The following is a 240,829-nucleotide window of genomic DNA, read 5'->3' as shown; positions in this document are numbered from 1 at the left end:
AACTAACACACATAAAATTCTGGAGTGGATTTCAATTCTGATTTTTAATTTGGGGGGCAGAGTTTAAATGTTGGTTAGAATGTTTGTTTTTCATGTTTGTTAGAATTTGGATTTCTAGGCTCATTTGATTGAGAGGGTTATTCTTTTCAGTTTAGCACATCTCTCTCTGTCCAAGCTTTCCCTCTCCCTGTCTATGGGTTTTCCAGTTGCATTGTCCAAAAATCAGGGCTATTGGTGATGTTTTAGGGTTCTTGTTATGCAGTGATTTGAGGATATCACCATTCTAGTCACCAACAGTGGGAAGTCAACAGCTCTGTCTTCTGCTTTTTCATTTATTAAGCTGAAATCCAATAGAAATGATATTTTGAATATTTTTCAGGGAGGGCAGACCTCGTATCTTGCCTAGAGAATCCCATGGACAGAGGAGCCTTGCAGGTATAGCCTATACAGTTCATAGGGTTGCAAAGAGTGGGACATGACTGACATGACTTAGCATGCACAGACCGTCCTCAAGCAGTGAGTTTGTCCTGTCCATCCCTTTGTCTCATGAGGAACACTTTGAGTTCCTCTTACACGTAGATCGTGCCTCACTGCCTGCTTCTGGATCTGTAGCCCAACAGGCGCCTGTCTAGCTACACTGCTATGTTTCAGATACTCGGATCTGCTGAGATGTTTCTCTTGTTTTTGAGGTCCTATTTTTTTCCCTTTATGTTTTTAAATGTTACTGATTGCTGTGTGTAGTAGAGAGGTGTCCAAGCATGAACTTACTGCCTACTTTTAACCCCAGAATTGGAATTATTTTATTACTTATGACTCAATCTATTCAGCTTTGTAGCTACAGTTAGTCAATAAAGTATTAATATTAACCTACCTTAACACTAGGGTCAAATAAAAATCACATAAAACTCATTGAAATGCCAAGTTTCGACACTTTCTCTAAAAGAAAAATTTGTGCACCTTTGCAGGTAAGTTTAATCTAGTGCTCTCAGTGCTAGGCATGGGGTAAAAGTGGTCAATCTTTTTTTTAAGTGGGGAAAAACAGATACTTTTAAAGGAATACTTTTAAAGGAAAAGAAATCAAGATATAACACACATAAAAATTAAAGATGGACGTGGACTTGCCCTTGTAAAGTTCTGTAGTAAGGGAGACAAGAATTGTTTATGCACATCATTTAGCAAGGAATCATACCACTGAGAAGCACTAGGAAATTTAATAACTATGGAAACGTCATAGAGAAATAGTTCCCCAGAAATAAGCATGTAATAGGAAATCTTGATCCTTTAAATTCTTACCTCACTTCATCAGCATCATACATCAACACATCTATCTAAATCAAAATATTAACTTGGTTTCTATATGCTATCACAAGTGAAAAAAAACCTGTTTACCCTGGAATTGTATTTGTTTATTTTGCCACAAAGCATGCGAGACCTTAGTTCCCCAGCCAGCAACTGAACCCACACCCCCTGAAGTGGAAGTGGAGTGTTAACCACTAGACTGCCAGGGAAGTCCCCAAATTGTAATTGATCATGACTTATCAGAACTTTATCAAGTTCTGCACATTTATTACTAGGAATTAATTATTTCAATTGTAGAATTTTTTTTTCAATTGTAGAATTTTTAAAGGCACAGTCTGGGCCTCAGAGATGTAGATCTGTACAGATACGCAAGGAAACCTTTTCTAATGCTTTAAAATTACTAACTAGGGCATGTCCCTGGAGATTCAGCTATCATCCAAACAAAGAGGAAATGTTCAATTTCAGTGTTTATACTTGAGCTCCTTTTTTGCTGAATCCAAAAAAAGATTGCCATTTGTTTTTACACTTTTTTTTTCAAAATCCTTTTCTGTCTGGGACAGGGTCAAGTGACTAAACAGTTAAAAATAGTATTTTATTACCTTCTATCTAGTCAGGGTTTCACAGGCTTCCTGACTTGGAGCAAGCTCATATAGCAGGCTTCATAGAAGGGGACATTGCAGGGGACACACTTGGCTGCTTCACCTTCTGCAGCCTCAGAAGTGATCTGACCATGGCATCCTCTCAAGAGCTGACAAGGATTCAGTTCACTCATTTACTCATTCACTTAGTAATTACTGCACACCAGGGCTGCATTAAAACTTTTGTGGGCTGTAGGTACTTTGCTTTTGTGGGCTCCTTCCTCTATAAAAGCACACTTAAAATTATACTTCATGACTGTGTCAGTATGATAATGACTACCATCCAGGCTGGATTCATCATTATATATAAATTATCGCTGCGTTTTCCTTCTCATTTAAAACAAATTCAAACTAAACGAACTTATTTAGAAAACAAACAAACAAACTTATGGTTACCAAAGAGGAAAAGGCAGGGGAAAGGTAAATTGGAAGTAATGGAGTTAATAGATGCATACTTTCATATATAAAGTTGATAAACAGCCAAGATTTACTGTATAGCACAGGGAACTGTTTGGTATCTTATAACAAACTATAATGGAAAAGAAGAATTTTAAAAAGAATATAGGGAAGTATACATGTATATGTGTGTACATACCAAATAAGCCTAAGTAGTTTTATATCTTTATTTAAATCATTGAAAATGTCAAGTTTTGACACTTCCTCTAAAAGAAAAATTTGTGCAACTATTCAGGTAAACTTAATCTAGTGCTCTCAATGCTAGGCATGGGATAGAGTGGTCAAAATTTTTTTAAATGGCAGAAAAATTAAAGATTTTTAAAGGAAAAGAAAGCAAAAAATAACATACACAAAAATTTAAAAAATGGAGATGGACTTGCCCTTGTAAAGCTCTGATACTGGGGGAAGTTTTTCTTGAGATGTGCCAGAGCCCTTTTGCCTTGCCCTGCTCAATTGCTTCAGTTGTGTCTGACTCTTTGTGACCCCAGGGACTGTACCCTGCCAAGCTCCTCTGTCCATAAAAATTTTCCAGGCAACGGGAGAGGGTTGCCATTTCCTACTCCTGAGGATCTTCCCCACCCAGGGAGCAAACCTGCTTGTCTCCTGTATTGGAATGCAGATTCTTTACCACCGCACCACCTGGGAAGCCCATCATATATACATACATATGGTGGCTCAGATGGTAAAGAATCCGCCCGCAATGCGGGAGACCCAGGTTCAATCCCTGGGTAGGGAGGATCCCCTGAAGAAGGACATGGTACCTACTCTAGCATTCTTGCCTGGAGAATAGCATGGACAGAGATGCCTGGCAGGCTACACAGTCCATGGGCTTGCAGAGTTGGAAAGGACTGAAGGACTAACACTTTCACATGTATATACCAATCACTTCGCTGTACACTGGAAACTAACACAATCCTATAAATCAACTTTGCTTTAATAAAAAATTGAAATTAAAATATCTTCTTGGGCCCCTATTGTATGCTGTCAACATGGCCTAATGGATAAGGCACCCCTGTTGAGGGCCCACACTGTTCTAACAACTGCCGCCCTAGACAAGAACACAGTGATTGTCTTCATGGAGTTTATGTTTTACGAAGTGGGAAGCAGATAATAAAAGTACATTCAGCTTGAGAGTCAGTAATAACTGTTAAGGACAAAGGGCAGATAAGGAGAACAAAGACTGTTGAGTCGAGGCGACAACATAGAGTGAACAGGGAAGGCTTCACTGGGAAGGTCTTCATCAAACAGGCATGCATTTGGTAGAAGCACTGCTGAAGATGAGGAATCAGCATCAAGAACAAATCCCAGCCGCAACACTCCATAAAGCGTCGCTCTCGAAGTTACGTATTCCCGACGCCTCTAAGCGAGCCCGAAGAAGGTCACTGGAAACCAGTGCCTGACAGTGCAGGCTCCATTTTGCTTCCTGGCATCAGGTAGGAGGAGTCTATTCCTCGCTCACACGTTTCCAGTGGGTCAGACTGGATGCCGGGTTACTTCACCTCCGAGTGAACGGCAACGCGGCCGGGTGGCGGGGGAGGAGCATTGAGGACCAGCCAAGGTGGGAGGAATTAGAGCGGCCAAGGCTGCCCTCACTCAAGATGGCGGCTCAAGGCTCGCGCTTGGTCCCGACAGGCGGCGCGCGTGTTTACGCTACATATGCGGCCCTGCGCTCTGGGGGGCGGGTCCACAGAGGTAGGGGCACGCGCGGCCTGCGGCCCAGTCTGAAGTCTTGGGCGCCCCGGTTGCCGCTCACGTCATCGTCACCACTCCTCGACAGTGGAGGGGAAGATGGAGCCGGTCACCGTCGCTACCGACCCCGGGGACCGGCCGGGGGCCCCGGCTGGCTTAGGCCTGTCGGCTTCCCAGCGTCGGGCGGAGCTGCGGCGGAGAAAGCTGCTCATGAACTCGGAACAGCGCATCAACCGAATCATGGGCTTTCACAGGCCCGGGAGCGGCGCGGGTGAGAGCCTTCGTTCCCCATAGTCTCCTGCCCATCCCTTTTGAGTCTTGGGGATCATTCTCCCTTTCCCTCCTCCACCCCTTGACTTTTCTGACCAAGCCCTGCTGTCTGACCTCTCCTCGGGCCCGCCCCTTTGATGAGTTCCCAGGTTCTCACTTCACCGCAGGACGTTTCTCGTCTCTCTCCTCAGTTTTCCGCCGCAAACGGCAATGCTCTCGATCCTGAGACCCACTGCCGTGGTACCCTCTGCTCACTAACCCTGAGGCGGCCCCAACCCCCCCCTCGTCACCCCCTCGCCTCTCTTGTAGGGCGCACATTTTATTCCCAGACTGCTCTACCCACGGTGCCCGTCAGGAAGATTGCCTGCCTTTCTTTCCCTTGTAAATGCTTTCCCTTCTAGTGCCTTCCCTAGCGTCTGCCTTCTTTTTGCTCTGTCGGCCCCTATGAGCTTGTCTTTACTGAGCAGCCCCTGTAGTTCGTCCGAAGTGAATCACGGACCCATATCCTGGTGTCTGTGTGCGGTGCCCTCAGCACTGTCATCTGCAGGTGAAAAAAAAATTGAAGCGACCATTCTTTAGAGACCCATCTGAGGCCTTATCTCGTAATGTGCAGAGATTGATATGAATGATGTCAGAAACTGCCTTCAACACTGAAAGGAATTCCTCATTTCTCCCCCAATGACATGTACGATGGGTTTCTTAAAAAATTTTATTTTCCTGTGAGTATTTACTGTACTCTTAAATTTCCATTTAGTGTTGCCTCTAATATTTGGCCTTAAGTCACTGGCTGCAAGTTCCTTAGATTCTTGTGACTTTTGGTCTGTGGGGCTTTAGATATATAACTCTGAATTTTTAGACAGCTCACAGATTTGCCACTGAAAACTGCTAAGAGAGCTAAGAGCCATATTTCAAATTCTAGAACAATTGTTAGGAGACACATTTTCTCCTTTAATGGTTAATAGCAGAATATTCTTTCCTAAAGCATTTTCTTTGTTCTTTTGCTGTGAGATTTTTATTTTATCTGTCATTAAATGTTCCCCCGCCCTCTGTTTTGTTTTAAACCAGAACAGCATCCTAAAACTGCTGAAGTACCTTCTAATGTCTCCTAGATTACAGTAGAAGGGTTACGCAAACCGGTAGCAGTAGGATATGCCACACCCTATGCTGATCGGATTCTGGATTCAGAAATGTAATATTAAAAATAGTGGTTTTAGAAAATCTCCGTTCCTAACTCTTTCCCAACTTGTCTATTAGCTTTATCTTCTGTCCCCAAAGTTTGGGTTATATCCTCTGAAAGAATACTTTTTTTGACATTTTGTGTGTGTAGAGGAAGGAATTTGTTTCTTTATGAAGGATCAGTATTAACTCAGAGGCTGCCAAATTTTAGCTCTAGTGGCATATTTTTAAACATTAATAAGAAAGATGTTGGCCAGTATGTAATACTTAAGGCTTCTAAATTTCTTTTCTCAGAAGAAGAAAGTCAAACAAAATCAAAACAGCAGGACAGTGATAAACTGAACTCCCTCACCATTCCTTCGGTTTCAAAGCGAGTAGTGCTGGGTGATTCAGTCAGTGCAGGAACGACTGACCAGAGTGGAATGGCCGAGGTAAAGGGGACTCAGCTGGGAGACCCACTGGACTCTTTCATTAAACCTTCTGAGTGCAGTAATGATATAAGCCTTGAGCTCCGGCAGCGGAACAGAGGGGACCTGACAACCGACTCTGTCCAGAGGGGTTCTCGCCACAGCCTGGAACAGTACCTCTCCAGATTTGAAGAAGCAATGAAGCTAAGGAAACAGCTGATTAGTGAAAAGCCCAGTCAAGAAGATGGAAATACAACAGAGGAATTTGACTCTTTTCGAATATTTAGATTGGTGGGCTGTGCTCTTCTTGCCTTTGGAGTGAGAGTCTTTGTTTGCAAATATTTGGTAAGAAACAGTGGAAAATGAAAATTGGTTATAGTAATGAGTGCTTTTAATCTATAAGATTCATTTCTAATATTAATGTAATATTTGTGGTCCATGTTACTGTTTGGAGATGTGTTATAAACTGCTGTTTGCCCTAGGTACAGAATGAAGTGTTTCAGTTAAATACAGAGCCTGATAACAATGCCAAAATCTTTTTTTTTTTTTTTTGCCAAAATCTTTTTATATGCTAAGTACCACTCTAAGTGCTTTACATATATTAATTCGTTTAACCTCATCCTTATGAGCCAGGTATCATTTGAATCTGTTTTGTAGATGAGGGAATGAAGACGCAGGTGAAATCATTTGTACAGGGTCACATTACTAAGTGACAACTGGGATTAAACCCAGGCAGTTTCATTCCAAAACCAAAGGGTAAATTACCTACATATCCTATATATTAATTACCACTTTTCAGATAACTTGAAATACTAAAATGCAGTTTTGGTTCTGAACGTGATGTACTTTTTTTAGAGTTCAGAGGCATTCAGCATTTTATAATGTTGTACTGTTACCATAATAGCAGTCCATCACGTACCCTTACATGCCAGTGGCTGTTCAGAGAAAGGTAGCATGTGTTTTACTGTTTTACAGTATGTGAAGAAAAGAAAAGCGCAACTCGTAGTTCAGCGTCTTGCTCTTTGAGGTGTTTCCATTCAGTAGACATTTTAAGAATACCTACCAAGTATCAGGCACATAAGTAAATTTTCAGATAATTAAGATTAATGTTATTAAGCAAAAAAGCTTTTAAAAGTCTCTCTTTATGCCAGGTTTTTCTTAAAGAGAATTCTGTTGAGCAGATTTTATTTTTTTCTGATGATAAATTGTCGTTGTAGCTTTCAGTATTTAGTGAGATGTATAGCTGCTTTTTTTCCCTTTTATCTAAAGGCCTCTGCACTTCCATGTTTTTAAAATTATGTCCTATTTTTGTGCCTCATTTTGTTTGAAGTTTTTTGGGTTTCTGGGCTTTTTTCTTGCTGTCGGATTTTCAGCTGTTAATCACTGCTCTTACTATTCTTCCATTTAGTAATGCTTGCTCCTTTACTCCCTTCATGATATTTTATTTTAGAAATAAATGTAACTGAAGTATTATTTAGATATTTTCTGTTTTATTGTGTGAGAAGCGAGATAACCAAGCTATTTTATCTATAATAAAAACACCTCATTATGTGAGGGCCAGAGATGAGTTCATTTCTTGCCCGAAAGTGTGACTGAGGTATGTATGGCATCTGTTTTGAGTACTAAGCCTTTTTGATGTACTTTCAAATTGTCAGTTAATTACCTCTAGATGAGAGGAATGTTTCTGCATGATGTATTATACATCAGTGGCCACCTAACACTTTAAATTACTTAAAAGGTCAATTTTTGAGAGAGAAGACATTTTGGGGAATATCAAAAGAGTATCCTCCCTCATAAAATATGACTTTAGAAACATGCTTTATGTTAAGGAAAGCAAATCTCTGTATTAGTCACCCTTTTGCAGAAACAGGACTGCTTTCAGCCACTAAAATTAAATTTTTATTATGGTTTTTTCTCTCGGAATTTTATCACTGCTGTTAGTCTGATGTATTGCAATTTGAATGGTTGTGTTGGCAGTGTGTAATGATATATCTTCTGTCTCCACAGTCCATATTCGCTCCCTTTCTTACGTTACAACTCGCATACATGGGACTGTACAAATATTTTCCCAAGGTAAATTCATTTTTTTCTCTAAATTGGGTGATATAGACGGACTGGGGGAAAAGCCTCATTACAGAGTTTGAGTAGTACTTGTCTAAGAAAGTGTTTAACTTAATTACTTAGTAAATTTAGTAATACATTTTGTTTCCAATAGCGAAAGTTAATTTAAAAATGGCTTCAGTTATCTTTAGTTAGTGTGTCTTTACTGAGCACTTAATAACAGTGCACTTTATCTTTAATGCCAAGGGTCTGATAACTTGCAAAAAACACTTGGCCATACTTAGAGAGCGGAATTATGAGGAGTGTCAGTGTTGACCTGGTCTACTTGACTATAGTTATACTATGGGACTTGGCTTGCCAGTATAGAAGATAAGCTTATTTGAGTAATTGTGTTTTGTGTGAGATTTTTGCTAAAAAATGGCTATTTGACTGTTTGCTTAGTCATTTGCAATGCACTGATGGACCTCATGTGTGTGTTTAATAGATCTGAAACATATTTTTGAGGGGTCATATAGTCACATACTCAAAGTAAGAGTAAAGAAGGATAAGTAATTTCATTTTTTAATTGAAATGTTTTTATGATATAAATATATATATTTATTGATCCTCTCCAAGAATGTAATTTTAATTAAAACATTTATTTAAATGTTTGCCCTTGAAACATTGATTTTAGTTTTCCAGTAGCACAAGTTTGGAAGCAACCTAAATGTCTACTAATAAGTGACTAGTTTAAAAAAATTATGGTGTATCCATTCAGCATGATAAAGGTCTCCATGTGCTGATAATGGTAGCTTGTCAAGAAATACTAAGATAAAAATACAGACTAGCGTCTATAATATACTCCTTTTTTTTGTAAAAAGGAGGAAAATTACATGTATTTGATTTTGCTTGTATATGTGTAAAAAAACTCTGGAAGAATATTACATGAAATTATTAACAGTGGTTATTTATGGTAGAGTATGTATCGGTTACTAGGTAAATGGGCGAGTGAAAAGGAAAATTACTGTACAATTTTCTTTTTACAAAACATTTTACTGTAACAGGTTTCAACAGAAAAATCGAAAGAATTATGCCGTTAACACCCGTTTAGTTACCACCTAGATTCTGTAATGAAAATTTCATTATATTTATCATATATTTACTCAGTTTTCTATACATCTTCAATGCATCACTTTTTTAAAATGCATCTTTCTTTTTTTGGTGCATTATAAAGTATGTTGTACATGAAGACATCAGCATATTTTTCCGCTACACATTTCAGCTTACATATCAACGAAAATTCAGTGTTTCTTTATGGTTCTTTTTCTTTATTTTGAGGTAAAATTTTCATACATTGAAATGCTTAAGTCTTTATTACACCTTTAATGAGTTTTGACAACCTGTGAAACCCAAATCCTTTTCAAGGTTTAGAACATTACTGTCAGGAAGTTCCACCATGCTCTTTTCCAGGCAGTCCCAACCACTGCACCATGAATGTCTGATTTTCTTTTTCCTACCATAGATTAATTTTAGCTGTTTTAGCACTTAATATAAATGGGATTGTTCCAGTACATACTTCTTCATGTAAGGCTTCTTTCATTCTACATTGTATTTTTGAGATTCATCCATATTGTTGAGTACATCAGTAGAATCATTGTCTTTTTTTTTCCTGAGCAATATTCCATTGACTGAATATATCCACTTATTTATATAATTTTCCATTGATGGGCATGACTAAAGCCACTAAGAACTTTCCTGAATGAGTTTTTTGTGGACATAAGTTTTGATTTCCAGTTGAAAACTACAGCTTTTTATATTAAAAATTTTTTTGAACCGTGTGACTGGATTTGGTGATACCAAATCATTAAATTAAATGAAAATTCAGCCTTGAATCTCTTAAGGAATGAGACTAGAAAATTATACTAGGAAATAAATGTTTAATGAATAAATGTTTGTATCTTACTGCATGGGGCTTTCCTGATGACTCAAGTGGTAAAGAATCTGCCTGCAATGCAGGAGACACAGGAGATGCAGGTTCAATCCCTGGTTTGGAAAGATCCCTGGAGAAGGAAATGGCAGCCCACTCCAGTATTCTTGCCTGGAAAGTCCCATAGACAGAGGACCCTGATGGGCTATAGTCCATAGGGTCACAGAGTTAGATATAACTAAGCTTGTGCACACGCACACACACACATCCTATTACATATGAAATCAAACATGAATTCTTTGCATGGCAGTTAGGGTTGACTCTACAGAATGTTCCTTTGATTCTGTTACAAATTATTGACTGTCCTCCAGAACATCTATCACTTTTCTGACTTTTGTTGTTATGAGACTTAACCTTACAATAGGATTTATCCACTCACTTCTGCTCATCTAAATCTTGCTCATTCTCAAATGCCTGTTTGTTTGTTTGTTTGTTTTTGTCTTCTTTAATTTGAAGGCCTGCTTTTTAATTCTACTTCCTCCTGAAATCCTTCTCTATGCTTTATTTGAACATAAAATACTGGATTAATTTCTGTCTCCTTTGAGCCACTATAGCACACATTATCCATGTCATTCATTTAGCAAATATTTATGTCCTGTCTGGGAATGCTTTCCTGTTTTTGTCTTAAACTTTTATATGTATCTTAAATGATTATTTATATCCTAACCGCCAAGATAGGACTTATTTTTTTAAACTTTTGATAGCAAGAATAGTGTCTTTTCCTTACTGCCGAGCAGTTTGTTCCTTTACATATTATATGCTCAGTAAATGTTTGTTAATATATTGTTGATGTCTTAAAACTTCATTAACAGTTTTGAAATCAATTAGGCAAAAATAACAGCACTGATGTTTTTTATAGAGCTTAAATAGTCTTCTGAAAGCTGTAATGTTTATTTAAGTCTTTCTCTATGCAGAGTGAAAAGAAGATAAAGACAACAGTACTAACAGCTGCACTTCTATTATCTGGAATTCCTGCTGAAGTGATAAATCGATCAATGGATACTTACAGCAAAATGGGCGAAGTTTTCACAGATCTCTGTGTCTACTTTTTTACTTTTATCTTTTGTCATGAACTACTTGATTATTGGGGCTCTGAGGTACCATGACGCCTGCAGAACTCAGGAAAAAAGCTTATAAAAAATAATTTCTATATTGCAGTGTCTTATTTAAAGGAAGAATATTGGTTTACACCTTCATGTGATTCTTTTACTTTTTCAGTTTGTGAAACCACTTGATTAGGAATGGAATGACTGGTTACCTGACTAGAAAGGATTGAGTTTGTATTAATACTGATGCGATGATTAGAATGCCAGTGTCAGTAATTGATTTTTCTTGTTTGATTAGAATTCCTAGTCTACACTTTTTCCTAACCTCTCGGATTTGTGATTTATCTTTTGGGAGCTGAGCTTGTGCTTAAGAGGGCAGATGAATGTGGTCTCAGCCGGTCCCAAGAACTGCATCTTGTATTTGTATTGTTCTGTCCTAAGAAATGGAGCCATCTTAAAAATAAAATGGAAGAACTCAAATTGTCTGTTAAATTTGCACATTTTAACTTATAAGGGCTGCATAAGGTAACCACGTTGAGTCAGTATTTTCATTTTTATTCCAGCACAAATATTTAATGGAGGTAATGATTAAGATTCATACATGTGAAATTAATAGGTATTTGTGAAATCTTTCTGAAAATTTTTATTAGCAAAGTTAAAAATTGGAAATTTTTACTTTTGAGTTTTTGATTTTCAGAAGTATTTTTTTTTAACCAGTAGAATAGAATGATTAGATATAAAAATGGGCTTTGAAAAATTGACTGAGGAATGCAACCCAATAGGAATACCTCCTTTTTTAACTAACTTAACACTGTCATATTTGGAAGGTTTGTCTTAAGAGTATAAAGCATAAGTGTAATGTCATTTGGTATTACATTTCCCTAGTTTTTTGTATGGTCTGTTTGATTATTTCTTTGATATTAAAAACACACATGCCTTTTTTTTTTTATTAATTACAAGGTCTTTTTATTTTGAACCACAATAATGGATAATAAGTATAGCACTGTAAGTCTATTCCTCTGACTCAGAGTAAGATTATAAGCACACATTTTCCCCTAAGTCCATAGAAATCTAATATCTAGAGGATTAGATAGCATTCTTGAATTTGTCACTCTCTCCCCAGTCCCTGGGAAGACATTTGGGGTTTTTGATTACATGTTTTATTTCTTCCATTTTGTCACTTTACATTTGCACAGGTTTTGTCTTTGTAGATCATTATCAAATATATTTCAAAGAGAAGACATGAGTTTGCTTAAGTGTATTGAATTGTATCAAATGGAAGTTTATTAGTGTTTGGGATAAGTAAGAAGAATCTTTTTACTTAGAAATTTCAGGGATCTGAAATGTTTATGAGTTAAAACTATATTGACAAGAATGGTTGTTGAGAGGTGACGACTTTGACCAGTAGCTTTTTAGTCTTAGTTGTATAAATGGACATGTGGACACAAAGTTGGTACTAAAAACGAGAGTTATGAGATTCAGGTCTAGGGTAATTAGAATCAAAATCTGCTTCGGAAGCCAGGTCAGTTTGTTAAATAAGTGATGTATTGGAGACATAGTGGACTATAATTACTTCTTTCACCTCTGCTAATAGTTAAAGGTAACTTCTTCAAGGACACAGAAATTCTGTAAACTTGCCGTGCATATGCTGTGGCATAAAAAGTCAGTTAGAATTGTCATGTGAATGTAATCTCTTAAAAGGGAGTTAGAAATGAAGTATCTGCGAAAGGGCTCTAGCCTGGGTATCAGATACCTGAGTTCTGGTTCCAGTTTAGATTCCAAAAGATCAGTGGTCTGGGATTGAATTTGTTTCCCACAACTCAGTGGCCTCACTTAAGAAATTTGAGAAAGTGACTTGAAAAATCTGTTCCAGCTTTATCACTAAGTCCTTCATGGTGTCATCCAGTTGCCTGGCTTCAGATACCAGGTACAGAAGGACCTTGAATTAGGGTGGTTTGACTTAGAATTTTTTGACTCTATCATGATGTGAAAGTGACACATTTGTTAGAAACCGTACTTCAAATTTTGCTTGATCTTTTCCTAGGCTAGCCATCTGCAGTATACTGCTCTCTGGTGATGCTGGGCAGTGGCAGAGAGCTGCAGCTCCCAGTCTGCCACTCCATGATGATCCACTTAAAAGTTTTATTCACATAAGCCATTCTGCTTTTAACTTGCAGTGCAGTGCAGTTCAGTGCAGTCGCTCAGTCATGTCTGACTCTTTGCAACCCCATGGACTGCAGCACGCCAGGCTTCCCTGTACATCACCAAGTTCCAGAGCTTGCTCAACTCGTTCATTTGAGTTGGTGATGCCATCCAACCATCTCATCCTCTGTCATCCCCTTCTCCTCCCACCTTCAATCTGTCCCAGCATCAGGGTCTTTTCAAATGAGTCAGTTCTTCACATCAGGTGGCCAGAATATTGGAACATCAGCTTCAGCATCAGTCTTCAATGAGTGTTCAGGACCAATTTCCTTTAGGATTGACTGGTTTGATCTCCTTGCAGTCCAAGGGACTCTCAAGAGTCTTCTCCAACACCACAGTTCAAAAGCATCAATTCTTCAGCACTCAGCTTTTTTTATGGTCCAACTCTCACATCCATACATGACCACTGGAAAAACCATAACTTTGACTAGATGGACTTTTGTTGGCAAAGTAATGTCTCTGCTTTTTAATATGCTGTCTAGGTTGGTCATAGCTTTCTTCCAAGGAGCAAGCATCTTAATTTCATGGCTGCAGTCACCATCTGCAGTGATTTTGGAGCCCAAGAAAATAAAGTCTGACACTGTTTCCATTGTTTCCCCATCTACTTGCCATGAAGTGATGGGACCGGATGCTATTATCTTATAGTTTTTTGAATGTTGAGTTTTAAGCCAACTTTATCACTTTCCTTTTTCATCAAGAGGCTCTTCAGTTCCTCTTCGCTTTTTGCCTTAAGGGTGGTGTCATCTGCATGTCTGAGGTTATTGATATTTTTTGTGGCAGTTTTGATTCCAGCTTGTGCTTCATCCAGCCCGGTACTTTGCATGATATACTTTGCATATAGGTTAAATGAACAGGGTGAGATTCGATTAAAGACTTACTGAGCATGGCCCTGCCCATCAGAACAAGACCCAATTTTCAAAAAAAAAAAAAGACCCAATTTTCCCCACAGTCAGTCTCTCCCATCAGGAAGCTTCCATAAGCCACTTATCCTTATTCATCAGAGGGCAGACAGAATGAAAACCACTATCACAGAAAACTAACCAAATTGATCACATGGACCACAGTCTTATCTAACTCAATGAATTAACCATGAGCCATGCTGTGTAGGGCCACCCAAGATGGACATGTCATGGTGGGTTCTGACAAAATGTCGTCCTCTGAAGAAAGGAATGGCAACCCCTTCAATATTCTTGCCTTGACACCCCCATGAACAGTATGAAAAGGCAAAAAGATAGCACACTGAAAGATGAATTCCCCAGGTCGGTAGGTGCCCAATATGCTACAGGAGAGGAGTGGAGAAATGACTCCAGAAAGAATGAACAGACAGAACCAAACAAAGAGAAAACAGCGCCCAGTTGTGGATGTGACTGGTGATGGAAGTGAAGTCTGATGCTGTAAAAAACAATATTGCATAGGAACCTGGAATGTTAGTTCCATGAATCAAGGTAAATTGGAAGTGGTCCAACAGGAGATGGCAAGAGTGAACATTGACATTTTAGGAATCAATGAACTAAAATGGACTGGAATGCAAATTTAATTCAGATGACCATTATATCTACTAATGTGAGCAAGAATCCCTTAGAATAAGTGGAGTAGCCCTCCTAGTCAACAAGAGTCTGAAATGCAGTACTTGGGTGCAATCTCAAAAATGACAATGATCTCTTTATTTTCAAGGCAAATCATTCAATGTCACAGGTAATCCTAGTCTATGCCCCAACCTCTAATGCCAAAGAAGCTGAAGTTGAACGGTTCTATGATGACCTACAATACCTTCTAGAACTTTCAGTACAGTACTCAATAAACTACATGATAGTCAACACTTTATTATAAAATAGGGTTTGTGTTAGATGATTTTGCCCAACTGTAGGCTAATGTGTCAGTTCTGAGCACGTTTAAGGTTGGCTAGTGAAAAAGTTGGCTTAAAGCTTAACATTCAGAAAACTAAGATCACGGCATCTGGTCCCATCACCTCGAGGGAAATAGATGGGGAGACAGTGGAAACAGTGTCAGACTTTATTTTGGGGGGCTCCAAAATCACTGCAGATGGTGACTGCAGCCATGAAATTAAAAGACACTTACTCCTTGGAAGGAAAGTTATGACCAACCTAGAGAGCATATTAAAAAGCAGAGACATTACTTTGCCAACAAAGGTCTGTCTGGTCAAGGCTATGGTTTTTCCAGTGGTCATGTATGGATGTGAGAGTTGGACTGCGAAGAAAGCTGAGCGCCAAAAAATTGATGCTTTTGAACTGTGGTGTTGGAGAAGACTCTTGAGTCCCTTGGACTGCAAGGAGATCCAACCAGTCCATCCTAAAGGAGATCAGTCCTGGGTGTTCATTGGAAGGACTGATGCTGAAGCTGAAACTCCAGTACTTTGGCCAGCTCATGTGAAGAGCTGACTCATTGGAAAAGACCCTGATGCTGGGAGGGATTGGCAGCAGGAGGAGAAGGGGACGACAGAGGAGGAGATGGCTGGATGGCATCACCAACTCGATGGCCATGAGTTTGAGTAAACTCCTGGAGTTGGTGATGGACAGGGAGGCCTGGCGTGCTGTGATTCATGGGGTTGCAAAGAGTCGGACACGACTGAGCAACTGAACTGAATCTGAACTGAGGTAGGCTAAGATGATGGGTAGGTTAGGTATATTAAATGTATTTAACACTTACAGTATTTTAAACTTAACTATGGGTTTATCCGGAGAAGGCAATGGCACCCCACTCCAGTACTCTTGCCTGGAAAATCCCATGGATGGAGGAGCCTGGTAGGCTGCAGTCCATGGGGTCGCTAAGAGTTGGATATGACTCAGCGACTTCACTTTCACTTTTCACTTTCATGCACTGGAGAAGGAAATGGCAACCCACTCCAGTGTTCTTGCCTGGAGAATCCCAGGGACGGGGGAGACTGGTGGGCTGCTGTCTTTGGGGTCGCACAGAGTTGGACACGACTGAAGCGACTGAGCAGCAGCAGCAGCAGCATGGATTTATCAGGAAGCAACCCTACCCTCAGTCAAGGAAGATCTGTATTATACGTTCTATAAAGTATGATCCCTATCTCTCCAATCTCATTCTCCTTTGAACTCCAAAGTCACACATTCGCTTTCAGCCATTATCATCTGGATACCTGGTAGGCAGAAACACTGATTTTTCTCTCCTTTTCCCACCAAATCTGCTGTGTCCAAGCCTTTTTCATCTCCACAAATCCACCACAATCCACAGTAGCTCTGTTCAAAACCTAGGAGTCATCTTTATTCCTCCCCTTACCAGTGCATTTCACATCCTTTTTATCAATTCATGTTTGGAAAGCTGCCTGGGGAATACATCCAGAATCTGACCATTTTTCACTGTTCCACAGTTTACATCTTTACATCTTCTTATTTCTTTTAGACTTAAACCTACACTCCTTAACCTTCAGCCCAAATATGAACAATTTACAGTGGCTCTGATACCAGACTCCGTGATGTCCATTCTGTCACATACTGGCTCAGGCTCTCCTTACCCTTGGTGTGGGCTGAGCTGCTGCCACAAGTGGTCAGCAAATCACAGATGAAGGGCAGAAGCCTGTCTTGGGGTCTTAACTTCTTGATTTCATTTTCTAAAAATTCAAATTTATTGAGGTAAGATTTCCATACAGCAAAACACACCAATTCAAAGCATATAGTTCAGGGAAGTTCTTGGCCGTCCAGTGGTTAGAACTTTGTGCTTCCACTGCAGGGGATTCAGATTGATCCCTGGATGGGAACTAAGATGTCCCCTCGGCTGTGGCATGGCCAAAAAAAAGCATAAAGTGTACAGTTCAATGAATTTTGACATGCATCCATGCAATGATTGCCACAGTGAAGATATGGAACTTTTCTATCATGTGTAAGAACATAAAATAGTTCAGAGACATGTAAATGAGAGCCTGTCCCCAACTCTTTTATTGATTTCTGCTAAAACAACTCAACATTTCAGTGTGTGTCCCAATAGGTGAGTCATTCTCCACTTTGACTGGATTGTACTTCAGAAGTATCTGAGAAGCTTGAAAATTCCCAGTGCATAGGAGGGACTCCAGACCAATTAAATCAGAATATCAGAATGGAACACAAGCATCCATATGTACATATTTAAGCTCCCAAGTGCAGACAACGTTAAGAACCATGATAATCTTTGTTTTTTTGTGGCTTCTTGTGGCATGTGGGACCTTAGTTCCCTGACCAGGGATCCCAACCTGGACCTCTGAATTGGAAGCACTGGAATGCTGCCAAGAGAGCCATTATAATCTTGTGTACCGATATTTAGCTCATCCTCCTCTTCACGGAGTTAACTCCTTCTCAGTCTTCAAATCTTACTTCAAAGGTCACTTCCTCAGGGAACTCTTTTTCTGAATCCTGCTCCTATGGTAGAATCTCTTTCCTGTTGTAAAACTTCTGCAAGTGTTTGTATTAATGTCTATGTATGCCACTGGGCTTCCCTGGTGGCCCAGACAGTAAAGAATCTGCCTGCAATGCAGGAGACCCGGGTTCCATCCCTGGAATGGGAAGATCCCCAGGAGAAGGAAATGGCAACCCACTCTAGTATTCTTGCCTGAGAAATCCTACAGACAGAGGAGCCCGGCGGGCTACAGTCCCTTGGGTGGCAAAGAGTTAGACACGACTGAACAACTTTCACTTCACTTCATGTCTGCCACTACATTGAAAGCTCATTGGAATCTAGAACATGCCTGACACGTAACAATATGTATAAATGAATATATAAATGAATGAGAGTGAATTGAAATGTTTGTAGCATCACTTAGCTCAGGTTAAAGCAGATGTCAGTATACTTCCTGGGACAGCTCGGGGATCGTTATGGCGCTTCAGTGCTAGTGAGAAAGACCCTCCCAAGTTCTGCAAGGTTGAGGCATTGCCCACTACCGCACCAGACCGGCGGGCTCCCGTGACTATGCAAGGAAAACTCAGCGGAGGCAATTTTCGCGTAGCCGGTGCTTTGCGGCCTCCAGCCTATAGGGGGCGGTGTGGAGTGACAACCACTTCCGGCCCGCTTTTTCCTTCCTGCCTCTGGCGCCAGCACGTCTTGATTTCGTTGGCCGCGTTCGGATGGCAGCTGCCGCTGTGGCTGCGGCCGCCTCTTAGTGGTGCCCCTTTCCCGGCGTGCCGAGGGCGGTGCGGCCTCCTAATCTGTCCGGTTCTCCTGCGCGTGGTTCCGAAGGGCGCCGGTTTCCCACAGCAGGCGGTATGGGCAGGGAGTCACGGTAAGGCGGGGTGCCGACCGCCGAGCGGTACAGGCGGGAGGCGAGGTGGCCTCGGGGCCCGGCCTGGCTAGCACTACCCCACGTGTGGCCGGCGCTGCCCGCGGCTGCTGGAGGGGCTGGGGGACCTCTGCTGAGGGGAGTGGCTGCACTTGGGTCCGCGGTAGGCACAGGGTTCCCCTGCTCTGCCGTCGGCCGGTTCGAGCCCCTGGAGCGGGAATACCTTTCCAGGACTTCTAAGATATCCCGCCATTTCCGCGGAGCTTACCCGGATCTCCTCATTCAATGGCGATCCCAAGTGAATTTCTCACCACTTCGCGTTTGGACCGTATCTTTGATTCCTGTCGCTTCTTTAGCTCTTTGTGAGCGCGGGATATTTTCTTAAGTTAATTGAAAGGAGCGTGTGGTCATACATTTCTACAACACCCATAACTTTGTACATGACTAGGCTTTTATTGGGCTACAATAAATGCTTGTGACATAAACATTTACTCTGTAAATAGATCTCAGATTTTTTTGTTATGTGTTTTTTGTCCTTTTAAAACTGAGACTTGGGAGCTCTTATTAGAACTCTTTTCAAAAACAGTTTATATTGTTCCCTGGTTTGGGATCTTGAGATTTTTATCTTAATGTACACATTTGGTTAATATTTAGCGGTTCCTGAAAGATAATTTATATGTGGGATGTAAATAATAAGTAAGGTAGTAGTAGTTTACTGAGGTATAATTAACTTTCAGGGAAATGGGCAACGCTTAAGGGTAGAGCTTAATGAAATTTAACAAATCTATAAAGTGTTTGTTCGTTTACCTGGAAAAAGAGTTTCCATAACTACGGAAAGTTTATTTAAAAGTCTTTGAAATCTCCGTGAAAGCATTGGTATTTGTCTGGTCACCCAGGTGGGAAACCTGGAAGTGGTATCTATTTGACTCATCCTTCTCTCAGTGTTTACATCCAGTTAGATTCTGCACTCTGTTGCCATTCTTGCTCCCCCTGACTTAATTCAGGCCTTAATCATATATTGTTCAGACTGCTACATCTCCATCATCTTCCTCTGATCTTGCTCTCCTAACTGATTCCACACTGCAGCCAGAATGATACTTCTGAAATAAACATAAAGTTATGTATTTCCATGCTCTCATGTCCACTGGTTCTTACTGCTTTCAAAATGAGTCCTTTAGGGCCCTTCCCAAGAAGGTCCCTTCCATCCCTTAGGCCTCTCCCCCTCTGCTCTGCCTTCGATAACTTGTGCAAGAGATTTGCTGTTGTACTTGACATTTAATTAATTGTTAAAATACCCAATACCCAGCTTTTGATACTTGTCAACAGCTCTACACCTGATGTTCTGATCCAGGCCACCACTGTCTCTGACTTGCTTGCTATTTACCTGTTTTCCCTGCTTCTGCCCTCACCTTTCTTAGGTTTGTTTTCTCCTCAGCAGCCAGAGTAATGCTTTAAAAATAGTCATGCTTGGGGCTTCCCTGATGGTCCAGTGGTTAAGAATCTGCCTTGCAATGCAGGAGTTACAGGTTCGATCCCTGATCCAGGATGATCCCACATGCGTGAAGCAGCTAAACCTGTGAGCCGCAACTACTGAGCCCAAGTGCCTAGATCCCATGCTCCACAACAAGAGAAGCCACTGCAATGAGTAGCCTGCTCAAAGCAACAAAGGGTAGCCCTCACTGCAATGAAGAGTAGCCTCTGGTGCAACTAGAGAAAGCCTGGGCACAGCAATGAAGACTCAGTACAGCCAAAAATAAATAAATAAACTTAAAAAAAAAATAAATAAAAATAGTAACGCTTAAAGTCTTGCAGTAGCCTTCTCAAAGAAAAAAAAAAAGACTGTCCTGATAACTGCCTATAAAACTCTCCATATTTGGCTACCATGCTACTCTCAGCTGTTTTTCTCCATAGCTCCAAATGACATTGTATTGACTTATTCATTTTTTTTTTAACTTGTCTTCTCTTACTTTACCAGAGCACAAAGCTGCTTGAGCCTCCAAAGCAGGAACTTGGTCTCTCTTGCTTACTGTTCTTGCTTCTCTAACAGTTTTTCCTCTCTACATGTGCTGTAGCGGAAGGGTTCACTCTTCCCCTCTAATTTTAAAGAAGTTGATCTGTAAAAAGTCCTTTCAGTGTTTATCTGCTGAGACTTTAAGGAAAACAGTAAAATAAATAAGATGTAATAGAGGCTAAGTGTGCTTGCTAAGCTTAATCTTTAACTTAATATTCTAGCCACTATCGGAAGCGATCAGCATCACGGGGACGCTCTGGAAGTCGATCTAGAAGTCGTTCACCCTCAGACAAAAGAAGTAAACGTGGAGATGACAGACGGTCTAGAAGCAGGGATAGAGATAGGAGGAGAGAGAGGTCTCGTAGCAGGGATAAAAGAAGATCTCGGTCCAGAGACAGGAAGCGTCTGAGGTAAGACACTAATCTCCAAAGAACTCTTGATAAATTGGGCCTTCTCAGCTAAATTATGCTTCTTTAAAAGTTTTGGTGGTCCCTTTAATTGGTGGTAGAATTTGGTGGTCTGTTTGCTGGCTGTCTGTTTTAATCCCAGCTGATTTGATTAGGTACATAAGTGGTTTGCCTAGAACAAAATCTTTCTAACGTTGTTTTTTTTCCCCCTTTCTACTGTCAAGCAGTTTTTTTTTTTTTCTTTTTTTGGTCAAACAGTATTTTAAGTTTGTAAACGTTAGGTGGTATTTCTTGTAATCCAAAGAGAACTTAAAAAAAATTTTTTTTTTATTAGAGAAAAACTGCTTTACAATGTTCTGTTGGTTTCTGTTGTGCAACACCACAAAGAACTCTTAAAGCCCCCAGGAGAGGTTTAAAAAAAAGAAGTAAAAGTTGAGGTAATATGTCATTGAGGGAGTTCTAATCTAATCCTGTCCCAAGAAAGCCGATCCACGTGTTCAGAGCCACCACTAGAGCTGACTGGAGAAGGGAGAACAGAACAGAGCCATGTCCACTTGTTTGAAATGAATTTAAATGATTTAATGATTTTAATGGTTTTGTTTTTATTATTATGATTTTAATTAAATCATTTTAAAATGATTTAATGATTTAATTTAAATTTAATTTAAATGATTTTAAAGAATTTTTTTAGATTTAACCAAAGAACATCCTAGTTTTTAAAAACTTATGCTTGATTAAATATTCCTTGGTACCACCCAAGCATCTGTAACTTGCCTGGTGGTGAAAAACAGTCTTTAAATAAAAATAATCTCACATGCCAAAAAAAGTTTTCTAATAAAGTTTCTCTTTAAAATAGGAAAGAAGACACGGTTATACAGGTGCTGTAAACTGATCTCAGAAAGAACTTTATCTTTTTGAGATATTGGTTCTTAGGAAAAATATTCACCCATAACAATGTGGATAGTATTAACTTACTCAGTTTTATATTATGTGGCCTCAGGAACAGTTTCATACAATACAGTCAAGTACTTAGTAGGTGTCATATAAGATTTGGTCTCTTAACTGTTTTTTTTTTTTTTTTTTGGTCTCTTTTTGATGTGAAAATAAAATTACAAGATTTTAGAGCAAGAAGGATTTTGAGATTATTTGGTGATGTCTCTGCATTATATAGATAAGGAAACAGACCCAGAGAGTTGATCTACCCTGTGTGTGTCACTAGTTAGTAGCAGCACCAGGATAGAAATTCTTATCCCCTAATTTTTGTATCTGTAATCTTTCCACAGCCCCATTCTGCCCATCCTTATACTGAGATTTCAGCTGTCTTTGAAATTGAGATTTTGTTCTATAGGTCAAAGATTTCGGACAGTTATTCCTACATATTTCCTCCGTTTTTCAACGAACATCATTTCGAAATTAGTATCCTCATTTTTCCCATTGACCACTTGTAAGAATTGGCTTTACTGTTAAACTGATTTGATAGTTAATTGAAATCTGTCTTTAACAATGGTAATAATTTAGAAGCTTCTTTCAACATGAGGCAGAAACCATGATTTGAAATAGAAGTTCTACTTGGTCATAGAATAAATGAAATGTGTCCCCCTTGCAGGCGTTCCAGAAGTAGAGAGAGAGATAGAAGTCGAGAACGAAGAAGATCTCGAAGTCGGGACAGGAGACGTTCAAGGAGTAGAAGCCGAGGCCGAAGATCCCGATCTTCCAGTCCTGGCAATAAAAGCAAGAAAGCTGAGAATAGGTAATGTTAACATTGGTTGTATCTATCATGCAGGTTGAGAACTAACTCTCTTCCCTACACTTAAAAAAAAAAAATCCTTGTAAATGCTGAATTTGGCTGCTACCATGAGCTGTTAGCTTAATTTTATTTCAATAAGTTATAAAGCTTGTAGTGCTTTTAGAAGATACCTAAATTCTGTTAGTTTTAACACTCATAATGCATTGTTCCTTCATTTGATACCTACTGTTAATGATCAGAAGTACATTTTATATACATCTTTGTGGGAACTATGTTTTTTTCTTTGAAGTTATTTTCTTAGTATTTCTACTGTTGATTGAAAAATAACATTTTTATGTTGCTGAGCTGCTGTTCATAATGGGTGAACTTTGCTTGTGTAAGTTAAATCTACATGTTTCCTTAAGATGTTAGTACTATTGAATTTTGAGATATTAGTTATATCTATTAGACATAATATGTTTATATTTCTCTTGTTAATGCTTTGTTCTTTGCCTATTACTGTTTCTAAAGTGGTGTACTGGCATATATGGCTTTGTTTATGTTTTCTTCATATTGGTTATGAAGATTTTTCCTCATTTATTTACTTTATAAATTTTACTTTTATCAGGTCCGTATTATAATGCCCATTGGGATAATTTTAACTTTAAAATATAAATTCAGAGAAATGAATGAAATATAAACATGCAGTTTATTAAATAAGTGTAAAGCAAGATTCATGTAACCACCACCGAAGTTAGGAAATAGAACATTGTCTGTATCCCACTGGAACCCCTGCATGTCCCTCTGCTAACCCAGCTTTCTACTTGCTAGATAAAATCACTGCTGAGTTTGGTGTTAGTAATGTCCTAATTGCTTCTTTATAAATGGAAAAAGAATGATTTAGGTTTATGTGTTTTTTAATTTTACGTGAATGAGCAATGTCTTCTTTTGTGTTTTTGCTAAACCTTGAGAGTTATCTCTGTTGCTCATAACATTAGTTTATTTTATTGCTGAACCACTGTCTTGTGGTATAAATATGTGTGCTCAGTCGTGTCTGACTCTTTGGGACCCCATGGATTGTAGCCTGCCAGGCTCCTCTATCCATGGAAGTTTCCAGGAAAGAATACTGAAACAGGTTGCTGTTTCCTCCTCCAGGGGATCTTCCTGAACTGGGATAGAAGCCTTGTCTCTTGGGTCTCCTGCACTGGCAGATGGATTCTTTCCCACTGAGCCGTCTTGGAAGCCCTGTGATATAAATTTACCACTGTATTTATCCATTCTGCTGAGATGGATGTTTGAGTTGTTTTAACTTTGAGGCTATTATGAATGTTTTTGTATATGTGTCCTAGTATACATGTGAATGGGCCCCCCGGTGGCTCAGACCGCACTTAATCCAGCTGCATTGCAGGAGACCCGAGTTCAAGAGTTGGACACCACTGAGCGACTAAGCATGTTAGCATCTACATGTGTATGAGTTCCCCTTGGGTGTATATCTAGGAGTGAAGTTACATGGTCATAGAGTAAACATAGCTTCACTTTAACTAAGTAATCCCAAATGCTTTCCAAGGAGTATATACTAATTACCCTTCCAGCAGTATAAGAGAATTGTGTCCCTTCATGCCCAGTATTCGGTATTGTCATTCCTTTAAATTTTTATTTGATAGACATGTAATAAAAATATCATTATGGTATTAATTTGCATTTCTTTGATTACTGGTGAAGTTGAACACCTTTCCATATGTTTTTTGGTCATTCAGACTTCTTCTAAAGTACATGTTTAAAAAAATATATGTTAAAAAAAATACATGTTTAAATCTTTTTCTCATTTTCCTATTGGTTTGTTTCTCTCATTAAAAATTAATATGTAGAAGTTTTTGTTTTTAAATATTCCAGATAATTGTATTTTGCTATATGAGTGGCAAATATTTTAGTGTGATTTGTTTTTTTACTCTGTAATGATACTTTTGAGGAACAAAGACTTAGAAGGAAGAAACAGTCATAAAATGAAGGCAGTTAATAAAAGGATGAGGAAAACCTGACAAGGGTAGTGTGAAAAAATAAAATTATAGGCTGTATTCAGTCTGAACATAAAAGATTAGCATGCTGCTTTTAACAGTATGTCAAAAAGATACGACAAATCATAAACTAGTTGGGTTTATACCAGGAATGGAAAGTTGATTTAACATTAGAAACTCTATCAGTGTGATCCAAGATTCAAGGAGAAAACTCATGGTTGCTTAAGTAGATTCAGGAAAAGCATCTTAGTAACTTCAACATATATTAATGTTTAAAAGTTCTTGGCAAACATGAATAGAAAAGTATTTAACAGATTGGTTATAAAATTAGGAAGCACTTTCAAAGAACAAGATACAAGGACTTTCGCTACCAGGTATCAAGGCTTGTCATAAAGTTGTAGAAATCAAGAGTGTGGCTTTATTGTAGGGGTAAACAAATAGATTACTGAAACCTTATAAAGAACCTAGAATCAAATCTACACATATAAGATCATTTAATAAATGACTATGGTGACATCATAAATAGTGGGGAAAAGTTTTTCCAATAAATGGTGTCAGGGACATTTGCTATCCTTTGATAAAATAGGACTGGCTACCTCTTTCTCTGTGCAAAGAGCATTTCCAAACAGATTAAAAACCAAATAAGATAGTTACTTAAAAGTTTATAGCTTTGCCATCTTATTTGGTTTTTAATCTGTTTGGAAATGCTCTTTGCGCAGAGAAGGAGGTAGCCAGTCCTATTTTTAGAAGTTGATGCTGGAGAGTATCTTCTTTGCCTCTGGGTGTCTTCATCAAAATTGGAAAAATTTCTGGGTGCCTTATTTTTTAAGATTTATTTATTTTTTATTTATGGCTATGCTGAGTCTTTGCTGCACGTGGGCTTTCTCTAATCGCAGTGAGCAGAGGCTACTGTTTGTTGTGGTGTGCGGGCTTCTCGCTGCAGTGGTTTCTCTTGTTGTGGAGCACGGGCTCTAGATGCTGTGGCTTTAGGAGTTACGGCTCACCGGTGTAGTTGTCCTGTGGCAAGTGGGATCTTCCCTAAACCCATGTCCTCTTCATTGGCAGATGGATTTTTTACCACTGAGCCACCAGGGAAGCCCTCTTAAAAACACTAATCATAAAGGAGGGGAAAGGTCAACTAATTTGATTATAGTACAGTTAAGGAATTTAACTCATTTTTAGATGCCATAAGTAAGGTCAAAATGCAAGCTTGTTGGGATTTGAAATGTTACATATATCAGTTGTCTTATACTGTTAAATGTTTTGGTATAGTTCTCCATTTGTTACATTTTTAATTTCTTATTTAGATTTTTATAATTATTTTTACATGCTGTGTCCAATTTACTTTTGGTCAGTTTTCAGATATGGAGTAATATTTGCAATTAGTGTTACGAGATTAATTCTTCATTGTATTTCCAAATTGCTTATTAACGGTATATAAAAATTCTCCTGAGCCTTGGAAGTTTATTTCTTACTTAAAAAGTAAAATACAAGTCTAAGTGTTTTAAAATGAGTGTTTCCAAAAACAGATAGATGATGTCCCCCCCTCTCTCTTTTTTTTGGCAGGTCTAGATCCAAAGAGAAAACAGATAGTGGGGAAAGTTCTAAAGAGAAGAAAAAAGACAAAGATGACAAAGAGGATGAAAAAGAAAAGGATGCTGGTGTATGTTTACTAACATAAAAAATAGTATAGTATTGAATTTGTTTCTGTAGTGACTGGTTTTTGGTTTTAATGCTGTATGTTTTATTTTTAAGTAAATGATAGCAAATTTGTAAAGTACTTATAAAATGATAGTTTTCCCCATGAGAACATTTTTCTGAAAGTTACGTATCTATACACATTATCTAATTTTATATATAAAAATGTGATCATTACCATATGCACTATTCTGTGCCTTGCTTTTTTGTTGCTTTTAAATTATGAATTACTTTATCAATATATAAGGTCTTAAGAATAATAAATCGCAGTATACAAAGATTCTAACTTAAGAGGTAGAATACCTTTCTTTTTCCTTTTGTTAAATGTTGAATGTCTTTATGTAGCTGTTTACATAGGTAGTGCTTGTTGTTTTTAATGCCTGCATAGTGTTTTGTTGAAGAAAAGGTAAATGGGTATTTAGGCCCTCTCTAGTTCACAGTTATAAACAATGGTAGGTTAATCCTAGTACACATGTGTTCTGTGAATATAGTATAGGGTAAATTAATACCAGTAAGATAAATTACTTTGTCAGTGTGTATACAGCTTTCCCTCAGTATTGGAGGGGGATTGGTTATAGGACCCCTTTGGATAGCAAAACCTTCTGATGTTCAAGTCCTTTATATAAAATGACTTAGTATAACCATAGGTATCCTCCCTGTATAGGTTGTCATCTCTAGATCACCTATGATACCCAATATGATGTAGATGCTGTGTGAATCGTTGTAAATACAATGTAAATCCTATGTGAGCAGTTGCCAGCCTAGGGCAAATTCAAGTTTTGATTTTTGGAACTTTCTGGAATTTTCTTTTCCCACATATTTTTGATCCAGTTTGTTGAATTTGGAGGATGAGGACTCAGATCCAGGGGGCTGGCTCTAAAGATTTAACATTTTGATTGATAGTATCAAATTGCCCTCCACAAATATTGTGAAAATTAAGATTTTAGACGTGAAAATGTCTGTTTCTTCACATTCTTGCCAACATGGGCATTTTGAAATTTCATTTTTGCAAATGTTACAGGAGGTAATTGATTTCTTGTTATTTTGAGTTACGTGTGTTTAAACATGAGTAAATATTTTTAAGTGCTATGAACATAATGTAAACCAATAATTAAGACATTTTTAAGTTTATTTACTATTTGCACTTTTCTTTGAATTGCCTATTCATATCTTTTGCCCATTTTATAGTATATTATAGCTTCACTTTCTTTTTTTTGAGGTCAAATTTTGTTTTTTAGTGGTTCTTTTTTAAGGGATCTGTTTGCTGAGCAGGTTATCTAAGAAATTAACACAAGAAGTCTGGAGGTCTGGTTTCTGCTTTAGTTTCTACTATGGAATGACTGTGACCTTGAGAAAAAAACATAAGCTTTCTGGGGCTCATCTTCAGAGAGTGTGGAATTATGAAGGATGTAAATTCAGGGACAAAGGTTTTGTTTGTTTAAGAAATAAACTTATTTTAAAAATATAAGTAAAACCATCTTATAAAATACTTGGAAAGTCAGAAATAATTCTCTGTAATTCTAGATACCTAAATGCCATCATCATTGCAGTTTAATAGTATTTTCTTTGATTGTTTTTTTACATGTGTGTTTCTATACCTATTTATATAATTGTAGCATATATAAAATTTTGATTTTTATGATGCTTAATCTTTAAGTCCTTGATTATGACTGTGAAAATGATTTGTCTTTCCTTTGAAGAGTATTGTTGATAATCATGAGGCAAGCTTTCCTAGGCTGTTTCTAGGAAACTTAGACCTAAAGGCTAAAAGATCAGAACTTCTTAATGATGTTGATAAATAACTTTCATTTATTCACTCGTTTGAAATAGAAAATTGTGATTAAAAAATCCTTCTCATGGAAGCAGCCTTGGAGAAGTTTAAAGGATTTATAGTTGAGAGTAATAATTAGGGAACTTTGCTTGCCAGTTCTTTTAGTTTCCACTTTGAGGGAGAAGTTGAATTCATGTGTGCATATTGGTAGTGACTAAAAGGAGAGTAAGTTATTGGGAAGATCCCCTGGAGAAGGAAATGGCAACCCCCTCCAGTACTCTTGCCTGGAAAATCCCGTGGACGGAGGGGCCTGGTAGGCTACAGCCCATGGGGTCGCAAAGAGTTGGACACGACTGAGCGACTTCACTTTTCTGCTTTATTAGTTGAAGATGCTTTTCATTGTGATTTCATTTTGTTAGTTTATTCCTTAATATATTTAAAAGATGTGTAATCTAAATCTGGTCAGAATTTAGGAGTTTTGTGTAGACACCTGTTTTTCCTTTTCTTTTTTGACACTTTGAAGAAGTTATTTGGAGTGTCAGTAGGAGTAAAACTGTTGATCCTTATTTTCTTCTCTTTATTTTTTATTTTCACCCCAAGAACTTTGACCAGAATAAGCTAGAAGAAGAAATGAGAAAGCGAAAAGAAAGAGTAGAAAAATGGCGAGAAGAGCAACGTAAAAAGGCCATGGAAAACATAGGGGAACTGAAAAAGGAAATCGAAGAGATGAAACAAGGGAAAAAATGGAGTTTAGAAGACGATGATGGTATATTCATTTGTTTGCTAATAGCCTAAATAACAATTCATGTAGAATATTCTAGGATTATTAAGTAATAGACCATTTTTTATTGTGAAAAAATACACATAATGTTTACTATTTTAACCATTTTTAAGTGTACAGTTCAGTGATATTAAGCAAATTCAGTGTTGTGCAGCCATCACCACTTTTCCAGAACTTTGTCATCATTCCAAACAAAACCCCTGCCTTATTCAACAGGAATTCTCTACCCTGCCTCCCCTTCCTCTTCATTTCTAATAACATCTAATCTACTTTCTGATTCTATGAATTTGCTTATTCTAAGTACCTTATATAAATGGAATCGTGTAATATTTGTCTTGTGACTAGGCTTATTTTATTTAGCAAAGTGTTTTCCAGGTTCATCCATGTTGTAGTCTGTATCATAATTTCCTTCCTTTTTAAGTCGGATAGTATTAAGTTTTATGTATATACCACATTTTGTTTACCTGTTCATCTGTTGTTGCATATATAAGTTGTTTCCATCTTTTGACTGTTGCAAATAATGCTTCTTTGAGTATTGGTGTGTGCATATCTGATTGAATCCCAACTTGCAGTTCTTTTGGGTTTATACCTAGAAGTGGAGTCACTAGATTTATTTTGAGGTTTTTCAATGCCCCTTTTCATATTTACTTTAAAATTTTAATTGTAGAGTAGCGTTCAGTAAGGATCACTGATTTTACTTTAGAGTGGAGAGTTGGATGCTTATGGGTGGTCAGTAAATAGCTCTTTAATTTTTTTACTTCAGATATTAGTAGTGAAGGTAAGTTAAAGGTATGTTTCCAAGTCCCTCTGATTTTTTCCCTAACTTAGAAGAGCAGCATTTCCCCTGCACATCTTGATTTTTTTTTTTTTTTAATTATGAAAGTATGATAGTACATTTACAGGAAACTTGGAAAATACAGAAAAAAGTTACATATATTTCCACTATTTTTACAATTATTTTTTAAGTAGATAAATTAAGGTATTTAGTTGGAGTTTCAGTATCAAACTCTCAAAAGTTAATGGAATGAATAGATAGAAAAGTAGAAGGATACAGTAGACCCCAAAAGCACTATGAACCAATTAAACATAATTAAGATTTACAGTTTTCACACCGAAGCAGGATACAAATTCTATTCAAGTTTCCATAGACTGTGAACCAAGAGACACTGGAACATATCCAGGGACATAAAGCAAGGTGCAGAAATTTCATGGTCAACATGTAGTGAAATCATACAGTCTGTTCTCTTATCATGGTGAAATTATGTTAGAAATCAATATCAAAAGATATTTGAAAATAACACATATTTCAAGTGCAGTGTGACATTTACCAAGAGAGAACTTTGACATAATCGTTGAAAGTCTCAATTAAAAAAAAAAGTCTCAATAAAGTTAAGAGACTGAAGAAACAGAGTGATTGCAATGAAGAAAGCAATTAAATGAGAAATTAGTATCAAAATGAGAAATTAATATCAAGGATACTTTAAAAACTCCATGTATTTGGATAGAAATTGTCCACTTTTAAATGATGGTTGTATCTAAGAAATCATAATAAGGAAAATTAGAAAATATTTGTAGCAGAATAAAAATGAAAAGAGAATTTATCAGAATTTGTTGAATGCAGCTGAAGCTGCTCAATACAACTAAATGCAACTTCACAACTGATTTTGATGTGTAAGATGTTAGTTAAGTGGAGTAATGAGATTTAATAGGAAAAGGGAATTTTGCTCCTTTTTTTGTGTGTGAAAATCCCTGTAAATTTTTCATTTTCTGTGAAAGTTCAGCAGAGTGTTTTGTTCTGAATGGATTAATGGATTATGTCTTTAAATGGTGATGATGTTGTTCAGTCACTAAGTTGTGTCTGACTCTGTGAGCCCATGGACTGCAGCCTACCAGGCTTCCCTGATGATAGTTATGTAAAAAACACGAGATTGTCTTTAGAATATGCTATTAATTTTTTCTTCCTCTGATTAAAGAAAAGTGATTGAAAGAAGAGAAATAAACACATCCTTTTAGCAAAGTTTTTAGTTTTGCTTCTATTAGTGTAGTTGTAAAATAATATCAGAGATCCATTTTTTAGACGTGTTAGTGTTTCTTCCTCTTTTCAGTTTAATGATTTATCATTTATTTCTTTTATTATTAGTATTATTCAAAACTAATATTTATTTGATTTAAAACCTTGCCAGTATGAGTATTTGAACTGTATTGTGCCTGGGTTAATTGATAAGGAGGGTATTTGGGTAGTTAAAAGAAAAGGCTTTAATAGTAGGGGTGTGGTCTGATTGTGAAATATTCCCTGTTGAAACGCATATTCAAAGTGTGTTCTGATATTTTAGATGATGAAGATGATCCTGCAGAGGCTGAAAAGGAAGGAAATGAAATGGAGGGTGAAGAGTTAGATCCATTAGATGCTTACATGGAAGAAGTGAAAGAGGAAGTAAAAAAGTTTAATATGAGAAGTGTGAAAGGTGGTGGGGGAAATGAAAAGGTATGGGATTCTTTTCCTATTTTATTTTTAAAGATTTATATTCTTAGTTGAATAACTTGAATTCATTCTTGCATTGACCTACTACTGACTTGCATGGCTTTATAAAGTTAATGATTTTGTTTCCTTCTGCATCTCAGAAGTGTCCGTACTTTTTCTAAAGAGCAGAGATACTAGCAAATTTTAACTGCAAATGTCCCTTTAGAAGTCATCATTACTATTATCATCTTTGTTTAGTGTTTTTGCTTACTTGTTACTTTCTCAGTAGGTCCTTTTCCAACACTCCCATCATTTATACTCCTGATCCTTTTTAGTGTAGGTTTTCTTTTTCTTAGTAGAATTTATTACCTTTTGACGAATTGTATAATTCAGTGTTGTGTGTGTTTGTTCCTTCTTTCTTTCCTTCTAAAATCTTCCCAAGAGCAGTGATCATACCTGTTTTGTTTATTGATTCATCTTAAGATCCTGGGATAGTATTTGGTTTGTGGAATGAGTGAAAAGTACTATTTACTAGTATTTTTTAAATATATTATGTAAAATTACATACTACATACCCAATCACGTATGTATTAATGTGTTAGGAAATATAATGCTATTGTATTACATTTTCAAATTTAAGTAAGTCGGTAAGGAGAAACTGGGCTACTGTTTGTTTTTGTATTGGTAGTCACTACAACTAAGTTAATTCAAATTATAAATTGTTACAGTTATCATTGTGTTTCATTTAGTTTATACTTTGTGTTTCAACTTTTGCAAAATATTTTACATTCTTTCTTAGAAGTCTGGTCCAACGGTCACAAAAGTTGTCACAGTTGTCACAACCAAAAAAGCAGTTGTAGATTCTGATAAGAAGAAAGGTGAGCTAATGGAGAATGACCAGGATGCCATGGAGGTAATTCTTCTTTAATTTTTTTACTTTGTTCATGATACCATAGAATGAAACAGCAGCCCACTCCAGTATTCTTGCCTGGAGACTTCCATGGACAAGGGAGCCTGGAAGGGTACGGTCCATGGGATCACAGAGTCAGACATGACTGAGCACACAGCACGTGATACCACCCTGTGAGTATTTATAAGGAAGTATTGATGGCGGTGTGCTTTTCAGTTACGCAGTTTACTCTTAGGAGAAATTCTTGCTTTTCTCAACAGTATTGTAGCCAGATATCCAAACTGGTAGAACATTTTAACCTCTTTGACCTCTTGTATACCAGCTTTTTTTTTAAATTGAAGGATAGATGATTTACAGTATAGTGTTAGCTTCAAGTGTACAGCAAAGTGATTCAGTTATACACACACATACATATTTTTAGATTCTTTTTCATTGTAAGTTGTTACAAGATATTGCATGTAATTCCCTTTGAAAGTGTGAAAAGTGAAAATATTAGTCATTCATGTCCAACTGTTTGCTATCCCGTGGACTGTAGCCCACCAGGCTTCTGTCCATGGATTTCTCCAGGCAAGAGTACTGGAGTGGATAGGGATTCACTTCTCCCACGGGATCTTTCTGACCCAGGGATTGAACCCAGGTCTCCAGCATTGTTCAGTAAATCCTTGTTGCTTATTTTATGTATAGTAGTTTGTGTCTATTAATCCCACATTCCTGATTTATCCTTCCCCCTTCCCACTCCCCTTTGGTAGCTGAAAGTTTGTTTTCTATGTCTGTGAGTCTGTTTCTGTTTTGAAAATAAATTCATTTATATTATTTTTTTTTATTCCACATTTAAGTGATATCATATAATATTTGTCTTTCTCTGACTTACTTCACATGTCATGATGTTCTCTAGGTTCATCTGTATTGCTGCACATGTGTAGGCCAAATTTTGATTCATCTTTGTCCCTCATCAGGACATCCCAGACATAGAATAGGAAGAGAAGAAATGAAGTGACAGAATGAAATTTTTTACTATTAACATTCATTGTAATGATTTATATAGAGAAAACTATGGCAGAACTTCATTAAAGCTGTGTTAGAGTTAGTTTTCTGTTTTAGCTTTATGCTGTTACTGTAGCTTTCTATAATGGCAAAGAAAAACTAAAAAAAAACTAGCTAAGTTGGAAAGTTCAGAAAATAAAGAGGAAGAGTGTTTTCTAGGAGTGGAACATTTTTAAGGTTAGGAATATTTCTTCCCATAGGAAGATAGTAATAGATTTAGCTCTTAATTTCTCTCTTTTTGTTATAGTATTCTTCAGAGGAGGAAGAAGTTGATCTTCAGACAGCTCTTACAGGTTACCAGACAAAGCAGAGAAAGCTTCTAGAACCAGTGGATCATGGAAAAATTGAATATGAACCATTCAGAAAAAACTTTTATGTTGAAGTTCCAGAATTGGCAAAAATGTCTCAAGAGGGTAAAATTTGTTTATTCATTTATCGGTTATTGTGGGGGCAGGGGGAAATACACTTCACCTTGCCTGGGAGGCATGTTGATAGGCCTGTGAGTTGACGGATGAGTAGGAGAAATGTGCCTGACTTACTTGAAGAAATGAGAGTGAACTAGAACATGAGAAGTCATTCTAGAGAGTGAGACTACATCCACAAAGATTAGGAATAGTTAGAAATTAGTGTGTTTGGGGAAACATTTAAAAAAATGAGCAAAAATTAGTTTGGCTTACGTAGTTGAGCTTTTTAAGGGTGAAAATACTCTTCATGTGAAGTTAGCAAGTAGAGTATTGTCATGTTTTTCTCTTATTTGAGAATTACAAACCAATATGAATCTGTGTGATATTGACAGAAAAAGCATGATATGGGCAACCCTTGCTTAAAGAACAAGTGGTTGTATTACTTGTGAATTACTGTTCTTTTATTGCTGTTAGAATTTAAGTCAAAATAAAAGCCAAGTTGTAGAAATCAGGGTGTTTCTTTTGTTCCTAGTTGGTTGCAGCAGTAGTCACTTTGTCTGTCAGAGCTGTTCAGTGCATTGTCATGGAGCTTTTATATGGAATTATCTTTGGGAACACTAAAAAAGAATTGATTCTTAATCTTATCATGCCTCATTGAAAAGTAGAGGGCACTAATAGAACAATATTTAAGAGTTTTTAATCTGGATTTTGTTTTGTAGAGGTGAATGTATTTCGGTTGGAAATGGAAGGCATTACTGTCAAAGGGAAAGGTTGCCCCAAACCAATTAAATCTTGGGTTCAGTGTGGAATTTCTATGAAGATCTTAAATTCTCTCAAAAAGTAAGTCTTCAGCAGTTGTCCACATTTTTCAAAATCTTGCTACTGAAAATAACCTGTTACACAAATAATTCCTTTGCTTATGTCTTTACTCTGATGGAAAATACTGATTTTTGTTAAACAGCTTTCTCGAGATATGATTTACATACTATAAAGTTTACCCTTTAGTTTATGATTTTCAGTATATTTATGAAGTTGTGTTGTTATTACCATAATCTAATTTTAGAACATTTTCATCACCCAAAAGAGGCCTGATATAGCTATTAGTATTCATTTTTCTCTCTTCTTCTCCACACAAGGCAGCCTCTTACCTACTTCTTTTTATAGATTTGTGTATTCTGGATATTTCATATAAGTTAGATCCTACTTATATATAGTGCTTTGTTATTGGCTTCTTCCAATTAGCATAGTATTTTCAAATATTTCCACACCATCCATGATGTAGAATGTCTGAGGACTTCATTCTTTTTATTCTCCAAATAAAAATTTCATTATGTGGATATACATTTTGGAAAACTTACAGTTTGAGAGTCCAAAGATCACCACAGTCCTTATTGTTGTCTTCCTATGGTTTGCTTTTTAAGGCATGGTTATGAAAAGCCCACGCCAATCCAAACCCAGGCGATTCCTGCGATAATGTCTGGACGAGATTTGATTGGTATTGCCAAGACAGGAAGTGGAAAGACCATTGCCTTTCTGTTGCCCATGTTTAGACACATCATGGATCAGAGGTCTTTAGAAGAAGGAGAGGGGCCAATAGGTACAGTTCCTTTCATTAAACTATTTTTTCATATAACAGCTTTGTCAGTTAATCAGAAAGACCTGATGCTTTGTGATAAGTATATCAATAAAGATGTCTTTATGTACAGTTCCTCTATAAATTTGGCACTTTGGGGCTGATTTCCCCTTACCAGCAGGTGGAGTGAGACTCTTCAGAGCTCTGGAGTGACGTCTCAGAAGTACAAAAACAGCCTCTCCTGGCACAGCTCAGTTTTTAAACTCTGACTCGGCAGGTAGAATCCTCGTGCATCTATCTGTTTATTTATGTTGAGGTTTGTTCTTAGCCCATATGAGTGGATCTATAAACTCAACATAGAAGATTGTAGGGAAGTGTATTTTTGTTTTTGTTTTGGCCTTAAAAGGCTATAGTGCCAGCATTTCATTCAGGATCAGGTCTTCAGATTCAGTTTTCTTGATTCATTTGGCAGAGATCTCTTCTCCAAATTTGAATAGGGTTTTGAAAAGTTCTTCAGCTCCTCTCTTGGCAACAGAGGGCACAGTATGTTTCTCCTCTGTCTGTGCCCCTCAGACCAAGGTTGTTTCTGGAAGCCACGGCATGGCTCTGCAGCACAGTGAGTCACTTGATTATCTTTGCTCTGTGATTTGCAGTTGAGACTGATTTGCATTCTTTTCAACCAAGTATTTTCCTGATGGTTGAGTAAGGCATTTAACTCTCATTTATCTTCTTATAGCATGTTCTTAAAATCTACTTAAAATTATCCTTCACCACAGTCTCTGCTATTATAAAACTTCTGAAATAGGATTTTCAGAGGTACATAAAACAAATTAAAAGAAAAATTAGATTAAGCTCTGAACTTGATTGCAGAGGTTACATTTAGCACTTCAAAGATTAGCTTCAAGAATTTTGGTGGTTAGGCTTTTGACATATTTATCTTTTCAGCTGTCATCATGACTCCAACTCGAGAACTGGCTTTACAAATTACTAAAGAATGTAAGAAGTTTTCGAAGACCTTGGGCCTTAGAGTGGTCTGTGTTTATGGAGGAACAGGAATCAGTGAGCAGGTAGGTATAAAAGGAACATTCAGTTTTTTTGGTTTTTTGGAATTGAATGATTTAATAATGTAAAAGTGATTCTTTGTTTTAGTGTTTTCTATGATGATTGCTTCTAAAATCTTAAAAAGTGTGATAATAAGAATGAATTATGTTAAAGTTATATTTTAGAATTTTTGAGTAATTTTCATATCTTAGCTTTACCATGCTTCTTCACCTTTCCCTGCTCAAGGAAGCAGATAGTTTTTTCATTTAACAGATGTTCAGAAAGGTTAAGTTGACTGAAGTCTTCAACTTAAAAAGACTTTGTCCTAGAACTGAGGTGTTATGATTCCTGGATCAGCATTTATTCTTTAATCTAAGTTACATCTTTAAAAGGTGGTGTTGAGTGCGATATACTAATATCAGAGTTTCATTTGCATTCCTAAATGATTTTAGTGAGAATTATTTAAACATGCCTTCATTCACTCTAATCTTTAACTTGGCATTTTTCTATGTGTCTTCTAAAGAATGATAGCCATCAGATATTTTGCTTTAACTAGAAGAAGGAAAAAAAGCTGGTTATATTAAGTTTTGGAAATGTTAAACTGCAAAATTAAATCTTTCCTGCAAGACTGCATAATTGTTAAAAGAGTGCATATTGTGATGCTGGCAAAAGGGATAAATGACATTTTCTGAGCATATTTAACCCGAAAACCCTTCTTAAGGACTTAATCTTCTTAGATTTTAGATACATTTTGGGAATATTTGCTTTTGTTATCCCAGTGCTATTTTTAAATGTTGCACTTAGTTTTCTGAGTTTATCTTTGTCATTTTTTTGGCCATAAACTATAGTTTGGCCATAAACTATAGTTAAGAAATACAGTTACTAAGTAAGCTGGTACATGCCTGCATATTTATATAGAAGTCAAAGTTTTATGGTATCTTACATAGTGTTTTCCATTTTACTTTGTTTCAAAAACAGTTTGTGACTTAAACTGATTTCGTAATTCATTAATGGAAACAACTCTGAATTTGAAAACCATTGACCTATTACATTTCTTTACTTCTTGCTCTCTCGTCTTCCTTTCTTGGTTTTGAGGAATCGTGTCAAATTAAAATTGGTAAAAATCTCTGATTTTCATTGATTTCAGAGTTATAGCACCATGTGGTCTTGTTGCTGCTACCTATTCCTTTAGTAGTTCTCCCACATTCCAAAGAATTAAGTAGGAGGCTTTGGTGTTTTCTAATCAGACCTGGCTATCTTATCTTATAGAGCTCTGCAAGGACCTAGAGCAGTATTTTCAAGTCTGTGAAGAGGTATTAGTGATAGAGTATAAAATTTCATCTTTTTTTATTAGATTGCTGAGCTGAAAAGAGGTGCTGAAATTATTGTTTGTACACCTGGTCGAATGATTGACATGTTAGCAGCTAATAGTGGTAAGTTGGGGATGGGTTTTTGTTTTTGTTTTTATTTATCTATTTATTTTTTGGTTCTCTTTTCTCCTTTTTGAATTATGTACATTTCTGTTAAATCAAAGCATATATAAGAAACCACCAAAGGGTTTCTTTCTACATTTCTTCTTAAAGCTGTAATATCTTAAAATTTGTATTGTAACAAGCTTATTGTTGCAAGAGTTCATAATAATATTTTTGCAGTGTACTTAAAAATTTTTTTTGATAACCATTCCATCTGATGTATTGTTTTTTTAAAGTGCTTAACATGAATTCTTAATCTGATTTTGGCCTACCTTTGCTTTTGAAAGGGTAGGGGACTATGTTTTTTTAATTGTACGATTTAGATTTTTTTCTCCTTAGGAGCTAGTATTTTCTTACAATACTAGATAAATTAAGATATTGCAGCTTCAAGGACATTTATCTTTTGTAAATACTGCATGTTTTTAGCTCAAATATTGTGCTTTGTTACATTATTCCCTATCAAAACTGTTACTAAACTGTTGACATTATTTAACTTCTGTGGAGAAAGGCCCTTCAAGATTTATAGAACTGGGCTTCCGAGACTTAAACCATCAAAGGTAGGTAATTTAATGCTGTTCCCAATCGTGCGAAACTAATTGGGGCTGCACATGTTAGTATGGAGTATTTAAATATTAGAAAGCATTTATTTTGGCACATTTCTGTTTTTTTGAAGAAAATGCTTTCAAAGGTTTCCATTGTATATTCAGTATATATATAATAGAGTATTTAAAACTTTGAGTAATGCATGTTTCTAATAGCATTTTGCTTGGATTTCTGTGTTCATTTAATTCTAATTCTACATAAAATTGGTAAAGTGATACTGATATTGACAAGTTACCGTGCTTGTACAGCATATGAAACGTTTTGGGCTGAATGCTGATAAAATAATTCCTTGTTTTTTCTCAATGCTGCATTGATTAAGTATCCTGAAATTCATCTTGATTAATTTTACCTTTTCCCTTTATCTGTCCTTTTGGTTTATATTTAATAACTATTTTATACATGTTTTTGCCAGGTGATTGAATCAACATTTGATAGAAATGCTTACGTTAATCCTTTATAAAGGGTTTCCTATGTATGTGTTCAGTTTTCTCTGGCTAAGAAGCCAGTTGCATTTATTTAAACCAGTGTGAGCACTTAGTGAAATTGAATTTGTATTTGTAAAGTATATCTTTGTAATATAATATATTTGATTTCTTAAATTTTTGTGTAATATGTTAATTACCTAATGGTATTGAATAGCTTCTTACTATGTTTTGACATGCTCATTAGAAGCTCCTAACTATTTGTAAGTAGGTTATGTACTACGTAAAGTATAGTAAAGAGAGATTTTCTGCGTCTGAAGTAGTTAGCACTGGAACTTGCTTTCCACACATACGCTGTAATCTCTAATATGTTTTTTCCTAGGTGATGCTGTCAGATAATGGCTGATGTGGCTCGATGCTCCATCTCAGTCTTAGTTTTATGATGTGTTTTGGAGAGGGCTGTTTTCTGAATTTTACAGGTTCTTCAGGCCCTATGATGGTATGCAAGAGACGAGTTTGACAAAATAAAGGGCCTCATATACCCATTGTCAGAAAGTATATACCATTAGATTAAGATACTGTAAATGAAAATTTCTTTTCACTGTTTAAAGATACTTAACTTACCCCTCTGGTTAAGTCAGGCATTTTAGTTCCCTTTACAGTTTTTTAAAGTTTTTGGTAGTCATAAAATGAATTGTGACTGATTTTTAGTTTTCTTTTTGTCTTTATTTTTTTTTCCTCATGTTAGGTCGGGTTACAAATCTTCGAAGAGTGACGTATGTTGTTTTAGATGAAGCAGACAGAATGTTTGACATGGGTTTTGAACCACAGGTATTCATTAAATTTCTTTGTGTTTCTATCTATAAAATAAACCTTGTAATTGCCATGAGCCTGAAATATTTGTATGATTTCTGAGATTCTCGCATTTCTTTTGTGTGGTAATACAGGGAATTGAGGATGTGGGGAATTGAAATAAATATTTATATTTTGGATTCTTCATTAAACTCTTCAGGATGTATTTCTGCAGTCTTTCCTAGGCATCATTGGTAAAATTAGTCATAATAGAAGGTTAAGCTTTCATATATTATGATTTTCACTGTACTTCCAAACACATGGCTTTAACTTATGCTTTTCACTACCTCATGATCTAGTTAGCACAGGTTGGTTATATCCTCCAAATGTAAAAACTAAGGCCCAAAGCATTTGTCTAGCTTAGATTTTATGTTCTTAATACATGCAGTTTCCTTAAATATAAAATTTCAGTGATGAAAACTTAAAACTCATTGTAAAAGGTGGTAGAATTTTTTAACAAGAAGAGCAGAATGAGCTGTCAGTGTGCTGTGGACAACAAAATAATTTTTTAAAAATATTTTTTAATTCTATTTTTGGCTTCTCTGGGTCTTCATTGCTGCATGTGGGCTTTCTCTAGATGGGGTGAGTGGAGGCAACTCTAGTTACAGTGTGCAGGCTTCTCTGATAGCTCAGTTGGTAAAGAATCCACCTGCAATGTGGGAGACCTGGGTTTGATCCCTGTGTTGGGAAGATACCCTGGAGAAGGGAAAGGCTACCCGCTCCAGTATTCTGGCCTAGAGAATTCATAGACTGTATTGGCCGTGGGGTTGCAAAGAGTCTGACACAACTGAGCGACTTTCACTTTCCCAGTACTTTAAAAATATGTCTACAAAGCTTGAAAAAATAAATTTGACAATGTAAGACATATCTGAAGAAAATTGTGAAATTTACTGGACAACATTAAAGATGGATTGACTGAAATTTATGTAAAGATCAAGTAGTAAAGAGTAATCCTCCTGAAAAAGATGAACAGGCTAGGGTGTAAGAGACGCCACTTCTTGAAAGTTTCGTTCCTTCCCATTTTAAGATTTAGTTTTCTTGAGTCTGCCAAGTCAGGTATCACTTAAACAAAATGCTGTTGCTGTCACGTCCTGTCTTCTTTCTTTTTCTTTAAAAAAAAAAAAAAATACTATTTATTGATTATTTGGCTGCACTGGGTCTCAGTTACAGCACATGGAATCTTTCAGTTGTGGCATGTGGGGTCTAGTTCCCTGACCAGGGTTCAAACCCAGGCTCTCAGCATTGGGAGCACAGAGTCTTAGCCACTGGACTATCAGGGAAGTCCCTGTCTTATTTTCTTTGTTGTTTTGAGCAATTTTTTAAAAATCTTGTTACATTTTACAGGGTTTTTCAAGTGAAGAAAAGTAAATGTCTGTGGGCAACCACAGTCTTTAACTGAAAATACTGGCATATGTTTTAAAGTCATAGTTTTGGCTGTTGAGTGGAGAATAGACTTCAGATTGGACAGGAGCAGAGGCAGGGAGACCTGTTAGGAGACAATTGAGATAATCCAAATGAGAGTTGAGAGATCATTTGGACCAAGAGCCCAGGATTTCCATATGCCATGGGTATAGCAGCCTCTTTCATAGATAATTACATCATCTTTGATTAGAATGAAAATGTGGTCCTGTGTATTCCTGGCAAGACCTTTACCCTCCCCAGTTTCCAACCATACACCACTGTCTGCCTTGAAACCATCATTAATAATTTTATTCATTCTGTGTTTCTTTTTTCTTGTTTAAGGCCATAAGAATCCTATAACTCCCCCTTTTCTCCAGGACTCTTAAACACTGACATAATTAATTGGTCCCCCTAACAATATTTGCACCTTCATTATTCTTTTTCTATCCCGTAGCTCTTATTACTATTTGTTACATAATATTTATCCACCCTCATTAGACTGTAAGCTCCATAAAGACAAGTTTTTGTCTATTTTTATTGCTTATTCCAAGCACTTAGAACAATGTCTGGCACATAATGGTTGCTCAGTAAAAATGGGTTGAGTAAAGAAAGGAAAACAGTAATAGCAGTGAGGAATACTTGAAGGAATACTTCAAACTAATGAAGGTCAAGACTACAGAATTTGTTGATGGATTGGGTATGAAATGAGCAAGAGAGAGAGTAGTTACAGATGGCTCCTAGATTTTGGGCATAAAGCTATGTGACTAGAGTTGCCATTTCTTCAGAAGGGGAGACTAAGAGGAGCAAATTTTAAGGTGATAACAATGGTAATATTCTAAGATAACAAGTTTAAAAGTCACCAAATAGATGTTCTCCAAAAGTTCCTTGTACTTGTTTTCACCATCCTGTGGTTTTTGGAGACTACTCTCACCATATTTATTTGTAATGTTTTCTCAGGTCATGCGCATTGTGGATAATGTTCGCCCTGACAGACAGACAGTTATGTTTTCAGCTACTTTCCCCAGAGCTATGGAAGCCTTGGCTCGGAGAATCCTGAGTAAACCCATTGAAGTGCAGGTTGGAGGCAGAAGTGTAGTTTGCTCGGATGTGGAGCAACAAGTGGTGGGTACAATCCTTAGGAAACCCCCAGTTCCCTATATGTTTAGGCAGTGTATCATCCTTTTGGGATCACTGTGATGTAGGCAGGTACTTTCTAAAATTAATATACATCAACTGTAGCCGTTAACATTTTACCAAATACATTTAAATTTTCTATTCCATGGAACTGTTTAAAGTTTTTTTTTCACCAGAAGTTGTGGACTGGTAGATAAAATGTCGCATACCTGTGTTATTTGGTTAATAGGATGTGAAGTTAAGAGTCAGAACAGATAATAATCTGTCCACACTTGTAAGCCTCTTAAGTCTTTGAAAGTTAATTTTTATTTTTTTGGTCTTAGTGATTTACCAATTAAAGTCAACATTTTCCTACTGTTTCCTAAAGATACAGCAGGATGTCATTTATTTTGAATATTTTTGTTCATGAAATGTATTTGGATTTTCAGTCTGTTAATGTTATACAATGTGTTGTTTTCAGATTGTGATTGAAGAAGAAAAGAAATTCTTGAAGCTACTTGAACTTCTCGGTCATTATCAAGAATCAGGATCTGTCATTATATTTGTGGATAAGCAGGAACATGCTGATGGTCTTCTGAAAGATTTAATGAGAGCTTCTTACCCTTGCATGTCTCTTCATGGAGGTAACATTTACTGAAATATCTGTAATGGACTTAGGTTGGCCAAGCACTGTACTGTGTATTTCCTTTGTCTCGAACTTAGCACTAATTTTTTTTTTCCTTTTTTTTTTTTTAACTTTTTATTTTGTATTGGAGTATAGCTGACTAACAAACAATGTTGTGATAGTTCATATGAACAGTGAAGGGAATCAGCTATGCATATACATGTATCTGTTCTCCCCCAAACTCCCCTTCCATCCAGGCTGCCACATAACACTGAGCAGAGTTCCATGTGCTATACAGTAAGTCCTTGGGGATAGTTAGGGAGTTTGGGATTGACATATACACAGGGCTGTATTTAAAGTGGATAACTGGCTAGCACTAAATTTTATGTCAATGTCAGTTTTCATTTATGACAGTTCTGTGCGGGTAAGCATTATTATTATTATTATTCCATCTCAGTGATAAAGAAAATAAGCCAACAACACATTGGTTTGACCAAATTCCATAACCAGTAATCAGCTAAGGAGAAACTGAACTTAAAAATTTTGATTCATGTTTCCATTGTACCATGCTACCTAGAGCCTTTTATGATTAACATTGGAGCTTTACTTAATTTCTGTGTAATATCGCCATTGTTATATATACGTGGGACTTAGAACACTAAACACATGGAACAGAGACAGTTGAGTTAAGCCCACTTACCAAGTGTTCTGGTAGTATGACTTTGTGACATACCATCCCCAAATTGAGTGGCAATGGTCATTTATTTTGCTTATGAATCTGCAGTTTGTGTAGGGCTTAGCACACATATCTAGTCTGTCTTCCATGCTCTGTCTCCTGGGATGGCTCAGTTGGGATTCCATTCCCAATTTGCCGTGTTTAGGCAGCTGACAAGTCGTACTGGCTTTTGACAAACAGCTCACTCCTATTGGCCAGGAGTCCTGACTTCCACTTGTGAACCTCTATGTGAGGCTGCTTGGCCAGATGGCAAGAATCAGAAGCTGCCAAGACAGTTAAGGAGGATACTGGGAAGTGGTAGAACTTTTATTTCCACCATGTTCTATAGGTGAAAATAGTCATTAGACTGGCCCACATTCAAGGAAATGGAGGCATAGACTCCATGTCTAATGGGAAAATGTCATTCAGTATGCAGAAGAGCATGTGGGGTAGGACTTGCTTACAGTCTCCCACACTATCACGTGGAATGCAGTTAAAAGGACTGATGATATGTATTTGGTTAACTTTTAATGTTTGAAAATGACTCATTTTGTTTTCCTTTTCTTTTTAATTGGTTAAATATACATTACATAAAATTTGCCATTTTAACCATTTTTCAAGTGTATAATTCATTGGCGTTAAGTAGATTTACAATGTGGTGAAACCATTTCCATTATCTATTTCCAGAAATTTTTCATCATTTCAAGCAGAAACACTGTATCTATTAAGCAATACTCAATTCCCCATGCTTCCCACCCTTCCAACTCCTAGTTACCTATATTCTACTTTTTACATTTATAGATTTGCCTATTCCGTGTACTTCACTGAAGTGATATTTATCTTTTTGTGCTTGGTGTATTTCACTTAGCATACTATGAGTCTTCAATATATACCCATGTTATAGCATAGATCAGAATTTTCTTTTTTAAGGGAAGATATGTAATACTAAATATTCCTATATATATATATATATATGATATTTGCTTAATTTATTCATCTATTGATGGACACTTAGGTTGTTTCTACCTTTGGCTTTGTGAATAATGCTACTTTGAACACTGATACACAAGTATCTGCTTGAATTCCTGTTTTCATTTATTTTGGGTATGTACCTGGGAGTGAAATGATGGGTCACATAAGTATATATTTAACTCTGTGAAGAGCCACCAAACTGTGTTTTATAGGAGCTGCACCATTTTGCATTCTCATTAACAGTACGTTAGGGACTCAGTTTATCCACTGACTAGCACTTGTTAGTTTCAGTTTTTTTGATAGTAGCTATCCTTGTAGATGTGAAGTGGTATGTCATTTGATTTGCATTCCCCTAATGACCAATGAGTTTAAGCATCTTTTTATGTGCTTCTTAGACATTTGTATATCTTTGGAGAAACGTCTGTTCAAGGCCTTTGCTTAATTTTCAATCAGCTTGTTTGGTTTTTTGTTGCCAAGTTGCAGGATTTCATTACATATTCTGGATAGCACTCCCTTGTCAGATATTTGCATGTCTTTTCTCCCATTTTGTTGTTGTCTCTTCACTCTCTAGATTGTGTTCTTTCATGCTTCAGTTTTGAACTGTATTGTATCAATTTTTTTCTTTGGTTTGTTGCCTGTTCTTTTGGTGTTATATCTAAGAAATCATTGCCAAATCCAAGGTTAGGAAAAATTTCCCCTTTGTTTTCCTCTAAGAGGTTTAAAGTTTTAGTTCTTAAGTTTTGGTCTTTGATTCCATTTGAGTTAATTTTTGTATATGGTGTAAGAAATGGGTTCATCTTCATTCTTTTGTATGTAGGTGTTTGGTTTCCCAGCACCATTTCTTTTTTATTTTTTTTTAATTTTTTAATTTTATTTTTTTTCCCAATTATTTTTATTAATTGGAGGCTAATTACTTTACAATATTGTAGTGGTTTTTGCTATACATTGACATGAATCAGCCATGGATTTACATGTGTTCCCCATCCTGAACCCCCTTCCATTCCCCTCCATTTTTATCACAAAAATTTTCAAACACCAAAAATCTGAGAAAACTGTATAGTGAGCACCCTGAAATAGCTAATACTAGATTCTACAATTAACATTTTGTTATATTTATTTATCACATCTTTAGCCATCTTTCCTTCTATCAACCCCTCAAATTTTCTTAGTTTTTTGATATTTTAGAGTAAGTTGTATATCAGCATATTTCACTTCAATATGCATGTGATTGACACTAGTTCAAAAGTTTTTTTAACGAAAAAAGTATTAAGTGAAATGTACAGATCCTAAGTGTACCATTTGATGAGTTTTGACAAATGCATGTAAGTTATGAAACCCAAACCTCTATTAAAATATAACCTCAGAAATTTTCCTCAGTCCCTGCCCTACTTTTTACATTTTTTCCCCCAACATCTATTAATTTTTCCTGTTTTAGAATTTCAAATAAATGGAGCCATACATTATGGACTGTTTTGTGTCAGGCATCTTTGACCTTCCATATGCATTTTTGAGATTCATCCATGTTGTTGGCTGTGTCAACTCTTCCATTGTATTGCTGAGTAATACTTTAATATATAAATATGTCATAGTTTTTTTTGTCATTTCTATTGGACACCCAGGCTATTTCTAGTTATTTAACCATCCGAAGGATGCACCATAATCAGGATACAGAACAGTTCCCTCACCCCCCAGAACTCTTTGTCATATCACTATACAGAGTAACTCTAAGATTATCTCTCCTCTTCTTGTACACAGTCTCTGAAAAACACTGATGTTCTCTTAGAATAGTGTTTGTAAATGCAATCATACAGTATGTAGCTTTTTGCAATTGGACTTTTTTTTTTTGCTTAGCATGATGGCTTTGAGATCATTCAAGTTGTTGCATTATTCATTTCTTTTTATTATCTAGTGTGTGGAGGTACCACTCTTTATGTATCTTTTCATCTGTTGAAGGGCATTTGGGTTATTTCCAGTTTTACATAATTATGAATAGTGCTGCTGTTAAATATGCAAGTATAGATTTTTACATTTCATTTTTCTGGGGTTGATAACCAGGAATGGCATTGCTGGGTCATGTGGTAAGTTGACTTGGGTATTATTCATACTCATTGGGGTTCACCAAGCTTCTAGAATCTGTAAATTTATGTCTTCCATCTAATTTGGGAAATTCTTGACTGTTATTTCTTGATTGTTTGATTATTTGATTTTTACTGCCCTATTTTCTCCTCTCTTTTTAGGACTCTAATAATGTGTATGTTCAGCTTTTAATACTGTCTCACATATCACTGATGCTCGTTATTGATGTTCAGTCTTTGTTTTTAAGTCTTTTTTCTCTCTAATTAAGATTAAATAATTTCTTTGACTTTGTCTTCAAGTTTACTGTATGTTTTTGGCCATCTCTTATCTGCTGTTAATAAGTCCATTCAGTGAATTTTTAAATTGAATTTTATATTTTTTTAGTTCTAGAATTTCCTTTTGGTTCTCCTTTATATATTGATTCTCAAATTATATTTCCTAGCCATTCATTATAAGCATGTAAAAATTTTTTTTTCCTAAATCACAATTATAATAGTTGCTTTAAAATCTGTGACTATTAATTATAATGTCTTGGTCATTTAAAGTCAGTTTCTATTGTCTTTTAATTTTGTTTTATATTTTTCTGTTTCTTTGTATGTCTAGTAATTTTGGTTTGCCTACTGGCCTTTGTGAATGATACCTTGTAGAGTCTAAATTCTCTTACGTTTTGCTTTAAAGTTTTTTATTTTTTTAAATAGGGCATTAACTTGGCTAGACCCATATTAAACTTTCTTGCAATGGGTGACCTCTGAAATCTCTGTTAGCCAGAGCTGGGCTGGTTGACATCTGCTTCATGTGTGTGTGGTTTAGGCGTCAGATAGGTGGGCAGTGTTTTTATGCACAGTTGGATGTGCCTACTCTGTTCTTCTTCCTGGGATTTATCCCCTCTTTTGTGGTCCTGAGTTTATCCTAACATCTTTCTTCTGTTTCTTCTTGTCAATAAGACCATGACTTCACTACCTGGGTTGCTCAGGGCATGCTCCCAAACAGAAAGTTTAAAATAAGTAAAATCCTATAAACTTAACCAATGCCATTGCATTCTTTCGGATGTCAACTCCCTTCCTGTTTCTGCTTGCTTTTAGTCACTCTCTAGTGCCTTCAGGTAGTTAGTTCTTTATATTTAGAACTCATAGTTGTTGTCCACAGGATGGTTAATCTAATAAGATTTCCCCCTATCTTGGTGGAAATGCGTATTTTTTATATAAGTAAGAAAACTTTTTGCCTATAATCCCCTTCCTGTACTTCTGTCTCTTCGGCCAGAATTGCTTCACTTGCTTATGCCTAATTCATTCATAGGCATGTGAAGAAGTGAAGTGAAGTGAAGTTGTTCAGTCGTGTCTGACTCTTTGTGACCCCATGGACTGTAGCCTACCAGGCTCCTCTGTCCATGGGATTTTCCAGGCAAGAATACTGGAGTGGGTTGCCATTTTCTTCTCCGGGAGATTTTCCTGGCCCAGGGATTGAAGCTGGGTCTCCTGCATTGTAGGCAGACGCTTTACCATCTGAGCCACCAGGGAAGTCATTCATGGGCATGGGAATGACAAATGGCTCTGAAAATATTGTCCTCACACCCCTGAGGTCCCTGAGATTTTCAGGGTCTTCATGAGGTCAGAAGTATTTCCATAATAGCCCACCAAGTTACTTGCCTTAAGAGTGCACAGCTACCTGAGCACAGGAAGTTTGAGAAGGGCTAGTTTACACTAAATAGTATTCAATTCCTGAGACTGAATTACGCTCATCTTTGGTTTGGTATTAGCCCAGTTGGTGAAGAATCCGCCTGCAATGCAGGAGACCCCCCGGTTCAATTCCTGGGTTGGGAAGATCCACTGGAGAAAGGATAGGCTACCCACTCCAGGATTCCTGGGCTTCCCTTGTGGCTCAGCTGGTAAAGAATCCGCCTGCAACGCAGGAGACCTGGGTTCAATCCCTGGGTTGGGAAGATCCCCTGGAGAAGGGAAAGGCTACCCACTCCAGTATTCTGGCCTGAAGAATTCCATGAATTGTATAGTCCATGGGGTCACAAAAAGTTGGACGACTGAGTGACTTTCACTTTCACTCTGGTTTGACATATGTGATTGTTTGTTGGGTGGATAACAAAATTGGTAATATGTTAAAAAGGAAGATGGTTAATGGTTGCTGCCAGTAACTACTAACTCTGTTGCACATAGGAGATATCTTAATCTAAAGGAAAAGTTTTGGTATTTTTAAATTATAAACTTAATGTATGTTGTTATTCATTCCATTAATTTTTCTTGTGAGGCTTTAGAGATAGTATTGAACTGCTAGTTTTTTTGACATAAGATCCAAATACTTTTTATCATTCAGTCTTTGAAGAGTACATTAAAAATTTTAGGTAATATAAATTAAATACTGATAAATACTTAGATGCTAAATGTTCGGTATATGTTAAATACAGGTTTTATACTAAATGTTCCAATATTTCTTGCTGCAAAAATGAATTTCAAGGTTTGAGAATTTATTGCATTCCCTTCTCTGATTACTAGAGATTCCCAGGTATCCCATCATAAAGTATATTTGTGGCCTGGACTTTTTATTATAGAACATTTTGATATTTTATGTTCTGCTTTGTAACTCATCCTGAGTCTCTTTGAGTTAACAAATTTTAAGAGTGTTCCAGTCGGGTCCTTTTTAAGCAGTGCACTGTAAACGTTAACGTGCGTATGTAATCACCTATCTGGTTAAGATGCAGAACCTGATTAAATAGTTTGCAGTAGAATCTGAGATTCTGCATTTCTGACAAGTTCTCATGTGATGCTGCTCCTTGTCTTTGAACAAAACTGTGAGTAGCAAGGCTCTAAATAATCTGTGGGAGAAGTCAAAAGATCTGAATCCTGTCATTATAGGCTGGATGTACCTGCCTTTTTTTTCCCCTTTGCCCTGATAACAGTTGTAGGTTAGGGATTCTGATTGGGCTTCTGCAGTTGTTAGCTTTATGTACAAGAAAGGAGAGGAAAGAAGGGCCACTGAACTTTCTTAGTCTTTTAAAAATTTTTGTTGAAATACAGTTGTCTTACAATGTTGTGTTTCAAGTGTACAGCAGAATGATTCAGTTCTATATTATACCTGTTCCTTTTTAGATGCTTTTCCATTATACGTTATTATGGGATATTGGGTATAGTTCCCTGTGCTGTACTGTAGATCCTTGTTGGTTATCTGTTTTACATATAGTAATGTGTATATTTTAATCCCAAACTATCCCTACTCCCCCAACTCTCTCAGCCCCCTGCGAATTTTTATTTTCTATATGGTGGTTGTTGACACATGGTCAGTATAAGTTGGATATGTTCTTTACCCTGTGTTTAGCTTCTTTCTCTGAATGTCAGAGAAAATGGAAAATCTAATTTGAATATGTGGTTTTATAACTCTTTAATTCATTTGCAGGCATTGATCAGTATGACAGAGATAGCATCATAAATGATTTTAAGAATGGGACCTGCAAACTTCTTGTGGCTACATCTGTTGCTGCCCGAGGCCTCGATGTGAAGCATCTGATTCTTGTTGTAAACTATAGCTGCCCCAACCATTATGAGGATTATGTGCACAGAGCAGGACGGACTGGAAGAGCAGGCAACAAAGTAAAGAGAATTGCTTTTAAAGTTGATTTCCATTATGTTAAAATATAAGTGTTTCTTTAGGACTTTAAAGTGTAGATAATAGGAGTTATGGGGAATCTTCAGAGTATGGGGATTAGTTGATGTCATTTATATATATAAACATGTCTTAAGTGCTGTTAAAATTGTCAGATACCTACCTGTTCTCTATAGGCAGAGAGTGTTAACCACTTGTGTCCCCAGAAAGGTATTTTTTTCCTACCTCAAAATTTCTGCATGTACATTATACGTATATAGTTCAAGAGCTTTCATTACTTTTTTAAGAATATGGGATCATAAAATATACTCAGCCCAGACCTATCACCCCTGTCCTTAGCCCCATACAAATGTATATTATTTGCTTTTTTGACACCTGTATTCTGTTGAGTATATAGTTTTAACTCATTGTTTTTGAAAGCAGCAGAATATTCCTTTGTTGGAAGCACTGATGGTCATATATTTGGTATGATAACCATGGACATTTCTACATATGAAAGCAATAATATTATTAATAGGTTATATTTATGGAGGATTTATTAAGTGCCCACCACTGTTTTAAGTGCTCTATGTATATCTTGTTTTTTTCTCACAAATTCCCTTTAAGGTCAATAATATTACTGCTTTAAACAGATGAAAGAAGTTGAGGCACACTGACATTAAGTTATTTGCCAGATTTACACAGCTCATAAGGAGTGATGGCATTCTTTTAAGCTGAGTTATTCTGGGATTTGGGAGATTTTTTTGTGTAGTTAAAATTGTAACCTTTGTGGGTCACACACAGTCTCCGTCACATCCTATGTGTATTTGTGTATACAACCCTCAAAAGTGTAATACCACTTTAGCTCATGGGCTGTATAAAAGTAGGCCAGGGGTCAAATCTGGTGACTAGGTGAAGTGAAGTGAAGTGAAAGTTGCTTGATCGTGTCTGACTCTTTGCAACCCCATGGACTATACAGTCCATGGAATTCTCCAGGCTGGAATACTGGAGTGGGTAGCCTTTCCCTTGGGGTTGATCCCTGGGTTGGGAAGATCTTCTGGAGAAGAGTAACTTTTAGGTACTCCTGAAATAAAATATTAAGGCTAGTTTTAAAATTTATAACAGTTCACTGGTAGGATAGAGCATTTAATGAAGATGGCAGTCTAATTGTAATTTGCTTTTCCTCTGCTTACAACTCCAGTCTTCTGTTACCTGAACCAAAAAGCTGCAGGGGACACATGAATCCTTAGGCATTAGAGAATTGCAGGGAAGTGATGTAGTTGACTTCATTTTTTATTTGAAAACATATCAGATATATGTGTGTATATTTTTATATCTTTTAACTGGTCTTTAAAGAATATGGGATGCTATATTCTAGGAAGTTAACAGGTTAGCTGGGGTAGAGGGGTACAGTAGTAGTAGTAGAAGAAAAGAATGCAAGCAGACAGGGAAAAATAAGATGTGTTAAAATTAATACTTACAATGCAGTTGTACATTTATGTAAAAATCATCAACTTATGTGATTTCTCTTTATGCATAAAGGAGTTAGAAATTTTCTAACTTATTTTTACAATAAATATTAAACTTAGATATTAAGGAATTTAGTAAGTCTCTATTGTGATCTTTAAAATTCTTTTTAGTGGAGTAGTGGAGTTGTCTTAAAGAGGGTATATTAGGTGACTCAGATTTCATCTTGTTTTCTGAGGAGGATTCATCTTGTTAGTGTTTAATAGTACCACTTTTTCATTGTTTACTAGGGCTACGCATACACTTTTATCACAGAAGATCAAGCCCGGTATGCTGGAGACATAATTAAAGCCCTTGAACTGTCAGGGACTGCAGTGCCACCTGATCTAGAGAAACTCTGGAGCGATTTCAAAGATCAACAGAAAGCTGTGAGTTGTTTTTTTTTTTTAATAACTTTTCTTATTTTTATACAATTCACTGTATTCTAAACCTTGAGCATTAATACCAGTAAATATTGATAGTATTATTTTCATTTATCTCTTTAGATAGAAAGGGAAAGGACTGAGAATAAAAATCCTCTCTTCAACTCAGTATTTTTGTAGTGTACATACAGAGCTCTTATTTTTTTCTCACATACTAAATAAAATGTTTTTGTTGCATTGTCATACCCCACCTTGAAAACTATTTAATTGCCATAAACTTCTGAACATTAAAGTTTTTTACTATGAATTTAACTTTCTTGTTTTTCCTTGAAAGGAAGGGAAAATAATTAAAAAGAGTAGTGGGTTCTCTGGTAAGGGATTCAAGTTCGATGAAACAGAACAAGCTTTGGCCAATGAGAGAAAGAAGTTACAAAAAGCTGCTCTTGGTCTGCAAGATTCAGATGATGAGGATGCTGCGGTTGATGTAAGTATTGTTGTCCTAAAGCCTTCTTACCAGTTGAAGCAGTTGTTCGTCTTGTACTGGAAGTCTTTCCCTAGGCTTGTTTAGGCAGCAAATTACTGGAAACTTTCTGGTGGGTGTGCTTCTCAGTTTTCTTGTGTGTGTGTACAAATGTATTCACATATGCCCGTAGTTTTGTATTTTCATAAAAATGAGGTCATACTGCTTTATAATTTTCTGTACAATAATAGTCCTATGTTAAAATCTTCCCTTTTAGGAAATCCACTCTCATGCTATTTTTTGGCTATGTTTCATTATATGGATGTTCTACAGTATGATCAATCAAATCCCTATTTTTGAATATTTGGAAACAAATACTTGGAATATATATTTGTTATTATTTGGAGTATACTTTACTTCATTGCACATCCTTGAACACTTAACCTTGCACATTCATCAGATTAAGTCTTGAGGAAGAGTGTGTAAGTGTATAAATAGAATTGCTCAGTCAAAGGGTATATCCAAATTTGGTCTTAAAACATTGTTAGATTGTTCTCCTGCAAGGTGAGTACCAGTTTGTACTCATACTAACGATGTATAAGGGTGTCTGGCTCCCTGTATCTTTAACATCATTGGTACTAATATTGTTTTAAATTCTTCACAATTTGATTATTATAGAACATCCTTATTAATAATTATTGTTGTTATTTAGTTGCTAAGTTGTGTCCTACTCTTTTTTGACCCCATGGACTATAGCACACCAGGCTCCTCTGTCCATGGGATTTCCCAGACAAGAATACGGAAGTGGGTTGCTGTTTCCTTCACCAGGGGATCTTCCCGTCCCAGGGTTTGATAGTGAACATTTATGGCATGGTGCTAAGTTCCACGTCCTGTGCCAAGTGCTTTACAGGGATTATTTCGTTGACTTCCTCACAATAGCCAGAGAAGTGAATACTCAAAGCATTCCCTTTTTATAATTGAGGAGACTGGGGCTTAGAAACAAATAATAACTTTTTCAGGTTTGCGTAACCTGCGTAAGCCCATTTTCTTAGCTTACAGCATTGTTTGTAACACAGTGAAAAGAGACCCTAAGGACTCAACAAGTTAAGGGCTTCTTGGAGTATGCTGTGGAGCCCTAATCCCGGAGCTTGGGCTTTAGATGTTTTCATTATAAAATACTTTTGGAAAATCTGCTGGTATATTCCAGTATTAATGGTATCCTATCAATGGGTATGAAAAGACATTAATAAAATTATTTTAATTCTGAAATCTTCCAACATATTTTATATTTGATCATAGAAATTTTTCTTTAAAATATACTGCATTAAACCTTGGCTCAGAGCACAACTTAAGAATTCAGGAATTTAGTCTTTCAGGAAATGACCACACTGGCTGTTAAACACAGGAACCAATGTCTCCTATTAATTCTAGGCCTTTTTTTACTAGTATACCATATTGGCTTAAAATTCAGTTAAGTCAATGTATTTAGGTATCTGTTATGGTATAATAGATCAGTCCAAAACTTAGGACTTTATTGTGGGACTTTTATTGTGGGTTATAATAAACATTTATTACCTACTATTCCTGAGGGTTAGGAAATCAGGAACAGTATAGCCAGGTAACTTACTTAAGGTCTTACTTAGGGTCTCATGAGGTTGCAGTCAAGCTGTTGTTCCAGGTTGCAGTTATCAGAAGGCTTCACTGATGCAGGCCCATCTTCTTCCAAGATGGCTCACTGATTTCACTGTTGGTGGGATGCCTCTGTTCTTTCCTCTGTATTTGTGTTCTTACAACATGGCAGCTGGCTCCCCAGATTGAGTGATCCAAGAGAGAGCAAAGAAGAAGCCTTAGTACCTTTTATGACTGATCTCTGAAGTTATATGCCGGCTTTTCCACTTTATTTTGTCTATTAGAAGCAAGTCACTAAGTCCAGCCTACATTTAATGAGAGGCTCCACCTCATGAAGGGAAGAGTATCGAAGAATTTCTGGCTTTGTTTTTAAAACCACTTCAATTTTTTTTGTTATTTAAACATTTTTTAAAAATCTCATAATAAAACGTTAATTTTTCCCCCTTTTGTTAAAATCTTATTATAATTTCATTAAAAAATTAGAGCAATAGTAAAATGCTTTGTGTTTAATTGCTCAGTCATGTCCCACCCTTTGAGACCCTGTGGACTGTAGCCTGCCAAGCTCCTCTGTCCATGGGGATTCTCCATCCAGGCAAGAATACTGGAGCAGGATGCCATGACCTCCTCCAGGGGATCGTCCCAACCCAGGGATTGAACCCAGGTCTCCCACATTGCAGGCAGATTCTTTACCATTTGAGCCACCAGGGAAGCCCAAATAATCTTCTACCTGAACAAGGATTTGAACCCTGGAACCTTGAACCCGTCAGGTTAAAAGTCTGATGCTCTACCAACTGAACTATCTGGGCTCTCAATAAATTAGAAGAAAATTAAAAATTAAGTAAAAAATACTAGAGCAATACTAAAATGAATAAAGTCAAAAGTAAAGTTATCCCTGTTACCTAACACTGTGTACATTCCCCATTCCTAATTTTATGCATTTGTTTTGGATTTTAATGTCGTGTATTCTGTTTAAAAAGAGTGTTACTAAATTAAAGGTTAGTTTAAAAGTAATTCATAGCTCAAACACCTTATTAGATAACAAATGCTTTAAAAAGAAGATAAGTTGTCTGTTTCCATTTCAGTAAAAGTTCTTTCTAAATTAACCAAGTTAATTTTAAACCCTGAAAAAGTTTTTCTTTGCATTTGGGATTTGAAATATTAGCCTAATTCCTGCATATGAAGGGATTTGCATTCTTTACATGGTAGTGTTAGTATTCATTTTGGGGCAAAAGAAATTTTTAAAAGGAAATGCTTATGAGATACAAGTGGCTAACCTGAGGATTACACAGTGGCAGTAGGACTCATGTGGCTCCTGGAGAGTGAGGATTGTCAGTATTGCTCTTGATTTCATGGGGAAGCCCACCTTCATGCCTTTCCTTCCTGGGTTCAAAGAAATAAAACAATAAAGGTTTTTCCCCCTGATTCTCTTACCCTTTTTTTTGGGTAAACCCAATTGCATTTTTGGAGTTGGAAAGAATTTTAGGAGGCCTGCCTTGAGAACGTGTTGTATCATTTCCCCTGGTAACCATTGGCTGTATTTTTAGTTGTCCACTGATCTTGAGTTATTGCCCTTCTTCCAGCCTCTTTGATTACAGTGTATATAATTTGGCCTCAAGGCCTGGGCCGCAGAGCAACTTGGCTGCGTCCAATTGGCTACTCTGTTTTGACAGCCCGTGTTCTTCGTTTACTGAACTGGGATGTATTTTCTGTAATACTCAGGAGTCTGCTGAAGTGGTTGTTGCAGCGCTGTATCTCTGTTTCTTTCTTTCCTTCCTCCCTCCCCTTGCCCCCTGTCCTCCCCTCACCTCTCCCTTTCTTCTTACCCCTCCCCTCCCTCTCACCCTCTCTAAATTGGTACTTTTAATTAGATTTTTACTAATGCTTTTTTTTCTTGTTTAGATTGATGAGCAAATTGAAAGCATGTTTAATTCAAAGAAGAGAGTGAAGGATATGGCAGCTCCTGGAACATCTAGTGTGCCTGCTCCCACTGCAGGGAATGCTGAGAAACTGGAAATTGCAAAGAGATTGGCTCTTAGAATCAATGCTCAGAAGAACTTGGGCATTGAGTCTCAGGTATTAAGTAATTCGTTCCGAGTCTTAGTACTTTTTGTAAGTTATTTGATTTAAATGCTTTTTAAATTGTATCAGCACAAGTGAACAAGAAGTTGTTTTAGATTTTGAGGTAATAAGCATTTAACATTTGAATACAGAATTCTTTAATTGTTGACCTTGGTTGATTTCTCTAGCGTGGTTAGCTGAGGTCTTAATGCCTATTCTGGAAGGCCTGTTAACCATAGATAATTTTACAGAATAGTATTCCAAGTGACCTTATCAAAATCCTAAGGAAAGAACTCTCTTTTTCTTTCTTTGTGTTTACTGATGGATTATTGAACAAACAAACAATACTGTGGAAGTACAGACACCCAATTATATAACTCAAACTAACATGAGTTTAGACAATGGAAAACTGTTAAATATTTTACTTGCCATCTTTCTCTTGGGAGTTTTTTGGTTAACTTAATGCTTTTTGTAGTTGATTTACAATGTTGTGTTAGTTTCTGTTGTACAACCAAGTGATTCAGTTACACACATATATATATGTATCTTTTCTCTTTTTTTTAAACTTTTTGTTTTCTATTGGGATATAGCCAGTTAACAAACAATGTTATGATAGTTTCAGGTGAACAACAAGGGGATTCAGCCATATATATACATGTATCCATTCTCCCCCAAACTTCCCTTCTCTCCAGGCTGCCACATTACATTGAGCTGAATTCCATGTGGTTTACAGTATGTCCTTGTTGGTTATCCATTTTAAATATAGCAGTGTGTACATGTCAATCCCAAACTCCCTAACTGTCCCCCGTCCCCTTACCCCCTGCAACTATAAGTTCATTCTCAGAAGTCTGTGAGTCTGTTTCTGTTGTATAAGTTCCTTCATTTGTATCTTTTCTTTTTAGATTCCACATTAAGGGATATAAATGGTATTTCTCCTCTGACTGACTTCACTCTAAACTAGACACTCTAGGTCCATCCATGTTGCTACAGATTGCATTGTTTCATTCTTTTTAATGGTTGAGTAATATTCCATTGTACATATATGTACCACATCTTTATCCATTCCTCTCTTGATGGACAGTTAGGTTGCTTCCATGTCTTGGCTATTGTAAAATGCACTGCAGTGAACATTAGGGTGCATGTATCTTTTCTGATCATGTTTTTCTCTGGAAATATGCCCAGGAGTGGAATTGCAGGGTTATGGTAGCTAGGTTTTTAGTTTTTTAAGGAATCTCCATACTGTTCTTCATAGTGGCTGCACCAGTTTACAATCGCACCATCAATGTAGGAGGGTTCCCTTCTCCCACATTTCGTTTAACTCTTTCCTGCATTTTGTTTAACTTAATTTTTAATCAGGGTTAAATTTTCATAGCATTCCCAAAGAACAGTTTGTTAATGTTGACAGTGTTTAAGATTTTGAGTGGTTGAGGACCTGCATGACCCTGTGTCCAGTAGTTGAATGCAGGTTCAGGTCTGCGGTGCCCAAGTGGAATGACCAAGCTAGAGGCCAGTGGACTGACCTGATGAGGCAGCCATAGTCAAGGGTCAGAGCCTTGGGTCTTTGAGTCTTTTTTAATCAGTGAGTTACTATGAAGTGTTTACTCAAGCCTGGGCCTCTTGTGAAAACAGGGATGCAGCCTTTCACCTAATATTCTCTTGTGTTATTGTCACTAGTAACTTTTGTGAAATCATATGGCTATAACTTTTCACTGTTTTTGGAAGAGCTTGAGGTGTGAGTCATGTATTACCCACAGAATTATCTCTGTATTAGATACATAGTAAAATTAATTTCAAATGTAAAAATATGTTGCATAAAGATATTTACAATAATTTATGGAATGTTGGGTTTGTCCATGAGGGGAAGAGGAGTTCAGTGGTAGTAGTGGGCAAACATACTGATTCAGAGGAAACCCATAGTAGCCACAAGGTATGTAAGTGATTTTAGAAATATTATACTGTATTTGATATCAAGAGTTACCTAATGTTCAGTAGAATTTTTTAATATAGACTTGGGTATTTAGTTTTCACATCAAGTAAGGCAGATATATTAAACTTTCTATTATAATTATATGCTGTTAAATTGCCCTTTGGGTCAGACTCTACATGCTTTTAGTTAGTGCTTTCCGGAGAAGAGTTTGTGGTGGGACCTTTGGTCTTGTCTCTGCCCTCATTTGAGATTTGACTGTAGGTCTTCTTTAACTGCAGGATGTGATGCAGCAGGCCACCAATGCCATTCTCAGAGGTGGCACCATCCTGGCTCCCACTGTATCTGCAAAAACCATTGCAGAGCAACTTGCTGAAAAGATAAATGCCAAGCTCAACTATGTGCCTTTGGAGAAACAAGAAGAGGAGAGACAGGATGGTGGACAGAATGAATCTTTTAAGAGATATGAGGAAGAATTAGAGATCAATGACTTCCCACAGGCAAGTAGCAGATTTAAACTTTTTTATTGAGTAGAAACCCTGTTTTTAGGAGTGAAAATACCTCATTTAAAACCTATGAAGGGTCTTTCCTGATGGTCCAGTGGTTAGGAATCTGCCTTCGAATGCAGGGGATGGGGGTTCGATCTATCCCTGGTCAGGGAACTAAGATTCCACATTCTCCGGGGCACCTAAGCCCTCAAGCTGCAGCTAAGACCTGACACAGCCAAGTAAATAGATAAATAAAAAGAAAAAGCCATGAACATTTTAATGGCTGCTTTACTTTTTATTTAGATGGGGAGACAACACTGGAAATTTCATTTTTATGATTACTTTCTAGGTACGTTAGAATCTAAATGAATTTATGATGAAGGTGTTGATTAGAATTTTAATATTGACAATGACATGATTTAGCTAACCTATTCTTTTAGGACCTCAGGGTTTTTTTTATCCTGTTGTAAAGAGATTTCTTCTCCCCCAACTCTTTTCATTCCTAGACTGCTAGATGGAAAGTTACCTCTAAGGAAGCTCTGCAGAGAATCAGTGAATATTCTGAAGCTGCAATTACAATCAGAGGAACGTACTTCCCACCTGGCAAAGAACCCAAGGAAGGAGAGCGGAAAATTTACTTGGCAATTGAAAGTATGTACTGTTGATTCGGTTTCCATCTTGAGTTTGATCAAAGTTGATAATAGATGTGATAGACCCAGAGAGACTATGAGATCAGTTCTAGAGAGGACTGAGAATGAGGAACATCTGTTTAAAAGTTTCACTGATCATTTGTGGTCTTTATTCAGAAGTTTAGTATATATAGAGGTGAGTAATCTTTGTTGGGGACTCTTTCATTTTTGACAATTTGGTCAAATTGAAAATGACTAAAAGAACACATGTATTTTGGGGACTAGTCCAGTAAGTCCTTATGCTTCCGGTAAGTAGAACATTCTGGCCAAAGTTAAGGTTAGAAAGTAAATCAACTATATTAATCCCCTTAATGCTTGTTTACCCAAGCAGATACTGCCTCTGATTTTATGCCTGTAAATTCATACATGCCATTTTTAGAAAAATAGGACAATTAATACCACAGCTCAAAGGCTGTAAGTAATGCGTTATCTAAGAGTGATCAGGTGTGCTTTTTAACCTTACCTCATACATTCATGAATGAATTCAAAAGACAGTTTCTATTTTGATTTTTTTTCCTAATGTATTATATATAACATAGTAGGACAACTTATCTCCTTTCTTTTATATTTAATTTTAACATCTTTATAATAGATTTTTAAGAATAGACCAGCCACAGCTCCATTTCATTTATTTCATGAACTAAATGTTTATTGAATACTGGTATTGGAGCTGTGAGGTAGTTTATTCCATGTGCCATGTAAATCTAGAGTCTGCATACCTCCTGCTTAGATGGCTACAGTGATGCTACCCCCATGCCCTGTACAATCTCAATCACCGGCCTAGACCACTGAATCATACACATCACTGCCAGTGAGGAAATGATCTTCCTCTCACTTCACTGCTCCATAGCTCTGGACTTGCTTTGTTTCTTGTCACAGTACTCATTGCATAGATGTTATAGTATGTTTATACTTGTTTCTCTCTGCCCTACTCAAGCTCTGTGAGTGCAATGACTTTATCATTTTCTGTATTCCCAGTGTTCTACACATGGTAGGCACTTGATAAATTTTCTGAAAATGCATCTGATTAAGCTCTAGAGCTACTTCTTTTCTGCACAGATAATATTATTTGACAGGCATATGCATATGATCTCTCTAAATCTGCACTGTCCAGTGAAAACTGCTGGCTCTGGAATACTCGAAGTATGGCCAAATGTGACCAAGAAATGTTAAATTTAGTTTTTATTAACTTACATCTAGAAAGGCACATGGCTGATAGCTAATGTATTGGCTAGCTCAGCTCTAAAGTTTTTGTTGAAAGATCAATGGAAGTATAAACTGAAAATATATTGTAATAAGTTAGTGTTTTCTTGTTATATTTTGACATTCCTTTGATTTTTGTGAAGACTTTATAACTTTTAGGTAAGTTTCTTACTGAAATAAACATAAGTTAAAACTGATTTAAATATATATGAGGACTGATTTTTAGGGTTTGATTCTTTTCCTAACCAAAACAAAGATAATTTTCATATGTGAAAGTAAATTAGTATTGTGCCTGTTTACTTTTTTTTTTTTTTTTGGTGATCTAAATTGTTTTTGTGTGACTTCTTAACATGAAGACTACAAGAAGAGAAATGCATGTGCAGTGTGCATCCCATCTACTCTAAGTAGAAGTTATTTCCTGGTCAAAAATGCTTGATAGGGTCAGAGTAAGTTATAAAACAGAAAAGTTTCGTTACCAGGATTGAGTTGGGATTTTGTTTTTTTCTCCTTTAATAAGGGTTTGCCCGGTCGATGTAAACTTTTGATTAGTTTCTGAGTTCTGATAAAGTTGATTTTATCACTTTGTGCAAATATATTCAGTGTTTTGTGGAGGTTAAGTTAAGCTTTTGAAGTTCCCTCCTAAGCCATTTTCACTGATACCACTCTCAATTTTGTATCTTTTAAAATTAATAATGATGAATTGCAGTAAAGGTATAAAACTCAGATACAGCCTTTATGTTTTCCATGCTATTGATACTCTACCATTACTGTGCAGGAAGATTCATACATATTTCAACTGATGTACAAAGTGGGTCCAGAACTAGACAAATTGCATTTTTTGGTTCGTGATTGTGACTTTGAGAAACTGGATCATCAGTTAAGTTCAGTTCAGTCGCTCAGTCGTGTCCAACTCTTTGCGATCCCGCAAACCGCAGCACACCAGGCCTCCCTGTCCATCACCAACTCCCGGAGTTCACCCAAATCCATGTCCATCAAGTCGATGGTGCCATTCAACCATCTCATCCTCTGTCGTCCCCTTCTCCTCCTGCCCTCAATCTTTTCCAGCATCAGGGTCTTTTCAAATGAGTCAGCTCTTTGCATCAGGTGGCCAAAGTATTGGAGTTTCAGCTTCAACATCAGTCCTTCCACTGAACACCCAGGACTGATCTCCTTTAGGATGGACTGGTTGGATCTCCTTGCAGTCCAAGGGACTCTCAAGAGTCTTCTTCAACACCACAGTTCAAAAGCATCCATTTTTCAGCACTCAGCTTTCTTCACAGTCCAACTCTCACATCCATACATGACCACTGGAAAAACCATAGCCTTGACCAGACGGACCTTTGTTGGCAAAGAAATGTCTCTGCTTTTTAATATGCTATCTAGGTTGGTCATAACTTTCCTTCCAAGGAGTAAGCGTCTTTTAATTCCATGGCTGCAGTCACCATCTGCAGTGATTTTGGAACCCAGAAAAATAAAGACAGCCACTGTTTCCACTGTCTCCCCATCTATTTCCCTTGAAGTGATGGGACCAGATGCCATGATCTTAGTTTTCTGAATGTTGAGCTTTAAGCCAACTTTTTCACTCTCCTCTTCCATGTTCATCAAGAGGCTCTTTAGTTCTTCTTCACTTTCTGCCATAAGGGTGGTGTCATCTGCATATCTGAGGTTATTGATATTTCTCCTGGCAGTCTTGATTCTAGCTTGTGCTTCTTCCAGCCCAGCGTTTCTCATGATGTACTCTGCATATAAGTAAAATAAGCAGGGTGACAATATACAGCCTTGACGTACTCCTTTTCCTATTTGGAACCAGTCTGTTGTTCCATGTCCAGTTCTAACTGTTGCTTCCTGACCTGTGTATTGATATTTCAGGTCAGGTTTTTAAATAGTACCCTTTTATATATCCTGAAAGACTTTTGCCCTGCCAGTGACTCAGTGTGTTTTTGAATCATGTGACACTGTTCCTTATTGCAAAGTTAAATGGGGATTGCTGGCATGTTGATGTTCAAGGAGAAGAAAATACATTGACATCTTTCTGTGCTTGGAAGTAGACAGCTCTCTCTTACTGTTGTATTAGGCCATACAAGATGTCGTTCAGTGGAATCTGATGATAAAACCTTGGTAAACATGGAGTCATCCTTGTTTATTCAGCTTGAATATGATAGGTGTCATTTAAGCAAAACCAGTATTTAGTTTTTTTGTAATAACATACAATATTTTAAGTATCTCTAAGATTTCAAAATCAGTATTTTAAGTGACATTGTTTTAAAGAGATAAATCAGATTTTTTTGCTTTGAAAAAGATTCCTCTGTAATTTATTAATTTAAAGGTAATTAGGCTTATTTAATGAAGTATAATTAATGTATGCCAGGTTTAATTTGTATTAACTTTATAAGAACACATCTACTGTACTACCAGATGAAGTGAAATGAGAAGCCACGGCTTCTGCCACCTTTCCTATCTACCTACAATGGTTCTGGGTGCTTTCCACTGTGAACTTGTACTTAGGAAGTAACATCTAATTTTTATAATCTGAACAGGTCTTTCCCTCCCAGTAACAAGATAACCTTGTTAAGAATGAATCTTGAAAATTCTAGAGACATAAAGATGCTAACTAAGGGCTGGAGATTGGTAATTAAAATGATCTAAAGCTTTGAGAATTTGCATAGATGATCAGATTTAAATGATCTTTTAGTTTTTGAAACTCCAGCCAAATCAACTGAACACTAATGGGACAAAAACAGGTGTTGTAAGGACCCTAGTATCATGTTTCTGGTTCTGTAATTGGAGGGGCCCCACTGCCTGGCTCCTTAGAGGCTCCGTGTGGCCCATCAGCTCCAGGCCTCCCACCAGGCAGTGGGAAGGAGAACAGGAAGGACGGACGTGCCTAGCCAGCCTGTATAATTTATAGCCTATTTTGTGACCCTCTCTTTTTACTGGTGGAGAATCCCTTAAAAGCAGCCAGAGTTGTTTTGGGACCAATGAAAGGAAATGCCTCTTTTTCATGACAGCTTATAAACATATGTAACCCATTACCTAAAGAAGCAATATAAGTCAAAAATTTAAACCGGTCCAAATGGTCAGGTTCTGACTAACGCAGGAAAATTGCTCTTCTGCTTTGAGCTGGGTGAGAGTATCATTTTCCTTACTTTTAAAACAGCACAGAGTGTCAGGCTGCACACCAGCTCATGCCAAGTAGCTTATTTTCCTTCTGAATTTTGGGTTTTTTAATACTTTTCATTCTGACTCAGCTCTTGATTCTACCCTTGGCTTCACATGCATCCACCTCTCTTCCCTTGCAGCACCCACAGCTTTAAAATGTTGTGGTCAATGGCTTGTGGAGGTGGGGGTCTTAGGTTAGATTAGATATGTTGCTGTGACTTCATAGCCATAAGCATGTCTCTTTTCTTCCTGTTGTTAAACTGTTTCTTCTCCCTCCTCCTCCTCTGTTTTCCTCCTCCTCTCCCCGCAGCTCCTCCCTTCCTCCTTCTCTGTCCTCTGTGGGTTTGAAAAAGTTATCATATCTAATAAGGGGGAGAATTTTCCCATTTCTTGTGAATCGTTTTCCATATTTGATTTTTCTTACAAAAATAATAAAAACATAGTTCTCTACATTACAACCCTGGTTCTTTTATTCTTTGACATTCTCTCACTCCTAGTACTTAACCTCTGGTCTCCTTTGGTCCAGCGCTTTTCCTTTTATAGGTGTGCACCGAGTTCCCTCTCTAGACTTGCCTGCCTCCTGGCATTGTCCCCTGACTTCAAATCCTTCCACGCCTGTCCCTGACGGAGCTCTAGTCTCCATTTCCTCTACTTCTCCTTGTTTCCATTGGTCTTACTGATGTTTCCAACTTGGTGTGTCCCATGAGAACCTCCGCTACAATGATGTCAATTAACCACCATCACTGTTAATAATAACACCTGCTCTTCCTCTTGGATTCAGTATCTGCTTTATTACATTTTAGTTTCTTTACTTGTGACTCAACTCTTAGCATCTTACTTTGTTCTTCACTGTTCACATCTAATCAGAAAAAACATTTTGTTCATTCTACCTCAAAAATGTGCTTTCAGGATGGCATGAACACAATCCTGTGAGAGCACTGAGGGAAGAAACACTTAACCCCACCTGGAGAAGTTAGGAAAGATTCTTGGAAGAAATGATATTTGAAAGTTCCTCTGATAAGACTACTTCCTGATGTACTCATCTTGCTGTAACATTGCTCCAAGTTTGTTTTTCTAGTAGCCTACAGGATCACACAGAGCATAGATGAGTACTTTGTATAATGAATCTCATACAGTATACCACACATGATGGGTGCTTCTTGAATTTATATACAAGTGTCTCCAGCCTCCCTTATCTGTTTGGCTGTTTTGCTGTGTTCTTTCACACACTTTTTTCTTTCCACCATACTTTAACTTCTCTTACTCTTTAAACATGCCTTTCTTAATCTGTAACACTGCACGCATGATTGATTCCCTTTGTAAAATGCTTTCCCTGTCATCTCTCCTCCTCCAACTTTAAGATTTTTGTTCAGATGGCACATTTCTGAAACATTTGCTGACTTTAAAGAACATAATGAACATCCAATAAGTATTTGTTAAATAACTGAACCTAGGAAGGTGTATTTTCCTTTTCCTTTTTCTTCTTCTATTTTGGACAAATTGCAAATCATTTTTTCTTTGCATACCAATATACCAAGAACTTGTAACACTAGTACCTCACTGACCTTAACCCTCTAAGCACTAAGCTCAGTGCTCACATTTGAAACTCTTAAAAGTAATCATAATAATAAGCAGCCATGATACAATGTAGATGATGTTCCACCAGGTATTGAAAGACTTTTCTTGGCAAGTAGTACAGTGTTCCTGAAAGTCACCTGCAGTGTTTCTGCTGGATCTCAATGACTCGGATAAACATCCAGTGTAATTCCAGTAATATGAATAATGTTCTCCACTCACTCACCAGGTGCCAATGAACTGGCTGTGCAGAAAGCGAAGGCAGAAATCACCAGGCTTATAAAAGAAGAACTGATCCGATTGGTGAGTGAAAACCTCAAGGACTTGTTTGTTCTAATAAATGTTTTATTTAGCCATTTAATAGAAATACAGCAAAGTAGACAGGTGATATAGTTTGATGAATTTTCACGAACTGAGCACACTGGTGTGATCACTGCCTCGATGAGGAAGTAGAGCACGTTACCAGGATCCCAAAAACCCTGCTTATGTTCCTCCTTGTTGCTGTTCATTGCCCCCAAATGTGACTTTCTGACTTCCAGCATCATAGATTAGTTTTGAGCTCCATATAAGTGGAATCAAATGCTGTGGACTCTTCTGTATATTAAGTTCTTTCTCTCAACATTACTTTGAGGATATCAATCCATGTTTTTACATATATCAGTTATTATTTTTGTGGCTATATAGTAGTTAACCCCGTGGATTTACCACAGTTAATTTATGTTTTAGATTTTGAGGTCATTTTAGTTTTGAGTTTTTATGAATAATGCTTCTCTGAACATTCTTCCATGTCTCTGTAGTACACTTCAGTATATTTTTCTTTTGAGTAAATGCCTTAAAGTAGAATTGCTAGTTACAGGGTATGTATAGTGTAGCTTTAAGTTGGTATTGCTAAGTAATTTTTCAGAGTAGTTATACCAGTTTACATTGCTTTTGGCAGTGTATGAAAATTCCAGTTTCTCTACATTTTTGCCACTGTTTTTAAACTTAGGTGTTTGTCAGTGTTTTAAACTTAGGTACAGACTTAATTTGATTTTGGATATAGACCTTTTATAGACCACCTTTCCAAAGGAGGCAGACACCTTCTTGTAAATTCTCGCTACAGTGTGTACCTTCGGATGAGGATCCTTTGAAAGGAAACTTTACAAAGAATGTGTCTTTTAGGGCTTTTCTAAATTTCCCTCACAGAACATTCTTTGGATGGATAAAAATAATTTAAAGAATGGAATGTAAACAAAGCAAGAGGAAAGAATAAAAACAAACTTTGAATCAAGTGACTTTTACCAAGGAGTGATAGAAAAGAGCGCGGCCACTGTTCAGTCGGTTCAGAACCGTTGTTAAGGAGTAGTTGAGGGAACACAGAAATGATTGTTAAATAGTTCGTTCTTTATCACTCAATAATATTTTTATTTTAAATATCTGATAGTTGTATAAGTTTGTAAAGGAAATTACTTAACATATTTTTTCCCTTTTATTTCCTTTTCCTTTTACTAATCATATGCCTTTTATTTTTTCTTGTAGCAAAATTCATACCAACCAACAAATAAAGGAAGATACAAAGTCTTATAAAACATCTGGGAAAAACTTTTACCTGTGCTGGTCTGTGATAAATGTGGCAGTTGTTGTCTTCAGTTTATAATGTATTCTAAATTAAGATTTTTAAAATTTTGTCTTGCTGATTTTTTTTCCTTAAGTATAAGAAACCAATATTTGTTAACAAATCTTCTTTCTGTAAGTACCCCCAGAATTATCAAACTCTATTTAAAGCAGGCCTGTTTTCATTAAAGTGTCCTTTAATGCAAAACTTAAATATCAATATATTAACTATCTGGGTAATATTCCAGAAGTTTAAGACAATTAAAATATTTGAACTTTCCATTGAAGATAATAAACTATAAAAGTTGCTAAGGGGTCGTTCACCTCATCTTCTTGCAATGAAACTATGATCATCTCCTCAGAAAAGGTAAAATTCTCTAATTTTATGTCTACCTTGAGTTTAAATCTTACTTGACTCAGAACAATATGAACTGGATATAAGAATGTTGCAATAGAATTTTTACAAAATGGGTTCAGAGTTTTTGTTTCAATTTTTATCATCTTATAAGGGTCATAGTAGGACTGCTTTTTGGTTTTGTAAAATTAAAGTTTTGTAGTATAAGAATTTTTTGCATTCCTTTACACTGCTAAGAATTTTAAGTATTGACTGCTTTTACGTTCCCTTCACAACCTCTGGCTCTGTGCCTATCTACTAGCTCTTTTCTAATCTTCCTGAAGTGAAAGTGATCTGTCACCTGTAAATATGAATGATTGTTTTTCCCCTTTAAAGTGTTCGTTTATACAGCTGTACATATAAACACCCTACCAATCGATTTTTCTTCAGGATTATTGAGTAGGTTGTGAATTTTCTTTTTTTTTTAAAAAAGCATGACACCCACATTTTAGACTTAGACTTTAAGCATTTCTCAGTGAAATTTAGTTTACAAAGAATCATAAATTATATTTTTAAACCTTGATATCTATTTCCTGAGTATCCTAATTTAAATTGTGATAATTGGATCACCTAATGTTCAGACTCCTGGTGTGTTAGAACTTCATGTGGTTGTCAGTCTTTAAAAAATAAAATTTTCAAGAATTAAATAGTTGTATTTCTTAAAAGATACAGAAGTTCCTTTGAGTATTCCTGACTTAGAGCTTTTAAAAGTGAAAAAACCCAAAGTGTATTATAGCTGTTAAATCATTTCAATAGTGTATTAGATGGTTAAAGTCACAGGAGGTATCAGTCATGATTTCCTCAATCTGAAGTTATCCTTACAGAAAATCTCAGGTATATTCTTGAATCTCTCACATATCCACTTTTTTACTTGAGGAAGAAAACAGATAAAACACATGTAACAATAGAATCAAATAAACCATTTTCTTTAAAATTTTAGGCATCTTGGGCTCTTCCACCCCCACCATTTTATTTATATCCTTATTTTTATTACTTAGTGATAGTTTGTTTCCTTTGATAGACTATGTCACAGTCCCACATTGATGGCAATTGGTGCTCCCTTCAGCCTGCTCCATCACTTTGAGATTCATAGTTTTACATCATTTTAGTATTATTACCTTTATGTTTGTACATCTAGTTGTCATAAGCCACTGATAGTATTTTGTTAAAATGAAGCACATTTCTTTGTTACTACATTTTTTAGTGTCACATTGACTCTTTGATTTTTAAAATTTGAATAATGTACAGATTAATTTGTTTTTTAAAAAAATGCAGTTATCAATATTTGCTCATGTTTTTAAAATTTCTTATAAAATAAAGTTAGCCTGCATTTTCCTAGAATTATCTTTGCTGAAATGTTTTCTGCTGCATATCTAGTTTTGTTTACATTGCTAGGCATGTGAGAGAAGTATTATACTCTATTAAATTCTCACAACCCAAAATACATAATTCTATCCAAAAATATCTTCCTAAAGAAGCCTTTTAATCTTTGATGGTGTTTATATTTGGCATAAGATAGACTATAGGTGAAGTAATGGGTTCATTTGCCAGTTGGTGTTTTATCACAGTAACGCTTATTCTTAAAAAATCGAAATATAGAATGAAATGATAATGGCTAGATTCTCTCCACCTCCTTTTAGACACTTTATTATCTGATATATTTTGTATCTTACCAGCCTTGTCCGTATGCTAAGGCTTTCAGCTGGTGGTCACTGTGCACCTGTGATCGCAGTTCTTCTTTTGAAGGAGGCGGATGCTGCATGCAAAGAAGTTTTTCTTTGAGCAGAACCAGCTCTTGAATGCCTGGGGTTTATAAATCCCATGAAGCCAGCTGTGGAGTCCACTTCTAAGTAATTCACCAGCACCTTAAAAATCACAGCCTAGAGAGCAGAGTCTCTAAAGTTATAACTTGGTTTTGTATGACCTCTTTTTCCTGTGATGCCTTGCTTTGCTTTATAAAACCACCAGCTAACGTCCTTTAGTGGCAGATAACTTACCTCTTGTTTGAGATAGAAGTTGAGGGGGAAAGTGGTAATTGAAATGAAGTTCAGGGTAAACAACTATGTTTTATTTACTTAGTCCCATTTTGGTCATTTATAAGATGACAGATGCTGAGTTCTTACAGCAGGCATAAATTCTGAGTGACTAGCCCAATGTGATCCATGAGAATACTTTTCCTCTTAGAATTGAGTCTGGAGCTTCCAGTTCTTCACATTTTGGTACATAGTTTTATATAAGAATCAGAATCTGTTGACATTTTTTTATGCTCTCTGCTCTGGCGTGAAAAACTGAAGTTAATCTTTTGAAAAGATATATATGTAAATATAAAGAGAAAGAGAACAAATGAATGTGTGTTGAGAGGTAGAGGGAATGTCTTAACGTTGTACTCAGTTTAGGTGTTGTAACTACCAGAAAACCTTAATAAAATCTCTCCGGAGTGAGGCGTTTGGCTTGGAATATAGCAGCATCTCACACATTACTTGTTGAAACATGTGCTGTACTCTTAGGCCAGCTCTGCATTTCTGTTACTGGGTAAAGATTCCCTGCTGTATCTGCAATATTACCAATTGCAGATATTTGAAAGTCCTTTTTTTTCTGTATCAACTTATAATTTTATTTGAGCAAGAGTCCAAGTAGAAATGTGGAAAGAAAAAAAAAAAAAAGAAATGTGGAAAGAAAAGTGTAAATAAACGATTTCTCTCAGTGTCCCCACTGCAGTATCAGTGGTCTCACTTTTCTGGTTCGTTATGGCCAAACTGGTATATAAGTGCATACTGTCAAGTCACATGATAGGTAAAACATTTAGTTATGATTATTTTTCTTGACCTTGTCCTCTTCCAGATATGCCATAAGCTTATAGAAGTTCATGATGTTGAAGCTCAAACCTTTAAAAAGAAATTCTAAATTTGCATTAACCTTGTTCTTCTGGAGGGAAAAAAATGTGAAATAAAAATGTTCTAACGCCTTTGGGAAACTAGAACTCAGAGTTACTCTCTCAGATATCACCAGGATTACTGTAAAACCTAGAGTTCCAGAATTTAAGAAAATCCTAACTGTCTTTAATATGTGGAAATGATGCATTTTGGATATTAGTCTGTTTTCACAATTTTGCTTATTTATGGAATAAAGAAAATGTGAGGATTCAGTATGAAAAATGTTCTTTGTCCACAGCAAAAACATGTCATTTGAACTTGGCATTTGGTAGTAGGTGGATTTTTTGCAACCTATCAACTCCTGGCAGTTCTAGCAGCCTTGAGTGTTAAAAGTGTCCTTGGCCTTTATTCCTGAATTTCTAGGAGGCTGTCAGGTGCCCATGTCCAGCCATATCAAGGTAATATCGAAGGTAATATTTTCTTTCCATGCCTTTGCCTGAGAGAGTCTTCTGGGAGCTGAGATTCCCAGAGTTGTACTGTAGACTTTTGGAAGAATCCTTGCCATCCCCCAGGCCAACCCTTGGCCTAAATCTCAGATTTGGAAAGCTCCATGGAAAAACGGGAGAGATGCCCTTAAAGAGAACACAAGTTCCTCTGTAACTGTAAGAAAGTCTAGGGTTGCTATTGTAAGTGTGTCTGGGATGGTAATGATTCTGTGATTTGATTTGAAAGCCACTGATAATCTTCACTTCGCTTTGTTCTTGGGTTTTGACTAGCTATTATCTAAAGCAGTGGTCTCCAAAGTGGGTAACAGTAAGCTATTGGAAAGCAGGGAGAATATACTGGAGCCTCTGTTTGTATTTCATTTTTAACATCTCATCCTTTGAATTTTTTGAGTAGATTTTATGTCATTACATGATATATCAGGTATAATATTACAGTTTAGTATAACAGTTCATATGCATAAGTAAATTCACATATGGGGGACACTTGGACAACCTTTGGCAAGTTGCTTAAATGCTTTAAAATGTCTTTTTTCACATAAAAGATTACAGTAATACCTATTTCAGGATTTTTGTGAGGATGAAATGAAATAATACATGTAAATCATTACAGCATATAAAAACAGTGCCTAAATAATTAGTACTCTTACTACAATCGGTGTGGGGGAGTGCATTTTCTTAAGTTTTCTTTCTGTATTGCTGTATCTTTCAGTGTTGCTATATGCTATATACTAGCAAGGACAGTCAGTGACTACTGATAAACCAAAATCTAGAAAATGAAATTCATTTCTCCTATAGGTATCTTTCAGTTCAAATGAATAGCATTTTAGAGCACTCATTGCTTTAATTGAAAGGTCTTTAAGCGGCAGCCAGTTCCCACTCTATTTGAATATTCCTTTTTTGGCCTTTTCGCATGTATACAGTCACCGTTTATCATGATGGTTTGCCTATATGATCTGGCCTATTCTGGGCCGGGTTGAGGCTGTTGGGGAAGGAATGCAAAATGTTGAATTGAGTCCAAATTCTGTTTCACAGGTGTACACTTTTGAAGAAGAAATGTTTGGATATAAGTCAAATAGTGTGACAATTATAAGTGTGCTCTTTCTACAAATGAAGTGAGGATAAATGCTCTTGAAAAAGCCTCTTTCAGCACTAGTTGTACATTCTGCCATGTTCTGTGTACTACAGTACCTCAGTAAGACCAACTTGAGATAATTATCTGAAAATACCAGATTATTGCTTTTAACACTGTATTTTGATTATTTGCATTTTTTTGTCTGCTGCACCAGAAGGTAAGCTTCTTGAGGTTAGGGACTATGTCTGTCCTGTATTCTTAGTACTTTGACTTTACCTTCATTTCACACATGTGGAAGCATTTGGAAAACGCAGTGATTTGTCCAAGCTGGCTTCCCAGGCAGCTCAATGGTAAAGAATCTTCACTGCCAGTGCAGGAGACACAATCTGTCTAGGTGGGAAAGATGAAGGACAAAATGGCATCCTGCTCCAGTATTCTTACCTGAAAAATCCCATGGACTGAGGAGCCTGGTGGGCTGTGACTGAGCGTGTGTATGCACGTGTGCATATACACACACAGGCATACACACGCATATACTGTCCAAGGTCCCAAACCTGGGAATGTCTGACTTCCTCAGTTCCTCTGCTTCTCCATTGGGCCTTCAAATCATTTGATCTTACTGGTATGAAAATTTCCTTTTGGCCATACCTCACGGCTTGTGGGGAGCTTAGTTCCCCTACCAGGGATTGAATCCAGGCCCTTGGCAATGCAAGAGCCCTTAGCACTGGACCACCGGGGCATTGACAAGTTTTCTTCTTGAGTGGTTTTATATATAAATGCCATTTTGGTTGAAAATTTAAAGTTACGAAGATTAAGGATCTGGAAAAGTCATGGTATGGCAGCACTACAGTACATGCTTATATTTCCCTTTCAAGAATACAAAAGAAATCTTGCTTAGAAAAAACTTGTTTTTAAAAAGTCTTTGGAAGGCTACTTCATGTGCCTTAAAATCTCTGTATATGTTTTAGTTTTCTGTGTTGGTATTTTTCTTTTATATGTGAACAATACTAGTATGATCAGTCCTGTTTTCTAGTATTTTATAGGATTATTTATAGATTGAGAGTTAGAATCTTGTTACAGAACCCTGCTTGCCAGAAAATGATTGAGCTTGCCTGTTCTGTGTACTCTATTTGGGTTGCCTCCTGGTTTGTGTTGTTGCTGCTGCTGTTTTGTTGAGTTGCTAAGTCATGTCTGGCTCTTGTGACTCAATGGACTGCCATGTTCCTCCTTGTGTGTTCACCCAGAAAAGTTGTTACTCTTCCTTTATTTCCTGCTGGCAGCAGCACTGGGCCAAATGCTGTACTCGTGGTACAAATCATTGCAAAGAATTATATCCTTAAAACAGTGTTCATCGCATGGGCAAAAGGGTCAAGTACCTGCCTCGGGCTTTTGCCACACTGCCAGAAAAATTGCCTTCCTGGGAATCCTTTGGTGGTCCAGTGATTAGGACTCCACGCTTTCACTGCTGGGTCTGGGTTCGATCCCTGGTCGGGGAATTAGGAACGTGGAAGCAGCCTGGTGTGGCTGGGAAAAATATTTTAAAACATAAAACAATCATGCTTTTAAAAATATCTATCTTCTGCTCAGCAGCCTTCCTAATTCTGAATCCTCCCCTTTCTGACATCTTTGAATTAACTGACGGAAGAACTGGGGAAACTAATACCGTTTGCAAAATTGGCTTGTATGAGGTGACCCATAAGTCAGAAATCTTGCAGTAGCTACATAAATGGAGATCTTGTAAGCAAACTACCTGTCCTATCCCTGTGATGGTGGAATAAAGAATATGGTAATTCAGAGGAGATCATGGATATAAAAACTTCATTATTAACCCTTAAAGTTAGCCTCACAAAATGAGACTTCATTATTACGTGATCCTAGGACTGAGGGCTCAAACACCTCATTATTTGAATATTCCCCATTTTATTAATATTTGCAGGTGGAGACCTCACCCCGCCCATCCATAAGTAACTAAAAGGCTGGTCCTTTCAATGGACTTTGGGCAGCGCCTAGAACAATAAGGCAATCTTTTTGCCAACAGCAATTAAAAACACAAGTTTCTAGAACAAGGATGCTGGGTGCAAATCCTAGCTCCATCATTTATTAGTCCTCTAATTTGAAAAATGGGGTCAGTAATAGATCCAGTATCACTTCAGTGCGATAAAAGTCAACTTCACGAAGTTATTAGCCTTTGGAGAGCGCGATCTGCATCAGAGCCTAAGTAGCTGTGGCCTAAGCCCCGCCTCCTGCCTTCTTCTTGCCGCGCAAGCGCAGTCAGGCTCCCTGGGCTACTCTTCCCCAGGCTTGCGTGCTGGTCCTCGGCGGGAGATTGGGTCTCGCGTCGTGCGTGTGCGTGCGTGGTACTCGCGAGCTCGCGCACGCCGCACCTCGCTCTACGGGGCTGTGGCGGCCTCTTCCTCCTGCGTCCGGGGCAGATCTGTGAGCGGTGGCTGCGGTGGGAGCTGGGAACCAGCGTCCGCTTCGCCGCCAACGCCCTCGCTGCTTTTCCCTCCGTCTCGGGTTCTCAGCGCAGTATAGAGGCGTCGGGCTGGGAAAGGAGCGGCGCCAGCGGGAGGTTTCCAGCCGATGGGCAGCCCCTGGGCCCGCTGAGGGGCCGGGCTAGTAGCGGCTGAGGTAAATAGACGCGCGGGGGTTTGTCAGAAGGGCCGGGGGCAGAGTCTGGGCGGCGGGTGCTCGTGGAGAAGGCAAGGAGAAGGCCAGAATGAGGGCCTAGCCAGCTGGTGAGAAGAGGTCTCCGGCCCGCGTCTGAGAAGGGGCTCTGGCCTAGCCTGGAGCGAGAGGAGGGGCCCCGGTTTGTAGCCTGCTCTTCGCTGGGCTTGAAGCCATTATTGGGGGGAAATTCCTCTTGCGGCGGGGGGAGGGGTCACCCTTTCTTTTCTTAGAGAGGTCAGAATCACTTCTCCCCCCGCCACTTTAAATTAATGCCTGCCGACTTCGAGATGGACATCTAGATGGAGTAGCCTGTGACTTGTGCAGCTTGCAGAACTCCCGGTGCACGACGGCGGGCTATCAATTTTGATTATCAGAGGCTACACAGCCCTTTCTCTAGTGTGGGCGGGTATCTCCTGCAAAGTTGTTATTGCTGATACACTAAGAAATCGCTTTCGGGCACAACAGGTAATATATTTCTACACGTCTCTTGTCAAATAAGGATTCCGGCACCGGGGAAGCTGCGCAGTGGGGCACAATTAAGGAGGAGAAAGAAGACAAAGAAGGCCGTTATTTATGTTCTGTTCTAGTATCAAAACTTTCCGTGGTGGGGCAGAGTGCATGGCTACTGGCATTTGTTTTAGCCTTTGCTTAATAGATTTTCTGAGTGAAGTCGATCACAAATGGACTTTTATTTAGAATTATAAAATCGCCTGTGATTCTATATGGCTGTTACAAGCCAAATGGCATGAAATAAACCTCTGAGAATTATGTGTTTGCTCTTTAGAAGAGAGCGGAACTTGGATTTCTTAAAAGGACAATTTTCTCCATGTTTATAAATGAATACGTTCTGAAGTTACTAAAAATAGTTGTAGTTCTTTATGTTGGCAGTAATGACTGCTACATTCAGGAGAAGGAAAATGAATTGTTTCATAAAGAACAGCTCACGAAAAGACTTCTGGGGTTAAATGCACAGTAAAACAACTTCAGGGATGGCAAGTTTTAGCATATGCTTTAAGAATTCAAATTTAGGTGGTCCCGTGGCTAAGACTCCATGCTTTCAACTCACCGAGTCCAGTTCGATCCCTGGGCAGGGAATTAGTTCCTGTATGCCACAACTGAGACCTGGAACAGCCCAACAAATATTTGAAAAAAGAGAATTCTAATTTAGTCATTGTTAAAATAATGTAGAAGCTCTTAGTTGATTCCCTTATATTCAGTGAACTATTTTAAAAGATTATTAACCTTTGCTAGTCTTCACAGTCTGGTTTTGTATTGTTGGATTTCATTCAGTTCAAACTTTCTAGAAATGTAGTAGTTATAGTAGTAGTTATTCTAACTCAATTAAGAAATGAGGCCTGCATTGCTTTCAGTGAACTCTTTACTATAGTATCCGACGAGTCAAGAAAGAACAGTTATCTGGTGAGCCCTGAGCTGGGACCAGGGAGGCATTATTAAGTGTACAATTAAAGCTTGAATGTGTACATACTATGTACAAACATATCAATTCAACATGCACCTACCACTGTGTATGTTTATGTGTATGACGATTGTGCACACAAGGATCTAATGATGCTGATTCCCATCTTAAAAAGTTGACTCCTGAAAGTAGAGAAGGATTGGTTTTAACTCTGTTTCTTTTTTTTAATTAACTATTTACATGGGTAACAGTCCTAGTAAATTTCTTTTCCAGCTTGTTAATTAGTTATTGAGTAAGGAGAGAATTGTACTGATTTTTTGGTGTTAGCAGGGAAGGAAAATATAGAGCCTTTCTAAACTAGCCTTTAGAAATCTTCTTTTAAGTAAGGATCTTGTTGTCTTAACTGGGATAAACAACTTTACTCCTGTCTGTTTTGTGTCCTGGTTCTTAGAATAGTGTTTTGCATGGAGTTGGCCCTCTACTAAAAATGAACCATATCAGAAGTAAATTAACGTGATACACACCGGGACTTCCCTGGTGGTCCAGTGGCTGGAACTCTGTGCTCCCAAAGCAGGGGGCCTAACTTCCATATCAGGTTGGGGAACTAGATCCCACATGCTGCAGCAACTAAGACTTCACATGCCACAACTAAGACCAGGAGCAGCCAGATAAATAAATGAAATATTAAAAAAGCATAATACAAACCAAATGCATACATTCCTGAGAAGATTAAAGGAGTTGAAGATGGGTGAATTTTTTTTTTTGTCCATCTACTGTTTAAATGTTGTGTTTTTCTTCAGTGTTGGTTGAACGGTGTTGGTGTCTGAGTAAAGAATATATGGCAGAATCTTGCTTCTGAAAACCTAAACATAATGTAAGCTGAGACTATATATCATGATAGTGATGATAGATGATGAATGTTCTGATATATTAAGAGAAAATGAAGCTAAGGGAAGTAGGTCCAGAGGGAAGGTTTTGGTTAGTGATAGGAACTTAAAAGGCATGAACTATAAAACATTGCAACAGATTGTAGGAAAAAAACCATTTTCTCTTTTACTGGCAGTACTCTCTGTGGAAGAGGACTGGTACCTTTCTGGCTGTTTATACTAGAGCTTTCCAGCAGGGTGATTTCTGAATAATAAAATTGAAAAAGAAGTCACTTTGGGAATTCCCTGGCGGTCCAGTGGTTAAGATTCTGTGCTTTCACTGTGTGGCCCAAGCCACAAGGCATGACCAGAAAAAAGAAAGAAAAAGGGATCACTTTTTCTCTTACAATCTGCTCAGAGGTTAGTGTGTTTCTCTTTGTATTTGCATGTGGTCTCTAGTCCAATTTTATTGGCAATAAAATAGTATTTTGATTCCTATCTAAGTCCTGTGTATATTTCTCAATTAGTTTATAACTTGTAGGGGAGAGGAATGTGGTTGGTCTCTTCACAAATTTCACTGATGTTTTCAATTTGGAAAACAAATCTATTTGATTTAGATGTTGTAGATGTTATCAATAGAAAGGTTTTGTGGATATTTGAAGAGGTAGTAGTTTCAAGTTAAGCAAAGTAGCTATCGCTCAGTTGTGTCCGACTCTGCGACCACGTGGACTGTAGCCTACCAAGCTCCTCCATCCATGGGATTCTCCAGGCAAGAATAGTGGAGTGGGTTGCCATTTCCTTCTCCAGGGGATCTTCCCGACCCAGGGATTGAACCCGGGTCTCCCGCATTGGAAGCAGAGGCTTTAACCTCTGAGCCACCAGGGAAGTAGTAGCTTAAGAGTTGAATAAAAATTTTGACAGGAGTATTTTATTATTTATTTATTTATTTATTTATTTTTGGCTGCGTTGGGTCTTTGTACTCCAAGGCCAAATTTGCACAAGCTGGAATCAAGATTGCTGGGAGAAATATCAATAACCTCAGATATGCAGATGACACCACCCTTATGGCAGAGAGTGAAGAGGAACTGAAAAGCCTCTTGATGAAAGTGAAAGAGGAGAGTGAAAAAGTTGGCTTAAAGCTTAACATTCAGAAAACTAAGATCATGGCATCTGGTCCCATCACCTTATGGGAAATAGATGGGGAGACAGCAGAAACAGTGTCAGACTTTATTTTTTTGGGCTCCAAAATCACTGTGGATGGTGACTGCAGCCATGAAATTAAAAGACGCTTACTCCTTGGAAGGAAAGTTATGACCAACCTAGAGAGCATATTAAAAAGCAGAGACATTACTTTGCCAACAAAGGTCCATCTGGTCAAGGCTATGGTTTTTCCAGTGGTCATGTATGGATGTGAGAGTTGGACTGTGAAGAAAGCTGAGTGCCGAAAAATGGATGCTTTTGAACTGTGGTGTTGGAGAAGACTGTTGAGAGTCCCTTGGACTGCAAGGAGATCCAACCAGTCCATTCTAAAGGAGATCAGTCCTGCGTGTTCATTGGAAGGACTGATGCTGAAGCTGAAACTCCAGTACTTTGGCCACCTCATGCGAAGAGCTGACTCATTGGAAAAGACCCTGATGCTGGGAGGGATTGGGGGCAGGAGGAGAAGGGGACGAGAGAGGAGGAGATGGCTGGATGGCATCACCAACTCCATGGCCATGAGTTTGAGTAAACTTCGGGAGTTGTTGATGGACAGGGAGGCCTGGTGTGCTGCAATTCATGGCGTCGCAAAGAGTCGGACACGACTGAGCGACTGAACTGAACTGGGTCTTTGTTGCTTTTTCTAGTTGTGGCAAGAGAGAGGGCTCCTCTCTAGTTGCAGTGCCCAGACTTCTCATTGTGAAAAAGACTTCTCTTGTTGCCGAGCACAGGCTCTAGGGTGCGGGCTCAGTAGCTGTGATGCCCATGGCATTGGAATCTTCCTGAACCAGTGATCAAACCCTTGTCCCCTGCATTGGCAGGCAGATTCTTTATCACTGGACCACTAGGAAAGTCCTCAGCAGAAGTATTTTGAATTGACTTTTGTGTTTTCATTTTAGTGTAGCTGAGTGATTCTCATGATGGGTGGTAGATTTTGTCCCCCGCCGCCCCCCCCCCCAAGAATATTTGGCAACGTCTGGAAAATATTTTGGTTGTCACAAATTGAAAGGGAAAAGAGGAGGGTACAGAAACTGACATCTAGGGAGTGCAGTGGGTAGAGGGCAGGGATGCTGCTAAGCATTTTAAAATGCACAGAACAGCCCCCCACCTTCACCCTAGCTAAAGAATTATCTGACTCAAATAATAATTGTGCCTATGAAGAAACCCTGTTGATTCGAAAGTCACATTATCTGAATTTGTATTTGGCTTTACTGTTTCCTAATGTGTGACCTGGCAAGTTGCTTGAAATTAAAATAGAGCTAATAGTATGTTTCTTATAAAGCTGAGTTGTAGTGATGATAGAGTTGAGATGTAGTGCCAAACTTATTACCTGGCACATAAAAAACTCAAAAACTGGTAACTTTCAGTTAATAGTATTACATTTGGAACATAGCTTGATGATCTCTTATTTCTCATCTGAAATTAGAATTTGAGCAAATGAAATGATAATTAATAACCTCCTTCTCATTATATGCTTGGGGAATGAGTTTGGAATTACTCCTTTTAATATTTGTGTTTAGCTCCGGTCTTGTTTAATGTTCTCAGATCCATAAGGCTTCTCCCATAAACAAGTAGCTTCTATTGTAAATGTTTTTCCTTCATAGTTAAGATTTTTAAGCTAGCTGGAAAATGGCTCTATATCTGTTGATTTTTAGCAAATATTTAGTAATGTAACTGAATTCAGTTCTTTGACTTGATTCCCATTTCCTTTTAGGTTTATGATTGAAATACATTTGCAGTGGTTTTGGCTCACATTAATTATATGTTCTTAACTTCTTGGAGTAACTGTTTTCATAACTGGGGTTTTGGTGCAGTTTTACATTTATGAAAGGTACAGTCAAATGTCTAACAACTTGTGGCTGAACCTTCATAGACTTTTGCGACTCTTTCTAAATATGAATTAGAACCAATGTCTTTTTTTTTTTAACCTCATTGAAATATTGTAGTCTGTATAGATTCCCTTTTTCTGTGTTTCTAGATGGTGTGGCTATTTAGAGCTGACTTGTCATTGTGGCGGTCATATTACAGCCTTTAAATAAGATACAATTCACAGGGTTGTTTCACAGACAAAATAGTCATTGGACTGTTAGTTACAGAGCTCTTATAAGGGGAAAAGGTTCATGTCATGTTTATCGCCAAGGGACAAAGCAGTGTTGCATATTCAGCATTTCGTCTTGATAACCACACTTTAAAAAGTATTGCATTATGATTGTTACACATATTTTTTAGTATAAGCCTCAGTTGTTTTATAAATGTTCACTTATTTTAGCTAATGGAAGCCTTTGTTTACCCTTTATGTTGGTGGTGCCTCCTGTTTGGATAGAGCAGTTTGAAAGGAGTCAGTACCTACGGCCAACAGATTGTGTTCTTTGCTTGGCACATTCTGTCCTTATACAATGTAACATACAGTCAGGATTTTGTATAAATAATAAATTATGATAATGCTGAGGAAGCATCCACCTTTGAAAACTGGCTGGATCAGAAGTATACATGGGGGAAATATAATGAAAGGCCAAAGGGAGACCTTCTAAGAATGTTAAGGAAACTAAAGAAAAAAAAAAGTATCATGTTAATAACAGTTCTTATCCTTATTATCTTTTTTCGGACTTTCTAGAAAAGAAAAACCTACAAAATATAACAGATTTTGCATACACACTTTTCTAATTCCTATGCAGAAAACATTATGACTACTAAATCAGTACTGGTGTTAGTTATCTTGCATGGCATTTATGCTTACCGGCGATTAAATTGAGAAGAAAGAAGTATCTTTGAATCTGCTGATGTGTGTTTGTTTATAAGTGGTCTGGAGTCCTGCCTGTCAGCTAATTTTAGAGAGTCTGCATAGTTGTTGGGAGACTGACTGGTTTCCCACTAAATGCTGTCATTCAGATATATATTTGTATATGTGTATTTATGCATATTTGTCCTTTATTTTTTGGTAGAAAATGATGCATCCTGTTGCCAGCAGTAATCCAGCTTTTTGTGGGCCTGGCAAACCTTCCTGCCTCAATGAAGATGCCATGAGAGCTGCTGATCAGTTTGACATATATTCCTCCCAGCAAAACAAATACAGCCACACAGTCAGCCACAAACCAATGGTTTGTCAGAGGCAAGACCCGTTAAATGAGACACACTTGCAGACTGCAGGTGGCAGAAGCATAGAGATAAAAGATGAACTAAAGAAAAAGAAAAATCTCAACCGATCTGGTAAGCGTGGCCGGCCTTCAGGAACCACCAAATCAGCAGGATACCGGACCAGCACGGGCAGACCCCTGGGAACCACCAAAGCGGCTGGATTTAAAACAAGTCCAGGCAGACCTTTGGGTACAACTAAAGCTGCAGGATACAAAGTCAGCCCAGGGAGACCTCCAGGTAGCATTAAAGCTCTATCCCGTCTTGCCGATCTTGGCTATGGCTGTGGGACTGCTGCTTTTCCTTACCCTATGATACACGGTAGAGCTGTTCATGGGGTGGAGGAAACCAGCAGCGAAATCAAGCCACCCAATGAGTGAATGAGCAGGAAAGGAGGGCCAGGTTTAGAAGGAAGATTGTGAATAATCCCAAAGCTTCTTGGTTTTATTTCGACATACATGATATGGCCTGGGCTTTCCAAAGTTGTTTTCCCATTTGATTTTTTTTATCTGCTTTTGCTCAGAAACTGTCATATGCTGACAGATGCACTCAAGGCATAAGCAGTGGCTTTGTATTTGTACATAGGTTCAAGTGTAACACCCATCTAAATCGTTTTTGCTTTTCCTTTAGAGTCATGGTTGTATCTCATTTCATTACTATTTTTTTGTCATTCTAAATGCTTTATGTGCTACACAGTTGAAACCATTATACCTATTAGTTTGTGAAGTTAGCTTACAATATAATAAAGATAATATCTAAGGTATTTTTAACTGATGGAACAAAGCAAAACTAATGATTCAGGATGACTTGAGGTCCTGGCTGGAGGGTTTTTTTGGTAACATTTATGTTCATGAAACAGGACACAGATATATGCTTTGGCATTTACATAGACTTCATATTTTAAAAATCTTATTTTTAATATTCTAGGTTTAAACAGTTTCTTATTTATTTATCTACATGGCATTAATTGATTTAACCATTATTCCTTTAAAAGTTCTTTAGCATTTGCCTTTCAGCCATGTTTAGGTTGTATATTTTTTAATTGCCTAAGAGCATGTATACCAAACACTACAAACAATTCATATTATCAAAAAACTTAAACTTTTTAATAAAAACTGCACATTACATTTTTGGTGAAATACAATGCATTCTGAGAATAGCATATTTAATATAATAGAAAAAGAAATATTCTTAAGGTCTGCATGTTGCTATAGTTAATACATTTTGCCTTTTATATACTTAGTTACAAAGCATTATGCTTAAAACACTGTTTAATAATCATTTATTAAAAAATATTTTTTAATTTTTTCTGATAAATTGTCCCATTGCATTAGCACTTACTGTGGTTTCAGGTCTATATCTACCAAAGGACAAAAATTGAATGGTAGACTGTAAAACTGGTACAAACAAGATGCAGTTTTCTGACTGTCGGAACCCAAATATTAAGAAATAGGAATCCATCTATGCATGAAACATGTAAGAAATATGTTGATTAGTTTAATTAAGAATCTCATCGTGGCTCTAGTGAGACCACTTCATCCAAAATAAATTTTTTTCCAACAGATTTTGCTTTAGAAGCAAGATAGATAGGAAAGAAAAAAAAACATTGGGAAGACATGTATAGAAGGGACAGAGGGATATCTCTTGTCCCTATTTTTGAAAGCAGTCTTCATTAATATACATTTTTATTCTGAGTTTGATCTAAATAGATTATTATTTGGATTTGGAATTGGAAAAAAAATTGGATTTTGGAAAAATCTAATTTGGATTTGGAAAAAAAAGTCCACTGAATTAAAGTTACTGTGTATGTATTTGTGAGCTTAAATGCCTTTGAAATTATAATGTAGGTTTGCAGGACCCCCAGATTTTTAAAATAATTAAAATTTCCAAAGGGCACATATTATGTTGTTTGGGTTTGCTCTCAGTTAATGCAAACTCTGGTTGCAAATGGATGTCATGTTTCATAACCTTTTTATCAGGAAAGAAGCAGCAAGCCTTCAGGTGTTCCAGTGATGCCTGACACAAAGAGCTGGACTTTATGCTGCTCTTTACAGTAAGAGGTGTTGCATTTTATGTGGGGACTGTGTGCGCACTGGCTTCTAAGACAGTGACCTCAACAATTTTAGCTTTGCACAAACCATAGAGAGCAATGTTGGATGACTACATAATTAGTTGCAACATTCTGGCAGCTAAATTGCTATAACAGTTTCTTCTTGCAGAAGCTTAAAATACAAACGTTTTAATATAAATCTACTTAGAACAGTATAACTTCTGACACACACAGATGCTTACATCTGTATTCATATGTTCATCCATCCACTTTTATTATGTATTGGTCATTCAGTTGTTTCTCAAGATGATGTTCAGCAGTTGGCTGCTTAGAAGTCCTTGTTTGAATTCCTGAAAGCAGTTGTTTAATTTACTGTTCTCCCATAGAATTACATATATCATAGTCAGGGGTTTGCCTGTGTATTGTGTTTTATGGTGTGCCCATTTGATGTTTCCCTTTCGGTTTTATTTTCTTTCCTGATTTTGTTACACATGCCCTTTCTCCTTGCGTTTTCCTACATTTGTTCCCCTCCCGTTTCTCCATCCTCCAGCACATCTTCTCAGTGGTGCTGTGCTGTGTGTCAGAAGATAAACAGGTGTATTATTGTATGATGAATCTTACATACAAGTTAATGAAATGGTGAGATCAACTAAAGGAAGTTATGTCCATAACAGTGTTTTATTAATAATCAGGAGCTAGTTCCAGGAAAAAAAAGTGATTGGATAACCCCATTTAGAAAGCTGAATTTTCTGTTTTATGAGAAGTTACCTGGAGTATTAGATCTGTATGCTGAGGAGCATCTCCTTATTCTACTTCCTTTTCTCCTTGTGAACAGTTTATTGGTGCCATGTTGAAGAGAAAGACATCTAAGTGATAACATGAATGAAGTCTTAACATAGAAAATATTTTTACTTCTCTACAAAGACTATGTTGTGCATCTTTTGTAACACTGTCTCTTGTCATGATAAACACTGAAATAGCATGTTAAATAATTCCTTATACTTTAATATAATCAGTTGGGGGAAACTGGCTTTCCCCCCCCTCCCCCACTGTATACTTGTTCCTTGAAAGGTAAATTGCTAATTTTATATTGTGTAATTCTGTTCTTCACAAAATAGGTTTCACTATTCTATATTTAAAATGTTGGTCAGAAAATGATCTGCTATTCGAGTAAGTTTGCTTTACTTTTTTCTTTAAAAAATATTTTAACATGCCTTATTTATTCTTATATCAACATATTAGGAGCTAATACAGATGAAATTTTCATTTTTTGACAGATATAACTTTGCATAACTAATCTTTAGTGTGGGATGATTTTGATACTATCTTTGGAGTTTTGCACTGGATATTAAAAAAAATTAGCACAGTGTCTTGAAAAAAAAAGTATCTGTTAATTTTAAATATTTGGAGATGTTTTAAAAATCAGTGTTTCAGTTTTACTAAAAACTTCTTTATATTTTTTATTTACTTTTTAAAAGAAACATCTGTTAAGGTAGTAAAGGTAATATTAATTCCAAACTGATGGTTGTGTGAATTTACATGTATTTTTTCATGAGATAAGTAACTTTTTTTTTAAATTAAGGAGCAAAAGAAATGATCTGGATCCCTTTATTAGGTTAAAGGTGACTCATACAATGTAGGAAAAGCCAGTGTATGAGCTAAATGAAAAAAAAAGCAACAGCGAACTTTTATATTCTAAGAAGCTTTAAAAGAACAATTCAGGGGATGTTGACAATAACTGCTACTCTGTCAGTCATTGTCTATATATGCAGTAAGATTTTATGATCCCTTTATAGTAAAACATAAGAATTCACAACAGTTGTTCTAAAACATTTTTTTCCCTTTGACATAAGATGTTTTGATGCTATTATGTTTTTCTCTTTATTATATCTTAACTATATGCTGTTAAACTCTAGGATGTATCTAAATCTTTCCTTTGCTTTCTCCCCTTACTCCCCCCAAGTAGATAAATCTGTTCTCTCACATATAATGTATTTAATTTTGGAAAATTTAATGCTACAGTAAATCAAGTATGTGATTTATAGTAATCAGACCACTTTAATTCTTTTAGTTTCACAGATTCATTTTTCCACAGATAATTATGGAGAAAACAGTTACCAGTTAACTGATATAAGCACGCTGTCCTCTGCTGTAAAAAGTCTGAATAGATACTGTATATGTTTTTATGTCCATGAACTTGAGCTACTCGTGTGCAATTATGTGTATGGGAATGGAGTAGTGCTCATGATTTGTATCTACATCATCATATGGATGTATATTTATTAATAAAGTCATTACTTTAAAACCAGCTGTGTTTACTACTCTATTTCTTAGCAGAGTATTTTCCAAGTAGGGTAATTATAAATGGTAAAACTGGGGACTTCCCAGGCAGTCCAGTGGTTAAGACTCTGTGCTTCCACTGTGTGCAGGCGTGGGTTAGTTCAGGTGGGTGTGGGTTCGATCCCTGGTTAGGGAACTAAGATCTCACATGCTGTGCAGCACAGCTGAAAAAGTAAAAAAAATAAGTAAATGCTAAAACCTCTTTTATGATTGGTAATTCTTTATTTTCGTTGGGTTGTGATTCCTAAAATCTGCCTTTCTGTATTTTTTGTTTTTTTCAAAATAGTAATTATTTATATATTTCTAATGTAAACGTCTAATCTATAAATGAATCTCCTTCTAATTATCAAGATACTTCAGACTAATGGTTCTCATAAAAGCTTAATTTTTTTCTGTTTTGTCTGCACCATATAGTGTGTAGGATCTTAGTTCCCCGACCAGGGATCAAACCTATGCCCCCCACTCTGGGAACTCAGAGTCTTAACCACTGGGCTGCCAGGAAGTCCCTAAAGGCTTAAATTTATATGTGATTGATCCTTTTAATTTAAAAAGTTTAGATATTAAACATGGCTCATTTTTTAGTGTTAACCTTAGGGATAGCAGCATGTGTGTCAAATATTGGAGATATAAAAAGAAAAATACTTTATCCTAATTATTGGAATACATAGTTACCTTTTCCACTTTCTCCTAATCTTGGAGATCATCTGGAACAGAGGTTGGTAGACTAAGATACACTGCCTGTTTTTGGACTCACCTTGCCCATTTGTTTACAAGTTGTCTCTGGCTGCTTTTGACTAGAATACCAGAGTTGAATTGTTGTGATGTAAGTCCTGCAAAGTCTAAATTATTTACTGATTATTTCCCTCTGTTACAGAAAAAGTTTGCTCACCCCCTTATCTAAGAAGGATAAATTGGAGTAGGAAACAACAGATACAATTTGAAACTGAATTTCAGAATCCAAGCAAGTGATGGCTTTTTGTTTTTTCTGGCCGCACTGAGTGGCCTGTGGAACTTAGCTAACCAGTCGAACCTGCACCCCCTGCCGTAAAAGCACAGAATCAACCCCTGGATCACCAGGGAAGTCCAGTGATGGCTTTTTAAAAAATTCTTCAGATTACATTTAGAAGTGATTTTATGTATACTTTTACTCAAGTCATTGAAGTCCTTTTACTTGTAATGTGTTGTTTATTAGGTATACTATTCCACATCTAGGAAAAGATTCCCACACCATCATAGTGTGGATCATTTACTGTGGCCCAAAGGATCACTTATTTACTGTTCACCAACAATTATAGTTTTACCACTTTTCGTATAGCTCTTTGTATAGTTTTATAATAAAAAATTCATTTGTCCATTGTGTTTGTATTCGCCAAAATTCTCATTCCCTGGCAGGTTGTCAGCAAATCAGTATCCTATTCAGTTGAAAAAGTCATCTAATTGAAAATTTGTAGGTTGAAGAGAAGACAGTCTGCATTCACTACCTAGACCTGGAGTTTATGCCATGAATATTAGTAATATACTTGTGGTTTTTATTCCAACAGTTGCCAGAGTGAGAATCATGAACAACCCTTGGAAAATATAAAGCAATTGACATTTGATGGTTTTATAGCAAAAGAATCTTAGATATTGGTACAAATATTTACAGTGTTGTTGCTAGGCATATGAGAATGAAAGTGGAGCCGTTGGCACCATACATTTTCCTTTTTTAAGCACCCAGATTTCAGTTTTCTGGGTTGATAAGCATTTCATCATCAGAATATCATTTGTGTTTTAAGATATGCATCACAGATACATTGTGAAATAAAAGGTACTTTTAATACCTGATTTCTCTAAGATTATCAGAGTGGCAGAGGTGAAGTGACTTAAGTTCTTTGGTAAGCTGTTAGCAAATGTAGGTACACTGTAGTGTGGCCTTTTTGATGATACCACGGGAAGAGGTTACACACTTAAAGGAAACTTGAAGCTGTTTCAAAGTCAGTGCCAAGTAAAAATCTTCACTAAAAAACAAAGTACAAAAGCCTACTGGAGTGAAAGTATAGTGGGTACAGTAATAATGGCTTCTTAGTACATCCTTTCCATAAAAAATACATGATTTATTTCATTAAACCATTTCAGTTCTACTGAAGATGCTAAATGAGTTAGAATATCCCTTTACTGGTAAGAAAACTTGAATCCCAGAGAGGTTAAGTAATTTACCCAGAGTCATGACACCCAGTAAGTGATGAGTCAGCATTTGAACCTGTCTAGAACTGGAGCTCTTAAAATTCTACTCACCACTGGATAAGTTTAAAGCTGGTGTTCTGGTTTTAGTAGTAGGTGTTTTTGTGCTGGCCCTGAAATAGATAAATGTGACTATGGAATTCTAATACATTTGTTTTATTGCGTTGCCAGCAGCTAAAATTCTTTTCTGAGAACCTAAGAGCTCTTAAAGCAGTTTATTTACCAGGAGAGTGACAGGGACTTTTTGTTGTTTTTTAAATTTTCTCTGTCATTTTCCTCACGATCCTTTAAAAATCTTTATAAAGTTTTTAAATCTTCAAAAATCTTTTTAAGATCTTCATTCTTTTAGGCAGTTTATTTTCATATGAGCGTGGTATGTTTTTATAAGAATCTGCCCATTTTTTCTTTGACCTGCCTGGTGTTGGTTTGTGACCTCTGAAGCTGGATTGTGGTCTGTTGTCTATCATTTGCCCCATTACCCTTGGCCTAACATTTTTTTTGGATAAGTTGCATGTAGAATGGCAGTCACCCTAGTTGCTACCCTAGCTGCACGTTACCTACGGGCACCACAGACAGAAGTTCCTTTTCCTTGTCTTTTTCATTTTGTTTTTACTTGTTGATTTTATTAATTTGTCTCAAATAAATGTGAGTTCTTTCTCATTAAGGAAGATATTTTTAACTAGTTTCAAAAATTTCTATTTTCTGTATTTATATGACCCTGGGTTCATCATAAATTTTTTATATTGGAATTTTTAATCTTTATTACGTCTATGTCATTTTTCTGAAAATCTGAAGTCTCCCATTTCATCTGCCTCTCTGTATGCTGTGTATTAGGCCTTATGGTTGTGAAAGTAGTAACAAAGAGACCCCAAAATGCGATGGCTCTGATAAAGCATATTTCTCACCACTTAAGTGTCCTGTGCTGTCCTCCATCCATTCTTTCAAAGACCTGGGTTCTCATTTTGCCATTTTCAAAACAAGTCTTCTGAGATAACTCAGTTGCTTTCATTTTAGCCCCTGAAGGAATGGCCTTTGGAAATCTAAGCTGTAAGTTGTATAACTTCTTACGTTCTTTTGACTGTAGGTTGATCACAGGAATACATACAGCCTTAAGAGGCATTGGGAAATGTAGTCTCTACTTGAGAAACCAGGTCTAGTTACGCAAGAAGAGAATGGATTTTAGTGCAACATCCCTATAGGTGAGTAAAGGGCTGAGGTTGGAGTAGAATTAAGAAGTAAAAATCCTACAGATTACAGGAAACCAAACTGAGAGTTTTGAAGCTAGTTTAAATCATTATTAGCTGTCATTTTAAAAAAAACTGTTAATTTACTGAAAATCAGCATGCCGTCATTGAGCCAAACACTCTTCTGAGTACACTAGACTACTGCTTTGTGTCTAATGAAAGATTTGGATAATTAGAAAGTTATAAAATATGATGAATAGTATTTCTGAGACAAATGAAGGGGGCTATGAGAATACTCAAAATGATGTTTTAAGTTGAGAACTGAAAGATGAGTACAGATTGGTGTGAGAGGAGGAGAGTATTAGACACAGGAAAAACAACATGTGCACACATACACATATATGTAAAGCCTGGAAAACAACTTATTGTGTATGGTAAGTGGGGAGTGGTGAACAAGGGCTGAGAGGAGATGAAATGGACCAGATCATAGAAGAGCCCAGACAATCAATTTTAAGAGTTTCTTTTTTTTTTTTAAGACAATGGTGAGCCATTAGAAAGTTTCAAATAAGGAAATGGCACTCCTAGTTTAGGTTGGCTTGGAGGAGGAGAAATCAGAGGCAAGCACAGTGGTAAAATCTCATCTGGGTGAGATACTCTGATTAAGATCGGGCAATGGGAAAGAGAAGTGGACAGGTTATGACCTAAAACAGGCGTAAAACTTGGTATCATTAATGAGGGAAAGAGAGGAGTGACATAGGATTAAGTAGGCTACGGAGCATGAGAGTTTGTGTGTGTGCACATGCACACATAGGAGACATGGTTAGGTAGAGTATTGTTGTATAGTCACTAAGTTGTATCCTAGTCTTTTGTGACCTCATGGACTATAGCCCGCCAGGCTTCTCTGTCCGTGGGATTTCCCAGGCAAGAATACTGGAGTGGGTTGCCATTTCCTTCTCTGGGAGATCTTCCTGACCCAGGGATCAAACCCACATCTCTTTCATTGGCAGGTAGATTCTTTACCACTGAGCATCCAAGCCAAGTACATATGACAAATTAAGATGGCCTCTGCCTATACCGAGCTGTTAATATAGCTCAAGATGTATCCCTCTGTAGATGATAGAAAATACTGTTTTTATTGTTGGTGGAAGGTGTGAGGCTAAAAGGAACTGCTCTTTTTTTTTTTTTTTTAATTAAAGGATAGTTGATATATTAGTTTCAGGTGTACAACATAATGATTTGATATTTGTATATATTGTGAAATGGTCATTATACCAAGTCTAGCTAACATCTATCACCATACGTAGCTGCAGAATTCTTTTTTTTTCTTGTGATGAGAACTTTTAAGATCTAGCAGCTTTCAAATACGCAATTGTTGTTTAGTCACTGTGTTTGTGTCCCACTCTGCCCACCTGGCTCCTCTGTGGGATTTTCCAGACAAGAACACTGGAGTGGGTTGCCATTTCCTTCTGCAGGGGATCTTCCTGACCCAGGGATTGAACCCATGTCTCCTGCGTTGGCAGGCAGATTCTTTACCACTGAGCCACCAGTACAGTAGTAATAGCTATAGTCACCATGTTACACATTGCATCTCCATGAATTACTTATTTTATAACCTAAAGTTTGTACCTTTTGACACCACTTACCCATTTAGCGGACACCCTACCCCCCACCAATCTGTTGCATACCAATCTGTTCTCTGTAAGCTTGGTTTTGGTTTTATAGATTCCATTTAAAGCTGAGATCGTACAGTATTTGTCTGTCTGACTTATTTCACTTAGCTTAACACCCCAGGGATCCATCCATGTTGTTGCAGATGGCAAGATACTCTTTTTTTATGATTGAATAATATTTCTGTATATAGATAAACATATAGGTACCTATTTCAATATATCATTTTTTCTTTATCTGTTCTGTTGATGAACTCTTAGGTTGTGTACATATCTTGGCCATTGTAAATAATGCTGCAAAGATCATGGGAGTGCTAGTGTTTTCATTTTCTTTGGATAAATACCCAACGTGGATTTGTGAGATCACATGGTAGTTTCTATTTTTAATTTTTTGAGGAACCTCTGCACTATTTTCCATAGTGGCTGCGCCAATTTACGTTCCCGCTGACAGTACCCAAGGGTTCCCTTTTCTCCACATCCTCTCCATTGCTTGTTATTTCTTGTCCTTATGATAATAGCCATTCTAACAGGTGTGAGGACCACTTTTGAACATAAAGAATTTATTATATTTTAGGTTAAAATAAGCCATTTTAATTAGCCCTTTCCCCAGCTTTGAACTGGCCTAATAAATTCAGCAACCTTAGTAACTTTTGAGCATCTCCTCTACATTGTATTAAGAGCAGCTCACATGCTGAGCAGGACACAAGTCCCTTTCCTCTAGGAACCCATATTAGAAAACAAATGCTTTAATATGTAGAACATAAACGATGTAATGCGGGGTTTTTTTGTTCTGAATTGATATTTTAACATGCTTTATCTCTCAAATTAGCTACTTAATTTTAGCACAGAGCCAGTGAAACTCCAACCCATCTGCTTAGTCCTAAGCTCTTTAGGCTTGTTTTGGAGGAATTTCGACAGAAAAACTGGTTATTGTGTTTATTCTCTATAAGCTCAGAAGTATCAGATAATCCTGAAATAAGCCATAGTGGAAAAAATTAAGAAAAAGTATGTATGTATAACTAAATCACTTTGTTGTGCACTAGCAATCAGCACAACATTGTAGATCAACTATACTTCAATAGAAAGTAAATTAATAAAAAGAAGTATCAGATGAGAGGTCATTCATAAGTTGTGACGACTCTGGCTTTTAAATCATGTTCAGGGCTACTTACATGGCTGTTGTGCTTCCTGTGTCACATAAAGAAACAAATAATAACTACAAAGTGTCATGCATCTTCAGTATGCCAGGTGCCGAATGGCTGATAACCGAAACTGATTTTTTTTTTTTTTTTTGGAGTAGCTGTGGACCTATAACAAAAACAGCACACACACAAGAAGAGTTTGTAAAAATTCTGTATATTTATTTATTTTTAAAATTTTGTTGGGACTTCCCTGGTGGTTCAGTGGTTAAGGATCTACCTTCCAATGAAGGGCGTGTGGGCTTGATTCTTGGTTGGCGAACTAAGATCCCATATGCCATAGGGCAGCTAAGTGCACCCGCCGCAACTGCTGAGCCCAAGAACCACCCTGGCAAGCCTGTGCACCACGGTTAGAGAGAAGCCTTCACTGCAGTGAAATATCCTGTGTGCCACAGCTAAAACCTGACGCAGCCATAAATACATAATTTTTAAAAATTTTTTGAAATTACAATCTTAGACAAAACTTAATAAAACTAAGAGTATAGTCACTGTCCATGTGGCTGTCAACAAGCTTTAGTAATTAAAAATTCAAGACCTATTTTTTAAAAAATCTGTATCCCTACCACTCTCTTTCCCCCTCAATATTGAAGCAAGTTCTCCAAATCATGTCTTCCTAAAAATATTTCAATACATATATCTAAAACTGATATAAAACACATACACATGATAGCATTATTACACCTTAATAATTCCAAGATATCACCAAATAGCCAACAGTGTTAAAATTGTACTAATTTGGGAATTTTCTGTTGGTTCAGTGGGTAGGACTCCGTGCTTCCACTGTCTAGGGCCCAGATTCAGTTCCTGGTTGGGGAACTAAAATCCTGCAAGCTGCATAGCACAGCCAAAAAAAAAATTTTTCTCCTAATTTTCCAATAATTATTTTAAAAATTATTTAATTGCTGTCTCTTTATTGAAGTATAATTTACATATCAAAACATTTCACTCATTTTAAGTATACAGTTCACCCATTTTAAGTACATTTACAGTGAAGTAAAGAATGATTTTGATGCTATCTTTGAAGTTGCACTGGATTTTTTTTTAAACTTTTTATCTTATATTGGAGTATAGCCAATTAACAATACTGTTATAGTTTCAGGTGGACAGCAAAGAGACTCAGCTATACATGTATCCAATCTCCCCCAAACTCCTCTCCCATCCAGGCTGCCACATGATATTGAGCAGAGTTCCCTGTGCTATACAGAAGACCTTGTTGGTTATCCATTTTAAATATAGCAGTGTGTACATGTTGATCCCAAACTCCCTAACTATCCCTTCCCCTGATCCTTCCCCCACTGGCAACCATAAGTTCATTATCTAAATCCATGAATCTGTTTCTATTCCGTAAAGAAATTAATTTGTACAATTTTTTTTAGATTCTGCATATAAGGAATGCCATATGATATTTTTCCTTCTCTCTCTGACTGACTTTACTCAGTATGAAACTCTCTACGTCCATCCATGTTGCTGCAAATGGCATTATTTCATTCTTTTTAATGGCTGAGTAATATTCCATTGTATATAAGTACCACATCCTCTTTATCCATTCCTCTGTCCTTGGACATTTAGGTTGCTTCCATGTCTTGGGTGTTGTAAACAGTGCTTCAATGTACATTGGGATGCATGTATCCTTTCAGACCATGTTTTTCTCTGGATATATGCCCAGGAGTGGGATTGCAGGGTTATATAGTAGCCCTATTTTTAGTTTTTAAAGGAACTTCCATACTCTTCCCCAGAGTGGCTATACCAATGTACATTCTCATCAGTAGTGTAGGAGGGTTCCCTTTTCTCCACACCTCTCCAGCATTTATTATTTGTAGATTTTTTTGATGAGGGCTAGTCTAACCTGTGTGATGCAGTACCTCATAGCTTTGATTTGCATTTCTCTAATATAATTAGTAATGTTGAGCATCTTGTCATGTGCTTCTTGGCTATCTGTCTTCTTTGGAGAAATGTCTCTTTAGATCTTCTGCCCAGTTTTTAATTGGGTTGTTTGTTTTTTGATATTGAACTGCCTGAGCTGTTTGTATATTTTGGAGATTAATCCCTTTTTGGTCACTTTGTTTGTAGATATTTTCTCCCATTCTGTGGGTTGTCTTTCTGTTTTGTTTATGATTTCCTTTGCTGTGCAAAACCTGTTCAGTTTAATTAGGTCTCATTTGTTTTTTTTTTTTTTTTTGGTTTTATTTTCATTACTCTAGGAGGTGGAGCAAGATATTGCTGTGGTTTATATCAGAGAGTGTTCTGCTTTTGTTTGTAATAACTTTGTTTTTAATTTAACTTAATGTAATTTAAATTTTTTGGCTGTGCCATGCAGCATGTGGGATCTTAGTTCCCTCTCCAGGAATGAAACATGTGCCCCCTGCAGTGGAAGCCCAGAGTCCTAACCACTGGATCTTCAGGCAAGTCCTGGAATAACTTTAAATGGAGTAAAATCTGTGAAATATTGAATCACTATGTTGTGCACCTGAAACTAAGATAATGTTGTAAATCAACTACATTTTAGTTAAAAACAAAAGCAGTCTATGGCCATACCACCCTGAACACACCTGATCTCATCTGATCTCGGAAGCTAAGTAGGGTTGGGCCTGGTTAGTACTTGGATGGGAGGCCGCATGGGAATACCAGATACTGTAGACTAATAATTTTTTAAAAAGCAAACAAAGAAATCATACTTATTTGGAGATAGTATTGAAGTGTGAACTCTTTAAAGGAGTCTATTAAAAGTTCCTTTATTCCATTTTAGCAACAGAGGGTGAGCATGAGCTCTTCGCTGGTCACTTGCTGAGGATACTGGAGACTTCTGAGCCCTGCATTCTCAGTATTGGTTGGCTGCTTTGACCTAAATGAGCCTCATTGTAGAGACAGCAGGACCTAACCTGGTTGATAGCATAGTAAGAACACTCAGTTCATGAAATGATAGGGAAGCTAGTCAGTCATGATTTCTCTACTTCCAAATAGAAACAGAATCATTGACATAATTTTGATCCGTTAAAAGTTTAAAAAGCTTTTTTTTTTTTTAATCAGTATGAAGGCATGGATTCTAATGTGTATCATGCATCTTCTTCTATTGAAATTACTCATTTTTATGCTCAAATTGTTCCATCTTTGACTGGTAGGAGCTAGTTTGACTCCTCGATCATTTTGGCATAACCCTAGTATCTTCATCTATTTTCTTGCATTTTGATGTGACAAGATGTCCCAGACTCACAAAAAGAGATCTTTTGACTTAGCAAGGCATATTGGGAAATGGTGTGTTGTACCTTGAATTTTAGAATGTATGGGTTTTGAAAGAATTTTCTTCACTTTCCAGAATTGCTATTTTACAAAATATTTAAACTGAAAGAATCCTTACAATGATACTATTACTTAAAAAAAAATTTTTTTTATAAACAAAGGATATTTAAAGAAAGATAGGTGGAATGAGCAAGGAAAACAAAGAAAATAGGACATTAGCTTGAAGTACAACATCTGGCTTGAGATCTGTTCCCAGTAAATTTTAGGGTATCCCTTTGAGCAGACTTCAGAAGTGTGAATGAAATTTGGCTAAGCATATCACTTTTGTTTTCAAATTATAGTCCTCCGCACACAGATGTCTTACTGCACAATTGCCAGTTTCCTGCTCTCCTAAAGCATCCTCTAAATGTTTTTCTCTCTCCCCTTCACCTCTGCCACAGCACCCCACATCAGCTTCTCAGTGAAAAGTATTTGGATACAGATTTATTCTCTTCATGGCATTTGACAAAGCAATATTTTTTTGTTGCAATTTGCTTATATGAAGCTAGATATTGTTGATCTAGCCTTTGTGAAAAGTTTGAACCATGATTTGGAATAGATACATTGACTACTGGTAAAGTGTTGTTCCAAGGCCCTCACTGGCTATTTCAGTAACTTTATTTATTTCATCTTCCTGGTTTGGTATTTGTAATATGTTACTTTTTTCTTCCTTTCTATGTTTGTAGTAAAACACATTGGATTTAGAGATAGACCTGGGTTTGAGTCCCTGAACAGCCACTCATTAGTTTATGACCTTTCCCAAGTTGTTGCTTATTCTTTCTAAGCCTCAGAAATGGGTTTGTAGTGAGAATTAAATGAGAATAATGCATTTGGGTAATTGGCATCCCGACAGTTTAATTTGGGATTCAAATTCAAGCTCCTTTATTTACTGTGGGAACTTAGGCTACTTACTTACTCTTTTATTTTCATTTAAAAAATGCATGTCATGTCTATATCAGGGACATTGCAAGAATAATATAGGATATATGACCAAACTAAAATATTTAACCCACCACCTGACACATTTTAGTATGAGAATTTTAACTTTTGTTATATATTCTGAAAGGCCTTTTAACATGAAAGTATCTTAATAAAATGAGAGAAGATGCTGGACATTTTAATCTGTAAAACGCCCATTGATTTGGGTATTTTTTTATTTGAATTAGCAGAACATCAGGCGATATCATAAGATAGTCCTTTAACTTTTATGTTATCTGAAGGTTATCTGGAGTTGTGAATGGATCAGAGAAAGAAAAACAACATCAATTGATGCACAGTTGTTTTTTTTGTTTGTTTGTTTTGCCACACAGCTTTAGGGATCTTATTTTCCCTGTGAAAGTGAAGTAGCTCAGTTGTGTCCGACTTTTTGCAACCCCGTGGACTGTAGCCTACCAGGCTCCTCCCTCCATAGGATTCTCCAGGCAAGAATACTGGAGTGGGTTGCCATTTCCTTCTCCAGAGGATTTTCTCGACCCAGGGATCAAACCTGGGTCTCTCGCATTGCGGGCAGACGCTTTAACCTCTGAGCCACCAGGGAAGCCCTTACCAGGGATCAAACCTGCAACCTCAGTCATGAAAGCACGGAGCCCTAACCACTGGACCACCGGGGAATTCCCTGCACAGTTATTCTTGCTTGGAAGACTTGTCTGTAAGGATAATTTCAAAACTTGAATGATTTTACCTTCGTTCTTAAGAATTGCATGTACTGATTTTTTTTGTTTGTTTGCTTTTTAAAAGACTGAAATATAGTAATTGATGTACAATACTACATAAGGTTCAAGTGTACAACATAGTAATTCACAATTTTTAAAGGTTATACTCCATTTATAGTTATTATAAAATATTGGCTATCTTCCCTGTTTTGAACAGTATGTCCCGTAGCTTGTTTATTTTATACTAGTTTGTACCTCTTAAGCCCCTACCCCTACTGTGCCCTTCTCTCCTCCCCTCCCCACTGATAACCACTAGTTTGTACTATTTGTGACTATTTTTCCATTTTGTTATATTCACTAGTTTATTTTTTAGATTCCACATATAAGTGACAGCATATGATACTTGTTTTTCTTTGTCTGACATATTTCACTTAGCATAATACCCTTCAAATCCATCTATCTTGTTGCAAATGGCAGAATTTCATTCTTTTTTATGGCTTTTTTTTTTTTTTTTAGTATTCCACTGTATACATATACACTGCATCTTCTTTATCCATTTGTCTATTGATGGACACTTAGGTTGCTTCTTTATCTTGGCAACTATAAATAATACTGCTAGGAACTTTGAGGGGCATGTATCTTTTCAAATTAGTGTTTTTGTTTTTTTCAGATATATATCCAGGAGTGGAATTTCAGTGTCATATGGTAGTTCTATTTCTAGTTTTTTGAGAAACTTCCATACTGTTTTCCATAGTGGCTGCTCCAGTTTACATTCCTATCAATAGTGTATGAGCATTCTCTCTTTTCCACATCCATGCCAACATTTGTGGTCTTTTTGATGATAGCCATCCTGTCAGGTGTGGGGTGATATCCCATTATGATTTCAATTTGCATTTCTCTGATGATTATGATGTTGAGTATCTTTTCATGTGCCTGTTGGTCATCAGTATGTCTTTGGAGAAATGTCTGTTCATGTCTTCTGTACATTTTTTAATTGGATTGTTTGTTTCTTGATGTTGAGTTCTATGAACTGTTTTTATATTTGGGATATTAATCCCTTACCAGACATATTATAAGCAAATATTTTCTCCCATTCAGTAGGTTCTGATGGTTTCCTTTACTGTGCAAAAGCTTTTAAGTCTAATTAGGTCCCATTTGTTTTATTTTTTTTCCTTTAAGAGACAGATCCAAAAAAAATTGCTCTGATTTATGTCACAGATTTTTTTAGCATGTGCTGTTTTTAAAACAAAAGATATATAGCCTGTTGCCTTTTTTTTTTTTTTTTTTTTTAAGTTGTGCAATGTGGCTTGTAGGATCTTAGTTCCTTGACCAGTGATTGAACCCAAGGCCATGATACTAAAAACCCTGAGTCTTAACCTTGGACTGCCAGGAAACTCCCTGTCCTTTTTCATAGTCACCATTTTGTGATGTCAGTTTTAATATTTTGAAGATAATATTAGTGAATCAGTATCTCCAAATGCTACATCGGGTATAGTATCAAACGCAGTAAGTTGAATCATAATTTATGGATTTCTTTATTGCTTGAAGATTTGGCATTTCCTAAACAGAACTTCTCAAATGTGTTGTAAGCTCAAGTGCATCTGAAAAAAATCAGATTCAATGAGTGGAAAGGGGAATGAAGAACATATTAGGTAAGTAGGTAATTGACCATTAGGTAATGGCTTGGATAGGTATTTTGTATGTTATTTTTTTATTATTTATAACATCAAGTATTAATATAGGAATTCACACCTTATTAGTTGTGACAAGCCAGCGTCCAAAATGGCTCCTAGTGATCCTTACTTTCTGGCATTTATGTCCTTGTGTAGTCCCATCCTAAACGTACGTGGTAAGATGTATAGCCAACAGGATATTACAGAAATGATGTGTGATTTCAGAGTCTAGGACATAAAGGACTGCAGCTTTATCATTGTTCTTTTGGATCACTTGGTCTGGGGGAAGCCATCTGTCATGTCATTAGAACATAGAAACTGTCCTATGGAGAGATCTACATGATTAAGAACTGAGCCTTCCTGCCAACAGTCATTGTCAAGTTGCCATCTTGGAAGCAGATCTTCCAGCCCCAGTCAAGCCCACAAATAACCGTAGCCCAAGCCAGCATCCTGACTGCAACTGTATGACAGATCCTGAACCAGAACAGCACAGCTAAGCCCCTTCTGAATTCCTGACCCACATAAATGGTATGATATGATAAATGGTTATTACTGTTTTAAGACAAAGTTTTAGGGAATTTGTTATGCAACATTAGATAATCAATACGCTGATTATAAATGATTGTTAGGTCATACTAACTGCTTATAAATGATTGTTAGGTTATACTAAGTGATCATGTACATAAGGAATAGCCAACTCATAAGATTTCCCTTTCAAATTAATATTAGGACTCAACTATACTGATAAGGACATTAGCAACTATCATCATCTTCAACTAACTCTCCCCCACCCCTCCAGTCTTTCCATCACACAAGCCTGGCAAAACATTAACTCCGACCTAACTTTGGCTGCCTTTTACTTCAGGGCTGCTAAATGCTATTGGAAAAAAATGCTTAACTGTGCCAGTTGCCGTTATGAATTCCTGCTTTGCAACCACAGCTGGATCCCCAACACTATCCTAGTAGTATCCTTAGTCAGCTCTCATGGCATTTTATTTAGGTTATTTCAGATTTACATTCTCCATTCTCCTTAGATACTTAGGTATTACCACAGGCTCGCTCTCTCTCAGCAGATCACCTTTCTTCTTACAGAGAAAATAGCTTATCTGCATTCATCCTCTCCTCCAATTACAATAAAGAAGGTATTGCTCTTACTGTCTCTAGTTTATCCCTTGGATCCCACCCTACTTTCTTCTCAAAAATTACCCTCCTATACCTTAAACCTCTCTTATAGGATCCTTCTTGTTAGCTTTGAAACAGTCAATTTAGTTAAATCTAATATTTATGTATACGAGCTCTTAGGAAGTATTGGTTAACAGTGTAATAACATTTGAAATGGGTTCCTGATTGTATAGCAATGTAAAAAGTTTTGAATTCAGACTAATATTCTGGCCTCAGCTCTGTCACAAACTCCCTATATGACAATGAGCGGTTTTCTCTGTGCTTTAGTTTCCTAATGAGTCAAATAAGAATGATATCTCTGGGAGAAAGCCTTCTGAGTAAAATCATAAATGCGAAGGGCTTAGTAGCCAGGTCAGAAATGCAGAAGTCTTCTGGTTTTATAGTTGAGTTTATACTTGTGATCATGCCAGGCAGCATTTCATGTACAACAAAGTAAAGCATGATTCTGACTGGGAATGAAATTTAGGGTATGTGCCCTGAGTAGATAAATAGGGAAAAAGAGACTATGATGAAAACAAATGTAAATACACACATATACACACACATATACATAAATACATATATATATGTGTATTTGGCTGTGCTGGGTCTTTGTTGCTGCAAGAGCGATCTTTCAGTTACTGTATGAGGGATCTTTAGTTTTGAACTCTTAGTTGCAGCATGTAGGATCTATTTTCCTGACCAGGGATGGAACCTGGGTTTCTGCCTTGGGACTGGGAAGTGTTAGCCACTGGAGCACCAGGCAAGTCCTTTTTTTTTTTCCTCTTTTAAAAAAGAGTTTCCTTAACTAATATACATTGGCTGATCTAACCTGTGCTTCAGGACATAACTCCCTTGTGTATCTTGGGAGGCTACTTAATTATTGAAGGAGCTCAGTTTAATCTCCTTTTGTTATAACTGCATAGAATATCCAGTATTGATGAAATAATAATGAGTACATTGGGTCATCTTAAGTCCATCAAAATACAACATCAAAATGATAAAGCAGGAAAGGAGCTTGGAAGAATAACTATGTGAATACATGCCCAAAGTACTGATTTATTAATTAAATATTCTCTTCAGATGAAAGGTATTACATTATAAGATAACATGATCCAATTATCTATTCTATTTTAAAAAATCACCCAGGAAATTCCCTGGCGGTTCCACGGTTAGGGTTACGTGCTTCCATTGCAGGGGGCACAGGTTCCATGCCCGGTTAGGGAACTAAGATCCTGTATGCTGCACAGTGCGGCCAAAAAAAAATCACCCAAACTTAGTGACTTAAAACAATTTTAAAATCTCTGTTTCAGTGGGTCAGGAATTTGGAAACAGCTCAAGCTGTACATCTCTGGCTATAGTCTCTCAGGCAGTAGTAGTCCACTGGTGGCCAAAGCTGGAACAGAGTGGGGCTGGGATCAGCTGGTGGTGGTGGGCATCTCTCTTCATGAAGTGTCATGGCTTCTGTATGCAAGCTGCCTGGAACTTGCTCAGAGCACAGCAGCCTCAGGGCAGTCTGTCCACTTACTCAGTGGCTCGGGTTCCAGAAAAAAAGGAGAAAGTTGTGTAGCTTCAGAAGTCATACAGGATCATTTCATAAACTGCCACATTCTCTTGGTTGTATGTGAATCACAAGCCCACTCAGATTCAAGGGGAGGGGAATTAGGTTCTACTTGTTGATGGGGTGGGTTTCCTTGGTGGCTTAGTGGTAAAGAACCCACCTGCCAATGTAGGAGATGTGGGTTCAATCCCTGGATCAGGAAGATCCCCTGCAGAAGGAAATGGCAACCCATTCCAGTATTCTTATCTGGGAAACCCCATGGACAGAGGATCCTGGTGGGCTTCAGTCCTTGAGGTTGCAAAAGAGTCAGACGTGACTTAGCGACTGAAGTGAAGTGAAGTGAAGTTGCTCAGTCATGTCCAACTCTGCGACCCCATGGACTGTAGCCTACCAGGCTGCTCCCTCCATGGGATTCTCCAGGCAAGAGTACTAGAGTGGGTTGCCATTTCCTTCTCCAAACAACAGCAAAAATTGATGGGGCAGTGGCAAAACTGCTTTGCACAACAGCATGTGGGATGAGGAATATTTTTGTGGCAATCTTTAGAAAATACGCTTTGCCATAGTGATCTTGTTGTTTAGTTGCTAATTCGTGTCCAACTCTTTGTGATCCCATGGACTGCAGCACACCAGGCTTTCCTGTCCTTCACTATCTCCTGGAGTTTGCTCAAACTCACATCCATTGAATTGATGGTGCCATCCAACTGTCTCTTCGTCTGTTGCCCCTTCTCCTTCTGCCCTCAATCATTCCCAGCATCAGGGTCTTTTCCAGTGAGTTGGCTCTTCACATCAGATGGCCAAAGTACTGGAGCTTCAACTTCAGCATCAGTCCTTTCCTTTAGGATTGACTGGTTTGATCTTGCAGTACAAGGGATTCTCAAGAGCCTTCTCCAGCGCCACAGTTCGAAAGCATCAATTCTTGGGGGCTCAGCCTTCTTCGTGGTAATCTAAATGAAAGCAAATACTTGTCTGTTGATGAAAGAGAGGGGGAGGGCAGAAAGAGAAAGAGGTCCTCATGACTCACCAGACTAAAATAATTTAGACAAACCCATCAAGGGGGATGGGCTTCCATGGTGACTCAGATGGTAAAGAATCTGCCTGCAATGTGGGAGACCTGAGTTCAGTCCCTGAGTTGTGAAGATCCCCTGGAGGTGGGCATGGCAACCCACTCCAGTATTCTTGCCTGGAGTATCCCCATGGACAGAGGAGCCTGGCAGGCTATCATCCATGGGGTTGCAATGAGTTGGAAACGACTGAGTGACTAAGCACACATCAACGGGGACAAAGGGAAGGAAAGTTACATGGCTGAAAATAGCCTGGAGTTAAAACTCCCCTCTGGGTCCTCCCCACCATTCTTTGCAAAACAAAGAACTCTCTCACCTGAAGAAAAAAAATGGACATTAAGGTAGATTGTGCCCAGCTCCCAGTCCGTCCAGCCTCTGGCCATCCCCAGAATTCCTTGCCCCCGCTGTTTAAGAGATAACTACTCCGAACAACCTTGGAGAAGAACAGGCTCCCTTAAGACAGTAGATTTCCACATATATGCCTGTATATACTTACTCTTTTCTTGGGTTAGTACAGCAGCTCACTAATCTGACTGCTGCCCCTTCTCCCCTCATTAAAGGTAATCTGACCTGTTCCTATAAAGTGCCAGTCTCAGTCTTTTTCCGAACCTCGCCTTCTCTAACTCCCTTACACAACACAAAACACTGTGAGTGCAGGTGTGTAGCTGTGAGTTACAATTTCTCCTTTCTTTTAAAAATATTTATTTGGCTGCATCGGGTCTTAGTTGTGGCATGTGCGATGTAGTTCCCTGACCAGGGATCCCTGCATTGGGAGCCTGGAGTTTTAACCACTGGACCACAAGGATGTTCCAACAATTCCAAATATTATCAGCCTCTTGTGTAAACAATCCCCAGGATGTATGGTGTTGGTGCATAGAGTTCAGCCAAAGAAAGTGATGTCAAATTTTTTTACCTCGTAGGAAATGAAAGTAAAACCTGTTTTAAACCTCAATGTTTTAACCTCTCACTGAAAAATAAGTGCATGTGCCACCTGGCGGTGAGACAGTCAAATATACATTCTGTCCTATTGGCTGTACATATGGAGTTGTCATCAGAGATAGCATTTACTATAAAACAAGTCTAACATCTGGAAGTGCATGTGTCCAAACAAACAGCCAAAACACAAACACAGAGAGGGGAATAGGACATAATAAAAAGAAAAGAGTGTGTGGATGAGCCAAATCATCCTCCTTTTCATTAATCCTAAATTCTTCTAATCCTCTGTCCCATTGGCTTTTCATGCACCTTCAAATCCAGTAAGGAGGGTATGTTGTTGTTAGTTGCTAAGTCTATCCTATGCCACCCCATGACTATAGCCCTCCTGGCTCCTCTGTTCATAGGCATTCCCAGTCAAGAATACTGGAGTGGGTTGCCATTCCCTTCTCCAGGGGATCTCCCTGAAGCAGGGATGGAACTGGAGTCTCCTGCATTGGCAGGTGGATTCTTTACCCCTGAGCCACCAGGGAAGCCCAAGGTTACGGGAGACAAGAAATTAACGAAAATCTTTGCTACTACACTGTTGGGTGTAAGGTTGTTATTCCAAATGATGACCGTAGTGATCTAGTTTACAAATGTGGGCTCTTCCACCCCTGTTGTCCATTGTCCCAGCACCTTCTGGACCCATTAGAAAACTTACTGTAGCAAAACTAGGGCAGCCTAGCATTGGTCGGTCTCTTAACAGTGAAAAATATCATTCGTTGTTTATGTGAAATTTTTAAATAGACATCCTGTGTTTTATGTGGCAACCTGGGAAGTGTAGCTGGAGATCTGAACCTCCATGAGCGCTCCAACAGGAGGCTTCTGGGCCTTTCTGGCCCGAGAAGGATGTGCTAGGCAGGGGCGTAAGGTGTGCTGCCAGCCCCCAGGCCGCACCAGGGTCAGGCAATTCGGAAAACAGCCCAGAGCACCACGGCGAAAGCCAGAGCCCAGGAGCCAGAGCTAGCCGCCCGACTCCAAGATGGCGCCCTCGGCCGCTGCCAGCTGCCAAGATGGCGGCGCGGGACCGCGCCCGCGCTCCCGGCCTCTCCTCCCCCAGCCTTCCTCTGCCGGGGAGCGCGACTCGCGTCGCTGTGCGCCTGTTGCCCTTCGGCCTGGGAGTACCGGCCGGTGCCCGCCGCGTACCATGCGGCTCCTAGGCTGGTGGCAGGTTCTGCTGTGGGTGCTGGGGTCTCCTGCCCGCGCCGAGGAGAGTGAGTACAGGCTGGGGCCGTGGGCGGCGGCGCGGGAGGCTGTGCGTGAAATAACCGGCAAGGTGGTCTACCTGGGCGACGCTCTGTTATCTGCGCGAAGGCCCGGATCTGCGCGCCTCGCCTCTTCCTGGCGCCCTCTAGAGCGCCTCTCTCTACGTTGTCCTGACCTCTTTCCTCCGGTGGTCCCGGCTCGCGGTCCGGGGTGGGAGGCGCTGGGGCGGGATGCCCCGACAGTGTATTAGCGCTTACTGAGGCGTACCCGCATGTGCTGAGCACTTTATTATTAATGATAATGATAACGAGTAGCCGACCTGTACCGGGTCGCAAAGAGTCGGACACGACTTAGCGACTGATCAACAACAAACGTGCCCTTAGTAGGAGCCAGGAACTGTGCATAGTACTTTCTATTATGTTCTCCTTTTGTCTTCCCACCGAGATATGTTCTGAGTATCCCTGTTTTGCTGATGAAGATGCTGAGCTCAGAGAGGCTAAGTAATCTGCCTACATTTGTGCTTCTGGTAATTGGCAGAGCCTGTATCTCTCATTGCAAAGCCCACGATTTACTTTGCACCCTGCTGGACCACTTTCTTAAGAAGGTCATTCTTGCTCAGGTCCCTGTGTGAAGGATAGATGGGAACAACACAGCAGACACTCCGGGTAACCCGCAGCTTGCCAGATCATGCTCTTAGGCCCTCCTCCGTGGGGGAAGGCAGCCACCTGGAGGCATGGCTGGGACTTAGCCTCATTGCTCTTTCTCCCCACCCCTCACAGCTCTGTTAAAGTCCAGACCTTTTGACCTTGCTTGTTATTCAGAATTTACCAGAAATACGCGGGCTTCCCAGGTAGCGCTAGTATTAAAGAACATGCCTGTCAATGCAGGAGACAGAAGAGATGCAGGTTTGATCCCTGGGTGGGGAAGATCCCCTGGAGGAGGGCATGGCAATCTACTCCAGTATTCTTGCCCGGAGAACCCCATGGACAGAGGAGCCTGGCGGGCTACAGCCCATGGGGTCGCAAAGAGTAGGACACAACTGAAGCGACTTAGTGCGCATGCGTCAGAAGTATGCAGGTCCTTCCTTCTGCAACAGTGTCCTGGAAAGAGGCAAGGCAGCCGGCTTGCTGAGTGATGAAAAGTAATGAAAACACTCATTATATGCCAGGCAGTATCCTTAGCGCTTTTTGAGCATCATTTGTTATTTTTATTCAAAAGAACTTGTTTCCCTATCACAAAAATTGTATAACCATACCATCAACAGCTGCAGAGTCCGTAGGGTTACATCAATGGTGGAGAGTTCACTGGGTATTTCCAATGTCCTTAAGGTCATAAAGGAGAAAAAAAGGAAAAGAAAAAGTACTCAAAACAAATCCAAAACCCATGATGACTTTGGGGAGAGATGTCACATGACAGTTTCTGTTTTCTCTTATTCTGACTCAAAATTCTAACTCTGCATCACTCAGACTTCCTTTTGATTTTCTGTGAGGGAAATCTATCTACTTGTACATGAAGGCGATCAGGAGCACCAGATTCTATTTTGTGCCCTGATTTTTTTCTCTGGAGATTCTTTCAGGATGTTGGCATTCTCCATTTGCTTTAGGGGGCCTGGAATGTTGGTTAGGTTCAGAGAGAGCAGATATCTACAGAGCTGGTGCATTTGAGAGTGGGGTTGGCTCCCCAGTCTGCCACCTTTTGTTCTTCTCCAGACTTTTAGCCTCTCTGGCTTCATCTCCTGCTCTCATCTTAAGAACAATCCAGTAATCATGTTGAGTTTGACTTCTGATTATACATGCAGTACATATTTATCAATGCAAGGCTACAGAAAGACTGCCATCCCCACCATCTTGGCAGAACTCCCTGTCCAGGCACCCAACCCCTTCCCAGGGTCATAGTCAAAACAGTGCTTGACCCACTTCTGTCAGGACCTGCCTTGCTTCCCAAACCCTGTACTCTGCTGTATCTAACCTGTCATTTCTCCCTGCTTATCTGTTTTCCCATCAGTTTTATGTCCTTAAATTTATCTTATGTCCTAAAAACCAAATCCTGTCCCTTAGCCCCCTACCTGCCCATAACAACTACCTGCTCTTTCTTTTCCTTTTCAGAGCTAGATTTTCAGAAAGAATTGTGTATATTTATACATTGATAGATGCCACATGTAAGAAAGATCATACAGTATTTGTTTTTCTCTGATTTATTTTACTTAGCATAATGCCCTCAAGGAGGTCCATCCATATTATTGCAAATGGCAAGATTTCCTTTTTTTAAATGGCTGAATAATGTGATATATATATACACAAATATAATATCACATTAATATGTTATTAATGTGATATTAACATATTAATGTTAGTATGTGTGATGTATATATCACATTTTCTTTATCCATTTGTTCATTGATTGCTTTCCTGTCTTGGCTTTTGTAAATAATGCTGCAGTGAACATGGGGGTGTATATACCTTTTTGAGTGAGTGTTTCTATTTTCTTTGGATAAATATCCAGAAGTGGAATTGCTGAATCACATGGTAGTTCTATTTTTTATTTTTCGAGGAACTTCCATACTGTTTTCCATAGAGGCTGCACCAATTTACATTCGTATTGACAGTTCATGAGGGCTCCCCTTTGTCCACACCCTTGTCAGCATTTGTCATTTCTTGTCTTTTTGATAATAGCCAGTCTAACATGTATGAGGTGCTATTTCATTGTGGTTTTTACTTACATTTTGATCTGTTTTTTTTATATCGTGTGTTCTCTGCATCTACTTTTTAAACATGTAATGCAGTTGCTGTTTTAATAGCCTTGTCTAACAATTCTGACAACCGTGCAAGTTCTGGGTCAGGTTTGATTATTCTCATTATGGATAATGAGGAGAATTTCCCTCCTTCTTTGCACGCCTGGTAATCTTCGACTGGATGCCAGATGTAAATTTTTAGTTTGTTGAGTGCTAGGTATTTTACTATTCTTATAAATACTCTTGAGCTTTGTTCAAATATCCACTTATTTGAACACAGTTTGATTCTCTTTTCAGGTTTGCTAAATGAGAGCAGAACTGTATTTACTTTAGGGGAAATTGGGCCCTACTAATCCGCCTGCCAATGCAGGAGATGTGGGTTCAATCCCCGGGTCAGGAAGAGATCCCTGGGTCAGGAAGATCCCCTGAAGGAAGAAATGGCAACCACTCCAGTATGCTTGCCTGGAAAATTCCATGGATGAGGTCGAAAAGAGTTGGCCACAACTTGACAATTCAACATGCACGCACCAAAGCAAGTCCCTTTTGTGCACTCTCCCCAGGCTCTGTGACTTACGAGGTTTTCCAGTGTAGTGGGTGGGGACAGGCCCTATTTCCAGTTCTCTGTGTGTATTGGGTAACTGTTATCTCTAAACCTTTTGAGTGGTTCTTTCCTTGGTTTTGGGGAGTTTACTTACCTGCATATGCTGACCAGTACACTCAAGGAGGCCCCTCCACAGATGACCGGAGTGCTTTCTGCAGCTCTCCCATCTCCAGGGTTCTGTTGTGCAGGCCCTGGCTTTCTTAGTCTTTCTGGACCCTCCATCTCAACTGAGTCAAGGCAGGAACTCCCCAGGCAGTAAGCTGGAGCTGTTGTAGGCTCTTGTTGCCTGTTTCCTGTGTTTTCAGTGGTCACTGTCCTTCCCTGTCTCAGTCTCCTGAAGCTGTTGTTGCACATATTTGACTGTTCTGGGGGTTGTTTCAGGAGGGAGAGTAAATCTGGTTTCTGTTTTTCCACTTAGCCTGAAATGAATTCCCGGAGAGTGTTTTTGAATTGCCAAGTGAGTCTGCAGACATCTGTGGAAATGTTCTTGGAGACATTATATAAGCGTGCATGCCTTAGGAAGCTCCCAGACCCCTCCCCAGCTTTGAAGCCAGTTGGTCATTCACACTCTGGTAGGCACGCTCTTTTGCGCGCAGGACTCCTGCCATAGCTGCTGGCTCCCCGGCCATATGGTGGGCTCGTCTGGGTGTAGCTGCACTCACTCCTTACGCAGAGTCTGGCGGTTGTTGTTGAGGTCGTGAGAGGTGGAGGGCAAGAGTCATTATCACAGAGGTGAGTGGAGCTTGCTGTATGGATGTGTGAGGCTGCCTCGGACTCCTCCCTTACCCAAACCTTTGGCTCAAGCCCCATCTAGTGGCTCCTGAGTGAGAGGAAAGCCTCCTCTCTGGCTGCTGTCCCAGCTCTGCTGGGCACATCTTCAAGCACTCCTGTGGGCTGTAGCCCAAGGGCAGCAGGCAGGAAAGCAGAGGCCAGTGGTGGAGGCCACCCCAGGAAGAGCTGCTGCTAGCTGTAGTGGTGTTCCTCAGGCAGTGTGGCCTGGCAGCCCTCTGAGGTATCTTGCAGGGAGGTAAGGCCCGCTCTGAAGCAGTAGTCGCAAGACTTCGCTCCTGTTGCTTACTGCTTTGTGCCATTGTGCATCACGCTGAACCTCTTGTACTTCAGCTCAGTCATCTGTTAAGTTGCCTTGGTAGCCTTCATCCCGTCCATCTCTCAGAGCTGATATAATGGGTGCAAAGATGCTTCACCACAGTAGAATCTTCCATATTTTTCAGTTGCCCAGTTGTGTCTGACTCTTTGCGACCCCATGGACTGCAGCACGCGAGGCCTCCCTGTCCCTCACTACCTCCTGGAGTTTGCTGAAGTTCACGTCCATTGCATCCGTGATGCCGTCCAGCCATCTCATCCTCTGACACTCTCTTCTCATGCCCTCAATCTTTTCCAGCTTCAGGGACTTTTCCAATGAGTCATCTGTGCGCATCAGATGACCAGAATACTGGAGCTTCAGCATCAGTCTTTCCAGTGAATATTCAGGGTTGATCTCTCTTAAGACTGACTGGTTTGATCTCCTTCCTGTCCAAGGGACTTTCAGGAGTCTTCTCCAGCACCACAGTTCAAAGGCGTCAATTCTTGGCATTCTGCCTTCTTACGGTCCAACTCTCACACCTGTACATGACCACTGGAGAATCTTCCATAAAGCCATCATTATTTTCTTGGATAGTCTCATCAAACAAATTAAATTGTTAAAGTGTTTGTATTGTATTTTCCTAATTGAATGTCTGAAGTGGAATGTTTTTGCTTGTAATCCACATGGCAAGCTGCAGGTTTCACGTGAAGCTGTGTGTTGGTCCACTTCCAGGCATTCATTAGTCTGGTACCCCCTTGTGATCTTCTTCATGACCTGGAGAATGATGGGTGGCTCTCTGATAGTTTAACAGGAAGGTAACTTTTTACTCTGGAGGGGAAATTTTTCATATTTGAGAACTGTGATTCTTTGGGATTCATTTATTTTGAAGTCAAATATGACTGTGAACATGCTGGCATGTTTTAGTTGCAGAGAAAAGAAGTCACTTATGGTCAGAGGAGCAGCCTGCTTACCCATTCCAGGTGGGGGCTGTGTACATGAGTGAGGAGGTGCCTTCCCCTGACCCAGCGGGCCAGGACCCGTCTGCAGAAGAGACGGAGGCAGTGCTGGGGCTGGATGCTGACGGCAACCACATGGTGATGTTGTCGGTGATTCCCGGGGAAGCCGAGGACAAGCTGAGCCCAGAGCCCAGCAGCGGCACCTGCGGGGCCGGAGGGGAGGAGGACTCGAGGTGCAACCTCCGGGAGAGCCTCTTCTCCCTGGACAGAGCTGGAGCAAGCTTCTCGGAGAGAGAAGAGGAGTACTACGCTGAGCCCGACGTGGCGGAATCCGACCCCACCCCAACTGAGGACGCCAACACCACCGAAAGTCTGAAATCCCCAAAGGTCAACTGTGAGGAGAGAAATGTGACAGGATTAGAAAATTTCACTCTGAAAATTTTAAATATGTCACAGGTAAGAAAAAAATATTTAGTACTTTTCTCCTTTTCTGCACGTTGATTTTATGATTTAATCCTCTGTCATCTTTCACATGCAGAGTCATAATCTTCATCATATTGTAAGTGGGATGGCATTTAGTGGCTGCATTGGTGAAAATTCACTTGACTTTTTGTGATGTATGTAGGGAAAGGAGGAGATATAACTAGTGTTGACTATGCTTTTTAGGTGGCCTAAACCTAGTCATCCTTGGGGTAATCTCACCACCAAGCCTTGTGATAAAAATCCCCATGTACAGGGAGGTGTTTGGTATCAGAATCATAGCACTTTTCTTCTCAATGAAGTATTTATTATGGAGACATAAAAATGAGATATCTGAGTTACTAAAATTGTAATTTAGCACTGCTTGGACCAGTCATGTCCCTGAGAAGTTTGTTATATTGATGGAAAGTTTTTTTTTTTTCCTCCAGAGAGTATGAACCTAGTGTTTACTCTGGACTGAGAGCTGACACATTTGTCCAGGCCAGGCATGCTTTCCAGCTAGTTGGATAAATGGTGATCCTAAAGAGAATACCAGGATTCTGACTGATGTTTTCTGTCAGATTGTTAAAGCCAGAGAGCAGAATGAATTCAGGCTGCTTATATAAGAAGAGAATCCTAGCTGTGAGAACTGTAGTTGCTTATTTTATTATTATTTAAAAAATAGTTATTTATTTGGCTGCGCGGGGCATTGGTTGAGGCACTAGGAGTCTTCAGTCTTCATTGCAGGCTCGTTAGTTGCAGCATGTGAACTCTTAGTTGCGGAGTGTGGGATCTAGTTCCCTGACCTGGGATTGAACCTGTGCCCCCTGCATTGGGACCACAGAGTCTTAGCCACTGGACCACCAGGGAAGTTCCATGTGATTGCTTGTTTTAAACTAGGGTGCATACAGTACATTGAGCGCCCTCCAAGGCAGGTGTCACGCCCTGCCCTCGGTGCCTGGTGAATGCTGTGGCTCAGCTGTGTGGACTGTTGTGTGACTGTTCCATACATAACCGGGAGAACGCACTTTGAGTGGTCAGAGGTAGCGTGGTGGCAGGGATGATGCACCCTCAGACTGAACTAACCTTTGGCTGAATACATGGAGCTGACTGCTTAGTATAGACTTGGATCTGCTGAGATTATAGCTTGGGCTTGAGACCACAGTGCTTTAATGATTCTGTTAGATTGTGTGAGATGCATAGTTCTAAGATTGGGACATTGGCTTGTACCCTGTGAGTACTTAGTGTATGAATTGAAGAATTATGAAAAATATTAAAATTGCTCTATAATGATCTTAAGAAAGCTTAGAGGAGGAACCCTCCTCCACTGTTAGTGGGAATGGAAGTTGGTGCAGCCACTATAGAGAACAGTATGGAGGTTCCTCATCAGATTAAAGTTAGAGTTGCCATATGATCCAGCAGTCCCACTCGTGGGCATATATTCAGACAGAACCACAATTCAAAAAGATATATGCTGGGACTTCCCTGGCACTCAGTGGTTAAGACTTTGTGCTTCCACAGCAGGGGGTGTGTATTTGATCCCTGGTTGGGGAACTAAGATCCCACGTGCCACATTGCATGACCAAAAACAAATAAAAGACACATGCACCTTTGTGTTTATAGCAGTACTATTTACAGTAGCCAAGATGTGGAAACAATCTAAATGTCCACTGACAGATGAGAGGATAAAGAAGATGTAACACACACACACACACACACACAGAGGAATATTAATCAGCCATAAAAAAGAAAAAAAATGTCATCTGCAGCAACGTGGATAGAACTAGAGATTATCATAAGTGAAGGACAGCGACAAATACCGTATGATATCACTTAAAAATTGAATCTAAAATACAACACAAATGAACCTATCTACAAAACAGAGACAGACTCACAGACAGAGAACACACCTGTGGCTGCCAAGAGGGAGGCAGTGGGGGAGGAATGGATTGGGAATGGGGGATTAACAGGTATAGGATGGACAAACTTATATGTAGGATGGATAAACAACAAGGTCCTACTGTATAGCATAGGGAGTTATACTCAATATCCTGTGATAAACCATGATGGAAAAGAATATGAAAAGGAATATATGTATGTATAACTGAATCACTTTGCTGTACAACAGAAATTAACATAACATTGTAAATGAGCTATCCTTTATTAATATACATAAAAAAAGGAAAACCTTGGAGGAGAGTCGGTGACATGTCATTTATTACTACTTTTCTGCTGATCTGTGGATCCATGTGGGTCCACCCTGGAAGGTTCTCAGGTGCTACACCGCTGTCTCCCTCCCGGCCCTGCCCCCACCTCCTCTCCCTGGCATCCGTGGTGCTTCCTGCCCTTGAGTATCCTTCCAGAAGAAGTACCCATCCTTTACTGCCGACTTTAACACTTTTTGTTTCTTTTGCCACAGGACCTTATGGATTTTCTCAACCCAAATGGTAGTGACTGCACTCTAGTCCTGTTTTACACCCCTTGGTGCCGATTTTCTGCCAGCTTGGCCCCTCATTTTAATTCTCTGCCCCGGGCATTTCCAGCTCTTCACTTTTTGGCACTGGATGCATCTCAGCACAGCAGGTATCTTCCCCTAGTATCTTCCTCAGTGGGGTTTATGTCTCATCCCATTGGACGATGGTTACAGTTACTTGGGGCTCGTTATCAGTTAAGTTAGGAGCAGAGGAGGGCTTGAGCCTGAGCTTTAAGATGGAATTGAGGGAAGGAGAGACAGTGTGAGCAGTGAGAATTGGCACATTCCTGAGGGAGACTTTCTGGAGGCTCCTTAAGAAGAAAGACTGTTCTTCCCCTGGTGGAATTTAAAGATGGCTCTGCCTGATGGCAGGGGCGGGGGCAGAGGATGTGTTAGGGTCCTGGCCAGACTGAATTAGCAAAATTAGCATCCGAACTATGTTCTTCCTGTGTGACTTTCACCTGCAGCGTAGGTCCCCAACCTAGCAGCCTAGCCCTTGGCACCCCTGTTTTATGTCTGCTAAAGATTTCTTTCTTTCTTTTTTATTCTTTTTATTTATTTATTTTGGTTGCGCTGGGTCTTTGTTGCTGTGCATGGGCTTTCTCTAGTTGCAGTGAGCCTTCTCTAGTGGTGGTGAGCCTGGACTACTTTTTCGTTGCAATGTGTGGGCTTCTCATTGCAGTGGTTTCTCTTATTTCGGAGCATTGACTCTAGGCGCCCAGGCTTCAGTAGTCACGGCACTCGGGTTCAGGAGTTGTGGCGCATGTGCTTTATTGCTTCACCGGCTGTGGCTGTGGTATCCTCCCGGACCAGGGATCGAACCTGTTATTGGCAGACAGATTATAATCCGCTGTACCACCAGAGAAGTCGTTTTTTTAAAAAATTCTTTTCTTTCCTTCTTGCCCTCCTTTCTTCTTTCTTTCTTCTTGCTTACATTTATTCTTGAATGCATGTTCTTAGTAGATATTCGATAAATTTGATGAATTATTTTAGGACTTTGATATACATTTACCCTTGTTTTGTAGTCTTTCATACTGTTCAGTGGGGTTTTGTCTTTTCTGAATGTTCAGTAAGATAAGTTACAAAGAACATAGTGCAGATGTTAAATATTTTCCCTGTGACTGGGTCTGAGCTAATAAACCATGTCCTCCTCTCCTGCTGTAAGTCAGATGCTACTTCTTAGGTCACATGGTGGTTGTATGTGAATAAATTTGGGAAGTTTGGAAGATGGTCAAGTTGGTGATGAAAATGAGGCCCTGATTTTCAGTGTGGATAATGTTTACCTGAAATTGTTTATGAAGAAAGAAACTGCCCCACATTTCCCACAAAGGCTTCAGGGAAAGATCTCAGTGGCCTGGCCCAAGGTTACAGACTGATTGGAAGGACGTTTGAAGTCACTGTCCAGCTTTGCCCGGGCCCTCCACTGACCCCCTAGTCAGCAGGGCTAGTTCGCAGCACCTGCTCAGCACTCTTTGCTTATGGATCTGACACCAGCTTCCACGCTATCCTCTATTCCCTGCAGGCTTTTATCATCCCTTTTGTTGCTTCTTCATCTCTGTGCATCCTTCTCAGTGCCTGGCATGGTGCCTCAGTTATGGAGAATAGAGGATACTCTGTCTTATTGTATTGTGGGACATGTATTTGCCTCATATGTTAATATTTATGTTACAACATGCTTCAAAAGAAAAAAATCCTGATTATCCAATATTACCATTTTATTAGTGGGGGTAACTGAGGCTTAGAAAGGTTAAATAATCTGCCCAAAGGTCACACAGCCGGTTCAGTGGCAGAACTGAGGCTTGAACCCAAAACATTTTGACTTGTACTACTGCTCAGTATTCTGTAAAAGTTGACACAGTACTGCTCAGGTCGTGTTACTTCTGAGTTGTCCCAGCTTAATTGTGATCTTCCTGGCGTGTTTGTTAGATTGTAGATTCCTTTGCACCGACTCACAAACCTAATTGCTTATCCATAAGTTGAATCTTTTATGAGGGATGGAAATGAGCATTCTGGAGAGTTTGAAGTTTCTTCTGTCAAGTAAATTGATACAGTGTGCTTTGTCCATGCATTGGAATTTTCTGGTCTGATTTGTTTTGGCTGTTAGGAACAAAAGTAGTGGAATAATTGTGTCAGGGGCAGCTCCACATTGTAATAGAAAGCAAGTCAGAGAGCAGAATGGGAATGCCCCCAACCCTGACCCATGAGGAAGGCAGTCAGAAACAACCACAGCCTGTTGTTTCAGTGGCAGAAGCCTCCACAGGTCACAGAAATCTGATCCTTTCTCATGTATTTCCATCCATTCTGATACCATACTTGTGTGAGGAAGCCCACTGTTAATTCAGGTTTTCTCTCTTGTAGCCTTTCTACGAGGTTTGGCACTGTGGCTGTTCCTAACATCTTGTTATTTCAAGGGGCTAAACCAATGGCTAGATTTAATCATACAGACCGAACGTTGGAAACGCTGAAAATCTTCATTTTTAACCAGACAGGTATGTAGAAATAATATGCTGTAGAAGACGACATTTTATTGCTGGAGGAATATGCCTTCTGTGGCTTTTGATCAGCTATTACTCTTAAGTGAAGGATTCAAGATTGGCTTTGGGATGTAAAACTTCTTTTCTGATGAAATGTTGTGGTCCTGTTAAATGTCTATCAATCAATGGCAAGCTTAACATGATTAGGTAATATTAATATGATTATAGATAGCTTTGAAAAATGTAACAGCTTTATTGAGATAACATTCGCATGCCATACACCTATAGATACATTTTTACATACATTATTCATTTAATTGTAATATTTACACAGAAATATGCGTCAGTCACTAGTGCCTGTGACTAGTGATGAATTTTCACAAAGCAAACACCTTGAGTAACCAGTACTCAGATTCAGAAAGAGAACCTTATCAGCCCCTTTTCCGCACTATCACTCCTGTTCTCCCCAAGGATAAGCACCATCTTCACTCCTACTATCATAGTATAGTATTCCTCGTTTTTGATCTTTGAATTAATACAGACATACAGTATGGATTCTTCGGTGTCTGACTGGTTTTACTCACCATTATGTCTGTGGGATTCATCCACATTGTTGTGTATGGTTGTGTTTTTTTCATTTTTGTTGTTGTATGGAGTCCTATTTATTAATTCAGGTGTAGATGCTATTTTAATTCCTGAATATTTGCTGAAACACAGGCCCTTATTTTTATGTTGTAGAAGTCTGAGCACTGAATACTGAGGAAATTTCCTTCATCGGAAAAGTTCACTCCTCATAAGCTTCAATGCCTCAGTTATGAGCACCCACTTTTTCCTGAAATATATTCATTGGAAGTGAATAAAAATTATTATACCTTCCATATATTCTTAGCTGTATGTAAGTACTTAGATCTAACACAGAACAAAGAGCTGAATTACCTTATGGGAGTAACTAACTACCAGGTATTTAGTTATTCCATGTCTTGTAAAGGATCCCTGCTTGTCATTTAGATTGATATGGAGAAGGGAAGCCAATTTGTTCAGTGCTCTCACAAAACTTAGAACATAAGTGAAATCTATGTAATCACTTTGGTAATCACTGATCCCAGTGTTGGTTGGTTGTTCTAACAATTCTTTCAGTAAATTATTTTAAAACATTTTGAATTTAGCATTACTCACACTGTGACAACATTCTGTAGACTCCTGAGAATAGCTTTACTAAGTTGTTGAACTTTGGTCTTGAAAGAGAACAAAAGACACCTCATACAATGCACCGACTAAGGCCTTTCTGGTGAGTTCACTGAAATTCTAGTGTTTTAGCTTTGAACAGCTGAATGGATTCCTGCTCCTTTGATGTGGTGGAGAGAAGGGCAAGTTACAAATTACACTGACAGGCAAGTGAAGCCCATCCCAGGTATACTAGCTGTGCTGTTTAAGACTACATATCATTTTGCATGCCATGCAGAATACTTAAGAAAAATCTGTAGTGGGAGTGTTTTCTATCTCATTTGAAACAAAACTGATTTCTCTTTCAGGTATAGAAGCCAAGAAAAATGTGGTGGTAACTCAAGCCGACCAAATAGGCCCTCTTCCCAGCACTTTGATAAAAAGTGTGGACTGGTTGCTTGTATTTTCCTTATTCTTTTTAATCAGTTTTATTATGTATGCTACCATTCGAACTGAGAGTATTCGGTGGCTGATTCCGGGCCAAGAGCAGGAACATGCGGAGTAGTGACAGACTCGAAGGACAGCTGGGAAGAATTTCACTCCTTCTTTTCAGAGACTAATGCTGCAACTTCATGTATTTTCTCCAGTGAAGTGTTGACTTACAACTTTAGTCAGATTGAAAGAATCATGTGTTTGCTGAACTGTTGAATGTGTAAAAAAAAATTATAAACTGATGTTTTAATTAGTCCTATAATAAGCAAATGCAGACATATTCAGTAGAATTCACCATTCTTGTTTTTACTACTTGAACATTTTAAGGGAGTAATCCAGTTTGACATGTGAAGATGTATTCTCGTGGAGTAATGAACAGAGTGACAGTATGCTTACTTAGGCAGAAAAAAGACTTTCAGATTGTGGATTTAGAAAACTGTTGATTTCTTGTATACACCTAAGAAAGTTGATTTTCTGTTCATTTGTCTTTTCTCTCCCAGAATCAGTAAGCAGGAAAGTGTTCTTCTATGGGAAGAATAATTAGGATCAATAGGTGTGACCTTACAAGTAGCAGCTGATGGGAAAATAAAGAGTCGGATACTGTGGTGTTTGTGACCTCTGCTTTCACTGAAAGGATCTGAAGTGGTTTAAGAAGTTGTTTCTGGGTAAGGCAGATGTTAATCAGCATGCATTAACTGAACCTTAAAATGTTCTTGGCCTTCTGCTAGGTTTAGTGAAAGCCGAAAGAAATATAAAGTACTGTTGTTGCCCACAGTTGATTATGGTCTAGTTTAGGACACATGTAGAAAAGAGACAATGTGTAATTGACATGAACTTTTTGAAAGGCTGTTTCTAAAAGATCCCTTAAATTCAGACATGACAGTTGACTACATCATAAAAACTACTATTATACTGATCGTTTCCGGAGTTTAGATAGTTTAGATCATAAGGTATTCTAAGTTCTGTGAAAATAGAACCTTAGATGAGCCTCCTTCCCATAGTGTAACATTTGATAGGGGTTTACAATGTATGTGTCATGCTATGGACACCTGTGGCTGGGGTAGTCCCTGGCAGGAGGGGACCATAGCTCAGAAAAGTACCGTTATTATTTCCATTTTACATGTGAGCCTGGCATGTTGAGGTTAAATAACTTACCTAGGTTACGTACATAGTATGCTGATGAATCTAGGATTTGAACCTTCATACGTGTATCTGTATGTACAATATTTAAGAAAAAAAAGCCCTCGTTATTCCATCTCTTATAATGATGTTTGAGTATTACTATGTGTGCCACATATTGCTTTAAGTGCTTAACATATACCATTTCCTTTATCTTGTACAGTGGCCCTCTGAGATTGACTCCACTGGAAAATGAGTGAGGCCCTAAATAACTTGCTCTTCGTTATATACTTCCAGTGGTAGAACCCAGCTTCAAACTTAAGCATTCACTAGAGCCTCTATGTGGGCTGGAACCCTGTCCTGCCTCGATGCTATGGCCCAGGCAACCATCATATGCATATCATTCTAGTCTTTCTCTTATGTTTCCCATACTTGTAGCCATGATATAGCATCCTTTTCTCCCTTCTTTTGCTTAACAAGTGATAAATATTTCACTGTTGGTAATAGTGTTCCTAACCATGGCTATAGTACAGGCGTTTGAATAGATTCAGCATTACTTACCTCACCTGTCCTCTTGCTGGATTTATGGTTGTGTATATAATCTTATTCCCTTGGTGGCAGATTCCCAGAGTGGGAGTTATCCTATCAAAGAAACAGGAATTTTCTTATGGTTTCATATGTAGTAGGGCCCAGTATTAGTCTGGAGGGTGAGGAAAGGCTCCCAGGATGACCAGCAGATCCATGGCTTTGCCTCTGACACTTAGCTGAGGCAGGCTACAGAGGTTCCCCTGGAGGGAAATAGGGAACAGGGCTGGTTCCTGGAAGGGAGGTCCAAGTGTAGAGGGTCAGCTGGGAAGCACTGGTGTTGAGAGAAAGAGAACTAGAGGGGAAGGAAGTGGTCCAAGACCAGTCAAACATGTCTGTCGAGAACACTGTATACCAGGAACCCGTGCCAGGAGGGGACTGCAACTCCATGGAGGATAGCAAGAATCATCACAATGCCAGCCACCAGGGATGTAAGCCAAACACTTCTGTCCCTGACTTCTTGGTATTAGAGTTACCTAGGAAAACACGGTCAAGCACTGGATAGAACAGCGTTTTTATTCTCACGAGAAGAGACAGCAAGGTCAGCCCCAGTAGTGTGCATAGGCCCCTCATGGCTCAAGGATGTCCCTCACCCCCAGCCTATGGCCAGAGAGCACCCATCTAGTGCCACAGCAGAAGAACCCTCTCCCCTACTGAATGTGACATTCTGAAATGGGGGTGTGCGCGCCAGGGTCATTGACATCCATACTTAAGCAGAACAAAGGAGCACACATTCAGTCTGAAACAAGGAAGGATACTCTCACAGGCCGATCAGCCTGGCGCAAGCTGTGTGGGCTCTTTTTTGGTAAGGAAGTGTTCCAGGCCCAAGGCCTAGTCCATGTGGCCAAGCAGGACGTGAAAGACTTGAGCCGGAGGCTGTTTTTCTCAACAGTGTCCATGACAGAGGGCATGCCCAGTAAATCTTTGCTAAGGGACTTAGGTCCTAGTAAGAGAGCTCTATGTTAGGGCAGGGCATTCACAGCCCCTGTCAGTGGACATCACTCTCCCTGGACCCTAACCAGCATCCCTGCTAATGCTTTCATGACAAGAGCTGACGTGTCACAGTCTTATTCAGCGGTATCAGGGAAGGAAAAGGATGAAAGCAAACCACTGCAAATGATGAGGGGTCTCCAACTTGTTACTTCACAACTACCAGTTAATTTCTCAGTCACTTTAATGAGCAAGAGAGTAGAACATTTTTCATGATCCCAAATAGCCAAAGTAAATATTGGAAATACAATCTACAGTTCCAGCTCTTATATATATCCATGTATGGCATCAGGCAAAGGAAACCAGAATGTCTCAGATAAATGCCTTGAGACCAGTGATATTTGATGAAGGTCTACAGCAAGATTCCTCGGCTGAGTTTTCATCAGGTGAGCAAGAGTGAAGAAGATGGGCTGGGTCATAAGTCTGAATTTTAGACTATTTTAGGTAAAAAGTCTTTGTTTTTTTCAAGTCTACATGGGAAATAAAACCAGCTGCTAAGCTGAACTTAAATGGACTCTCATAGTTTTAAAAGTATATTCCTGAGTGTATTCCTATGTTCTCTGCAAAACATATTATTAATTTGCTTGAACTATTTAGTAAAAAAAAAAAAAGAATATTCTAAAACCCACTAAATTGTACCCTTTAAAAGGGATGAATTTTATGGTATGTGAATTATATATATTTAAAAAAAGGAACGATAAGAATAAAATACTAAGACAAATATATAAAACAAAGACTACCCCTTTTGTCCAAATATATAATGTATCTAAATCTGTCCACATGTTATCTCCGGGATGCCTACTATGTATTGAGTGTGCTGCCTTTTAGAAAGCACTGTGAGCTAGGTTTTCCAAATTATTTTAGCTAGACAAAGAGAGATGAGTTAGCCTGCCCAGGACACTGGCAGCTAAGTAACAACAGACTAGAGCTTAGATTCACCCAGTGGCTCCCCGACTTAGAAGGCCCTGTTTGCATCGCTGTAGTTCACTGTCCCACAATCGCTAGTAGAGTGCAGTGGTCTCCAATCACCACCCCCGACCCCCCTGCGCTCATCTTTTCCTGTCGCCGTCCGCGACATCCTCCAGCCCGCAAGTGCTGTTTGCCCCAATGAGGTCAGACAGTGGGCGAGGCAGCGACAACCCGAGGGCCGGACACCGGAAAGCGAACCGCAGGTCCATTCTCAGAGCCGCGCCAGCCCCGCTACCCGCCCCGCACCAGGCGGGAAACCTGGCACCCGGGCGGCGATGACGCCGAAGGCCCGTCAAGCCGGGGCTGACAGCACCGGGGGCCTGCGGGGGTCTGCGGGGGCCTGCGGGGCTGCCCGCCATCGAAGCTCCTAGAGACCTTCCGGGGCCGGTCCGCGTCTGGGCCTGCGCGGCGGGGCAGGGCTTTGCGGGACGGTCTAGGCTGCAGCTGGGAGCTTCTCGCACGGCCCCTGGCTCTGGGGCGGCGGGCGGCGGGCAGGCAGCGCGCCGGGCAGCCCTCGGCGCGACGCTATGGCGGCGGCGCTGGGGGCGCGGGGAGCGACGCGGCGCTGGTTCGCGGCGCTGAGAGGCAGGAGCCAGAGCCTCGCAGCCATGGTGAGTGCCGAGGGCCCGCTGTGCGGGAGGAGGGCGAGGCCCAGCCATGCCGGCCGAGGGGTGAAAGGACCGGGGCGGGCCCCGAAGTGGGCCCGGACTTCGTGTAGCCACGTTTGGGCACCCGGCACCTGCCGACGAGCTGGTCTGAGACAGGGGTCGCCGTAGCGTCTTCCAGTTTCTCTTGGCTTAGAATTTCGTCGTAGTCTCCGAAATTGCCAACCGGAAAACAAACCACCACGACTTAAGTGTAAAAAAAAAAAAAAAAAAGTCAGTATGAAAAGCAGTTGTGAAAATTCTTCACTCGTGATGTGACTAAAGCTGCTTGTCGGGTCGTCTAGATTGTGCGCTCGGTGAGAGCAGGCACCGTCTCTCGCTCTCTGTAAACGGGGCCCTGAATGTTGAATTAACTCATTTGTCTTGGTGTTAATTTTTTGGAGCAGTTACTAATAAATTATCTTTTGAGTTGCACACTGATTTTTTTTTTTTTTTTATCCCTATAGGCGCCCGGTCCGTTTCCCCGTGTTATAAATTAACATATTGGGGGTAAATTGACTTGAGGGCAAGTTTTAACATGCAGCACCACCTAGTGGGCATATGTTGTGTTAAACTCACCGTTTCATTTTCTTAGATTGCTTGTTAGAACCCATTTGGCAGTTTGAATTTTTTTTTTAAAGAAAAAAAATGTGACTCGATGATGGAGAAGATAAGCATTCTGCTTCGTGGCCATTAAGGTGAGAACAAAAGTTGAGTGCTTACTGTCGCCTAGGCGTGTCCTAGGGCATACTTCTATATAGGGCGCTGGTGATCAAGTACAGTTGTGGCATTGGGGAGGAGTGAATAAACAGGTGCGTTTGGAGTGGCTGCCACGTGCCAGGCTCTATGGTCGGTGCCTCCACACTTAAGATCTCTTTAAGCCTTTTAAAAATCTTGGCAGGTGTATGTTGTAACATCCGCACTCTAAAACATTGCAATTCGGAGAGGCTAAGAGATTTACTCAGCATCCACAGCTGAAAGTAACAAAGCTAGGCTTGGATTGAAGATTGCTCTCCAAATCCTATGCTTTCCCTGTCTCTCTGCGTAGCTCCCACAGAAAGAAAATTTAAGTCCACCACAAAGGGTTCTGTGGAGTGTGTGTCCTTAAGGGGACTGTTTATGTTATATGGGTGAAGTGACTCCATTTTAGAGTTCTGTACGTGGTTCCTATTCCTAGGTAGACACCAGTAGTGAGCACAGTTCATGGACCTCACTGGAGATGTGGAGGTTTAGGGAGGAGGAAGACAGCTCAGAGTGTGCTCCGCAGACTCCCAGTGACTGCTGCTTAACCCACAGCATAGTTAATAGTTTTCTTTGCAGCTATTCAATGATAATTCTGTTTCCTTAGCAAAATAGTCTTAGTTGAATTAAAATATTTAAATGTTTTAAAATTTTAGGTAATTTCCTGTATAGGTCTTCTGTGAAATTTTTCACAGTTGTCATTGAAAAGTTAATGAATGGATAATTCTCTTTTTAATAGTATGTGATTTTTGATAACAAGCCTTTAAACGTTTTTATTTAATTAAGAGGCATTCTCATTATCTCCTGTTAGTTGTAGGGAACGGTAGCTGACTAAGCTAGGAAGAGAAACTGGAAGGTTGGCTCATTAGCATCCTTTTTTCCTTTTTGCAGATTGTCTATAAGTTTACTTACTTTGCCTTCTTATTTACACTGATAAAGGGTTTTAGGATTTCTGAAGTGGGAGTGAGTTGAAGTTTCATGGCAGAGCATCCAGCTCAGCCTCTGGTTGCCCTTTGATAAGGAAGCCTTAAGTTAGTCCGTTCTTTCTGGGGCCAGTCCCTCCCTCACCTGAGCAGGTAGTAGCCCAGCATACAGGTAAGACAGGAGGTACTGGTGGGCAGTTATGCCAGGATGAGAACATACCTCTTCTGACTTCTCCTAGGGTGTTCTTTTCTTCTGTCTGTCATGCTGCTTAGAGTTCTTTCCGTTAAAAAACAAGTAGCCTGGCATGGCAAGTGTGGGCCTGTTAACTAACAGAACTCTGGGTTTGGGAATGTTCCCACCAGGATGAGTAGGAACAAGGTGGACAGTTGTGCACAAGTGCTTCCAAGTGGGCAGTGCTGTGGCTAGATGGTTGAGGGAGTTTGTCTTACTGATGCTTCTGAGACAACTCACGCCACTAAAGCAAGAGCTCTTTAACCTATAGCCCAGAGGGTGTGTGAACGCCCAGAAGTTATTTTATCAAATCCCCAGTAAATGTGCATTTGTTTTTTCCTCTCTGAGGATTGATCGATCTTAACTAGAATTGAAAGGGGATGGTGAACTCAGAGAGTTGAGACCTATTTGAGTAAGGACTGAAGGCTGCTGAGGTGATGTGGGGCCATCCAAAGAGCGTGGACCAGGAGTTGAGAGTCCTGAATTCTAATCCTGGTTCTACTGGTGGACTTGCAGGGTTCCTTGGGTGAGTGTGTTACCTCAGTTTCCTAAGTCCTGGAATGTTGGCCATTGGTTATGATCTTTGGTAAGATGTCCAAATAGTCCATCTCAACTTTATCTGTAAGAAACCAGGAAAGCTGAATTGTAAAGTTAGAGGCATTTGTAAGGGGTGATAAGCTCACATACCATGGAGGCAACTTATTTTGTACAGAGCTAGTCTTGTTTTTATTTCTTTTTGAGAACTTTGTATTTTGAGAACGAAGGAATCAGAGATGGTTAGAAATCGTTGTCCTTAAGACTTTTTTCTGTATCTCTACATAAAGTAAAGAGCTGTACATGTATTTGAATTTAACCAAACCTCTACATTTCAGGTATTAAATGTGTTCTTTTCATAGTCAGCAGGTACCCACCAGTTGACTGCAGAGGAGAGGAGCCAGTTGATACTTGACCTTAAAGAAGCAGGATGGTTGGAATTAAGTGAGAGAGATGCCATCTACAAAGAATTCTCTTTCAAAAATTTTAATCAGGTAATTAGTACATATTCTTGCTTGTGCCATGGTGTTTTTTTTTTTTTTTTAAGTCACCTTAGGCTGTAACTCTTTCTATTAGTACTGGTTGTCTGGTACCCTGTGGATCCAGGATCTAAATCTTTTCTTCCTAAATAATTCAGTGACAGTTATTCTTTCCTTGTTGATAGTTACTGCCACCCAACTGGGTAATTCTCAACTCTAGGGGAAGGGGATGATTTGTGTGATTTGGAAAAATCAGATTCTGAAACCACTGTTGCTCTGATTTGGTGTTGGTTAGGATATGTAATTCCCTTTCAGATTTTAAAGAACATTAATGGAGTGTCAGCTTTTTACATTTATCACAAGGGGACATGAGTAAAACCGGTTGAGAAACATACACCTGCCTGCCTGATCTCCCCTAGTTTTCTTGGATGATTGTCAAGTTTTCTTTCTCCTGATAGTTGCATTTCTGCCTCTAAATCATTCTCCAGGCTGCACCCTCTTCTCTGATTGGTTCATTTTCTCTAGTAGCCAGCCCTTATAGCTTTTCTTGAAAGCTGGCCCCCACCTTGAAGATTGAGCCTTAACAGGGGAACTGTTCCATTAGGGCCCCACCCTGTTTAGAGAGTCATCTCCCATGACTTACCCTTCAGTTCTTACTCCACTGAATTTACATAAGGTCCATGCTTTAGACTGTTCCGTGTTTGTTCAGTTAGTTTGGTAATCCTCTGGACAGATTTATTGTTTTTATTTATATTAGGTGTCAGCATCTAGAAGGCAGAGACCATGTTTGCTCAAATAACTGTCTATTGTACCTAACACAGTTCTGGGTACAAACAAGCATTGGATAAATGCAGACATTGATTACAGTGTTTGCTAGTTTCTGGAAGGGTGTGTGAGGACCAGATTTCCACCAAAGAAACCTTCGACATGTTTTCCTAGTAAATGCCATTGGCTCCACTGTGCTGCGTGCCCCATTCTGCTCTCCATCCATCTGGCTGCCAGCCTTCTGCTGTGTCTCCCACTCCTGAGGAAGCCTGGACCAAGCTGGCTCCTTGTCCCTGCTGCCCCACGTGCTCGACGGCTCTTGTCAGGGGCTTAGCACTCTGTGGCTGGTGGCAGGGAATCCCATTGGTACAGTAAGCTTGTGCATAAGCTCTAGGTAGCATTTTCCAAGCTTATTAAAATTCTTACATGTGTACAGCCTGACTTCTTTAAGCCTGCGCTAATTTATTGGGCTTGAACATGTGGCTTAAAGTACTTGAGCAGTGTTGCCTAAGGCTCTGCCCATGACTCAGTCATCCAGCCTCACTCTTGACCTTGTGCTCAGGGTACCTTTGGAAGCTGTGCAGGGCATCCTTGATTAATAGTAATATTATTCACCAGGACATTTAATTAACTTGACCTTTTTTTACCCTACCTTCACTCACCTTTTAGGAGAAAGAGGCAGATGACAAGAAAATCAGCTGATATCAGGGCACATACTCAGAGAACCAGCCCTGAGATTATGTCCTGGGATCAGTTTTCCAGCTAGGCTCCTGTGACTTCAGCATGTAATGGCCTGTAATGGCAACTGATGTCATGACAAGTGTCAGCGCCCACTACCCAGAGACCACCAGGAACATGGCCATAGCTGAACGAGTTGGGCTGTTGCTTGTTGCAGTGAGGGAGAGCGCTCACCCCATCAGGGCGCTGTGGGGCGTCTCAGGAGGATGGTGTAGGGAAAAACTTACCACAGCGTTTGGGCTGGTGCTAGTGATTTTGGAGTCTTTAAGGATCAGGGCTTAGATCTGGGTTGGATGCTGTCAGAAAATGGGTTCTTCTATGATTCACTATTTTAATAAATCTTATCTGTAGGGAGAATGGACTACAGTGGGACCAAAGCTGAAATTGGTAAAGAAGCAGCAGTCTCTCATTAGCCTGGGGGGGGGGGTTTGGTGGTGGGTGTTTGGTATTTTGTGATTTGGACAGTGTTCATGTTTTGTCTGTGTTGAGATACTGCAGAGTGGTGTCCATGATTCTCTGTGTTACATTCTGTTATTGTCACGATTACAGTCATTATTACAGGAATGGTTTTATTTTTGTTCTCATCTTTCATGGTCATAGGGCAATCCTGTCTGATGTTGATTTTCAACACCATGGCCTAGATGTGAGTGCCAGGCTGGCTTCTAGCAACTTAGAGGCTTAGGCGATCATAGTCCAGGCAGCTGCCAGGTGTTGGGCTGATTTTGTCTTTTTCACAACTAATGTTTAGAGTGGTGACCCTCTGGCCCTGTTAGATCCTCACTTATCTTTCACTTACTTTTCAATACAGAAAAGGTACATTTTAAATTATAAAGCAATGCTATAAAACATTCAAATAGGGTGGGTATAAATTAAAAAAAAATTTCCTATGGCAACTACTTCCATCTTTTTTTCTATCCTCTTGTAGTCTTTCTCCACATGTATAGTTTATTCATAATGTGACAATTGTACACGCATTTAAATTTATAAAAAGTAGTTTAATTTTTATTGTAAATGTAATACTCATTAACGAATATTTATTAAGCACCTACCCTGTGCCAGACACTATTCTGAGTGCACGTAGCTCCCATTCTAGTGGAGAGGTTAGGCAATAAACAAATGAATAGATAGTGTAATTTTAGAAGGAAATGGCAACCCACTCCAGTGTTCTTGCCTGGAGAATCCCAGGGACGGGGGAGCCTGGTGGGCTGCCGTCTCTGGGGTCGCACAGAGTCGGACACGACTGAAGCGGCGTAGCAGCAGCAGCAGCAGGTAGTGATAAGTCATGAGGGAGAGTAAAGCAGGGTATTGGGATGGAGAGGGGTGAAAAGGTGAGCCCACTGTTCATGATGGAAGCGCCTGGGGAGGGGACTCTGAGGCCTGAGTAACACAAGGGAGTTCAGCACGTGAGGAGCTGGAGAACGAGCCCTGCGATGAAGAGACAGCAGGGACCAGATTCCTGGAGCAGGAGGGATCTTGACGTGACCATGGAAGAGCCAGGAGGCCAGCGTTCTGGAGGGGACAGAAGGGGGAAGGGGTTGAAGAGAGGGAGGGGCCAAGCACAGGAACTTTGTGACCTTGACAAGGAGTTTGAGTTTTATCCTGTGAAAGAAAGGTCTTGGAGAATTGCAGGCAGAGAAGTGCTGTGGTTTGGGTTATGTTCTAAAGAGCTCACCCTGGCTGTTCTGCTGTGAGCAGATGGTGGAAGGGCAAGAGTGGCAGCAGGCAGAGTGTGGAAGTTGCCATGTAACAGGCTAGGCAAGAGATGGTGGGAGACTGTGGCAGTAGCAGTGGAATGTGGAGAGAAATGAAGGATTTCTCATTTATATTGGAGGTAGGACAATCCAGAGTATCAGATTGTATGTGTGGAGAAGGAGAGGGTCAAGGATGATCCCAAGGCTCTGGCTCAAGCTGTAGGGTAAAGGGTGGTGTCATTTTCTTGGCTGAGGAAAGTGGGGCAGAGATCAGGGTAGGGAATTAAGAATCCCTGTGTTGGACATGTCAGGTTTGAGATACTAGTCACCTAAGTGGCGATGTCAGTCACCAGCTGGAGATGTGAGATCAGGGGTCAGGCTGGAGATAACAGGGAGCCTCCAGGAAGGGTAATTGTGAGAGCACCATCGTGGATGGGCTGGGCTGGAATGAGCAGGTGCAGGTGTGCTGTGTCCATTGTGATAGGAAGGAATGCTGAGTGTACGTGTCCAGGTGCAGGTAGGTTGCTACATTTGTCCTGGGAAGAAGAGGTGGTTTTCTCTTTCGATGGCTTCGTTTTTTTTTAAGTGAAGTCATCAACTAAGAATGAGTCAGGGTGGGAGGGAGGAGTGTTGGAGATCTGGGGAAATAGGGAAATAGGCAAGAAACAGTCCTCTTAGAGACTAAGACAGCGCAGGAACTACTGAACTACCCATTGTGGTTGGTTGCTGAGCAGTTCTCAGTGTCACTGGAGATTTATGGGCAAACGTTTAAGGTGAAGATCCTGTGTGTTTTTACACAGGCTTGGAGAAGGTGCTAGTTCGGGCTTAATGAAGGCTGAAGTTTTTTTTTAAATTAATTTCTTTTATTGAAGTACAGTTGATTTACAATGTTGTATCAATTCTTACTGTTCAGTGATTCAGTTTTATTTATCTATATACACATTATTTTTCATATTCTTTTCTGTTATGGTTTCAGTTCAGTTCAGTTCAGTCGCTCAGTTGTGTCTGACTCTCTGTGACCCCATGAATCGCAGCACACCAGGCCTCCCTGTCCATCAGCAACTCCCGGAGTTTACTCAAATTCATGGCCATCGAGTTGGTGATGCCATCCAGCCATCTCATCCTCTCTCGTCTCCTTCTCCTCCTGCCCCCAATCCCTTCCATCATCAGGGTCTTTTCCAATGAGTCAACTGTTCGCATGAGGTGGCCAAAGTACTGGAGTTTCAGCTTCAACATCAGTCCTTCCACTGAACACCCAGGACTGATCTCCTTTAGGATGGACTGGTTGGATCTCCTTGCAGTCCAAGGGACTCTCAAGAGTCTTCTCCAACACCACAGTTCAAAAGCATCCATTTTTCAGCGCTCAGCTTTCTTCACAGTCCAACTCTCACATCCATACATGACCACTGGAAAAACCATAGCCTTGACCAGACAGACCTTTGTTGGCAAAGTAATGTCTCTGCTTTTTAATATGCTGTCTAGGTTGGTCATAACTTTCCTTCCAAGGAGTAAGTGTCTTTTAATTTCATGGCTGCAATCACCATCTGCAGTGATTTTGGAGCCCCCAAAAATAAAGTCTGACACTGTTTCTACTGTCTCCCCATCTATTTCCCATAAGGTGATGGGACCAGATGCCATGATTTTAGTTTTCTGAATGTTAAGCTTTAAGCCAACTTTTTCACTCTCCTCTTTCACTTTCATCAAGAGGCTTTTTAGTTCTTGTTCACTCTCTGCCATAAGGGTGGTGTCATCTGCATATCTGAGGTTATGGAATATTTCTCCTGGCAATCTTGATTCCAGCTTGTGCTTCTTCTAGCCCAGTGTTTCTCACGATGTACTCTGCATATAAGTTAAATAAGCAGGGTGACAGTATACAGCCTTGACGTACTCCTTTTCCTATTTGGAACCAGTCTGTTGTTCCATGTCCAATTATGGTTTATCATGGCATAATTTCTTGTGCTGTATAATAGGACCTGGTTGTTTATCCACCCTCTATATAATAGTTTGTGTCTACTAATTTCAAACTCCTAGTCCATCCCTTCCCCTCAGCACATCTGTTCTTTATGTCTGTGAGTCTGTTTCTGTGTTGTGGATAGATTTGTGTCATATTTTAGATGCCACATATGAGTGATAGCAGGTGATATTTCTCCCTCTCCTGACGCATTTCATTTAGTATAACCTCTAGGTCCATCCATGTTGCTGCCAGTGGCGTTATTCCATTCTTATGGCTGAGTAGTATTCCATTTTTTATATACACTACATCTTTTTTATTCCTGCATTTGTCGGTAGACATTTAGGTCATTTCTATGTCTTGGCTATTGTGAATTGTGCTGCAGTGAACATAGGGGTGCGTGTATCTTTTTGAACTATCTTTTTGTCCAGACATATGCTTAGGAGTGGGATTGTAGGATCATATGGCAACTCTGTTTTTATTTTTTTTTTAAAGGAACCTCCAAACTGTTTTTCTTTTTTCTCTCTCTTTTTTTCTTTTTTTTTTTCAAACTGTTTTTCATAGTGGCTTTACCAATTTACATTCCCACCAACAGTAGAAACAGGGAGGGTTCCCTTTTCTGCACACCCTCTTCTGCATGTTTTATTTGTAGACTTTTTCATGGTGGCCATTCTGACCCGTGTGAGGTGGTACCTCATTGTAGTTTTCATTTGCATTTCTCTGTAATTAGTGATGTTGTGCATCTTTTCATGTGCCTCTTGGTCATCTGTATGTTTTTTTTTGGAGAAATGTCTATTTGGATCTTCTGCCCATTTTTTGAATAGGTTGTTTGTTTTTTGTCGTTAAGTTGCATGAACTTTTAACAAGTGCTGAACTTTTGCCAGAAGAGTGCAATGGTGGAATAGGGGGCAAGGAAACTAAGGACATGTGCAGATAAGGGGTCAAAATATTGGACCTTGGAGTCTAAGCTGGTGAGGAGGGAAGTGCATGTTGATGTGAGAGATGGAGAGTGGAGAGGTCGGAATGTCAACGAATGCATCCTCTTTGCTGCTACTGCTGCTGCAAAGTCGTTTCAGTCATGTCTGACTCTGTGCGACCCCATGATGGCAGCCCACCAGGCTCCGTCGTCCCTGGGATTCTCCAGGCAAGAACACTGGAGTGGGTTGCCATTTCCTTCTCCAATGCATGAAAGTGAAAAGTGAAAGTGAAGTCGCTCAGTCATGTCCAACTTGTAGCGACCCCATGGACTGCAGCCCACCAGGCTCCTCTGTCCATGGGATTTTCCAGGCAAAAGTACTGGAATGGGGTGCCATTCTTTGCAGGGCAGTTAAGTGATGTCTGTCAGCTTTTAAAATACACTTACCCATTGTCTAAATCTACACATTTATTTTCTAGGTACAGTTCCCCGTGTATGCCAAATGGATATGACAAGATGTCCACTCTAGCCCTGTGGGCTTGTAATTTTTTATTGTGAGCAGGCATTTCCACATGCATGTGTACACCTTGCTAAGACCATGTCTCCCTCACTGCAGCCCTGCCCTTAGCAGGAGTTATGGGAGGCCCACTGTGCTCCATGTTACAGCACCTCTCCAGGCCTTGACTTTATACCCTGGAGGGAATCGTGGGCAGAGCTGATGACCCGCATCTCTCTTAAGAGACTTCACTCCACACTGGGTGTTAGCATATATACATTTGGTCTTTGCTGAATATATAGGTAAAAAATGTTCTGTTTTGTTCGCTAAGTAGGGTGTGAACATTTTTCAGTTCTTTACATAGTCTTGTCATTTTACTTATAATAAATCCTTCAGAAGTGAAATTACCTTTGTTGGGTGTTACAGTTTTTAAATGCTTTGCTTATGTGGTGAGCATACGTGAAACGGTATCATAAGTTTGCTTTAGAATTCATTTATTTTATTGCTGTAGAAATTGAACCACACATTTTAGAAAGAGTTTCATTTACCCTGGATGAAAAACCTACTTCTCAATGCTTTGGGTTATACTAGGTTTTACTATAAAGGAGATTTTTTTTTTTCCTTTCAGACATTTTATTCCAAGATATGGTTAGTTCCAAATAGTTCGCGTGCATTTGGCAGCTCAGATCAGTGCACATACTTAAGTGATTATAGGTGTGAAAATTCCTGAGGGATCCTCATGGCATAGGTGGAGGAAGTGGCCATGGGTTTCAGCTGCCATCCGCCCACTGTCTTCCCTCGGCGGTGAAGCAAAGGCAATGGTGAGACTCCATGAGTTTTCTGAGCACAGCAGTGCCAAGGCTGAGGCAGGAAGTTTCGACATTTGGAGTGCTTAGACTCAGGGTGGGGTCGGCATTTGTAAAGGAGTTTTGCTTTTCTTTCTCTTCGTGTAGACATAAGGAGGGAGAGGTCTCTAAGTGACATGTAAACGTATTCTGAGGTGTTTGGCAACTGCAGGGTGACTGCATTGAAAGAACGAAATGTCAGTTAGAAATGTGGGTGTGAGCCATCCGTAAAGATACATTTTTTTAGGCTCTGTCATGTGGGGACAAGTGGGAAGCTTACAAAATCGGAGGAAATTTTATGCTTTGGAAGCAGGTGCAGAAGGTGAAGCTTTGGAACCCAGGCAACAGCTACCCAAGATGCCAGCAGGTGGAGCCCTCCAGGGCAGCAGCCAGGTGGTCCTGGCAGCATCAGAGGCCTCCCCCCACCACGGGGGAGGCTGTCCATTTCTCGCTCTTGGATACTGGACCACTCTTGTTCAGCACAGAAGCAAACTTGTATTAGGAATAGATAAAGAGTGGGGGTGGGGCAGCTGGCCTAGTTTGGTACCTTTTGAGTGAATGAAGAGTTCTGGGTGGAGGAGATGGGGAGTTTCCACTTGGTGATGGAGAGCACTTTTGATTCAGGAGCTTTGTGAGAAAGAACTGTAGTTCTCTGCATTCCTGGAGGAGCTCCTACCTTGTCTATGCTTTATTAGGTAGGCCTGCCTGCAGGGCATTCGATTTTGTTAGACTCTTAGGAACTCTTAGGAACTGGCTGATGCTCAGCCAGGTTTAACCTACAAAAATGGCTCTTTTGTTAGTACATGATTCAGTCTAATAGCTGGTCCAAGTGGAGTATCTCTCTCAGGGCAGGGTCCAAGCTCTATTCGCCCTATATCTTGTTCGTCACATTTTGGTTAATGTAAGTGCTGCCATTAAAAGATTTCAGGCACTGGGGTGGTGCGAGGCTTTCAGAATGGCCTAGACTGTGGCAGCGGCAGCAGCAGCAGTGGGGGGAGGTTTCTGTGTGTCTAGCCGCGGTAGCACCATATGTGAGTTTGGGGTTTGTAAAATGGTTTCTATTCCTGTGCCTGGAGCTCCTGCTGTAAAACAGTTGAAAGTTACTGTCGCTGACTTACTTTGTAAAGATGTTTTATTGAGGAATTTGATAATAGGCTTATGGTTAACATTTTGAAACACTTAGTGAAGTCAAAGGCTTGTTGATACCAGAAGACAGACAACTGTTAATGAAAATCTTAACAGTCCTCAAAGGACGTGGGTGGAGGTCTCAGGTGCTGTCCTTGTGAAAGAATTAGTTCAGGTTTTATTGTTCATTGTTGTGTACCACATCTTGGTGCACATCAAAGCTATGAGTCAGTAATGCAGAAATATAAATGTCACATCTGAGCACTCTTGAAAGTGGTTGTTCACTGCCTGGTGAAGGTAGAGAAACACTTCAGTGGGAATGTTCCTGAGGCTTCAGCACTATGGAGGTTAGAAAGGATCATTTTGCTTTTAAAGTTCAGACTAGTATCTGTGTGTCCAGGAGCCAGGTAAAGTGAAAACTTGTCTGAGTATCACACCAGTAGCTTGCTCATAACATGTGCCCACAGATGGGCTTTGTTAGCCAGTTAGAACCCTGAGAAAGTGTTCATAGTTATCATTGGAGTAGAGAGTAGAGATGCTCACATTTATGTAAAGTTTTTGGTTTTCACTTTGAAGTTGTTCCTGGAGCCCTGGGGAGTCCTGGGAAGGACACGCTGATGTTGTCAGGTGGTGGCTGGGATGTTGGTTTGATGTCCATCAAGATAGGGAAATTAGAGCCTAAAGTGTTGTCATTCAGAGTCTTGCTTCTGCTGTTTATGTCATAGAATAGGTTTAGGCCTGATGTGTATTTGTAAAAACACATGTGATAGATAGACGAGGGGAAATGTAAAACAGGTGTAAAAAATGCAAATATGACACCACACTGCAATGAGAAAACGTTGTGGTCATTACACCGTCCTTTAATAAAAATGGACTTTTAACTGCATCGTTTTTTCTTAGTCGTATAGTAAATCTTCTGTTTACACAACTTTGCCTGAGTATTTTGTAAAAGTCAAACAGCCAAGAAATATAATTTCCTCAAAAGTCTTTGTCTTGCCCTTTTACAGATGGCGTAAAATCAGGTGTGTAAAAAATAAAAAGCAGTTTGAGCTGACGTGAAAGGTATTTCAGATTTATGCTTTGCAGATGATATTGGTATGATTAATGCATTCATTGCTTTTTTTTATTGCTTTTCACAGATAATGTACATGATGCATGGAAAATGTTGTGGGTTTAAATCTTTGCCAGGTTTAGACTGTGAATATCAACAGATGTTATCATATAAGTACTATAATTATTATAAAATAAAAAATTTGTCATGAAATGCATTGACATAAATTTCATTTATGTAAATTGCTTTCATTAGTATAAAACCTTAGTGTAGCTGTTAGGGTTTGAGAAGCACTTTAGATGAGATTAACTTGGTATAATGTGGTCACAAATGGGCTGCTTTAAATTTAACTGACAAGAAAATAACACTCAAAAGTTAGGAAATTACTGAGGCATTTGATTTCAGCCTGCGTTGCTGGTACCGCTTAAATAGGCTGAATATGAATTAATAACAATGGACTGCTGGCTCGATAATTACGGAAAATAATTTAAAGGAGACCTTAAGCAATCACTTAAAAATATTTTGGTCATGTTCTTTTCTGTGTTGCTTTGGTATGCCCGTCCATTGCCTCAGTGCAGCTATTATCAATAGTGTTCAGGTCTGCACAGCAGGAGTTTGGTCAGTAGAGTTTTGGTGCGTTAGAGCCGTGACACAGAAACTTGGATCCAGCTGTTCTGAAATACAGACCTTGGGTGCCTGATGAAGTGGCTTTATTGACCAGTCAGCTCTTCTGAGCAGCAAATACAGTTCCGCGCTCACGTTTCTGTGGCCAGGTAGTGTCCAGTGCTTCTCCGACCTCAGGAGGCCCGTGGCCCGCCTGAGCTCACCCTGGCTCTGAGCTCTCAGGGTTCTGCTCTTTTCTGTGTAACCTTCATAGAACAGAGCAATACACCCTCTCCCCTGTCTTGCAGGTAATTTATTGTTATCATATTGCCCTTCTGATCTAGGCTGGATTGAGCTATTCTGACTAATTCACTAGAATTAGTCTCCCGAATTTTACAGAAGGACACTGAACCAGACTGAGATCGTGGCCTGGCCGTGGTCACTTAGGGTCGCGTCACAGTTACTAGGTGCCAGACTCATCTCTGGTTCCCTTAGCAATGTTTTTAGATGCTACTCTGGTATAGAAAGGTGTTTTGTTTTTATTTTTTTATTTCTTCCGTGTTTTCCTTGTTTTCCAGGGATTGCCTGTTGGATTACTCTTCTGCCTTAAATGGGTTTGACATTACTTCCCTGAGAGAGGGACTGTTCACCAGCTAGAACAAAGCTGTCCTTGTGTGGGAGCAACCCAGATACCACTGTTGAGCAATCGGAGGTTGTGGAAAGTGATTTAAAGGAGACCTTTACGTTTATCTGCATAGTTTAATTGTATTGTTAAAATCAGTCTTATCAAAATAGCAAATGCTACTAATGAATCAGTTTGCTCCTGTGCTCTCAGCTAGTAAGGCAGGATTGTGGCCTTCTGCTGTATCATTCATCAGACTGGCCTGAAATGCCTTGTCCTTGCCACTGCAACCCTGGCCATGGACGTGCACCATGTGCCCGGAGCAGGCCCAGTCGGGGCTGGACCCCACGTGGTCTCCCCACTGAGAGCCAGAGGGCCTGTCTCTGGCAGGATCAGTGAGTGTAGCGAGATCCCTGGGCTGGCACCCACTGAAGGACTGGCACTGTCTAGGCCCAAGGCCTGGAAGGAGGAAGATGCAGAAGAAATACCTTATTTCGTCCCTGCCCAGAAGAGTTGCCAGTTTTGTTGTGGAGGAGGAACATCTAACTTGTATAAGATATGGATAGTTGATCTTTTAAATTGCCATGCTAACCAGGCACTAAAATATGAAATACTAAGATGCTGAAAGAGGTGTAATCCAGGAAGCCCGCCTGGAGTGGGGGCAGGTGTTTGATAAATCTGAGAGCTTTTATAGAGGGCAGGAGTTACGGGGGAGGGGTCAGCAGGTGGCATAGGTCAGGGATGAGGAGCAAGCGGGCACAGCTTACTGTGACATGTGGGGGTGGTAGGGCCCTAAGATTGGTTCAGTTAGCTGGGCTGAAGGCTGGCAAGGGGGGTCCTTGTGGCACTCTCTCCCTCTTTGAGCATTGCCTCAGGTTTAAGGTCTCTGTAAGCAAACTCTTATCTTTCTGTCTTTCCTACAAGGAAATTTCCTAAGAGAAACCTGTTTGTTTGCCTCAGCTGGACCACCATTCTCTCAAGCCCCCAGGCCTGAAACTGAAGAGTTACCTGGGTGATCAGTCACTAGGAACCGATCTGACGGCTTCCCGTCTGGGTGCACCTCCGCTCCCCCTCACTGTCCTGTGGGCCGTGGCCTTCTCCTGATGCTTTTTGTCTCTAGGCCCTCTGCCTTCATTGGCTTTGTGCTGCTTCATTGGACCAAGTTGGTCTCTGCTCAGAAAATCCCAGTTCCTTCCTGTTAGGTTTTCTAGGGCATCATCTTCTCAGAGGATTTCAAAGCCGCCTGCAGTCTCTAACCTTCCCTCTTGAGGCTGTTAGAGATTAGAACGGGAAGGTACCTGAGTCACCCTGGTCACCCCTTCACTGAGGAAGTGGGGGAACCACGGGTAGGGGAGTAGAAGCAATAGTGGGGCTAGAGCTCCTCTCTGACTGTTTCAGCTCATTTCTTTCCTGCCGTTCCCAAGCTGTTTTTCCCCCTCCTACACTGTATCTCACCTACACCTATCCTGCCCCCATCTGACCACATGCTACACATTTTGAGAAAGGTTTTTTTTTTTTTTTAAATCTTAGGCACTGAACACTAATAAACAGTTACTGTGCACTTACTGTAGGCCAGACATGGTGCTAGACACTGCAGTGCTTTGGTGAGCAAGGCAGGTGTTTCCCCCATTTCCATGGTGCTTACAGTACAGTAGGGGAGAGAGAGCGTAATCAGAGAAAACAGTGCACATATAATTGCCCACTGTGATAAGTGCCATGAAGGAACATCCTAACTGTTAACGCTTAATGAACACTCAAACTCTGGGCCAGGCACTATGTGGTGAGGACTTCACATGTATTTATTCATTTAATCCTCACAAATCCCTATCTTCACAGAGAATATCTGACTCATTTTACAGATAAGGATATGAAAGTTTAGATTAAGGAACTTGCCCAAGGCCCCACAGTGGAGTTGGGGTTTGAACCAGGCAATCCCTGCGTCAGTTTGTTGGTGTGGATACCACCTCTCCTGCAGAAAAGAGAGAGAAAAATGTGGGAGAGAAAAATGGGAAAACCAAATTTAGCTGGAGGAGAGCTGTCAGGGAAGACCTCTTTAAGGAACCAATAAGTTGATGGATTTTCTTTTTCTTTTTATTCCTTTGTCCATTTGGTATTTTATTTGCACGTGTGTGTTGCATCCCTAGGAAAAGAATATGAGAATTTTCTTTCGTTCGTTTTTGTTTTGCTTCTTATGATGCCAGCTGAGGTTGTCAGTGTAAGGAAACCAAATGGGCAGTCTGCCATATTTTTAGATCTTTGAGTATCACATCAAATCTGGGACTTATGACTGCACACTTGTTTAACCTGTCCATGAGGTTAACAATGATTTTCCCAGCTCTGTGATCATCAGTGATTTCAAATTCGCCAGTGTAACCATTCTTCCTTACTACTGTTAGAAACTGGACGATGACTTTGGAGCACAGCCTAGTAAGAACCTGGTGTTGGCATCTCTTTGGCATCATCGATGTTCTTAGAGCATCAGCCAAGACATTCATGTACACAGGACAGTGTGGCAGCGCAGAAGGGTGGCAGGAGGAGGACAGGAGGGGTGAGGTACAGTGTTATTGAAAGTGGGCACACTGTGTGGGGACTTAGAGGATGACGTGGAAGCAGAAGGGGACAAAAGTCACACGAGGGGAACAGTAAGGAGGCTGTTGCATTCGTCCGGGTGAGACATCATCGCTGGGTGGACACAGTGGGAGATTGTAGACTGGGGAGTGACGGAGGGAAGCAGAAAGGTTTGGAGGCTGGAGCTGCTTTCAGTTCTTTACATGAGCAGGGACCAATGATGCCACACATAACTCTTGCAGGGCATAAAAATATCAAGAGAAAACCCAAGTTTCCCTGAGTAGGGAGGAATGGTGATGGGTGGTGAGGAAGAAGAGCAGGGGATGTTAAGAACGACTTTCAGGTTAAGGACCTGAGGAAGTGAGTGGTCAGAAGTGACATTTACTGAGTTGGGTAAGTGTGGCAAAGGAACAGGATTCGGGTGCAGGGATCAAGGTTTCTGGTTTGGATATTGTTCAGTGTGAGTTGCTATGAGACATCCCTAAATCACCTCCAAGAAGGTAGCTTTATGGGTTGTAGATAACTGGGGAGACATAGATGTGTATGGAACCAAGCCAATATAAAAGATGAGGTCACCCAGGCAGAAACTGTAGTGTGAGAAGAGGCGAGGGCTCAGAACTCAATCCATTAAAGGATTGGGTAGAAGAGGAGGTGCTGGCAGATCACTGAGAAAGACTTTATAGTGAAATAGGAAGACAGTCAGGCCAGTGTTGTACACAGAATCCAAAGGAAGATGATGTTTTAAAAGGGAGAGTGGAATCAGCTCTGCCGACACTCCAAGTAAGGTGAGTTCTAAAAGATGATCACAGATGAAGCATCCTGGAGTCATCCGTGGCCATCAGAAGGATGATTCAGATAGGGTGGTGGGTGCAGGCCAGCCTGGACAGGAAGTGGAGCTCACGTGCCTTATATAAGTCTTTGTAGCCACAAATGTTAGTCTCCTGTCTGTTCTTTTTGTCTGTAATTCAGCACTTGCGTTATCTTATTTGTTTGTGGTTTTCTTTCAGCTTTGTTTGATACTCAACCTGTGAACATTAGCACTGGAAGGGATGAAGCAAATGAGGCCTAGGGGTGAAACTGACAGAGAACCAGTGGCAGAATTAGGATGTAAGTGCAGCTTAGATCATGTAACAGAGGAATGCAACTACTTAGCTTTGTCTCTGTGCATCTAACGTGTAAGTACCTTGAGGGCCAAGGCTTGGGTTGTGCTTGTGAACGTCTCCCACAGTGCCCTCCTCGTATCATCTAGGTATTTTGAATCCACGCAGCCCCTTGATCGGGCTCTTACAGGTGACCCTGGTCAGTGCCCTTAGCCTCAGGGGAACATAGTGTTTTTCATCTTTTTGTCTTCTACAGGTTATTACCTAAAACTCTCAGCAAGAACTTCTCCTTCTCATTCCTTACTCCTAGACATGATGTTTCTGAACGGTGACCAATTTATTGGCCCCTAAGTTGCTGTGTATGATGGGATGCTCTTTAGGGCCATGGCGCCCTTCCCAGCAGAGCAGCACTGATTTGTGTCTTTGTTCTAAAGGCAGTTTTAAAGTGTTGGAGAAAGAAACAGGCCACTTGTGGCATCTCTAGTAAATCACCTCCAATAAGGAAAGGCTGGGGTTGGCACTTACTTGATATTTTGGCTCCACAGTTCAGCCACACACACCCAGACTTTTATAAATCTTGGTGTCCTGAGGGACCGTGGCAGGTTCTTCTAAGACCTACAGATGTCACAGTGCCACAGGCCTTTTACCTGTTATCAATTAGGCACTCATTTCTGTTCCCAGACAGTTCTTTTAATCTCAGATCCCTTTCCTTTTCTATAGCCACTGGTTCAGCCCTCTTGGTCGATTTTCTTTTCTTTCTTTCTTTTTTTAAAATCATAACTTGGTGGTCTTCCAGATAGAAAAGTTTTAAAAATTTGATACATTTTTTAATGTAAGCATTTTTTGATATAAAAATGTTACTTTAAGGTCATTCTTAATATTGATAGGTAATTCTAATATTGCATTATTTACCTGAACTGCAGCCAAGTCAGTTTTCTTTCTGACAGTTTGGAGAGTCACAAAGTATTTTATGAACCAGTGAGCGTTTTCTAGGCATTAGGCACTCATTTCTAGGCACTCATTGTTGGGTGACCTGGGAAATGACATAGGTGGTTTCATTGAAGTTTCCCAGCATCCTTGTGAGTTTGAGTATAGGAAGCCCAGTTTAGAAGTGGTAGGAAGGAAGCTACTCAGACTCACAGAGGAAGCAGCAATGAGCCATCCTTCCAAGGTCCGGCTTCCTAGTTACTCTAAGGCCACAGCTCTTTTCTAACCCAAGTCTGTGTTTTGAAGGATTGTGGAATAATTCAAGATATGGATATTGTTCTATTTAGGAACATTCTAGACCTTTGGATGAACAACTCAGCTGTTCAAAATTGAGTCTGTTTCTTTGTTGTATTTAAGAAATGGTATTCATTTTGGAGGGCTTCAAAGAGGCAATATGTTCTTTGCATATTTTAAAGGAAAGGGTAGGCAGCTACTGATAGGAATTTGACCTGTAAATTGCTACATGGTTCTACATGCCCTGTCCTGAAAGCATTAGTTGATTGACCAGTTATTTGTCCTAAGTCAATTGTAGATTGGGGGTCAACTTCTACCTGGAGGAGAAAATCACGTTCAGATAGAAGGTCTGTAGAGAGCCTCTAAAAACTTAAGTTGCAAATTAGAACTCTGCATGGAGAAGATACACTTCTGCATTGAGAGATTCCAGCTTTCTGACCATTCAGCTGTGGATACAGATGTGTAGAAGAGAGGGCCATTGTAATTCTAAATGTCTTCATCTATGATTCTGTTATGTAAGCTAGAAAATGAGTCTCTTCCATCTTCTTATTTGTTTAAAACTGTAAGCTTTAAATAGAAGGGTTTAACATTTATGGATTACTCATACCCCACAGAGATTAACCAGGCCACTCTCTCTTACAGGAATGATAGCACCCTGTTAGGTTTGTGTGGTTTGTTTAGCTTATTAATAAATACATTTTTTTTCCTGATTGCATAGTATGTTTTGTAACTTTGAAAACACAGTGAAGTATCACGAAGAAAAATATGTCTTTTGCCCACTTACGAAGCAATATGCGTGAATGCGTATTTTGTGAGTATATATGAATGTACACGGTGGTGGTTTAGTCACTAAGTTGTGGCCGACTCTTGCAACCACATGGACTGTAGCCCACCAGGCTCCTCTGTCCATGGGATTCTCCAGGCAAGAATACTGGAGTGGGTTGCCATTTCCTTCTCTAGGGGATCTTTCCCACCCAGGAATTGAATCTGGGTCTCCTGTATTGCAGACAGATTCTTTACCAACTGAGGTACGAGGGAATTTCCTGTGTATGTACATATGTTTATATATATATATATTTTGAGTCATATTGTGGACACTTTTCTCAGTCACTTTTTTTCACTTCATACATGGTGAACATTTTTTCCTGTCAGTAAAATATTTTGCTTCATGATTTTTAATGGTGGGATATATAGAGTATTCCATTGAACAGGAAGGCCCTGTTTAATTTAATCAGTGCCTTTCTATCATAACTAACCTCATAGCACATAGATGAGGCTTGGTGAGCCTACCTTTTCTAAATGCTCCATATATTAATAAATGCTGTCCATTTATCACAAGAGTATCAGGGTGTCATACCAGGATTTTCTTGCTGAAGATACCCAGGATCTTCATGCCCACTGAAATCAGGCATAGATCCATTTATTTGTTAAAGTAAATAGAAGTTGTCATCTAGATTGCATTGATCTGTTGAAGCTAAAAAAATAAAGCCCTTCAAGTTACTTGAGAAGGTCAGAAGGAAAATGTTTTGTTATAGGGCTTTATAGCTAACATTCTCACAGCTTAGGGCAATGGGGTAGGGAATATTTTCATAGAAATGTTTCTCTTTTAGAGATTTTTTTTTTTCAGATAAAAAAGGCTTGTTTAATTCGGGAAGAGTTATTTCATAGGAAATTAAATCTTTGTAAATCCTCTATCACATTTCCACACTTGCCAGTTCTCTGGCAAATGATGGCTTTTGAGTGGTTCAGAAAGGGTTTCTTAAAAGGGAACAATTGTATATTTTATATATATTCTTTTTATTTTTGAATTGGGTAGGTAAGAGAAACTTATGTTTTCTCTTTGTATTTGTCTGTAGTGATATTGCTGGTTCTCAGACTTGAAATAGCGATTACTTGTAATGCTTTTTAAAAATTTCACCTGATGAGAATGTTTTCTTGGACGTTATGAATGGCTCCAAAGAACTTTAAAAACCCAACCAGTGATGTTGGCCAGGCGCTTAGAGATCAGTAGTTGTTACATCTTGGTTTGGTATGCTTAGTGGTGTCTAATCATGTTGTGTGCTTGGGAACCATGAAAGAATTTTCTTTTCAAGTCCTAGTGCATCATTTTTTCCCGACATTGATCAAAGGATGGAACACTAGTATTGTATACGTAGCCAGGGTATTCATAACTGTCTTACATTCTTAATCTTTTAGCTATTTGGTTGAAATATATCTACGCCTCTTAAATATTGAAAGCATAATATCTTTTAACCTACAACTGCAGAGTTAAAATGAATTTTATGTGAAATATTTAGTTGTGGACCACATCTTCAGCTTTTTATATGCCACAGTGGTCTTGTTTTTTTCCCTTCCATTGTCTGATAGTGAGGTCATTTTCAGTCCTCTGAGAAATTCTATTCCCAGCCAGATGCGGCTCATATATTAAAAGTAGCACCTGTGGCTAATATCACAGCAGCTTACCATAAATTTACATGGTAACTAGGATTATATCTGTCAAGACTGTTAAAAAACATCTAGATTTAATTTGATTTCCAGTATTGTAGAAGCTATCCAACATTTTGCTTCATAACTATATTTTAAAAGTTAAAAATCACTCCATTGTTAAGTTTTATAGCACTCCTAGTGCCCATTAAGTTGATTTGTTCAATGGAGGTCAGAGTAAAGCAACTTGGCTACATTAAGATCGGAAACCGACCCATTTGTGACAAATTTAGTCCTTTCGTGTGAATCTTCTCAGCGTCTCTGCACTGATTGGATTCAGGTGTAGCTTATGTCAGTAGCATTTAACCTCAAAAGAATGAGCCATGTGATTGGGTTGTTGTAAATTATGGAGCATTTTGCCTTTGCTTGTTTAAATGTAACTATTGACTCTGCTGCCCATGCAGACTCTGCTCCACTGCATCTGCCTCTAAACGAGTAGTTTGGTCTTAAAGACATCTTGGAAAATTGCGGTACATGCCCTCGCTTCTTTCCCTTCTTTATGTGACCCTTCCTAAACTGTTTTATTCCCCATTATCCTTTGAGTCATCTCCCACATGTTATGATTTGCACACCTGCAGTTATAAAATTATTTTGGGGTGTCATTATATCATGTTGTTCACCAACTTTCCAGCATTTATGAATACAATAATGATTCCTTGTAAATCAAAATAATTTACAGGTTACAGAGAATCTGTTCCTACGAATAAGAATTGAATGATGAATTTCTTTAGTGTCCTCCCATTTGAACATGGGTCCTTAAAAAGAAACCGGTAACAACATATTTCTTGGTATTTGTGAAAACTGAGCTCACAGAGCAGAACTGAATTAAAGTGTAAGTTCAACCTTCTGGACATTTGTTTTCAAGACATGTAAACAAACTTAAGCCAACTAAGAAATAAGTAACATCTCTTTCGGAATCAATAGATGTAATTGCCTTAGTACTAATCTTGCTCCTGAGTGAGAGAATCCTAAGCATGGACTGCAGGTGCGGTGCATGCACCTGGGCACAGGGTCCCTGTCCCTGAGTGGGCGTGTCCCTGAGGGGGCGTGTCCATGAGCGGGCGTGTCCCTGAGGGGGCGTGTCCATTTTAAGTTGAAACTCAGTGCTGGCGCACTTCCTGCTCTGTTGGTAACCTTTCCGGAGGGAAGTCCATGAGCTTCTTTGAGCCTGAGCCTCACCAAGGAAGTGGAATGGTGGCCAAGAATTATGCTGAAAAGGTTGTGGTGATGGAAAAAATGATTAGGAGTGAAGATAAAATTATATATATTTAGTGTGTTACCAGGTGTAGTCAATCACATAACAGTAAAAGAAAATGCCTTAATGACCAATTCGGAAATACTTTTTTGTGTATGAATTACACATCTCTTTTAAAATTTTTGTACTTGGGATAAATTTAGCTCCTGTGGTAACTTAGGTGCTCTACTTATGAATCTGGATTGCTGTTGTGTCTGTGGAGAGGAGGGGTAAAAGTTTAAGATGAGTATGTCCAGCACCGCTCACTCACACAGCCTCTCGATTACTTCCTCTCTACCTCCTTTACTTCCTGCCAGGTCTTTATGGTTGACTCTCTGCCCTCTTCCACCACACTGTAAGGTCCTTGAAGGGCTAGAGTCTAGGAAGGTGGTTGGTAAATGTGCACAGTCCCTACTTTCAGAAGCAGAGTATTAAGGAGATTCTGAATCTTCTAAATATGTTGAAGGTTTTGTTTTCAGATCCTGTATAGAAAGCAGAAACATAAGAAATTGGTAACTTATTTTGCTGACCATGTTCTCAGCCTTCCATTGCAGTTAGTAGCACATGTATGATTTTGTTTCTAAAAGGGTCTGTGGACATTCTCAAGGGGATAGGAATCATGAGATTGCTGGCCATGAGGCTACCCTTGCCATATAGCCACCCTCAAGATTTCTGCATTTAGTCTGCAGAGGGCCCAGGAGCTGCATCTGTCCAATGGCCAGAGATGTAGCTTTAGAAGGCTGATTTTGAGAATAGAAATAAAACTGAGTAGAAGACCTACTTGTTTTCATTGAGAAGTGTTTCTCCTCAACTCAAAAATGAATTAAATCCTAAAATAATCAAGGAGGTGCACAGTGTCGACTTTTATCACCCATTAATGCCATATTACCTTTAAGTGGTTTATATATGAGAGAAATGGCTAATTTAAAGCCAAATGAACCAACTTTATAGCATTAAATATATATAAAGTACTTTCATATGCACTGGTTTATAAGGCAACATTTAGCTTGGTTCTTTGATAAGTAACAGCTCATTAGAAAATGAAAACTGTTATTAACTGCTTTTTTACTCAGAATTTTTTTAAGCCATGCAAAATAGTATCATGTAATTGGTTTTTCAGATTATAATATGTGAGTAAATTATCCATTTCTTATAATGAAATCCTCATTTGACAAATTTTGGCTTTTATAATACAGTTGCTATTGGTGAACAGATATATTCATTTTACATGAAAAAAGTTCTCATTCATCAAACATTTTAAAAATGTATGTAACTTTTCCTTCACTAAATTATTAAAAATAAGTTTCATTTCACAAACAAGGACTTTGTTATAATGAGACCATGCTATAAATCTAATTTTGTAATATTCTGAGTCTGTAATTAAGAGTGAATTCTGCTGGTAAATGTTGGGAAGAGGCAAAGAAGAAAGTTATAATACATTGCCTATTTACAAATTAACCATTACCTGCCAAAAGCACATCAGACCCACATAGCGGACATCCGCTAATCCAGTGGTTAGCCGTTCCGGGCTCTAATGCACACTGTTTTACACGTTAACGGTTTTGAAGTTCCAGGCCAAAGCTGACCTTTCACATGTGCTCCGTTCACAGTAGGAATCTCCACTCACTGCTTCCTGTCAGAATGGATTATGGTGACATAGCCCAGGGCTCACTTTGGCTGCAATTAAGTTTTTGATCAGAATTATTTCGTTCACAAACAATCACATTTGTTAAAATGTTACATCTGCCCTGAAAACCACTGGCAGCCTCTCAGTTTATCAGTGTGATGTGAGTGTAATTCTTCATTTGTTTTTCATAAAATGGCAAGCCATCTTATGTATGTTTGTTTTTTTTTTTTCTTTTGCTGGTTTCTGCCTTTCATTTCATTGGGTTTGGAAGGAAACTGTGTCTTGAAATTAGTATGAATCTGCTCGTAGACTTTGGGAATTTGAACGGTTTTGGTGCAGAACAAAATTATCCAGTTGAGCCAAGACTCAAATATTATTTCCAAAGATTGTTACTGGTGGTTCTCTTCCTCACATGAGGAAACGTTTTAGCTCTGTGAGTGTAGGGTTCGAGGTTTTGATTCTGGTCTGCAGTTCCTGGAGTGTTCATGCCTATGATGTCTCTGCCTTTTAGTGTTGATCGCCATGAATGTTTCGAGGTCCATCACTACTGCCGTAGATGCTGGATGCCAGAGTGAAATCAGCGGTGGCTGTCTGCCTTGCCTCTTGTGGTTCTTTGACTAGCTTTTAAAAGTCGTTTTCTCACCAAGAAATGACAGTGGAGAGATACAAAAGTAGGTTTTTTCCTGAACTGACCATTTTATGTCTATAGTAGGGTGTGGGTATCAGTGGGATTTTTGAAGTTTATAGCTGATTTTCACTCTTTGTTGAGTGTTTGTCACCCTCCTTGAACCTCCCACTTTGGAGAAGACTGTTTGCATGGTAGTTTTGTGTGTTGGGTGGGGTACTTAGGGAGCACATTGGATTAGAATTTGACTTAGAATGGAAATTAACCTTTGACTCACTTCTGTGTGAGGGTAGAGGCAGAAAAGTGGTGCTGAGTGGAGGTACTGTGGGGTGGAGGGGGAAGGAATAGGGTTAGGAGGCTGTGAACTCAAGGATATTTAAATGCTGTCCGAAATTCAAACATTTTGTTTGGAAGTTTTAATTACTTTTATGCACACACACACACACACACACACACACATATACATATACATATACATATACATATATTTAGAGTGCTTTTAAAGGAACTTATTACAAACTTTTAAAAATTGGAAAACCCAAACTAATTCCCATTTGTTTTGCTGTAAACAAAGTCATTTCTTACTAACTCATAAAGTTACAAGTGGCAAAAGAAAGGTGTTGCAAGAAAAAGAAAAAAAATCTCTTTATTTAGCTTTAATTTTTTAAATTTTAAAAATAGAACCTACCTGTACTTGTTATAATAATTTGACCTTTATTTTCTCTTTTGTCAGATTTGTGAGCAGATTTTTCTTAAATTCATTATTATGTTTTTAGTCTTTCAAAAAAGTCTTATTTGGAATATACCTGGTCGTATTTTCTGCTTAAAGGAAATGTATTGGAAGAAAATACTCAGTAGTATTGAATTTTGAGAGAAAACACCAGCCTTGAACCTTCTAAAATAGGCATGTATGTGTCTTTTCATTGTCATTAATCAGTATGGCCCTGCCTTCTTAGAAACTGGTACACAATAAGAAGGTGGCCAGATGATTTTCTTATATTCAGGTTTTGGTTTTTGTTTCTTCTTCTTCTTCTTCTTTTTTTTGTTGAGATTCTGAAATTTTTAGAACCTTATATCCATAACCTGTTAATGCCTAAATATGTGAGGGTCATATTCTGGGTCATAGGAAACTTTCTCATTTTTGAAAGGAGTTTTACCCACATCTGAGGCAGTCAGGAGAAAGAGTGATGCAGAGTGCCCCAGTCTGCCAAAACACAGAGACTACTTAAATCCTGTGCAGCATCTGCCATGTGTCAGCACAACCTCTCGGCCTAAAACTTTCAGTGCATCTAAGGAAGGAAACACAAAGTGATAAATCAGAAAACAAACAACACAGGAAGGTTCAAAATTCTCTGTGAAAGGCTGAGACAGGTATTTGTGACTTGGTGTCTGCTCTCACAGTGTATGAAACTGAAAGATAAATTCAACACTTAACTACCTTAAAGTTTTACTGGAGCTTGTAGAAACACTTCTGCAGTCCCAAATAGGTCATTTATGCCAGACAGAGAACCCTAGCTTCTTTCGTGACTACCATGAAGAAACAAACTCTCACTTCCTAAACAAGATGGTTGCTGGCCTAGGAAAACCCCAGTCTCTGCAATGAGAAGAATCTTTTCTATGTTTTGTTAATCATCGGGGAACACAGCACTTACCTCCTTATGCTGGTTGCCAAGTCACAAAGTGGGAGGAGCCCTGCCGTCACCGGTCCACCCTCTTCCTCCTGCATGAGGAATCCGAGGCTGAGAGGGAGTGTACATTTTCCTTTCTGGGTCTTTCTGTATCACAGGACTTTTCAGGCACTTTCCCATAACATACTACGTGAATCCAGATAAGATTTAAAGTTAAAGCAGCACACCTTTTTTTTTGTAAAGAAAATGAATTCAGGCTAAAAATTGTAAGGCATGCTTTTCTGAGCCTTGGGGATTCAGGCTCTGGCAACTCTGACCGTGTTGGTCTCATGGAGGATGGCTCTTGGAGTTGCTCATTTCTCTCAGAACCACCCCCAGTTTATTTCTGGTCTCATGCCCACCCCCCATGTTTACAGATCAACATATTTTTTTTTGTTTTACTGTAACTCTGGATTTGCAACTGGCCATAATTCTCAAGATTTCCATGAAGATTACAACTCAGACTACCAGGGTAGGCATGGCCCCAAGATTTCACTGGGTGCTTGAAGAAGATTAGGCAAACCAAGAGGGTAATGGAGACTTGAACTTCATTATGAAACTCTACCAATATTATAATTTTGAAAACTTAAGATGCAGATCATTTCAGAGCAGTACTCTGTTTTCTGAGCACTAAAAACAAAAACATAGAGAGCTCTTTTGTATCCTGACTCCTGGACCTTCTCTCTACCCCTCAATGAGTAGTCCTCTCCTGGGCAGATTGGGGCCTGTGTGAAAGTTGGGTAGTGGGAATTTTCCTGGTGGCCCAGTGGCTTGTGCTGTCACAGCCGAGGGGCTTTGGGAAACTAAGATCTCACAAGTCATACGGTGTGGCCAAAAAAAAAGAAGAAGGTTGGGTGGTATGCCCACAGTCACATGTGTGGCTGGGAGAAATATTTGAGGGTAAGACCTTAGGTCCCAGAGAAGTCTGCTCTGGGGATTGATCCTTCCACAGGGCACACTGCCTTCATGTGGGAGGATTTGATGACAGTGCCCCTGACGTTTCCAGGTCGGTGGGTGGAGTGTCTGTTCCAACACGTGCGGTTGTCATCGTTTTAACACTGCTGATGGTGAATACCTGAACTAATCAGTAGCTTTAACAAATGCTCAGCTAAAGAAAAATTGGTTATACAAGCTAATGTTTTCACTGGACTTTGGGGAAAAAGGGGGTTAAAAAAAAGACTTCTCATTTGTTGCATAAACCTCCAATTAGACAGTTCCTCAATTTTGCCTCCTCCGAAACTTCACAATGTGTATTGGTAAAGCATTCGAAGAATCTTTTCAATATCTTGTAATAACCTATAACGGAAAAGAATATGGAAAAGAATATATATGGACACACACACACACATGTATATATGCACAACTGAATCACTTTGTTGTATAGCTGAAACAAATCTACTTCAATTTAAAAAAATGTTCAGAAGACTTTGCTTAGAAAGATATATTTGTATATGTGTCTTTTGTTCTACATGATTGGACCATTTACGTGAAATAGTTTTTATAAAAGAAAATTATTCATTCTATGTGGAATTACCCATTTTATAAATGAAGAGCTTCTAAAAATAAGAAGACCATGGAGCCACATGGAAAATGAGTAGAATGTTTGAATATTATAAGATGGTTCAGGATCCACAATAAAAGAATACTATCATGACAGTGATTGTGGGAAAAAGGACACGAGGAAGAAAATGAAAACAAAATATATAGTAATTTCTTCTTTTTCTAAACCTTCTATAATACTTTATTTTTCTCTTATAATTAAGTTTTTAGAATAAAAATTACAGGAAACTTGGTTTTGCTATCATTAGCATTTAGGTAAAAGTGAGAAATGGAAAGAATATAATCTGATGTTAGCGATTGGTCCTAAACACACACGAAGCGTTCGGAGTTGGGCATCCTAGTGTTGCAGGCCCAGCCTCACTTTTTGTTAGGTGGCTGCCTCCTCTTGCGACCTCAGTTCTCTTCTCTGTGAAATAGGAAGGGTCAGTCTATTTGTGGAGTTGTGTAAATGTCTGGCCTGGAGTGTTGGTTTTTTTAGTGCCCTTTGGGTTTTTCCCTTTCCTTCTTTATCCAGATTGGAACCGTGAGCATCAGTGGTATCTCAGCCCCTGAGATACATTGGGATTCCTAGTCAGTGAGAAGTAATTATGTTCAGAAGGTGCTGTTTAATCAGAAAGGAGTCTATTCAGATGTATTCAAGTAACTGATAAAACAATTTGTGGTTAATGCTGAAATAATCAGAAAGTAATCAGAGATAAACTGTACCTTGTGTCTACTAAGTACTGCGGCTATTATTATTATTTTAAGGTTTATTTTTTGGAAGTATAATTGTTTATAGTGTTGTGTCTATTTTTCATGTACAGCACAGCGACTCAGTTATACATATATATGCTTTCTTTTTCATAAATACTCCATTTTAGTTTGCCACAGGATACTGAACGTAGTTCCCTGGGCTGTACAGCAGGACCTTGCTGTTTGTCCACTCTCCATACAATAGTTTGCGTCTGTTTAGTTTGCATAATCCCAAACTCCCAATCCATCCCTCCCCCGCCCTCTTCCTCCTTACAAGCACAGGTCTGTTCTCTATGACTGTGACTCTTTTTCTGTTCTGTAGATAAGTTCATATTTTATTTTTTTCATGGAAAAACTTTATTTTAAATATGGCACCTTTTGTGTCATATTTTAGTTTTCACATATAAGTAATATTATATTTATTTTTCTCTTTCTTACTTCACTTAGTATGATAATCTCTAGGTCTATCCATATTGCTGCAAATGGCATTATTTAATTCTTTTTTATGGCTGAGTAGTATTCCATTGCATGCTGCTGATATTGTAATTAGCTAATATTCTTTTTTGTTGAACTTCATTTTGTGTGTGTGTGAACTTCACTTTTTGTGTATGTGATTGGTACACATCATCTCCCTGTATCCAGATGGGGGAATCTCAGCCTAGGCAGGACATGTAGCTTGCTCAAGGTCTGGGTCTAGAGCACAGGTTTTGAATTCTTGGATTGATATTCTTTCCATCTCATTGTATGCTTCTGTTACAGTAGATGTGTTTTTAAAGTGTTCATTTCCTCTGCAAAACAATTATAAAATGTAAATAAGTTAACCACGCTTTATGTGTTTCCCTGTTGATGGACATTTGTTTTTTCTGATGTTCGTTACTACAGTGAGTTTTGTTAACAGGCATCCGCTTGTGGACAGGTGTGAGAGTATCCTTAAGGTATAGATCTAAAAATGAAATTGCTGGGACAACCTTCTGGTATACAGATTAATAAAACATTAAGGTTCAGGATTGTTTGAAGGACAGGACTTGGAGACATTCACATAGAAGCCCAATGACAAGGCTGTTTGTCGTTAAAGAACCCCACCCATACATGAAGCCAGTGAAATCTGTGGTGACCTAAGCCCTTAAGACCTCAGAGCAGTAGGAGCTGGTTTTGAAGTGGCTCTGGAAATCTGGGGAAGGTGTGCATAAGGTGCCAAGATGGAGCACAAGTGGGGCTTCAGTCCACCTACTGAGTACTTCAGGGCAGAAAAGATCCACTTTTAACTGAAATTCGCTGTTGAGAGCATTAACTTGGAGTGTCATCCATCCATGATACTACAGATTTGTAACTTGCTACCTTACATGTTTATAAATGTGCAAAGGTTAGGTTTAAACTCGTTATTTTATAAATGTCGGTTGCCTGAAAACGATATTCCAAAAGGATATTTTCCCTTTAATTTCTCAAATCAGAAAGCTCCAGATTGTGATGGAAATGTAACTACTTGCTGCCTCCTTTCCTCTGCAGATCTGTGTGGGAGAGACTGAAAAATGGTGCTATGTAGTCCGTTGGCTTCTGCACATTACTTGAAGTAGATGTAGTGTGGACTTCAGTGGGGCTGGGGTTGGGATACAGATGCAGAGTGTCTGCTAGTGCTGTCTCATCCAGCTGGCTTTAAGTAATCTCATTGCTTTCAGTGGAAGAATCCTATTTTACTCTGGTCTTCATGGGCAAAGATAATTATATATATTTGCCTGGGTAAGCAAATCGATCAACTTGTAATAAAGTGTATCAGACCATTTCTTTGGCAGGACCAACCAGAACAGTTTGTGAAGCAGAGCTGTTTCCAATGGAGCATGGAAAGCTTTGAAAATTCTCAGTAATAGCAGAAAGCAATATTTGAAACCACCCTTAAACAATTGTTTGTTTTCCTCTTTCCTAACCAAGTTTATAAAAATTTGGTCAGACAGGCGTTTTGTTTTGATTTAAAATATTTTCAGTGAATTGTTATCTGCCGAATGCACATGTGTTCCTGCACTTTTTCTTTCATGACTGAAATTTAAACCCTTCCCTGAAGTCCCCCTGAAAACCTTCCTCTGCCCAGTAAGGTTTGCGTATGGGAGGAGGGTGAAGGGATTGGGACCCTGGAGAAACCTTGCTATTTGAAATCTGCCTGTGCAGTTGTGTACCAGAAATGGCTGTGGTTAGTGCCGTAAGGGCTCTTTGTCTTTCTCCTCTACCAGGATTCCTCACCCCCGAAAGACGTTGGTTAATGTGGGCATTTCACTTTGGTTAATCAGATCATGAGTGCCTGTGAGCACGGCAAGAGGCATGATTGAAGCATTTATACAAAGTTGGCTCATAGTAAGCCGCATAATTTGTTTTAAAGAATTACCTCTTCAGTGACATTATATATATTGAAAAAAAAAAAAAGCCCAAAGATTGTGGTTTATAACACCACACCTGGTCCACATTGTACTGGATGAATCCATATTTGCTTCGCTGTAAATGATTTTGCGGGTGGAATTCCTGGATTGTTTTGTGTCTTGTAAGCCTTTGACATTGTACTGGTACCTGTGTGCGCACAAACCTCCTGACATGGGAAAGGCCAGCTCAGCCTTCCACTGAAATGCAGGTTGGCTGCATTTATTCTGCATGTTCTTAGAATGAGGAAATGATATGACAATAAACAGAAATGCCCTTGCTGAAGAGAGAAGGGAAGCTGGTGTTTATCTGGTCAGGTGGTTTAGATTAGCCATGATGCGGCTCTGTATTATGTTACTTTAAATCATTGTGTCCCAACAGGACATAAATTATGAAGATTGTTACAGTATGTTTCATCCTATGTAAGATCAACAAATTGGAATAATTTTTTTATAGGAAAATCACAGTGCTTTTTGGCAAGACTATTGAAGCCTTTAATTTGACTTGAGTATTTCTCAAATATTATTGCCTAATATATAAAGTATGATTTGCATAAGGTATGAAATAATAAACTTTTAAAAACAAAAGGGAAGAAATTCTCTTTAGCAGTTGCATGAAATGGCAAAGTGCTCTCACTCCATCAGGATCCGTATGCTTTCTTTGTCCTCGTGTCTTAAAGCCAGTTTGCGGTCCTTTCCTCTGATGCGATTGTGAGTGGGATCGTGAGCGCAGGTCTTGGTGCAGAGATGAAGCTTTGCTGTGTGCTGTCTGCCCGCCAGCCCTCACCTGCACAGAGAAGGCAGCTGCTCTGGGGTGGAACTGTATGGGAGCCTGCTCTAAGGTGGAGAAAAGTTTTCCCATTTACATACGTCCAGGAAAACAAACCCTTTTTTTTTTTCCTTTCAGAACTTTGTGAATTAGTTTAAAAAAAAAAAAAAAAAAAGGCAAAAAACAACCCAGACCCCAAAACTGTACTTGATCAACAACTAAAGTTAAGGTAATTTATGTAAGAATATTACAAAAAGAATTCATTTAAGTAAGCATTTACTCTTTTAAATAATTCTTCTCTTCATTACTGGTTTTCTGAGTTATTCGCCTTATTTGTGAATTTTAAACACAGAGACCATTTTTCATTTGTATTCGGGATGCATCTAAATTTATTTGGCTACACAGAACAAATTTTCTAGATTAAAAAAATAGCATGAAATTACTTGGTGTGGGATTTAAGCAAATTGGAGCTTTTTCAGTGTCCCACAGTAGTACATTTTCTACATGTTCTTATCAGACTTCCTTACACTTAGAGTGAACTTAAGAAGTAGTAGAGCCTCTGGTTTATAGAGACTGGGAGAGGTGAGACAGATTCAGGATTTGCTCAAGGCCATAGAATGAGAGAGAGCTGGGGTTAGAACTTTTTGGAATATGATGACACCTGCCCCCAATGCCCGCCCCCCACCGCCCCCGGCGCCCCAACAGACCTTGTGATCTTTTGATACCAAAAATAGGGTAAGTGCTAAGTTTTTTCTACTCTTTGAAGTAGAAAAAACTTTTTTTTCTTTTAATTCTTTAGTAATACTGTTTAGAACATAAAACCAAAAAAGTCCCTAGTTTCATCAATAAGGGTAGGAATAGAGCTCTCCTTAAGCCTCATCATAACAGATTGAGGATAAACTCGGAGTATACTTGTGGTTTGCTTCAGCTCAGTGTCTGAAGACTGACAAGTTCATGGACCTTTCCAAGTTCATAACCTGTGTGTGCACTTTGAAACAAATAAATACAGACGACTTACGGGATGGTCTCTATCTGCACTGGGCTTCTTCACGATTGGCATCGTCTTCTGAGACGTGGGTCTGGCAGACTGTTTTCTCCCAGTGATTCATTGCAGCCGTCTATCACTGGATGTCCTCTGTGGAATGATCAGGATGTCTGATGGGGCTTGAATAGTTGGGTGATATATTTTTCCTACAGAAAATATTGGCAAGTGTTGCTGAAACTGTACTTAAAAACTCTTACCAGGAGACTTGATTCTGTTTAAAAATAGTGAAAGAAAGGATAAGTATGAATTCACTGATGCTGTACAGACCTTTTTATACCATCGGATATTTTGTGATGTGAAGTGGAATGAAACTGTTTTACAAAATGTATACTGCTTGTAGAAAATGTATTTACTGTACCATTAAGCCAAATTAGATACTACTTTGTTTCTTTAAAATACTTTTTGAGTGCCCCCACCCCCAGATGGTGGGGGATCGGGTGTTCTTTTTGCCCTGAGCCCTTATTTTCTTCCTCCACCCTTTTGGTTGTTGTTACTGGATCTTGACTTTCAGATTAATTTAGCACATCCAGTTTGGGCAGAAAGAAACCTTTTTGCCCTTTCTCCCTTTCTCTTTTTAAAATTAAGTATATATATATATATATATATATATATATATATATATATATATATAAAATAAGGCAAGGCAGTTTCCCATCAGATATAAACTGAAATTGTGTAAGTACTAGTTGCATCTATTAAAAGGAAACAGTTGATTATAAAGAAGAAAAGATAGGGAATAAACTGCTATTTTGCATATTATTCCATTTAAAGAAATGTATTTGGCCAGATACTCCCCATATATGGTTTGGATGCATGACATTGAAGCCTAGGGATATTTTTTCTATATAAATTTGAATTTTTATAAATTTTATGATGATCACAGTATAAAGGAGTGTAAATTGTAATTCTTAAAGGATTGCTAAAACAAAACAAAAAACTTTGGTAGTCCTTGCCATACTCGCCCTTTGTAAGACTCCTGAAAGCTAACAAATATGGATTATCAGCAGATTAGGGAAGAAAACCTCCAAAAGAACTTTTCTGAGGCAACTGATTGGCAGTAATGAATAGCAGAAGTGAACAGCAAGGCATCAGAAGTTATTTTGACGTTGGTGAACTTGATGTAAATGGCTTCTCGGGTGATTTTGAAACCATTGTTTCTGTCTGCTTTAGGGGGAAAGGATGGATAGAAAACTGGTGAAAAGTACTGATTCCAGGAGAGCAAAACTAACGGATTGTGAGAAATTCTAGAGGGAACTAATCAGACTGAGCTGTTGGTCTGCCCAGTAGTAGCTACTGATGACATGGGGACATATAATTTAAATATATGTGCAGAGGAATTCGGAAATGAATGGTGTCTTTTCAGGGGAAAGGTATTCTCGGTGAGTGATCGTCTTGGTCAGAATGTCTTTTTGGCACAGAGAGCTGTGTGAAGCCTAGCTATTGTACTTAGAGAACGTTCACTGAAAACAGAACAGAAATGAAGGGCTCTTAGGTAAAATTGTGTGTGCAGGTGTTTATGTTGCTTATCTCTGCTGCCTTGAGAAGAGTGGATTCATGCTAGTAGACCTCTGTCAAACAGTCATCTCCCTAGCCTGGGAATTCAGGAGGTGTTTACTAATGTAATTATAAATCCTAATTCTGCAAAGAAAACTATTTTGCACCTTGTGTTTTCATTTAACGGTATGTATTGACTGATACTGTGTAATTAGCTAAAAGAGCTGCCTTATTTTTTCCAAATGGCTGTTTAAGATATGATTATTGCAAAAAAAAAAAAAAGGTGACTGAGGAACTTGTTTTTAAGGCCCTAAAAATATTATGGCTCTGTGAGTAGAGCTTTCGAAGGTAATATTTAGAAGTATGTGCTATCTCAAATGGTGTACTTATTACCAACAGCTGAAAGGGCACTCATTCAGCCTAGGGCACAGCAGAGCGTCTGCTCATTCAGTAGCTTGTGGACATTGTCTTAAGAGCTTGCGGAAGCCAGTTTAATTTCAGAGTTCGATATCCTTGGCCTGGGTTGTTGGAGATGTTGGGCTCTGCAGTGGCTCATGTGAAAGACAGGTAGACTGGAGGCCCCGTGTTGGTGGGGGTTGTCTGCCTAGACACTCACACGCTGGACTGCCTAGGGGATGGTCCTCAGGCAAGGCCTTTTGTTTGGCTTCTCAGGGAGATGTGAGCCACCTGCTTGGCTAAGATGCTTACTGACAGATTGCCAGTTCCACTGGAAATCTTCTTTTGAGGGTACCCACGTAGAGAAACAGTTTTAAATATGTTGCTGGTTTTCTCAGCCTTGCAAAAGTGTATTTCTTTGGCCTTTCTATTGTTCTTGTACTGAGTTTGAAAAGAAATTCTTCCCTTCCAGAATGTAGACACTATAATGTTGAAGTGTTGGTGGTGATGATAATTAATAGTAGCATTAACTGAGCACCTAGTAGAATGCCTGTCATACTGTAAAGTCTGCTACGTGAGTTATCACCTTTTTACGTACAGGGAAACTGAGGCTCATTTCACATGTTAAGTAATTTCTCTGAGGTCAAATAGCTAGTGAACAAAAGAGCTAGACTTGAACCTAGGTCTCTGACCCTGAAGTCTCTGCTGTTGACCACTGTGTCAACATATCAGTGACAGTTTGGAGAAAAAAAACATGATCAAATACATCTTTGGTTGGATCTGCTCCGCACATTTCTTGTGTTGTTAATTGAGAATATTCTTCTGTTGCCTGCAGATTAAGATCTGATGTTCTCTTTGCAGCAGCTGGAATAGTTGCCCATGTTTTTTAGAGAAAGTCATTGTGAGATGTGAAGTCATATTCTAGGGCAAAGAAAGCCTTTCCTTGGTGTACCAAGCAATGTTTGTGTGATTGATCAGTCATCAACACCAAGAGAAGGTCCTGTCCTGTGACATGTGCGTGCTTGGCAATGATCTTGCTCTGCATTTTGCTTAATAATTTTCATTATTTTTAATTAAAGTTGAAGAAGTGCAGACTCCAGCTGAAATTAAGGTAGGTTGTGTTGCCGGAATCTGGTAATTACTTTAATTGATCACAAGATAGTTTCCTTGATCACCAATTAGACTAAATTGCCGATCATGTTTCAAGACGTGAAGAAATGCCCAAACTGATTTATGTAATAGTGTTTTCATTTCTAATCAGACATAAATATCGTTTCCTTTCATAGCAATTGTATTTTATATAAAAAAAAAGAGTTATAGGCCTACAAACATGAAGGTGATTCATAAACAATAGAGTTCTAATTCATTGAATTAGTAAAGGAAGTATTTAGAGGCTTAATGGAGATTGTACTGGGGAAATTACTTTGGAGTTGCTGGTGCTCATTTTCTTAGTGGGAGATGTGTTCTTTTTTAGTGTGTAATTAAAATAGTCTATAATCAAAATATAAAAGGCAGCTGACTTAAAGAACATATCAAAGAGAATTGCTCTGAGTAATGACAGATTCATATTGGAAATATGTGCTAGAAGTTAAGTCTTAGAACTTTAATAAATCATACATGTTATTTGGACTAAAGCTGTGTTTTAAATTCAGGGTGCTGTTAAACATTTCACAGATCAATACAGGGTTTTGTTTCGGTTTTGTGCATCTGATAGTCTTTCATATTTTCATGGAGTAAACTGAAACAAAAGGAACTTTAAGAAAAATTAAGGTTCCCAAAGAATACTTGATTTGGGGGTTCATGGAAAAATCTTTTAATTGCTGATGGTTTAGAGATTTCCAAATGACAAACTTCATTGGCCCGATTTACTGTGATTGTAATGCTTACATTCCTTAAAATGGCAGAGTGACTTAAAAAGTCATACTTCATCATACATTCATGGACTTGTTCATAAAACGTTTGTAATTTGCAATAGAGGAAAGACTGAAACCATTATCAGCCATTATATGCTATTTGTTGGACATATGTTTGTTTGAAATGGCCGTGGCTCAACAGAATATGGCTCATAGACAAACTATGCTGTAAATTGGCACTAAAAACCCACCTAAACAGGTAGGCATATGTTAAGAAGTTAATGTGAGCCAAAATATTTTAATATGAACCAGGTTACATACATTGCAGGATCCCAGTTCCCTTTACAGTGAGACCTTCATTTGCATGGTTTCCTCATTTTTTCCCTAGCCAGCTTTAAAAATAGGTCATGTATGTATTGGTTCAAAAGTTAAAAGGTACCAAAGAGTATAGTAAGCCTCTTCCTCTTCCTATTTCTGATTGTCAACCATCCAGTTCTCCCTCTGCCCAACCCCCATCATTCACTGTTACCAGATCCTTATGTATATCATTCCAGATATATTAATTCACGTGGTTTCTTTTCTTTTCTTTTTATACAACTTATAGACTATTGTTATCCATGTTTTTCTTATTTAGTAATATATCTTGGAGGTATTTCTAGTCAGAGGATAAATAGTTTTCTCCTTCTTCTTAATGGCTGCATAGTATTCCAGTGAATAAATGTACCATAAAATATAGTTTAATCAGTTCTTTACTGATGGACATTTGGCTCTTTCAAGCCTGTCACTGTTAAAGACTGTGCTGCAGTGACCATCCTTGTAATTTATGTATGGATATGTCTGCAGGAAAAATTCCTAGAAATGGAATTGCGTGGCTGAAAGGCATAGTCATATCTTCCTAAGGGCATAGGCATTTTTAATTTTGATCTTGTCGTGTTCTCTTCCATAGTGATTATTATATTAATTTATTTTCACCAAAAATATATGGAAGTGCCTTTTCTCCTGTACCTTCACTAACAGAATATTATCAAACTTCTTGATCTTTGCCAAATAATAGATTTAACTTAGTTCCCCACACCCTGACTTGTTGAGATAAAATTGACAAATAATTTAGTTTTAGTTTGTACTTCTATATATGAGATTAAGCAATTTTTATGTTTAAAAACTATTTGATTTCTTTTCTATTAGCTATTATGTCCTTAACCATTAAAAAAAAATTGCATGTTTGGTCTTTTTCTTATTTGTCAGATCTCTTTATGTGCTGAGGAAATGTGTAATGCAAATAAAGTTTGTTGTTTGTTTTTAATTTGTTGATTTTTATTGTCATACAGAAAAATGTTTAATGTAGTAAGTTTTATCTTTTTTTAAGTAGTGGTTTAAAGTTTTCTGCATGTAGAATTTATACATTTCTTCTTAAGTTTTACTCTTAGATAATTTTTGGTGCCATTTTAGGTGGGAACTTTTCTTACAGTATATTTTCTAATTCATTGTTTTTATAAGAAGACTATTGACTTTTGTGGGGGAAGGGCTTGTTTATTTTCTACTTCAATGGAAATTCTTCCAGTGTTTCCTTGTTAAGAAAGATGTTGCCTTTTGAACTGAGAATATATTCTCTCATTTAAAGAGGAGCCCATATGTTTTTACTTCATTAAGAGTTTTCATGCATAAAAATATTGAATTCATCAAATATCTTTTTAGAATTTATAGAAGTCATATATAATTTTTCTCTTTTGATTTATTAATATGGTAAATTATATGAACAAGTCCCCAGTATTGAACTATCCTTGCATTCTTGGAGTAAATCCTATTTGCTCATGGTGTTTTGTTCCTGTATACTCGAAGTTTTATTTATTAGGATTTCAATTAATATGGAATCTACAGTTTCATTATTATGTACTGTCTATATGAGAATTTGGAGACAATATTATTATAGTTTAGGGAAGTAATTTGGAAATATCCTTCTTTTTCTTTGCTCTGGAATAGTTTAATCAGTATTAAGAGTTAACTGTTCCATATAGGTTTGGTGGAATTCCTCTGTGAAATGATTGGGAAGTGTTACTTTTGTGTGTCACTCTTAGGCACATTTCTCTTTTACAGTTATTTAATTATTTAATTTTTTTCTCTTCTAGAGTCAGTTTTGATCATTTTTTCTCTCTCAGAGAACTATCTTATTTATGTTTTAAAGTTTATTTGCATCAACTTTGTTTAAAAATCATTTTTTGTATGTTTTAAAATTTTTCTTGTAATTGTAGTTACTTCCCCATTCTCATCCCTTTACCATAGTTTTGTTTTTTTTTTTACCGTACAGTTTTAGTACATATTATTTTTTAGTTCTAGTGCTTATGTCTTACACCTTTAAATATACATATATCTTTAACATTTGATATTTCAAATGTTGCAAAAGCAAAAGCTTTTAAAGATTTTTTTTAAACTTTCATTTACCTTCCCTATTTCTATTTCCTTCAGCTCTTTAAAATATTTATTTATTTATTTGGCTATGTTGGGTCTTAGCTGTGGCATGTGGGGTCTTTTGTTGTGGTGCATGGGCTCCAGGGTGTATGGACTTAGTGCTCCATGACATGTGGGGTCTTAGTTCCCAGACCAGGGGTTGAGTCAGTGTCCCCTGCATTGCAAGGCAGATTCTTAACCACTGGATCACCAGGGAATTCCTTTTACTCTTTGAATAGTTTATAACATTTATATTTTATTCTGTAAGTATAAACCCCAATAGTTGTTTTAAATGTATTTCTAGAGCTGAGTGAATTTATTACTCATTGCCAGTACTTCTGGTATAGTTTCTCCATTAATCTTTTAGTTACATATATTTCATCCTTTAATAAAAATTTCCTCAAGAAGGGTGAATGGAAATTATTCCCGAAGTTGCTGCATTTAAAAAACGTATGTCCTCTGCATTAATTTCAAACAACGGTTTAGCTGGGTATAAAATTCTTCACACTTCGATTTCCTAAAGTCGTTACAGGCATTGCTCCTCTGGCGTGTATGCTAAATGTTGATATGTGGAAGTTTAAAGTCAGTAAGATTCTTTTCATCATTATAGGTGAATTGCTCTTTTTGACTGGATGCTAAGAGGATTTTTTAAATCTTCATAGTTCATTAACTTTACTAGAATGTATGGAAATGGATGAATTCTTAGTCTATAGATTTAAATCTTTTCTTTCTGGAAGTTTTTCTTGAATTAAATCTCCAGGGTTTTTTTTCGTTTCTTTCTTCCTTTTTTTTTTTTTTAAAGTTCTTTTATTGACAACAATTATCTATAAGTTAAATGTACTTCATTTTCTATACTTACTGTTTTCTAGTTCTTATAAACTCATGTTGATTTCTACTTCATTTGTTCATTTTCTCAGTCCTGTTCTCTAAACTTCTTATTAGTTGCTGGTGTCTATTCTGCCTTGGGCTGTTAGCAACTTTCTTTGATGGAATGGTTTTAGAAAGCCTGTGCATATAGCTAGCTCAAGGCCCTTAGATTCCAACTGGCATCCTGGTAACAAGTAGCTAGGGCTATAAAAGTAAATCTTTGAAAGAAAGGACAGATGCTTTTCACGATTTGCCAAGTTTGCTGTTTAGTCATATTCCTGCTTTATTATTTTCCGGAGAATCAGAATCCCCCTCTGAGGTTCTGCTTTTTCCCTCTCCTGGCATACTCATCTAACTTCCTTGCAGAAATTCTTTTACTTTAATTTGAATGTGTACTGTTATAGATGTTTTTAATTTGTAGATTTAAAAATAAATATTTGGAGGATTATTTGGTTCTGTTATAAGGAAGAAAGATTATGGAATTAGATTTTTGCTCCCAGAGTAGATTGAATATTCTTTTCCTAAGGAAGAATTAGGAGTAAATCCTGTGTAAATAGTTTATTAGGCTTTGTGATGTTTTATTGAATGTAAATATTAGGTGACAGTTGAAGGGAAATATGCAAAAGCAAGGAAAATACAAATTTGGAGGATCTTTGGATGTGCTTTTTTTTCTTTTAAGCATTGTATGTAGATAGGGTGGATGCTTTTTCTTTGATAAGTGTACCTTTAATGATATGGCTGTTCTCTTATAAGTCATATTTCTGATGGAATAGATTTTGCTACTATGCTGATAGCATGCTGGGTGGTCAAAGATTTAAGGATTTACACTTCGTACCATGTTCAGATCAGACACTCATTCAGTCCATTTGACTCTTGGGCAATGTTAAAGTATTCTAAGCATCACTTTGGACCTTTTTGGATAGCTTTGTTCAAAGAAATTGTGGCCACAGGGCTTAAAAGCTTGGACAGTGACCCACTGTGCCCACCTGATTTCTTGTTATTCAGTTGTTTTCCCCAATCAGTGTGCCTCAGAATGTTATCCCACAGTGTATTATTTGTCTGATATATGTGTGTCAGTTTCTGTTTAAGGCCCATGGGAAAAGGAGAGGCCCATTCTTCCTAGAGACAGCAACTAGAATCTTAGATTCTCAAAACCACGGGAGGGCTTTTTACTTATCGTTACGTTTTGTAAGGTTTGTGGTATGCAGTTTGGCCAGAGGCTGTAGTGGTAGCATTGTGTGTGTTAGTAATCTCTTACTCTGTGCCACGTGCTGTGCTGAGTGCTTTTACATCCCCATCTCTTTTTTAAAAAATTAAATTATGTGAGCTTTTTATTATTATCCTAATTTTACTGATAAGAAAATTGAGGCTCAGAGTTAAATCACATGACAGTTGAGTAATAGAATTGGGATTTGAATCCCTGGCTCCCTGGCTCAAAAATCCATGTCCTTAATGTCTGTATTACTGTCTCTCAGGGGTGGTGATGTGATTGTAAATCTTCTAAAGCTAAATGAGAATAAGGCATTAGAAGCAAGCAGAGTTAAAATTCTCATAATAATTTAGTACAGGTTTACTCTGTTTGAATAGTTAAAACAAACTTTCTCATTCGACTTGTCCCTTCCCCTCACATAATCTAGAGAATCAGATTGAAATAAGAAGGGGTGGGAGAGTGAATATTGTTTTCCCACTGATAATTCCATGCATGGTTAAGTGGATTTTTCTTGAACTTCCTTCCTTTTCCTAGTAGGGAAAACCTTCAGGCATTAAGTGTCAAAATGGAAATCTTTATCCTGAATGAACTCGATTGTGAGATAAGAACCATTATGAATGACAGAACTGTTTGAAAATGATATCTTCCATATTTCTGTTAACTTGGAAATGTGCTCTTATGTCATTTGGTGATTCAAAAAACATAGCCCAACTAACATCAGATTGGTTTTTCTGGATAGGGGTAAAGAAGTTAAATATTTATATAGCTGTAATGGGTACTGCTCTGTGAATTCCACTGTAACTTTATAATTAATGTGCCATTACCTTAGGGTCTTACCAAGTATTTCTGCCTTCTGGACACGAAAGAGACAAACTCTTCTATTGTTTGCAATTACCCTCATAAAAATTTGAAAGCAAGCAAAAAAAAAAATGTTTTTCTTTCCTCTTAGGACAAGTTTGCCTTCTGCTTAACAAAATTAGGTTTGCACTTTCCCAGTGGTATGAAGTCAGTGCCCTGCAGGTCCCCACTCAGGCCTGTGGCTGGCTTTGCAGCCGTCTGCCCCAAGCGGAGTGTTTTCTCTTCGAAATGGCAGTGCTGGGCAGTAGTGAGAAGATCCCAAGCGGGCAAGCCCTTCTTTTCTGTTCCACTCTGGGTGTCAGTGAAAATAGTCTCTCATCCCTTTCCGTCCTGCCTGGGGGTGGGATGGTGGTTCACTTCTACCAGAGCTTTCGCTTAAGACGCACTCTCACATTTTCCCATAGTCTTTGTGGTCAATACCTTAGCAACCCAGTGCTAAAAACAAAAGGAGCAGTGCCGCAGGAAAAGTGACTGCTAGGATTTGGGGCCGGGTAGTGAGAGCCAGGACACTGAGTTGAAGGGAAATTATTCCCTGTTTTAGAGAGTCTCGTCCTGAGGACAATTAAACAGTCCAGACAGGTCACTGGGTGAGACCAATTTCCCGGTTTGTTTATTTGAGCCTGAGTGTTTTTCACCATGCAGCAGCAGGTCACAGTCCTGCTACACTGCTACCCCACCTCTGTGGAGAGCAGTCCCTTTTAGTATTGATTCTCCAGGCTTTCCTAACTGTGTCTTTGTCAGGTTGCTCTGGGGTCCCTCTCAGGTCCAGGGCACGGGCAGTGTCAGTCATCACTTTTGACTTTGTCTTATGCAGGCCTTTGGCTTTATGTCCCGAGTTGCCCTACAAGCAGAGAAGATGAATCATCACCCGGAATGGTTCAATGTGTACAACAAGGTAACTGAATTGCCTTATTTTGGGATCACCTTAATTTTGGAGTTAAGAAACTTCTTTCTTCCTTGTCATCCTACGCAGCTAAGTGTCATTGTGCTTAGGAAAATACTCTCTTATTCTTTCTCTCAGAATCCCTGTGTATTATTGCAGATTAGTAACAAATTTCACATCTACTCAAAAGAACAGTCACTAAGCTCCTTATTTTCATGCTTGTCTTCTACCGAAACTATGGAAAGCAGGCCAAATTAGACTCCTGCATTAAGCTTGAATATCAGTCCTGTAGATAACATTTTTTAAACTCTCTTAAGGTAAATTATTGAAAGAAATGGTAGCAAATCAGAAAGATATGGGTTTTTTATCTCATTGAAATCAATTTGTTCAAGTAAATTCTCTATTCTCAGTGGGAACTGACCTTCTTAACAGCAGGGGGCACAGTGAGAAGAATTAGGCTTGCCCCCAAAATGTCCTTACCTTCATGGTCATGCCATGTGGAATTTCTTATCATCTACATTTCTGTGAGGTTCTCTTGTCTCTTGAAAATCCTCTTTGAAAAATTAACATTTCATATTTTTGTGATTTACTGCAATAATGCAGAGGATGCAGGTACCAGCATAAGCTTTTATTTCCTAGTTGCCTTTCTTCACCCATAATTTTGCTTTTGCTTATTAATTGGTTTGTCAAGAGGCAACAGTCTGTTCCTCCACTGCCCTCCCCAACTTCTCTAATTTGGAAATGGGCTTTTTTTTTTAACATGGTTGCTAAGGTATTACATTTGATAGCTTAGTTTTTCTCAGTGACCTGAAAAGAGTGTAATTAAAGTAATGGGAGTTAAAATGGAACCTCAGCCTCTCTCTCTCTCTCTTTTTTTTCCCCCAAGAGTCAAGATTTGAGATTTTGGCAGCTCATTTGCCCCTCTTATGAGAGAACCTTTTTATCCCTGGGTGGCTGCTGAGCTCAGCCCGGAGTTTACTGGGTTTTGGAAATGCATTGCTTATTCATAATGTAGTATTTTCTAAATCATTTAATCTCCCCAATTCTCAAAGATAAATATTGAGTAATAGATTGATTTCTGAACCACCAAAGGAGAGTACCATGAATTGCAGCTCAGCGTTTTAAAAACTGTTTCTTTTTTTCTTAGGTCCAGATAACGCTCACATCACATGACTGTGGGGGACTGACCAAAAGAGATGTGAAACTGGCCAAGTTTATTGAAAAAGCAGCTGCTTCTCTGTGACTCCTTCTAAAATGCATGTAGAATCTTACATACACATCTAGCTGCAATGGACTTTGAAGACAATTTATATGAATAAATTAAGTTATAAATTTAGTTCACCTTTTGAACTATCATATTTTGTAAAATCAATGCTTAAATAAAAATGATTTAAACTTGAGGCTGAGGTATTTTTCATTATATCTAATCACATATATAAGGTAAATCAACCCAGGTAATTCTATTAATATAAAAAAGATAAGTAACATTCTTAGAGATTAGAAATGGATATGCAGGAGCGTTCTCATATCTGCAGGATTCTCATATGGGCGAGCATTTTATATACCAGAAATTCAAGTGATTATGGTGACTTTACAAATGCATTGTATTGGAAAGCACTTGTAAGGTAGAAAAAGAATGATGACTCTATAGTAAAGGGTTTAACTGTATGTAAGGATTCTCATGACACTAATTGATTTGGAGTTTACCTGTTGTTGCTACTTAAGTCGTTAATGAAGTTACAGAGATTACATAAATTGGTTGAGCTGTCTGCGTTTTACCCTTCCTTTTCAGATAGGGAGAAAGGAGAAGACAAGTGTCTTGTTCATGGCTTCCAGCAAGGTGAGGCAATAAAAGGATTCACTGTCATAGTGACCAGCTTGCCACATCATTAGGTAACATACTGAGGGAAGAGGAACCAAGGATCATTTTTTTCCCATCGTTTGCATGTTGTAACCCCTGACCTGAGAGTCTGTAGCCCCTGAGATTGAAGCTACTGGGGTATTATCCAGTTACAAGCTCTATTTATTCCATGTGTCACTGATGGGAGTAAAATGGAATATAAAGTAAGCTATTGCTTAAAAATTGCAGTAACTATTCTTTGAATGAACTCAGGAATGTAGTTATTAATGAGATTAAAATGTAGATTAAAAGAATGTGTATGTTTCCATCCAAAGAACATGCCTTATAGTAGTAGGATTTAACAAGGATCATCTTTATATTCTGCCTCACATCAGAGGCCAGAAAAATCACTTTATGTTACAAGCAAAGCTTCACCCCTGACCCCCGACAGCCCTCACCCCTAGTCTGAGAAGCCATATGGGAACATGACAAGGAGGCTGAGCTCTCTGAAGTCAATTTTTGGCTGGTTCTGTTGGCCTAGGAGAGGCAGGTATGTTCATTTTGCTCTGTAGGTATGGAGAGTACATGGGCGGGGGGCATGGAAGTGGAAGAGCCACTCAGGCCCTGTGGCTGCTGGGAGATCCAGAGCCTGGATCTTGTACGTACTTGAAAATTTTAAGAGTAAAAGGCAAAGTCATATGTTTTTATAAACTATTTCCTGCACTGTAGATTTGGGAGCTTTTGTACATTTTATTACCAAAGATTTCTAGATCAGTGCATCAAATTTCTTTACATAAGTTTTTATACATGAAAAAATTTAAATGTATTTTAAAGTAAATAATCCATTCAAACCTTATGTACTGATCACCCTGATTTAACAGTTACCAAGATCTTGCCAGTTACTTCATATAATCTCCCATTTCCTTTTTCTTTGCTTAAGTATGTAAAAGCAAATCTCAGATAGCATGTGATTTTATCCCTACATCCTCTAGTAAACATCCCTAGAAAATATGGTCATTTTTAAATAGAAACCAAAATGCACTTATCACACCTAAAAAAATAAAACCATAATTTCTTGGTATCACCTAATACCTGGGCAAAATCAAATTGTCTTGAAGGTCAAGAATGTCTTTGGACAGTAATTTTGTCCTGATCAGGATCCACATGACGTCTCCCATCACATCTGGTTGTTGTGTCTCTTTAAGCTTTCGTCTAGAGCTAGGAAGCCCCCTGCCCTTAGTTCCCTCTTATGTCACTGACCTCCTGTAAGACCTGGGTCCTCTAGAATATTCAACCTTCTGGATTTGTTTATTTGCTCCCTTGTGGTGTCATTTAACTTGTTTCGCTGTTCCTTGAATGGAAACCTTTCACCATATTTTGAATGTAAGTCTGAGAGGCTAAACTATTAACCTATATAGTGCATAAACTATAACTGCTATGGTCAGGACCTGAGAATGTAGCTAGTAATTGGCGTCTATGTGAGGGTTTGACATAAGGTCCATGTTAAGGGATGTCACATCTGTTGGAACTCATGAACTTTAGAGAATCAAAGTCTCATATCACAAGTCCATGAAAATACTCCCTGGGGTAAATTCCAACAGAACAAATCCCCAGATTTGCTCAAAGTAACTGACATTTCAACTTAAAGGAGACATTGTCAAAGTTGGAGGCCCCCAAGTTTTCTTCTGTTCCAAATCTTTGTGATAACAGTGGTTTCTCTGATATGTCAAGCTTTGGTTTCCCTCGGTTTTTTTTTTTTTTAAATGATCACTGGAATAAAGGGGGGGTTAAATAGACATGACCTATGACCCTTTGCATGACCTCCATAGATAATAAATTAGAGATAGGATGATTGACGGTGTTCTTTTCTAAAATGAAGTTAGTGAAAGCTTTGAAAATTGTGATTACTGACATTGATAGGATTTAGGAAGTCTTTAGACAAATAGGATAAGCATGATTCTTTATGTTTTTGCTTGAGCCAAAAAAGCAGTAGCACGTATGTTTTACATGGACACATTGCTAACTTCCATCAGTGTACTGAAGTACTAGACTACTAATGTGGAGCAGTCTGTATAATTTCTAATCCAGTGTTCAAAAATATACTAGTTGAACTCAGTAACTTTCAGTTCTATAAAGTTTCCTGCAACACAGCAGGAACTGTAATAGGGTTTGGATATAATATGTGAGCTTCGTGCTTCAATTCCAGTTCCGTGGAATTAGGAATGACTTGGCGAGAAGACTTTGAGTCACAAGCTGCTGTGCCTCTGACTGTCCCTGGCTGTGTGCAGCTGAGGTGGTGCTGTGCCAGTCAGGCAGAGGGTAAGTTGCTGCTAACTTACCCTCTGGGTAAGAAGCAGGGCAGAAGAGGTGGCCCTTTAGCTTCTCATCCCAAGATATTTATCCTGCCCACCTATCCATGAAGGTGATTTCAGTAGGCCGAGAGAAGCTGGTCACCTTTGGTTCCACTCATCAGCTGGAGTTCCAGTCCCAGACCAGGTTTCATCATCAGTGACTCTAGAAACCATATTCAGCTTTGGTTGGCTGATGTCATATACCAAGATCAACTGGTCTCTTCTTGAATGCTTCCAGCCTGCCATCTTTCCTTACCCCACCAAGCATCATGGAAGAATTTTTTATATTCTTTAAAAAAAAATATTTATTTGGGGGGCAGTGTCATGTTGTTGCGTCACACGGGCTTTCATGGTGGCACATGGAATTTCTAGTGGTATCTGCTCAGTAGTTGCAGCCAGCAGGCTTAGCTCCCCCATGACATGTGGGGATCTTAGTTCCCCGACCAAGGATCGAACTCACATTCCCTGTATTGCAAGGTGGATTCTTAACCACTGGACCCACCAGGGAAGTCCCAAGAATCTTTTATATTCTTAGTCTTTTCTTCATTTCTCCCTAAAGTGTGTTTTGGTGCTTAAAGAGGGGACGCATAGGAGTATATTCTTGGGGTTCCTGGAAATAAAATTCCGCTATGCTCAGCTACTTGAGTGAGCATAAGGATCCCTGAGGACATTCATTTGTGTATCCACATAGCATACATTACCGAGGGCCTCCTGAGTGCCTCGATGGAATTAGACCCACTGATGTATTGAGGCACATGGAAACAGAGATGGAGAACTGATTCAGCAGCTCTTCCAGGAGACCACTGTGGGTGTAGGCAGAAGCCCAAAAGGTGTTGGCATATGATCAAAGGAGGCAGTAGGAGGCATCAGAGAAACTTGACTCCTGAGGAAGAGAATGTAGAATAAGGTGAGGCCAACGTGTGAATCCTGAGAACATAAATCAGTGTTTCTTAGAGCTTTACTGTTGATGATTTTAAGTGGAGAGACTGAGTAGATAAGATGTTATTTCCCAGTTCAGTATTCTGCTTGCCTCCAAGAGTATTTTTCTACGAGAAATAGTTTAAAACACTTGTTCCAGAATACTTCGGATGTTGGAAGTGGTAAGGTGTTTTCCTCCTTCTATTATGGTCCAAGAAATAAAGTTTCCAGGAATTTGACCAATTTGGCTAACTAACCATTTAATTCAATACAGGACTACCCAGAAACCTATATATTGATATGCCTTGGAAGTCAAAGGAGCTAGGAGTAGGAGAATGAGAAGAATATATTCATCCCAAGAATTGAACAGAGGAATAGTGCCTGTTGCTCTTGAACCTAAAACATTTCTACCCCAAGACTCTTCCCTTACATTCTTTAGGTGGTTCATATGTGTACATTTTGGGTCCCCAGTTAGCCAGTGTTGGGCATGGATAACCTCTGCACCTCCTGTTTCTTGTGTTCTAGCCCCAAACCCATCAGAATCTTTCCTTGTCCTTCCAGGTGTCTCCAGTGCTGTGCCCTGGCTGTGCACTCTTGCTCTTAGAAGCCCAGAGAATTTTACTTTCCCCTCTTCTATGACCCTTGACCTATTCTAACACATTATTAAGGGCCTCTGTCAGATGAGGGCACTTCCTGAAGAAGGAAGGCTCTTGTCTGGCCTGTTTGTTGTCTTCTAGTTTTATCCCAGAGCTTCACAATTGCAGGGTGCTCTTGACTCTTCTCCCTGGAGAAGGGAACGGCAACCTGCTCCAGTATTCTTGCCTGGAGAATCCTATGGACAGAGGAGAGCCTGGTGGGCTGCGGTCCATGGGATCACAAAGAATCAGACACGACTGAGCGACTTTCACTCACTCACTCACTCACTCACTCACTCATGACTCTTATGCTGAATGGAGGTGCTTGGTCTCCTTGGGAAGAGAGGATATGTGGGTAAAACCGTGGGGAGTTCTCCCCTACAGGGGCCTGCTGGCTAATAACATACTGGGCTGTAAAGAGTGACCTCATAAAGCAAGGATTCCCTCTGTGGACACTTCTCTGTGACCTTGTGGAATCTAGATGCGAGGAGATTCCTAAGCAGAGATTTTCTGTTGGATGGTTAAAGCAAGGAATAAAAATTGAAAATTTGGAAAATGTCTCAGCACTTTTATCACCAGGACCATGCAAGAATCCTTTCTAACTCACTGTTCGAGAATGCGTCACAGATGTTCTCTGAGAAATTATGGAAATTTCAGTAAATATTCTTTATTTCTCTTGCTTAACAAGTATGCAGATGGCAGTGTTGAGGGCTCTTAGCCTCTTCTCATAGGCACTCTTCCACTTCCCAAACTGAGGGACTCATCCTAGATAATCTGATTTCTCCGACTGGTGAGGTTGTTGAAGTCTCAGCCAAACAATTTTCTCAGCTTTACTGTCACAGTTGGCTGGTTAATCAGATATTCAATCACACTCTTATTTGACCTGTAGACCAAATGACTAGTTTGTTCCATCTTTTCCTTTTTGGTTCAATACTGTGTTAGATAATTTGAAGGCTTTTTTGTTTGTTTGTTTTGGTAATAGACATGATCTCAAATCAGATAGTGGAAATTATATATTTTATTTTTATAGGTTATAGAAGTATATACATTCTATAGTTTTTTTACTGTGTGAGACTGTTCATTTGTTACATGAGGAAAATTGAAAAACACAGATAAATATAAACAGGAAAAAGAATTACCTGTAACTTTACCATCAGTAGGCAGACACGGCAACATTTTGGCATATTTCATGCTGAATTTTTTTCTACCTGCTTTGCACAGTTGAGATAATTTTAAGTAAGAGAATTTTTTTGTTTTGTTTTGTTTTTTGAGAATTTTTGTATTGTATTGTTTCTATGTTTTGCTATCCAGTGGTCATAAGCATTTTTCTAAATCATGAAAAATATGTAGACATGTTGTGGTATCTGTGCAATATTCCATTAGCTGGATGTGCCATAGTTTACTCAACCTGTCTTCTTTTGGTTAGACTTTTCAATTGTATCCAAGTTTTTATTACAGCAAATAATGATGAGATAAACACGTTAGGCTAAAGTCACAGCATGTCCAATTGTATTCTCTTGGGATAGATTCCTTGGGTCTGAGGATATGAACACAACTAATGTTTTTCAGAAAAATTGGTCAGTTTACATTTCCCTGGCAGTTTATGAGAATGTTCCATCACACTGCACTCTTGCCAGCATTAAATATTATCAAGTTTAAGTCTTTGCTAATTTCATAAGCAAAGTTAATGGTTTTACTTAATTTGCACCTCCTTGATTAGTAGTGCTGCTGAACATAGGGAGGGGAACTTCACTGCCATTGTATTTCTTTCATGAATTGATTATGTGCTTGCCCATTTTTTCTTAGAGTGGTCAGTTTTTAAAAATCATTGATGTGTAAGTGCTTGTATGGGTATTTGATTAGCAGTTTTCCCTACTAGACTGACTGTATATAGTTTTACTTCACCTTATATCTCAAGGGACTACTGTATTGCCTGGCATATAGTAATCATTCAATAAAAACTTGTTGAGTGAATAAATGAGTGAGTTGAAGAGTAGTTACTGAAAGTTTCGAGCTATCATAGCTCAGTTGGTAAAGAATCCTGCCTGCAATGCAGAAGACCCCGGTTTGATTCCTGGGTCAGGAAGATCCCCTGGAGAAGGGATAGGTTATCCACTCCAGTATTCTTGGGCTTCCCTGGTGGCTCAGCTGGTAAAGAATCCGCCTGTAATACGGGAGACCTGGGTTTGATCCCTGGGTTGGGAAGATACCCTAGGGAAGGGAACGGCTACCCACTCCAGTATTCTGGCCTGGAGAATTCCATGGACTGTATAGTCCATGGGGTCACAAAGAGTTGGACGCGACTGAGCAACTTTGGCTTTCACTGAAAATTTGTTGCATGAGTAAAGGAAGATGATGCTTTGTTTGAGAAGGAGCGGTAATCATTTTTTTTCCATAAGTCTAGAGAGATTGAACTGAGTTAACTGAGTGGGGACAGACCTACCCTTCGATTGTCATACATATTTCAGTGGTCATTTAGTCAGCATTTCATTGCAAATTTAAAGTATATATATGGATTAGAATTATAGTCACAGAAGGGGGAAAGCAGACCCTAGTTCCTAAAAAACTGTGCATCGTTTGGGGATCTAGCTCTGTTGCAAGATAATCACACCTCTTATTCAACTTTCTGACAGGAGGAAAGATACTCAGTTTCAGGCATTTGTGAAGAAAGTCATAATGAGTCGTCTCTTTAAGATAATTATGATTAGCACCGTCTCAATGAATGCATTTTTTATGGTCTTGTGGACTGATTATAAAACAAGATACAGCTTGTTCAGACTTTTTGAGGTAAGTAGACAAAATGGGTCCATTTCCTTCTGTTTTCTTTCCGAAACTGTTCTAAGACTCTTAAGGCATTTTGTTCAAAAAGTTTTCTATAGAAAAATTCTAAGGACTATTAAAATATACCCTAAAATCTAAGAAGATGGTGGCCGCAGTAGTGACAGCATTTACATTAAAACTAGTTAACAAAAGGGACTTCCCTCCCTGTCCAGTGTTTAAGACTGCACACTTCCTGTGCAAGGAGTGTGGGTTTGACCCCTGGTCAAGGACCTAAGATCCCACATGGTACGCAACGTAACCGAAAACCAAAACCAAAACAACAGCAACAACAAAACTAGTTACAAGAGATCCTTACCAAGAGCCACACTGCATAGTATTAGCATCTGTAGCAGAGGAAGCAGAGGAAAGTCAATAAGTCTTGAATAGCAGTTGATACCAGAGAGTGTGTTGCCTAATCTATTAGTTGTGGTGTAACACAGGAGGTCCCTGCAATTTATGAAGGGGCTAGAATGGTTCAGACCCTGTAACTTTAAAAACTGACTGTCCAAGGCTACTTTCAAGGGTAGAGTTCCATACTTATGGGAAATATTGGGAGTGGAATGAAAATTGAGCAGGTAAGAGACCCAGGAAAAGGAGAAGAGGTTCAGATAAAATTGGAGAAGGGAAACAGAACCAGGAAACTTCAAAAATAAAGCTACCACATGTTAAATCAAGAATGGATATTTAAAGTTAGAATCATGCTTTCTCCTAAAAGTTCAGGAAAATTAATTTCATATAAAAAAGTATAATAGAAAAAGATTGTGGTAAAATCCCATATAAAATTATAAGAACAAAAGAACAAAGTGGAGAATAATATTACTACAGATAATGAAAGCCCACAACAAAGATATGTTCACAAAACAGATAAAACCTGTAGTATTTCAGAACAAGGTAAATTTTTACAAAAGTGATGTTAGGAAAGAAAAGAGTGAAGTGATAGAACTAAGAAAAGAATTAGAAATAAAATCATTTCAAGAATAAAGACCAAATTAGACTAAGAGCAATTAAATACAGCAGATAAAGACTTAGAAATATAGGATTAAATGGGAGAGATAAAAATTTTAATTTTTTAAATAAAATCAGTAATTTTAAATTAAAAATCAGTAATAAATGAAGAGATTAAAAAGTATACAAGAGAAAATGATGAACATTGAAGATTGGGGAAAAATGATCCCACTTAAGGATAATAGGAATCTCTGAATGTGAAATAGAAGCAAAGTAATGAAACAGAATAAACACTCAAATGTAAATTCTAAGAAAAGTTATCTGAAATAAAAGAAACTATATATTGAAAGAGCACTCATTGTATATTGAGAATATGGACTTAACAAACACCAGAACATATTCTAGTAAAAGAATGTGAAGGAATCCCTTTGGCTTCCCTGGTAGCTCAGTTAGTAAAGAATCTCCAGTTCAATTCCTGGGTCAGGAAGATCCCCTGGAGAAAGGGATAGGCTATCCACTCCAGTATTCTTGGGCTTCCCTGGTGGCTCAGCTGGTGAAGAATCTGCCTGCAATGCAAGAGGCCTGGGTTTGATCCCTGGGTTGGGAAGATCCCCTGGAGAAAGGAACAGCTACCCACTCCAGTATTCTGGTCTGGAGAATTCCACGGACTGTATAGTCCATGGGGTTGCAAAGAGTCGGACAAAACTGAGCAGCTTTCACTTTCACTTTGAAGGAAAGAGGTGTGGAGGAAATTGTTAGCATCTAAGCTAAGAGGCTGGAGAAGGCAATGGCACCCCACTCCAGTACTCTTGCCTTGAAAATCCCATGGATGGAGGAGCCTGGTAGGCTGCAGTCCATGGGGTCTCGAAGAGTCAGCCATGACTGAGCGACTTCACTTTCACTTTTCACTTTTATGCATTGGAGAAGGAAATGGCAACCCACTCCGTGTTCTTGCCTGGAAAATCCCAGGGATGGGGTCGCACAGAGTCGGACACGACTGAAGTGACTTAGCAGCAGCAAGCTAAGAGGCTTATAAGGAAAAGAAAATTATTATTAAACTCTGCTATGGTAATGCTTTATGCTGAGTGAAAACGGGGCTTCCCAAGTGGCTCAGTGGTTAAAGAATCTGCCTGGCAGTGCAGGAGACATGGATCCGATCCCTGGTCTGGGAAGATCCTACATGCTGTGGGATAACTAAGCCCATGTGCAACAATTCTTGAACCGGTGATCTAGAGCCCAGGAGCCACAATTACTGAGACCATGCTCCTCAACTACTGAAGCCCTCCTGTGGCTCCACAGCAAGAGAGGCCACCACAATGGGAAAACTGCACTGTAATGAAGAGTAGAGCCTGCTCACCTCTGCTAGGGAAAAGCCTGCATGGCAGTGAAGACCCAGCACAGCCAGAAATAAATAAAGGAAAATGGAGTCAAACATTTAAGATACTTTAGGAAAGAAAATGCAAACCAAGAATTCTGGATCCAGCAGAACTGACTTTCAGGTATACAGGGCATAGACAAACTGTCATCAACATAAAAAAATCTTGACTAATATTGCTCCCATGAGCCCTTTCTTAGGAATCTATTTAATAAGGAGTAAGTTTCAGCCAACTAAAATTACTAAAGAAGTATCAATACTGGAAAGGCAATGAACAGTAAAATATGTTTTTATTTCTAGAACTAATCACAATTATGGGTTAACAAGGAGAGAATATAGCACAAATGAAAATATACTCTGACAATGAAGGTATAATATTGATTAAAATGGGGAAGAATGGGAGAGTTGATGCAAAATTTTAAACCATTTGTCAGAAATCAACTTTGTGGTGATGCTCCTAGTATTACTCTGGGACTATTGTGTGTGTGATACAGGATAAAGTAGATGAGTAATTATGGGACAGTTTAATTCTGTTATTCTCAGTATTCTTGAGAACCAGGTTACTCATGGAAGAAAGGAAGTATGAATATAATATAGACAAAATAAAACCCTGTAGTTTTGCATTTAAATTGGAAGTATCAATATAAATCCCTAATATATTTTATCATTATCCATTGAAAAACCTAGAACACTGACCAACTTAATCATGCATCCTTAGTGCCCATAATGTGGTGTTGAAATACTGTTTATCACTAGAAGGAGCTAGGGATTTTTTGAGACATGGTTGATTGCAGGTTTAGGCCTGAAACTATACCAAATGAGCTCAGAATATCTTGTACACATAGCAAGGAAGCTATCAAAGATTACTGTGAGTAAAAGTCACTCAGTTGTGTCTAACTCGGCGACCCCATGGACTGTATAGTTCATGGAATTCTCCAGGCCAGAATACTGGAGTGGGTAGCCTTTCCCTTCTCCAGGGAATCTTCCCAACCCCGGGATCGAACCCAGGTCTCCTGCCTTGCAGGTGGATTCTTTACTTGCTGAGCCACAAGGTAAGCCCGAGAATGCTGGAGTGGTAGCCTATCCCTTCTCCAGGGGATCTTCCCAACCCAGGAATCAAACTGGGGTCTCCTGCATTGCAGGTGGATTCTTTACCAACTGAGCTATCAGGGAAGCCCAAAGATTACTGGGGTCATGTCCAAAGGACTCAGGAGACAACTTGATGAGACTCCTACTGGCTAAAGATGGGACACTTTGAGCTTCAATAAGGATAATAATTATAGTGGATTTTGAACCTCACCAAATAATCTGTAAGTTTACAATGATACAAAAAAAGCTGATGGGTCACTTCTGGAGGGTGATACTTGGTGGCTCAGCAGTAAAGGATTCTCCTGCAGTACAGGAGACATAAGAGATGCAGGTTTGATCCGTGGGTCAGGAAGATCCCTGAGGGCATGGCAACCTACTCCACTATTATTGCCTGGGAAATCCCATGGACAGAGGAGCCTTTTCCATGGGGTCGCAAAGAGTTGGACACAACTGAAGTGCCTGAGAACAGCAGCACAAGGAACTAATACTTTATTTCAAAAACTGTTAAATTAAGGGAAGGAATCAAGCTTTACTGACCTTTCTTATATGAATTGTATTACTGCTTAACAACATAGTAGATAAGGGGAATATCTCTTTATAGAAATATCCCAGTTAATAAATGAAAAATAATTGACAAAATTAAAATATCACAGTTTTTCAACTGCTAGTGAATTACAGGATTTAGGCATTTTGAGCATTAATGATCGCTTCCCTCATAAAAAGAGAGACAACCAGACATTTTTTTTTTTGCCTCCTAGAAAAGAACAGAACCTATCATCTTATGAGAAAGATCAAATCTGGGACTTCTTTAGTGGTCCAGTGGCTAAGACTCTGCACTCCCAGTGCAGGTGACATGGGTTTGATCTCTGGTCAGGGAACTAAATTCCACCTGCTGCAACTAAAGATCCTGCATGCCACAACGAGGATCAAAGATCCCACATGCTGCAACTAACTAAGACCTGGCACAGCCAAATAAATAAATAATAAAAAGAAATATTAAAAGAAGATCAGATCTGAATCGGATCAAGTCTTTTCATCTAGCATCCTATTTCTAGGAAATAGAGGACAGAAGAACATAAGTGTGCAGTCAGCATAATCCAGATGATGAAATTCTACAAGTCAAGTTGTCTGGTTTCTTCGACAAATAAACTTTAAGGAAAGGAAGAAAAAAATGAATAGGAAACTTAAAAGACATATCAAATTTTGAAAAAGTTTTTAATAAAAAAAGTATTCTAGGAATGCACACATGAGTTTCTATCTATGGAGAAGTGCAAGAAAATGATCACTATAAATATAGGGACAATGGTTAACTTGGGGGAAAGGGACGGAGTTGTGGTTGGAATGGAGCATATGGAGAGGCTTCTGGGATAGTTGGCAAGGTTCTAACTCTTGACTTAGGTGGTAGTTACAGGGGTGTTGGCTTTGGAACAACCCATTAGGCTATGTATTTGTGTGGTTCTGTATGTGTATTTTATTCTACAATAAAAAAAGATTGAAGAGGCGCTTTATCTTCATTTATGGTAAATAGCAAATTTCCTTCTTGGTGATGAAAAGGGTTAACATCAACATAATGTGGTGTCAGAGGTGGTAGAGGTGATGGAATATCCTAATCAGTGTCTTGGATGTGCAGGGTCCACTTGGCACCACTTCTGTGAATGTGTTGGTATGGCAGTACATTCCACACCAGCATCCCACAGAGTTTGGTCACGGATTGTAGAGAATTATGTTAAGTATAGGGCTTGGGTAAGGACTGGGGAAGAGATGAGTTGAGGGATCTGAATCCTCTGATTGTTCTTCAGAAGCCATAAGGATTATTAAACATGCTTCAGTAGTGATCTTTGCTTGTAAGCCTAAGGAAGTTCTGTGCTGTGGAAAGGATGCAGACTTATGCAGATTTGGGTTCAAGCCTTAGCTTTACTACTGTCTCACCAGCTGTGAGAATTTGGTCACGTTTCTTAACCTCTATGTGGTTCAGCTACATTTGTAAAATAGTATTAACACACACCTTCCAGGGTGGCTATTGAGGTCATTGAAAATAATATGTATGAAAGCGCCTGGTTATCTATAAAACTGAGAAATTATTAACAGTCTTAGGGATCCCAGTGAAGATATGAGGAAAGCATGGAGGAGGCCCTGATCTGTCACCTCAAACTAATCTTGAGATTCTGTGCAAGCAGCAAATAAATGTTAAGGCAGGGTTGTAAACTTCTGAGGCATTAAATACATGCCCCAACACACAGAGCCCCTTGGCAAGGCTGGGAGACTTAGGGATTTCAGGAATTTAAGGAATATCTGTTCAGTTATTAGCAGACCATTAAGCTAACTGAGCAGAGAATTTGGTGACCACACATGACAAAGTCATGTAGAATTAGTTCAGGAAAGTCTCTTAAAAAAAAAGGACAGCAACAACAACAAAGCCCTAGGAAGAGGGGGAATACCTGATTTCCACAGTTTCCAATATTATATGATTAAAAATGTTCAATTTCCAACCAAAAAAGAAAAAAAATTATAATACATGCAGAGAACAAGAAAGTATGATCTCTACACAAGAAAAAAGTAAACAATAGAAACTCACCCCAAGGAAGCCCATCTGTTGGACTTACTAGACAAAGATTTTAATTGGCTGCTATGTTCAAAGAGCTAGGGAAAAAACCCACATCTAAAGAACTAAATGAAAGTATGAGAGCAATGTCTCACCAAATAGAGAATATGAGTAAAGAGAAATTATTAAAAAGAGCCAAATAAGTTTAGTGGTGGTGCGGTTTGCTCTTGAAAGTTCGGTCTCGTCTCCGTTTTGCGAGCCATGGAGAGTGACTTTTACCTGCGTTACTACGTGGGGCACAAAGGCAAATTCAGCCACGAATTCCTGGAATTTGAGTTCCGGCCCGACGGGAAATTGAGATATGCCAACAACAGCACTTACAAAAATGATGTCATGATCAGAAAAGAGGCTTATGTACATAAAAGTGTGATGGAGGAACTAAAGAGAATAATTGATGACAGTGAAATTACCAAAGAGGATGATGCATTGTGGCCACCTCCTGACCGAGTGGGCCGGCAGGAGCTTGAAATTGTCATTGGAGACGAACACATTTCTTTCACAACATCAAAAATTGGTTCCCTTATTGATGTCAATCAATCCAAGGATCCAGAAGGCTTACGAGTATTTTATTATCTTGTCCAGGACCTGAAGTGTTTGGTCTTCAGTCTTATTGGATTACACTTCAAGATTAAGCCAATCTAGATGGAACATTGATGTGGACACAAGGGAGGTGGGAGTGCTGCTTTTAATTACCATTATCTAGACATTTTTGTGTGTATCAAGGCAATATTTTTTTTATAAACTATAAATGATTGTCTTTAATAAATATGTAACAAAATGCATTTTTTTATTTTATAAAGACCTGAACATGTGAAAAAATAAAAAATAAAAAAAATAAAATAAAATAAAAAGAGCCAAATAGAAACCCTGTAGTTGAAAAGTACAATAATTGAAATGAAAATTCAATGGAGGAATTCAACAACAAGTTTGAGGTAGTGAAAGAAAGAACTAAAGAACAGAAAGACAGGTCAATTGAGATTTCCAGTATGAGGAACAGAAAGCAAAGTGAATGAATAAAAATGAGCAGAAACCCATGAAACATCATCAGACATAGAAACATGCATGCAATTGGTGTCACAGGAGAGGAGAGAAAGGATAGAAAGAATATGTGAAGGCATAATGGCCAAAAACGCCCCAAATTTCATGAAAAACAGTCTGAACATCCAACACAATCAACAAACTCAGAGATCCACCTAGACACGTTATAAACAAATTGTTGAAAGACAAGGACAAAGGGAGAATTTGAGACCATCATGGAGGAGTGATTCATTGCATACAAAGTATCCTCAATAAAATGAGTAGTTGACTTTTCATCCAAAACTATAGTCGCCAGAAGGCAAAGGATGTCATATTCAAAGTGCTTAAAGAAAGACTATCAAACTAGAATGCAAAATCTAGCAAAAACTGTTCTTCAAAAATGTAGAGACATGATGCCAGCGAAAAGACAGAGTAGGTAGCTTCAAAAATCCATCTGTTCACAGAAACAGCTAAAAAGGAGACAAAGCTGTCAAAACTCTGGAAAACAGCCAAAGATTTATAGAAACTGAGTGAACACTGAGTCAAGAAAGGGGAACTTTAAAAAAGTAGGAAAACTTTGCAGCATTTTTACGTGCCTTTGGCCCTATATCTCTTCATCAAGGTGATGGTCCTGAAGATGGCAGCCTGTGTTCCCAGGGTGGGACTTTGGCCCCTGGGTCTAGAAAAAACAGAGAAGACTTTTGTTCATAAAGAATTGTGTTTGTCTATTTTGGCCTATCAAAGGGCTGTCTGAAGGATTGGTCTAAGCTATTTTCTTTGTTTTGCTTAACCTGGAATTTTCTGAGGGCAGAAAGTGGTTATGCATTAGGCATTTCTCAAAACCATTGAAAAGCAAGTGACTGGTCCACTGCTCCCTGGAGGAAAAAATATAGCACTTGAAGCAAACAATAGGTATGCTGAAAGCCTGAGAGGAAAATCCAGGGAGAGAGATTCTTTGGAAAAAGAGGGCATTGTCTGCCATACATGTCCAGGGCAGGACACATGCTTAGGAAAGACCTGAGAATATACCAGGCTTTCACTGTAACCGATCTTTAGGCTCAGCACAAGCTCAAAATTAACACTCAGTTTCAGTTGTAAGTGGGCCGGTTCAACATGGAAGGAGTTCCTCAACAAAGAGGCCATTTGCAAAGACCAGGAGAGTTTTTCTTCTCCCTCTTTCTCTCACTCCTTCTCTCTTCCTTCTTTTGTTCCTTCCTTTCTCTTTCTTTCCTTCTCTCTTTTTTCTTCTTTCTCCTTCCCTTGTTTCCCTCTTTTTTTTTTTTGCCTGAGCCATTTAAGAAAACCTCCATTTAAATACTAATTGACCAGAAACTAAAGAAAGAGACTTCAGAAGTCATGCATTACAAAGAATATGGTCTTTACAAAAGTTGTTTAGAGAAGTCACTAAACAAACAGTTACTACCCATGAAAACAACAAACCCAACAATAAGGAGGGAAAGAATTTGATTTCCAGAGTTACCACATTGTAAAATTTTAAACATCCAGTTTTTAAAAAGATATTCTCCTACACAGGAAAAATAAACAGAAGCTGTCCCTGAGGACACACCAGACAAAGATTTTAAGTCAACTTTGTAAAATATGCTCAGAGAGCTAAAGGAATTCACAGGCAAAGAGCTGAATGTAACTAGGAGAACCATGTTTCAGCAAATAGAATATGTCAGTAAAGAGAAATTATAAAAAGGAATGAAACACAAATTTTGGAACTGTAAAGTATAAAAATTAAAAAATTCATTAGAAAGATAAAGAGCATATTTGAGCAGCCAAAAGAAATTATCAGTGAAGTCAAATCAGTTGGACTTAGTCAGCCTAAGGAACAGAAAGAGAAAAGAATGATGAAAAATGAACAGTCTTAAGAGACCTGTGGGACACCATAAAGCATATCAACATTCACACAGTAAGAGTTCCAGAAGGAGAGAAAGAGGAAGAAGGAATATTTTATGAAATAATGGCCCAAAAGTTTACAAATTTGGTAAAGAATATATCAAGAATCTTAGTGAACTCTGAAGAGAAACAAAGAGATCCACACTGAGACACATTGTAATCAACTATCAAAAGTCAAAGACAAAGAGAATTCTGAAAGCAAGTAAGACAGAAGCACCTTGTTGCATACAAGGAGTCCTCAATAAGATTAGCAGCTGATTTCTCCTCAGAAACTGTGAGGAGAGAAGGCAGTGAAATGACATGTTTAAAGTATTGAAAGAAGAATATTGTCAACCAATAATTCTATATCCAGCAAAACTATCCTCAAAAAAAAAAAAAAAAAAGAAGAAATTAAGATATTTCCAGGTAAACAAAGCCTGAGAGAATTTGCTTCTGATAGATCTGCTCTACAAGAATTGCTAAGATAGTCCTTTAGGTGAAAATGAAATTAGATAGTAACTTAACACATTATTGACCAGGGGATTTTGCAGAAACTAATGCCTACAGTGTTAATATGTCTCTGGTCAATAATGTGTTAAGCCATATGATGAACTAAAGAAGTAATAAATGTAACTACATAGGCAAATATAAAAGCCAGTATTGTATTTTGGGTTTGAAAAAGAACTCCTTTCTTTTTCTATATGGTCCAAAATAATTATAGATAGTTAATGGGCATGCACTGTATTTAGGTGTATTTTGTGACAACAGAAACATGAAGTGGGGGAGGGATGGAGTTGTATAGAAACAAAATTGTTAATGCACTATTGAAGCTAAGGTTGTATGAGTTAAAGATGGATTGTTGGGACTTCCCTTGTGGTCCAGTGGCTAAGACTCCATGCTCTGAATGCAGACAACCTGGGTTTTATTCCTGCTTAGGAAACTAGATCCTACATGCTGCAACTAAGAGTTGGCATGCCAAAACTAAAAGATTCTGCATGCTGCAACAAAGATAGAAGATTAAGACCTGGTACAGCCAAATAAATGAATAAATAAATAAATGGATTGTTTTAAATTTAAGAGGTCAATTGTAATCTCAAGGGTAACCACCAAAAAACTAACTTTAAAAATTCAGAGAAAGAAGTGAGAAAAGAACCAAAATGATACACTATAAAAAAAGCAAACACCAAAGAGAGCAGTAGTGGAGGAATTGAACAAAAAAGATGTGACATATGTAAAACAAATAGCAAAATGGAGAAATATTTTCTTTCTTACCAGTAATTACTTTCAATATAAATAAGTGAAGCTCTCCAATTTAGAGAGAATTGAGTCTTAAAAAAAAATCAAATATATGCTGTCACTTGAGATTCAGAGATACAAATAGGTTGAAAATGAAAAATGAAAGGAGTTACTCCATGCAAATAGAAACCAAAAGAAAGCTAGGTTGGATATACTCATATCAGACAAAAAAAGACATTAAAGAAAGCTGTTACAAGAGACAAAGGGGGACATTATATATTGACAATAGAGTCAGTTCATCAAGAAGATAGAATAGTTTTCTCAAGTACATATGAAACATTTTCCAGGATAGACCACATATTAGGCAACAAAACAAGTCTCAATAAATTAAAAAATATTGAAATCGTACACGTTATCTTTCCTGACAGTTATGGAATGAAACTAAAAATCAACAACAGTAGGAAAACTGAAAAACTTCCAAATATATGAAAATTAAACCACAAACTATTAAATAATAGGTCAAAGAAGAAATCACAAAGGAGTTTAGAAAATACTTTAAGATAAATGAACATGAAAATACAGCATAATGAATATTATAGGTTGCAACAGAAGCAGTACTCAGAGCAATATTTATACCTGTCAATGTCTGCATTAGAACAAAAGAAAGACCTCAAATTAATAACCTAACTTTATACCTCATGGAACTGGAAAAAGAGCAAACTAAACTCAAAGCTAGCTGAAGAAAAGAAGTGAAAAAGATTAGAATGGACTTCCCTGGCGGCTCAGTGGTAAACAATTCACCTGCCAGTGCAGGAGACATGGGTTTGATCCCTGATCTGGGAAGATCCCACATGCCACAGGGCAACTAAGCCCACTGAGCCTGTGCTTGGGAGCCACAGCTACTGAGCCCATGCTCCACAACGTCTGAAGCCTTCATGCCTTAGAGCCTGTGCTGTGCAGCAAGAGAAGCCAGTGAGCAATGAGCAACCTACACACTGCAGCTAGAGAGTAGTCTCCACAACTGGAGAAAAGCCCACACAGCAACAAAGACCCAGCACAGCCACACACACACACACAGATGGCAAGACTCAAGTCCAGGGAGCCTGCACGAATTATTTAATAATAATAAAAAAGATTAGAGTGTGAAACAAAATAGAGAATAGAGAAATAGTAGAGAAAAGTCAATAAAATAAAAGATTAAAATTCAGTTCTTTGAAGAGATCAACAAAGCTCATAAACTTTTAGCTAGACTGACTAAGAAAACTCAATAATGAGAGAAATGAAAAGTTGGGACACTACTACCAACCTTATAAAAATAAAAAGTTTTATATGAGAATACTGTGAACACATGGTACACCAATGAATTAGATAATCTAGATGAAATGGACAAAATCCTAGAAACATAACCACCTACCAAACTGATTTAAGAAGAAATAGAAAACAGACATACCAAAACAGACCTATAAATAAAGACGTTGGATCACTAATCAAAAGCCTCACAACAAAGAAATGCCCAGGACTGGATGGCTTTGGTGGTTAATTCTACCCTGCATTTAAAAAACAATGATCACCAATCCTTCTCAGACTCTTCCAAAAATAGGAGAAGAGGGAATATTTCTGAATTCATTCCATGAGGCCAGCATTACCCTGAGACCAAAGCCAAAGACATAACAAGAAATAAAGAGACCAACATCCCTACAAATATAGATGCTTTAATCCTCAAGATACATCTGAGCCCAGAAGTGTACCTAAAAAGTTACATACCATGACTAGGTGGAATTTATCCCAGAAGTGCAAGCGTGGTTCAGCTTAGGAAAAGCAATGAATGTAATAAATACATCAATAGAATGAAGGAAACAGTTGACAAAATTACCTTAGTAGATAACTGAAAAAGCATTTGATGAAATTCAGTACCCTTTCATGGTTAAAAAACGAACAAACACTTAAACTAGAAATGGAAAGGAAATTTCTTAATTTGATAATGGGCAATTATGAAGAAATCCACAGCTAACATAATACTCAATGGTAAAAGACTGAAAATCTTTCCTTTGAGATTAAGAACAAGACAAATGCCTGCTTTCACCGCTATTCAACATTGTACTGAAAGTTGTAGCCAGAGCAATTAGGCAAGAAAAAGAACTGAAAGTTATCCAAATTGGAAAGGAAGAACCAAAATTACCTAAATTTGACTTGATCTTATATATAGAAAATCCTAAAGAATACATCCATACACAAACTCAACTATTAGAGCTATTAAATGAATTCAGTAAAGTTGCAGGATACAAGATTAACAACCAAAATTTGTTGTATTTCTGTACACTAACAGGAACATTCAGAAAAGGAAATTAAGAAAATGCCATTTACAATAGCATTCAAAATAATAAAATACCTAGGAATAAATTTAGCCAAGGAGATGAGAGATGTATAAACTGAAAATTATAAAACATTGCTAAAAGAAATTAAAACCTAAATAAAAAATGTAAAGGCATCCTATATTCATGTATTAAAAAACTTGTTAAGAGGACTATCCAAAGTGAACTACAAATTCAGTTCAATTCCTATCAAAATTTCAATGGCCTTTTAAAAAAAGAAATTGAAAACCAAATTCTTAAATCCATATGACTGTGAATAGCCAAGAAAATATTGAAAATGAAGAACAAAAGTTGGAGAACTTGCATTTTCTGACTTCAGAAACTTTCTGTGTTGGCTTATTTGCTAAGTTGTGTCTGACTCTTGCAACCCCATGGACCATAGCCCACCACACTCTTCTATCCATGGGATTTTCCAGGCAGGAGTACTGGAGTAGGTTGCCATGTCCCTCTCCAGGAGATCATCTGGACCCAGTAATAGAACTGAGTCTCCTGCATTGTAGGAGGATTCTTGACTGAATGAGCTACGAGGGAAGCCCCCAAAAAGCTTTCTACAGAGATACAATAATGAAGAGTGTGGTACTCACAGGACAGACATAGACCTATAGAATAGAGCTGACATTAAAGAAATAAATCCAAATGCCTATGGCCAATTGATTCTTGACAAGGGTGCCACAACCTTTCAGGGGGAGAAAAATAATCTCTTCATCAAATGACGGAGGGACAACTTGCTATCTACATGCAAAAGCTGTGAGCTGTCATTCACGGTGCTGGTCGTCGGGTTGGGAAGAAGCATCACAATGATGTAGGTTATGTAACTGTTCCCAGACTGCTCTGGCTGTCATTTACCAGATAAAGAATCCTTCTGAATACATTTTCTGGAAAGATAAGCTGCTGGTTCTATTGCTGAAACAGAAATGCCATTCCCATTTTTTTGGTCATTTTGATAGCAATGAAACATTTTTATCATGATTAGCATCAAATTTATGAAATAAAATGATATGGAAACAGAAAGCATCTATTTAAGAAGAAGCTATCAGCCATGCTGTATAGGGCCACCCAAGACGGACGGGTCATGGTGGAGAGTTCTGACAAAACCTGGTCCACTGGAGAAGAGAATGGCAAATTCCTTCAGTATTCTTGCCTTGAGAACCCCATGAACAGTATGAAAAGGCAAAAAGATAGGACACTGAAAGATGAACTCCCCAGGTTGGTAGGTGCCCAATATGCTACTGGAGAGGAGTGGAGAAATAATACCAGAAAGAATGAAGAGATGGAGCCAAAGCGTAAACAGTGCCCAGTTGTGGATGTGACTGGTGATGGAAGGAAAGTCCGATGCTGTAAAGAACAATATTGCATAGGAACCTGGAATGTTAGGTCCATGAATCAAGGCAAATTGGAGGTGGTGAAACAGGAGGTGGCAAGAGTGAATATTGACATTTTAGGAATCAGTGAACTAAAATGGACTGGAATGGGCGAATTTAACTCGGATGACCATTATATCTACTACTGTGGGCAAGAATCCCTTAGAAGAAATGGAGTTGCCATCATAGTCAACAAGAGAGTCCAAAATGCAGTACTTGGGTGCAATCTCAAAAATGACAGAATGATCTCTGTTCATTTCTAAGGAAAAACATTCAGTATCACCTATTTATGGTGAAACAGATCACCAGCCCAGGTGGGATGCATGAGACAAGTGCTCGGGCCTGGTGCACTGGGAGGACCCAGAGGAATCGGGTGGAGAGGGAGGTGGGAGGGGGGATCGGGATGGGGAATACGTGTAAATCTATGGCTGATTCATATCAATGTATGACAAAAAAAATAAATAAATAAATAAATAAAAGAAAAGAAAAGAAAAAAAAAAAAAACACATTCAGTATCACAGTAATCCAAGTCTATGCCCCAACTGGTAATGCTGAAGAAGCTGAAGTTGAATGGTTCTATGAAGACCTATAAGACCTTCTAGAACTAACATCCAAAAAAAGATGTCCTTTTCATTATAGGGGACTGGAATGCAAAAGTAGGAAGTCAAGAGAGACCTGGAGTAACAGGCAAATTTGGCCTTGGAGTACAGAATGAAGCAGGGCAAAGGCTAACAGAGTTTTGCCAAGAATACCAAAATCAGATTGATTATATTCTTTGCAGCCAAAGATGGAGAAGCTCTATACAGTCAGCAAAAACAAGACTGGGAGCTGACTGTAGCTCAGATCATGAACTCTTTGTTGCCAAATTCAGACTTAAAGGAAGAAGGGAAAACCATTAGACCATTCAGGTATGACCTAAATCAAATCTCTTATGATTATACAGTGGAAGTGACAAATAGATTCAAGGGATTAGATCTGATAGACAGAGTGCCTGAAGGACTATGGACAGAGGTTCATGACATTGTACAGGAGGCAGTAATCAAGACCATCCCCAAGAAAAAGAAATGCAAAAAGGCAAAATGGTTGTCTGAGGAGACCTTACAAACAGGTGAGAAAAGAAGAGAAGCAAAAGGCACAGGAGAAAAGGAAAGATACCCCTCTGAATGCAACTGTATAGGCCATGGGGTCACAAAGCAACACAAAGTCACGGACGCGACTGAGCAACTTTCACTTCAAAGAATAGCAAGGAGACATAGGAAAGCCTTCCTCAGCGATCAGTGCAAAGCAATAGAGGAAAACAATAGAATGGGAAAGATTAGAGATCTCTTCGAGAAAATTAGTGATAACAAGGGAGCATTGCATGCAAAGATGGGCACAAAAAAGGACAGAAATGGTATGGACCTAACAGAAGGAGAAGACATTAAGAAGAGGTGGCAAGAATACACAGAAGAACTGTTCAAAAAAGATTTAATGATCCAGATAACCACAATGGTGTGGTCACTCACCTAGAGCCAGACATCCTGGAATGTGAAGTCAAGTGGGCTTTAGAAAGCATCACTACGAACAAAGCTAGTGGAGGTGACGGAATTCCAGTTGAACTATTTCAAATCCTAAAAGATGATACTGTTAAAGGGCTGTACTCAATGTGAAAGCAAATTTGGAAAACTCAGCAGTGACCACAGGACTGGAAAAGATCAGTTTTCATTCCAATCTCAAAGAAAGGCAATGCCAAAGAATGTTCAAACTACTGCACAATTGTACTCCTCTTACACGCTAGCAAAGTAATGTTCAAAATTCTCTAAGCCAGACTTCAGCAGTATATGAACTGTGAACTTCCAGATGTTCAAGCTCAATTTAGAAAAGGCAGAGGAACTAGAGATCAAATTGCCAACATCCACTGGATCATAGAAAAAGCAAGAGAGTTCCAGAAAAACATCTATTTCTGCTTTATTGACTTCATCAGAGCCTTTGACTGTGTGGATCACAACAAACTGTGGAAAATTCTTCAAGAAAAGGAAATACCAGACCACCTGACCTGCCTCCTGAGAAATCTCTATGCAGGTTGAGAAGCAACAATTAGAACTGGACATGAAACAGCAGACTAGTTCCAAATTGGGAAAGGAGTACATCAAAGCTGTATATTGTCACCCTGCTTATTTAACTTATATGCAGAATACATCATGTGAAATGCTGGGCTGGATGAAGCACAAACTGGAATGAAGATTGCTTGGAAAAATATCAATAACCTCAGATACACAGATGACACCACCCTTATGGCAGAAAGTGAAGAAGAACTAGAGCCTCTTGATGAAAGAGGAGAGTGAAGAAGTTGGCTTAAAACTCAACATTCAAAAACTAAGATCATGACATCTGGTTCTATCACTTCATGGCAAATAGATGGGGAGATAATGGAAGCAGTGAGAGACTTTATTTTGGGGGCTCCAAAATCACTGCAGATGGTGGCTGCAGCCAAGAAATTAAAAGACACTTGTTCCTTGGAAGAAAAGCTGTGACCAACCTAGACAGCATATTAAAAAGCAGAGACATTACTTTGCCAACAAAGGTCCGTCTTGTCAAAGCTACAGTTTTTCCAGTAGTCATATATGGATGTGATAGTTGGACTACAAAGAAAGGTGAGTGCCAAAAAATTGATGCTTTTGAACTGTGGTGTTGGAGAAGACTCCCGAGACTCCCTTGGACTGCAAGGAGATCTAACCTATCTGTCCTAAAGAAAATCAGTCCAGAATATTCATTGGAAGGACTCATGCTGAAACTGAAGTTCCAATATTTTGGCCACTTGGTGCGAAGAACTGACTCATTGGAAAAGACCCTGATGCTGGGAAAGATTGAAGGCAAGAGGAGAAGGGGATGACAGAGGATGAGATGGTTGGATGGCATCATCGACTTGATGGACATGAGTTTGAGTAAGTTCCGGGAGTTGGTGATGGACAGGCAAGCTTGGTGTGCCACAGTCCATGGTGTTGCAAAGAGTCAGACACGACTAAGCGACTGAACTGAACTGCTCTTTGGAAGGAAAGCTATGACAAACCTAGACAGTGTATTCAAAAGCAGAGATATCATTTTGCTGACAAAGTTCCAGGTATGGTTTTTCCAGTAGTCATGTACAGATGTGAGAGTTGGAACATATTGAGGGCTGAGTGCCGAAGAATTGATGCTTTTGAACTGTGATGCTGGAGAAGACTCTTGAGAGACCCTTGGACTGCAGGAAGATCAAACCAGTTAATCCTAGTCAACCCTGAATATTCAGTGGAAGGACTGATGCTGAAGCTGAAGCTCTAATACTTTTGCCACCTGCTGGGAAGAGCTGACTCATTGGGAAAGACTCTGATATTGGGAAGGATTGTAGGCAACAGGAGAAGGGGCAACAGAGGGTGAGACGGTTGGATGGGATCACTGACTCCACGGACATGGGTTTGAGCAAACTCCAAAAAGTGAAGGTCAGGGAAGCCTGGAGTGCTGCAGTCCATAGGGCAGCAGAATCAGACACGACTTAGCGACTGAACAACAACAATGTAAGTAATCTCAAAATGTTTTAAAGTATGTGGGGAGGATATGTGTAGCTTATATGCAAATACCGTGCCATATTTTATAAGGGACTTGAGCATCTTTGGATTTTGGTATCTGTGGGATAGTCCTGGAACCAATCCCCTGGGAATACTAAGGGACAACTTAGTATAACCTTTATGTCAAAACTATACAATGACAAAATGAAAAAGGAAAATTATGCCCAATATCATAAACTTGGACATTATAATCCCAAACAGAATATTAGGAAACTGAAGTTTTAAAAATATATGAAGAAGGTAATATATAGCATTGCCAAGTTGGGCTTTTCGAGGAATGCAAGTATTACAAAAATCTAGGAATTTTATTAACTAGCTTAAAATACTAAAGGAGAAAAAAGTCCAATAAAATCACTTTAAGAGATGCAGAAAACAGTTTATCTTGAGTATTTTTCATGATAAAACTTTACCAAACTAGGGAGAGAAAGGATTTGTTTTAAAGTAATTAAGAGTACTTGTGAAAAACCTATATCAAAGTTCACACTCAATGGTGAAATTGTAACAGTATTTTTTTTTAAGCTGTAGTCCAATTCTTGATAAGATTTGTATCAGTGTCTTAGCCAATGTATAATATAAGGAAAAGGAATAAAAAAATTAAGAATTAGAAAGAAAGTTTTAAAAAAGACTGTAATTATTCACCGGTGTTATGATTTCTGCATAGAAATCCCCAAAGAATCTGGAATAACTATACAGTTAATACAATTAATAAGTTAATAAAAAAATAAAGCCCATAAAATTTGGTAGATATATGATTAATAAATAAAATATATTTAATATGTCAGCAACAAAAGGCATAGCACTTATTATAAGATACAGAAAGTGTTAGAGGCAAATCTTATAAAAGTATTGTAATAATTTTAAGGAGAAAGAAATATATAAAAGTTATTAAAGAAGATATAGAGAAATGGAAGGATATATTAGATCATGCATAGAAAGACTCAGTTTCTTCAAGATGCAGTCTCCCGTGGTTAAACTATATAATATCAGTGAAATTCCAAAAGAAATCTGCAGGATTTTTTATGGATTGCCAAAAGCCAATGCTAAAATTTAGATGAAAGAATGAAAGAAAGGAAAACCAAGATGGTTTTGAAAGTGAAAAAGGGAGAAGTCTTACTATAAGGCTTTCTATAAGTCTTTCTGTAAGGCCTGTTAGTAACTAAGCAGGATGACAATGCATGAATAGACAACACAGGTAGACAAATAGACCAGTGGAAGAGGACAGAGTTCTCAGAGTCAGACCTGGCTTGGATGAAAACCTGGCCCCTGTCATATGGCACTGCAAATGAGTGGTGGAAGACAGTTTCTTCATTAAACAGTACCTATGGAGGAAAACACTCCAGTTGGATCTCTACCTTCCAGCATACACAGCTAAAGACCTAACTTGAAAAGTGAAACTTCAAAATGTTTAGAAGAAAATATAGAGGATTTATATGATCTCAGGAGGGAAAGGAATCTTAAGGTATGAAATATTTAAGCAATGAAGAAAAAGTTTGGTTAAATTGATTCCATTAAAACTTTAAACTTGTGTTCATCAGAAGATCATTAAAGAGGTGAAAAGGTAATGACATTTCTCAGTGTAGGAGAAGCTATTTGAAATGCATGTAGCAGGTAAAGGATTAGGATTCAAAGTATGTGGATATATTTTCTTTCAAATCAAGAAGCAAAAGACAAAACAATCCAGCAAAAAATTGGGGGACAAATTAGGAACAGGAAGTTCAGTAAACACATAAAAAGATGCCCAACTTTATGAATAATTAGAAGAATGACAAAATGAAAAATAAGATATCACTTCATCAGATTAACAAAAATTAAGAAATCCAACAGTAGGAAGTGTTGGTAAGGATGTAAAAAAAAAGGACCATTGTTGATGTTAAAGTAAGTTGGTACAACTGCTTCAGAATACAATTTGGCAATATTCAGTGAAGCTGAAGATGCTCATATTCTACAGTCAGGTAACTCTACTGCTAGGTTGTAACAGAGGAAAATGTGCGTACAATAAAACATGGGGCTGGGAGTTGGCTGGGGGTGTCGTAGGGGCAGGCAGTTATTTCGATGGAGGTGTTGTTTGCAGGTTTCAGAGAGAAATGAAAGAAATTCACCTACACCTGGCATTCTACAGGGTTAGTGGGGCTGCTGTGTCTTTGCGGTCACATGGGCATTATAGCCACATAGTCACCCATGATTAGACCCAGTTGCCCCGTGATGATTTTGGAGTGATTTCCTCTCTCAACAAGGACAGCAAGATAGGTGATCAGGTAGAGGGTGACTACTATGAGGGTCTGAAAGAAATCACTCCAAGGCCAGTTTTTAATCTATATCTTGATGTACAGGTAATACACATAGATGATAAATAAGATAGTAGTGAATATCATTCAATCACTGATTGAGGCAGATCAGAATCACCAGGCACAGTACAATTTTAGCAAACAGGAGAATTCCCTTTTGGGTGCTCCAGCAGCTGGGAGCCCAAGGGGTACTCAGAACAGGCTGTGGTGTGGACAGGAGTCCCTAGGGGCATGGAGGATCTATTCACAGGTTCGAGGACACTGTACTCCCAACCATCTTGCCTATGAACTGGCTGAGAGGAGGGCCCAGGGGCACAGGACCTCAAGTCTGCTTTTTAAATGGCCCTGTATTTTTGTCCAAACTTTTTGTGCTTTTATACTCTTGGCAGTAGTGAAAAATTACAAAGAAGCTGAATATCACCCAATGGGTAATTGGATAAAAAATTATAATATTTTCATAAGTGGAATTTCTAAATAGTGGGGAAACTTTAAACTAGGTTTACATATATCAACATGGATGAATCTTATAATTTTAAATAAAAAAAGTTCCCAAAGGATACTTTAGTGTATATGCAATTTATGTAGTGTATGAAAGATGCAGAACCATACCATGCACTTTTAGGGATACATATGTGGCAAAAGTGTAAAATATATGAGCAAGGCATACTCCAGGTTTGAAACAGGCTTACTTTTGTGGAAAGGGAAGGGGATTTGATCAATGTGAGGTTCTGCCTGTAATGGTAAGGTTTTATTTCTTAAGCTAAATGGTAGTATATGGTTGTTCATTATATTATTCTTTTACATCTTTTTGTGTATCTAAATGTTTCATTGTAGTTAACAAACATAAAAGTGTATATAAATGGTTGCCATGTGGAGACCACAAATATAAGTGTACGGGACAAATAACACCACCAGCGGCCCTAATGTAATCCAAATGGATAGTTGTGGCCTGAGCTATAATTTCCAGTGATAGCATCTGACATATTTAAAAGGTGGTGTATCTTAAAACCTCTTCTATTCCCCTCTAGAAACTCTTTCTAGCACCCTCCCCTTCAACCCACCCCAAACTCATCTCAGTTAAAGGCATCAGTATTTACCCAGTTGCTCTGTGTGAGGAATCTTCCTTGCCTTCTGTACATCCCTGAGTCCATCAGAAAGTCCTGTCATCGCTGCTTGCAGAATACATCTGGAATCCATCCTCTTCTCTTCAGTCCCACACTGTCCCCCAGTCCAATGCAATCTAACCCAGTCTCTTGCCTGAGTGATGCTAAAATTAATTCTACTATCTATCACCTCCTTCCTAACTTGCTGCCCAGTTGCTATTCCCACCAGTTTCCCCACACTCTCATTTCCATGGATGTCTCTTAAAAATGTAAATCAGTTCACATCACTTCCTTGCTCACGCTTCAAGGCTGAGGTTAAAGTTCACAGCCTTCCCCAGGCCTACCAGGCCCTCACTACACAGCTGGCCTCTCCATCTTCATCTCCTGCTTTGCTCGCCCCTTTCTGTTCTAGCCACTGTGGCATTGCTGTGCCTTTCTTACTTTAGGATGCTTGTAGACACCCCTGGGAAGTATTCTCCTGGATTTTATTATGGCTGCATTCCTGGCTTTAGCAAGGCCTCCACTCTACACCTTTTCTAAGTAGCTGTCATGACCATCCCTCCCCACCTGACCAGTCCCTTTCTCCCTTGTGGCTGTTTCACTTTCCTTCCTGTGTGATGTTATATGTGTATTTGTCTAAACCTTCATTTCTGTCTCTCCTATTAGACTGTCAGCTTCCTAGGGGCTGGACATTTTCTGTCTCATTCATTGTTGGGTTTCCTTATATCTGAAACAGTGCTTAGCATGTGATAGATGCTTAATCACTGCTTCCTCAATAAATGAATTCATTGATGATAAGAAAAAACTTAGATGTCTCAAAAAGTGCCTTTTGGTAAAATCAAATCCCCTGGAATTGTTCATGCATAAGAAGAATTTGAATAAGGTTGTTTCATAAGGTGTAACAGTGGAAAATAAGCAGAATATTCTTCAGAAGCAGATTAGTTAACTGATTTTAAGTAAGTGTGATAATAGAGTAAATATAAGTAAATGTGTGAGTAGTTCATCTCTGTTCATCTGGGTATTAAAGTTGGTCAGAAGGCTCTTGGAATCTTCTCTGGGAAACTTCCTTCCGTGTTGCCTGATGTATACTTCCCACTGGGCCTTGATAGTCATTCTGACAGTCAATCATTCCCAAGCTCTCTGGGTCGGGGCCACAGGGTAGGGAAGACCCAGAAGGAGAAGGGAATCAGGCACGCTGTGTCCACTGTGTGCCCGGGACTCTGCCTGGGTTTCTCTGTCCTGTGGCTGACTTAGGAGCATCCTCCCCCTGCCAACACACACCCCTCATCAGGTGGCCCAGGCGGGGGGAGGTGTGCAGCTTGGTCTGACCCTGCCACCCTTGCCACCCCTGCAGGTCTCAGAGCTCATCTTTGTGTCCATCTATAGCTCTGAGTTCTGCATGAAGCTCTATGTGGACCCCATCAACTACTGGAAGGATGGCTACAATCTGCTCGATGTGGTCATTATCATCATCATCTTCATCCCCTACAGTCTCCGCAAGATCAAGGGCAAGCACTACCCCTACCTCAACATTGCCGATGGTGTACAATCCCTGCGCATCCTCAAGCTTATCACCTATAGCCGTGGCATCCGGGTGAGTGGCCTGGAACGCGGTGGCTCTGCGAGAGCAGGTGACAGGGCCCCCGATGAGGTGGTACTTCTGCTTCTCTCCTGCGGTGATTGAGTCCTCTTGTGTGGGAGGTTGATCTTTACCTGTTTTATCTCATTTCATCCTCAAACGATTCTAGGAAAGGTGTTAGCTTCGTTTTACAGATGAAGAAACTGAGACCCACGGTCACTCAGCACTTGGATACTGGAGCTGAGGTTTGAAAGTTGTTCTGACTCGAGCCCATCTCATCTTTCCCTCTCTCCCGTGCTGCAGAGTGACTGATGGTCACTTATGGTCCAGACCCTTTGGAGTATGTGCCCAGGAGTCTCCAGCTCTTTGATGGCCCTGGCCACTCACGTCTTCCCCCAGAAAACTAAAAGTCTGCAGCTTCTCTTGAGGGTCGGTCTCATGACTTGTTCAGGAAGCCCTGGAAGCCCTGCTCCGGCTGAGGGGTCACACGGTGGCCGGTGTTGGCTTGGCTCAGTGGTGTCAGAGCCACTTCAGAGGTGCCCCAAGCATGCCCTCAGGCGTTCATCCTGGACTCTGGGTTCGCCCTGGCCCTACTCAGTGCCCACGCTTCTCTAGGAAGGGGCTCATCTGGACCGATTTGACCACGCAGACTTCACCTGCACACTGTGTCCCACTGCGGCATTCTTGACGAGTTCTTACCTCTTTAGTCTTAGCAATCTTGGAAAAGAAGTTCTCTTTCTCTTGCAGGAGTGGAGGCAACTTATTTTTTTTTTTTTTTTTACCATCTCAGTTCTTTTGGAATTAACCCCCAAACAATGGTTTTCTTTCTCCAAGGAGAGGAGGGAGGTGCAGGGTGGGCATTTATTCCTGCAGGCAGCTGCCAGACTGGTCTACATGCAGGGCAGCCCCAGTGCTCCTTGGCTGTCTCTCTGCTTCACACTTTACCCCAAACTATCAGAATTTCACTGTCCTGGCTTCCAGCTCTACCAGTACCTCCTTTTCTATGTTAATAGTTTCTCGGCTTAGAAAAAAGAATTTTTGTAGTTGACAATGGTGGCACAATGCAAGAGGCTGGAGAGTGGGTTCCAGCCCTGCTGGTGTATCACGGTGTGACTGTGGATGAGGCATTTTGCTTCTCTGAGCCTCTGATCCTGCATCTTGAGATAGGAACATCTCCCTACCTTGACAAGATACCAGGGACAGATCTAGGTAGCTGAACATGTATATGCAAGACTCCAGGGCAGGGAGAATGAACGATGAGGTGTGGGAGATAAGACCAACACCCATGTCATGGATGAAGACTGAGATCACAAGATGAAGACCTGCTTGTGAGATGGGGCCCAGAAAACCTGGGAAGCCCCATTCCTCTGAGCCCTATTCATTCCTGTTTCCAAGGTGGCTCTCCTGCTCCTCCTGGACCTGGAAGAGCATTCAGGGCTGGCCCTCAGCTGAGGAGCAGGAGCAGGACACCCTGGGATGAACACAGAGGCAGGCTGGGTTCAAGTAGAGTGCTCAGGGCTGCTGATGGGGAGACTACTCCAGCCCCGGCACAGCACGGGCTATCCCCCCATGGGTGACTGAGCCTGGAGGCCGTGCACTGGTGAACCACTGTTAGATTACTCCAGCCCCAATCTGGACACTGTTCCCATTCATTCTTTCAACCATTTATGGAGCATCTACCATGTGCTAGGCAAGGCACCAGATACTGGGGCAGCTATGGTTGGGACAGGCTGAACCGCTGTCCTCTGAGCCCAGCCCAGTCAGCAGCCTGATGTAGCCCTTGTGCCTCTGCCTTGCAGACACTCATCACTGCCATGGGGCAGACAGCCTACACCGTGGCCTCCGTGCTCATCCTCTTCTTCGTCCTGATGTACATCTTCGCCATCCTGGGCTTCTGCCTGTTTGGGCTTCCAGAGGGAGGTGACATGAATAACTGGGGGAACCTGGCTTTGGCCTTCTTCACCCTATTCAGCTTGGCCACGGTACCATGTTTGGGAATAGTGGCGGGGTCGGGGGCAAGGGCCTTGAAAGGGGACTGGCAGCTGGTGCAAGTGTGTGGACATGCTGGGCATCACTTGGGGTCTTTCCCACACTCAGACACTTAGCTGGGGTGGCAGGGGGAAGCTGAGGACTGGCCTCCTAGGACTAGGCACAGGCCAGCACCCTGGCCAAGAGTCCATCATTGACTCTAATCTTGTGATTCCCTACAGCATTCCTATTTGCCCCCTGGGGTGGTAAAACTTTTCAAAAGTTCTCAAGAGATAATTCATCCTAATTGAAGTGTAATTTAGAAGGGAAACCCACAACACAAAGCCTTTTGGGGAATAGGCTGTCACAAATCCATGCAGAATAAGTCTGCAAAACCTGAGTCTCAAAGTCTAGATTCTATTGGGTTCTGGTAAGATTGAGGTCTTCCCAAAGGAGGGCCTGGCCGAGAGGCAGTGTCTTGGGGAAGGACGGAAGGCCTTTTGGAGAAGAGCCCTTAGGGCACATTGGCCAGCACCACACCAGCGGTGCCCTGCCTCTCCAGGCCAGCCTGTCTGCACTGGAGTCGGTGGGTTAGGGGGAGTGACGTGGAGGAAGGGCCAGCCTGCTCCTCCGTAGGGCCAGGGCTCCCCTAGGGCAGGTGAGCGGGAGGCCTGCCCCCCTGAGCCTTGTCACTCGCCCTGTCTGAGCAGGTCGATGGCTGGACAGACCTGCAGGAGCAGCTGGATGCCCGGAATTTGATTCTGAGCCGCTCGTTCACCATCATCTTTATCTTGCTTGCCTCCTTTGTGTTCCTCAGCATGTTTGTGGGTGTGATGATCATCCACACTGAGGTGAGGTGGTGCTCTTAAGGATTGGGTGGGGGGGTTGTTGGTTAAGTGTGGCAGGTGGATCATCTCTGAGCCATCTCCCTCCAGAAGTGGACGGGAGGGGGCCAGGGGGACCATCTCTGTGCCAACGCAACCCTTCTCCCCGAGCCCTCCCTCTTGATGGTGGCCAGCAGGAGAGGTACTTGGGAGGTCATTGCAGCTGCAGTTGGCAGCTTGAGTTGGAGGCTGGCCCTGTGAGGGGGTCCTCCTGCTGAGAGGCCTGAGTGGCAGTGGGAGACTGGGGAAGAGGCGAGGTGGGGATAGGGCACAGGGAGAGCCCTGCATCTTACCTCCATCCTCCTGCCCTCTAGGACTCCATCAAAAAGTTTGAGCGGGAGCTGATGCTGGAGAGACACATGAACCTCATGGAAGAGAAGCAGGTGATTTTGAAGCGGCAGCAGGAAGAGGTCGGCAAGCTGCTGCAGACCCAGGTAGGCTGTCTCCGTGGGCAGGCAGACAAGCAGAGGGACAGTCAGGGCTGAAGGAATGGTCAGGAAGACGGGCCTAGGGGCCGGGGTGGAGGGCGCTTGGCCTTAGGCATCTGCGCATTTGGAAAGTCAGCTGCCCACTCCTCCCTAGTTTTCAGAGTCAGACTATGTACTCTACCTTTTTGTATTTTCTCTGGACCTCTTCAAGTGTTGAGTGTTGTGATTATACTATTTCCCTCCTTCATGGGCAACACTCCATTGCTGGACCATGGACTATAACCCACCAGGCTCCTCTGTCCATGGGATTTCCCAGGCAAGCATACTGGAGTGGGTTGCCATTTCCTTCTCCAGGGAATCTTCCTGACCCAGGGATTGAACCCAGGACTCCTGCATTGCAGGCAGATTCTTTACCATCTGAGCCACCAGGGAAGTGCCAACATTTCCCTCCTTCATGGGCACAACTCCATTGCTGGGCCCTTGGCCTGGAGCAGTCTTGTTCCCGAGGATTCACGGGGTGCCAGGCAGGCCCCATTCCTGTTCGCTGAGCGGGGGAGGTCCCGGAGGCCCTGACAGGTGCTACTAACCTCAGTTTTTCTAAACTGGAACAAGAATGAGCTCAATGGGCTGGAGGTTTTCCATCAAGCATGATACAGCTGTGAGGGTCGAAGTCCTCTGAGCTGCCTGGAGGGCCCAGCGAGGTCCTGAACCACTACCCCTTTCTCCCCCGTGAGGCCGGTGCCGCGCTCCTCAGCCTCCTCTCCGAGGTGGAGAGGTCCCCCTGTTCTGTGGCCTGAGACTTGTCCACAGCAGGGTGAAACGCCGAGCCGTGCTCAGGCTGTCCCCTTTCCTCCCATGTCACCTGTCCTCACGCCGGGTGAGTTGTCCTCACGTCAGGTACAGTGGCTCGGCAGGTGACCCCAGTCGGGGGGCTCCAGGCCCAGAAGGGGTTGGGGTGACCCGTGCTGTACTCAGGACTCATCTGCCCGCGCTCCTCATGGAGGGTCCCCGGGTCTTTGTGTAGCCAGACTCTTGTCATCTTGCTCTGTTTACGCTCCTCTCTCTAGAAAGATCTTGACCACAAGAGTTTCACTGAACTGGTGGAGAAGTTTAAGAAGACCTTGCGGCACACGGACCCCATGGTCTTGGATGATTTTGGCACTAGCCTGCCCTTCATTGACATCTACTTGTCCACCCTGGACAACCAGGATGCTACCATCTACAAGTCAGTCCCAGCCCCACTGACCCTGGCCCATGGGCCCTGGTGGGGTGCTGGCTGATGTGCAGGGAAGGCAGAGCCAGGTCCTTCTTGGAGGGTGTGCAGGGGCTGGGCTGCTGTGTGGACAGGCCTGTGGCTGGTGGGGGGGAGGGGAGCACTGCCCACTGGCCCTCCTCAGTTTAAAAAACGGACCTGTTTTTAAACATTGCTTCCTTTGATTCTCCAAGAGTACCTCACCAAGCCTTTCTCAGAGGGGCAGAGGAAAGACCTCTGGCTGCAAGTCAGAAGCTGAAGCTCCTGACCTGGTTCTGTTACTGCTTCCTGTGTGACTCTGGCCAAGTCTTTGTCCGTTTCCCGCCTGTCACAGGAGGGACTGACACTAGGAAAGCAGTGTGTGTGAAGCCCGGGGCTGTGCTCAGTGTGAGTTAGCTGGGGTCACACTGGCCATTACTGCAGGAAGAAGCGGGGCACAATTAGCCTCAGGTCTCAGCAAACACCCCCTGGAGGGCTTTGTAGACTGGAGGGGGTCTAGGAATGCCGGTTTTGGCCCAGGCCCAAGAGTGGATCTGGCAGTGTCCAGCCAGCCCTCAGGCACTCACCTCACTCAGAGCCCAGGAGTCCACTGTCTCCAGCCTAACATGGGCAGTGAGATAACTTCCTCCCGGAGCGCAGGGAGCCTGGCCGACCTGGCCTTCCCACCCAGCCCAGTCTGGTTCTCAGGTCTGTGCTCTTTCCTGACCCATACCTGCCAGGTACGGCGGACATGCAGATGCGAGCATGCGGGGGGCAGGGCCGGGTGGGGCGGAGCTCACTGTGAGCTGAGGCCCTCCTCCTCCTCTCCCAGGCTTCAGGAGCTGTACTATGAGATCGTGCACGTGCTGAGCCTCATGCTTGAAGACTTGCCCCAGAAGAAGCAGTCCCAGTCCTCGGAGAAGGTCGATGAGAAGTAGCTGGATGTGGGCACCCAGCCACCACGGGCCTCCCGGGCTGTGACCCCCGCCCCCACCCCCCGCCCCCCCATTAAACTCATATTTTCTGAGTTGACCTCTCTGCAGCTGCTGCTGTGATCATGACATCTGTCCACCTTTGGGCGTTGACCTGAGTCGGTGCCCATGAAGTCTGATTCCTCCTCACAAGACGCAGCAAGAGCTTGGAAATGGGGAGTGAGGAGAGAGGAGCTCAAGGCTCACCCTGGCCAGAGGCCACAGCTGGGGGCCTCTTTCCCTTCCCTCGACCCCTGCAGCCAGGTCCCACTGGGCTCCTGGGAAAGCCACCTGGACCCCGGACCGAGAAGGGCCGCCCATGGCCCCATGAGAGGGCCTGGCTCCTGTGAGCTGGTGTGGCCCCACTGGCCCAGGAAGCCCTGCTGGCTCACCTGTGTGGGCACCCCCGTGCCGCAGGCTTACAGATCTCTCTGTGCACGCAGTGCCATGGAGGTCTCTCTCTCAAATCCTTCTCTGCTTTTCCCAAGGCTCACGGTGATAGTGGCGCCCAGGGCTGCAGCCAGAGTGGCAGCATCAGGCATTGGGGCTGCTCCCTTCCCTTACTCAGAATTCTTTACTCCAAAGGCAGCCTTTTCCGTGTCATCCCTTGCCAGATGCCTCCCGCAATCGGCAAGGCCCTGGCCCAGCAGTGTTAGACCCATCTGAAGGCCCAGGTGGTGGTGGTGGGGGTGGCTGGCACCCCTTTCTCCCATCTGGCCAGACCAGAGGCCCACCAGTGCCCACTCTGCTCTTGTTTCTGGGGAGTGTTCTTGAGGCCTGTCACCTTGGCAGGGCCCTCTTCTTAGAGAAGTGGTGAGTTCTGGGTCGGGCTGGGGTGGGAGACCAGCTTCTATTGCTGGGTGCAGAAAGGCCCAGGCCCACCCTGGAGAGGCTGGTAAGTAGAAAAACACATAGAATTGAGAATGGTTGGACAAGGTCCCATAGGGGGTCTGTGAGCTCCAGCCCTGGATGATGGCACCCCTGAAGCCAGAGGAAGACAAGGGCCTGTGGAAGCCTTTACTATTGTTTCCTGAGCTGTGCTGGGGGTTCCGTGATGAGAAAGCCACAGTCTCCTCCTTGCCATCTTGTTCCCATGGTTGCCTAGGGCAAGCAGTCATCCAGTCAGAAGGGATGAAAAGATATGTCTCTGAGGAAGTGACAGTAATTGTTTGACAGTAGAGAGCATGTGTCCTCTGAGATACTCAGATCGTTTCCATTTGCAAATATTCACACTCAGGACCAAATTGAGAATCGTGTGAAACTGTGCCGAGAAGGATTGCTCTAGAGCATGAGACCCATCGCCATGCCGTAGGGGAGCCCTCCGAGGGTAGGAAGCGTGGCCTCACGCCTTCCTGGACTGGAGAGAACTCTGTGCCCTGGAGGGGGCCCTGAAGTAAGCGAGGGATGCATCCAGTGCCTAGCAGTGAAGGGGGTGACTCCAGGTTGGGGGCTTCTAGGGGGGCTCTAGGGGGTACAGCCCAGACAGCCCAGCGTGCCGGCCTCAGGCAGTGGCTCTGATTTAGCGCTGGGACAAGTCAGATGTTGCCAACTGTCCACTCTGGATGTGCCGGTGTTGCTTGGGGGAATGTGAAAACACCTCCCCTCCTTTCACTAGGAAATGTGTGGGAACTGCCCTAGGCCTCTGTGGGTGAACAAAAGGTTTTAAAAATTCCTCAGGGAGGCAAGTTTGTGAGTACTACTGTTTTAGTCAGGAGGCATGGATTCCTTAATCAGGTGGCCTTGGGCAAGGTGTCTGGTCTTTTGAAACCTTAGCTATTTCTTTTGAGAAATGGGCTGATAAAACTGTTCAGCTGTAGTATTATTTGCTCAGTCATGTCTGACTCTTTGTGACCCCATGGACTGTAGCCCACAAGGCTCCTCTGTCTATGGGATTTTCTGGGCAAGAATACAGGAATGGGTTGCAATTTCGTCCTCCAGGGGATCTTCCTGACCCAGGGATTGAACTCACATCTCACTCTAAGGATCAAATAAAATGCACCTGAGAGTGTTAAAAAAAAAAAAAAAAAAAAAGAAAGAAAAGACACTGTCAACTATGGTTTGTGCTTCCTGGTTGTCAGCTCTACCTCTGCTATGTGGCCAGCTGCAGTGGGGCCGAGAGGGACAGGGCCAATGACACAGTACCAGGTCGAAAGTATGGAGTTGAGAGCAGGAAGCTGAGGTCAGGAACCTGGGAGTCAGGGAGAATGGGCATCCAGGTGGAGCTGATGCAGGGTGGCCAGATGGCCCGTTGGACTTCAGGGCCTGGGGCCCAGGAGGGAAGCCTAGGCATGGGCCGCAGGGCTGCGGTGTAGAAGGGCACTCTGCCTGGCAGGGCACAACCAGAAGGCTTTCACAGAGCAGGAACTGGGAGAGGGTGATGTGCAGAGGGCTGGCTCAGCACTGCTGGCAGCACAAGCCAGTGGATATTTGGCGTAAAGTCCCCAAGCAGCATTTCTGTTTGGCTCTATTTGCCTGCAGAGCAAACACTGGCAGTTTGGAATTCCCACTTGGGCCCTCACCAACTCAAACAGGCTTGGCCAAGGCTTTCAGTTGATTTGCTTCGGGCACAAGTCGCTCTGCTTGCCCAGGCCTGGCTGTGGAAAGCAGGACCCTCCTCCTACCCTCAGCCCGGGGATCCGGCAGAGCTGTCCCCAGATGGCTCGCCTATCTCCATCCTGCCAGCTGGGTAGTTTGGGGCTGCAGTGGGATACCCAGGACCTGGGCTTAACTCTTCTGGTCACTCCCAGGCCTTCCCCCGGCTCTTGTAGGAAGGAATATGGAATCCAAGGCTAGAGGTGTTTGGAAGGTGGCTAGATTTTTTTTGTTTTTTAACTGCTTGTTGATTCCACCAGCAGGAAGCAGTCTCTATAATATGGAAATCCAGGCAGTGACTGAGACTATAAGTGCTCCTCTTTATTCCAACAGTCCCTAAAAACCCAATACTGATATGCTGGAAACTGCACACCTTGAAATTTTCCCCAAATGGTGGGTGAGACAGGACACATAAAACGAACTGCCCTTCACCAGGTCAGGAGAATTCCTAACTAGGCTACTCAGGAAGGAGAGGTAATCATTGTTGATTCTAGTCACAGAGGTTGGGAAATGAGGGAGAAAGGCACTCAGTTAACGGGGTAAGATTTACCAACACGTGCGCACCTCACTCTGCCCCACACTCTGCACCAAGAACGTCCTCTGTGCGTGGTCGGCCACGTGCAGCACCTCCTTGAGTTCTTGCTCCGATTTCACCTGAGGTTTGGTGCATTGCAGCCCTAGGGGCATGGGGGAGGCAGGGCTGGAGAGCTGGAAGGAAAGGGGAGTGTTGGGGCTTTCTTGGTTGGCTCCTGGCTTCTCCTCCATGGCAGAGAAGCAGGGTAATGGGACTAGACCTACAGGATAGGAGCTGGGACAGGGAGGACAGGGAGGAAGAAGGAAGTAAAAGCTGAGGCCATGAGTCAGAGGCTCTGAACCGAGACTCTGACCCAGCTGGAGGGCGAGAATGGAAAGGGGACAGGTGGGGACAGTAGGCATCCTTGTTGGGTGAGAACTGGATCCCCACTGACACTCCTGCAGAGAGGCCATTAATGATGGGAATTATTGAGGGATGATTTTTGGTTGCTGAACTTTGTCTTTTGAAAATGGAGCCCCATGAAGAGATCTGACCACGTGGGATTTACGTTATAAGATGGCCATGTGTCATAGGGACCTCCTAGGTTAAAATTGGGATATGTTGAGAGGGCTTTAAAAACCACCACTGAGCCCCCCCAGCTGCAATTTGAGGCCTCTATATGAAGTACTCCTGAGGGTAATGACACTAAGTGTGACTGGCTTACTGCAAAATAAAACTGAGGTCTCAAAAGGAGGCGTGAAGAGGCTAAACGGGGGATGAAAAGTCTGCTGTAAAATTCTTAGGTTGACCCCCAACTTTTGTAATCTGGTAATGGGACAATGACCTCTCACAGCAGAGGCCCCCCACTGCCCCAGTTCAGTATCCTAAGAGCACAACTACCCCTTGACTTCCTCCTTCCCCACTGGGGCCTTGAGGTCTAGGATTGGGCGTGAGGTGAAAAGACTCTTCAAAACATTCTGCTGGACCAGCGAAGGGGGAGTCCAAGCAGAGATCCAGCAGAGGCTCCAGAGGTATGACCTGTTCTCTTTGTTGGCTGTGGAAAATACCACCTTCTGTTTTATCAGTAGTTCTGTTTCAGATACTTTGACATACATGATTTGAATCTCATAACAACGCTTAGGTACTTTCATTATTCCCATTAAACAGGTAGCAAAACTGAGGTTCACAGAGGCAATGTACCCCAGGCTGTATAACCAAGAGGGAAGAACCAAGCATTCCTGCTCTAACCACTCTTGTGATACTGTGCAACAGTCCTCTAGGGAAATGTTATCTTCATCTTATAAGTGGGCAGACAACACTCAGAAAGACTGTTACTTGGTGAGATCATCATTGGAGGGCAGAGTCAGTATCTGAACTCAGACCATACATGGCCCCGTCTGCAGTCTCAGAGCAGCCTTGTTCTTTCTTATCAAAGTGATTTTTTGAACTCTAAAAATCAAACCATGATTCCCTCCTGAGCAAGGCCTGCCTCTGGGAGGAGGAGGGGTGGTCCCTCAGACCAGCCTCATTTAGCCAGTTTCCTGGCCCCTTCTTATTGCCTCGTGGAGGCTCTGAAGTCTGCCGGCCCGGTGGGTCCTGACTTAGCAGCCCTAGGAGCTCCAGGGATGGAGAGGGTGGCAGGAAGCAATCAGTGTATGCAGATGGGTGGTGACTGTGGTGCTTAATCAGGAAATTACAGCCTGGGCAGAAGAGGGGTTTGGCTTAGAAATCACCCTTCCCTGGGTTCCAGTCAAGCAGGCCTAGGGAGGCTTGGCTGGGCTGACAGGACGCTCCGAGCAGGCGTGAGCTCAGCTGGCAGAATGAGCCGGCCTTGTCAGGCAGGGCTGTGCAGACCGGCCCCCGGGCCCAGGAGACTGCCTCCTAGGTGGTGACGCTGTGGTCAGTCCTTTCTGGGCCTCTGCCTGCTCCGGTGCCTTCTGACACCTCATCAGCAAGGGGAGAAGCTGTGGGCATCCAGGGGGTGCTTTGGGAGGTTCTTGACCTGCGTCAGTGACTTTTTACCTGATTCACAAATGAGCAAGTGGAAAAGGTGTGAAAGAAGTGTCAGGTGGAAAAACCCAGGTGCAGAACTGTGCATACGTGGACCATTTGGAAAGGGAGAAATAAAACAACACACACACATTGGCAGTGAGATATTCCAAGTGGCAAATATGATAGACAAAACCTAGTCTTGGCCAGGGCATGGAGATGGCACCCTGTCCACTTTTGGCAGTGCAAAGAGGTGTGGCTTTCTCAGAAGGCAATGTGCATGAGATTTTACTCTTGTGTTCCTATGGCTCAACAGTTCTGCTTATGAAATTATCCTGAAGAGCCAAATGACAAATGCACCGAGATGTAGGGATGTTTCCTGTGGCCTGTTGTGATGGAAACACAGCAAAAGAAATCAATGCCCATTGGTGAGGAGACTGGTTGAATTAGTATGAGTCCATACATGTCGCCCTTAAAGCAGTGATTTGTTGATAAGAATAGGTGTTCTTGATATTATATGATTGAAAAAAGTGGCTTCTAAAGCTACATGTGATATGTCTTTTATATAACAGTGAGTGAGAGTGAGTAACATATGTACATGCACATGTGTGTATGCTGAGTGATGTCTGGAAGGATAATCATATTAGTGCTGGGACGGTGGTCTTGACTATGTCCTCATTCTTTTCTGAACCTTTTGAATTTTAAGAATCAATATGTCTTTTGTAATCAGAAAAAACAATATAGTTTTCATCTTGGAAAAAGTTCTGGGAATTCTCTGGTGGTCCAGCAGTTAGGGCTCCATGTTCTCACTGCCAAGGGCCCAGGTTCAATCCCTGGTCAGGGAAATAATATCCTACATGACGCATGGTGTAGCCAAAAAATAAAAATAAAAAAGGAAAAAATGTTAAACAGTGTGCATGTATGTGCGTGTACATGTGTGTGCATGCACACCTATGCCTGTGGTAGATGGAAGGGCATTCCAGGCAGAAAGAACTGCAGACACAAAGGAAAGAAGCTGGTGTGGCTGCAGCCTGCAGTGTGAGCAAGGGCAGGGGGATACTGGGGACATACACTAAGCAGGATCCTAAGGACCTGGGCTTGGCTATCTGGAAGCAGGGCAGTGACCTGGCCTCTTCTGACCCCTGCTTCCTCTCTGTGAACGGCCTGCTGCCCTGTACCTAGCACTTAAACTTCCTCTATTCTGTCTCCACTTCCTCTCCCCGTATCTCCCAGGGCTCCCCTTTGCCCAGCCCACCTTCACTCCTGCACACCCATTCCCATCGCCCTGTCCATCATGACTCATCATCAGGTCCCCTTAAACAGGAAGCCTTCCCAGATTACTCTGGTTAGCCTTGATAGCTCCTTTTGCATCCTCTCACCCTTGAACTTTCATCCCTGTCCTTAAATCAGACCTTAATTCCCCTAGACCAGGTGAGGAGGGCTGGGAACTGAGAAGTTATGCTGGAGGTTACCTGGATGCCAGTGATAGAGCAGCTGACATCAGTCAGCTTCAGAGTCCCAATGTGGAGGGAGAAAGCAGGCAGCAGAGATCCAGGAGGTATTTTGAGCCTGGCATGTCACAGGCACAGTGCCAAACACTACACATAGCTTTTCACATTTATTCCCGTTGAGCAGATGAGGAAACTGAGGCTCACAGAGGTTATGTGGCAGTAAGTGGTAGTCCTGCACTTGGGTATGGACAAGCCCAGGTTCTGTCTAACTCTAAAGTCCACACTCTCACCCTACTCGTCTCTGGCTGTCACCCCCCTGGAGGGTGGCTGGGCTGGGCCTGGGATGGGGCCTTGCTGTGCCCATGGAAATGGACTTCAGGGTGAGAGGGTGATGCTGTCTCACTCAAGTGGTAGCTCCTGTCCTGGCGGAGAATGTGGGGGCAGTGCAGCATACCTGCTGAGGCCGGGGGACAACCTGGCCATTGTCCCCAGTGAAATCAAGTGAGATATTTCCCTGTGGGGCCAGCTGGCAGGAGCACCGAGTAAGAATCTGGTGGGGAGGAGGCTAGGCGTGCTGACCGAGAAAGAGCTTTCCCACTGAGATTCTCCAGTGGTAGGAAGTTGGTGAAATGATAAAGGACAATTTAAGCAATAGCCCAACCGAAAGCCTTACATACTGGTCACATCCATGGTTCCTTCAAACCCTGCCAGCAGACTCCAGGAGGCAGGAGGCAGATCCAGTGCCCACTGACAGAAGAGGAAAGCTGGGCTCCAGAAAGGGACAAGGAGCCCAGGCAGGGGCTAGAATCCAGAGGGTCCCGGGCCTCCCCCAGGCACCTCCCCCAACCTTGGGCTCAGGGGGCATTTTTGCCTTGATGGGTTGGGCCAGTCTCTGTGAGCCTGGGGACTCCCCTGGGGTGGCCTCCACGGGAGACCAGGGAAGCAGCAGCAGCTTTGGAGGTGTGGACAGCAGGCTTAGGAGGAGCCATGAGCGGTGTGCCCGTACTCAGGGACCAGCCTCTCTGACTCAACAGGAGTGCTAGTTTGGGAGATGGAGGAGGGGTCCTTTGCTACACTGTCCTGTGTGTGTGTGTGTTTTGTCTAAATATATCCTTTATTAGATCAGGTTTGCCCAAAGGAAGACAGAGGTGTGTGCATGAAAAGGCTGGAGTAAGGGTGGGGATCAACATCCATTCCAGTGTGTCCTGGAAAGTTCCCAGAGAGGCCACAGGAGGGAACAGTTTAGGGAAACCCTCACAGGCCCCGCCACAGCCTGGCAAGCGGCAAAGTGGCCGACTGCTTTGTGGCTGCAACGTCTTGGAGGGTTTGCCAAGCACTTTCCGTGAAGTCACTGGGACGTTAAGCCCTTGGTTCAATTAAATGGGTTAATACGCTTTTTCTGATTCTGCTGAATGCTAATCATATAATGTGATAATGGTGGTAATGGCGCTCTCAGCCGCGGTCATCACACGTGCCGCACCGTCCCAGGCACGCAGGGAGGCAGAGCTCACATTCCCGCACACTCAGGCCTCATTTTCCACTCATAAAAGACCATTCTTCAAAGCCTTTCCAGCCCAACTCCCTATATCCATTTTCGGGACAAATTACCAACACTTAAAAAAAATTGGTCCATTTTGTGTAAAAGCCAAGTCCAAATGACTGTTCCTTTCCCCTTTGTGTTTTGAAATTTCACAAAGAGAGGGTGGGGGGCTGAGGGGGACACAGGAGACGGAGAGAAGAGGCAGGAGGGCAAAGAGAGAGAAGAGAGTGTGAACGAAGGAGGGAAAAACAAGCCTTCTTGTTTCAGTAAAAATGTATTTCTGGAATGATGTTTCAGTTTACTCAGGCAGAAAAATTAGAAATGGTGTGCTTATTAAACAGGCTAAGTAAGCATGACTATTTTTAGTAGTGCAGTAAAACCTTGGTAATTTGGACCTCTTTAATAAAGATTCCATGATCACGCTGGCTGGCAGGCACACACGGTGTGTGTGTGTGCGTGTGTGCACGTGTATGTGTGCAGGCAAGGTGAGAGTGTAAATAGGCTGCTGAGTTGGAGGACTGAGAGGGTGAGGGGATAAAGGGGACAGGGGTGGGTGCCCCACTTACGAGAGCCTTTTTAAACTGAGTTCTCTCTGCTTCGCAATACAAGCTCATTACAAATTCTTCTCTCTGAACACTCCTCTTGGCATCTACTAATTTGACATCTGTTTAAAGAAGAAAGTATTTGAAAACAAAAATTTTCATTTCTGTCAAAATCTGTAAAGATTTACTTGACACCACCTGTCATTACTGGCCTGTTCCCCCTCCGTGTGTGAGACTGAATCCCGGACGTTGACACTTCATCCCGGGGAGGTGGTGACTGACCCCTCTAGGGTAAGGACAGGGACCTGTAGGCAGAAGGCCACTTGCTGTCCTGCAGATCGCAGTTTCTTGCATTTTAAAAATAATATTTGATTCATCCTATCATGACTAAAGTAATAAACATGCTCAGTGCAAAAAAACTTGGAAAGGAAAAATGAAAAAAAAAAAAGAAATCCTGTTTCCCACCACCCAAAGGTAGCTGCTGTTAGCACTGTGCGCATCCAGAAATTTCTCTGTGCATGTATAAAAATAAAAATGGTACCATACATATGTAATGTTCTGTAGATTGCCTTGTTTAGTGTTTTGGCAGAGAAGCTCAGTTTAAAAAGAAAAGGCAGTGGCAAACCTATTATTTAATTTTATGCTAAACTTACAGCAAAGTCATCGGCCCCACTTACTTTCTCTTGGTTGTATAGCAGACACTTAGTAGGGACTTTAATGAGGTCCCAGTGTCCTGCTGCACAGAGGGATGGAGGATAGGGTGGGGGCCACATGGGGCTCAGCTGTAACTGGGGCTTCAAAGGGTACCCGCTGAAGAGGGTTGCAGGGAAAGTTCTTCCAGCAAGCAGCAGACTGGCTCTGGTAGTGGGTTCAGCCTCCAGGAGTCCTGGGTACCAGCCTCTGAATGCCTCCCTGGGTAGGCAGAGGCATAAACACAGACACACTTAAAAAAAAAAAAAGTTTAAAATGCACATAGCATGAAATTTGCCATTTTAACCTTTTTTAAAGTACAGAATTCAGTGACATTAAGTACATTCATATCGTACTTATTGTAACCATCACCATCATCTCTCTTCAGAATTTTTCATCATCCCCAAATGAAGTTCTATACACATTAAACAGGAACTCCCCCTTCCCTTCTCCTCCCTGCCCCTGGCAACCACCATCCTCCTGTCTGTCTACCTCATAGAAGTGGAATCATACAATGTCTGTCGTTTTGTGACTGGCTTATTTCACTTAGCACAGTGTCTTCAAGGTTCATTCATGTTGTAGCGTCTGTCAAGAGCTTCCTGCTGTTTCAAAGCTGAGTAGTATCCCACATTTTGTTTATTTATCTGTTGATGGACGTGGGTTGCTCCTACTTTTAGGCTATTGTTAATAATGCTGCTATGAACGTGGGTGTATAAATATCTGTTTGAGTCCCTGCCTTTGTTTCTCTTTGGTATATACCCAGAAGTGAAATATCTGGGTCATATAGTAATTCTATGTTGTTTTTTTTTTTTTAAAAGAGATCGTTGTGCTGTTTTCCACAGCAGCGCTGTTTTACATTTTTACCAGCAATGCACAAAGGTTCCAATTTTTTCACATCCTCACTGACACTTGTTATTTTCTGCCTTTTTGGTAAGAGCCATCATAATGGATGTGTAGTGGTATCTCCTTGTGGTTTTGATTTACATCTCCCTAATGACTAGTGATGTTGGGCATCTTTTTGTGTGCTTATTGGCCATTCGTATGTCTTCTTTGGAGAAATGTCTGTTCAAGTGCTTTGCCCATGTTTGAACTGTTGTTGTTCAGATACACTTTTAAAAGCAGTGCTTGTGCTGAATGGTGGGGAGTTGAATGGGTGAGAGGAGGAAGGAAAGAAGCAAGAGATGAGAGAAAGGACTGGGGAGAGGCAGGAGGCCAGGACACGTCATGTGGAGTAAGACATAAAGGAAGACAGCCCTCCTCCTCTTTTATTTAGCAAATCCTTCTTCGGCACCAGCGGTGCGCAGACACTTCTCCACACGTCACTATCCACACCTGTTTGCCGATGCATCCTGGGTCTCAGGGGCTGCAGTGACCCTGCCCAGTGGCTAGCCCCCTGCCTCCAGGAGGCTGTGCTCACAGGGGTGAAGCTGTGGACTCTGTCTGCAGTAGGACAGGCTGGGATCCAAGGCTCTCAAGCTGGAGTGCCTTTGGATACCCCGAGCCTCGGCTTCCTCATCTAAAAATGAGGCTCACGAGATAAATAAAACATGTACAGCCCACAGCAGGGGACGGTGCAGAGGAAGGCGTGGGGCCATGTGATCAGTCACCCAGTGCAGCTTTCATCTGCCCTCAGCCTTCACCCTGTTTCACAGGCAGCCTCCTGCCCTTAGACCTGCTCCCCTCCAGTGTCCTGATTCACAGGCCCACAGGCTGCCCAGCCCATGGCTGGGCTCTGGGGCTGTGCCTCCTGGGGGCCCTGCAGCCTCTCTGTCAGTGGACACCAGCTCTGGGCTACACTGTCGATTGGGAGGCAAGGGCCAGGGCCCGGTGGAGAAAGAGCACTGGAGTGTGAAGACTGGGGCTTCTGTGGGGAGAGGGGCAAGGAGGCAGGTCAGCACGGGCTGTGGGAGGAAGCCTGGGAAGGCTCCCAGAGGGAGGCGGACTGGCGGCATCCATATAGGAAATGAGAAACTCATAACACCGAATGGGAGTTTGGATTTAATGGTTGATATTCCAGGGCCCTGCCTTTGCCAGGAAACTTCTCTGTGTCCTGCCTGCCCACCCCAGGGCTTCCTCAGTCCCGGCTGTTACCTGCTCCTCCGCTTTTGTCCCACAGAGCTGAGTGAGCTCGGTGAAGGCAAGACCTGGGGTCTTTTCCTCTCTCCCAGAGGACAGCTGAGTCCAGCCTCTGGACCTGAACTATAATTGTTTCTCTCCTCCGCACCCCACCCCTCACTCCCCAGCACAGTACAAATGTGCTTCCAGTCAGGAGGGTGTACAGTGCCGTGGATGGCACCTGGGCCCCGGGCAGAGGGCTGGAGTGCAGGTCCTGGCCCTTCAGGAGGGTGTACAGGGCCGTGGATGGCACCTGGGCCTCAGGCAGAGGGCTGGGGTGAAGTCCTGGCCCTTTTCTCCGTGAGCTGGGCCATCTTGGATGAGCTTTTGGTTCTCTCTGAGCTTCGGTTTATCCCAGTGTAAGACCAGCAAGCCCATCCCTGCTGTGAGAAGCAAATGCTTGTATACTACCTAATTCTTATACAGTGCTTGCATGGGGATGCAGCACTCAGTCAGGGCCTGACTGGCTGTCAGTAAAATGAAGTTGGCTGTCGGTAAAATGAAGTAACACAAAAAGAAGTGTTTGAGTGTCTTCATCCCCTGTTGCAGGGAGCCCTTCGGGGAGAACTCTGGGCATGTGCCCCTCTGTTCCTGAGGTTCGTCTCTCAGAGCGCTGACTGGCCCAGCCCATGTTCTCCTCCACATGCCCAGTGGACAGCAGGAATTGGGCCTGGTTCCTTTGGGTCTCCCAGGGTCTGCCCATGGAATGTGGTGGGAAGATTGGACCACAGGACAACAGGCTGGGCTCCGGGGGGTGGGATGGAGTGGGGAAGGTGGGGCAGGTGGGGAATCAGTAGGACTGTCAATCATGACTCACGTTCATGGCATTCAGTGAAGCCTGAGGGAAAACCAAGGTGGGTCCTAAATGACATTTTCAGAAATAACCTGTTGACGAACTTACCAAAGCCCCATTAATGTGGAAAGTGGGGGACAGGGCCCTCAGGAGAAGAGGCAGGACAGCTCACTTTAATAATAACAATAGCATCTACAATCACAATTCCATCAAAAGCAACAAATTATTGAGCACTTATTATATGCCAGCACCACAGATAACACTTTATGTGCATGATGTCATTTACTCCTTCAGACAACTGTGTGGAGTGATTGTTGTTATTCCCTTTCACTAAAGAGGAAACAGCCTCAGAGACCTTAACTCTGTTGCCCAAGGCAACTCAGAGGTAGAGCTGGAACTCAAACTCCTGCTTTCAAAGACCACAGCAAAAGTTCCCATGGATGCCAGAGCCAAGTAAGCACCCCAGGAGAAGGGGAGGTCCTTGGGCAGAAAACCACCCTCATTCTCATTTCCCAGACTCACCCTCTTGGTGACTGAGGCCCTGTTACTATCTTACCAGGGAGCGGCAGCAGGCTGAGGCATGTGGAGTGAAGGGCCACCCAGAGCCACCTCCAGGACTTGGACTCCTCAGGCAGTGCCCCCTGCCAGGCAGCCTTTCCAGCTGTGATCCCCCTCCCCCTCCAGATGACTCAGGTGGCCCAGATGGAGGCCTGCAGTCTGACTGTGGCCGTAAAGCTAGGGAAGGTGACTCAGTTCCTTTCCCTCAATGACCAGGCACTATGGGGGTTACACACAGTGGCTCACCCCACTCTCCTTTGGTGCCCACTGTGCCTTCAAGTCAGTGCTGGGCACCAGCCTCTTGTCCCCCAATCCCTAATTTATGGCCTAAGCTTGTAGCAGCCCTTTAGGGTTCACTTTGTTAGGATCAGGTAAGAACAAGTCTGCCTTGTGTTTTCTGAGGGCCAGTCCTATGTTACTCTGGCCACCTGATGCGAGAAGCTGACTCATTGGAAAAGATCCTGATGCTGGGAAAGATTGAAGGCAAAAGGAGAAGGGGGTGGCAAACGATGAGATGGTTAGATATAGCATCATTGACTCAATGGACATTATTTGGAACAAATTCTGGGATACAGTGAAGGATAGGGGAACCTGGCATGCTGCAATCCATGGGGTCACAAAGAGCTGGACACTTAACGACTGAACAAATCCTATGTTGCCAGCAGAAATTATGATCTCTTTAAGATCAGACAGCACCCCCTGCCCCTGAAGTTGTCCATGGTAATGGGCATGTGGTAGCCTTGTGCAGAGTGGGGAGTGACAGGGTTTGAATCCACTCCATCACTCCTACTGTATGAATTCTTTAAGCCTCTGGGGCCTCCTCGGGGAGAGGGGACAATGAGGACCCTTCTTGCAGGGCTGCTGTGTAGGTAAGGGTGCTCATCTATGAGAAGAGCAGGGGGCTCTAGACCCCGAAGGGCTCAGTAAATGATAACACTTGCCACTAAAGACAGAGATGGGGTCACCTCCACTGAAAAGCCTTGCCTGGCTATCCTGTTTGAGGCAGGACCATCTTTTTTTTTTCTTCTTCTTCTTACTCACAACACCCTGTTCTTTTTCTTCAAAAGCACTCAGCCCAGTTTGTAATTATACGTGTTTGTTTACTTGTCCATGAGAGCAGGGACTGTGTCTGTTTCCTAGTTCTCCATCCCCAGCACCAGGGGCAGAAGTGCAGTAAATGTTGAATGAACCTCCCCAGTCCTCTTCAGACAGAGCAAGACTAGCACTTTTTGCCATTTCTCAGAGGACTTGGCTCTCAGAGCCCTGCATATTCCTCAGCAGTCCCTCCAGAGATGACCCTGCAGCTGGTGTAGCTGGGGAGAGCTGGCTACTCCCTGCAGTCAGAGTTCCCTAGGTCAGAATAGCTGGGTGGGGCCCAAGGCTGGGTCCTGCGCTCACCTCTGCCATGGTCCCTGATAGGACAGTGGGGTCGTTCGGCTTTTGCCTCTCCTCTCAGCTGCAGCTCTTTGGCCTGTGGCCCCACAGCCACATTAAGTCTCCACTAGAGCCCCTCTTCGGTCCTCCTCTCACCTGAGGCTGAGCCTGACCTTCAGAGGGGCCTCTCTGCCTCCCACTTCCCTCTAGTCCCACCTCCTTCTAGGTCTCCCCTGCCTCCTGCCCTCAGCTGAGACCAGGGCCCCCTGGCCTTGGCAGATGTGTGAGGCGGGGAGGCACTCTGAGTCCAGATGTGATTGTGTTTATGTTTCCAGAGAGTGAGGGGTCGGAGCTCTGGACTGGAGCTGTTGGGGGAGGGGTGGTCTGGCTCCAGCCCCCTGCCCCAACCTTCCCTTCCCCCACCTCCCTCCCCTAGCCTGTGTATCTGGCCCTGTCCTTCTCAGAACCCGGCAGTCCAAGTCCTACAGCATCAGGCTGAGCCATCTCGCAGGAAGGACCCCTCCTTACTCCTCCTCTGAAGGTGAGAAGACCATTGAAAGATGCTTGACTTTGGAATCCGTGTGACCTTGGCCCACTGCATAGTGTGATGGAGCCCTAGTTCCATCATCTGTATAGTAGGGCCAACACTCCTGACCTCAGAGTCAGTACTGACCCGGTCTGGGAATGTGTGCACAGGGCTCTCCAGCTATTAACCCATGACTAAGCCCATGGCCATACCCCATCCCCAGCTAGGGCTTGCCTGGGCCCGGCCCCAGGGCATTGCCCATCACAACGTGACTCTAAAGCAGAATACCATCCCCTCCTTCCTCACCCGCTGCAGCTGCAAACATTTTGTTTTGCCATTAGAAATGACTTACTTAAAGGGAAGCAGAATTTTACAGGCAGTTTACAGGCTGGTCTTGTTCAGTAGTTTCCAAAAGTGGGGGAGGGTGGCAGCGCTGGGAGCCACAGATACGTTGGATTGGAAGGGAAGTGAGAAATGAGTTGTGCGTGGTGGACACTTTCACCGGAACAGCCATATGCCCCTGGGTGGGATTTCGATGTGGAAAGGCAGAGGGAGGCCCTGCCTAGACTGGCAGATCCAGCACCCTCGGTCCTCCCGAACAGCGAGAGCAGGACGCTCAGTGCGGGCACCGGGCCTATGAGAGAAAAGGCAACCCCAGGCCTAAAGAAACTCTTAGCGGCTCCCACCCCAAGGTTCCCGGCAGACAAAGTCTGCGCACCACCCTAAGAGGCTGAAAGGTCATTCAGACCCAGCCTGAGAAGAACCTGCAGAATCTGGCGGTCGGGCCAGGCTGGGACAGCCCGCGCAGCGCGGGAGGCAGAGCGGCTCAGTCGATTGCTTCGGGGGCGCGCGCGCTCGGAGACGGAGTTGGTAGCGCCCAACCACGTCCTCAAGGGAGCCGGGCTGAACAGGCCGTGAATGGTGGCGGGGAAGTGGGGGTAGGGTCCTCTGGCGGGGTCGGCCTCGGTTCTTCCCTCCTACCAGCAGAGCCCAAGGGGGCCCATTTCCCTTTCTACCCGCCTCCCTTCTCGGCCGAATGAAGCAGTCAGGGCTCGGCAGTGGTTAGCACGCTCGTACTATGGTTTTTAATAGACGTACATGGACAAGTCGATATAGACAGATTTATAATTCTATACAGTCAGTCCGACATACACAGGGACGCTGTAAACAGGGGCGCGGGCCGGAGAGCGGGTGTGCAAAGTGGGCGCGGCTGGGGCCCTGGCCGCGCCCCGAGCTCTCCCGGCTCGACTCTTGCACGGCGGGCGGTGAGGAGGGGGCTCTTCGCCGGGAAAGGGGGGCCCTCTCCTAGCCCCGGGGGGAGCCGAGCGGAGGGCCTGGGTTTGCGGCGAAGCCTGGGGGCTGGGATGCTCGGAGACAAGCACTCAGCACGCTCCCGCCTCGACCGCACCGCCAGCTGCCGCTCCATGGCCTTAAAATAGGACTCCGGGGCACGGGGCAGGCGAGGGCTCCTCGAGGCGCGCTGGGGCCATTAGTACGGCTCCGCGGCGAGTTCCCGACCCTGGGCTGGGTACCATCATCCCCGGCTCAACGCCCGCTCCAACTTGGATCCGGATCGAGCTATAAGGTATGCTCAGCCGGGCCCAGCTCGGAGGGGGCGTCTTGGTTCCCACCTGGCCGGGGCCCAGGCTTGCCTGGGCTCCGCGCTCCAGTTCACAGGCGCGGCCGCTCAGTCTGGGTCCAGCGCGGCGGGAACGCGGGCTACGGGGGCGTCTCCTCCGGGCCGCGGGCCTGGGCGCTCGCCTCCCGCGCCGCGTCCCCTCCGCGGAGTGGCCCACCCGGGCCCCAAGCGAGCGAACGTGCACCACCCGCGCCATCCCGAGGGAAATTGCAACTCATCCGTTTTTTTTCGCGGCACTTTTCTCCGACGTCTTTTTTTGTTTTGTCTCGTTTTGGAGGGCAGAGTGAGGTCCAGGAAAGCAAACACAAAACCAAGCCGGAGGTGGGGAGGTGGGGAGCAGAGGGTGGCTCAGGAGCCAGGTCCTCCGCGCCCGTCCGGGTCCCGGCCCCGACCCCGGCGCCGTTCCGGCCGCCGGCCCGCGTGGCTCGGCCGGGCGGTCAGCTGTTGTACTGGCACGCATTGAGGCCCGAGGCCGGGCCCTGCAGGCCGCCGTAGCCGAAAGACGAGTGCTGCTTAGACTTGAGCCGCAGGCTGGCCAGGCTCGAGTTGCACGTGTCCCGGTAGACGCTGTAGGGCGAGGCGGGTGTGCCATACGGGCAGGCGCCCGGCGACATGGCCGAGTTAAGCGAGGAGCCGGTGAGGTTGTTGATGTTGTTGAGGCCCGAGTTGGGCATGCCGGGCACGGCGCCCGGGCCCATGCTCGAAGGCATGGTCATGGAGGAGATGGAGCTGGGGGCCGAGAACATGGACTGCGACGACAGCGGGCTCATGGAGTTGAAGAAGGTGAAGCTCTTGGTGGAGAGAGGCGCTGGCGCCAGGCTCTTGGCGGCCCAGTTGTTGTAGGAGTACCCCGCGGCGTACACGTCGTCGTAGGGCTGCACCAAGCCGCTGAACTGCGGCACGTAGCCGCCCTTGCACAGGTCCAGCTGCTGGTTACGCTCGCGTTTCCGCCACTTGGCTCGCCGGTTCTTGAACCAGACCTAGGCGAGGGGGACCGGAGAAAGGTCAGGGCTGCCGGGCGGGAAGGCGCCCCCACCGCCCCCGCCCCATCCAGCCCGCTTCCTTCTCCCCAATACCGTTCCGTTTCTTTTCTTCCATATTTCCGCCCCTGCCTTCTCCCCATAATGGTTCCTTTCCTGTCCCCAGAAAATATTACTAGTCTTTTTTTTCTGATCTTTATCCTCTTCCCCTAATTAAATCCGGTTTCTTCTCCTAAGGGGGATCCTCTTGTTTTGTTTTTTTTAATAACAAATATTTGTTTTCTTTCCTCCTCTTCTCAACCAGGTCATCTTGCGCCTTTTCCCGCAAACGGTTCCCCGTCTATCTCCTAAATACCCCTTCCATTTTCTTCTCCAACACCAAAGGTAGTTTTCTTCCCTGAAACATAGGACCTTGCGACTCCTCAGTCTATTTTTCATTCCTCAGATAGTCTGCTTCCATCTTTATTGGTAATATTTGATATTCTAATTTCTGTCCCAAATGTTTATTTTCATTTGGTCCACCCTGCTATCTGAACCACTTTTTTCTCCCTCAGACAGTCCATTTTTCTGTGTTATCCCCCATTTTTGATCCTTTCGATTCTTCTCCAAATATTTAGTTTTTTCCTTCTTTCCAAATATCTGACCCTCACTGTTTTCTCTTAGTCGATTCTTTATTTTTCTCAAATACTTGATCCTTTTGCTTCTCCCTTAAATATTTAATTTCTTTCCTGCCACCTAAATATACGCCAAATATGTTTTTCTGCAAATATTTAATTTCCTTTCACTTCTTACTAGTTTCTCTCTGCTCTCCCCCTCTACTTTTCCCCACGAAATTCAGTTAAGAACCTCTTTTCTTCCCAAATCCCAGTCCTTGCCCTGGGCTGTTCCCACGACCTTTCTTGCGGGATCCCTGCCTGTCAGCCTTCTCCATCCCAAGCACTAACACTGCCTGATTCCTTCCGCCACCGCACCCCTACCACCATAAACCGGGGGGCAGGATTAGTGAGTTCTGGATTACTGAGCGCTGTCTTCACTCCCTATCCCACTGGGCTGGCCAGCTTGACTGGGGTGGGGTGAGAGCTGAGGTTATAGCAGGGAGTCTGTGGCCCCGGTGGGACTTTGGTTTAGTTTGGGATGTGCTCCCAACATCTGATTAAATGTTTGCAGTACCCAGAGAAGAAATTACTCTCTTGCTGCTCTGGCAGAAAAGCCATGTATTCACTGGGAACCGAGGGGTGAGAAGAGCGAGTGTGCAGTCTAGTCTTGGGCTGGAGATCTTAGATCTCCAAAGGGATTCCTCCTGAAGCTCACTCATCCACCAGATTTGTCGCCCACCTCCCACCTGACCCCAGCCCTACAGGAAAGGGCATTAGGGAAAGGGTTCAGCTACAGGTTGGCTGATGACTGACAGTCAGGTGGAGAATATCCTGAGATTATGAATTAGCCAACTGCGGATAGGACCACTGCCCCAGGAAGTTTGAGACCCCCAAGCCTGGGCTCTTCTCAGGCCTCTCTCAGACTGCCAGGCAGGTTCTGCCTTTCCGTTTCGTTTTTGCAAGAAGGCACTAGCGGCTCCGAGGTCCCCAGCGGCGGGGAATCCTCTGCACAGTCTAGGGTCGTAACGTCCGGGCGGGCTCTGGGCTCTACTGGGCAGGGGAACTTCCCTTGGGGCCACACGCCTTTGGATGGGGGCTGCGGTGGAGCCAGAGGATGTGGGTCAGAAAGATCCGAGGAGGCAGCAGCCGTTGGGCGCTAGCACCAAACGGCTCAGCAGCAGCTGGGTAGACGGGGCCTAAGGTGGAATCTCCTCCGGTGGAGGGAGGGAGAAGGTCTGACTGTTGGAAAGAGTGTTAGTCTGGGCGCGGGTCTAAGCTTTCAAGGTCTGCGCTGGGCCGGCTGGCAGCCTTCTGCGCGGGTCCCCTTAGGCGCACACCCTGCGCTCACCCTCACGCGTGGCTCGGTGAGGTTGGTCCACACGGCGATCTCCTCCCGCATGCTCATGTCCGGGTAGCGGTTCCTCTGGAACGTGGCCTCCAGCTCTTGCAGTTGCTGACTTGTGAAGTGCGTGCGTTGCCGCCGCTGCTTCTTCTTCTTGGCGGGGTCCTCGGCACCGCCGCAGCCCGCGCCGCCGGCACCGCTGTCCTCGGGCCCCTTCGGTTCCCCACCGCGCTCCTTTTCTGAAGCAGGCAGGATGGGGCGCCGGTCACCTCGGGCTTTTGCCCTGTTGCACCCCGTCCCGGCTCCACCGAAGCCCCGCGATCAGCGCTGGCGGCCCGCCCTCCCGCCAGGGGCCCTGGAATTAATTGTCCCCGCTGGAAAGAACCCGCCTGTGCCTGGTCGGTCAGTAGTCACCTTCTGGTCAGGCTCGTCTGGGAGCAGAGCCCAGGAGTTGGAGCCGCGGACCAAGGTTCCCAGCTGGGCAGGGCCTGCTCTCACCGCTCGGCACACGCTGGAGCCCTACTGTTGATGCCACCGGAAAATGTACAGTTTTTAGGGTTCTTGGGGGGTTCTAAATCGGAGGAGATCTCTGCTTTTCTGAGCTAGGATCAGACTTTTCTAGCTTGAAGCTAGGGGATCCCTGGAGTCAGAGCCAGGCGGTGGCCTGCACGTTCTTCTCCCCGGCCCGAGCCGGAGCCCCACTGAACCGGGCAGGCACAGCACAGCCGGTTTCTCGGCCTTAGCTCCAGGCCTCAAGTCCGAAGGCCCAGAAAAATCCCTCTGGCGGCTGCCGGGCAGCCCAGACCCACAGACTCTGTCTAGGTGACCTGGGAGCTCTAGTCTTGCTCTCTCTCTCAAGCTACACAAAACACAGTCATAGAAACATTGAAACATAAAGAAAAAGGATTTAAAACCAAAACACTGAATCCCAGAAAAGCTAACAGCTCTATGGGTAAAAACACAGAAAGGGTCAGAAACTCTTAAAAATAGGCAGAAACACAGCGAACGCAAATTAAGAAGCCAGAAACCTCCATGCAAACACACTCCTAACTAAATACAGTGCTGTACGTTTATAAGCTCCAGGCAAGCACAGGCATTTATTTATCTGGGATTTTTAAAAAATCAACGTAGTGTTGTAGATTGATTTTTTAAAACCCCTTCTGGATAATGCCCTTCCCCAGGTAATTTTTAAATCCCAGGGAAATACAACACTATTGTTAGGTAACTTAAATTCCGCAAGTAACACCACTGTAAGTGGATTTTGAGAAAATCCCGGAGAAACGCGCCATTTTGGATTGACTTTTTAAAATCTCTTGAATAATGTAGAAATTTTAATTTGAAAATGTACCTAGAATAGCAGTTCTTTCTACATCGAAATATACAGTTAAAAATTTAAATCTATTCTCATAGACCTTTTTTTTTTAAAAGAGCAATCTGTAATTATATATTTCTCCGGGCTTTTAAAAATAAAAACCAACCAAAGGCCACGGTTAAAACTTTTGAAAACAAAAGTACCGTCCAGTGTTGATTGTTTTTTAACCAACCAAACAGAACCTCTCAGAGAAAGTCACTTAGGGATGCAAAACAGAAACAAATAGAGATTACAAACGCGTAGAGAAACACTCAGCGGTGGATTAAGAAATGAACGCAGAAGAGGCGCCCAAGGCCCGGGGAGTGGGGAGCTCAGCGGCGGCGCCGAACTAGGACCGAGAGCGCCGGAGCAGTTCGGAGACCCGGGAGTCCGGGCAAGGCGAGGGACTAGCCTCGGTGCTGCCCGCGCCGCCCACCCGCCGGCCCAGCAGTAGCTGGGGGAAAAAAATAGCTTGAGCTCCGACAAAAACGCAGCGCGGAAGGAGACGTGCCTGAGCCGAGTCGGAGCCCTGCACAGGCGGCCTGGCGGCTCCCGGCTCCCGCGGCGCACGTGCCGCGGGGATCCTTCTTTTGGGGGGTCCTATATCCTAGCCGGGCGGCGCCTCTTGGCCCGCTTGCCCTCGCTGTCCTCGCTTTTCCTTTTACTTAAGGTTGTTTTTCTTGCCCCCAGTTTGCTTTTCTGACTTTGCCCGCCATACCTTCTCTTTGGTTTGCCCCTTTCAAGTCAGTCGCCCAGTCTGTCGGGGTGTCTGTACTGTTTCTCTGGGCACTTTCTCTCGCCCACCCGCCCATTCCTCTTTGATATGCTCCTCTCCTTCGGTTCCAGCGGCCCCCTGGACAACCAGTTGCGCAAACCTAACTTTTCTCCCCGCTCTATTTGCTCCTGAACGAGAGAGGCTGTCATTCCGACCTTCCGGTTGTAGGTTCGTGCATCGGCCGGTCACTTGGCGCGACGGGACCGCGTGGAAGTGCCTTGGCAAAGCACTAAAATTTCCGTTTCATAAAGCGCGTCCATGTCCACGTTCATCGTCAGATGGAGAATGGGAAAAGGCAAGGTCCTGACGCTCCTGGGGCGTACAGCGAGCCCGGCTGCGGGGCGCGGCCCTGCTCCCGGCTCCCCGCGCCCTGCGTCCGGGTGGTTCCGCGCGCGTCTCGCCGGGAGCCGCTCTTACCTGGTAGCTCCGTGTCGGACGACTCGCTGGCGGAGTTTTCGAGAGTCTCGCGGGGGTCGGCCGTGCGGGCTAGGTGGAACGCGGGCCCCATGTCGTGCGGCGGCGGCGGTGGCGGCCGGAGTCCCTCTGGCAGCCGCTCCAGGCTCATGCCCCCCTTGAAGGCGTCCATGGAGGCGGGGACCGAGGCGGGCGCTCCGGGGGCCGGGGCTGGGCGCGCCCGGCCGCCCCGGCAGCGACCTGCGAGGACAAGAGCGCAGCCCCTAAGCGGCTGCCCCCCAGGGCTGCCCGCGCCCGCAACGACGCCGCGCTCGCCCCATGGGCCGCCCGGGGCTGCGGGGCCAGGCGGGCGGCAGCGGCAGCGGTTTCTCGCGACCCGGGGGCCCGGCTTCGCGCTCCGCGCTGCGCTCCCGCCGCTCGGGCCTCAGCCGCCCGCCCGGCCCCGGCTCCGGCTCCCGATCCGGGGCCGGTTTCTAAGGCTCCGGACGGCGCCGGCAGAGTCTGTCTTAAAGCGACAGCGCGCACCGCCAGGTTCCAGCAGTCCCTGCGCCAGGGGTGGTGGGTGGGGTGGGCCTTGGTGGGAGGGGGCTGGGAGGGAGGGAGCCAGCGAGCAGGCGAGGGAGCGCGGGCGGAATCCAGCCCCGAGCCGCCCGCGCCGCCGCGCCCTCTCTGCCGCCCTCCCTCCCTCTCTGCCTGCCTCGCCCGCGCCCTCCCCCTCCGCAGCCACCTTCCCGCCGCCTCCCCCCTCCCGCGGCCTCGCCGCGCCTCACCCTCCTTCCCCGGTGGCACGCCGAGTTCTCCCTCGGCCGCACAAAAGAAACGCATCTGGCTTGCAAGTCCCGCGCGGCTCTTGCCCACCTCAAGCCCCAAATGACTGGTTTCGCTCAGAAATCAACTCCTGTCTGGGCCGCCTCGAAGTTCCGAGCCCCCGGCGAGAACAGCCCGGGATGAGTGAACGTTCACCGAGCAGGATCCAACCGACCGGGCGCCTGCGAGTCAGCGCCAGGGCGGGGGCAGAGCCCAGGGCTCGTTCCGGCAGCTCCCAGCGGCGTCCTCAACGAGGGGCCACGGCCCCTCCTTCCCCGGCCTCTTCTCCCGGGACCCGAGCCAGGCTGAGTGACAGCAGCCTGCGCTCTAATGGGCCCCCGGATGCTGCCTCCTAATTAGCTTGGACCCTCTCCCCCAAGGCTGCTTCTCAGGCCTACCCTCTCTGCACCGCAGTCAATTTTCCGGGATTGGGATAGAACTGATGGCTTCTAATCAGACGAAACGTTTCTGTTGGCTCCAGGCCGCTGTCGAGTGCAGCAGGAGACCCCAAGAGCCCTGCCAGGCCCCCACAGCCTCTTCTCTCCCCTTGTTTTGCACCTTCAACGGTCTGGCCAAATCCGCCAGGTCCCCGCCTTGGCTACCACAGGGCGGGCCCCCCTCTGCCCCCTTCCCGGCAGGTTCGCAGGGCCTGGCGCCTCACTTTGGCTTCTCAGGGGTGGCAGGCACAGGCCAGGCAGGCCAGGTGACTGCAGTTTCCAAACCTAGGCCAGCAGGCCAGGAAGCCTAGGACAGTCTTGGAGCTTCTCTTAGCTACAATGGTAGCTAAGCTGCAGCACCAGTGGGCCCTCCATGAGCACAAACACATTCCCCTTCCCCTCCCTTAGAATGAGTCCCTCCTTGAATCCTCCTACTTCACTGAAGTTTGTTGAAGGATTTTGCTTAACAATTGTTAACTGGTCCTGAGATGTCAGAGTCTTGAGCAAATAGGGGACAGCTGGGATGGTAGGGTGCAGCCCTGACCTGTTCCTCTAGCCACAGGTGGACCCCAGGGTGCCCTTTGCCCCCTGTCTGTGTGCCCCATCAGACAGAAGCAGCACTGAGCAGGACGGCGGTGGGGTGTGTGTGTGAGACCTGGAGAAGCACTGTGGTCATGTCCAGGCCCAGTGCCTCATGCTAGGGCCCAGGGCATCCTCATGTTCTCCTGGGATCTCTGCCTGGGGCTGACTGTGCCAACTGTCAGGGTCTGGGACCCTCAGCAGTCCCTGCCCTCACCCAGCTCCCTATCACCCTGGCAGTCACCTGCTTCCACTTCAGGCTGAGATCTCTGGTGAGGATTGTGGGGGCAGGGGCGTGGGCAGGGTAGAACCAGGCCTGCCTCTCACTCCCTTGGCCCCAGACCAAGGCCCCCAGCTCTGGGTCCTGGGGAGTAAGCACAGTTCGTTAGGGGCTGGCCCACTCTCCCTGGGTGCCTGTGACCACAGGGGGCAAGCTCTGAGGCTGGGGCCAGAGGAGAATGCATCCAGGAGTTTGGGTTGGGGGAGTGGCTCCAACCTCTCCAAAGGTAATTTTCTGTAGGTTGAGACCCCCAGGGTGAAAGTAGACTTGGTGTGTAGGGGAATGGGGAGGGGTCCATGGACAATGGGAACAGTGGTGGCTGAGCATTTGGCCCCAGCCCCATATTTGACCACAGTTTCCAGTTGAATCTCCTGCAGGAGCAATACCTCCTTTCAAGGATGTATTTAGGTGTTATGCCATGCCAGTGAGTGCCCCTCCGCGAGCCACCATCCTGGCAGCTGCCTTACTTCGACGGGACAGTGAGCCACCAGCCTGCCAGGGTCACAGAAGCATGCACATACTTAGATGTACTGCATACCTGTACAGGTGTGCTGTGCGTGCACACACACACACACACTCACTGCGCCCACACAGGGGAGTGCTGAATACAGTCACATGTGTGTACACACAACCAGGCCTCTGAGCTCCAGAACACTGATGCTATCTGGCACGAAATCTGGCTGAGAGGGGTGTGTTCTAAGCCCACCAAGTGTCAGGCCAAGGTGGGAAGCACAGTGCTCCTCTGGGAGGGGTTGTGAAATGAATGGTCTGCCTTTGGGCATCCGGAGGCTGGCCATCACAGCCCCACACTCCCCAGAGGGTCTAAAGAGTCAGGCCTTCCGTGGATGGGGACTGTTTTGTGACTCTGCAGCGCTAGCTACTCAGTCTGAGGGTCTTGTGCCCCTCACTGTTGGTGCATTTAATGCAGTTATTGAGCACCTGCTGTGTGCCCCTCCAGATCCAAGCCTCTGGCAGGGCTCCAAGCAGTCACAATAATCCCTATATTTGGAAATCTTGATGCCTGCTGTGTGGACAGAAAAGTCCTCGGACTATTGCGGGTGAAGCTTCATATCCCGGGGGCCCTGAGCCCTAGAGAGGAGCTGAGACTAGTGGGGGCTGCCCCGGGGTGTCCTCTCCACTAGACCCAGTCAGCACTGAAGGAGTAGGGGTGAGGAACTGATTGATCCAGAGGAGGCCCTGGCCTGATCTTGGGTGCTGGCTGGAGAAGGGACTTGGGGTGCTCTGTCTTCTTCCTCAGCTGCTCTCTCCCCTGGCTGCTATCCCAGGCAGAATAGGGGCTTCTTGCATACACACACACACACACACACACACACACACACACACACACACGAGACAGGAGGCAGCTCTCTTTCAGGAGTCAGAGCAGCGACTCAATGTTCCCCTGGCTTTTGCTGTGTGACCTTGGGCAAGGCGTGACCTGCACTGTGCTGCAGCTCCCAAGTCTGACTTGGGACACGCTGCTTCAGCCTCCACCTCACCAGATGATGGGACATGAGGAAAGAAGGGAAGCGGGCTTACTGGGGTTGGAACCAACCCTCCAGGCCACACAGAGCTAGCAATGATTCTGTGACTTTCAGGAAATTTGGGGCTTAGAGTCCTGGCTGGGTTCAGCAGAGAAGCCTGGGCTCTTGTCGGGTTGAAATAATCACCACAGGGACCCTTCCTGAGGCTGGGCTTACAGAAAACAGACTCTGCCCAAGAATGGCTTAGTCATTTTATTTGGGAAGGGTGATTGGAGGGTCCTCTTAGAGGGCATCCTTCCACCCACTCACAGGGGTACCTTGTCCTAATCTTTGCACCAGAATCAAGGGATTTTAGGAAAAGGAAAGGAATGTGCCATGGCTTGCCTCCGGGGCCATCCGTGACTCTCTGGGACATTCCAGCCCTAAGCCTCTTAGGCCGTGGAGAAGTTCAAACTAGAAAACCCAGTTTTGGGAGTGCAGCCGGGACCACCTACCTCCTTCTGCCAGATCTAACATCCCCTCCCCAATAAAAATCATTGTTTCTTTCACTGAAAGCAGTTTCTGGGTGATGGGAAAGGGGCTCTCAGGTAGGTGGCTGGGAATGGATCCTTTCAGCTTTCAGGTCCCCAGCCTGCGACTTCCTTTCAGTTGGGGTTCCCCAGCCTGTCCCAATGGGAAGAACTGAGATGTACTGGGAGCAGGAAACTCAGAACTCGCTGAAAGCAGCTGGTAGAGCCCATCGCTCTCCAGGCTCACGGCTCACCCAAGCCCACTGGTCACTCTGTAGTTCCTGAGAATGGATGAGCCAGGGGACGAGCAGGCTGGGAAAGTGGCAGTGGCTGTTCACACAGCTGGGAAGCAGAGGGTCAGCTTTTGTGTACACAGCCTCCTCTTCCCAGCAGCTGCCTTCCTAATGGAAGGGCACGCTGAGCCTGGCCTGAAGGTCAACGAGAGCCACCTCAACATCCCGGAGTCCGGCTCCGAGTCTATATGCCCAGACCACTTCTTTTCCTTTTTCAACAGAGGTGAGGGCTTCCAGAGCAGTCTGAGGAAAAGGCTGGAGGCCAGTGAGTCCACCTCTTGGGCTGCCCCCCACTGCCTGTAGCTTTTGTCATTATTCTCGCCCTGTATCCTCCACCAAGTGGACAGCAACCTGGGGTTGCTACCCTCCGGGCCGGCCCCGCGGCTGTCAGAGGCCACTGGGCTGCCGAGAGAATACCCGAGCCCTGGTTTCTCAGAAAAGTGGATTCAAATACTTTGATTAAGGGAATTCCTAAATTAGAAAACATCGGAACCAAGATTCGCTGGAGTTTCCCATTTCTGCGATCCCGGCCGCCGGGGGCCCTGCTTAACCACGGCGGAATCAGCTCAGATTTAGGAGGCTGGTCAATTTCAGAATTCCGAGACCCCGTTCTAGAGAAGCGGCTGCGTGCTCGGGAACCCTGCGTCAACAACCAAACCCTGGAGAAGCTGCGGGAATATCTTTATTGGATTTTGCGAAGAGCACTTGGGGTTTCTTTTAGGGTAAGGAAAAACTGACGGTGGCGGCTAGGGCAGGCCGCTTTGGGCTGGGGGCGCCTCCAAGCACTGCGGCGGGACTTCGGGGTGCGCCGCGAAGGCAGCCGGGGCTCTGGCCGACGTCTGTTGCTTTTCTACATTATAGCTGCCCGAACAAACGAACGAGCAAACGAATGAAGCGGTTTCGTTTAGGAAAAATACCCTCTTGACGCGAAGTAAGGCCAAAGTTCCCCGTGCGTGCAGAGGGGCCAGCGCTTCCGCTCGTTCTGGGGCCCCCATTCCTGGGTGCAGCGGGGAGCGGTGGGCGGCCCTCTCACTTGCCGGTTCTCCCAGAGGTCCCCGGCGGTCCGCGCCACCACGAAGGGCTGCGAAGGGCGTCCAGGGTTATGCCCTTGCAGGGCCGGGGCCCGCACCCCCGAAACTGTTGCTCTCTTAGGGTGCCCAGGGCTACAGCGTGGCGTGGGTCCGCCGGTTAGGTGAGGTAGTGCCTGACGATGGCAGCTGTGATTGTGCGCTGGGCGCAGGAACAAGCTCCTGGAGCTGCCTCGATGGCTCCTGGCCTTCGCGATGCGCTCAGTCCGGTGCCACCGGCTGGACCCCACCTACTCTCGGAGCCAACAGCGCGCAACTCGGCCACCACCTCCTTGCGCCCCAACACCGCGGGGACCCGCGCCCCTAGCTCAAAGACTCTTACCCGACCCGGGCTGCGCTGCGCGTGCGGATCCTCGGCTCCGGGCTCGCTCGCCACGGACTCTGGCTTAGATTTTCACTCCGACTGGGGCCCCGGATCCAGCTGTGTCTCCGGCTCTGCGCGCAGCTTCTGCCCCTTCTGGTTCGCTACATCCCAGCGCGCAAGGACCGGGCTGCCGCGGCTCGGCCCGCTCCTCCTGCTGCCGCCGCCGCCCGTCGCCCGCGGGGAAGGCGGGGACACTGACTGGGGAGGCGGGAAGGGGGGAGGGGAAGCGAGGCGCTCGTCGGGACCGGCGGGGAGGGGGCGGCGCGCAGTCCCGCGGACTAGGGGTCCCGGCCTCCCTCCGGGCGCAGGCAGGGGTCGGCGCGGCTCGTGGCCGGGGCCCGAGGCCGCAGAGCGCGCCCCGGGACTGCGCGCGCGGAGGAGGGGCCTGGCCGCATGCGGACGAAGTCGTTGCGGGTCCCGGCCTGGCCCCGGCGCACCTTCTCTCCCCGGGCTCAGTTTCCCACCTGACAGTCGAAGGGCTGGGCCTGATCTCGGTTTAGTCGGGGTCTGGTCGGAGTTTCCCCGGGTCCCGCCAGGTGAAGCTTTGAGCCGGGGTTTTGAGAGTCGACTTTCCCCCCTTTCTGCTCAGCCTGCGGGAGGGAGCTGGTCTTGCATATTGGCCAGGGGAGTCTGCCGCGCAGAGCTTGGCAGCCAAGGGAGGTTTGAGGACAGACCCTAGAGTCAGTCTCTGTGTATGGTTGGGGTGGGGGTTGCAAGGGAGGGACAACCGCCCGATCTGTTCTGCTTGGAGGGTTCCCCACCCCACCCCCATTTTCCTCAGGGGCTGGGCTGATGAGGAAAGGGGAGACCCATCCCACGAGGGCAGACTTCTGAGGCCCCTTGCCCAGCCCCTTGCCTGCACATCCTACAGCAGTCGTCCTGCTTGGCCCTTTCACAGGAGAGGACTCAACCTATGTGGCCGAGTTGGCCTGGCCCTGGCTGGTGGCTACTGGGAGATAAGCCAGACTAAGGGGAACTGAGTTCTGTTCTCAGAAGACTGGGTTCTTCTCCGTTGCCAGATATGCCGAGTGAAGCCCTGTGCTGGGAAAGCAGTTGGGCAAACAGATTTCCTGCTTCCCCTAAGCGCCGAGTCTGAGCCTGCTGCTGCTGGGGCCCTAGGATGGGACGCAGAGTCGGGTGGGCAGTCTGGCTGGGACTACCCCCGTGACCAGAGCGGCTGGGCCTGCCCCGACGGCCGACAGCCGAGGGACTCAGAGCTGCCGCTTCGGCTGTAGGTGCCGGGAGATGGCAGTGCGGCTGCCGGGCATCAATGTTTCATGAGGTGCCATCACCCCCGGCGCCTCCCTGCCTGGTTCACTCCAACAGCTGCTGCGGGAGAAGCCACGGCCCCTTGCTCGCCCTGGCACCCTCTGGTCCCCACCTCCAAGGCTATCTTACTGGGAATGTGGAGACCCCAGATCCCCTCGTAACCCCTAAAGCAGGAAGCCTGCCCGACCAAGCCTTGCAGACTCCGCGGCACTCGGGCCCTCAAGGTGGCCCCTGCACCATATCCTGCTGTTGAGGGAATCCACAGCCTCCCCTCGACACTCAACAATAGGAACACCTCTTTGGTAGGTGTGATGGACTCAGTGCGCACTGAATCTTAAGGGTTAAGAGCTGCGTCCCTGATGCCTGTGATTTCAGATTTGGAATGCAGTCTCTAGTCGGCTGGGACCCTGCCTTTCGGGAATTCTAGCCTCTGCTTATAGTTTGGCTGTTTTGTGTTTGAAACTGGTTTGCTGGCCAGTCTGGGCCCATGGGCTGCTAAGCTAAGATGCTACTGACCTTGTCCTAGGCAGCCTCCTCCCAAAGATGCCTCCTGGGTATCTTTGGGCATAAATGTGACTGCTGGTCCTTTACTATGTATGGAGGGCCAGACATTTGTCTAGCTGCAGTGGCATTCAGTCTGGTGCTTGTGCTGGGAAATCAAACCTTTCTACCCCCGCACAACAGCAATTTTCTGAGTTTTGTTCTCAGTGGTGATGTGGTACATACATATGTGATTCTCTGTCTGCCCTTGTTCCCAGGCAGAGCCTGTGGTGTCAAAAAGATGCCTCTGACACCCAATACTCAGAGTCGGAGTCTTGTCTGTGTCTTTTACTAGCTGTGTGACCTTGGGTAAATCATATAATGTCTCCCAGCTTCAGCCTCCCTACCTGTGAAATGGGAGAATAGAGTTTTCATCTCACTGAGAAGTCTAGGAGATGGTGGAGATGAGGGGTGTGGCTTGGTGTTGGGGTGGGCAGCAGGCTCAAAGTGGTGATACCTGCCAGGCAGCTTTGCTCTTTAGAAGAGTTTGCTCTCATTTTTGTTTCCATCTTTCCCCACGATGGTCGTGTTGGTTGAGTCAGACAAGAGCAGGCTCATTCTCTGATTTAGTAGACCTGCCCCTCATTCCCTCCTTAGCTGCTTGGAGGTTTTGGATCAGGGAGGCTGGCCAGACAGGTGAGGTGGGTTGGAGTGGGATCAGGGCCTGAAAACCTAGAAGTCCTTGGCGAATTGAGGTAGCTCAAAAATGCTTTTTATGATCTTATTTTCACTTCTTCCAAAAAGAATTTTTCACATTTTCCCTTTAGGTTTTGACATCTTGGGGCATACACATTTCCACTTTGAAGGCAGAGGAATTAGGTATTAGAGAGGAAAAGCTTAGAGTTGGATCCACAAGGAACAGAAATGACACAGTCCTTGTACCTGAGTATCAGTTTAGCTTTTAGTTTCCAGATACCTAGCCAAAAACCATCAGCAGAATTGTCTGATGTGTTAGATTTGTCTTTCTCTTCAAATGGACATGCTTCTAGTCAAAAGTTTTTCTCTCTAGTACAAAACTCCGAGCTGAATTTGTCACATGAATTGACGCTAAACGTAGTGGGCAAATGTCCTCCACCACAGTTATGCAAAAAGGCATAACAATTCTTCAAGCAGCATTTCTTATATCAATATCCAGTAAAAGTGGAGAACATGTCCTTTCCCTTCATAGCTCTTGTTTCATTAGTATTGAAATTGGTATTTATGTAACAATTGATTAGAACGTAGTGCCCCTACCACGTGTAAGCTTTTTGAGAGCAAGGCTGAACTGCTCTTGCCAACCACAGGACCCTCCCGAGGGTCGGCAAAGAAATTTGGCTATGTTGATTGGCTGAGTGTGGCTCTCATGCCCACTGCTGAACCCATCACTTCATGGGGAAGAGTGGTTCAGGATTGTGGTTGACCAGGCTAGGGTCACAGGCCCCACCCCTGAAGGATGGGACGAGGAGCATCACCACGTTAGGGAATACTCACCATAGTTCCCCCAAAGTACTGGCGACCACCCTGCAACAGGTTCTCAAGGTGCAAGAGGCAGGAAATGGGTTAGTTCCCAAAGAAGTCCCTGCCCTGTGAAGGTTCTCAGAGAGCTGCCAATGGTGTTGGTAAGAAGTTCATTCCAAAGTAGTGGGGAGGCACTGGCTCTGTTGAGAGAGTCTGAAGTCCATCAGGATTGTTCCTGAATTCGTTGTGGGAAGAGGTGAAAAGTCTGAGGCGAGGCTTAGCATCTACTGACTCACATACTGGGATGGATCTTTAGATCAAGGGAGGGCATCTATTTGTACTCCTTTTTTCATCTGTGAAGAGGGAATTAGAGGCTCTAATTCCTTAGAGAGGAATCCCTAGACTCAGATAAGATATTAATTTCTTTGAGCATTATTATATTGCAACTTTGAGCTTTCTGGAAGCCAAAGCAAAAATAGAAACCATTTGGGCATCTCAAGTATTTTTTTCATTGCACACCTATCAGCACATCCATGGAAAAATGGAAAGAACCCTGACCTGGAACCTTCCTGGACAGGCCTCTGTCATGTCAGTTTAGAAAGCATGTATTCTGTGCCTGTGATTGCAGAGATACAAAGACAGATGTCTCCTGCTCATTTGGGTTGAGCCAAGGAGGCTTCCCTGGTGGCTGAGACAGTAAAGAATCTGGCCACAATGCAGGAGACCTGGGTTCGATCCCTGGGTTGGGAAGATACCTGAAGAAGGGAATGGCAACTCACTCCAGTATTCTTGCCTGGAGAGTCCCATGGACAGAGGAGCCTGGCAGGCTACAGTCCGTGGGGTCACAAAGAGTCAGACACCACTGAGTGACTTTCACAGGGAGGCAGACACAGCCACCCATATTTGGAGCACAGGGCTGGAGAGGAAGTCTGCCTGGTGTTGAAGGGCCTTGAATGACATACAGGCATTGAGTTTGCCTAGAACAGCTCTCCCCCCACCCACCCCCACCCCGGAATGGCACTGGAACAGGTGGTCAGACTTGGAAATGGGGGAAGAGGAAGTTGGAGAATTAAGTGGGAACCAGACACCACAGGACTTCACAGCCCTTGTTGGGAGGATACGATGTTCCCCTGAAGGCAAAGAGGAGCATGAAACAATGAGAGATCTGGTGGGATTTACACTAGAAAGCTTACTCTGTCTGGGTAGTGGAGGATGGAGCCGAGGGGGTGATACAGGAGCGGAATATTGCGACAGCATTCACTCAGCCCATTTCACCCATCTTTTCCTTGGTTCATCTGTCTCTCCATCCACCTGGAGCACAGGAGGCTACAGCTTGGCATAGGAAATAGAAAGCTGAGATGCTGAGGCCCTCCTTTCTGGAGCTGCCCCTTCGAGGCCCTCTGCTTACCCTTCTGTGGGCCTGCTCTGTCTCACTCATCCTCACAGGCTTGTGCCTTGGGAGCCTTCCAGGTATCTGCTGCTGTGTGGGGAGACAGGGCACTGAGGGTCCAAAAGGGCATGGCCACTATCACAGACAGACAACTCGGCGAACCTGTGTGGTGAGCAGCCCTGTCGAAGCTTTTAAAATAATTACCCAAGCCTGCTCCGGCTGAGTGGCTGACGGCAGCCCATTAGCCCTGAGTTGGAAATTCTGAATTGTTTCATGACAATTGAAAACACAGTTGGAGGCCAGGAGGGAGCAGCCCATGAAATATTGATGTTTCCTTGGTGTCGTCCCCTCAGACGGGAACCCTGGACGTGCAGGGCTGGTGGCTGCAAAGTGACTGCCCTTTTCCCGGGGCTTCTCAGGCTGATTCCCTGTGGGGAGAAGGGCGTGTATTTTTGTGCAGAGTTGTGACAGTCGTTTCGGGACCTGCACCTCTAATGCCCCTCTCTGAGCTGGGCATCTGCACTCCCCTCTCCTGCCCCCCGGCTCTCCAACCCCACTATCAGGGCTGAGTGGGATAGTACTTGGGGACTTGACATGTCCTGTGGATTTGCTCTTGGCCCAGATTCTCAGCACTTAAGGCTCATCTGGAGGCAGGTTGAGTGGGAATCCCAGTTCTGCTCCCTCATCATTGTGAGGCTTACTTTCTCTGTGTCCAGTGGGAGATGCCTCGAGTTCCTTCTAGAAGGGCTGTGACGTTTAGGGACAGTCACATTTGCGGGACCTGGCCTCCACCACCAGCTCAGGAACTCATCAGGAGCTGGGTCATCTTGGTGAGTCCTGGGGTCAGCTCAGGGCTGGCTACTGGAGCCCCTGCTGGATCCTCAGGGTTTTGTGGCCCCCTCTCCTCTGCGGTGGAGAAGGCAATGGCAACCCACTCCAGTACTCTTGCCTGGGAAATCCCATGGACAGAGGAGCCTGGTAGGCTACAGTCCATGGGGTCACAAAGAGTCGGACACGGCTGAGCGACTTCACTTTCACGCACTGGAGAAGGAAATGGCAACCCACTCTAGTATTCTTGCCTGGAGAATCCCAGGGATGGGAGCCTGGTGGGCTGCCATCTATGGGGTCACACAGAGTCAAACACGACTGATGTGACTTAGCAGCAACTCCTCTGTGAAGTGCTTTGAGGCACTTGGATTTCCCTCTCTCTGTACATGCTATGTAAATGCTAGTGCTGAGAAGGTGCGTGCTGGCCTAGTAGGCAGCTCTGATGGGTGAGGTGCCCTAAGGTCTGGACCCCAAATGGCCAGCCCAGGCTCCCCCCTCAATGAGTGAGACTGTGCCACAGTGGAGGAACCTGGTGATAATGCCTGGCTGCCTGCCCTCAGATCTGCCCAGGGCCTCAGGATAAGGATTTCTGCTATTTGAGCTCTTGACTTGCCGGTCATTATTCTCATTGTGGGAGGTGGTATTCACCCATTTTACAGATTAGGACAGTGGAGGCTGTATGTCATTCCTTTTGTCACTAGGCAATCCCACAGGCAATTTTAATAGCATCCACTCCATGTGCTGGCATTGGAGGGTGGTGCCAGGGACTCAGAGGTAATCTTGGTGAAATCCTTCTTGTGGAATTGGATCTAAGGATATTCATGTTTAGATTCATCTTTAGAAGCGGGGCAGGTTAGAAGCTGTGGGAGACAGAACAAAGACAGCAAACCTAGGCAGGGCAGGCTTCCTGGAGGAAGTGACCTTCCCACTGAGATGTGTGTGGGCACAGCACGAGTTTACCCTGGAGCTGGGATGGGGGCAGGGCCATGACAAGGCTAGTGAAGGGCAGGCTCAGCCTGGAAGTTTGTATCCACCTGAGGAAGGGGGTGCAGCCCCCTGTATACCTCTTACCCCTGCTGCTATGAAGGGCAACTTAAAGAGCTACCAAGAAGGGTCTCCAAAGTCCTGGGTCCCTGGCCCCTGGGACTCTCTGGACTTTATTTTCTTCATGTGAAAAATAAGAAGTTGGATTACTCCTAGCAGGAAGGCACATTTTTCAAATGAAACTTTACCAGGACTCCTACATAGATGAATGCAGTCCTGCTCCGAAAGAGGGTTGGTATAGATGTGGGCTCATCTGCCCTCCCCCCACATCCCTTTCTGGCCCACAAGCACTCTGAGGAACCCCGGGCTCCATAGGCCACAGTTTGCAGGCTGGAGAGCAATGACCCTTCCCATGAGGCAGTCCAGCTCCCAGGCTCCAAGAGTCCTGGGCCCTGGGGGTGCCAAATGTCCCCTTCCATCTGTATGGAAGAACCCCCATGGGCCCTTTGTTCCCCGCTCCTTTAAAATTTCCTGTTAGCTGTTTGTGATTCAAGTCAGCAAGCACTGATTAAATGCCTACTGGATGCGTGGGGAGGACCTAGTGCTTTTTTGGACACCAGCTGGATACTACATATCTGTGGGGCTCTTTGTGTCAAGGCGTTGCCTCATCACAACCAGCTGCCAGCCCGCTTTATACATGAGGGAGAGGAGAACTGGGAAGAGGCTGAGTGACTTGCCCAGGATGACAAGTGATAGTAACAATAACCTCCACTCCAGTGCGTAAAGGCCCAGGCATGCCAACATCTTTCCATGCATAAGTTCCTTTTGTTCTCAGAGCAAATCTGTAAAGCAGGCACTGTTTACATCCTCAGGAGTCAAATAAGCACCCTAGAGAGGTGAAGGAGATGGGTCTGGGCCCCAGACTCTTGGCCCCCAGCCTTCCCCTCTGTCCTGCCCTGTGTTGTGGAGTCTGGGGCAGCTTCCTATGTGGTTCCAGGCCAATGAGCTCTCTCCTCTCTAGGTTTCCACTGTGCATATAGGGAAACTGAGGCCCAGAGACCCAGAACATCTTCTCAGAACATCTCTACTCTCTGGGGTGTCCATCTGGTACAGGCTTCCATCTGTCTGCTCCGTGGCATTGACTATGAAATCTCAGGCTGGCATCTCTGCAGAGTACCTGCCTTTTGGGGGGTGGCCTGCCCACCTGGCGGTTTTGATCAGGGTTCACTGACCTTGCGGGCAGGGCGGCCCCGCCCTGAGTTCAGGACACATGGAGGCGGTAAGCCAGTGGCAGCTGCACCTTCTCTCTTCACATGTTGGGTTCTGGCTCACTCTTAGCCCACTCAACACAAATCTTGAGTCAGCACAAACTCCCCCTCCTCCCAAACACCTCAAAGTCACTGCTGCTAGATGTGAGCATCTCACAGACAGGGCCAGCATGGGGTTCTTGCCCTGGGGGGCATGTTTGATACTGAAGATGGGGTGGCATTTTACGCAGGGTGGCCCGAAGTTGGACTTTTGGTGGATGGAGAGACTCCGGTCTGGTGTGCCTGTAGCTGGGGCCCCCGGGGCGGCAGAATGTGGGGGCTCCCCCTAAGTCCCAAGGGCAACGCTTGTCTGTGCACAGGGCCCAGATCCACGCCGAGGAGACAAACACAAAGTGAGGGAAACACAAAGTGAGGGATGAGTCTTGACAAATGTTTGCCAGGTCCCTGGCTGACTTGGAAGTCAGGAGCGAGCTTGTTTGGCAGAACAAAGGGGAAAGCAGCCTCCAGAGGGCCATAAATAGCGAGGAAGGAGGAGCAGTCCAGCCTGAAGGCTCCCTGGGACCTTGTCCCAGGCTGTGCTCTCTGATGGAGGAGACCTCCATTCCCTCACGCTAGGGCCTGGAGGTGGGGGTGGTCATCCTGCCCCCCGAGCTGCGTCTCCCTGGGAACCCCTAGGTGCTGGGTCAGCTGAGGGGGCCTGGGTGGGCTGGGAGGTCAGTTTGATCTGTACACCCTGAGGTCCTTCTTCCTTCAAGAACTGGAAGTTGGGCTGCAGTCAGCAGTGGTAAGGCTTCCGAGGAGGCAGGGCTGGTCTGGCACTAGACTCTGGGAGCTTGTGACACCTGGAGATACCAGGCTGAAGGGGGTCCAGCCCTCCCCTTCCTCCAGGAGGGTGCAAGCCAGCTTCCCTCTCTCTGCCCACAGTCTTTAGAGGAGGAGGGTCAGAAGAGAAGAAGTGGAGGGTGGCTGGGCAAGACACTTTCCCTACCTGGGCCTCAGTTTCCTCAGCTTCATATGGGATCCTCAGGCTTGGCCAGCCCCACACCCCAGGGTTACTGTGGCCATCAGCTGAAGTAGGGAGGCCTGGGGACCAGAGAAGCTTATCGAGAAGGGCTAATTTTTGTACTGAGTCTTGAGACACCGGCAAGATTTCCTCCAGAGCAGATGGAGAGGCCATATGGGCAAGTGGAGAGGATAGGGGAATACGTGTGGGCAGGGGATGTGGGGGGTGTTTGGGAGTCTATAAGATTGGTTGGTTGAGTGTGGCCCCACCTGAGTGTTTACAGGGCTGTGATGGGAGTTGGACTCTGAATGCCAGGACAAGGGGAATGCCACTCCCTCAAGGGAAGTGGGAGCCACAGAGGGTGACTGAGCTGGGAAGTGGCCTGAGCAGGGCCTGCTCTAGGATGGTGGGGAGGGAGAGGGGGTCTGTGTGAGGGGTGGAAGGTGGACTACAGAGCACAGAGCACCTGGCTCTCTCCTCTGGGCTGGAGGAGGAAGTGTTGGAATGGGGGTGGGGTGGGGATGAGGAAGGCCAAATCCTGGCCTTCACTCTGCTGACCTGGCTGACTGCAGGGCTGAGCTATTTTCTGCCCGAGTGGAGGCACTCTGCAGCCCTATGCTCTGGATCCCTAGGCCTCACCCTTGAGGGCTGGCCTGAGCTCCCAGCGCCTCCCTCTGTGTCTCCGTGCCCATTGACTCTGCAGCCCCCATACCTAACACGTTCCAAGGAGCCCACTCCAGGGGTCCTCCAGAAGGGGAGAGGCGGCCAGGAGGCCTGGTGATGAAATCTGGGTGCTGACCTCCTTCCTGGGCACTGTCACAGGCCCACCTAGATTTATCGCTCAAACTTTCCCTGGCTGCCTACCTACCTCACTTTGGGGCTGGGGGGACCTCAGGGCCTCAGAGGGAGGGGACTCACAAGGGTCACGTGCCTTCATTCAGCAGCCTTGTGGGACCCTCACCCGCCCGTGGTGAGGCAATGAGGAAGCCCCCTTCAGCCTCCAGGAAGGGGACGGAGGGACTTGGGTGGTAGCCAGACTGTAGGTGTTGGGGTGGGGTGGTGGTGGGGAGCTGCCTTGGTTCCCAGAAGGCTGGTGGCTCGCCCTGTTGGGGGTGTGGAGAAATGCAGGACCCTGGCCTTGCTGGCGCCGGGTTCTGGGTCCGTGTGTCTGGGTTCCTCGCTGCTTGCTCACATTCTGTTCCGCCCTCCACTCTCTGGCGGCCCTGGGGCAGGGCTGGGTGGCAGGAGGGTGGGAAGCTGGAAACAAGGTTCCCTGTATCCCACCTGCCTCGTCACTCAAGTGTGGACTGTTTGACTAGTGTGTCCGATGCTAAATCTCTTGAATTTATTCTCCATTCCCCATCCTGATTTGATGTTTTAAAAAAGTTTTGCTCTTAGGTACTGAAAAAAAAAAAAAAAGGCCACCTTAAAGATTAGGCTGGTGGGTCTTGATCTTAGAGGTGGTTTCGTGTGATAAAATGGGAACTCTGCACGCTGTCTAGCTGTGTCAGTTTCCTGGTGGTGTTGCGGTGCTCTCCTGACGTCAGACGCGGCCATCGGAGGAATCAGGAGGGGTGCCAGGTCTGTCTGCGCTATCTGGGCAGCCTCCTGTGAGTCTGTGTTATTTTAAAATAAACTGTTTTTTTTTTTTTCTTTTTTAAAAGAAGCCGGGTTGAGGGTCTGCTTGGACGGTGGAGGGCACGTCCCCGCAGAGCACAGTAGGAGCTGTTGGGGGATCCTTGGAAAGGATGGAGGGCGAGGGGCTGGGGTGTTGGAAGGGGAGATAAGAGTTTCTGGGCCAAGGCACTAGGAGCGGGTTCTGAGCTGTGCCGGAGCCCATCCAGGGCTGCGGCTGCTGGCCCCACAGGCCTCCGGTAGCCGCGAGCACGGTCCTAGGGGAGTGAGGTTGGTGCAGCTGGGCTGAAGTGGGGGCAGGGAGGAGAAGGCAGGTAATTTTGGATCCAGAGCACCTCAAAAGTGAGGGTCTGAGCATCATCTGAGCGGAGGAGAGGCACATGTGGGTGTCTGTGCTGTGAGGTGCCCTTGCCTATCGGCAGGTGACTGCCTCCAGTCCACAGGGGGCCTCTGGTGATTCCAGGACTGCATTTCAGACACCTGGCTCCGATCTCTTGGATGCCTTTGAGAAGCAGGTCTGTAGTGGGTAGTGGTCTGGCCATGTGGATTTGACAGAGGGCAGGCTCTCTGGTTCCACACAGGTAGCCCTTGACTGAGCCAGATTCTGGGGCATCCGCCTGCTCTTGTCACCTGCCTTCTTGTTCAGTCTCCTCCCGGGACTCTGTTCTCCCTGACACCCTCCACTGTGATCCAAGAGCAGTTCTCCCAAAACAATCTAAACTGATTTGTTGCCTTGCTCCATGGTGGCTCAGATGGTAAAGAATCCGCCTGCAATGCAAGAGACATGGGTTCGATCCTGGGTCGCGAAGATCCCTTGGAGGAGGAAATGACAACCCACTCCGGTATCCTTGCCTGAAGAGTCCCATGGACAGAGGAGCCTGGTGGACTACAGTCCATGGGGTCGCAAAGAGTCGGACACGACTGAATGATGGACACTTTCACTATCCATACTCATCCCAGACACTACCCACTGTCCTGGACCCCGTGTTTGGCACCTTCAGCACCGGGCTGGGGCTGCCCAGCCTACATTCCAGGCTCTTCTAAGTGGATCTGGTCCACTGTTTTCTCTCACCCTCCACTGCCTGGGCCCAGCCGTGCCCGCCTCCCCTCCATGAGGCTCACCAGCTATGAATTATCAGCCACTAACTGACTGGGGAGTGGTTTCTTCCTCTCTTTCATCTGACAAACTCATTCTTTCAGGCCCAGCCCGGAGACCTGTGTTCAGAGTAGCTCCTCTAGCCCTCTTCCCCATATCATGCTTGTAGCTACTGTCCTGCTCTCTCAGCATGATCTCTGAGTTTTGCATATCCTGTATTTGTAGGCTTATTTTTGGCCACAGACTGTGGGCTCCCTGGGTGTTAGGACTGTATCTTTCTCTACTTCTCTAACATTGTTGCCTCCGGCCCTGCCCGACCACCCCAGCACAGTGGCTCATGTTAGGAGACCTGTCAGGTTTGCCACACACGTGGGGCCAGGGATCCGGCCACCATCATTCAGGTGAGGCTGATAGAAAGGCTTCAGGCTTCCAGAGCATGGACGGTCTGGGAAAATATGCCGTGAACTCTGGTATCTTGGCTACTCTTGCTGCTGGGGTGTCCCAACACCCAACTTGAAGACTTCTCCTCTCTGCCAAGCTCCTTCTCTGTGTCCTGTTCTGGAAATTAGGGATTGACTGGCCATTTAATGGGTGAAAAAACCGAGGCCCAGTGGGAGTTACTGTCCCAGGCAGCAAGGCGAGGAGCTGGGGTTTAGAACTAGGTTGCTTGATGGAAGACACCTTCCCTACCCCATATTTTTAACCATTACACAATCCTGGTAAGTTCAGGGGGGCGAGAACAATAGAACCCTGGCCTCAGCCTGGAGGTGGGTCCTCGGAAGCCTTTATAGCCCCAGGCCAGCAGGGAGCTCTGGGTTATGCTGGGGGAGATGCCCTGAGACACCCCACCTTTCAGTGGGTTTGGGGATAAGGGATCCAAATGTGTCTGTGGGGGCTGCTGAGTGCTCTCAGGAGAACCCCCACCCCAGCCCCATCATCATGTGGCTGCAGCACAGTCAGGGCTGTGGAAGAGCCTGGCTCTGCAGATTTACTGCCGTGCTCAGGAATTCCTGGTCCCCCCCAGCTCTGGGCGTCTGGGGGAGAGCTGCCTGGACTGGGAGGAGAACTGAGGTTATCTTGATCTCCAGATGAGGTAGGATCTGCTCGTGGAGTGGCCAGGGAAAGCTTTTTTGCCTTGGATCTTGCTCGCTTTCTCCTTCCGGCCCCTGATAACGGGTCCCAAACACAGGGCCGTAAAGGTCGCCATAAAAACAGAAGAAACGGTGCAGCTGGCTTATCAAAGCTCATCTCAGACACCAGCCAGGTCTCCCTACTTCAAGTTTATTTCTCCTCCTCTGCTTTCTCTCAGAAGGTGTCTCGTAAACAGCTAAGAGGGTCATTTATAAATGTCTCCTGCCTTCCGCGCTCAGCACAGGCGCTTCGCTCCTTCTGTTCCTCTAGGCGCGGAGGTGGTCAAGGGATGGTCCGGCGCTGCCTGCTCCCAGGGGCCGGCAGAGATGAGAAGGGGAAGCCAGAGGGGTCCCCGCATCCCTGGAGAGGGGTGAGGCTCCCACAGGTGAGTGATGGTGACGCTTTGACCCTGGTTCTGCCAACACCTCCTCTCCCACTCCCATCACACTGATGGGGGGTGGGTTGAGCCGACCTCTGGCAAGGGGTACCTTGCCATGGGCTGGCCTCGGTAGTTGACCCCG

The 240,829-nt window shown here is 41.9% G+C and overlaps 9 protein-coding genes and 1 non-coding gene across 16 annotated transcripts; 9 read left to right on the top strand and 1 right to left on the bottom strand.

The window, feature by feature from the left end:
* The first annotated feature begins 3,958 nt into the window (after positions 1 to 3,958).
* CAMLG (calcium modulating ligand) lies at positions 3,959 to 11,488 on the top strand. The gene is made up of 4 exons (XM_043465481.1): positions 3,959 to 4,353; positions 5,823 to 6,280; positions 7,943 to 8,008; positions 10,877 to 11,488. The coding sequence occupies exons 1-4, from the start codon at positions 4,182 to 4,184 to the stop codon at positions 11,066 to 11,068; spliced, it is 888 nt and encodes a 295-aa protein (XP_043321416.1). The 5' UTR covers positions 3,959 to 4,181; the 3' UTR covers positions 11,069 to 11,488.
* A 6,747-nt stretch (positions 11,489 to 18,235) lies between these two features.
* On the top strand, positions 18,236 to 70,338 carry DDX46 (DEAD-box helicase 46). 2 transcript variants are annotated; one of them, XM_043465478.1, is made up of 23 exons: positions 18,236 to 18,440; positions 20,670 to 20,858; positions 22,462 to 22,605; positions 26,163 to 26,259; positions 28,666 to 28,831; positions 31,180 to 31,331; positions 32,107 to 32,220; positions 33,509 to 33,674; positions 34,385 to 34,505; positions 35,087 to 35,262; positions 36,184 to 36,305; positions 37,634 to 37,712; positions 39,525 to 39,607; positions 41,987 to 42,151; positions 42,624 to 42,786; positions 49,933 to 50,126; positions 51,876 to 52,013; positions 52,342 to 52,491; positions 55,996 to 56,169; positions 58,360 to 58,578; positions 59,073 to 59,217; positions 65,422 to 65,495; positions 66,711 to 70,338. In XM_043465478.1, exons 1-23 carry the CDS (start codon positions 18,424 to 18,426, stop codon positions 66,756 to 66,758), a joined length of 3,096 nt encoding a protein of 1,031 aa, XP_043321413.1. In that variant the 5' UTR covers positions 18,236 to 18,423; the 3' UTR covers positions 66,759 to 70,338. The 2 variants fall into 2 exon arrangements, with proteins under 2 accessions (XP_043321413.1, XP_043321412.1); XM_043465477.1 differs by having other exon boundaries at positions 55,996 to 56,172.
* A 3,579-nt stretch (positions 70,339 to 73,917) lies between these two features.
* C4H5orf24 (chromosome 4 C5orf24 homolog) lies at positions 73,918 to 85,270 on the top strand. Of its 2 annotated transcripts, none has more exons than XM_043465479.1 (2): positions 73,918 to 74,261; positions 80,723 to 85,270. In XM_043465479.1, the coding sequence occupies exon 2, from the start codon at positions 80,726 to 80,728 to the stop codon at positions 81,290 to 81,292; it is 567 nt and encodes a 188-aa protein (XP_043321414.1). In that variant the 5' UTR covers positions 73,918 to 74,261; positions 80,723 to 80,725; the 3' UTR covers positions 81,293 to 85,270. The 2 variants fall into 2 exon arrangements, with proteins under 2 accessions (XP_043321414.1, XP_043321415.1); XM_043465480.1 differs by lacking the exon at positions 73,918 to 74,261 and adding an exon at positions 74,331 to 74,765.
* Positions 85,271 to 94,093: 8,823 nt separating this feature from the next.
* On the top strand, positions 94,094 to 94,212 carry LOC122441037. Its single transcript, XR_006269182.1, has one exon. It is a non-coding gene; the product is annotated as a 5S ribosomal RNA (ribosomal RNA).
* Positions 94,213 to 103,898: 9,686 nt separating this feature from the next.
* TXNDC15 (thioredoxin domain containing 15) lies at positions 103,899 to 117,174 on the top strand. The gene is made up of 5 exons (XM_043465473.1): positions 103,899 to 104,145; positions 109,478 to 109,965; positions 112,388 to 112,551; positions 114,800 to 114,930; positions 116,448 to 117,174. Exons 1-5 carry the CDS (start codon positions 103,914 to 103,916, stop codon positions 116,642 to 116,644), a joined length of 1,212 nt encoding a protein of 403 aa, XP_043321408.1. The 5' UTR covers positions 103,899 to 103,913; the 3' UTR covers positions 116,645 to 117,174.
* A 3,415-nt stretch (positions 117,175 to 120,589) lies between these two features.
* PCBD2 (pterin-4 alpha-carbinolamine dehydratase 2) lies at positions 120,590 to 165,030 on the top strand. Of its 2 annotated transcripts, XM_043465475.1 has the most exons (4): positions 120,590 to 120,845; positions 123,671 to 123,802; positions 163,562 to 163,642; positions 164,778 to 165,030. In XM_043465475.1, exons 1-4 carry the CDS (start codon positions 120,762 to 120,764, stop codon positions 164,871 to 164,873), a joined length of 393 nt encoding a protein of 130 aa, XP_043321410.1. In that variant the 5' UTR covers positions 120,590 to 120,761; the 3' UTR covers positions 164,874 to 165,030. The 2 variants fall into 2 exon arrangements, with proteins under 2 accessions (XP_043321410.1, XP_043321411.1); XM_043465476.1 differs by lacking the exons at positions 120,590 to 120,845; positions 123,671 to 123,802 and adding an exon at positions 160,811 to 163,334.
* A 4,669-nt stretch (positions 165,031 to 169,699) lies between these two features.
* CATSPER3 (cation channel sperm associated 3) lies at positions 169,700 to 200,460 on the top strand. 2 transcript variants are annotated; one of them, XM_043465471.1, is made up of 8 exons: positions 169,700 to 170,030; positions 172,008 to 172,161; positions 194,399 to 194,638; positions 196,423 to 196,605; positions 197,302 to 197,442; positions 197,790 to 197,909; positions 198,971 to 199,128; positions 199,967 to 200,460. In XM_043465471.1, exons 1-8 carry the CDS (start codon positions 169,930 to 169,932, stop codon positions 200,070 to 200,072), a joined length of 1,203 nt encoding a protein of 400 aa, XP_043321406.1. In that variant the 5' UTR covers positions 169,700 to 169,929; the 3' UTR covers positions 200,073 to 200,460. The 2 variants fall into 2 exon arrangements, with proteins under 2 accessions (XP_043321406.1, XP_043321405.1); XM_043465470.1 differs by lacking the exons at positions 169,700 to 170,030; positions 172,008 to 172,161 and adding an exon at positions 174,353 to 174,638 and having other exon boundaries at positions 199,967 to 200,458.
* On the top strand, positions 178,340 to 178,983 carry LOC122439905 (protein mago nashi homolog). The gene has a single exon (XM_043465472.1). It carries the CDS (start codon positions 178,407 to 178,409, stop codon positions 178,845 to 178,847), a length of 441 nt encoding a protein of 146 aa, XP_043321407.1. The 5' UTR covers positions 178,340 to 178,406; the 3' UTR covers positions 178,848 to 178,983.
* Positions 200,461 to 215,851: 15,391 nt separating the features above from the next.
* On the bottom strand, positions 215,852 to 227,822 carry PITX1 (paired like homeodomain 1). Of its 3 annotated transcripts, none has more exons than XM_043465469.1 (4): positions 227,686 to 227,822; positions 221,890 to 222,126; positions 219,353 to 219,585; positions 215,852 to 217,408 (listed from the first exon to the last, which is right to left on the bottom strand). In XM_043465469.1, exons 2-4 carry the CDS (start codon positions 222,056 to 222,058, stop codon positions 216,866 to 216,868), a joined length of 945 nt encoding a protein of 314 aa, XP_043321404.1. In that variant the 5' UTR covers positions 222,059 to 222,126; positions 227,686 to 227,822; the 3' UTR covers positions 215,852 to 216,865. The 3 variants fall into 3 exon arrangements, with proteins under 3 accessions (XP_043321404.1, XP_043321403.1, XP_043321402.1); XM_043465468.1 differs by lacking the exon at positions 227,686 to 227,822 and adding an exon at positions 222,745 to 223,161; XM_043465467.1 differs by lacking the exon at positions 227,686 to 227,822 and having other exon boundaries at positions 221,890 to 222,384.
* LOC122440839 (proline-rich protein 2-like) lies at positions 222,057 to 223,049 on the top strand. The gene is made up of 2 exons (XM_043467532.1): positions 222,057 to 222,444; positions 222,610 to 223,049. Exons 1-2 carry the CDS (start codon positions 222,057 to 222,059, stop codon positions 223,047 to 223,049), a joined length of 828 nt encoding a protein of 275 aa, XP_043323467.1.
* Positions 227,823 to 240,829: the final 13,007 nt, after the last annotated feature.

The sequence above is a fragment of the Cervus canadensis genome, chromosome 4, assembly GCF_019320065.1.
Source record: "Cervus canadensis isolate Bull #8, Minnesota chromosome 4, ASM1932006v1, whole genome shotgun sequence".
Taxonomy (NCBI): domain Eukaryota; kingdom Metazoa; phylum Chordata; class Mammalia; order Artiodactyla; family Cervidae; genus Cervus; species Cervus canadensis.
Note: the sequence above shows the minus strand (reverse complement) of the source record. Positions and strands in the feature narration are given on the sequence as shown.

Coding starts and splice junctions, on each gene's coding strand:
- CAMLG (XM_043465481.1), top strand. CDS start 4,182: ATGGAGCCGGTCACCGTCGCTACCGACCCCGGGGACCGGCCGGGGGCC. Junction 6,281..7,942: donor TCTTTGTTTGCAAATATTTG/GTAAGAAACAGT, acceptor CTGTCTCCACAG/TCCATATTCGCTCCCTTTCT. Junction 8,009..10,876: donor TGTACAAATATTTTCCCAAG/GTAAATTCATTT, acceptor TTCTCTATGCAG/AGTGAAAAGAAGATAAAGAC.
- DDX46 (XM_043465477.1), top strand. Junction 31,332..32,106: donor GTGGTGGGGGAAATGAAAAG/GTATGGGATTCT, acceptor ATTCTTTCTTAG/AAGTCTGGTCCAACGGTCAC. Junction 34,506..35,086: donor ATCTTAAATTCTCTCAAAAA/GTAAGTCTTCAG, acceptor TTGCTTTTTAAG/GCATGGTTATGAAAAGCCCA.
- C4H5orf24 (XM_043465479.1), top strand. CDS start 80,726: ATGATGCATCCTGTTGCCAGCAGTAATCCAGCTTTTTGTGGGCCTGGC.
- TXNDC15 (XM_043465473.1), top strand. CDS start 103,914: ATGGCGCCCTCGGCCGCTGCCAGCTGCCAAGATGGCGGCGCGGGACCG. Junction 104,146..109,477: donor TCCTGCCCGCGCCGAGGAGA/GTGAGTACAGGC, acceptor GGCATGTTTTAG/TTGCAGAGAAAAGAAGTCAC. Junction 112,552..114,799: donor GATGCATCTCAGCACAGCAG/GTATCTTCCCCT, acceptor TCTCTCTTGTAG/CCTTTCTACGAGGTTTGGCA.
- PCBD2 (XM_043465475.1), top strand. CDS start 120,762: ATGGCGGCGGCGCTGGGGGCGCGGGGAGCGACGCGGCGCTGGTTCGCG. Junction 120,846..123,670: donor GCCAGAGCCTCGCAGCCATG/GTGAGTGCCGAG, acceptor TTCTTTTCATAG/TCAGCAGGTACCCACCAGTT. Junction 163,643..164,777: donor GGTTCAATGTGTACAACAAG/GTAACTGAATTG, acceptor TTTTTTTCTTAG/GTCCAGATAACGCTCACATC.
- CATSPER3 (XM_043465471.1), top strand. CDS start 169,930: ATGTCTCAGCACTTTTATCACCAGGACCATGCAAGAATCCTTTCTAAC. Junction 196,606..197,301: donor CCCTATTCAGCTTGGCCACG/GTACCATGTTTG, acceptor CTGTCTGAGCAG/GTCGATGGCTGGACAGACCT. Junction 197,443..197,789: donor TGATGATCATCCACACTGAG/GTGAGGTGGTGC, acceptor CCTGCCCTCTAG/GACTCCATCAAAAAGTTTGA.
- LOC122439905 (XM_043465472.1), top strand. CDS start 178,407: ATGGAGAGTGACTTTTACCTGCGTTACTACGTGGGGCACAAAGGCAAA.
- LOC122440839 (XM_043467532.1), top strand. CDS start 222,057: ATGGAGGCGGGGACCGAGGCGGGCGCTCCGGGGGCCGGGGCTGGGCGC. Junction 222,445..222,609: donor CAGTCCCTGCGCCAGGGGTG/GTGGGTGGGGTG, acceptor CCCCCTCCGCAG/CCACCTTCCCGCCGCCTCCC.
- PITX1 (XM_043465469.1), bottom strand. CDS start 222,058: ATGGACGCCTTCAAGGGGGGCATGAGCCTGGAGCGGCTGCCAGAGGGA. Junction 219,586..221,889: donor GTCCGACACGGAGCTACCAG/GTAAGAGCGGCT, acceptor TGCCTGCTTCAG/AAAAGGAGCGCGGTGGGGAA. Junction 217,409..219,352: donor TCACCGAGCCACGCGTGAGG/GTGAGCGCAGGG, acceptor CCCCTCGCCTAG/GTCTGGTTCAAGAACCGGCG.